Source organism: Haliotis asinina, chromosome 8 (assembly GCF_037392515.1).
Source record: "Haliotis asinina isolate JCU_RB_2024 chromosome 8, JCU_Hal_asi_v2, whole genome shotgun sequence".
Lineage (NCBI taxonomy): Eukaryota > Metazoa > Mollusca > Gastropoda > Lepetellida > Haliotidae > Haliotis > Haliotis asinina.
Window position 1 is genome coordinate 5,088,374 of NC_090287.1, and position 277,322 is coordinate 5,365,695.

At 40.6% G+C, this 277,322-nt stretch overlaps 10 protein-coding genes across 25 annotated transcripts; 5 read left to right on the forward strand and 5 right to left on the reverse strand.

The window, feature by feature from the left end:
- Nucleotides 1-218: 218 nt before the first annotated feature.
- Nucleotides 219-38,378, reverse strand: LOC137294257 (nephrocystin-1-like). Of its 3 annotated transcripts, none has more exons than XM_067825261.1 (30): nt 38,217-38,378; nt 32,545-32,633; nt 32,066-32,126; nt 31,607-31,681; nt 30,082-30,143; nt 29,031-29,173; nt 28,594-28,714; nt 27,639-27,780; nt 27,219-27,313; nt 26,557-26,626; nt 23,962-23,998; nt 23,239-23,317; nt 22,844-22,886; nt 21,944-22,028; nt 21,227-21,321; nt 20,762-20,837; nt 19,020-19,072; nt 18,634-18,708; nt 18,306-18,378; nt 17,769-17,806; nt 16,680-16,762; nt 16,174-16,250; nt 9,472-9,571; nt 9,009-9,121; nt 8,454-8,527; nt 7,889-7,933; nt 6,974-6,997; nt 1,851-1,967; nt 1,158-1,316; nt 933-1,038 (listed from the first exon to the last, which is right to left on the reverse strand). In XM_067825261.1, the coding sequence occupies exons 1-30, from the start codon at nt 38,277-38,279 to the stop codon at nt 1,018-1,020; spliced, it is 2,388 nt and encodes a 795-aa protein (XP_067681362.1). In that variant the 5' UTR covers nt 38,280-38,378; the 3' UTR covers nt 933-1,017. The 3 variants fall into 3 exon arrangements, with proteins under 3 accessions (XP_067681364.1, XP_067681362.1, XP_067681363.1); XM_067825262.1 differs by lacking the exon at nt 17,769-17,806 and adding an exon at nt 17,954-17,991; XM_067825263.1 differs by lacking the exons at nt 6,974-6,997; nt 17,769-17,806 and adding an exon at nt 17,954-17,991 and having other exon boundaries at nt 219-1,038.
- A 290-nt stretch (nt 38,379-38,668) lies between these two features.
- LOC137294258 (complex I intermediate-associated protein 30, mitochondrial-like) lies at nt 38,669-43,383 on the forward strand. Its single transcript, XM_067825264.1, has 4 exons — nt 38,669-38,758; nt 39,160-39,648; nt 40,495-40,680; nt 43,108-43,383. The coding sequence occupies exons 2-4, from the start codon at nt 39,172-39,174 to the stop codon at nt 43,330-43,332; spliced, it is 888 nt and encodes a 295-aa protein (XP_067681365.1). The 5' UTR covers nt 38,669-38,758; nt 39,160-39,171; the 3' UTR covers nt 43,333-43,383.
- Nucleotides 43,384-59,020: 15,637 nt separating this feature from the next.
- On the forward strand, nt 59,021-85,574 carry LOC137295087 (dehydrogenase/reductase SDR family member 7-like). 3 transcript variants are annotated; one of them, XM_067826371.1, is made up of 10 exons: nt 59,021-59,120; nt 60,514-60,552; nt 61,289-61,421; nt 62,741-62,890; nt 64,133-64,239; nt 65,059-65,251; nt 66,013-66,059; nt 66,875-66,994; nt 67,781-67,947; nt 83,423-85,574. In XM_067826371.1, the coding sequence occupies exons 3-10, from the start codon at nt 61,295-61,297 to the stop codon at nt 83,475-83,477; spliced, it is 966 nt and encodes a 321-aa protein (XP_067682472.1). In that variant the 5' UTR covers nt 59,021-59,120; nt 60,514-60,552; nt 61,289-61,294; the 3' UTR covers nt 83,478-85,574. The 3 variants fall into 3 exon arrangements, with proteins under 3 accessions (XP_067682472.1, XP_067682473.1, XP_067682471.1); XM_067826372.1 differs by having other exon boundaries at nt 59,028-59,156; XM_067826370.1 differs by lacking the exon at nt 59,021-59,120 and having other exon boundaries at nt 60,450-60,552.
- Nucleotides 85,575-87,627: 2,053 nt separating this feature from the next.
- LOC137295089 (dehydrogenase/reductase SDR family member 7-like) lies at nt 87,628-98,404 on the forward strand. Of its 2 annotated transcripts, XM_067826373.1 has the most exons (10): nt 87,628-87,747; nt 90,420-90,552; nt 93,173-93,322; nt 93,851-93,957; nt 94,536-94,728; nt 95,007-95,053; nt 95,490-95,609; nt 96,511-96,677; nt 97,088-97,223; nt 97,616-98,404. In XM_067826373.1, exons 2-9 carry the CDS (start codon nt 90,426-90,428, stop codon nt 97,185-97,187), a joined length of 1,011 nt encoding a protein of 336 aa, XP_067682474.1. In that variant the 5' UTR covers nt 87,628-87,747; nt 90,420-90,425; the 3' UTR covers nt 97,188-97,223; nt 97,616-98,404. The 2 variants fall into 2 exon arrangements, with proteins under 2 accessions (XP_067682474.1, XP_067682475.1); XM_067826374.1 differs by lacking the exon at nt 97,088-97,223 and having other exon boundaries at nt 87,651-87,747.
- Nucleotides 98,405-102,514: 4,110 nt separating this feature from the next.
- On the reverse strand, nt 102,515-118,774 carry LOC137295090 (glucosamine 6-phosphate N-acetyltransferase-like). The gene is made up of 6 exons (XM_067826377.1): nt 118,630-118,774; nt 115,317-115,479; nt 111,413-111,475; nt 110,039-110,169; nt 105,692-105,753; nt 102,515-104,352 (listed from the first exon to the last, which is right to left on the reverse strand). The coding sequence occupies exons 1-6, from the start codon at nt 118,675-118,677 to the stop codon at nt 104,202-104,204; spliced, it is 618 nt and encodes a 205-aa protein (XP_067682478.1). The 5' UTR covers nt 118,678-118,774; the 3' UTR covers nt 102,515-104,201.
- A 268-nt stretch (nt 118,775-119,042) lies between these two features.
- On the forward strand, nt 119,043-153,471 carry LOC137295086 (cardiolipin synthase (CMP-forming)-like). The gene is made up of 7 exons (XM_067826369.1): nt 119,043-119,559; nt 122,522-122,659; nt 123,269-123,398; nt 142,323-142,408; nt 143,308-143,376; nt 150,177-150,268; nt 150,818-153,471. The coding sequence occupies exons 1-7, from the start codon at nt 119,050-119,052 to the stop codon at nt 150,909-150,911; spliced, it is 1,119 nt and encodes a 372-aa protein (XP_067682470.1). The 5' UTR covers nt 119,043-119,049; the 3' UTR covers nt 150,912-153,471.
- A 440-nt stretch (nt 153,472-153,911) lies between these two features.
- On the reverse strand, nt 153,912-177,446 carry LOC137293912 (ankyrin-1-like). Of its 3 annotated transcripts, none has more exons than XM_067824726.1 (6): nt 177,410-177,446; nt 168,315-168,467; nt 168,058-168,106; nt 164,929-165,039; nt 158,356-159,051; nt 153,912-157,925 (listed from the first exon to the last, which is right to left on the reverse strand). In XM_067824726.1, the coding sequence occupies exons 2-6, from the start codon at nt 168,417-168,419 to the stop codon at nt 157,009-157,011; spliced, it is 1,878 nt and encodes a 625-aa protein (XP_067680827.1). In that variant the 5' UTR covers nt 168,420-168,467; nt 177,410-177,446; the 3' UTR covers nt 153,912-157,008. The 3 variants fall into 3 exon arrangements, with proteins under 3 accessions (XP_067680827.1, XP_067680826.1, XP_067680825.1); XM_067824725.1 differs by lacking the exon at nt 177,410-177,446 and adding an exon at nt 171,160-171,245; XM_067824724.1 differs by lacking the exon at nt 177,410-177,446 and adding an exon at nt 170,822-170,835.
- LOC137293913 (transmembrane protein 160-like) lies at nt 177,445-196,591 on the forward strand. Its single transcript, XM_067824728.1, has 5 exons — nt 177,445-177,482; nt 192,645-193,012; nt 193,956-193,980; nt 194,312-194,410; nt 194,734-196,591. Exons 2-5 carry the CDS (start codon nt 192,647-192,649, stop codon nt 194,949-194,951), a joined length of 708 nt encoding a protein of 235 aa, XP_067680829.1. The 5' UTR covers nt 177,445-177,482; nt 192,645-192,646; the 3' UTR covers nt 194,952-196,591.
- Nucleotides 196,592-198,905: 2,314 nt separating this feature from the next.
- Nucleotides 198,906-238,262, reverse strand: LOC137295085 (transient receptor potential cation channel subfamily M member 4-like). The gene is made up of 29 exons (XM_067826368.1): nt 237,937-238,262; nt 235,996-236,152; nt 232,948-233,039; nt 232,171-232,324; nt 231,247-231,442; nt 229,344-229,510; nt 228,952-229,141; nt 228,642-228,745; nt 226,286-226,383; nt 224,777-224,934; nt 222,193-222,309; nt 221,910-222,049; nt 217,299-217,358; nt 216,955-217,105; nt 216,672-216,778; nt 214,693-214,793; nt 214,133-214,358; nt 213,795-213,871; nt 211,034-211,124; nt 210,773-210,901; nt 209,720-209,974; nt 208,806-208,992; nt 208,449-208,599; nt 207,985-208,211; nt 206,105-206,218; nt 205,384-205,548; nt 204,878-204,959; nt 201,946-202,029; nt 198,906-201,760 (listed from the first exon to the last, which is right to left on the reverse strand). Exons 1-29 carry the CDS (start codon nt 237,954-237,956, stop codon nt 201,451-201,453), a joined length of 4,110 nt encoding a protein of 1,369 aa, XP_067682469.1. The 5' UTR covers nt 237,957-238,262; the 3' UTR covers nt 198,906-201,450.
- A 6,897-nt stretch (nt 238,263-245,159) lies between these two features.
- On the reverse strand, nt 245,160-262,082 carry LOC137293897 (probable 4-coumarate--CoA ligase 1). 9 transcript variants are annotated; one of them, XM_067824696.1, is made up of 14 exons: nt 259,624-259,768; nt 258,447-258,510; nt 258,053-258,174; nt 254,636-254,883; nt 253,812-254,019; nt 253,050-253,156; nt 252,452-252,654; nt 249,867-250,044; nt 248,280-248,451; nt 247,678-247,778; nt 246,924-247,068; nt 246,423-246,505; nt 246,050-246,209; nt 245,160-245,540 (listed from the first exon to the last, which is right to left on the reverse strand). In XM_067824696.1, the coding sequence occupies exons 4-14, from the start codon at nt 254,867-254,869 to the stop codon at nt 245,395-245,397; spliced, it is 1,737 nt and encodes a 578-aa protein (XP_067680797.1). In that variant the 5' UTR covers nt 254,870-254,883; nt 258,053-258,174; nt 258,447-258,510; nt 259,624-259,768; the 3' UTR covers nt 245,160-245,394. The 9 variants fall into 9 exon arrangements, with proteins under 9 accessions (XP_067680797.1, XP_067680798.1, XP_067680795.1 ...); XM_067824697.1 differs by having other exon boundaries at nt 258,461-258,510; nt 259,624-259,748; XM_067824694.1 differs by lacking the exon at nt 258,447-258,510 and having other exon boundaries at nt 259,728-259,817.
- Between the last annotated feature and the right edge of the window lie 15,240 nt (nt 262,083-277,322).

Below are 277,322 nucleotides of genomic sequence, written 5' to 3' on the forward strand. Positions count from 1 at the left end.
CGCAGCATATCTGATTTCCGTATCTCATAAGTGAAATTAAAAGAGCAGTTCTGAATGGAGAACAGGAAAAGCAGTTGTGTTCATGGTACATTACCGCTGGATAGTGGTATGAAATAATGAGTGTTGCATGTGTGTGACGCTTCAGTGGCATAATACCCTGTATATCTTGGATCTACTATGAAATAGCAGACTGACACATATTCCAAAACAAAACCACATAGCGAAGACAGTCTTTATTATATACAAATGCTGTGTCTAAATTTTCATAAAATATAAACAACAGATGCAATGGACGGATCTACATATCTGACAACATGAGGCATTAATAAATATACATATCACAAAACATTAGAAATATTGAGATGGCGTCAGCATGTTCTCCACTTTAAGACTGAATTCTAAATGTGCAGATGAATCTATATTTAATGTGGATCTAGAAAGAAGTATAATGCTTCTTCCCTTTTTACTCAATAAGCTGGATCTTTTGGACAGAGATTTACCGACCCTCATCATGGCCCTTATTAATGGAAAACATGTGAAGTGATTGAGATTGTTAGCCATTTTTCTTCAGCTAAATAGAGACATAGTGCTAAACAAAAGTACAACCATTACAACCCCTGCAAACAGTCATACAACCCTAACAGTGTTCATCCAGCATGAGGTGGGTACCTGGTAGGATGAGAAAGTAATGTGGGATACTGCCTCAGGGGCAGTTAGGGTTGTATACTTCCTGTTGGTCTGAGAGATCCACTGATCCACTGGCTGGGGTAATAATGGTGTGATGCTTGGAGCTTTGTATGTGGAACACATTACATTACAAATTTTTCTTCTCAGGATAGTATATTTAACTCAGTCTGTCTACTGATAACAATGGAACTCTTCTAAGATCACGACTGAATCTGACTCATCTATAAGTAATATTTCATAACATGCTGCTGGAGTTGTGGAGGAATGAGTGAAAGATTTGTGGAAGAGTTGGAGCACATGGCAGATGCTGGTAGGCTTGTAGGAAAGAGGTCAACCTTCCACAGCAGTCATCTGAAACACCATACCAACACAAATATTTAACACAAACTGTATGGGAAAGGAAATTATATCCGTTCTGTCAACCCAACCTTGCATGGTGACACAAAGATGATGTGACAATCAGTACTTACATGCGTGTTTCTGGGGAGGCAGTGAGGGCCGATGACGTTGAAGGATACCTCCTGGAGGTTGAAGGGGGTGAAGACAATGTCTGAAGAGAGTAGTGCAGCCATAGCAGACTTCCGCTCCAACTTCTGTCTCCGGAACTTATCTATCTCGACATGGCGGGCCTGGTGTTTGGAGAGAATCAAGGCTTCCGATAAGGACACAATGATCACTTGTAAATGGCACTAAACACTATATGCACGGGCAAATCCAGGAATTGTAGATGGAGCTCAAGAAACTATGCCTATAGTCGTAAAAGTCACTTACCCATGAAAATGTACTTAGTTCAGTTAAGATTGTGAATCCTCATACTTTTTCCCTGCCAAATGAACGTTTGAATCTCAGAATTTTATTCAACTTTAAAAAAATTTGTTCAATTGGAAAGGTAAAATTACGAGAATTCACAATCTAAATTTAACTTTATTTGGGTTTTTTTTGTTAAAGGTGAAATTCATCATATCACTTTCACTGCAAACAGACTACAGCTAATAACATCTGGAAAATGGTGAGCGTCCTCCTTTCAGTGAACAGACACTTACATGTGCTTGCTTAATGTTCTAGTGATCAAAAAACTTGCTGAAGGGTCTAACCAGTTTGTGATCTGAACACTTCTTTAGTGTATAACCCAATAAATTATGACTAAACTACTTGGCATGTACCTCTTCGATGTCTGTGTCACCTGTGACGTAGTGAGGTAGAGTGGCAATGTTGACCAGTGGGTACACAGACTCGATGAAGACTTGCTTAAATCTGTCCTTCATGAACTCATCGTCCCTCTAAAACACAGACAGTAGTTGTTAGCAGATGGGTAATAACACTGTCAGTACTCAAGCTAAGCTTTCTTTCTGGTCTATTCTTAAGACAGTTAGAACAGAAAGTCATCTGTCAGTTGACGATGTCCCTTTGTTTAACCTCCTGTTTCTGTTGTTTGGCAGATGAACCTTATGTATGCACCATATTTTGAATTAATATGGCATTTTGCACTTTGAAAAGTCTGAAGAAAAGAAAACTTTTGAGATTTGCCTTTTGTACATTCCAAACATCAATCAAGTAAAAAAGCATTGGTTAATAGGGTGCTTTCTCAGTAAAGTTATTTAGATCAAAAAGAAAAACCAAATCCCAATTTGGCAATTTCTCAGAATAATGAGAGTTCAAACCCTCTTATATCTACATTGACCTGACTAAGTTATACAACTTGATCATGCAGGAACAAGGTGTCATATTGTCAGACTATTCAACCCTGAAATACTGAGCTGTGACTACTGAAGTACATCAGCTAGCTCGGGTTGAGGATAATTCTTCACATGGTTAGATCAACAAACACAGGTATGGCACTGACAAAGCAAAGATCATCATCTGGTTAATCTGGGATTTAATCACAGGATCCTTGCATATCTAAGGGATGCAACATGGCATATCAACTGCAACACCTTAGACTGCTGGGTGCATCACATTCATCAACAGTGCCGCTCCCAATATTGTTAGCAAAAACATGTGATCTGAGTGTAAAGTTGTCCACAATCAATGTTCTGATCATTTGTTTAACTACAAATTTTGACCACACAATGTATAGTCTGACCCTATAAATCTAGTGACTGATATCATGAATTATGATCATTTTATCTTGGTATGTTGACATGCTATCATTCAGTTCAGCCAAGTCAAAGAGCCTGACTGACTGACGCAATACACAGCATAATAAAACTAGCATTGGTTTGTGTATTCTGTTCTACCTCAGAATCCCCATGACAGGAATCCCCCAGTCATGCTTACACATTGATAATGGTACTCTCAAACACTGGTGACTGAAAATAGTATACTCAGTATTCAGCATAAAGACAGAAAGACAAAGTGCAGCGTGGAATCTGAACAATGTTAGCAATGACAACACAAAACAAATGTCAGGTCATGGCAATGCCGAAGAAACACTTGACCAGTGTGGACCACACTTACCTGTTTCTGAAGGAGAAAATAACACAGAAATGATAAATCAGAAATCAGAAGACAAGGCATGAAGTACAAAAACAACAATAATGATAGATGGAAGATAAAATGTCTGGAAATATTATTTTAGAGCAGAAATGGTGTTCTTTTTTTAATTTTCTCTCTGTTTTTAGTATAATAACTTTGATTCAAAATATAAAGGATATATAACGCACATAATATATCAGTAAATTATTCCCTCCCTATTGTATTCTCTCAGTTTCCTTATTTAAAAAGGACAGGACCAACATAGTTTTTTAGCCTTATATATATAGTATTCCCAGAAATTATTGAGAATCATGTTGCATCATGTAACTCATCACGTTTATTAACTTCTGGCGTTTTACTTACATAAACATGTTAAAACATCATCCTTTTACAGTCTCAGTCTTGTTTTAGTACTTTGTTAGACCTCCTCGCTCAGCAATGCATGCCTGAATACACCTAGGCACACTACCCATCAAAGTTTGTAGGTAATCGTGTGACAGGGTATCCCAATATTGGACCACCTCGGCCTTCATATCTTCAATACTTCTCAGTCCCTTTTGGTTTATTCTGTCCTTCATGACTCCCCACACATTCTCAATTGGGTTTAGGTCTGGGCTGTAACTGGGCCAGTCTAAAACTTGAACATTTTCGCCCGACAACCACTGTTTTGTGTAGCGCGCAGTGTGTTTTGGGTCATTATTATGCTGGAAAATCCAATCATCTTCATACAATGTTTGTGCTGTCGGAAGAAGGTGACCATTTAGAATGTCAACATATCTTTCTTTTGTCAAGTTTCCCGTGAAAACACACAATGGCGTCACTCCGCGAGCCGATATGCCACCCCACATGTGAAACTTCGGGCTATGTTTTGGTCGCTGGTAGATAGGTTTGATAGTATCTTTGGTCCAAATTTTCACACAATTAGGGAAAAGCCAAACAGAACTTTCATCCGAAAAGAAAACATTATCCCAATCTTGATTTTCATGAGCCCGACACCAGTTTAAACGTTTTTCCTTTTGTGCATCTTTCATCAACGGCGAGGGAATTCCACGTTTTTTCACCCAATTAAGTCTCTGTAATTCCTGCCTAACTGTTTCATTGCATACCTGAGGACTTCCTCTGCTAATCATTTCATTTCTGATGTTCTCAACACTTTTCAATTTGCCCCTACTCACAATCTGCCCAAGTCTTCGGCGATCCACAACACTGAATTTCCTAGGTCGACCTCCCCCTGCTTTGTGCTCTATCCCGGTTCCTGTTTGAATATTCTTCAAAGTTCTGTATACTGTAGACAGAGGAATACCATGTCTACAAGCTAACACTTTAGCATCAGCCTCACCCCTTTCAAAATCATCTAGAATGAGCTTTCTTTTCTCTCTTGCTGTAAATTCTGCCATGTCAACACAGGAAGCCGTCTGCTCAGACAAGGGAGATAACTCTTGACGTAACGAGCTGCCTTCTAAGCCTTCAAGAGTTGTCTCCCTTATTTGGTATGCTTAGTGCATAGTGAAAGCCCTTTTTCCAATCTTAGCATCATTAGATAAAAAAACAAAGATTTTCTCAATAATTTCTGGGAACACTGTAATATGAAAAGATTTTCCATACACCACTTATGATTGAAATATGTTTTCGTAATGTCTTTGTTTCTTTTTGTTGGTGATTTTTTTCTTTTGGAATTAACTTCAATCAAGACATTCAATCTCCTCTTCCACTAAGGCATATTTGTCTGGAGTAGTATGGCACACAAGTTTCACTGGTCTCTCTAAACTACCAATATCTCTTACTTGGATCATATCACACTCTCACATCATCATCTCACAGCTATGCATGCAAAGTAAGACTGTATAATAAGATGATATATAATACTACTGTACATGCAGCCCATGCTGATGTTAGTGCTGCCACCACATACCCTCTGTGAAATAGACACGGCATTAGGCGTTGGATTGAGCCAGTGTCAATTATTTCTGTAAACGTGTTACTGAAGCAACAGATAGAGAGATCCATGTGTCTTGCTGTGTGTCCCTTCTTCACAAACACTTATCCTTATCCCACATCATGTATGTCCCTTCTCCACAAACACCAAACCTTATCCCCACACCATGTGTGTCCCTTCTCCACAAACACCAATCCTTATCCCACATCACATGTCCCTTCTCCACAGACACCAAACCTTATCCCCACACCATGTGTGTCCCTTCTCCACAAACACCAATCCTTATCCCACATCACATGTCCCTTCTTCACAAACATTTATCCTTATCCCCACACCATGTGTGTCCCTTCTTCACAAACACCAATCCTTATCCCACATCACATGTCCCTTCTTCACAAACATTTATCCTTATCCCCACACCATGTGTGTCCCTTCTTCACAAACACCAATCCTTATCCCACATCACGTGTCCCTTCTTCACAAACACTTATCCCTATCCCACATCACATGTGTCCCTTCTTCACAAACACTTATCCTTATCCCACATCATTCATCCTCCTCCCTGTCTCCATCACCTCCTGTTGCAACTCACACCCACCTTCACTGGTCCATTAAATATCACTACATGTTTTTAAGACAGACAAAGCTACAACTGACCTTTGACATACTCTTACCAGAACATAACAGTAAACAACTCTGTTACTTTGTGTGATTCTCGCAGAAGGTGGTGCATCTCTCACAAGTGTTACAAACAGCGACTTACTGATTTTGATTTTTAAAGTCAAAACATATATTCCCATTTTGTGATTTTAGATCTGCCATTTGTTATCATGCAATTGATGTCTGGACTAAAATGTCCATGATCATTAACTTCCCTAAACCTTGAAGACATGAACTTGTACCACATGGTCAAAGAGGTGAGGTGAAAAGGTTGTGTTTCAGATGATTGTACTTTAATAGCAATGTACAAGTTTGGGTGTATGTATTTAACTGTGTAAGTCCTGGTCGATAATATCACAAGATTACTGAGTTACAATGCCACATGGCTTTATGAGCACCCACATATATCACACAGAGTTGGACCAACTAGTTCCTGCTTTACCTCCTTAATAACTGGCAGAGTAAGGTGAACACCAGCTTTTAACCTATATTTGTAGCCAGGGATTAAACCACCTTGTGCTATCCTCCAGCCATGAGCATTGAGGCATTCCTTCTGAGAGGTTAAGAAATATACACCCTATCTTTGTCAACAGCCTTTAATTGTGGCTTACTTTGTAAATATATATGGTGTTGCAGTGTAGCAATTAGTAGAAATACTGGTGCCAAGCACATTATAACATCCTACTGCCCTGGTAATCTGGTAACTGGTAGACAATGCTCTATGCAGAACGTAAGTTGCTAGGTAAGCACTTTCAGGTGTTAGTCCAATATAAGCTCTTCTTTGTGAGTACTTCCAACTATGATCTTCATGAAAGAGTCTCAGAACACTGTGATGTCACTACCTGACCATGTACAATCTGACAATCGTCAGCTTGCATTTAATATCTATTGTGTTTATCTCTGCACATAAGCATTACATCCAACAAAGCTTCTCACTAATTATGTCTATCTTGCTCTATGCAATACAACAGAAAAATCACACACCTTGAAACATTAGACTGAGATGCTGTCTACAGGATACACCCCAACAGGTACATGGACAGGGACTTAACTCTTCTGCTTCAGCATCTTCCTTGATGGAAGTCTATTGCATTCCTTACTATACAAATGCTAAAGGACAATGGCTAGTTGCACAGGTTTAGAGAGATGATTGTAAGCTAGTGATCATCATAAAAGTCAGATACATGTATACAGTGAAATAATTTCAATAGTTACCATCTTGTTGTTTGACCAACTAAACTGAAATTTAAATTTATTAAAAAACTGAAATAAATCTTTACTTGAGTGAGAACTATTTTCAAAACTGGCCAGAAAAACATGCATCATCATAGGGATGAAGATGCATGTGAAAAGATAATCAAACAGAAATTAACATATTTTCTATGAAAGTGCTCATGCTAGGCTGAAATACAAGTAACTGAAAATTTTCTACAACGAAACAGAAGAATTCTAAAACATGATGGGTAAATTTAGAACAAGTCAAAATCAGAAATGAATCAGTACTGTGCACAAAATGGCTCATCTAATGTTTATTAGCATGTTTTTTTCTCAGAAAATATCACTTCTATCATGTTACACTTCTCTTTGTTGGGAACCTTTCTTCCTTCCTTCTCCAAAATATCATGATAGTAACACTGTGGTATATAATGGCCGTTTGCTGTTCCACTCCAATCTCAGCAATATTCCACATATTTTGACAGCAGTCTGTAAGTAATCACTACAATGACATCATCAAGTTTGAGTCACACAATTAGGACATTACTTGATGCCATGTGATCAGCAAGTCACTAAGCCAGACCACCAGACCTATATCCTTACCCACCATCCTAAACGGTTTCAATCTGTCACTAGTACAGCTCTATAAGGCCAAGTAAGCTCTGGTAATAATTTCCTTGAGTGGCATTTAGAAGCTGGGAAGTACAAAATAGGCAACTTTATGGATAAAAACTTCTTTATTACAAGAGTGCAAAGTTCAGATACACAGCCTTGTATTGTTGTCAAGTAGCGAAGCTGTCAACAGTGAAAGAATCTGCCTCAAAACATCGCAATCTCATAATAAAGAAGTTGTTGTCCGTGAAGTTTTCCTTTTCTAATTGTCACATGAAGTTTTAGCACAAGCTTTCGTCTTACCCGCTCAACTCTCTTCACTGTCTTCATTCTCTCCACCCATGTTTCCTGCCAACAAAAATCACCATCTTCCATTTGTGTTGTACATACATGAAATCAGTACATATCTGGAGTATACATACCACCAAAGAAATCTGGATGCATCCAATAATGTTTCCTGGACACATTTTTCTCAAAGCAAGGGAGGTAGGATTTCTTAATGTTTTTCACTGAAAATATAAGGCTGGTCTCATACATCAAGCATGGGTTTCTACTGACCAGTGTCAACATGAATGCTACAGTCTCACATGAAGACATGTGTAAACCAAATCACCATGTCTGATAACCCTATCCTGGCTGGTCTCTTACAACAAGCATGGGGTTCTACTGACCAATATCACCTTGGATGTCAATCTCACATGAATACATGTATGAGCCAGTTCATTGTGTCTGACAAACCTATCGTGGCTATTCTCTTACAATAAGCATGGGTTCTACATTTGCAGGCTTGCTTGGTCTAAAATTTTTAGGTGCACTATCTCTTCTTCACCTGAGCAGGACTGTATCTCTTCAACAAAGCATGTCTTACCCGTAACACCTTCATCAGGTCATGCTGGTCAGCCACTCGGGGGAACGTGGCCAGTGTGGGACTGTGAATCAACTCTAAAACACAGAACACATTCAACATGAACACAACCCTACTAATACATTTTCACAGCATCGCACTCATTCCTGAGCTAGTGTAAGTGAAGAAGTCAATGATAAAATCTTCACTGACTGATATATAATCAGTGAGACATGACAACTGTAGACAATACTGGGAAAAATTGGTTTTGTCCTTCTCAGTATGGCAACACAAGCTCTGACAACTGTCATCAGTGAATCCGGAAATGGTTTCAGTTGATATTTGTTTTGGTTTATGGACCATAAATATTACAGTTCAAATTCCAGGAAATAACTTGCAATTTACTGTTTGGGGAATATTTCTCTGTTCACTTACATCTTTCCATCTGTATAGTTGTCTACAAAGAGAGTTTCTACTGATTTGTAGAACATTATATAGAGACATTGTTAGCCTCCTATTTAATTCTGTGTGTCAGCGCTGATCACAGTGTGTGTCACAGGGGACACCAAGCAATCCCACCTGTAGACTCCAAGTCCAGTCTGTCTCGGAGGAGAACGTCGGCCAACAGCTGACGGAAGTAGCAGTGGAATGGCACCAGCACCATGTTCCCTACCAGAGTGTCAGGTAGCTGTCTGGAGAGAGAAGACACAGTGACATCACAATGCCCAAAACATAATAATACTTGCCATATAATAATAATAGACAGTCAAGTTGATATACCTGCAGTAATGAATAAAACTAGACACAGCCACATGATAATATACAACAATTTGCATGATTAAGGTCACATGTGACTTCCTGTTTGGGACAACACATGCCAACAAAGTATTCTAGTCTCTAGTTAACTATATAAGATAAGCCATATTGAAACTTCAAAGCTACATGAATTATTTCTTGTAAGCAATGTGATGCTAAAGACACTGAATTTTAGTCATAAATACTAATCATTGCAACATATTTCATGAAACAACATCAAGCATACTCGAGATTCTGTTTCTGGTCATTCTTTGGAACAGCAACCCGCACTTGAAGACGAGGCTGCTTATTGCCTCCAATGAGGGACACAAGGGCACTGCTGCCAGCTGTAAGAGACACACAAGGCACATGTAGGGTAATACAGGGTCAGTGGGTGGGCATAGGTGTGGGAAGGGAGGAGTTAAGGAGAGCTAAGGTGGCCATAGGATGTGGGCAGGGTGGGCATAGGTACAGTAGGTGTAAGGTGGTACATAGAATATCAAGGTCAAGGGGTCTGTTTCCTGTGGGAGAGAAAGAGATGGGTGGTACAATGTCACTGGTTGATAAGAGCTGATATAGCATGGTAAGAGGCAGGACATGTCTGGTCCTCCACTTTGGTTGATGAAGGTAGGGAATATGTTAATGAGGAGAAGGTGAGGGGAATATTATCTATAATTTGGTAGGATCTTGGTGATGAAGGTTGGTTGCAGGAGTGATAACAGGTAGAATGTTAAGTGATGATGAGCAGGCTGTACAGTGATGATGAGCATGATGTACAGTGATGATGAGCAGGGTCTGAGTAATGATGGGCAGGGTCTGAGTGATGATGAGCAGGATGTAGAGTGATGATGGACAGGGCCTGAGTGATGATGAGCAGGATGTACAGTGATGATGGGCAGGGTCTGAGTGATGATGAGCAGGATGTAAAGTGATGATAAGCAGGATGTAAAGTGATGATGGGCAGGGTCTGAATGATGATGGTCAGGGTGTGAGTGATGATGAGCAGGGTCTAAGTGATGATGAGCAGGGTGTAGAGTGATGATGGGCAGGATCTGAGTGATGATGGGCAGAATCTACAGTGATGATGGGCAGGGTCTGAGTGATGATGGGCAGAATCTAGAGTGATGATGGGCAGGATCTAAGTGATGATGGGCAGGATCTGAGTGATGATAGACAGGGGCTAAATTTTCAAAGTTCTCTTACCGCTAAGATAGTCATAAATTAATGTTAATGTATGGCACCTACGACTAACTCAGCGTCAAGAGAGCTTCGAAATTCTAGGCCCGGGGTCTGAGTGAATGACAAATGTCACACACACATTACATAGATGACACTATTTTCCTTCAAGTACCTAAACCCTTTGTTCACAATTACATGACAGAACATGCCATGATGGCAGTCATTATTCTTCACCACAGAATAAATGTTAATCTCCTGAATCATATGTTAGTTACACTAACTAACCTAGCATGCACCATGCATTAGTATTGCAGTACTGTTCAAGCAATCTAGTCTACAGCATGGGTAATATTAGTTACATAACATAGTTACTAACAACAGTTACAATAGGCAAAGATTATACTGCCAACGTCCAACCACCATCCACAAAGACAAGACCACCATCCACCATACGTCTGAACACAGGCTGGTCATTTCCACTTGTTCAAAGCCTCTGTCTAGTCAAAGAAATTTTAGTCCAGTAATCTCAGATGATATATTTAGACAAAATTTCCTGTAAAAGGATAAGTTCTGGTGTGTGAAGTTTTGGCACAGGCTGTGAACAGGTGAACCAGTGAACATTCATTCCTAGTGCTCGTATGATCACAGAAATATCTATGTTATCCCTATTAACATATCTACTCTATGAGAAGTGAGACCAAAGAAGACACAAGATGTTAGGATAGTTCAGGTTAATCACAAGCCCCATGAAAGGACTGGCTGGTCCTAAAGGTTCATCTGTGCACACCTACATGATACAACCTACAGTCCTGCATCATGTCATTTCACACAACTCAACACTAAAACACTGTATTTTCACCTCATTCATGCCTATATTCTCAATGCATTTTATGGTATTTCACTGTAGAGTGTTTCAACTTGTAGGGTTGAAAATGTTAAAATGCTGAAAAACATACTGACAACTGCCTCTTTTCTCCAGCCGTGATCTAGTTATGTCAGGACAAAGCAAACAGCTCTGTTTTATTTTCTAGAAGTCACCACAAACATGTGTATGGCAAGTTAATCTGTTCGGTCCTAGCCGACAACACCATGCTGATTCACAGCAAATATTTTCAAAATTTCATAATTGTTATCAAATCTGAAAAATAATTACTCCTACATGCTTACCATTGATTGAAAACAGCTTCGCACTGAGCACATACAGGAGACAGATGCCAACAACCAGTCATGCCATTAAAATGAAGACTTGTTTACTCCATAGTAATCAGAGATAACTCTCAATTGACCTGTCTAGCCTTCTCTTGTTGATCAAAAGTCAACATATTCAAGTCAATAAAACATCTACAACAAGTCTGTTGAACATGACTTTTCACTGAACAATCTACTGGAATATAGGTATGTACACACATACATCTCATAATTTGGGGTGTACAGTATCAAGTATCTCTACTCTAAGGGCTGCTAGGACAGAACAGAGTCATGACACTTGGGCAGGCTAGCACACATACATCCACCTGTCTACCTCTTTATACATATCTCAGTGCTTTGGGGTGTACAGTATCAACTATCACTACTGTAAGGGTTGCTAGCTCTCATACATCCACCTGTCTGTCTGCGATACTGAAACATCTACTTCATCATGCTCATCAGAACTTTACAAGGATAGACTGCTTCCATGTTTGTGAAAATAAAACAATATATGTAATGCAAACATATACTGCTTCTGTTTAAATAAATGAAAAACTTAGTTATCAAACTGACTGGTTGCATTTATGATAACACTGACTTTATTGCTATTTACAGCCATCACTGTTATTGTGTAATATGTATATCACTGTGAAATGTAGCTACTTGTTGCACAATCTTACAGACATGTTGCAAACATCCATGTTATGATCAATTAACAGTCTGGCACATTCATCATCCTCATCAACAACTCTATACATGCTACTAAAGTAACTAAGATTGGTGAGTGAGCGAGCAGGTGAGTGAGTGACTGACTGAGTGCATCATTTTAAGTCACTTTTAGCAATATTCCAGCAATATCACAGTGGGGGACACCAGAAACAGGCTTCACATATTGTATTCATGTGAGGAATCAAACCTGGATCATTGGTGTGACAAGCCAATACTTTAACCACTTGGCTACCCCACTTCCAACAAGGATAAGTAATATATCTGGTATGTATGGGATGTTCTCCAGGAATATAAATACACTCTTGTGTACAATACCAATAATGTTTAATGCTCCTGCACAGACACAGATAACAATCTTCTACACTGAAAGTTCATTTCAAATAAGTTCCTTTGTGATTTTTTCATAAAATTAGTTGAAGGCAGTTATACAAATATAGCTCTGTTTCATGTGAATGATATAAAAACTTGTGTGAAATCCGAAGGCACTAGTCTGCGGTTTTAGCAACAAGTCTGAAGCCTGAGTCTAGCAGAGTCCTTTTTTCCTAGTAAGCTCAGTTCACAACAGCCCACATAATTCACTCTTTTTCTATAAATACTTAGCACCAGGTTCAGGCAAGTACACAACACCAATGCATACATGTGTTTAACACAGACTGCAAGCACTATGCTTTACATGTGACATCCAACCTCTGACAAGGCATGTCATTCAGTAATCATGTCACATGATGGACGTCAAGACCTGTGACACATATTTATCCAGTCATACACAAATTTGTATTTTTCAGTAACGTATTGGATCTATTGGACCATGCAATTACTTCCAGCATTAAAGTATTGTTAGGTAATACTCTGGAAACATATCACTGATGGTGAAACAGCATTTCTGTGGGACATACTATTTAAATGATGCTTGGGACATGATGGATTAATTATCACAATATAGAGGAATTTAGTAGTTCTTCACATCTGCGGTGTAATTCTTAGTCAAGGATCATCAAACAGTTTACTATACAAATTAACCATAAACCATTTTCCTGTTTAAGTGAAACAACATATAAGGAAGAGAGGACAGTATTACAAGACAGTGAGACACCACATGCACAGGTTAACAGGCACCACAACTACTCACGCTCACCTGCTGAAATATGCAAATAAAGGTCAAGGTCATGACTGAGACACACAAAAACAAAGCTTGTTAGAAATACAGTAGTGAAAACCAAAACAACCATCCATGTCTCTGTGGCCCTATCATAGGAATCATTTGCTGAAGGAAGCCATTGAGAGATGACATGACACCTGATAGCAGTACAATTAACTGCAAACAACAGTGGTGGTATGTCAGAGTTGGCATACATATTGGGCAACCTAATTCTTACATACTACTATGCTTAAGAGTGAGTGAGTGAGTTGAATTTTACGCCGCACTCAGCAACATTCCAGCTACATGGCAGCAGTCTTTAAATAATCGAGTCTGGACCAGACAATCCAGTGATCAACAACATGAGCACTGATCTGCTCAATTCAGAACCAATGACGTGTCAACAAAGTTAGCAAGCCTGACCACCCAATCCCGTTAGCTGCCTCTTACGACAAGAATAGTCACTTTTTATGGCAAGCATGGGTCGCTAAAGGCCTAGTCTACCCTGGACCTGCACGGGTCACTATGCTTAAGATGCACAGCTTGTTAAGCTTGACCTGAGCTACTCTACATATCCATGGCTCAGGAGTTTAAATGGCACAAACTGCGGGTCAAGATAACTTTACTAAATAGGGGAAGAGAGAATGGCATTAATGTTGCATCCGTGAGACACACACATGCATGGATTCATTACAGAACTTGCCCAGAAAACAACACTTATAAATATACAATCATTTCAGGTTTTAATTGATATGTTTATACTGTCATATGCTATCTACGAGCTTACTAACTTTACAATGTACAGACGTCAGGTACTTTCATAATCCGATTCACTCTTGCCAGTACTCTTCACCATTTGTAGCTTCTTTTTAAAAAGAAAGTTATAGGACATTGCTGAAGATTTCTTGACAGTGAGATGTCAAACAGCAACCTCGGCTCAGCTTTTCTGACATGTCGACAATCAACTGAGAAAGGTACTCCCATTCACAATAATGGACCCAACCAGATGTGACATGGTTACGCAATACATTAGTATTCACTTGATCAGGTCAAGCTGAACAGCCTGTCATCTATCACACCATCAAGCTCTTTTGGCAGATGACAAAATCAGGTTGTCCCTGTCCTCTTCATTAAATGAATAAACAGAAATAACACTCCAAAACAGCACAATGACGTTAGCCTTGTTTCTAAATTCATCACAGCTTGGAAGTAACAGTCAATGGCTACTATAAATCTGGAGAAATTTGGGGTTTTCAGCATACCAAACATGTTGATCATATCAACCCAGAATGATGACTTGTTTAACACTATGGTGAGGTCCACAAGCATGGTTAACTTGCTGAAAGACCACAGAGCACAGCCAGCAGATCCAATGAACGCAACTCTTCACAGCAATTTGCAGCCTTAGAGGTTAAAGGTTCAGTGCCATTCATAGTTTAGGGCATGCTTTGATTAGTGTTGATTACATATTTTTAGGTATATGTTTGCAGTTGTGTTAGAAATATGATTATTTCTTGCCAGGACTTAACTGAAAAAAGTAATTTGAAAAAAATAAGAGTTTGGCATGCTTCAGAGCCATTGGCTGTGATACAAAACACATAAATACAGATGGTGCAAGTCTTAAGGAAAAGCAAGTTTTGCAGTCATGAAATATACGTCACATAAAAGGACAGCAAAACTCATCAGAGGAAACTACATAATGGTTGTTACAAAGCTAAAGCAATATTTTCACCATACACTTCAGAGACTTATTCCAGTTAATCAGAGACCTTTAGCACACAAACAGCCTTAGAACTACAGCCCTGGTGTTGACACGGAACGGCTTTATGGGAGCTGGGCTTGAAGGATTCATGCTGCTATTATATGCATCATCACACTGCCTGGTCCAGAGTCCATGACAACATACTTTTCCCTTGTGGAGCTTGTAAATCAAATACTGACCCTACAGGAATGTGAGCAGTCAAAGCAGGGCAGGTCACCCTTACTAAGGCATGTGATTCCCTACAATCTAATGTTTCTCCAGAATCACAATCTCTGCTGGTGTCCTAATCTGTACAGAAGGTGTGGTAAAGCCAGTGACAACTCATCAGCCAGGACTGGTTATTTCAGGTTAGTATACGCTGCATATGCATTCATCTATGCATGATCTATGCATGCTGTGTATGGTCAGTGTACATGTAATAGTATGATCCATGTAAGTTATGTATCATACAAGTACCAAATATCACTAAGCAGCATGATGGTCGATCATGAGAGGGAATGGTGTTTGTGTAAATTACAACTACAGCTATAATCTATAGTCTCATCATCTAGCATTTGACAAAATATGACAATATTTACCTACAGAATTCTACATCATGTTAAGTACAGAACAATGGTTAATTTCTATCTTCTGACCAACATCAAATCTAGTCTACAAATGACTTCTGTTATAACTGTTTGTTTATTTCACAATTTATTCTGTCAAAGCTTGACAGTAATTTATGGTATTTTAGCTTTATGGTGAAAAAATCATTCTTGATATTTTCTGTACATTATGGTAGTATTCAAACACTTATCTTAATACACAGAACTATACAACCAAAGGCTCATAGTAGTTTTGTCCAACTCCAGAGTCTAAATTACATCCAGCTACACCCTCAAGTCTCCTTCAACACTTGCTTCTCCTACTAAGACTGGGTCCAGTGAAACCCCATGTTTTCCCTCAGTACTTACTTCTCCTGCTAATACTGGGGTCCACTTCTACTCCCTTCTCGTATGGTGTACCGCCATTCATCTGGAGCTCAAAGGTCCTGCAAGAGAAATCAAAGTCAACACATAGGGGAAGGGATTAGAGTCAACAGCATGTCAGTATGTCACAGAGCAGGGAGATCAGCTCTCTCCAGTCACCATTGCACATCAAAAGGTTTCTGTTGCCATGTAGTTCATCATGATGTCTGTATACAGACATAATCACTCAAGTCAAAACGCTGTAGGACACATACTGTTTGTAACCCGACTTATATTTATATAAAAGTTGAAATACTGCAAACATACAAAGAACAAGGAAAGACACACATGGTTGACTGTGTGATGAAGTGAGTGAGTGAGTTGGGTTCAACACCAGTCTTAGCAGTAAGTCAGTTATATCACAGTTTCTTGTGGGTGAGTGTGCGATTGAGAAGGTGATAACACATGTGACCCAACAAAGTTCCTAAATGCACTACTGTTTGGCTACCTACTTATTTGTGATGACTGTGCCAGTCTGGTCCAGTAGAGGGAGATGGGCCCAGCCACAGCTGAACTCTCCTTTCTCATCGGTGCTCTGAAATATCACAACCTCAAACATCAAGTCTACTGCACAATCTACATGAAGGATGTCAGCATTCTAAAACAATTTAGCTTCATTTCAATACCAGTATCTGTTAACTTCAATCTCAACAATGGGTAGCATACGAAGGCTGACACATACATAATTTGGGGTGTACACACCATTGCATTCAGTAAAAACAAGGCACTCACTATCAAAATATCCAATCTACATTAACAGCACAGGCTCAGTTACATTGCATTCAGAGTAGTTTGTTTATATAATGTTATGGAACACCTATCACAGCCTTCTGTAGAGGGTTTTGGAAATCTTGCAGACAGGTAACATATTCCTGTCAAATACTAAGGACACTTAAGAAAATGGTATATAACTAAATCTAAACAGCTGCAAAGTGGGACATTTAATGTCTGATGCCAGGTGAACTAGCAGGTATTACAATAACTGAACATCCAGTTGTTGGCACAGTGAATTCTATTTGCATTGAGAGAGGAAAGCCTGAGTCACAACTTGCCCTTTATTGATAATGGTGTTAGTACCTACACCGAAACATCGCACTTATTGCAATAAATAAGTTGACTATCCATAAAACTCTGCTTCCTTCACCTATACAACTTCTAAAATGCCTCTCAAAGAAGTCATAACTTTGCTGAAACCCCGATGCATGCATACAGATGGCACTGATAAATCAAGGCTGATATGGACAGATGTCTGGCAGCTTTAGTGACACAACTCAGCAGCATCTCCTTCTTCATTACATACAGATGGCACTGATAAATCAAGGCTGATATGGACAGATGTCTGGCAGCTTTAGTGACACAACTCAGCAGCATCTCCTCCTTCATTACATACAGATGGCACTGATAAATCAAGGCTGATATGGACAGAAGTCTGGCAGCTTTAGTGACACAACTCAGCAGCATCTCCTTCTTCATTACATATAGATGGGGAACAAAACCCTCAGATCACTTTGTACTCTCAATTCATTATATTTATGACTCACCGTTCTGACGTAAGACACACACAGCTCAAACAGTATGCCTGGAAAACCCTCAGATCACTTTGTACTCTCAATTCATTATATTTATGACTCACCGTTCTGACGTAAGACACACACAGCTCAAACAGTATGCCTGGAAAACCCTCAGATCACTTTGTACTCTCAATTCATTATATTTTATGACTCACCGTTCTGACGTAAGACACACACAGCTCAAACAGTATGCCTGGAAAAGATTAAATCCATTAAGAATATCAAACAAGCACTGAATGTTGGCATGTCAATTAGTTGCACTTCTACTTTTAATGACAATGATATGGAACCCTCTCATTATACATGTATCTGTGATATGAGAATCAAACATGTCTGAATGCTCTGCCCACAATGAACTGTGAAGTCTCGATACTCATTACATGACATGACCTCCTCTTGAGAATGATGGATGTGTCATCAGACTGTGATGCAGATAGTATTATGTCTCCTTTTAACATCTGATATCAAGGAGATTGTCACTAAGGTTATGCTGTAAAGTTCTCTCACCAAGGTTGTTCACTGTGTTGTTAGTGCGAATAAATGTCTCTGCATGATAGTAGGGGTCCATGGCATCCGATATCTAAACACAAATATATTTACAAATACTTTCGTACAAGGTACATTGTACAGCATATACATGTAATACAGAACGGATTTATATAATGCACACAGAAACAGAAATAAAGTAGAGGAACAGCTGTTGAATTCAAGACATGACTTGGCTTAACTACAATAAAGTGGAAAGTTGTTCTAAACAACAAAAATGTAGAAAATGAAAACTGCAATGTTAAAGGAAGGAATTCAAGGAGACTGGTAGCAAATATATGCCTGGTACCCGTGTGGTAAAAGACCAGGTTTTCTCTGACTTGTCGACAGCAGACACCTTCACAGTGTGGATGTTGCTCAGAATCTGTAACACAACATGAATGTGATACTGATTGTGTCCCACGAACACAATGACCAAACCATGACATGCTGTCATGTTGGTGATCTGTTCCCAATACACTGTATAGAACTTATGTAAAAATGTAAGTGTTATTGGATAGCGAATAACAGAAGCAGACTATTTTTGCAGATAAAATTTTCACATTGTTCAGTACAATACAGACACGAAATCAGGCAGATACCCTTGACTTCAAATTAAAGTTAAATGTTTTTAGTTGCTGAAGAATGATACTGAGGAACGCTGAGTGTAATTTCTGCTATGACGCGAGAACCTACCGTATGGCCATCAAACAGACACATTCTCACATGTCGACTCAGCACAGTGCTGCCTGGGAATACAAGAAATACCATATTAATGACAAATAACATTTCAAATGTGTAAACAATAAAAAAATGTATGTTGCATTTACATATTATCACTAGATGACTAGGTACTGATTTTCTTTCTTTCTTTTACTAAGTGAGTCTCTACCTTATCCCAGAAAAGTTTACCCTGGTGAATTATACAAACTAGTTGATCATATTGTACTTTTTAGGCTGGTAACATTTTGAAGTGAATTTACCCAGATGAATGAAACATCTAATGATTTGACCAAACCATCAGGCTCACTATCTGTACATTTAGACTGTCCAGGAAATCTAGCCCCTCTTGGGCAGTCAGAAGAGCCATATTTCAAACGCTGCTGACACCCATTTTTACGCAGAAGGTCCAAATGTGACAATCAAAACATACCGTTGCTGACAGTCATAATGTGGGATACAGAGTGAGATATACAGACACTGACCTGACCAAGGAGGTGGGATCTGCTGACAGTCATAATGTGGGATACAGAGTGAGATATACAGACACTGACCTGACCAAGGAGGTGGGATCTGTCGACAGTCATAATGTGGGATACAGAGTGAGATATACAGACACTGACCTGACCAAGGAGGTGGGATCTGTCGACAGTCATAATGTGGGATACAGAGTGAGATATACTGACACTGACCTGACCAAGGAGATGGGATCTGCCGACAGTCATAATGTGGGATACAGAGTGAGATATACAGACACTGACCTGACCAAGGAGGTGGGATCTGCTGACAGTCATAATGTGAGATACAGAGTGAGATATACAGACACTGACCTGACCAAGGAGGTGGGATCTGTCGACAGTCATAATGTGAGATACAGAGTGAGATATACTGACACTGACCTGACCAAGGTGGGATCTGCCGACAGTCATAATGTGGGATACAGAGTGAGATATACAGACACTGACCTGACCAAGGAGGTGGGATCTGCTGACAGTCATAATGTGGGATACAGAGTGAGATATACAGACACTGACCTGACCAAGGAGGTGGGATCTGCCGACAGTCATAATGTGAGATACAGAGTGAGATATACAGACACTGACCTGACCAAGGAGGTGGGATCTGTCGACAGTCATAATGTGGGATACAGAGTGAGATATACTGACACTGACCTGACCAAGGAGATGGGATCTGCCGACAGTCATAATGTGGGATACAGAGTGAGATATACAGACACTGACCTGACCAAGGAGGTGGGATCTGCTGACAGTCATAATGTGAGATACAGAGTGAGATATACTGACACTGACCTGACCAAGGAGGTGGGATCTGTCGACAGTCATAATGTGAGATACAGAGTGAGATATACAGACACTGACCTGACCAAGGTGGGATCTGCCGACAGTCATAATGTGGGATACAGAGTGAGATATACAGACACTGACCTGACCAAGGAGGTGGGATCTGCTGACAGTCATAATGTGGGATACAGAGTGAGATATACAGACACTGACCTGACCAAGGAGGTGGGATCTGCCGACAGTCATAATGTGAGATACAGAGTGAGATATACAGACACTGACCTGACCAAGGAGGTGGGATCTGCCGACAGTCATAATGTGAGATACAGAGTGAGATATACAGACACTGACCTGACCAAGGTGGGATCTGCCGACAGTCATAATGTGGGATACAGAGTGAGATATACAGACACTGACCTGACCAAGGAGGTGGGATCTGCTGACAGGACACTAGCGTCACCACTCTGTCAACACGGGCTATGCGAGGTCGAATCTGTGAGTTAGAACGCCATGACACACATGAACTCTTTCAATCACACTAATAACAAAACAAGCTTCCACATACCACAAGATACAGAAAAGCATGAGAGTAGAGGCATAGATTTCAGTATAACGATCTTAGGTAAGTTCCCCAGCTGTTGATTTTTACCTGACTATCACTTCATCATGTCAACAGCTTAGACTGCTGTTAATGGTACCAGTTGCTCAGCTGAACCCCACAAGTAGGAATAAATGTCCTGATAAATCAAGCATCATGTCAAGGGAAATCTTGAAACAAAAGTCATGACAGCAGATGGGGACGCAGCTAAGGGACACAACTCTACCTCGTAGGTTACAATTTTCTGGATACCTCAGGTAGGCACAATAGTGGAGGGAACTCACCTTATTAGTCACAGGATCAAAGAACAAATCTCTGTAAGTGAGGTTTGATTCACTCAGCTTTGGAGATAGGTAGTTTTTCATCCGGAATGTATCACCTAAAATAAAGTAAACACAATGACTGTCTAGAGGACAAAGACACAGTTTCAGTACACAATGCATGCTGAGTAAGTAGTTGGCACATTGTCCATACAAATGTACCACTTTCTTAAAATCTACTACATGGCAATGGTCCCACGCTTCAAGTATTATGTGGCAGCAGAGGTTGATGAAATCTCATACAGGCTGCTATAGACAGCAACTGGTTGAAGCACCTGTGCAATATGCTGCAGCACCATGAAGAGTGATTAAGGAGTTACAATGTCTGGCTGTTGCAAACAAACATGGCAAGCTTGATTATTCAAATAGTTCATAGAAGGCTGGATGTACCTACATAAGAGAGAAAAGAGGGTGAATCTGGGAGTTTACACCGTGCATTTTTCTACTGTTCAAGTATGAATTAGAAATGGACATCTGAAAACACTGAATTCATGCTCCACATTCTACGATATATACAACAACACAGACAGGCCAGACACTATAGTGCAGGCTACTTACAGGACCACTATGCCTCGTTTTCATACTAAAACACTGTCATGACCCCTTTCACAAATGACACAACATTACAGACTCCAAACTTCATGATCAAACACATGGATTTCAAAATTATTGAACACAAACCTTCATTGAAAAGCCGTGACAAAGTTGACGGTCTGAATCCTGATGGAACAGCTCCCATTGCATGAAGGACATCAGACACAGTAGTCTGTGGAAACAAATGAATGACTGATAGAAGGAAAATTTACCATTCCAATAGATAGATTTGTAAACTTTTCTAAAGTGAAACAGATTCAAAACACATGTAATTTGTTAAAAGGACTGTGAAGATATTACAAATCATCACATATTGTTGATCAGCAGCAACAGATTGACAGCATGGAATTCTTGGTTGGAAAATTGATGTGGATCCAACCAGTGCTTGTGTTGTTCATGGCTGAAATGTTGAAAGCTGGATATTCCAGCTGCAATGTTTGGAATCCATGTCTAACAGATGCCCTGCGAGTTTTCGCACTGTGGATCATGGATCAACTGATATCAGTAACTTCAGAATGTCATAACCCAGAGCCAATGGTTTATGTCTAGTTGAGACTGGCATTTACAGCCATAGTCATATAACTGGAAACTCTCAGTGGAACGAAAGATGCCTTTTATCCACATGAAATCACAGATGGTAGTGATCTCAATGAAATCACAAATGGTAATGACCTCAGATGTGAAATCAAGGACAGGACTGACCTCAGTGAAATCACAGATGGAAGTTATTGGTGAGAAATTAGAGAAATCAGAGAAAGCCTAGATCCAGGTACAAACAGTACATACTCAAGGAAAAAAACCAGCTGAAGAACTCCTGGTAAATTCCTATGACTAATGCTGTCCAGACCCCACCAGCACAGAAGACTCCTAGCATTCATGGCAACGCCCATACTGTAGCACTGACCTACATAGTTGTAGCACTGAGGTTGCTAAGTGGGAAGAGGGCTCTGGACAATGACATTAGTATTACATGAAGCAGATACCTACCTCCTTCACTGCTTTCCTTATACCTCCCCACAACTTCTTAGCTCTGAAAAAAATAATGTTTCAAAACGTTACCAGGGGTTCCACAATCTCACAAAATCACACCCAGCACTCCAATAGCCAGGGACATTATCACAAATGGTGACACCCTAAGCAAGAGAACACTGTTGATAGATTAATGGTGACACCCTAAGTAACAGTATATCTTTGATAGAGTGATGGTGATTCCCTAAGAGGATATCTTTGAATGATTCATGGTGAATAAGGATAATTGTATTAAGATTTGAAACCTTTGATCAGTCTGATCAGAGCAGATCAGAGCAGATCAAAGAAATCTCAAGACTCTGAGGTTTTATATGAGTAACACTTTATCAAAAAGATCAAATCCAACTACCTACCTGGCTGATCTGGGTTTCTCCTCACCATCAGCAGCATCTTCATCACCATCACCTTCTTCTTCTTCTTCCTCGTCTTCCTCTGTGATAACATCATGTTACATCAGCTTTGATACATTACGTTTTGGTATTATTCTGATTGTACGAACTGTGAATGAGTGAGATATACACAGTCTTGAACAACATTTCAGTCTTATCACTGGATGTTTAGGTAGGATGACAACTCAGGGTAATGCAAAACTAGCACTAGGATCTGTATTTCAGTAACATCACTTTGTGTTAGTTTGACCTGAGTGACTGAGTTTAGTTTTACCCCGTTTTTTTGTGATTCAGCAATATCATGGTGGGGGGACACTAGACATGGGCTTCTCACATTATATGGATGTGCGGAATCAAACCCAGGTCAAACCCACTTAACCCCCAGCTTGATGTGAGAGGAAATCTCGAAGTAATGCAGGACAGGGCCATTTTATACATTAATGGACCCAAAACAAAGGTACAGTGGTGACAAACCTTGCAACAATCACAGTAAACTGGCATTCACATCCCAAATCATAGTTTTCTGTCACAACTAAGGGAAGCAACTCTGCTCTTCAACCCTTCCCTTCTAACACTTCAATAACTAGATCAGGAAGCATTGTGTTGGTTTGAAGATATGTAAGTAAGGGTTTGGTTAAGAATGTATGTTAGAGAAACATAATAATAATCATAATCACCCTGACTTACCATCATCTTGCTGGACAGACTTGAATTTATTGTACATCTGCAAACAACACAATATACATTATACAAACAACCAAACATCCAGTATGACAGATAGTAAATACAACTTCTTTCTCATATCAAATATTAAATGTACCTACTAAACATGCAAATTAGGGTATGAAATGTTTTTGAATAGCTTCTTTGTTTTTAATACCTCCATTTATATTCAAGCTATATCGCTGCAAGCTTGAAGTGAATAATGAAATCAAGATGTCAAGCAACTGACCAAGTCAAAGAGTCTATCATCCGAAACAAATTAGTTCCTTGGACAACATATATCAGGGCACTTAGGACTGAAACTGTATCCAACATGCATCACATTCATGATTGATTTTCAGGGGCACTATCGACATTTATAACTTAACCCTACAGATGGCTACTGAAATTATCAGCAGTCAAATTCAAGTTTTTTTTCAGGAACTACAGAAATAAATGTAACTCATAAGTAGATGAATCCACACTGGGGGAGTTTTGTTTTCAGGAGATTAACTAACTTTGCTAAATACATGTCCTCTTGGGGCAACTTTATTGCAATTAGACCTTTTCAATGCTTAAATGAATTTAGGAGCTTTTTAGGAAAAACAGACAAATTTCATGCTTTTCCAAGCCTGCATGAACCCTGTGATACAACATCAATAGCAACTAGATGTGAAGGACAACAACATACTTCCCATGTAAGATTCCCTCACTGGATGTGAAGGACAACAACATACTTCCCATGTAAGATTCCCTCACTAGATGTGAAGGACAACATACTTCCCATGTAAGATCCCCTCACTAGATGTGAAGGACAACAACATACTTCCCATGTAAGATCCCCTCACTAGATGTGAAGGACAACAACATACTTCCCATGTAAGATCCCCTCACTAGATGTGAAGGACAACAACATACTTCCCATGTAAGATCCCCTCACTAAATGTGAAGGACAACAGCATACTTCCCATGTAAGATCCCCTCACTAAATGTGAAGGACAACAACATACTTCTCATGTAAGATCCCCTCACTAGATGTGAAGGACAACAACATACTTCCCATGTAAGATGATCCCCTCACTAGATGTGAAGGACAACAGCATACTTCCCATGTAAGATCCCCTGACTAGATGTGAAGGACAACAACATACTTCCCATGTAAGATCCCCTCACTAGATGTGAAGGACAACAGCATACTTCCCATGTAAGATCCCCTCACTAGATGTGAAGGACAACAGCACACTTCCCATGTAAGATCCCCTCACTAGATGTGAAGGACAACAACATACTTCCCATGTAAGATCCCCTCACTAGATGTGAAGGACAACAACATACTTCCCATGTAAGATCCCCTCACTAGATGTGAAGGACAACAGCATACTTCCCATGTAAGATCCCCTCACTAGATGTGAAGGACAACAGCACACTTCCCATGTAAGATCCCCTCACTAGATGTGAAGGACAACAACATACTTCCCATGTAAGATCCCCTCACTAGATGTGAAGGACAACAGCATACTTCCCATGTAAGATCCCCTCACTAGATGTGAAGGACAACAGCACACTTCCCATGTAAGATCCCCTCACTAGATGTGAAGGACAACAACATACTTCCCATGTAAGATCCCCTCACTAGATGTGAAGGACAACAGCATAGTTCCCATGTAAGATCCCCTCACTAGATGTGAAGGACAACAGCACACTTCCCATGTAAGATCCCCTCACTAGATGTGAAGGACAACAACATACTTCCCATGTAAGATCCCCTCACTAGATGTGAAGGACAACAACATACTTCCCATGTAAGATCCCCTCACTAGATGTGAAGGACAACAGCACACTTCCCATGTAAGATCCCCTCACTAGATGTGAAGGACAACAGCACACTTCCCATGTAAGATCCCCTCACTAGATGTGAAGGACAACAACATACTTCCCATGTAAGATCCCCTCACTAGATGTGAAGGACAACAGCATACTTCCCATGTAAGATCCCCTCACTAGATGTGAAGGACAACAGCACACTTCCCATGTAAGATCCCCTCACTAGATGTGAAGGACAACAACATACTTCCCATGTAAGATCCCCTCACTAGATGTGAAGGACAACAACATACTTCCCATGTATGATCCCCTCACTAGATGTGAAGGATAACAACATACTTCCCATGTAAGATCCCCTCACTAGATCTGAAGGACAACAACATACTTCCCATGTAAGATCCCCTCACTAGATGTGAAGGATAACAACATACTTCCCATGTAAGATCCCCTCACTAGATGTGAAGGATAACAACATACTTCCCATGTAAGATCCCCTCAAGTAAGCAGTGTTTTTGGCTGTTCCATATCAGAGTCCATTCTAGAGAGTGGAATCATGAAATTGTAAGTAATGTAACATCTTATTGTACAAGAATTCCGACTGTGCAGCTATTCAGTATCTGGTTCACCCATTCAAACTGATACTACAAGTGAAGAGGTTGTCTTTGTAATTCCTTTGTTATTCTTTTTGAAATTGGTACCCCATTTCTGAACATCATGGAGGGCCCTGTGTTGTTTGGCAACTAGAATGAAATCTACCTGCAGGTATGTAGAGGGGACAAGGCCTTTATCCCCTTCACTGTTCTCAGCCACCCACCATCCATCATCCCTGAAACACAATGTCATATGGCAATGGTATTCATTCTGTAACAATGTTTCACATGTCAAACATTGCATCTGGTGACATTCAGTAGGGGCACTGGTGAGCTATCTTTAAACATGTACTACAACCAAACACACATAACACATACACAAGATCTCATATAGCATAGTAGTATGAGGTGTCATGAAGATCCCTTACAGGTGAGTCAAGGCATCAGGGAGGGACCAACATGTGCCATAATTTAACGTCTTTTGGTATAATTTGGCATGGGATCAAACCCACAACCATCCGCTCTCTAACCATTACACTACAGAGGTGGTGTGTAAAATTCATGAACATAGGGCATGGCTATATCATTATCCAAATATGCCAATAGCATGAAGCAACATAATTGTTTCATGATGTTATATTCAATATCACAATATATTGCTCACATCTGCCCAGTGCTATTGATGACAACTGGGGGTTATGTACTTATACCATCTGTATACTCTTTATTCAACACACAAGGAACACTGCTAGTTAGGCAAGATTGGAAACTTGGTATAATCCCAAATGATTAAACAACAAATTACACGATGTTTTCATATCCAGCTACCTTGTCTCAATGATGGTGAGGATGTCACCTTTCTTGAATCCAAGATCTCCCTCTTCTTCACCAGCATAGTCCTCCACAGCTGTAAACTGCCGCATCTGGAAGCATAACTTTGTGTTCATCTTCACATGGTGTAAGCAGTGTGTGGGTGGCTGGCGGTGTGGGAGGGGGGGTGGGGGGGTCATGGCATTTACACAGGTCTAACATGTAGTCGTGACGTGAGTGAATTTAGTTTTGCACACTTTTAGCAATATTCCAACAATATCAAGGTGGGGGACACCAGGAATGGGCTTCACACTTTGTGCCTATGTGGAGTGTCAAACCCAGGTCTTCGGAGTGAAGAACAGACTACCCCACTGCCCCGGTATAACTATAAGGTGATGCTGTAGCTTGTAGCTGTGACAACACTCTGATGTTACTCACAGATGGCGTCGTTTCTATAGTTGCTTTAGTTCCTCCATCCTCCTCCTCATCATCATCTTCATCTTCGTCTTCATCATCTTCATCTTCCTCTTCTTCTTCTTCTTCTTCATCTTCTTCTGTTTTCTTGGCTACGCTTGCTTTTCTGTACACAAACAGATAATGCCAATGGCGACTACCAGAGGACACAAGTACATGACCAAAACCTATATCATTGAGAATGTACATCATACAATGAGACCAAACGGATCTGGTAGTTATACAAGGTGACTTCATTAATTGTATGTCATCTTATCCCACTGGCAAGGTTCAAACTACTGACTGCAGCTTGCCTTGTTTTGACTCAAGCATTGACAGGCCACTATGATATAGTAGCAAAGGCTGTCGAGTGTCATGTTTAACAACAAATAATTCAAAATGGTGGAGTTGTTGTCTATACAACGCTAATAATGAGTGTGTTTCAAACAGTATTTCAGTTAAACCACAACAGGTCATTGTGAAGCACTGTCAAAATAAGCCCATGGCATAGATATCTGACTAAGCTCAAGACAAAGGGTTGACAGCCAATGACCCTAATCAAAGTAACATGGACATCTGAGGTATGCAAGAAGGGTTTCTAACAAAGATGCATCCATCTACATATCCTGTGAGTGGCATCTTACACATGGTCAAGTCTGGACCAAGTAAACCAGTGGTCACTGTGAGTAGTATATACAATGGGGGTTCTGGCTCATTGTATATACTACTCTGTGAGGTAAAATGAAGACTTTGCTTACTCCAGTTTCCATTTGTATGCAGTGGATGACAAAACGATAAAGAGCTACAGTACCCATGGGACAGGCACCAGTGGGACAACCCCCCACCCCTCCCTTCCCGCCCAAGGGGTCCCTGGCCATGGACTGGATTTACCCCCTAAAAGCTTATGAGTACAGAGATCACAGAGCTTAGGTTTCAGTACTTTTGTTGGGATGGTTGGGTTTCTTCTTCTTCCTCATCTTCCTCCTCCTCCACTTCTTCCTCATATTCTTCTTCATCATCTTCCTCTTCATCTATTTTTGTTTTGGCAGCTGTGGGTTTATCTAGGCAAATTGTTTCACACTCACATCAATATTGGTGTACCCAGGAGTTTTGTAATATACTTGAGGTTAAAAAGACAAAAAGAGTGAATGTTGGACTGTCATAGAGTATTTCTCATTATCTCATTATCAATAAGTAGTGATCTTAAAACATACCTGGGGTTCCACAAAACAATATTAGCCTTAAATTTGATACTCAAGGCACTAAGCTTTGAGGAGGAACTGGGCTAGTGTTTCCTTTAGAACAGTCAGATATGTAGTATTAGATATTTTCTATGAAACAAGTCATCTTCTTCTGAACAGAAATAAATATCTCTACCTTTTCTATCAGTGGGTTTGTCTTTAGCTTCAGACTCTTCTTCCTCTTCTTCTTCCTCGTCATCTTCCTCCTCCTCCTCAACCTCCTCCTCTTCACCTTCCTCTTCTTCCTCACTTACCTCCCCTGCTTCCAGACGCATCTTCCTAGAAAGGGATTTCGCTGTCTTTAATCATGACATGAGGGTTACGACAAGTTCCCCTTTCATTCCTTATTTGGCACACAGTACATACTCTATCACATTTTTATACACATCATTAATATGTAGCATGATCAATTTGGGTTAAGATAATCTCTAGAACATTTTATAAACTTTCAATCTTTAGTGTGTTTTAGCCTTTTCTTTCAAGCATTCAGTTAAACAAAACAGCAACTTTAAAAGTGTCAAGATATGGATGTGTTTTGTCTTCACAGAATACAATTTGCTTGTTATGGTCCATAACTTTGATAGGTTTTACATGTGTTCAGTGTTATTCTCTCTGTGCTGTATAAAGCAGCATCTGATGCAAAGATGTCGGTTGTGAAAAATGGTATACAGTAAGAATTTACAGCCACACTGACACATTTCTGTTGCTAATTATTGCTTACAAGACTTGCACCATGAGGCTGTTGGTGAATATCATGCACAATGTAAGAGTACAGTATCTCTTCTGAGACTTCAGCTGATCACAAACATGGTCCATAAAATGTGATTTCTGAATAAATTATTGCTTGATGTGATTGTTTACCATTTCAGTCATCAATCAATATAAGAACAATATCCCATACATTTCAAGACAATTATGCGGAATAATGACGACAACATGTGGAGAGATAGTATGGTTTTATGCCCCTGGCAGCAATATCCCAATAACTTCAGAGTATCACTAGAAATGGCTTTGTACCATCAAACCTACAGCCATCCTGGGTGACAAGTGAATGCTCTAACCATTAAACTATCCCATAAATCAACATACACCTGAAGGAGCATGACAAACGTCTATCCACTAAAGTATAGTTGCCATATAACTCACCAACACACCTGATAATGTCATGACATACAGTATAAACGTACCTGAGATACTGTTCTTCATTCTCATTTGGCTGCAGCTTTGTCATCGTCTCACTCAGCTGGGTCTGAGACAAAGTAGAAAACTATGGCTTTGCAAAAACTGACAGCTTACTTAAAGTAGCCATGTGAAAACAGAACCAGCACTGACATTCAGTATATGAGTAAACATACAAATTGCTTGATGTACAAATCTAAACCGTGCACTTGAATACTGAAATTGTGATACAAAAATAACCACAGCACTCTTTTTCAATGAGCATCATCATGTCTCTCAAGAAAATACTTTACGATCTTTCAGTCTTATCCATTCTTTACATATAATGTCAAAAGACGAATCATACACAGCTTGTTCAGTTGACTTGATCAACTGAATACAAATACACTGTGTGACCGTGTCACAACTACAGTAGAACATGGATATAGCGAACACGGATATAGCGAACAAACGGATATAGCGAACAAATTTAAAAGTCCCGTCAATGGTCCCTTTATAATATCATTAAAATTATACGTGAATAACGAACTCGTGAGTAGCGAATTAACGGTCATAGCGAACTGATTTCCTGACCCCAAGCCCAATTAACGACATGTGTAGCGAACTCACTCAGTGTCAGCTCAGTGTCAACTCAGCGACTTAGCGGTATACATCAACCTTGTGGGCGGTGAATCAACATTGTTTAACCTCGTTGGCGGTGAATCAACATTGTTTGATAGTCATTAATTAATTAACAAATGTATTTGAACAATGAAATCAGAATTTTAATGTCAATGTACAAGAATAAAAATATGTAGCCCATGTAAATACGTGTCTCTTCATCTCTATAAGCCGATATGGCGGTCAAACGTGAATAACGAACAACGGATATAGCGAACTAAATCCCTTGGTCCCTTGGAGTTCGTTATATCCGTGTTCTACTGTTGTTGGATCTAATATTGTGAAGGGGTTCACTCTTGTCAGTTGATTGTTAACATGTCCGAACAGCCACAACAGCCATCTAAGCATCGAGAAATCATCAGCAATGTCCTAACTTTCTTTAAGCAAGAAGTTACAGATAGTTTAATGTTTCCTGTTTGAGTTTTTAGGCAACGAGCAGCATCAGTAACTGGTGCTTCCTGTGATAACAGAACTGGGTGTAGAGAGTGATAGTGAGACAGTGCAAGTAGCTGACGTCTGTATGATGTAAATTAGTAATCCCAAAACATACAGCATATCACTGTATTCAATTAAAACACGCTTTGCATGAATGCAACACTAACAACATTTTCTGCTCATCTATTTAATGAAGTTAACACAACCTGCCATGTGTGCCATTCGACCTCATAGGTCATGCATATGTAGAGTAGCTCTGGTCAAGCTGAACAAGCTGTGCTCACTGCCATTTGAATGCTTTGGTTTTGTAGTCAAATTATTCATACCTGTCAGTGCTTGAAACTAGAAAGTTATTTTTCCAAACATTACTTCAGTTTTTTGCCAGGTGTCAAATTTCTGTTGTAAATCAATCCCTGAAAACAGAAAATTACCCCCTACCTGCCATGCTTCCAAACGCTTGGTTTCAAAGGTTTTCTTGTTTGCATAGTTCTTTACTTTGCTGGGCTCATCCTCCTAGTTTGAAAATAATTACCAGAGACCATGTAGAATGATACATCACATAAAACAAATTTAATGATTGGTGTCAAGAACAATTGAAACAATTACTGACACAAATATACCGGACAAAAATAGTTAGAGACATTTGTAAATTTTGAAATTGTGAATAATGATGTGTATTTTCACTGACATACTGATAACAAATCAGCCATAAAAATACCAAGAATGTATTTTGTCCAGTATACATACACATTTATTTGTAAATACAATATGCTAAAACCAAACAATTACTGAAGTCCTGATATCATGGCTCAGCTTTTTATTTCATACCAGGGAACTTTTTTTATATGACAATACTTATTACTCATTTTGTCAAGCATGTTTATTAACAAAAGTTACCTCTTTGAGCTCCTTCACAATGTTTAGCAATAGGGTAACCTCTTGTTTCAAGTCAAAACAGCTGAAATGAAGATACTCTTTAATCAACAAGGGCTACATCTGTGTACAAAGTTACATCTTAATGATTTGATGACATACATGATACAAAGGAGTCATTAGCTCCAGTGTTACAATATTCTTTTGCTCAAATGTGATGTCAATCAGCATCATGATTAATTTGAGTAAAAAGCTTAAAACTCAAGTTTGCTTCGAGGAATCAGGGCCTGATGTTAACTATCATATCAAGTGACAATACTTGCATATACATACAACGATATACAATGATATACAACGATATACAACGATATACAATGATATACAATGATATACAACGATATACAACGACATACAACGATATACAACGTATACACAAGACTGACTTGGAGCATATCCTACATTAGGATGTTACCAGGTAAAACATAAGCAAACATGTCACTTACTTCTTGTACAGCTGCTTCAACTTTTCTTCCTTGTCTTTCAGTTTAGTGTTATCAAGAGTCTTGTTACTTTCCTTTACCAGTTTTTCAACCTGTTTGCCAGTCAACAAAACACATATGAAGACAAGACAAACTATGGTAGTGAGTGAAAGTTGTTCCTAGCCCAAATTACATCAATAAAAGACGACAACTCAAACAAGTGATAGATGGTATGTGTTTTAATAACTCATGCACGCACTTGCTATTCATAGTTCGCAGCCATTTGGATCACTAAGTCCAAATTATATCTTCCACACATCATTTGGGTCACTATGCATGGGATACTCTAATGCATTTATACTTTGATACCCAGAACATGTCCACTGTTTGCACTGGGATGATGACATGCACAGTTCCTATAAAGTTAATAGTAAGTGTGTCTGTCTTACCAACAACTCAAAAGCAAAGAGACCTCATCTTAATCAAGCATGAATGGAAATGTATGTGTGTCTATTATCTTTGTGACAGAGTTTGAATGCAGGACCTAACACAGCAGAAAATTGAAATTATGAAATTCAAATCATCAGTGAGTTTGTTTATTTTTTATTGGCAATGGCATTCTTTCACACTGTATTTGGGGAACTATCAGTTAAAATTCTCCATATTTGGTTAACTGGAAAAATGTGCTAAGGCCAACAGAAATATCAATGTTTGCGAAGTGGGAAAACATGTTTTCTGTGGAAACACAAAGAAACCTTATTTGTTTTAAATGATTAACTAATGGATTCTACATATTAAACTTGCACAAGCAAGACACAAGGCAGTTCAATTTCTATTTTTATAAGAGCCACAGGCAAGTTTGATTAGAAGTTTTATCAGTGCCCTCTTAATTTCACCTGACACAATAAACTACAATTTCAAGATGCTTCACTTTGCAAGAGATATGACAGATATGTGAATGCAAGTGTTTGACACTATACACAATGTTCATCTACTCCGTTCTCAACAGTATTCCAGCTATATGGCGGTAGTCTGAAAATAATCGAGTCTGTACCAAACAATCCAGCGATCAACAAGCTCAGCATCGATCTAAGCAAACTGAGACACAATAACATGAGTCAACCAAGTCAGCGAGTCTGACCATCCGATCCTGTTAGTCACCTCTTATGATAAGCATGAATTACTGAAGATCAGTTCTAACCAAGATCTTCAAAGATCATCATCAGATGATGAATATGGAACAAATATGGACAGGTGACTGTAACTGACTGTGCTGACAGTGAGGGCAGTAACTCTCTGGCATTTTTCAACAGTGTTCTCGCTTTGGTTCATCAGGTTTGCATTGCCAAATTATTACATTTGTATTTTTGCTGTATCCAAGTGAAGGAGAAATCTATAAAAATACTCAATCACATTTTTCCCTCTTCTTAGATATTTTCCATTAAAATTTGTAGAGAAGGTAAACATATATATTTACAGCCAAAATGGATACAATTATCATTAAAACGTCCACACGTTATCAGAAATGAGCGGGCCACTGTAACTTGATAATGCCCGCAAAATGCTTGACGACGGGCCATTATCAAGCCCGTGGTTAGGTGACGTCATAAGTAGCTCAGCTGTTGAAGTTCAATCACCTATGGCTCATTTGAACAAGGGTTCATTTTTGACCATATATCTGGCTCACATTCGTCACATGTACCTGTGCCATTATGCACTTTCCATAACAACTGGACCATGAATGACAACAAACAGCAATGAAAATATCAACTTGAAGTCGAACTTTGTTCATCACTGAAACAATGGCAGCTGGTAGTATGGGCAAAGTTCAAGGTCGAATGTCGTCACTCTCAATAGTGACATCATCTGTGTTCTATGACGTGTCTACATTTGAAAAATGTGTGTCAGTGACCTCCGTCGTTTGTTGTTGGCAGTAAATGCTTCTAAGCCGCTGTTTTAATTCTTGTGTTATTAAAACTTCCATTCATTTTAGCTATAATAACGGCAACGCTATTTTTCAGAGCATTATCATGATTATGATTTGCAGGAGCCCTCTGTCTTTTCAACTGCCCTCCTATGTCGGGCAGTTAATGAAAGACCTCAGGCTTCTGCAAATGATAATGCCCTGAAAAATAGCGTTACCCTTATAATATATATATATATCATCTTTACTCTTCTTGGTTTACATCAATAATATTGTTGAAGACATACAGTGTAATATTAATTATTTGCCAGTGATATGTCCTTATATGTGATAACTGGTAACCTTTATTTATCTTCAAACATGTAAATTGATGATTTAGAAATAATAGGTAAGTGGGGTCAGACATGGAAAGTAGACTTTAATCCCAATAAAACTGAATCTATCATATTTACTAAAAAGTAATCAGTAACATCAATGTCAGATCTTATAAAGAATGATAGACCAATAAAGTCTGTTGACACTCATCAACATGTGGAACACACGTATAGATAACATCATTTCTATAGTTAGTCCTATGATCAATTGTTTCAGAAGTCTGAAATACTGCCTTCAAAGGAAAACACTCTAAATCATGTATAGTTCACTTGTTTTACCAATTATTTACTATTATATTTGGAACAACTGTACACAAACCCAAAACTTATTGTTAGAAGAAAGTCACCTCTTAGAAGTCAGATGCTTTAAGAACCATATGTGGGTCAGTCAGAGGATTTAGCCATACAAAAATCTATCATGAAAGAGCTTTTTCATTATTGAGGAAATGTCGCACAAATCACCAGATGTGTGTATTTAAAAAATGTTCAATAATAAATCTCCAAAGTATTTATCAGATCTACTTCCAGTAAGCAGATGCTCTGTATCCATATATGGATCTACACATAGTAATAATATACTCCAAGTACCATTATGTCGTACGGAAACATACAAAAAATCTTTCTTAACATCCTTTGTGAAGGAGTGGAACAAGTTTGATAATGATACAAGAAACATAGATTCCACTGCTATGTTCAAGAAAAAGTTTGTTGGAACTGTCAAATCTAATGTACATTATTTCTTCAGAAACACTGGAACCCAATAACTCATTGGGTAAGAGTTCCATCCATAACCTCCACCCAAAATTACAAACTGATATGCATACCTCACCCTAAAAATACATTCAGTAAACTAGAACAAGTATGAAAAAAACAATCAGTGAACTTATTTCAGTGGTGCCTTGTTGTAATATTACACTGGGGAAGGTGGAAATATACTATGTAAAGAGAGAGGTGCATGGGCAGAACTCTTTCCGTTCATTGTAGCTTAAGACTTGGCTGAAGTGACTGAAATGCACATAAATTTGGCGTTTTCTTCAAAATACGCCTACTTGCTCTTGTGGCCATCATTATGAAGATGCCATTCATGTTCTATTTACCTGTCTAAATTTAACTAGAATTTGGTCAAAGTGTCTTTATTACATAAATGGTTTTAATATTCAATCTGTATTATATGGAAGTTACTCATATTCTGATGTAGTGAATTAAAATATTGCAAAATCTATTCATGACTATTTTACATTAACAACACGATTTTTGCCTAATCAATTGATTTTTACAAGTATTTTACTCTTCAAACGGTGTGTTCTCTTGTCTGTAATGATGAATGTATGCAAAATGTTTTCCATCGCATTGTATTTGGAGAGGTATTTATATAGGCTTATAGCCTGTTTACCAATCCATTCATTTAATAACGAATAAACATTGCTGTTTATTTTATGTTTAGCCTATACATGTAGATCACTCTGAAGAAGTCTGTCTGCAGTGCATGGACATATTTTATTCACATTGAAATGAATTGTGGAAACATTCATCCAACTTATGAATGCTTCCCCATGTATGCCTCTTCATGTACATTATTATCAACTGAATACACGCCAACCAGCCCCTAGCCAAACCGCCCCCTGGATATTTAACCTCAACCAGCCCCTAGCCAAACCGCCCCTGGATATTTAACCCAAACCTGCCCTTAGTCAAACCACTCCCCTGGATATTTAACCCCAACCTGCCCTTAGTCAAACCGCCCCCTGGATATTTAACCCCAACCAGTCCCTAGCCAAAGTGCCCCCTGGATATTTAACCCCAACCGGACACTAGCCAAACCGTCCCCTGGAAATTTAACCCCAGCCTGCCCTTAATCAAACTGCCCCCTGGATATTTAACCCCAACCTGCTTTAAGTCAAACCGCCCCCTGGATATTTAACCCAAACTGGCCCCATGTCAAACCGCCCCCTGGATATTTAACCCCAACCAGCCCCTAGCCAAATCGCCCCCTGAAAATTAAAACCCAGTCTGCCCTTAGTCAATTCGCCCCCTGGATATTTAACACCAACTGGCCCCTAGCCAAACCACCCCTGGATATTTAACCCAAACTGGCCCCAAGCGAAACCGCCCCCTGAATATTTATAATAACGGTTACAGTCTTAATAAGGTTATTAAATATCAATGTTAGATATAATATTTAGTGATTCTTGATTAAAATTATAGACTGATGTTGCTAGATCACTACTTTCAGTGTCAACATGTAAATTAATTTGCTCATGATAATCTGAACATACAACACAATCAGTGTCAAGTAAGGGCATATGCTTAAGACAACATGTAAATTAATTCACTCATGATAATCCATTCAAAGAAATACAAAAACAACACATTCGCTTTAATTGCTCAGTGAGACATGTGTAAAATTTCTGGGCTGAAGAATATTTTACTTTTGTATATATTAGTAGAATTCACACTGTGAAAGGTGGGTTGAAAATATTGACAAATGTTCCACACTTGGAAACGTGAGAAAATATGAAGGACATATTTTGAGAATTCGTTCCTGGGAACTTTGCCAGAACAAAGGTGAAATGGTAATTCATGGTGTGGGATTTATGTGTTATTCTTATATTGGATAAATATAAATTCTGTGAATACAATACAACTAAATGCAACTAAACAGCATCGTTTTGCAATCAACCATTTAGATTCTTACAAGGATAACGTAAAACGTCCTCTAATATGGCATCTCCATGATCAGCAGCATTTGCAAGTTCACTTGTCTCTCATCAACACTAATATTCGCAAATACATTTTCAAACATTGATATCACATGTAAAGGCATATGAATAATATGTATTTCAACATTTATTTTAAAGGAACTTTAATTTATATGTCAGTGTAGAATGTCTACTTCTCAGGGCTGGTTTGGGTCAAATGTCAGGTGCCAGATCAGGTCAAATATGAGGGGCCAGGATAATTCTTCATCTTATCAACCTTAATTTCGGATTTCAACACTCTAACTTCTCTGATAATTAATTCTAAATTTGATTGAAATGTGATTGACACATATTTTGTTAAATTAAGAAACGGATTGGGCACAAGTTATCCAACTTAAATAAGTCCTCTCCACTAATTTTTATTAGACAGCATGTCACAACATGTTTTGAAATTGAATCCGAGTTGTTTCTCATTTCCACCACACTGTGATAAGAATGGGACATAGCTCCGAATGAATTTAGCACGCATGTACAAAATGTCAGGAGAAATTGTGTGTAATGGTAATTGTGATGCATTAATACCATTACATTATTCGCAAAATACACAATACGAATTGTGACAATTCGTCGTGTATCTTCTTGACAACAGAAATATAAGGAATATGTTGCTCTTTGAAAAAAACCAGCAAGACAAATTACCCTCTTCTTCAAAGCATCTGCTTCTTTCGTCGCCTTAGGCAATGGCCCTAGTTCTTTTGGCATTTTGAAGGTAACTGTATCTGAGCATCCAAGAAACACAGTCACTTATATATATCAGATCAGGAACACCGCCGCCATATTTCAACAATGTTTATAGAGGGCGCTCTTTCCGTGAGGTTCTCCGAGGAACTGCTATCATGTGTGTATGGCATACTTTATTACATTCGTTCTTTCGAACATGTAATAAAGGAATCATTTATATAAGTCCTGTAACATATCCTGTAATTGAATAACAATTTCTACAATGCTAATTACACAGAAATATTTATTGGTGACATTACGTATAATAGGTCCGTCTTGAGGGGTAGACGAAAAACAGTGCATGCGCTGAAAATAGTCTATACATTATATTATAGACGGGTGCAAGTCTTGCGCTGTAAGGAGCCAAAAGCGTAGCGCACATGAAATGTGGAACTGGTTTATAATATTCCAGAGGAAGGTCACGAAACCACTTCGTTAATGTAACACGGTGCCACGTTGGTGTATGATATTTTAATTCATTGTATGGGATGTATGTCAGTATTTGGCGTCTTGTATGCATCCTTCAAGCAATATTCCCTTTTGAAGAAATTGATATTGCGTTGGCATTATTTAGATCGTCCAGTTTTCGATCATCTTTATATTCAGTGAAAATCCTGAAATGTACGGTCCAAAACAAAATTAATGGTTCCCGGTGTGGTATTACTCTTAATGCAAGGTTTTGCATTTGCAAGTCCCTGTGGTGGTGGTGTTTATGTGGCTGGTGATTTGGAACAGCGTGTCAAACTTAACATTTAATTCGTACTATGAACCCCTTGAAAACAGTTTCATGGGAAACATTAACGTGGATGTATCTTTTAACTAAAGTTTTCTAAAGTGAAGATGACTTTTCTTTCTTTTTCAGCTGTCCAAGAAGATGGCAGGCTTTCTCACAAGACAAGTATTATTGCACAATCAGAAACTGTTATCCTTACCACCATGTTTATACTTCAATCCATCACGAACTAAAGTAGGAATTTATGAAACAGACAGAAAGTCAGGTTATGGTAAACCACTGCCGTCACACAAAACACTCATTAAAGAGGGCATGAAAGGACTGAAACACGAAATGAAATTGTTTGGACAGGAAATAAAAGAGAAATGTTATGCTGACCCATTTGTCGATGTGCGACATGGAGACTACATGTACGAGTGGAAGATGAATTCCAGGGAGGACATTGACAAGTGGATAGTGACCACCGATCATGACAACAATGAAGGCCTGAGTAAAGCCTCATTAGTGCTTAGTACAAACAATACTGCAATGTTTCATGGGTATTTATCACAAGAAGTGATGAAGGACGGCATTCAGAAGCGAAGTGGGTATGCTGGCATACGTTCCCCCAGTAGCTTTGTAAGTAATTACTTTGTAAATGTTAGTTTAATGTGTAATGTGATGACTTTTAGGGTGATGTGGTAGCCTTGTGGTTAAAGCATTCACTCGTCACACTGAAGACTCAGGTTTCATTCCTCAGGTACAAACTGTGGAGCCCATTTCTTAAGACCCTTGCTGTGATATAGATGAAATTTTACCACAAAGGATGTAAAGTATGCTCACTGACTCAGTGTCTTTTGATATGTTACATAAGTAGGAACCAAGAGTATCTCTTCATTTTCAGAGAGAACAGAAACCCAGAATTGCAGACTTGACATGGATTTCTGTTTCGTGGTCTTTGAATCAATGAGGGGCTTTAGTGATGATGGCATAAGTAAACAATTCAATAGAGATATTGAGATCTTCTTGATCCTCATCATAACTGAGTCATAGGTATAGACATGTTTTTAAAACTATAACCATGATAACATAGTCAAAGATTGTATCCACTTTCTGAAAAGAAGGTATGTTAAACCCATGTGAGCGTCTTCATGATCAAGGAAATACGGGAAACCAAACCTTCCATTAACAATAATTATTAATTAGATTGAAATGTTGAAATGTTGCATAAGAGATGCATTAAAATACTGCTGTAAGTATTTTGTTAACAAGAAAATATCTTCCTCCATAAACATGATAAAAGAAACTACATTCAAGCAACAAGATTCTTGAGTCGGAGAAACTGTTTGTGTACTGTCCTAAGCTTTTAACTATTGGCTCTTCAAAGTGTGATGCATGCTTCAAGTACCTCTGTGATATAGTCATGCAACAAGTGACTGATTTGGAACAATCACAACTGCAACTTTATGGCTGTTTGTTTTACAGAAGTCATTCAAGAGGAAGGTCTCCTATGACTGGTCTATTTTCAACTGTTTGGTGATGCGAATTCGAGGGGATGGGCGCACCTATATGATCAACATCCACATGAATCGAACCTTTGACGTTGGCTGGAATGACCAGTATAACTATGGCCTCTTTACCAGAGGTGGGCCATACTGGCAAGTTGCTAAGGTTGGTTAGTTTTAAACTACTGCTCTCACTGTTCTGACTTTTAAACAGCTGCAGTCAGTGCACAGACCAATCTGAAGCATTATTTTATGGAGTAACACCCAAACTTTTCTTTAACTGTTCTCTTTAACTGTAAGCTAGTTAACCTTTGTATTTTCAATGATAAGGTATATCAAATAACGTACTAAGAAATAATATAAATGCATTACGCTAAATTCAATGCACATTCATATTTTACACTATAATACTGTTGGAATAAATTGAATGTTAAAGGTCACATGCAACCAAAAAATCAAACATAATTAAAACAGATTTATCACTTATTCATGACATACAATATACATTGCTGCTTTTAAAAAAACAAATAACACAATTATAAGCGTACAATCGCGATTCAAAAGTGCGATATTTTGCACTTGGGCTTACTTCCCCCGAAACGAAGCCCTCGGGAGACCGAACCCAGTCATAGCGGGTGGATCTGCACTCAAGTGTAACGACGGTTTCCGATTGGCTGTTTCATTTGCTGATATGCTGAGGGTTCGTTGTGTGTACAGAAAGATGATCTGTTTGATGGGCATTTTAGAAGTATAGCCAGTCACAAGAAAGTAAGATTCTTTATGGATAACAACTTCTTTTTGTGTACTTGATGCGTCGTTTCAGTATGGATTCATATACTGTTGTCAAATAAAATCATATACACGAAAAGAAGTCGTTATCCATGAAGAATGTATATAGAGATGTTGGGTTTGGAAAATACATGTTCTCTGAATTTGCGCTCGATCAAATAAAAAATCATGTCAGTAGGGATGGTAAACTACTGCGTGGCTGGAATCTGTCATTCGTCCAAGTACAAAGCAGGACTTGAAACTGACAAGAGTTTGCACCAGTTTCCGTCAGATCCAGTCATCCGAAAGAAAAATGAATGTAGTTTGTTTTCAACCCACAGACATAAAAACATGCCATGTGTATCACACGTGCCTAATTACATAATGTGGCAGACACGGGACTCGGGTGCACGAGTCGTAAATCAACTTATTTTCTTTATGTCGTATAGTCTGATAGGTGTTAAGTTCAAATTGCACGTGGTCAATGATTGAAGCTGTGTATTGCATGTTGTCTTTAGCAGACAGACATTTAGGTGTGAATAAACCAGACACTGAGCTTTCTCTGTGACAGAGACTGTTTACTACAATCAACAAGTTGTTTTACGTAACGAGTAGATTATTTACTTGTTTGTGTACACAACCAAGATTAGACTACTGCTCACGACCTCAGACGCTGGGCATGCATAGTGTTTCAAGCTCCTCGAACCTATTCACTGCGCATGCGTTATGGAGGCAGCGCAGCACAGCCGTTGAAACCAGTTTTCCCCCCAGCGCTGGGGGGAATTTAGTGAAACGTTTGAACTCCGATTTCGCGGGCTTTTCTTTCATCGCGTTTTTATCAACTTTATAGGTTGAATTGGCATTTTTTATGATTTGTTTCGGTAAGTGCATACCAAAAGGTACCAGAATCTGCAAAGTTGTGTTTTACGTTGCATGTGACCTTTAATGTATTATCCTTGGGAAGATGAGAAATATGAACACACACTGGTACTTTCAGCATGTGTGATGTGGTGGTATGCACAGAGTCAACATGGAGGGTGTGGTGGTATGCTCAGTGTCTACATGTAGGGTGTGGTGGTGTGCTTAGTGTCAACATGTAGGGTGTGGTGGTGTGCTTAGTGTCAACATGTAGGTTGTAGTAGTATCCACAGAGTCAACAAGTAGGGTGTGTTGGTATGCTCATTGTCAACATGGAGGGTGTGGTGGTGTGCAGTGTCAACATGTAGGAGGTGGTGGTATGCACAGTGTCAACATGTGGAATGTGATGGTACGCTCAGTGTCAACATGTAGGGTGTGGTGGTATGCTCAGTGTCTACATTTGGGGTGTGGTGGTATGCTCAGTGTCTACATTTAGGGTGTGGTGGTATGCTCAGTGTCTACATGTAGGGTGTGGTGGTGTGCTCAGAGTCAACATGTATTGTGTGTTGGTATGCTCATTGTCAACATGGAGGGTGTGGTGGTGTGCAGTGTCAACATGTAGGGTGTGGTGGTATGAACAGTTAACATAGAGGGTGTGTTGGTATGTTGAGTGTCAACATGGAGGGTGTGGTGGTGTGCAGTGTCAACATGTAGGAGGTGGTGGTATGCACAGTGTCAACATGTGGAATGTGATGGTACGCTCAGTGTCAACATGTAGGGTGTGGTGGTATGCACAGTGTCAACATGTAGGGTGTGGTGGTATGCTCAGTGTCTACATGTAGTGTGTGGGGGGTATGCTCAGTGTCTACATGTAGTGTGGGGGGGGTATGCTCAGTGTCTGCATGTAGGGTGTGGTGGTACGCTCAGTGTCAGTACCTGTTTCTATTATACACTCTCTGTGCTTCAGATTCCTTTCTCCAAATTCTACCTGACCAGTAAAGGCCGAATCCAAGACAAGCAGGAGCCGATACAGCTGACCAATGTGTCCACCATGGGCTTGAGTATAGGGGATGGCAACGAGGGGCCTTTCTCCCTTGAGATTGACTATATTGGGCTCATGTATGATGAGAATCACTATGAAGAATTTGCTTATGAAATGTACCAAGCAAATCCAGCTCATGTGGGTACATGAGAAACTTGTTTCGTGTTTGGAAAGAATTGTGTGAAATATTTTTAAATAACATTTATGTGTTTGTCATTTTTATTTCTTTATCAAGAAATACAGTAGTAATTGGTGTGTGTCTTTGTAGCTGATTACTTTGAAGATTGTCAGTGTGACATATTGGAAATTAGAGAGGTTTCATGACATTAATAGTTATATTCTTTTTCATGGAAAATAATAACTAACAAAACAACACAAATCCATGTTTTCAAGTATGTACAATCCCACTGCACCCTTCATACACAACCTACAACTATGCAGAATACTCTAGAAGACATTTTAGGAGAACAGTTTAGGAGTGTTCAGATTAACAGGATTCCAGACTACTGAAGTTGTAGTGTCTCATGTCGGTCTGTAGGAGAATGCATGATGAGGATTTGGTTGAAATGTAAATCTTCAGCCGAAGACCCAAGGGTTATTCCCACATGGATATTTGTCACAATCACCTCACCTGAAATGGAGTTTAGCCAGTTTTGAACTACATGGTTATCTCCATGAGCTACAGTTCATTTCAAGATAAATAAACTTCATTAATATGGCATTACTAAATCGCCATAACCTGAAATCATTGATTTGTGGCAAAAAGAACATGCATAATGCATAGTCCTGTTCAGGATCAGTGAAGCTAGATGTATGTGGCATTGATTGATATTAATTTTGAAACACTGACTGACCTTAGTTACGGTAGGCATGGTTATGTTTGATAATAACAGTTTATTCACCACAAGACTTCACATAGTGTGGCCTTTATCCAGTAGTCCCAGGTGTAAGTTAGTCAAATTCTTACAGCACAGTAACTTCAACTAACAGCAAATAAACGCAAGTGGACAGAAATCTAATGCATGTGGAAGAAGGGTTTGGTACTAACTGGAACAAGAGTCATCAGAAGATGACATATCCCCCGGCCCCCACATATTTGAAAGGACAAATCATCTGACAGTTACTTGATGTTTTCTAACATTAAGTTTGAATCGTTTCCATGGAAGTCATGAAAAAAGTCACTTCAAGATCTGTCTCATATATCTTCCAAGATCTGTTGAAAGATATGAAATGGTTTTCGAGTTGTGCTATGGAAACGAAGCCTATCCCTCCATTTTGAGACTAAGTCAGAATCATTTCCATGGAAACTGGGAAAATGATACTTCACAAAAATCTGTAAATAGCAACAGGCACCACTTTGGGGTCTGCCACACATATCTACCACATTTTGCAGAAAAGTATTGAACGGTTCTGAGTTCTGCTCCGGAAACGAAGCCCATCCCTCCATTTTGAGACGAAGTACGAAACGTTTTTATGGAGACCGAGAAAATAATATATCACAAAAAAACTGTAAATAGCAAAAGGCACCACTCTGGGGTCTGCCACACATATCTACCTGTTTTGCTGAGAGATATTAGGAAGTGTTTGAGTTGAGCTTCGGACACGAAACACACCTCTCACTTTTGAGACAAAGTCCGAAATGTTTCCATGGAAACCGAGAAAATGATAAGTCACAAAAACCTGTGCATAGCAAAAGGCACCACTTTAGGTTCTGATTGATATATCTACCGAGTTTTGCAGAAAAATATAGAAGGGGTTTTGAGTTCTGCTTCGGAAACGAAGCCCACCCCACCGTTTAACTAACACCAAAATGTTCCATGGAAAAGCAACAACAACAACAACAACAAAATAATAAAAATGCCAAAACTCTGTAAATAGCAAAGGGCACAACTATATGTTGAGATTATTGTATCTATCAAGTTTGGTCTAAAAATATTGAACGGTTTCCGAGTTCTGCTCCGGAAACAAAATGATTACGGACGGACGAGGCGTCGACTATATCAACCTGCATTACATGCCGGGGGGATAAAGAGGTAAACTTCTATTCCCACTGCCCAGGATGCCCAGAAATTCCCATTACATATCTTGCCTATAGCTTCCACTCAGTGAGATCGGAGAAGTGGAAGAAACAAGATTTCAGATGCACTTCTGCCTATATTTCGGTATATTGGTATGTCTGCTTCATGTAGGAGGGCACCCGTGGCGAGCCACCTCCTCGTGGTGGGTGCTGGGTAACGCCAAGAGCTCGCCGACATCCCCGTAGTGGACCCGGGGGGATATTTGGTCCACCAACCCGTTTGCCGTGGGTTGCAGCCCTGTGTCGGCGGAGGAGGGGATCCTGGTGGTTGAGGGCAATAGGAGCTTGCAACCGTGTTCCTGTTGCTCAATACACCACTTCGGCCCTGACTTCGCCTAGACGGGTGGTCGAATAGGCCCGGTTCGACCAATCGGCTGGTCATGCCAAGCCCTGTGCATGGGGCATTATTATATTTATCAATGCACATATATCATTTGGAATCGTTGTAAATTTGGACTTGGCTTTATAATCTAAAACATTTTGAATTTGGAGTATGTTGTTCTGTAATTTGCCTAGAGTCCTATGCCAGAAGGCGGTGGCTCATGGGCCAATCTGGTAGAATTATTAATCTCTTAATTCTTCTGCTGGAGTATATCATCCGGGTATCCTTGGTGCTGCAAGCTGGAGGCCCGCTTGCTTTAGCATTGTCCTTGTGATACTCCGTGGTGGGTGGGGAGCTCGGATGATGAATCATATGACACCAATCATGGCTTATGAAATACCCCCCCCCCCCAAAAAAAAAACAAAAAAAAAACCAAACGTCCATTTGAAATTGATCCCGTTGACACTTCTCATAGACCGTCTCTATCGATTGAGTATTGGCCACGTTTCCTCGTTATTGAGACTCCGGACAAGACACCATTGAAGTTGAACCCTTTCGCAGTATCTAAGGGCATTCAAGGTATTGCTGGGGATGTCAAGAACATTAGACGCTTGCGTTCGGGTGCATTGCTAATAGAGTGTGGCAAGAAACAGCAGACAACCAATCTGATGAACATTGAATCTTTTGTGGGCATTCCGGTCACGGTCTCTGCTCACAAGACCTTGAACACAAGTAAAGGTATCGTCAGAGATCGTGATCGGTTGTTTGCTGACATGTCCGAGCTTGATATAGCATGCGAAATGAAGGATCAAGGTGTGCTGTATGTGAAGCGCTTTTCCACCCGAAAAAACAATGAAACAATCCAAACAAATACCTATCTGTTTTCTTTTTCATTGCCAAATGCTCCCAAATCAGTAAAGGCGGGTTACTGCAATATCCAAGTTGAAACCTACATCCCCAACCCGCTCAGGTGTTTTAAATGTCAGAAATATGGACACGGTGTATCTACCTGCACATTGTCTGTTGTGTGTGCTCACTGTGGTGAGAAGACACACACAACAGAAGATTGTGACAGTGACTTTAAAAAATGCACTAACTGCTCTGGCGACCATTCATCTCCGTCAAAACAGTGTCCAATATGGAAAGAGCAAATGGCGATTAACAAAATAAAGTTCACCCAAAATATCTCTTTTCCTGAGGCAAAGAAACTGGTGAAGAGATCTGACCTTCTAGAAAGTTATGCTACAGTAGCAAAATCATCATCTGAATCCAACTCTAAAATAACAAAATCATCCACAGGATGCCAAACTACCTTGACTTGGGTCAGTTCCGACTCCCCACAGGTTTTATACCCTGCTATATCATCCCAGACTGAGGAATCACTTCCTACTACATCAAAGTCCTCTGATCATAAGTCATCTTCACAGTCACGCTCTGAGTCTCATTCAACAGCTGATAGACAACAAATTGTTAAAACTAAACCCAAACCTAAGTCTGATGCTTCAAAACAACAAAGTGGCAGAGCTCCTAAGGGGTCACAAAATAAAATTCAATTGTTTAATAAATATGGGTCTCTTGAAGATAAGGACGTTTCTGAAAACGTCCATTCTAGGGCACATAGCTTGTCGCCCTCCAAAAGAGTGCGGGGTAGATCCCAAAAAAATCCTCCCAAAAGATAGTTTATTCCAATAATATTGTACAATGGAACTGCAGAGGTTTGAGGACTAATTTATATGAATTACAGCTGTCCAAGAGCGGCCGTCGTGGTCGCTCTCGGGTGGTAGTTTAGGATGGTGGACAAGAGTAACGGTAGACAAAAGTCAGCGGTAGCCATGATTTATTACTGTTTGGTCGAAGGATGGTCAAAATGGTAAATACAGTGGTAAACATGTGACAGAACGCACATCAGGACTGAATGGCCAATGATCCCGATGTGGAGACCCGCTCCGTCACTTACACACATTCAGAAGTCCGACGGCGATTCTTCATCGTCGACGTAGTCGTAGGTGGGGCGACGGCCTTGGCCGACACCCCGACTAGACGCACAATCCGTCCACTTCTGTCGATGATCTAGTCTCCATGGTTGGTCTTGCTGGTTGGTCTCGCTGGATGGTCCCGCCGGTTGGTCTCGCTGGATGGTCTCGCCGGTTGGTCTGTCGACTGGATGGTCTGTCGACTGACCATATCGGTCAGGTTTTTATACACAGGGCCATTACGCCACATTGTGCAAGGTCACTGGCCCATGCACATGTACATACGTAAGATTCGCCGACGTAGGGAGGTGTTAATTGACATGTATTGATAGCGTTTGAGAATTAAGGGTCCTGCCCGGAGGGGGGTTTATGATAAGAGGGGATACACCGAATGTTTGCCGAATACATTACATAGACAAAGGGGATAGAATTTCGGTGCACTTTGGACTTATATTGAAACAAATAGATTATTTGAATAAATGAAGTTTTAAGGAAACTTATTGAAATGATTTAGTCTATGACAACACCCCTGAACGTCGTGGAGCTTTTGTCCTCAAAAGCGCTTTTTAAGAATAGTGACAATATTAGATGTACATGTATACGGTGAATGGCATAAAACGTTGACGCGTTGACAATATTCTGGCACAGGCATCGATCATAAGTCACATAATCGTAATGGCATATACAAGAACGTCAAAGTAATAAATGAATCGAATTGTCAACATTGGTCAGGCGAAACATAACAATAACAATACCGGACGTTTATACACAAAATACAGGTCAGCGGAGATTCCAGCCGTTAACAAAAACACAGGTGAGCGGCAATCCAGCTCGTACAAATAAAACATTGGACGTTTCCACCGAGCGGCAAAATCCTGCTCACGGTCGACCATACAGTCGGAATACCTGACTGATAAGTACACGTATGACTTACAGGAACAAAAACAGAATGTGCGTAATGCGTCGTCGTTTGCATTTGAATGTAATATTTTCATGACAACAGTAAGATCTTTGAAATTGGGAGTCTTATATTGGTGAGCCTAGACTCGACAAGGCTAGCAGATGTAGATGTGATCTGCACTAAAAGTAGAATTGGCATGAGAAAAAAAATAAACCTAACCAACTTCAAAAGTCTAAACCGAAAGTTAATGAAAAATTAATTCAAGTGAAATTGGCTCAACGATATTTTAGCGAATTGTATATTGTGTGCCAGTTACCATAGAAAGTATTATGCACATGGATACTAAATTTTCGCCGGTATCATAACTAAGCACAAAAGCACGTTGGCAAAACGAAGTAGGATGTAGACGGGATAAACAGTCTCCATCAAATAAGCTTGGAGAGACATAGCTTATTATACTTCTACGACTGCTTTTACCACATAAAAAGATTTAGACGTTTTCACGAAGAGTAATTACAGTATTGCATAGCTCGTTATAAGCTATTGTCCATAGTAATAGTTATAGAGGAACAAATTGTTAGAAAAATCCTTGAAACCGGGAGTCTGATTTGAGTGGGACGACTCGGAACCCGCAGATAGCGTTGATCTGCATTAAATGTGTATATGCAAGGATGTGTAGTAATGTAAGAGCCTAACCGACTTCAAAAACCTAATCTAATAAAGATGTACGCCTCATAACATCACATACAGATAGCAATACGTACTCAGTAGATGAAAAATATGACACATATAAATACATATGAAACAATGGCTGGAGAAGATTGACATACCTGACATGTACAAGAATGTCCGAGGGAAACGTATAAACACAAAAGTTGTGAGAAAGTTCGAAGAAAAGTTCACATAAATTGTCACACGAACACAATGTGAAGCACATGATGAAGAATCTTGAGTCTTGATGACATGATCTTGAAGAGTGGTGTTGAAAGTTGTTGTACTCACTCGATAATATGACTTTGCTGGGTCTGGTTGTTGTTGTTGTTGTTGTCGATGACTTTGCTGGAAGTGCTGAGGTTTGCCGGCTATGAGCTGCTGTTTCGCTGATGACTGTCGGGTCGGCTGACTGTCTGATGTCTTCGTTCTTCCGCCAAGATGGCACCCGACGTTGACGCTGCTCTTGTCAACCACCATTTCTAAACTACCAGTTGCTTTGCTGCGAGTTAGGGTAGGGGAATCGTGCGTGAGTCACAGCAAACTCACGCTACCCGGATATTTCTCCACCATCTGTCCAAGAGCGATCGTCGTGGTCGCTCTCGGGTGGTAGTTTAGGATGGTGGAAAAGAGACAGGGAAGACAGGAGTCACACATCCGCGACATCTGCCTCGAAGATGCTGTGGCGTTGACAGTCGTCTTTTGCTAGAGCCTGGTTGGTAAGGGAAGGGTTGCTGCTGCGCTGGGCTGTATGGCTGAGGATGGAGAGCTGAGGCTGGATACTGCTGTGTGTGTGGTGCTGTTGCGGGTTGGTACGGCTGTGGTGGTGGCTGGTACTGTTGTGGTGGCATCTGGTACTGCTGTGATGGTAGTACTGGATGGAACTGCTGTGGTGCTGTTGCGGGTTGGTACTGATGTGGTGGTGGCTGGTACTGTGGTGGTTGTGGCGGTGGCGGTGGTGGTTGGTATGGTTGTGACTGTTGGTGTTCCCGGGGCTCTTGCTGCTGTGGACCAGTTGAAGGTATGGCTGACTGTACAGCACAGGCCTTGTTTGTTGTGATCAGAGTGGCCACCAAGTTAGTTAACTGCTCAACTTGTTGGACCAAACTAACCTCTGCTGTGCTGGGGGCCTGCGACTGTACGGCCAGCTGGGCCTGGTGACGAACCTCGTCCAGGGTTGCAGGCTCCTTTGTGTACACCCACTGCTTAATCTGTGGGAGTAGCCCATTGATTGCAATAGCTACTATCACAGATTGAGGCAAGCTGGAATGTAGCGTTGATGACTGCACCCTGGTGATGAAGTCTTCAACCTTTTCATGCTCCTTCTGCGCCATGTGGAGAAGACCCATGTCGAAGGCCGAGGAACGTCGGAACCGTTGATGGAAGGCTGCCTTCAACAACTGCATATCCAGTTGTGTGGTTTCAGGTAGGTCTTGAAACCACACCTTCGCAGCCCCGTCCAGGTAGAAGGGCAGAATTCTACAGGATCTGTAGTCAGAGTGTCCATGGAGGATGTTGAAGTTGGCAAAATCTGCCCACCAACTTTCAGCATCCTGCTGTCCATTGTACTTGGGGAGGTGTACTTGAGCCATCGCTGTTGAGTGTTGCTGGGTGTTCTGAGAGGAGCTGGCGAGGGACTGTGAAGTGATGTCTGACCTCGTCTCGTATGTTGATAGAGGTGGTGATGGTGTCGTCAGGCGTAGTGTTGTGTCAAACTGTGGTGGTGGGGTTGCTAGTGGGGACTCTGGTGTATGGTATCCTCGCAGTCTCCTCTTGTAGTTTTCAGGGTTGGCTCCAGGCATCGAGGATCGAACGTCTCCACCAGTTAAGACAGCTCGCTTGTGCCGGTTAGGGCAACCTTTAACTTTACTAGGTTAAAGGGGCTGTCAAGCCTCGATTTGGGGAATTAGCTATTGGGAGCGAACCTTGAAACAAGAAAGGAGAGAGCTGTGAGTTCCTTGGGTTTATTAGTCCAAGATTTCACACCTTCAGCGTTATGTCTCCAAGAGACATATTTAAAACAAACAGATGCATTTGACCTTCGCCATTTTAATGCATATCATTGTTTTTCACCTCTGGGTGATAGGGCCACTGGCGGATCATCCATTCTAGTCAAACAAAACGTTATTCAAAGCCCTGTTTCACTTAATACTAATATGCAGGCTGTTGCAGTGAGAATTATTTTACATGTAGCATTTACGCTATGCTCTCTTTATATTTCACCATCTTCTGCTTTTGCCAAAACCGATCTTCAAGCTCTATATGATCAGCTCCCGAAGCCCTGTATTATAATGGGAGATCTAAATGGCCACAACCCACTCTGGGGTAGTGTAAATACAAACACTAGAGGTAAATTGTTGGAGGACTTTTGTTCTGACAATGATTTATGTATTTATAATGATGGTTCCAACACATATTTACACCCTGGTACAGGGACTTATTCTGCTCTCGACTTGTCACTTACAAATTCAGAACTATTAAATGAATTTGAATGGTCAGTCCACGATGACCTCTGTGGAAGTGACCATTTTCCTACTATATTAAAAGCTGTAACTCCATCTGATGTTCCTCCATCATCAAGGCGGAATTTTACAAAGGCTAACTGGACTTTATATGAAACACTGTGTGCTGAAAAACTTAAACCCGAACTTTTTATTGACGTTCCTGATGCTATTAAATGTTTTACTGATGAACTGAATTCCATAGCTGATGAGTGTATACCATATTCCTCTGTAGTTCCACACATAAGAAAACCATGGTTCAACGATGAGTGCAAACAAGCTAGGAAGGCAAGGAAAAAGGCAGAACATTATTTCCGTCGCCATCCTATGGTACATAATTTAAATAAATTTTAAATTTTAAATGCTAAAGCGCGGCGTACTTTTAAACAAAACAAACGCCAATCTTGGCAAAATTATGTGTCCAAAATAAATTCTCGGACACCCATGTCCAAGGTATGGAACATGGTCCAGAAAATCAAAGGTAAAGGTACTAAATCTACTGTCCATCATCTCAAACATGGAGATCAATTGCTTACTGATAAATCAAATATTGCTAATAAACTAGGTGAAACCCTTGCTAAACACTCTTCCTCTTCAAATTATGTACCAAAATTCCAGCAATATCAAAAACAACAAGAAAAGAAAACTATTAATTTCAATTCTGATAATGGGGAAGATTATAATGAAACGTTTTCTATTCATGAACTCCATACTGCTCTTGATCAAGCTCATGACACTGCTACTGGAGCTGATAACATACATTATCAACTCCTGTAGCACTTACCAGAATCCTGCCTAGAAACTCTTCTAAATATTTTTGATGATATTTGGACATCAGGTAACTTTCCTCCCTCATGACGTGACGCCATAGTAGTACCCATACCTAAACCTGGACGTGATCATACGGATCCATCCAATTATCGTCCGATTTCATTAACTAGTTGTGTTTGCAAGACCATGGAACGCATGATAAACAATCGACTAGTTTGGTACTTGGAAACAAATAACCTTATAACTGATATACAGTGTGGTTTCCGTAAAAACAGAAGTACTGTCGATCACTTAGTGCGTTTAGAATCATTTGTTAAAAATGCACTAATTAATAAACAACATACTGTGTCTATCTTTTTTGATCTAGAAAAAGCATATGACACAACCTGGAAATATGGTATTTTAAGAGACCTACATGACTACGGCTTGCGAGGTCGTTTACCTCAATTTATAGCAAATTTTTTAAAGGACAGACAGTTTCAAGTTCGAGTGGGTTCTACCCTGTCTGATCATTACAATCAGGATCAGGGTGTTCCACAAGGCAGTATTTTGTCTGTCACACTTTTTAGCATAAAGATAAACAGTTTATCAAAAGTTTTAAACGATTCAATTGATGGATCGTTATTTGTGGATGATTTTAATATTTCTTGTCGTGGGAAAAATATGCATACTATTGAACGACAACTGCAGTTGTGTTTAAACAAAATAAATAAATGGTGTCTTGAAAACGGCTTTAAATTTTCTAAATCCTAACTGTATACATTTTTGCAGAAAATATAAACCACATAAGGACCCTGAACTATCTCTAGATGGCACTCCCATCAAAGTTGTAAAGGAGGCCAAGTTCTTGGGCCTAATCTTTGACTCCCATTTAACATTTCTGCCTCATATCAAGTCCCTTAAAACTAAATGCTTGAAGGCTCTTGACTTGTTGAAAGTTGTTTCCAACTCAAAGTGGGGAGGGGATCAAGCAACCCTTTTACACCTGTATCGATCACTCATACGTTCGAAACTCGATTATGGTTCCATCATATATGGTGGAGCCTGCAACAGCAACCTTAAACTTCTTGATTCTGTCCACCATCAAGGCTTAAGACTTTGCCTTGGGTCTTTCAGAACTTCACCTATTGATAGTCTCTACGTTGAGGCCGATGAACCATCTCTTACTCAACGTCGTATAAAATTGTCTTTACAATACACTACTAAATTATATTCTGATGAATCTAACCCTGCCTATAACTGTGTGTTCAATCCCCTTTATGAGGATTTGTATAACAAAAAGTCTTCTCTTGTTCCACCTCTTGGGCACAGAATTAAACCATTTATTTCTTCTGCCGGTATTGAGCTGGAAAGTATATCGCCTTCCCGTCTTCTTTCTTCTCCTCCTTGGCAGTTGGTTAGGCCACAAGTTGACCTAACATTAACATTTTTTAAAAAATCAGAAACAAATGACTTACAATATAAACAAGAATATCATCAATTAAAGCATAAATATAGCAATTACAAACCTTTATTTACAGATGGGTCCAAGGACGGTGGCGCAGTGGCTTGTGCCACTGTCATTGGATCCAGAACAATATCTTCTAGATTACCAGATAATAGTTCTATTTTTACAGCTGAAGCTAACGCCATATTAACAGCTCTCAAATATATTCAAAGACACCCGAAACGTAAACAATATATAATCTATTCCGATTCTCTTTCTTGCCTTCAGGCTATTAAAAATATTTCTTGCAAACATCCACTTTTAATAGAAATTATTGAATTGTATAATGATCTTGCTACTGGCCAATACGACATCGTCTTTTGTTGGTTACCCAGCCATGTAGGCATTTCTGGTAACACACTGGCTGACCTTGCTGCTAAAGCAGCACTCAACAAATCTGTGACACCACTTCTTATTCCTTATAGTGATTACAAAGCCACCATTAGATCTTATATCCGTGATCTCATGCAAAAGAAGTGGGACACCCAAGTGGGTATCAATAAATTACATGAGACAAAACCTTACATTGGTTATACCCACTTGGGTTGTCAGTCCAGATTTGAAGAGGTTATTTTGCGACGATGTCGTGTTGGCCACACTAGATACACTCATGCGTACCTGTTAAAAGGTGAAGATCCTCCATTTTGTATCCCTTGTGATGAGAGAGTCACGGTCAAGCATATTCTGCTTGACTGTGTTGAATTCTCCATCACAAGGGATAAGTATTTTACAGTTAAAACAATTAAGGATCTTTTTACCAGCGTTAATTCTCATTTAATTATAGGTTTTTTAAAAGAAATTGATTTTTTGGTTGAATTTTGAATAATATGTTTCTGTAAATAGATGTATTTTAATGACTGGTAGTTTGAATTAGTAACTTGAATTGTTGGTGGCTGTACCCTCAAAGGGGGTTGAAGTATTGTAAAATTATTGTCCTCCTGAGAGGGTACGTAAGTCCACAAACATACAAACTAAATTCTAAATTTCCATGTTTTTAATGGTAGTATAAGTGTATTTTTATTGTATGGCTAGATTTCCGAAATTGCTGACGGCTGAGGGGATGATGTAAATCCAGCTAGGGTCCATGCAGGTAGCAAAAGTACTGTAAGTCCCCATGGTCCCTAGTATGGTGATCTACCTTCAGTTGTTGGCAATCTATAGCCCGGTTTTATATTGTATTGTCCTCTATAGATAAATTGTTTTAGGCATAGCTACTAGTTTTACATTCATTTCTGTGATGTTCTAGTTGTTTTACTGTCCTTCGTCGACTGATTGTTATAATACTCATATATTCCATTTTAATGTTCCGTTCCCGTCACCATATGGCTGAAATATTGCCGATGTGACATTAAATTTTAAACTCACTCACTCACTCATGTAGGAGAAAAGCCACAAGTGAAGCAATGGTGAAATCCACAAGCAGACTTAAAGTGTTGACGAACCACATTATTCACGAGGAGCAAATCTTTGATTCGAACCACAATCAAAGGTCTATGTTGGACCTGAGGAACACAACTGTACAAAGTGAATCGACACTTACGAAAACTATGCAGCAATCTAGTGATACAGCTTGAGCGTCAAACTACACAATTGGGATGACATTTCTCAACCAAACTAGTGGGCCTAACCACTCGATTCTGATACCTCTTACACCTTACCTGTGCCTCTTACGACTAGCAGGAATATACAAAACAGGAATATACAAAGCAGGGAAATGTGTGATCAGTCACAATTGTGAAACTGGGGTTTGGACAACTCAAAGCCATGATCTGTCAACACAACCCGCAATCACTACACACAGTCAGAGTAAGTAACCCCGATTAAGACTTCTTATGTGTAGGTCGGTTAGGTAGCCAAGTGGTTAAAACGTTCACTCATCACGCCTAAGACGAAGTTCGATTTCCCACATGGGCACAATGTGTTAAGCCTATTACAGGTGTGCCCTGAATCATAGCTTGGACCTCTCAGTTCCCCAATTAGTTCCACTGAAACACAGTATGTTAAACTCCATCAAATCTACATTCTTAGGTGTGATCAGATATTATACTGAACAGCATGATCTACTTATGCTGCTACAAAGCATGTAGTTCTGCCTTATTCGCATGGTTACATTGCCAGTTGTTAATTCTCCTAAAGCCAGCTTGAGTCACAACGAGTAGCAACTCATGTGATAGGACAGATGCATGAAGCCAAACCATGGACCATCCTATCTCAAAGTGCAAATATTACAACATTGTGGCATATGGCAATGTATTGTCACGGTTTCAACTCGTACATCAGTGACTTGGGATGTTTATGTCACTGATGTATGTGTTGAAATTGTGTTATTGAAAATACTTCCCCACATGGGTACAATGTGTGAGGCCCATTTTCAGTGTCCCCCGCCGTGTTATTGCTGGAATATTGCTAAAAGCGGCGTAAACCCAAAACTCACTCACTCACTTATTGAAAATACGTACACTACTACATTTGAAAACAGACAAAGTCAAAAAGGCCGAGGTGAAAGTCAAAAGGGCCGAACAGAAAAATCTTTCGCAAGGTGTTACATTACTTATTGACTCATATAGCACTGAAACACATATATCATCATTTCATTAATAAAAAGTTCACATAATTTTCACAATTTCACATCCGTTCATAATTCACACGACACATTCGTTCAAAATTTACACACATTCACTCATAATTTACACACTCGTTCATTAATTACACAAGTTCACATTCAGTTCACTTTATTTTTGTTCAGTGTTTACACAAGTTCACATGTGTTCGTAAGTCACACAAGTTCATTCGAACATGGGCATACACTTTGGAATACATTGTCAGGAGCGCATGTGGACTGAGCTGTACATGCGCCAAGCCGCAAAGATCTCAGTTGGTCAGGAGACGCTGATTTCTTCACAAATCTTGTGAGTTTTCCATGATAGGGGAGCTGGGAAGAAGCAGGGAGACTCTATCTTGTGGATTATCCGTGGCAGAAGGGGCATTTGGGCCCAGTGTTCTAATTCCATTTAAAATAACAACAACAAAAACAACAAGAACAAGAAATTAAACACTATTTGTGCAAATTTACTAGGTAATTTGATATTTTTCTATTTTTCGGCCCTTTTCTCTGCCATTTTGTTTTATTTTCGGCCCATTTGACTGTTTTTACGGCACTTTTGACTACACCCCAACAATCAAAATTGAAAATTACAAACTAACATGCAGACCTCACCCTAAATATACATTCAATAAACTAGAACAGGTATAAAAAAAAGAGTCATCAGAAGATGACGTATCTCCCCGGCCACCACATATTTGAAAAGACATATCATCTGACAGCTGTTTGATGTCTTTTTAGACTATCTTAGACTTAGTGAATCGTTTCCATGGAAGTCATGAAAAATATAAATGCCATGTATCTATAAACAGCAAAAGACACCACTTCAACATCTATCTCATATATATGCCAAATTTTGCTGAACGATATTAAGGAGTTTTCGAGTTGTGCTCCGGAAACGAAGCTCATCCATCCCTTTTGAGCCTAAGTCCAAATCGTTTCCATGGAAAATGGGAAAATTATAAATCACCAAAATCTGTATATAGCAAAAGGCACCAATTTATGGTCTGCGCCACATATCTGCCACGTTTTGCAGAGAGATATTAAGACGTTTTTGAGTTCTGCTCCGGAAATGGAACTCACCTCTCACTTTGAGACTAAGTCCGAAACGTTTCCATGGAAACCGAGAAAATGATAAATCACCAAAATCCGCAAACAGCAAAAGGCACCCCTTTAGGGTCTGCCTCACATATCTGCCATAATTTGCAGAAAAATATTAAGAAGTTTGTGAGTGCTGCTTCGGAAACGAAACTCACCTCTCACTTTGAGACTAAGTTCGAATCGTTTCCATGTAAACCGAGAAAATGATAAATCACAAAAAAACTGTAAATAGCAAAGGCACCACTTTGGGGTCTACCACACATATCTGCTAAGCTTTGCTGAGAGATATTAGGAAGTTTTTTGCTTGTGCTCACACCTTTCACTTTGAGACTAAGTCCGAAACGTTTCCATGGAAACCGAGAAAATAATAAATCACAAAAAAGCAAAGGGCTCTACTTTAGGGTCTGACTGGTATATGTACCAAGTTTTGCAGAAAAATGTTGAACGATTTTTGAGTTATGCTCCGGAAACGAAGCCCACCCCACCATTTGACTAAGACCAAAACGTCCCATGGAAAAACAAAAAACAAAAAAATGCCAAAAATCTGTAAATAGCAAAAGGCACAATCATAGGTTCAGATCATTATATCTACCCATTTTGGTCTAAACATATTGAACGTTTTTTGAGTTATGCTCGGGAAAGAAAATATAATGATGACGGACGGACAGATAGACGAGGCGTCGACTAGTTGTACAGATGTATTCCCCCGCTTTACATGCCGAGGGATAAATCTACAATCAATAAACTTATTTCAGTGTTGGAATATTAAACCGAGGAAGGTGGAAATATTCCATGTAAAAAGAGCGGGGTACAGGCGGAACTCATTGCGAGAAAGATGGCGTGTGTCTCTCCTAGACAATACTACCGCAGTAGTTCACAAGTTTTGAAATCACAAGCGGAAACAACGCTGTCCTGTTGCTGTCTCGTGACCATGAATGCACGACGCGTCACCCCGCGTAACTTTCTGCAGAATCTCACAGTCTGGATGAAGTTTCCGCAGATTATTAACGGACCATATCGAGAGAGATCAAGAGAGGGGAGAGAGATGCTATAGAAGGAACACGTGTTATCAGTTCATGCAATACACAAGCATTACAGACATGCTTCGCACATACATAAATAGACAACTGCACATGTGACGGGGTAGTCCACAGTTCTATCGATCGCGACGAGTCAACTACATAAGGAGGTGTGAGAAAATGTAATTATAAATAAATACAGTTCCATAAGTAAGTAAATACCTATGAAAGGTATCCCCTAATTAAATAATGTTACGGGTTTTTTTTTTATTATTCTACCCTCCAGTTTCTACGTTGTAGGTAGATACCAAGACGTTTGGAAATGTACGAGGCACCTAACACCCATTGCGTTTTAGAACCGTCGATAATAGGGGGTTCCTCGTGTGAAGGATCCGGGCCAGGGGAAGTAACCTAATGAACAGCGCCCAGCCAACCGTTTGATATTGATTTTGTGTCCGCGGTTTATTTACATATGTATGCTATTGTTTGTTAAGTACAGTAAGACTTTAGGTTGGTTTGTATCCATATACATACTCCTGAATAGATATAACGACATGACAATGGATATCTGTTGCTTTGTCTTTGTCTCTATGTAGCAGGGCCCGAAGCTGAAAGGGTATTGATAGGTCGTTGATTCAATCGGAAGCATTTGCAGAAATATTGATGCAATAATAGTATATATAATAGAATTATCAATGTGCAATAGTTCATAGTAGTAGTTTTAAACAGACTAGCTAACGTACAATACTCTATGTGTACAACCAATCTTGCCAAGTATATAGCACTATATATATTTGTTAATATTCTAATTGCAAAATGATTATGAACGTATTTTTTTACAAATTATACTCATGTAGTAAATGGGTAGAAGGTTAACTGATCTATATTACACTTCATAAGCAATGAACATACATGTGGTTAACTGTACAGAACAGTATGACATATTTGATGATCATACAAATCTCTAATTGACAATACCAGCAATAAGCATACCCTGTGGATGAGACTGGGGTGTCAACTGGCACAGCAACCACATATATCCAGTACATATCTGATTAAAATGTATATGCTCTCATAACTAGGAGTAACACACTTTACAATTTATGTACTACGTGAAATGATTATACCATATATTGCATACACATACTTTACCACAACAGATTTTAAATAACACATTCAGATTCTTATCTCATGCACACGAGAGTAAATGCTATTTGTCTGATGTACTGCAACAATAAATGCAATAATATAAATATATATAGATATACTGAACTAACCTTATTTGGAAAGTACTTCTGTCAACTTGTCTGTTGAGTGACTTTGTGCAGGCTGTTAGACAATAGGTTTTAGTTGGAGAGTTAGCGTGGCCAATCAGTTGAGTACGTCAGGACTTCTTGCATTCTTCACCATGTACAGATCTGATAAACTTTACATACATTCAGTGGTACCAAATCTAGCAATATCAACTACCACTTAACTGCTGTTGCTGAAACTTTATTTTTAAAATGTGAAAAAAATGAAGTTTGATGTTCTATATTCTATCATGCAAGAACTTAGTAATATCAAATATATTATCCGTTAGCAACCTAGCATGCAGTATGTACTATTGATAACATATTAAACCTACTTGTATATTTTAACTTAAGATTCACATCAGCAGTGTACTCACACTGTTTATTATTCACTGTTTCAGCTTTGACAATATGAACTGTCCTTGATGATACCAAGTATAATTAAATGATGTTAAACCAACCCTATAGGAAATGTAAAGGTTGGATGAGCAATAGGTTTCAGAGTCCCAGCTGTTGCAAACTGGCATTTGTTTATTACATGCATTTTTTAGCATCGTATGGTTCTCTGTTGGCAGAGTATCAGGTGTTTTGCTTGGAGTACAAGGAGACTGAAGGTTTGTACATGCATTCAAACTCACAGATAGTCTCACTGCATAGAGAGATAGATGACACACCATTACATGATATAAATCATAGCATGGAATGACGGACACCTAATCATGGAAAGATAAAGTTGTGTCATTAGTCTTTATGGTCTGATTTGTATTTCTGATCCTGTTGAGAACTTCAAACATTAGTCTCTCACCTATATGAGGTAGGCTAGTGATGAAAGTGTTCACTCATAATACCAACAAAGTAGGTTCTGTGCTCCACCTAGGTGCATTGTGTTAAACTTAACATATATTAATTCCTCTAATAATCGATAAAGTATTGCTGAAAGTTGTCTAAGGTCCAGTTGCTCTCTCATTCACTCACTTATTAACTGTAAATATATATTAATCAGTTATTTTAGACATATTGTAATCACACTTGAGATAATGACAAGCTCATGTTGTTTCCTCAATCTACAGCTTTGTGAAAGTGTCTGTTAAAGACAACTCTACTCAGATTATACTGTGAACCTGGTTTTTTATACATTTTGTATACTACTTTAGACATATGAGACATAGCCCATTTTGCAAGGGAAGTATGAAACTGATACCTGGGCAGGTGGTTCTCGATATGTGGATATATACTTGATGAAAGAAAAATGAAATATTATCCTCATCAAAAGTTTAAAGAAATATATAGGTATAAAGTTTCAAAGATGGGCATGTTTTAGGGGAGATGAATGATTCCACTTTTTTGCAGATCACAATGGTAGATGTTGTATTCCTGGGCACTGGTTGTGTTGTCGTCCTTTGTGTCATACAACTACTTCGACTGATCACTGCTGACTGTGATCTGGTGCTGCAGTGGGCAACAAAATTTGGAAAATCTCCAAGTATGCATTTAATGTATTGAAGTATAAATGTTGGCAGGATAGATTTAACCAGATGTAAGTCAAGAGAGGACTGGTGAACCATGAGAATGTGACAGATGCATCTGTAATCTAGCAAAATTATTTACTTTTCTGTTGATCTATTGATGACAGTTCTCATTAAATACATTCTGGTGTTATAAACAAATTATTTGCAAATATGAAGTTTTCCCCCTGAACTTTTTCCTTATCAGAGAAAAATATCCACTCTTGTTTACCATGTTTTACTGCACAAATGTTCATCAATAAAATGGATAAGGCCAGACCAATTTTATTTCTTGTTTTACAGATTTTTATCCTCAGAAAACCTAAAGGCAGGAGGGAAAAAAATATAAATAAAATCACCAATCAAAGTAATATTTCATTCAATTCAAAGTATTTTACTTTTGGTAATTATGAAGTCTATATGGGGCAAAAAATAATCTAAGGCCAGGCCAATTTTAATTCTTGTTTTTTTTTTAATTTTTGTTCTCTAAAGGCAGGCTGCAAAAAAAAAATAAAAATATAATTTCCAATCAAAGTAATATTCCTTCTAAATTCTCAGAGTGTTTTATGTTTGACAATTTCTGAAGTGAATATGGGTAAAAAAAAACAGCCTAAAAAGTATTTTCTTAGAGTTTACATTTTTAGTCATTAAAAACATTAGGATTTAATTTTTGAGCGGGAAAATTCATTTGTATTTTGTTCCTATTCTTGAAAATATACGGCAGGCCAATCCGTGAAACAAGAAATAAAATTGGTCTGGCCTAATCAAGAAAATATTATAATCGTTCGAGGAATACAAAATTTCACACTCATTTCATATAAGTCATATGACACACTCATTCGTGTATTATTCTTTCTATATGGTCTGGACTTAGTACTTGAATAATACTTTGAAATGCATGATTCTCCTTCTGCTTTGATACCGTAATCAATAACACATAAGCTATGTACAGTATACAACTACCGCAAACCACATGTGGTATAGTGAATTGAACTGCAGTATGCCAGAAGAAATAAAAAGAGAATACAAGTTGTAATGCTGGGTAGCACATTGCTTTAGAGAGGAGAATATAGGCAGGAGAATAAAATGGGATTGAATGGGTTGAAAATGTGTCTGACTTGGGTACTGTACTAAACTCTGTCTTGGTAGCTCAGTGGGCTAGCTCTATTAATACAGCCTAAGTCTGGACAAGAACTTTCCACTGTTTGTGATACTTCTGAGACTGCATGTCAGACAGTGTTAAAGTTGTAAATATGTCCAACTATTTGCATTAAAGTTTAATCTATTCCTACATCAGAATGCCTGAAAGGTAAAGTGGTGTGGGTGACTGGGGCCTCCAGTGGTATCGGGGAGTCCCTCGTTTATGAGCTGGCATCTGCTGGATGTCGCCTGGTGCTGTCCGCCCGTCGAGAGGAGGAGCTGAACAGAGTAAAGAAGCAATGTCTAAGTACGTCCAGTAGCTTTGGTACTTGTCAGTGATGTCTCAATATGTCCAGTAGCTTTGGTCATTGTCTGTGATGTCTCAATACATCCAGTAGCCTTGATACTAGTAAGAGATGTCTCTACATGTCCAGTAACCTTGCAACGTATCAGTGAGGTCTCAGTGTGTCCAGCAGCCTTGAAACTAGTCAGTGATGTCTCTGTATGTCCAGTAGCCTTGGAACTTGTTATTGATGTTTCAATGTTCTGTAGTCTTTGAACTAGTCAGGGATGTCTCTGTATGTCCAATAGCCTTCGAAAAGTCAATGATGTTTCAATATGTCCTGTTGTGTGTGTTCCTGCCCCAGTGGTATGTTACTGCCCAACTGATGTGTTCCTGCCCTGATAGTGTGATCCTGAAATAACAGTGTGTTCCTGACCAACTGATGTGTGTTCCTGCCCTAATGGTGTGTGTTCCTGCCCCACAGGTGTGTGTTCCTGCCCTAATAGCATGTGTTCCTATCCTAATGGCGTATACCTGCCCTAATGGTGTGTGTTCCTGCCCTAATTTTGTGTTCCTGCCCTAATGGTGTGTCTTACTGCCTTAACGGTGTGTTCCTGCCCTAATGGTGTGTTTTCCTGCCCTAACAGTGTGTTCCTGCCCTAATGGTGTGTGTTCCTGCCCTAACAATGTTTTCCTGCCCTAATGGTGTGTGGTCCTGCCCTAATGGTGAGTGTCCCTGCCCCAACGGTGTGTTCCTGCCCTAATGGTGTGTGGTCCTGCCCTAATGGTGTGTGTTCCTGCCCTAATGGTGTGTGGTCCTGCCCTAACGGTGTGTTCCTGCCCTAATGGTGTGTGTTCCTGCCCTAATGGTGTATGTTCCTGCCCTAATGGTGTGTGTTCCTGCCCCAACAATGTGTTCCTGCCCTAATGGTGTGTGTTCCTGCCCTAATGGTGTGTGTTCCTGCCCTATTGGTGTGTGTTCCTGCCCCAACGGTGTGTTCCTGCCCTAATGGTGTGTGGTTCTGCCCTAATGGTGTGTGTTCCTGCCCTAATGGTGTGTGTTACTGCCCTAATGGTGTGTTCCTGCCCTAATGGTGTGGTTCTGCCTTAATGGCATGTTTTCCTGCCCTAATGGTGTGTGTTCCTGCCCTAACAGTGTGTTCCTGCCCTAATGGTGTGTGGTTCTGCCCTGATGGTGTGTTCCTGCCCTAATGGTGTGTGTTCCTGCCCAAATGATGTGTGTATCTAAGTGTATTTTCCCTGCAGCATGTGGCCCACTTCAGGACAAGGACATCATGGTGGTACCATTGGACATGACCAAGCAACATGAACATGCAGATGCTGTCAAGAAAGTCCTCCAGCATTTTAAACAGGTACTTCTTCGGTCTCATGTGTTCATGTCTGTGTGCAAAGTTAGAAACAGCTACTGTTGTCAGTCACTAGTATTTCAACACAAAAGATTACCTAAATAATTATCAAAACTTACCATTTCTGTTAGTATCATCTGTTTGAAACAGAATTTCTGTATGGTTTTGATAGTTTGGACCACCATCTCCTCCACTGACTGCAGCTGATCTTCCTGATATCTTCTATGCAAAGCATTCAAGTATAACTAACAGCTATAACTTTGATGAACAAAAAGGACTCTTTTTCAGAAACTTTTATCGTTAGGCCTGGTTTACCTTTCCACCCCTCTGTTGGTGGGACATGTTTTCAAAATTATTTTTATCAAAGGCCAAGGTCACTGTTCAGAATTATGTAGAACGTGATTAAGACATTTATGATTTGTCACATGCAATAATATTTGACCATCATATTCATGTTTGTCAACAAGTCCTACCACACAAATGTCAACTACATCTCTGGTCAGATGTCAAGGTCTTTGGTCAGATACCTTTTGACATTTGCTTGATTAGAGAATTTATTAAAAATTGTTCTATCAAATTCTCTGGGCATAAAGTTTGAAAATTCATAAATATGAATTTGTGTACTTTTTTGGTGTCTGTACATATGCTTTGAAAATGATATGTCAAAGGTCAATGTGAGCATTCAGTTTATGAAGCATGTTTATTTTTGCCCACTTGAAATGTCACAGTATAAATAATTCTGGAAAAATTGAACAAAGATGATGGGATATATTTAAAAAACTGTGTGTGTCTGATGGTCAATAGGATGTACAATTTACTCTCCAGATAGACATTCTGGTGAACAACGCAGGCCGTTCACAGAGAGCTGAATGGGTGAAAACATCCATTGATGTTGATCGTGAGATGCTGGAGACCAATGTCCTGGGACCATTATCACTGACTAAGGCTGTCCTTCCTGACATGATAGCCAGGAGAGACGGTCACATTGTGGTCATGAGTAGTGTTGCTGGAAAAGTGGGTATGTTAATTTGACAGGGAATTTGTGTTTTTATGCAGATCTACTGCAAACATTTTATGGATGTATTTTGCAGACTTAGGTTTTACACATTTATTTACAAAGTGTGTGTACATTCATAGCTGGTTTGGTGCGTCAATTCGTCAGTGCACATTTATCTTTTCTAGAGCAAAACTTTAAAACCAGTCAGTATTTCTTCACCAAACTTGGCACATAGATACATCTGGTGGTGTACTGGTGCCTTTTGGTAGTTTGGGTATTCTGAATGAAATATTTTTGGTATTTTCCATTGCATCAAAGGCTGACTTCTCAACTGACATTGGTGGTAGTGCCCTTTTCCGGACCAGAACTCTAAAACCATTCTCTATTACATCACTAAACTTGACACATAGAGTGGTCTAGTGGTGTGCCATTGCCTTTTGATAGTTTTGGAATTCTGAGTGAAGTAATTTTTTGTCTTTCCATTGCAACAAGTTGGACTTAGACTGAAATTGGTGGTAGTGCTCTTTTCCAGATCAGAACTCTAAAATTGTTTACTGTTTCTTCACCAGACTTGACACATATATAGATCTGGTGGTGTACTGGTGCCTTTTGATAGTTTTGGATTTCTGAATAAAATATTTTTGGTGTTTCGATGGTTTCTTACCTCAGTCAAGGGAAATACCTCAACCAACTCTTGGCATCATTACCTTTGTCTTTGCAGCTAGATTGTAGTTTCTGATAGTGTCTGAATCTGATGTCACTGATGCATTATTTAATTTTAGGAGCTCCATTGTCCGGATCGTACACAGGGTCTAAACATGCACTGCAGGCAAGTCATAGTGTTTATAATGTTTTTAGACTATTACTTGTTGATTCGAAAGCTGAAACTATAACTTAACCAATAATCGGACCATGAAAGAAACACGTATGAAAGCAACAAACATTGAAGAAATGTGCTGTTAACAGCTTTGATCAAATATTAACCAAGTTCACAGGTCAATGCAACGATTCATTGGGTGTAATGGCAAAGCAGGAGAAGTGACAAGAAGCGTCTTAGTGCTTTTGCTGTAAATAGTTCAGGACAAAAGTGAGCTTTATTACACCATACATGGGAGTAGAGTGAAGTGTATTTTTTCTAAGATGACAGATTTAACAGACAGAAATTAATCTAGGCAGGAAATAAACAGAAATGTGATGTAATCCTCATTCAGGGCTACCTGATGGGCTCTTCCAAAGACATCTGCCTACCTATGTTAAGACGCATGTTACCAGGAAAACAGGCTTCACACATTGGACCATTTGGGGAATCAAGTTCTTGTCCTTGACGTGACAAGCGAGTGCTTTCACCACTAGCCGTCTTCTTTACTCCTGGTTGTACATTGTTGAAGGGTAGCAAGGAGCAGAGAAGAGATGATGTATTTAAGACTTGAAATCTGGCACCGATTGTCACATACTACAGAAACAATAGAAATACCATTGAAATCATTGGTCAAACCAGGTAGCTAAGTAGAAGAATAACTTTACCTAGGAATTGGTAGTGTGTGCGACTGTTCGTTTAAAGTGCTGTTGTAAAATACTTACATTGAAAGTCCAAATATTTACATTCTGCTAAATTCTATACTGGGATATTATTTCTGTACACAGGGCTGGTTTGAGTGTTTGCGGGTTGAACAGTATTCCAACAATATCAAAGTGACGATTGTCTGTCCTGGACCTGTCTTCTCCAACCTACTGGCTATTGCCATGACTGAGGAGAAAGGAAAGGTGAGATGGTAAACACTTCAATTCACTTGTGATCTTAGCACTAAGACTGTCTTGTGATCTTAGTACTAAGACTGTCTTGCCTGGTCTGTCCTGGACCTGTCTTCTGCAACATACTGGCTATTGCCATGACAGAGGAGAAAGGAAAGGTGAGATGGTAAACACTTCAATTCACTTGTGATCTTAGCACTAAGACTGTCTTGTGATCTTAGTACTAAGACTGTCTTGCCTGGTCTGTCCTGGACCTGTCTTCTGCAACATACTGGCTATTGCCATGACAGAGGAGAAAGGAAAGGTGAGATGGTAAACACTTCAATTCACTTGTGATCTTAGTACTAAGACTGTCTTGCCTGGTTTGTCTTCAACCTACTGTCTACTGCCATGACAGAGGAGAAAGGAATTGCAGGATGGTAAGGAGTGAAATATTCCAAGATAGGCTTTAGAAGGAATTGGTAATGTAATCAAGCTTGTTTTAGAACAAACTGTCAAACTGCTTTCTGGAGATAGATTTAGATTTTGAAAAATTCATGAAGTGAAAGCTAATCTGTTCCAGTATTCCACTCTGTCACCTGTTTGTACATCTCCCTTTAGTTTCTTATCTGCTTTCATGATTGCTTGGAGCTGTCATGGCTGCCTGTTGGTGAGGTTTTCAATTACTGGGTGGTGCATCATGCTTGTAAGGGGAACATGCATGATGCACCACCTTAGTGGTGTGGGTGCTCTGTGTCCCTGCAGTAATATGGCTCACATACTTGCCCTACATGTTATAGATGTGTGTTCTGTGATCAGGTTGTAGGAGGTGAGATGAAAGCAGGAGAGAAGAGGATGGCGACATCCAGGTGTGCCAGTCTCACAGCAGTCGCCATCGCCAATCAGCTGGATGAGGTGTGGATTTCATTTCATCCAGTACTGGCCTTCACCTACTTGTTCCAGTACTTTCCATCGTTTGCAAGAAGGTGAGCCTCCATATACCTCCTCCACATAATCTCCCAGTTTCTTCCTTCCTTCCTTCACAAGAAGGTGAGCCTCCATTTACCTCCTCCACATACATCTCCCAGTTTCTTCCTTCCTTCACAAGGTGAGCCTCCATTTACCTCCTCCACATACATCTCCCAGTTTCTTCCTTCCTTCACAAGAAGGTGAGCCTCCATTTACCTCCTCCACATATAAGTAGTATAGGTAATAGGGGTTCTGGCTCACTTTCAAGAAATGTCTCTACAAAGCCTTATTTACTAAATAAGGCTTTGGTTGGGCCCTTAGCTCTTGCTACTATTACCCCTACTACAAAATTACTGTGCCTTAGTAGGAGGTAATACTGTGCCGTACGGTACGATCAATAATTCTTCTCTTACAAATCCCCTACCCGGCCCATCCCTCAAGTAGTACAAGTTAGGTTCGTCGGATTTCATATCCACTTTATCTATGTTGTAAGTTTTGACTGACCATATAGGATCGGTGGCTCGCTTACGGCTATCGCCCCTATGTCATGTTTATATCGATGAAACAGTTTAACGTGAACCGCCTACGATCTCTTTGGTATTCATAATAAAGGCTTGCTGGGCTTTTTGTATTCCCTGTGCTATGTACTTTTTTTTCTCATCCTCGCTGATAGCAGACTTACGAGATTTGGACCGAATATCTTGTTTCATTCCGTTATATTTTGTGAGTTCAGAGAGGATTGAACGAAACTCCTCTTCTGATATCTTACTGTCAGAGAGTGCCGTGGAAATACGCTCACTCACTGTGTTCAGCTTTGCTTCGGCCAGAACCCTGATCTCGTCATGTTTCAATGCCTTACGATTAAGTCTGCGTGATACTAACTTAAGAGCCAACCCTACCAACCCTGTCACCCCAGCCGTTATTTCAATACCTAGTACTATAGGTGCAGCCACGATGGTGGTTAACAACCCAACGCCTGCCGCCCCTAGTCCCATGCTGGTTGCCATAAGGGTAGTGTCAGCCCCGTCCACGATATTGAAAGCTCTATTGTACTTTTTACATAGTGCTTTCCGCGTGTCACGGTCTTGTTCTAGTTGACGTTTCACATCACATAACTGCCTCAAGCGGAACCCATCTACGGTTTCCAGCGTCTTCGCTACTTCCTCTACGACTGGGTACAGACCCATCCTATAATATATATTTTGAAAGATATTTTAATTGGGGTTTAGTTAAAAATCTATCAATGAATTTAAAGCCTATAATTTCTAGACTGTTAGTCAGGGTAATAGGTGAGAGGCTAATAGGATTTGTTGGTATAGAATGAACCCCAAGGAGGCTTATTAAGTGGTTTATAGGACCCGTGGTATCCTGTTGTATAACAATACGGCAATATTTGCCTTTGTGTATGCTAAACCAGCTTATTGCCACCCCGGGTAAAATTTGGTGTCTTATTGGGTGGTCTCCATTGTCTGAATACTCAAAGAAGACTTCTATGATGAGTGTGAAAGGGGGGGTTATTATTTCAGGATTACTAAATGTTAATTTATTTTCGAAGAAAGCCGATAACCCATTTTTGTAAGTTTTTATTAATCCCCTCTCCGGAATGAAATCCCCGGCCCAGATACCGTTGTTCCTAATCTTAGAGATACGCCCTGTATCTGCGTCTATTGTGATATAAGGTGAGGTGGGTGTTAAGTTGAGCAGCCATTTAGGCTCTTTAAAATCTAATAACGACACCCGTCTGTACACGTTGTCTTCGAATTGTAGGATGTATAATTCACCTTCCTCACCAGGCTGATCGAATCCCTCCGTATCTCCCAGGTCGTTAAGTGTAGTGTTGGGATGATGACTGGTCATTATTATACTATTATGATATAATTTCCAACTGGTTTTCTGATAATAATTCAGGGGTTAACTTCATACCCATGAAGTGTATGTTGTCAGGTAGGAAGATATTGATTAGTGATATCTTGTTTTCCACGATCACGTTGACCCCCTGCAGACTGGTGTTGGAGCCGACACCCACCCGCACGTAAACGTTGCAAACTTGAAACTGGTGTCGTTTCACCCACCCGAGTTTGATCCCCTTCACGATCTCGACATCATTCCCCGATGGTTCCCCTAGGTAGACTTTGATGAACAATGTTGAGTTTGCCGGTAGATCCTCTAGTATCTTGGCCACGCCTTCGAATTCAGACACCAACTGCAATTTCACGTTTTGCATGGCCGGTTTACTCGATAGCATGTGTGCTGCTATAGTGTTGACTGGGCTGACGACTATACTACGTCTCTGAGTTGGGACGTAAGCCACGAGCAGGGTTCCATTGTTCACGACTTTGTTTAGGTGGTTGTCTTTGTTATCCGTAAACACGTAAGGGGAGACGAGTTTAATATTGAGAAACCATTTGTTATCGGGTAACAACACCCACTTGTCATCTTCGGTGAAGACGAGCATATATGGTTTGTTTTTGACGACGGTAGTGCTCTCAACATCGTCTAAGTCGAACAGTTTACCACCGAACGATGGGTATATTACCCAATTATTATCACCGGTGTTGACAAGGGAGTACTTAGTGTTTACTGTTGCTCTTGTGGTATCTATCATATCACTTAGGGTTCCACCGGAGGGGATTTCAACGCGTTTGTAAATGTTGTTTTTCAGTTGCAAGGCATACGATTTACCATCTACTCCGGGAGCGTCGAAACCGCGTGTGTCTCCGAGGTCGGAGATCCCGATATTGACGCATTTTTTCACTCCGGGTCCTTGTGCGCTGGTCATGTTACATGAAGTGTTAAGCTGAGGTATCCTATATTTACAGGATTATGATTTATATCTAACACCGATATTGTCAGCTCAGGTATGTTGCCCTGGGTTAATCTCTTATACTGCCGTGGTGAAAATGACTCGGTTCTACCGTCGTTGAATTTCTCAGTTTTCACCGGCACTGCTCTCAATATAGTGGAAGGGTGGCCTCCTTGAATGTTATACGTTGTGCTCACCTGACCGAGATGAATGTATAACTCTCGGTACGGTACTAGGTCGGGTAACTTCGTACCTGTGACGGTTGTTGTTGGTTTTATCTCGTCAGGAGACATACCGAGCATCCTTGCTAATGGTCGGCCGAGCCTCAAAGGGTTTATTCCATTGTTGATTAACACCACTGTGCCGTTCGAGTCGTTCATCTTGAGTTCGGCTCCCAGGGGTTTGAAGACCTCGTCGTTTAGAGAGCACACGCTGTAGTAGCCGTCAGTTATCTGACTGCGAGTTCCACTGACGAACAGCTTATTGTTGCTGATATTAATGTTAGTCCATTGCGGTAGGTAGGTGATATCGCAGAGTGCGACTTCGAGTTTACCTGACGTGTTATCGATCGCGTGCGTCAGCTGAACGGCCTCACCGCTCGTTATTCCTGGAAGTGTTATGTACATATTATAATATATGAATTATATATTATAATATGGATTTAGCACACTTGAAAATCGTGGTGAATGCAGATGGTACGGGGTTTAAAACAACCTTTATTAATATCTTTGAAAAATATATCGTGTCCGTTAATAACGCGCAGGCGGTGGTAAACTGGAATCAAAACCCAATGCAGTTTTGGCAGAACCAACTAAACTTTGCTGTGTGGTGTGCGACGACAGGGTCGGGTGTGACGCCAGACTACGGTATAGACGAACTGAGTAAGGCGGTTATTTTGTTTCATATTTATTATCAAACGAGACGAATATTGAGGGAAATAAGTGCTCCTCTTCCCCAAGATAAAGCGTGGAGTATGACGAATAACCCCTATGATAGACGCGCTTATGAACGTATTTGTGGGGAGTTTGAGATTCCAACGAATAAAGACTTTCGCCTTCCTGGTGTGAACCATGGTCTCGGTATAGTTCTCGTGTACTTCTACAGGTCCGGAACATATCAGGCCGGTTCTAAAGATGGTTCATACAACCCAAACCGTCATACATTTACAGGCCCCACAACGAATGAAAAGATCCATGTCAGCTGTATAAAGCAAACCAATCCTGATGCAGCCACAGCCTGGACTAAAATGATCTCAAAAACATCGAAAGAATTCACTCGTGCTGGTACAATACGCTTGAACGACTCGATTCGAACGTACGTGTGGGCGCTGTTGGGTGCGCAGTCGATGACGCGTTCCAACATCCTCGGTAAGGGAACTGCTTACGACGCTCAGACACAATTCGTTTCTAACGTTGAGGATGCTATCAATTCTCCAGTTGATCTCCCGAGGGCCATCGAACGCTACCAAAACGTGTTAGAATACGCCAGATCGAAAGTCAATTACGTATTCGGCGTGGGGTTGTACATGGCTCCGAGTGATATGCAACTGAGAATAAAAAAAGTGGTGGGTTATAACAACGAAATAGTCATAGCCACGAAGGATCAAAAGTTGGGTATCAACCCCGATATTAACACCCCACATATCCCACACACCCAACCACGTGAAACGGGTATAGTTGCGCCGCCCCCGGAGCCTAAAGTTCATGTGGAGGTACCCCCCACACACTCTCATATTCAGGCTCAGCAGCATATTGATAGTAAAACGGCCCTGGTGGTTGGTGGGGTAACTTTGGGACTTATTTGGTTAAAGATTTCTTAGCCGCTACGTACACCAGACCCGCCACGGCGACGATGGCTGCCCACAGGTTTTGACTGAGCCACATGGCAGTTTTAGACAGAGCGCTCAACAACCACGAGACGATGCTACCCAGGATGCCGGGAAGGGCTTCGGCGGCTTTACCAGCCAGTTTAGCTAAGCCTTCACCGAGTTTTTTTATCCAGTCTTTAACACCCCCACCGCCACTTGGAGTTCCGCCGCCGGCAGGCCCCACAGGGGTTCCCCCTGTCAGTGACACCACCAGGGTTGATATGATTAAACCCAATGCAGTTAGAATACTGACGATGGTGATCCCTTGCTCCCGGAACAATATCCGAATCCTGTTGGCTAAAGTTGTATCCTCATTCAGTATTCTATCGATTGTTTCCCGAATACGACTGATCTGGGATCGAAGCTGTTCACGATTCGAGGAAGCGGCTTCCAATCGTGTACGTCTCTCGTCTTCTAAATCACGTATTCGTTCATTGATACGACGCTTCATATCATCGTTTTCAGTTTCGTTGAGTTTGGTTTTTTCCCTAGCGATGTGCTCGTCGATTTCGTTCAGTTTCCCCATGTTGTTCACGAGTTCTCCACGCACGCGTTTCACGGCTTCGTCTAAGCCGCGCAGTTCCCTTACCGGAAAGTCAAACCCCGGTAACGGTTTGTCCCAGTAGGTGCTCAACAGTTTTTCTATGCTGTCTGAGGCTTCTGTAGCACGCTGTGGTGTTATTTCATCTCTAGTGGTGAGGTGGGATCTGGTAGCTTGCAGATCTTCTTTAACGGTCTTAGGTATTGCACCACCGTAATCATTCATGTTTAGATTTTTACGGATAAATTCAACACCATAGCGGCTGGCTAGAGTTGACAAGGCCAGTGGTTTTTTATTGCTCTTGTTAAAGAGGTCAACCCCTGGGTCAGACTTAAGGCGTAGAACACCCTTTGTATCAATAAAAAAATCCTTATGGTATCGACCCTGTGGTTCAACGTAGTTTTTATCTCTTCTTAAACTTTCGAAATAATCATTTACCGTTGTTTCCAAGAGTTCTTGGTTCAATGGTGAACTAGTAAATGAGGTCTCCTGCTCATCATATGCCTGGGCACTAGCGCCCGGCATCTCCGTCATATCTATGTCTTCATCCATTAGTATTAAAAATATATTTCTTTTATATAACAATGTACGGCAGAAAATTAGATCCTTTCAGAAAATTGAGAGAGCCATTAGGTGCCAGAGCCGTGCGCCAGTCGGTGACTATCACCAACAATCCCAGCAAGATAGACCAGAATCAAACTCTGCTGGTTAGATTTCCAAACCTTGGTGAGAATGACCTCATTGTACCAGGCACTGTTCGACTGGCGTTCAATATCACGTTGACCTCCGTCAACGATAAACGCGAGCTAGTGCGGAACGTGGGTCGAGCTATCATCAAGAAAACGACTGTCAAGATCAGCGGTAACGAGGTGCTGAGCATCGACGACAGCGACGTGTTTCACTGCTACAAGGATCTCTGGAAAAGCGATGGAGAACGAGTCAATGATGTGTACCAGGGTATCAGCAAATCAACCCGGGCGCGCATAGGGTATGTCTTCACGCAAGACCAGCAAGACAAGCTATCGGCCGGTGAAAAGGCCATCGCTCTAGCATACGGGAATCGATTCTGCGTGCCGCTCGACTTCGAGTTGCTCACGGGACACGCGCCGTTTTACCAGGCCGCGCTGGGTGATAGGCTTGAATACGAGCTCACGTTTAACGACTATAGCAAAGTAGTGCGTACGCCGAACGGTGATGAGGCCAGTTATTCCATAGACAACATCTCTCTGGAGTTCGACATGGTCACTAGCCCGGAGCTGGCCAGGCAGGTTCGAAGTCAGTACTCTGGGAAGATGGCTATCCTGTACGATCGCGTACTGAGGCATAGATCAGTCGTGCGAGATAAGAGCGACACTGTGTGGAATATCAACCTGAACGTGCCGGCGAGATCGATGAAAGGTATCCTGGTCGTCCCCGTGGAGGATTACGAGCCATTCCAGAGGGACAGCGAGAAGTTTTTCAACCCCGAGATTGAAAAAGTGGAAGTTACCATCGAGGGCGTGCCCAACCAGCTGTTCAGTCATGGTATGAGACCACATCAGCAGTGGGATGAGATAAAAAAGCTACCAGTGGGGGATTACATAACAAAGGACCTGGACCTCGGCTCCGTGCAGATCGGTGAATACCTGACCACCAAGTACGCCCTATGGTTGGACATGCGATCCACGGATGATGATAAACTGCACGGCAGCGGGCGCCGTATAGATAACGGCAGCGAAGGGATAACCATCCAGATTACTAAGAAGGCTCAAACCGCTGGTAAGTTGAAATTATATCTGTACGTAATTATGGACGCGCAACTTAATATAGACAATGGGAGATTCGTGCAAGCCATCTACTGATGGGGGGTACCCCCCCACACCCCCCAACAATAAACAGTCCCCCCACACCCCCCTGGGGTTACCCACTGACCCACACTGCGCCATAGTGTGCGGGCAGACTGGCTGTGGGAAGACCGTTTTCGTCTTGGATATGTTGGAGGGTTACTACAAGGATGTGTTCGATAACATCGTTATCATGTGCCCTACTCTGAGCATGAATAAAACGTACGCGCGACCTTGGGTGATGACGGACCCGGACGTACACAAAATCGACCCTGGAACACGCCTGCAGGACTGGTTGAAAGCTCTTCACGAGAAATTTAAAGGGGAACCGACGCTGTTCATACTGGACGACTGCAGCGCTAATCGCGAGATAACAAAAAAGAGAGACATGCTATCGTACCTGGCCTTCTCCGGCCGGCATGCAAATCACAGCGTCTGGGTGCTAACGCAGAAGTTCAACTCGGTGTTGAAAGACCTCAGGGAGCAGACGCGATGGGTGGCCTTATTTCACTGTAAGGACAGGGATTCGTTTGAGGAGTGTTTGAGAGAGAACGATGTGATGAGTAAATTAGAACGGGAACGGGTGAAGAAACAGCTCGCTGAAACTAAACACGCTAAGCTCGTACTAAAGACCGACCAACCAGTAGCATATAGAGTGTGCTAAGCAAAGCTAAGCAAAGCTAAGCTAAAGCTAAGCAAAGCTAAGCAAATGCTAAGCATATAGCTATGATATTTGAAGTATTTGTCGTGTGCAACTTAACCTTCATTTCACTGTGTTTTGTCTGCATCGGGTATTATATAGTTAAAACTAAATCTTACTTGTTATATTATAAGATGGAGTGTGAGGAATTGCTCGAACAGTTGGTACCTGGGGGTACGGCAGGCCCCACTGGGGGTGTGGGGGATTCCCCCAAGCGAGAGAAACTGGTGGCGTTGGCTGTTGGCGGCAAAGCCAAACATTACTTTGGAGACTACACTCCAGATAAAATTAACAAAATGTCAGCCGAAGAAATCGATAAGCTGTACGCTAGATACGAGTCCCGGCTCGGAGCAGAAATGACAAAGACAATAGGATCGGCTATGACCCAGATATACACCGGTATTGTATCACACTTCCTTCCCATTCCACCAGAGCGCCGACTTTACCTGTGGGAGGACCTCGAGAAAGACCCTTTTATCGAACACGCCGTGAGCTCTATCAGCTGCGGGCTGTACCACAAATATGGTATGTTGTTGGCTCCAGTGACGGCGGCGATTATCACGGCAAAACATTGTTAATTTGAGAGAAAGAATAATAATAATAGTATAGATGGATGCTGCACAGGAAACCCCAGTGGAGGAGACCCCAGTGGTGGTACCCCCCACAGTGGAGGTACCTCCAACAGTAACCAGGCAGAAGAATCCTAAGAGAGTAGCTGCCGGTAAAAAACGGTGGTGTAACCAACATAAAGTTGCCAACCCAACCCGACTGTTGTTGGCTGTAGGTGTAACTGCTGCCGTGGTTATAACATGGTTATACGTGGGGGTACCCTCCCACAGTGAGCCACCACCCAACAGTGAGCCCCCCACCCCCACTATTGACCCGCATATCATGTTATAATTTAAAATATTTTTATATATACATAATGTCTGAGGGGAAAACGTTCGTCAACGACGCATACCACGCCACAGTGGTCGCCAGTTTAGCAGTAGGGTACGCTCGGTTGACTAAAATGGTGCTTAAACAACCAACTATCAAGCTAGATTTCAACCTGCAGGATATGGGTATGCTCATAATGAACCTTGGTATGGCGATGGCCACAAAAGACATCCTAGTAAAACAAGGAATAATACCTGATAATATAATGAAATAAATATAGGGATGGCCACGATAGCTATGATGGTCGGTGGGGCGTTAGTGAATGCCCTGGCATTTTCCGGGAGTAATTACCTCTTCTCGAAACTACGAGATGATCACGCGGCTGAAATACAGGAAGAAAGGAAGCGACACGATCTCGCTACTGAGAAATTACAAAGAGCACAGGCCGAGTACGCTAAAAAACGCCTCCAGAGGATCGATTTTATTAACGAACAACTCACGCGTGAAAACCATGCCGTTCAAACATTCAACGATGTTGATGAAGCAATGAAAGAATACTATCTACTAACTGGTAAACAATTGGAACCGCTCAATAAACCCACACTCGCTCAGTACTACACACCATCCAAGGGACAAATGAATCGTGAACTGGGCTTCATAGTGTTGGGTATAGCAGCTACTGCGTTGGTTGCGAAGCAATTAAACTAAAACACCTATATAAGTAAACATGAGACCCGCTCCATACCGATGCGAATACATACTTATGGGGAAGACCGAGGCCTGTGGTAGGAAATGCAGGAATCAGGGGTTCTGTTGTTTCCATATGGGAAGTCCTAACTACACGTGTTCTGTGTGTGGTATCGGGGTTAAAGGGCACTACTGTCTATGTAAAGCTCACGGAGCGAACGTAGTCAGACATCAACTCATCTACGAGAATAAAAAAGGCTACATAAAAGAACGTAGGCGACTGCTCAAGATAGCCACTTAAGAGTTACCTCCCCTTACTGTGAACCAACTAGACATTAGTTCTCTTAGGTGTAAACACGATGTCTACTGTAAGCGAGCTCAAGCGGGTCGCAAAACAGAGAGGTGTTATCGGGTATTCTAGAATGCGGAAGTCAGCATTGTTGAGATTACTAGGTTTAGAAGCCCCTCCTACGGTAAAACAATTAAAAGCTCAAGCAAAACAGCTTGGATACACGGGTTATTCAAACCTGGGGAGAGCCGGGTTAACCGCATTGTTATCACATGCCCCCGTAGCAAAACCTCCCACTGTAAAACAACTGAAAGTCGAGGCACACGATTTGGGTTTAGGCGGGTATTCCCGTATGAGAAAACCACAGCTTGTAGAATTATTACGACAGAATAGAGCTATTGACCTACAGTTCGTGCGCACTGAGCGCGCTGTAGGCAACTATTTGAGAGGTTGGCGCATGGACGTTGATAGAAACATAGACATTACAGATATCAAGCCTCTGATAGCTGATAAGGTCAACCAGGAACTAAATAACTTAGGAAGTATCAAGTTTCAGATCACAGTGAAAATGTCGCTCGATAAGCAGGTTGGGAGTACCACTGAGTATGTTCAGCCTTACTTCCGAGGTCAACAAGAGGTCGTCACACATGCAGAGACCATTGACGCATCAATCGATACAAGTTTTCAGCAGATACGAGAATACCTAGAACGCTATACACACTTGGGGTCCGGGTGGGCTGTAGATAAAATCGATAATGTCTATCTAGACATAGCTAACTACGTGCCGTTCAGAGGCGGGTCATACCTAGCCTTGCCTCCCTACTATAGGAACAAACATGCCATAGTAAACGTTAAGAATAGAGGAAACGATTGCCTGAGGTTAGCTATCAGGTCAGCCTTATTTGCAGCTGGCGCTAATTCAGATAGGCTTTCTAGCTATCCCCAAGACGATGGGCTCAACTGGGATGGTATAGATGAACCCACCCCCATATCCCAGATCACTAAAGTAGAAAAACAGAATAATCTGGCTATAAATGTCTTTGGGCACGAAGGTAACACAACAATAGTACACAGGGTCAGCCCGGTGAAGGATCGCCAAGTTATCAATATATTCATGATCCAACGAGGTGAAAAGTATCACTACACATGGATAAAACATTTTAGCAAGCTGTTGTATGACCAATCAGCATACAAAGGAAAGACCCACTTCTGTGAACGATGTCTGCACGGTTTCAGTCGAGCTGATTTATTAGAATCCCACCGGGATGATTGTCAAGGTGTGGGGCAGACGGCCATACGAGTCGAAATGCCTAAGGAAGGTGAAAATATCCTAAAATTCAGTAACCACAAGAACCAAATGTCTGTACCTTATATTATTTACGCCGACTTCGAAGCCTTAGTTGTGGGTGGGGATTCCCCCAGTGGGGGTAGCTTCACCCACAAGATACAAGAGCATAAAGCCTGTTCGTTTGGATACATTGTCGTCCGTTGTGACGGGGAAACGAAAGCTCCGGTAGTGTATAGGGGCCCTGACGCGGCTGAAAGGTTTCTAACGTGTTTACAGGAGGAAGAAAAAATTATTAGGAATGCATTGTATAGAATCGCTCCCATGCGTATGACCCGAGCCGACAGGCTAGCTCACGCTAGTAGCACTAACTGTCACGTGTGCGACTCACCACTTAACGGTGATTCGGTGAGAGATCACTGCCACATAACTGGTAAGTATAGAGGCGCCGCTCACAACGCGTGCAACCTCAAGCTTAAAATCAACCCTAAGACAATAAACATCCCCGTTGTCTTTCACAACTTGAGAGGGTACGACTCACACTTGATCATGCAGGCCATCGCGAAAATCGATGGTAATATAACGTGCATCCCCAACAACATGGAGAGATACATCTCCTTCAGTTTAAACGGACTTAGGTTCATTGACTCGTTTCAGTTCCTCCTGTCGTCACTCGACAGTCTGGTCAAGGCCAACAATACCTTCCCTATCACCGATCGATACACAGACGCCGAGACTAGACCCCTGCTTATGAGGAAGGGTGTGTACCCCTATGAGTACATGGATAGTTGGGCCAAGTTCACCGAGACCAGACTACCTCCTATTGACTGCTTTTATAGCAAGCTGAATGAGGCGTCCGTCTCACGAGATGATTACTCGCACGCGACTAACGTATGGAATAAACTGGGTTGTAAGAACCTGGGTGATTATCACGACCTGTACTTGAGGACAGATGTACTGCTGTTAGCCGACGTGTTTGAAACGTTCAGGCGGACCTGTTTAAAGCAGTATAAACTCGACCCCGCATGGTATTACACCAGCCCAGGTCTGTCGTGGGACGCCTTGCTTAAAAAGACCGGAGTTAATTTGGAATTGCTCACAGATTATGACATGCACCTATTCATTGAGAAAGGCTTGCGAGGTGGGATTTCCATGGCATCCAAACGATACGCGAAAGCAAATAATCAATACGTGAAAGGTTACGATCCTAACAAACCAACCAATCACATTCTATACCTCGACGCAAACAACCTGTACGGCTGGGCCATGAGCCAGTATCTACCTACAGGGGGATTCGAATGGGTACCCCACGTTGATGTTATGGAGGTTGCACCAGATTCGAATAAAGGGTATATCCTCGAGGTTGACTTAGAGTATCCCAAGGAATTACACACATCGCACAACAGCTACCCCCTGGCCCCCGAACGTATGAGGGTTAACACAGACTGGATGTCTGAGTACCAACATAACTTGTCAGGTGGTCGTGTGACAGACGTTGAAAAACTCGTACCTAACTTAATGAATAAGACCAAGTACATCGTTCACTATCGCAACCTACAGCTGTACCTGTCATTGGGTATGAGGCTGACCAAAATACACAGGGTGCTCATGTTCGACCAGAGTCCATGGATGGAGCCCTATATCAGAATGAACACAGACCTACGAAAAAAAGCCACCAGTGATTTTGAGAAAAATCTCTACAAGCTCATGAACAACTCGGTGTTTGGTATGACTATGGAGAACCTGAGGAAACGCGTGACCGTGAAGCTGGTTAGATCTAGTGAGGAAGACAAGCTCAGGAAATTGATAGCCAGTCCGGCATTCAACCGTAATAAAATATTTACAGACGACCTGGTTGCCACACACATGAAGAAAAGCCACATAAAATTCAACCGGCCTGTTTACGTGGGGATGAGCATCCTCGATTTATCCAAACACCTGATGTACGACTTTTACTACAACGAGCTCAAGAAACAGTACGGTGACAGGTGTGAAGTGCTGTACACTGACACGGATTCCCTGCTGATGGAGATTCGAACCGAGGACGTGTACGAGGACATGAAAAAACACCTTGATTTATACGACACCAGCGATTACCCTAAGACCCATGCCATACACAGTACTGTAAATAAAAAGGTCCTAGGTAAGATGAAGGACGAGTGTGCTGGCACGCCCATAGCCGAGTACATAGGTTTGAGACCTAAGATGTACTCCATACTGAAAGCCGACAATAGTGAGATCCGGAAGGCTAAGGGGGTTAAGAAGTATGTGGTGAAACAACACATCAAACACGCCAGATTCAAAGAAGCCCTGTTCAAGACTCGTACCTTTAGACATAAAATGAACACACTTAGAAGTGATGGACATAAGATATACGGACTGACTATAAACAAGACGTCCCTGTCGCCTATGGACACGAAACGTTGGATAGCTATTGATGGTATAAACACATACGCGTATGGACATGAAAAAATTTGAGGCTATTTACTACAGCCCGCGTGGGTACTGGAAAGGAGCTAGCGCAGTAGATAAGCTAGCTAAACTAGCGCGAGTACCCCCGGAGGAAGCCAAAGCGTGGCTTGAAAAACAAGCCCTGTGGCAGATCTATTTACCGGCACCACGCTACGTGCCTAGAAGGAGGTTCGGTATTAACATACCTAATAGCATTCACCAGGCAGACCTACTGTTCCTACCCCACGACAAGAGGTACAAGTATGCCTTAACCGTAGTGGATGTAGCCAGTCGTTACAAGGAAGCCGAACCCTTGACCACGAAAGATTCGGCCCAGGTAGCCAGAGGATTTGAACGCATATACAAACGCAGCCCACTGACGTGGCCAACAGAGCTGCAAGTTGACCCCGGACGGGAGTTCATGGGTGCCGTGTCACAACTGCTAGCCAAACACGATACAAAGGTCAGGCGTGGCACGGCCGGAGCCCATCGCAGCCAAGCCATAGTTGAGAGATTTAATAGGACTTTGGCTGAGCGCTTGTTCGGCTATCAGTATGCTAGGGAGATGACCACCCCTGGAAAACGATCGACTGAATGGGTCACGAGGTTACCCAAGGTGGTGTCGGCAATCAACCATGAAGTCACCCGTCTCACCGGTAAGAAACCGGCAGACGCTATCAAACTAAAATCAATAGTTGCAGAGTCGGCCGCTCCATTGCGTGGGAAGGAGAAACAAATACCAGATAGGGCCCTAGTGAGGTATCTATACCAGCCGGGGGAACACGAGGGCGATAGCCGTAAGCGGGCCACCGATCCTATATGGTCAGTCAAAACTTACAACATAGATAAAGTGGATATAAAAGCCGACGAACCTAACTTGTACTACTTGAGGGATGGGCCGGGTAGGGGATTTGTAAGAGAAGAATTATTGATCGTACCGTACGGCACAGTATTACCTCCAACCAAGGCACAGTAATTTTGTAGTAGGGGTAATAGTAGCAAGAGCTAATGACCCAACCAAAGCCTTATTTAGTAAATAAGGCTTTGTAGAGACATTTCTTGAAAGTGAGCCAGAACCCCTATTACCTATACTACTCATATATCTCCCAGTTTCTTCCTTCCTTCACAAGGTGAGCCTCCATATGCCTCCTCCACATACATCTCCCAGTTTCTTCCTTCCTTCACAAGGTGAGCCTCTGTTTACCTCCTCCACATACATCTCCCAGGTTCTTCCTTCCTTCACAAGAAGGTGGGGCTCCATTTACCTCTTCCATATACATCTCCCATGTTATTCCACTCTTGGCAGAAATTGAGCATTACTGTTACTAAATGTGACAACCCAACATTCACTCATGATTGAGCTTTTAGATATGTTCTAGTGCAGAGTATGACAGTTATGGAATGTGTGTATGACAGTGACTTTGTAGGTTAACATGAAGCTGTAACCCCTACAGAATTGATACAACCATGCAAGTACGTTTCATGTGGTATGTATCCATTGTGACATCACACCTCTCACTTGGATGTAGAAGATGTCACAGTTAGATGTGTTAGAAGTTCATCAAAACTTGCAACAGAAGTCCTTTAAGATGTATTTTAGGAGCTGTAAAGATGCAGGAAAGCCAAGTTCTATGGTTAGTCAGCTTCTTTATGGCAATGAGTGTATAAATATTGTGTGAATTCCACAAACAAGTCAACAAAGGTGATGTTTTCAGATCTGATTGGCATCTTACTATTTTTGCAAATACATCTGCTTATGAAATCTTCTGAAGTCTCTGTTTGATCTTGAATCAGCCTGTCAATTCCTTAAAGGTTGGGTGGACTTTGTAATACAGAGTTGCCTCCCTTCCCCACACCATGCCCTGTACAGGTTTGCTATGACTGCTCTTGACACCATTTCCTATACTTGTTTATTACAATGAGTGCGAAGTTTCGGCATTGGCCCTAACACTGTTATCAAGCAAGTGCAACAGAGTCTATAACTTGATTGCTTGGGGGTTTTTTTTAAGTGTCTACCACTCTTTGAATATTTAAGTATGCTCTTCAGTGATTACAAGCTTTTACTGTGACTCAGTTGTCAATGAATATTTGACTGAGGTAGTTAATACAATTTTAACTTCTGACTGATGTATTCAAAATACACAGTTGAATATGTTGTATATTTCAGAAAGGCCTGTAAGATCGGTCTCGCCGAATTAAAGAAGATGAGAGAGGGTCAGTAGTGCATCGTTTCATAGTTGTCATCTCTGACCAGCTCTGATCAGCACAAGGCATTTCACCTTAGCACTGACCATACAGTGGAGATCTGTGAAGTTGCCATTCCAGTGAAGTGTCCAAGGTTTCTGAATGACTGTTAAAGAAAGAGTATCCCAATGTATAGCTTTGTTTATGAATCCTGTTGAAGATGATGTGGTGATGATTATTTTCTGGTCTCATACATCTACACTGGATGTATGCACTATATGCAGCTGCATAATTGCCCTGTCACATATTGATGATTTTCTGATCTCATACATCTACGCTGGATGTATGCACTACATGCAGCTGCATAATTGCTCTGTCACATATTGATGATTCAGCCAACATCGTTGACATAATACTGTTGGTGCTAAATGTTTTTATAATTTTCAGTGGGTACATAGTGTATTCATAATGAGTTGGACATATATATAAGGTTTGATCCCATTTTGCCTACATCTCATTTTACTCCCCCTGTTGAAAATGCTCTTCTACTTCTGCCAACTGACGAGGTTCAAGACGCATGGATAGGGGTTATGAACTAAAGTCGCAATGGCGAGAAGATGACTACATTCAATGACTATATGAGCCAGACCTGGGTAGACTGTCATGCCTACTTCCCCCTTCAGTTATGGAACCAGCATTATAACCTTGGACCAAGATCCATCAATCACTGAGAAGCATTCCATAGTGGACTGCAGAATGTAACATGTTATATTTGGGACTACAGTAAAGTACAGATTCTAGTGTTTTAGTGGAAGTCGTGGTGGCAGAGCCGGTCAGGTGGTTGACTTTGCATTCTGACAATTTTGGTGCCTGACTTTGATGGTGTGGGTTCGAGCCTAACAAAAGTACTAGATTCTGTTACTAAGGATGTGTAATCCCAATTATAACATGTTACATGTGACAACTTTCTAAATGGTATTGTGTAATCATGGATTGAAGAAGCAGCTGAAGAAGGCCCATTCTAACCTGTATAAATTCATGTAAGCAGTTAAGGAGAAAAGAAAGAACAGACGCAAGAGCCTGTCAGCAGCTGGACAGTGATGCAATTTCCCAACCAAAACCCTATGTGTATATAGCGAAACTGAGCAGTGTCTACAAGACAGCCATTCAGTTCCTTGATACATCAGGACACTTGATTAAGCTTCGTTTAAAAAATCCCATCGCCTGACACCCGGGATGTCAGTTTTCATATCTGGCAATCAATACTAGTACTGGTATGTTACTTGTCTGCTGCTGCTAAATAATGTGTGCTTACAGTTTCCAACTGCAAATAAACCAGGATTTTATTTCATATCTGCTCAAAATGTAGCTATTAAATTTCGCGATGGTAATAAAGTAGGGTTATCATTCATGGCCACTTTTCAATAAATAGTGTGATAAACATTAACATCAAATTCCATGTTGATTTATTCTTTCTTAATTTCATCATCATTCTTATGTCATAAAAATCAGAGCAAGTGGAAAATTAGTCGGGACAAGTTACTTTCTTAAAGTTACTTGCACTATGGTTCTTTAAGTCCCTGAATCCAATTACCTGAGACAGTATTATCATGATGATTGTAGTAAATGAAGACATTATAACTGACTTGGATTAGTCCACCAGCGTCCTTTCGAGAAAACAACATTTGGTATTACAGTGAAATCCTTTAATGTTTCACTGAGGTAGACTCACCCTACTTGAATGAATTAATGAGGTGATTCATTTCAACTCACTGCTATTAATTGACATTGACTGATTTCAACTCACTACTGATTGCCTTTGACACATCTTTTAATTCACTAATTATTTGTTGACATGTACTTTCATTGTCCTCTCAGGCAGATTTGTGTTGTAACAGTAAAATGAAATTGCACTTCCGACACTGATGGTCTGAATGTTATAAGTAGCTATGTTATCAAGTTTTGACTGTTATATTCTCAGAAAGCTATTGTTTATTGTTTGATATTTGCATGCTTTTCTCTTCACGACTGCCTTATATAAGTTACTTGTATCCCGGAGTGGTATTAACATAAGCAATATATTGCTAGTTTACCAATCCAATTCCCCTTCTGGAAATAAATATGTCTGAACCACATGTACTCACTAATCATTATGGGTATACATCCTGTTCATCCGCAATGCATCGCTTTCGAAATGTGAAACCAGCAGCTAGAGCACAAGTTCATTCCAGCTTCACATGGAGGAAGGTATCTCTGTATGGTTCATGGACACGAAGTCGACCTTTTGAAATTTTGCTATGGACACGAAGTCGACCTGGGGCTAAGTTTGATATCGAAGATGTTGTTAGTCACATTAATCCGCTAGTGGGTGTTTTAAGATAACTCGAACATCGTGACATCCTGGGAGAAGAAAATGTACGGGATCGTTGTCTCATTTGTGACAATCACAGCCATGCTGACTTTTAGCATTACCTTGTTTGATACAGTGCGTTTTGGGGGCAAAGTCATATTTAGATCACAGATTGTATTGTGCAGGTAGTCTTTCAGTATATTCTAAGAGGAGCTGGTACTGATGAGCTGATGCTGATAATGTGCACTGCTAAAGCTCTGTAGCAGCTGTAATGCCTGGTTCAGTTACATTGGTTAGCATCAGATTCTTTCTTGCCTTCGCGATGGACTTTTGGAATTTCGGCCCTTGTTTTGGCTAGCATTGTAAGAATCTGAAATTAAATCCACATTTAGACTTTGGAATCCGTTGATGGTTACCTAAAACTACAATTTCATGCTTTAACATCCCGTCCAGTGAAAAAAAATGTTGGAATTTGTTGTAGGAAGTGTGCGACAGGTACGTTACCACGAAAGATCTCAGAAATTCATCAATACTTTTTAATCCAGTGAGTTAATTGTAATCGAAGCTTAAAAATAAACTCTTCATTAAATAACACAAAATGAATCCCAATAAAGTATGTTTTTTCCAAAGTTTACACTAGCGATGATACAAAATTGCAAAGATACTATACATATCTTTCTGATTGATGACGTTCCTTTTCATGCGTCCTTTGTTGGAACTGGAAATGCTTCTGTCTCTAAGTATCTCGTTAATTATCACGTCAAACGTGAGTTCTTCAAGTCAAATTTTGACACAATACAATGGTAATGTGTTGGTAACGTATCTGCTGGGCATAAGATTTATTTAGATGTGTTGGACAAACAAATGAAGCCAGAATAGGGCCATAATCCCCCAGACAACTCACCCAACTTCATGCATGATGATCATGCATCGTGAACGTAAGACGATTTCTTCCGAACTAGGCCGGAGGCAACATACGTAAAGTATTTGTTGATCCCAGATGTTTCTGTTATGTTTCCAGCCAAACAGAACAGCGGTGATTACCATGACGAAATGAATATTAACAATTTCTCTAAGTGGTTGAAAGAAAAACCTACTCCTAATTTGCCCCAAACCTCGGTAGTTAAAATGGACAATGCCTCTTACCATAGCAAACATGTAAACAAGGCTTCAACAACTGCCAGTCGGAAAGATGAAATCAAACCGTGGCTAATAAGACATGATATACCTGTTACACTTTTAATGTTGAAGGCTGAATTGCTTGCACTTGAGAAATCGGCCCCGTATATCATGTCGATGAAATTCTGAAAACCCATGATCCTACTGTTCTCCGGTTACCTCCTTATCACGCCGATTTCAATGCCAGGCATCGAGAAATTGCCCTACAGGATGAAATCGAAAAACTTGGCATTGACACTGATTGCAGTGATATCAGTTATACTGATGACGAGTAGTAGATCCAAGGGTCTTACACGTAGCAAATAGCAGATAAACTACCACTGAGCAATCAGGTTACTAAGTTTTGGGGGTTTTTTTGTTTATTAGTTCCCCGTTTTGAATTTACATAACGTTATTTCATTCCCCTCGATGAAAGCACAAACGTATTATCCATAAAATATTCACACACGTGCACAGAACCTAGGCTAGGACAGAAATTAACCTTTCGGTGGTTTTTTTTAAATCGTTCAACACAAAATAATTCGAGTGCTTTATTAGGTTGGATATGGAAATCGGCATCAGCACAATAGCAAATAGAACTCGTGCCAGTAGAGCGCTTTACAGCAGTTTATCTCTTTACATACCCTCGACCCCTTAATGGTAAAATGGCCTGCACCGCTATTCAAATCCACAGGTCCACATTATTGTATGTTCGTCTCACAGTTGTGTTAGATGGACAGTAAGTTGGGCGGTGGACATTAGCTAGCCAGAATTTGAGTAAAGGTCATCTCAGTGAGAAGGTAAGTTTGAACCTAAAGGGTATAGGTTTGTTGGATTGATTCACGGATACAATATTCAGTGAAATGAATTAATAATAATTCAGTCGTTAATGTACTACACTGTCTCTCTTCCCACTGACTATCTTCCCATGGTGTGGTGTTTAGCTTTAAGTCTACCTGTCCATGGCGTGGTGTATGTGTTACAGGAACTATGCCAAGTATGGATTCGCTCAGTAAATGAACACTCGTCTTGAATATTTCTGCAGATTTACCCGTTTCCTGATTTGAGGGGCTGATTTTTGTGCACATTCCTGACATGAAGTTCTTAAATTAAAAACTAACTCATCATTTTACACGAACTTATATATTATGGCAATTCAAGCTTCAATGACAAAGGCTATTACACTTAAGTCCTGCTTTGTAATATTTACAGTTGTTGGTTTTGCACTGCTTATCACTTAGTGAACAATTGCACTTGGTGTATCCTGGACCACCACAGATTGATCCTTGTTGAACACTTGTTGCCCACTTACTTTGAACATTCACGTTGTCCATACGTCTCCATAAGATGCGTTTTGGAATACGTCTTCAACTTCAAACTTTCACTCTTAATTTATGCCTGACGATTCTACAGCAAATCAGTTTAGGTACCTTTATGACCAAGGAAAGGAAATTGGAACCGTATTCTGTGCCATGAGCGAAGCCTTTGGCAGAATTTGGAGTAATCTATTACAATGGTTTCAAAGTTATCTAGATAACAGAATGCAGGGAGTGGTAATAAATGGTTACAGTTCAGATATTAAATCTGTGGAAGCTGGTGTGCCCCAAGGTTCCGTTTTAGGACCGCATCTGTTCACCATCTATATTAATGACATTGTTGATGGTATAAGGAGCAACCTTCGTCTTTTTGCTGATGATGCATCGATATATTTTATAACAGATGACCAAGTCACAGCAGCAGTAATTATGAACAGAGATTTGGCAAAAATTTCAGATTGGACTGAAAACTGTCAAGTTAGGTTTAATCCTCGTAAGACTGAGAGTATAACATTCACTCGAAAAATGCACAACTATGTCAGACTGACCTTATTATTGAATGGCAAAACTGTTAAAGCAGTTTATAACCATAAACATTTAGGTATTACACGTCAAAGCGTTTGTTCTTGGAAAGTTCATATTGGAGACATGACAAAGAAAATTAGTACAGTGATCAAAATCTGAAAAGTTTGAAATACCGTTCATCTCTGAAACCTTTAAATAATTCTTTTCTCTTACCACATTTTAATTACTGCAGTCATATATGGGATAACTGTACGGTTGAACAGGCAATCTTATTATCCCTTCGCAACGTGTTTTGCGGGGGATATTAAAATGTCCGTCCTTGCACATTTATCTTTTCCAGAGGCGAACTTAAAACCGTTCAATATTTCTTCACCAAACTTGGCACAGATAGATCCGGTGGTGTATTCTCGCCTTTGATGGTTTGGGTATTCTGAATAAAATGTTTCTTGCGTTTCCATGTGTAACAAAGTAAGCCGACCCTGAACATTGTGAAGGCGGCCAGCTGGTTCATAACTTTTTATAAATGTATCATCATCTAACTCTAGATGATCTGAACGATGTTGTATCATGTAGAGTATTTGAACAAAGAAACTATAATCTTAGGAACAGTACTTCCATGTTATGGGATTCATTGGGTGATGGAATTGTTAACGCTGTTCGGTGAATCAGTTTAAAACCATGGTAAACTCAACAGAAACTCATCACTACTTTTGAATTTTGGCACTAGATTTTCTCAAATTATCCACTGTCGTCTCAACCTCGGCTGTTGTGATCTAAACGCAGAGATATCTAATCGACACATATCGGAAACATCCAAGCGTTCATGTGGTCATTATAACGAGGACGTTATTCACTATCTTTTTATGTGTCAGAACTATAAGAATCTAAGGACAACTAAGTATTTTTGTACTCCCGGCTATGATGCTAAAACTACATTATAGGGTAACTGAACAAATCATGACATTCTCAACTCATTACACCAGTTCGTTTTTTAAAGTAACCGCTTTCAGTAATTACCATCTCCATACATACATATTCAATGTAAGACGAGCTTCATGTAACTTGATTTCCTGCAGCAACATATTTGGTTACTAGGCAAAGCTAACCCCAAACAACAATCATATGCTATTTTGTCTTAATATTATTCATTGTCGTCAAACTTTTTCATCTGTGTGTCCAGCTATTGGAATAATTTAATGTCCTTCTAGCGGTGTTTAAATAAGCCCATTGGCTTGTTCATCTATCCTTATTTCTGCACACTTTGGTGATAATAGTGATTTCCGTGGCATTATTCATATGCCTGAGCGGCCATTAAGTTAAACAACAAACAAGAAGACTCTCTCGAGGACACTTTTCATCATGAACATACTTTGTCTTTTGAATGTCCACAAACCAACTGAACGTTTGACAAGGTTCAGTTCTGCTGTTACGTATATTTTTGACAGATTACCTAAAAATCAGCTTTGTCTGGCTTTGAAAGAAATGGCTGTACCCATCAATGGTGGAATAGTATTTTTTCAAGATGGAAAAAAATGCTGTGAAACGTTGAATTGTGTTCACTTGGGGACAGTCTGTCTATAGCTATAGTGACATTTCTATTTCGGAAGATGAATGATTCCACTTTGTTGCAGATCACAATGTTAGATGTTGTGTTCTTGGGCACTGGTTGTGTTGTCGTCCTTTGTGTCATACAACTACTTCGATTGATCACCGCTGACTGTGATCTGGTGCTACAATGGGCAACAAAATTTGGACAATCTCCAAGTATGCATTTCAAGTTTTGAAATAGAAATATTGGTTCCACAGATGTAATGATAAGACGGAAGGACAGGATGAGAATGAAAATATAACGTGTTGTTGCTACGTTGTGTACATTGTGTTTTTGTTTAAGCAAATTAGCTGGTTAGGGTGATAAAATACAACTTTAATGTTAATTACTGAATGACTCGAAACACATATGCCGCTTCCAAGTTGTAAAACCTCGAAGCACACAGATCAGATTCAAGAAGATAGACGAGCAAATGTGTCATTATGTTCAGTTCAACAACTGTCATAAAGTTGAAAGTAATTCTGTTTTATGGTCAAACCATAAACAACAATAAGTGTGAACTGGGCATCACCTTTAGCCAGATACGGCTGTCATCCATTGGCAATATTTACTAAGATGGCAAGTGTCATTTGACAGACGCAACAGCCATTGAATGAAATTATGTACAATGATAGCAAGTGTAATTTGACAGACCCAACAGTCATTGAATGAAATTATGTACAATGATATCAAGTGTCATTTGACAGACCCAACGGTCATCGAATGAAATTATGTACAGTGATATCACGTGTCATTTGGCAGACCCAACAGTCAATGAATGAAATTATTACAGACCCAACAGTCATCGAATGTAATTATGTATAATGACAGCAAGTGTCATTTGGCAGATACAGTAGTCATTGAATAAAATTATGTCAATCAAGTTTATTTCGTAACAAGGCGTTTGGTCCACGTACAATACAAAATAAACAAGTGCAATTATATGATAGTGGCAACTGACAGATTCATATGTATAAAGAGGGCAATGGCAATGCTTCTTTGATGCAGTTAGAACAAGCTGTTGAAAGATTGGTACCTGATAATGTGTTAAGAAAGTACTGCTTTAAACTACTTGCAGCGTAAATCATGATAAACTTTACCGTCAAATAGGACATCATGTTTTACAAAGCTGTCATTGCAAATCAAACCTACCAGTATTTTATATATTGGAAGTGCACGGGTTCGTAACATTCTACGCCTCACATCTTCGATTTCAGTAAAGTTGAATATGGTTCAATGCAAAATAAGTATTGATACTGGAATAACCATCAAGAGATGAACATTTGTGCATATATGAGAATATTACTTGCTTTTGACAATCAGCAACTTTTACATCTTTCAAAAACCGTTACTCGCTGCCAACTCCTTGAGCTTCCCACCCAAACCCCAAACCATGAATGAACAAAGTATTTCATACAAAATATACCCACGTTTTCCTACCAACTTTGTCTAAATTGTGTAACATAATATAGCACTGTTTTTTCTGTCCTTTGGTAAGTGTAAAAGTGTGAACCAATACTTCACAGCACGAAATAAACTTATGCCGGGTTAGGAGTTGGAAGGCAACATAGCAACGATGGTATAGATTTGCAACTAATATTTAACATGACGGTGAATGAAGGGGCAAGCAGTAGCCCAGCAACGTCGTGTTGTAAAGATTAAAGAAGATGTAAAAACATACCATACCACACGCTCAGCCACCGCGACTTCCACAAGCGACAAGTGGAAGTCGCGGTGGCTGAGCGGGTTAGGCGGCTGACTTTGTGTGCTGGGGATTAGGTGCCTGACTCTGAGGGTGCGGGTTCGAATCCCGGATGGGACTCAACCAAAAGAAGTACTAGAATTTGTACTTTACTGAGAAAGTGAAAATCCCAAATATGACACATGCAACATAGATATAATTTCTACACATATTCCACAGAAACAGCAGCGTGAGTAATAACTGGCACCTAACACACACTTACTGAACCTGATATTACACTTTTCAATAACATATCATTTCTGAAACCCCATATTTTCGAAGCAAACAAAGTTATCGGCTCCATCTTAAGTCTAATGGCAGAATCTACAAAGAGACATTAATTGTCTCCATACAGTAGCACTTGTAACCACAAGTAATTATGTCCGCGTACAAATGATAAACAGACAATGCAAATAAAAGATGGATTAAAATGCAGCCTTGTCTAACCCTGCTCAAAGAAAATGAAGTTATGTACAATGATGCCATGGGTCATTTGGCACATGCAGCAGTCATCCATTGAAATTAGCAAGTATCAGTGGAGAAGAGTTGGCTTCCTTTAGGAATTCGATACGTATGTTATTATCAGCACATTATTAAATGTGTTCATATGATTTTCTTTAGTTAAATAAAGGTTTACAGATCTGCCTTAACATTGGTCTTGACTTTGAAATGAATAATTGAAATGCATGTTTCTCCTTGCATCACTAACATTTTAAAGATGTATAGAAGAGTCAATACAAAACAAAAGACATGTGAAATTAAAAAAAACACACATTTTTTAACATTTCTTGCAAACTATATCTCTGGTCTTTTGGATAGAGTGGTAGGTTGTTTGTTCAGTTCACTGCCCGCAGCATCCAAAAGGAAATAAAAAGAGGCTGCTTGATCTAACACTTCCTAAGGGGATAAACTAAGGATTGGTCAGTTGTTGATGCGTCTCATTCGCGCATTAATGTTAAAGTGTATCACAGTTATATCAGTGACCTAGTTTTATGAGCTGTAAGTTACTTGTTCGTAAACTATTTGCTTTAATATTTTATCTCTTCATACGCCAGAATGCCTGAGAAATAAAGTGGTGTGGGTGACTGGGGCCTCCAGTGGTATCGGAGAGTACCTTGTTTATGAGCTGGCATCTGTTGGATGTCGTCTGGTGCTGTCTGCCCGTCGAGAGGAGGAGCTGAACAGAGTAAAGAAGCAATGTCTGAGTACGTCAGTAGCTTTGGTACTTGTCAGTGATGTCTCAGCACGAGCAGTAGCCTCGGGCTAGTCAGTGACGTCTGAGTTTGTCCGTAGCCCTGAAACTAGTCAGTGGCATCTCAGAATGTCCAGTAGCCTTGGAACTATCCATTGGTGTCTCAGTACGAGCAGTAGCCTTGGAACCAGTCAGTGGTGGCTCAATGACCTTGAAACTTGTCTGTGATGTCTCAATTACCATGGAACTGGTCAGTGAGGTCCCAGTGACCTTGGAACTGGTCAGTGAGGTCCCAATGACCTTGGAACTAGAGAGTGATATCCCACTGAACTTGAAACTAGTTCCAGTAGACCATGAACGTTTGCCTTTAAGCATTATATGTGTGTTTCAGCCTTACTGTTGTGTGCCCAAGCTAGTGTAAATCAGCCCTACAGGTGTGCTTCATATCTTGTGACATCTGTGCAATACTGATATGTGTTCTTTTGTTGGAAGTATGTTCTTGGCTTACTGCTGTGTGTATCTAGGTGTGTTTTCCCTGCAGCATGTGGTCCACTTCAGGATAAGGACATCATGGTGCTGCCATTGGACATGGTCAAGCAGCATGAACATGCAGATGCTGTCAAGAAAGTCCTCCAGCATTTTAAACAGGTACTTCCTTGGGTCAAATGGCTCCATTTCTGCGCGCACAGTTTGAAACAACTGTTGTTATCAGTCAGTAAAGAAATCCGTTAATTATTGGCCAACCGGAACAGGCCAAGATTAGACATTTATATTGTAACATCTTCTACAGTGGATACATTAAGGCCCTTCTACAACTCTGTAGGATGGAGTCTTGCTTTGAAAAAGATAATAGTTAAGGGCGGGGTTGAAATGCAAAACCTGATTAAACATCTAAATTTTTATCACATACTTATATATTTCTCAACCTGTCCTACCACAATGACAGCTAGTTGTTTTTGTCCAAATGAATGGTCCTCTGTGGGACAAATTTTGACAATTGCATGACAAGATCATGTCTTGTGATGTACTTAATCATGGTGAAGTGTTGATTCTGCTTTTGCAAACGTGTGAAGCTTATCATGGCCCTATCAGCACGCTGACAGTTATTGACAATTGATCATTAATATAATAATCAGTGATGGCACCTGGACAAACATTTCACACTCTTACAAGAAGGAACGAGAGTCAGCGATAACAACGATGAGGATGTACAATTTACTCTTCAGATAGACATTCTGGTGAACAACGCAGGCCGCTCACAGAGAGCTGAATGGGTGAAAACATCCATCGAAGTCGATCGTGAGATGCTGGAGACCAACGTCCTGGGACCATTATCACTGACTAAAGCTGTCCTTCCTGATATGGTAGCTCGGAGAGACGGACACATCGTGGTCATGAGTAGTGTTGGTGGGAAAGTAGGCATGTGAAGTTATGTTTGTTGAGGAATGTGGTACAGACTTTGAGCTAACTTACAGATTTGGCTTTCATCACTTGGGGTCACATTGTGTATGGAGTTATCATTGCATTTCATTTGATTTAGACACCCATGGATCTGTAATGTAAAGGACAGAACACTTATGCATTCCCAGACAGTCATTCAAGTCATTTACCTTACAGTTGATCGTTTGATGTATTTTCTTCATTTATTTCTGACAACGTCTGAATGACAGAAACTGCTACAGATTGTTTAATTGCAGGAGGGCTGTTGCCAGGGTCGTATACGGGGACTAAATACGCACTCCATGTAAGTCATTGCCTTTTTATGTATTAGAACATCTAAGTATATACCGAATAAAATATATAACATATTTACCTGAAATAATCAACTCGTGTTCCGTGGTGTAATCAGTACTAGGGACTGGACATCAACAGTAGGGGAGGAGGAACTGTTCGTCATATTTTGTGATCCCTCATATTTACTAAAATATTAATGTTCATATGTCACAACTATTGGTTTCATGATTTCCAATCCCTCCCACAAGGATATATTTCGCACTTATCCCAGCACAAACATATGAGCCACCAGCGAATTTTGTATATTTTATGGAAGGATCAGTAGAGAGTTCCAATGATCTACTAGAACCTTATTAAACTATCCCCCAACTTTATGTTCCATAAGCAAATTCCACCAATTTACATTATGCAGCAATTATATAATGGAATATTATTTCAACACACAGGGGTGGTTTGAACGTTTGCGAATTGAACAGTATTCCAACAATATCAAAGTGACGATGGTCTGTCCTGGACCTGTCTTCTCCAACCTACTGGCTATTGCCATGACAGAGGAGAAAGGGAAGGTGAGATGGTAAACACTTCAGTTCACTTGTGATCCTCCTGGACCTGTCTTCTCCAACCTACTGGTTATTGCCATGACTGAGGAGAAAGAGGAGGTGAGATGGTAAACACTTCAGTTCACCTGTGATCTTAGTACTAAGACTGTCTTGCCAGGTCTGTCCTGGACCTGTCTTCTCCAACCTACTGGTTATTGCCATGACAGAGGAGAAAGGGAAGGTGAGATGGTAAACATTTCAGTTCATTTGTGATCTTAGCGCTAAGATTGTCTTGCCAGGTCTGTCCTGGACCTGTCTTCTCCAACCTACTGGTTATTGCCATGACAGAGGAGAAAGGGAAGGTGAGATGGTAAACACTTCAGTTCACTTGTGATCTTAGTACTAAGACTGTCTTCCCCACCATATTCTAAAACATGCTTTAGACTGAAGTGATACTGTGATCATAGATGCTTTCAAATTAACTTAAGGTAGTTGTGTTGTAGGATGCCCGTTGCCGAAGTTTTGACATGCATGACGGTGAATATTGGCGTGGTATCACATACTGTAGGATACCTGTTGCTCAGGTTATGACGTACGTGATGGTGAATATTAGGGAGGTATCATATACTGTAGTGTGCCTGTTGCTAAGGTTGTGGCGTGAATATTGGAGTGGTATCCTGTATTGTAGGGTGCGTGTTGCTGAGGTTTTGACATGTGAATATTGGCGGGGTATCATGTACTGTGTCTGGTGCTGAGGTGTATATAAATGCTGGTGCCATGCTGAAGCTTCAATGTACTGATCAGTTGGTAAGGTTTGGTGTAAGAGGCCAATAGGCAGTGTAGTAGTCTAGTGGCTATTATGTTTAATTCCTCTCCTGTGATGTCGCTCACTCACTTATCATATTGTGATTCTATGTTCTCTGATCAGGTCGTAGGAGGTGAGATGAAAGCAGGAGAGAAGAGGATGGCGACGTCCCGGTGTGCCAGTCTCACAGCAGTCGCCATCGCCAACCAGCTGGACGAGGTGTGGATTTCATTTCATCCAGTACTGGCCTTCACCTACTTGTTCCAGTACTTTCCATCCTTTGCAAGAAGGTGAGCCTGTATATGCCTCCTCCACATATATCTCCCACTTTCTTCCTTCCTTCACAAGGTGAGCCTCCATTTACCTCCTCCATATACAATTCCGTTTCTTCCTTCCTTCACAAGAAAGTGAGCCTCTGTTTACCCCCTCCACATACGTTTAGCTCCTCCACATACGTTTCTTCCTTCCTTCAAAAGATGAGATTCTGTCTTACTCTCTGCATCTCCCAGTTTCTTCCTTCTTTCACAAGGTGAGCCTCTGTTCAGCTCCATCACGTACATCTCCCAATTTCTTCCTTCCTTCAAAAGATGAGATCCCATCTTACTCTCTATATGCATCTCCCAATTTCTTCCTTTTTTACAAGGTGTGCCTGTTTACCTCCTCCACATATATCTCCCAGTTTCTTCCTTCCTTTACTCAGCCTCCGTCTTACTCTCCACACACATCTCCCAGATATATTTCTTGCCTTCACAAGACAGAGAACTGAGACATTAGAGGCACAGTGCCAGTCAGATATGTGACACTCTTCACACACGCTCTTATGCACAGTGTGACAGGTAGGCCAAGTGTTTATGACAGTAACTTTATAAGCATACATGAAGTATGGACCCAAACAGAAAGTGAAATAAACTTTCCAATGTATTGTTCATATTATACGACATCCTGTGACGGCATGCCTCTCATTGTTATGATGAGCGCATGTCAGTCAGATGTCGAAAAGCATTTAATTTCATCATTGCTTGAAATATGTCAGCTAGTTTTTCCTAAATAGATCATCTGCCAATTAATATTGTCAGACATCATTTGACATTTTATCATGAAGACACGTGAAGACACAGCTGTCAAATATACATTAGTCCAATATACATTACAGAGAATGTAACCGTTGATTGTGTATTTAGGATCAAGATGTTTGCCAGTACTGAGTAGAACATGTTGCATTTTTCAGCCAGGCCTGTAAAAGGAGTATATCACACTTCAGGACGAACAGAGAGGGTCAGTAGAGGATACTTGATAGCTTCCTGTGATGACCAGTACAGACCAGCTCTAACCAGTATGACAGTTGACAGGATACTGTCAACTAATCAAATATCTGTGAAATTAAACCCTGAAACCATTCCAGTTAAACAATATTTTAATGAGTGTTAAAGAGGCAAGGTCTTAATCTATAGCCCTGTTTCTGAATCCAGTGTATGATGGTGGTTTTCAGTTCTCAAGTATTTAACCTGGATGTGTGTACTATACTTACTGTATAATCAAACTTGTTCCCCTAGTATTGACAGATGTCAGTACTTTCATTTGGAGAATCTGTCACACTCGGGGAATTGAAGTGTAATGATTACCAAAAAAGTGTGGAACAGGATGTTTATGCTTATTGTAAATGATTTGCTCATGGGGAACTCGGTTTCATTTTCACATCATGATGATGATGAGGATGATGATGATGATGATGATGATGAGACTGTAGATCCCATCACCATGGTGACTCTGCCATGACACTGCATGAATATTGCTGGAAGCATTGTAAAACCATAATCATTCAATATCTGAAACATGTTTCTATTAGTTGACTGAAATGGACCTTTTGAATCAGCAAGCTCTGAAAATGTCATTCTCTTCCCCGTGGAGAGAATAAGACCATTCAGATATGACGTGCTAGATTGTTAACAATCACATTTCAGGCTAATTCTTCTGGGTTCCACGTGACATTCTTTGAACAAAGTCTCTGTTAAGAATCTGTCAGGCTGCTGTGTATTATTTGTAACTGTAAAAGAAAAAAACCCTGAAAATTTATAGGAAATATGTCTTAGTTACCGTTAACTTGTGTTGTGCCTTGAGACTTTCACCAAGTACTCAGAAGCACCTTTCTGGTTAGTGGTATAGAAGTGACTTAGTTAGAAACAACACGAACCAAACCATCCCGAATTCATTCATTGCCCTCAAACATGTACAAACTTTTTGGACACTTTATACACAACCTGTAAGCACTTCCTCTGTAAAAGGAAATGAAGGTATAAACCAGCATACACAACCATACTACAGCAAAGAGGTTTACATACCAGGGAACTTATCAACTAGCCATCTTCAGCAGTTCAACTCTCAGAGACTGGTGACAGTCATAGCCTTAAGGAGGTTGGATACAAAATCTAAAATTGTCAAGAAATTACTAAATTTGGTATCATTTTATATAAAAATGTGTCAGGAATCTAATTATGAAATGAAAAAGAGTAAGTCACCATGACATTTATTTGACAAGTGATGCCCCCTTGTGGCACCATCTATAAAAAGTAATATGTCAAAAAAGTTCTTTTATTTATTCTTATTCAATGTGTTTCAATATATTTCAGTATGAAATAATATGATATTTGATATGAAAAAAAGCAGGAAAATCAATTTTCAAGGCAGTATGTAGGATTTGACACATCAATTAACTTCTGCAAACACAGGAATTTAAAAAAAAACTTTGATTCATAAATGGAAAAAAGATTTTTATAACAAGATTTTTTCCTAAAAGGAATTTCCATATAGTAAATTTACACTAGATTGATATTCAAAAATAGGAAAAATTATCCTACAAGAGGGTATAAACATTATTTGCAATTAACAGCATACCAAAAATAAATTTGATAAGAGGAGATAACTCTTGCTCAGCTTTATGTGTATGATATAACATGACCTGTGCGTGTAATTGATAAGTAAGCCTGCCTCCCATGGGAAATGACCATGGGCCAAAGGCTACACACTCCTACTGTTGCATCCCATCACATATGATGTATGCACACAAACAAAGGTATCCAACCTCTTTTAAGTTTTGTGGAGCTGTTTAACACTGTTAATGCTAGTGGTAAAACACCCACAACAATCCAAACTGACAAATCATGCCTAAAGAGTACATAAATGTACTTAAAAACATTCCTTGCAGTTATAGTCCACATCATGGAGGTTTCCAGACTACACAGGTTTTATTGTGCAATGGCAGGTATAAGTATAGAGGTTTACACCCTGCCAGAGGAACATCTAATAACACACAGGTCACATGAAAAGCCCCGTCATGGCCTCCAACAGGAAATGTGACACTAATATGACACGTACATTGTAAAGTATTATGTATAAATAACAGTAAATAATTAGAAAAAAAGATAAGATGGAATATTTGAATTTATAATCAAGAGTAACTATTTAATTACTTAACTACCCCAAATTTATTTGAACTTCTGACAGACCTTCTTTTTGAGTTTCATTCCATCCACAGTCTATAAACATATATAATTATGAAAGAATCAAACCCTTCCATTAAAACTGAAAAGGAGCCTCAGCAAAACAGGAGATTCACATCCGAGGAAAAGCTTCATTTAAGGCTTTCACTTTGCAGAAAGGATTATACACAAGCATTGGTCAACTGATGAAACATAAAATTTATAAATTAAAACAGTATTCCTAATAATTAAATTTTAAGTTGGAAATTTAATTTAGCTTGTGTTAATAAACCTGTTCAAACGAATGAGAATTCTACACTTGAAATTTTCATGCTCTCGTAACAATGCAGGACATAACACGATGACCCTATGTGAGAGAGTGAGTTTTGTTTAGCATGACAGTGAAGAGTTTCCCAGCTATACCACTGCCTGTCACCTTGATGTTTGACAACACCTGTCATGATGCTGGCCTGGAACATAACCCTCTCATGGAAACCCATGACCGTGGAAACATTCCTGACACACACATGACTGGGACATAAACCTCTCAGCATAACTCACAACCATGACTACAGTGCTGACGGACATGACAGGGACATTAGCCTCCCAGTGAAATCCTTGACCATAGGTGCAGTGCTGACGAACACAATTGGGACAACCTGGATTTGCAACAGGAGAGTACCTAACAGCTCTAATCCTCCTCTAGTAAATACACACTGTACATGTAATTCACATCTGTAAAATTGCATAGATGTATTCAACCTGAATTAAGAATTGATTTAACCACATCTGAAGAAATATGACCAGTATTCTTAAAACAATAAGGAGCACTTAATATAAGGCCAAACGAATAACTGACCTGTACCAGTTAACTAACTGTCACAGATGTAAGTAGGACATATAAAACAAGAACAAGTAGAGCTGGTCCAAGTTAACAGTCATCACTTACTGCACACGTATTTGTTTCGCTGTTCCAACTACCGTGTTTACCCATTTGTTCTACAAACCAACAATAGCCATTTGAATCTATGATCATTTGATCAACACTTTATTCTAAGTTGAATAACATTCTGGGATTTAAATGTTCAGTTGGCATGATGAAATTATTAAGGAATTGCAATCTTAATTTCACCTTATTCGATTCACTTTAATGTTTTTCACTGCAACAGACTATAGAGGCCTATTGTCTCTTATGGCCTAGGTCTTAGTACTGCTTTATGGAACATGGTAGAGGCCTATACAATAGCCCATTGGTCTTATGGACTATGCCTCAACCCTAACAGAGCTCTCAGTCATACTGTCACAAGAAGTACAGTATTTCAGTAGTTCAGTTCAGTTTCAGCGGTGTTTAAAATACTAAAATTTGACACTTTGTACATCAGGACATCTACTAATAAAACTTTAATAATTTAACTAAATATTCATTTCCAGTAAAATGCGGTTCACTGTGTTTGGGCAATAATTTAGCAGTAAATACTGATTTGTCAAAAATAAACAGCAAAATCATAGAACAAAGCATTCTTTTATAACCCCACAATGCATAGAAACTTGGGAATACCTTGTACACAGAAATATACTTCTTACAAACCAAAAGCACCCAACAGCATGCAGAATTCAATGACAGACTTCACTTACACCTTCTGCACATATATTTTGCATTGTCCTGGTAACAATAATCAAGTTAATACTGAGCTTTGTGCATAACTGATTTTAAAATGTGAAAGTTTACAGTCTGACTAAATACAAAATTAAAAAATATAATTTCCATAAATAAGTTAACTGCTTCTATGGAAGTAGGTTAAGCAGTAGAAATAGAAGGTGCAGTATACTCAATAAGTGTAGGTTATTGTGGGGGAATCATGTACATGTAGACGGCCTTCTCCTATTCTTGTGTTAAACACGTTTTCTGCAATGATCACCAATGTGTGATACTTGGCGATTGTTTACATCACTGACAAGTAACTAGGAAGTGGCCATAGTCTGCGAATGATCAAAATTTTGCAATGTAATGAATATTGGTGAGTTTTTACCAACTTGGAGCAAAATTTTTTCGTGCCCTTGCGGACAGGATTCCTCTTCCCTAAACTTCATAACTTTACTTCCTCATTATGCCGTGAGAATGGAAGATTCCTCATTTCATCAATGGGAGAATGACCTTGTTTATCACCAAACACAAAAGTGGTAAAAATACACTGGATCAAGCAGTTGATGGATGCAGATGTTAGAGGAGGAGTCCCTTCATTTATAAACAACAAGCATTCATACGAGAAGAACTGTAATATTTTTTCAGCCAATATCCACAAGTACCGCTAGAATAGGAAATGCCTGTATAAATGTGATCTGTGGACAGTGTGTTCGGCTGGAGTGAAGCTTCTGACAATTTTCTACAGGATAGTCTAAATCTCTTTCTCACATACATATTTTTTGTTTACTGAAGTAAACTGCCTATAAACAAACAAACTGCAAAAAATATCAGGTTAATCCTCAAAATGCAGTCTGAATAATTGCACCTGTTAATTCATATATATATATATATATATATATATATATATATATATATATATATATATATATATATAGATATATATATATATATATATATATATATATTTATAGGATCAAAGATAAAATATTACACAGAATGAGATCTAACTTCATCTGTCAAACCACACACAAAGTGGACTTTATGAATATAAACTTGTCAAAATATATTAGTGAACATACTAAACACAACTACTGAGGTCATGAGTAATATCTGAGAGGTCACTAGCTGATACAGATGCACCATTGCTCCTGACCTCTGCCCTCTGTTTAGAAGTTCAGCTGATGATTGTCATGTCTTGACATATTGATAAAAACTTAAAATGTACCTTTACAAGCTTGTGTAAAGAGTTCTCAAAACATCTGAATCCACCTCGTTCTGCATGTTAAAGTCATAAAAGCTATTTGAAATTTTTGGCAATGTACACCTGATGAATTACATTTCATGCAATCGGTCAAAACCAGTGGTCTCAAAGGATGTACTCCATACTTTCTCTTCCACTGCAAAAATAATGTTCCACAGCATCTTCAACTCAATCTCATTTGTTCATATTTCCATATTTATAACAATATCTAAATAAAATAACAACTTTCACAAAAACTAAAATTTCCATTTCTTAAACAATATTCATCACATTGAGATCTTCAACAACAATAACAATATTGTACATATCAAAATGCATACAAGTTGTTCTCTGTCATCTATATGGGAAATCTCTTAGGATTCAGCATAAAATACTACAGCAAAAATATACAAAGCTGCCTTGTGACAAATGTGAGTGAGTAGAAGCTATCCATAGCAAAATAAATATTGGTATATACAGCAACCATGGCAACAAAGACAACAGAACATGTAGGGCTGCAACAGGTAACTATAGTTCAGTAACATCACAGTATGGACACCAGGTGTCGGGGAGACCAAGAAGTCACATATTTTTGCTGGACATCGTCCCCTTACTATGATCCCAGTGTTTAAGCTGTAGCCTTGATCCAACTGATAAGCAAAGTCCTCTGTGGCATGGTAGAAGAGCGTGGAATTGGTCATAACCTTTACTGTTTACTCTGGTATCAACTCACTGCAATCACAGATCTGATATGTGTGTGTGTGGTGATGTCACATGTTGCAGCCCTATCAACCGTTGAGTTAAAAATTACGGTATTGCCATTTCTTCAAATCATGATAACATCTGCAATCAAACCTTCAGGGGTATTTGTCGATTTGAATACTGTTATTGACTTTAGATAATGTTTTATGTGATCACAGATGAAACATATACAGTCAATGACAACTGAAACAATTTAACATCCTTGACGTCACAGAAACAAAATGGGTCAGCTGACACAATTAACAGAAACATGATTCTACTGACGATAAGCTTAATAAAGGTGAAAAGTCTGATTTTTAGAAAATATTTTCATAATCACTCTGTAAAAATTATAATTTTTTTATGTCAAAATGGGTCAGCTGACACAATTAACAAAACATGATCCTGCTGATGATAAGCTTAATAAAGATGAAAAATCTGATTCTTCGAAAAATGTTCATTATCACTCGCTAAAAAGTATTATTTTTTTATTTTGGTCAGGATGGGTTAGTGGTCAACTTTTCATGACTGAACATGAAAATATGTACCTGTATTCACCATTTGCACCAAAAAAGAGTCCCGAGACGCTCATTATTCACCAGATAGTCAAGTCAAATCACTAACAGATCACAGATCACTTACAATATCCAGATCTTTAAAGTTCCATGCTATGAAAATACAAGAAGAAAATATGTCCTAGGCCAGGTAGTTATCAATCCCACCACTTCTGCATCATGTAATTCTGGTTATCTTCCTTGATGAAGCCAAACTGTGAGTAGAACTTGACAAGGGGGTCTCGACATTCTAATGACACTTTGTAACACCCAACCTTGGCACTCAACAAGGTCATGCTGTCCACAAGTCTGCAGAAGAAACAAAGGGAAAATATCACAATGGCTACTAAGGTTTTGACACAATCAATAAAATAAAATAATGACAAAGGGGGAGACTGTATAAAATTCTAATTGTTCATCATTGTCTGCTGGCATTACATATTTCTGTAACCAATGAAGACCTGGGTTAGAATTGACAACCAGTAGTCAAAGCTTGTAATAAGAGACAAGGTCAAGGTTGCTGATTTGGTCCACATGTCATTGTATTCCAATTGTGTAGATCATGTTGTTGATCACTGGATTGTCTGGTCCAAACTTGATTATTTACAAACCACCACCATATAGTTGGAATACTGCGGAGTGCAGCATGAAAACTGAACTCCCTCACATATTTCTGCATTTTTGGGAATCTGTTACTTAAAATGAATTTTAACAATGTCCTGGCTATTTCCAGTGTCAACTAAAAACCCTTTATTTTCATGAACAAGATGGAATTTGGTATGAAAGTAGCCAAAGAACGTTGATATTTACAGTTATTGATTAATAACATTGATCTGATTCTACCCTAGTTCTCATGGACCCAGATCAGAATCTATCCTGACATAGCCAGACCCAGATATGATTGCCACCCAAGAACAGTGATCTGAATTTACCTACCAGAGCAAGACCCTGATTTTAATCTACCTTGACAACGTGCCATTCATATATTCATCTAACCAAGCATAGCCAGGTCCAGTTCTGAATCTACCCTGACATTTCCAGACTCAGATATTCATCTACCTGAGCACAGCCAGGTCCAGTTCTGAATCACCCTGACACTTCCACAATCAGATATTCATCTAACTGAGCACAGCCAGGTCCAGTTCTGAATCACCCTGACACTTCCACAATCAGATATTCATCTAACCAAGCACAGTCAGTCCAGTTCTGAATCTACCTTGACACTTCTAGACTCAGATAGTCATCTAACCAAGCACAGCCAGGTCGAGATCTGAATCTACCCTGACATTTCCAAACTCAGATATTCGTCTAACCAAGCACAGCCAGGCCGAGATCTGAATCTACCCTGACATTTCCAGACTCAGATATTCATCTACCTGAGCACAGCCAGGTCCAGTTCTGAATCTACCCTGACATTTCCAAACTCAGATATTCATCTAACCAAGCACAGCCAGATCCAGTTCTGAATCTACCCTTACATTTCCAGACTCAGATATTCATCTAACCAAGCAAAGCCAAGTTCAGATCTGAATCTATCCTGATATTTCCAGACTCAGATATTCATCTAACCCAGTACAACTAGGTCCATGATCTGGATCAAGCTAGCAGCAAGACTCTTGACAGCAGGACTGAGCAAGACAGTACTTACAGTTTTCCAAGTTGCTTTCCACGGTAGAGATTACTAACCACAACATCTTCCACACGTCCTCGCTGAAACATACAAGAGTCACTATCAACTGAGTGTTAGAGTCGATTTCAGTGATCCCTATGATTATGACCTTCCCTCATCACATTAATCCTCTCAATGCTACTGTCGAACCCATTCGACTAGAGTGCAGGATAATGACATCTCCAAATAAAACTTGCAATAATTATTCAACGAGTCGGATTTACATGTCATATGAATTATGCATGGAATGCACTAATTCTCAGGTTTATAAATATATAATCTTCAATATGTATATGTACCTTAAAACGAAATGCCTGCGAATTAAAAAAGTGATCACCAAATTTCTCGGCACACAGTTGAAAATAATGGCCATTGGGCCATTGTTGACTTTCAAGCACACCACGTCGAGTGGTACCCTGTCTAATATTTTCTTCCTAATGAAATATTTTTTGATAGTTTAATCAATATTTTTGTTCTTTGACGAAGAGGAAGCTCACAAGTTTCCCATCTTCTAATAATTGGTAACTTTCAGCTTAAATAATTATAAACAAAACCAATCTCAATGTTACATCATCAACTGGACAAACAGGAACGATCATGGCAATGGCGGTAAACAAACAAGTCCACATGCATCGTGATGCCGAAGAAAATGTGCCATCCTTTTGATATATCCAACTATTTTATGTGGAATTAATTACATGGTGTGAATAGGTAAATGTTATTGTCTCTGCAAAGAAATTACCATATTTAGCGAGTTTATTTTGATTTTGTTTGATAAACCTTCCAACATTCAAAATGTTGACAGCATTAGCCATCAGCTGTAGGTGACCCGAAAGGGCATGGCCAACCTTGTGTTTTTTTCTAAGTGACAAGACACAAAGGAAGCTAGAAAATACACGTTCAGAAGCAAAATCTGAACTCATATACATTGAAAGAAACTGACTCAATACCTATATAATGTAGATCATGAAACAATATCACAATATTTGTAATTGTACCCACCCTTCATGAAACCGGAAGCGAGTACACGGAATGGCACTCGTGGAGGTAAAATACAAACGAGTTGGAAAATGACCATTCATACATTTTCTAAACTGATTCAAATTCCCGTAAGATCCGTAATATACACCAGAATTACCTTTCAGTCATCCTCAATTATTTACTGTTAGTTGTGTTCGATGATTTTCGCGGTCTATTTTTTTAAAAAAAATGTTCTGACACAGGGAGACTTACAAATTGTCAGTGTGTCATAACAATAACATTATATTGTTCTGTGTATATCGTCACAAGGAGTAGAATTTTGATGATTGAATATGTCATTTTTCCTTTCACAGAAACGAACGAAACCAGAGCTAGTGTGAGAATGTAACGTAAATAGATTTCACAAAAATTAATGACTGCTTAGAAAACAACTGTCATCGTCTTTGTGAATCAGTATTTATTTTAGACACTAAAACAGCTAAACATCACATCTTTTGTTCACGAATTTGGAGCAAAATTGAAATTATTCTGTTACTCCTAGTATAATACAGGTAATGTTTCAGATCAAATTGTTTGACGAGTGTGCATATTTGTATTAAAAAATCATGTCATGTGGCTCAGTCCATGGCATACAACTTTTAGATATTGTACTAGTGCAACCTGAACTGCAAAATGTACCTCATATTTATGGCCATACTTTTTACCTACTTGCACACTGTTTATGTTCATATTTTACTGTTAAAACGGACTTCATCTGGGAAGCAGACTGATGATCCAAACTCTTGAAGCAATGATTACACTGACAGTGATTGAAAGACAGACTCATTTTTTTCTTGTGATGAAATTTCATGAAGAAATCTATCATACCATACGTAGAATAATTTTGTTGTAGTGATGTTTTGAATATGGAATATCAAAACTACAAGAGACAGATAATTAATTGTTGAGCAGGAGGTGCAACCTGTGTTAGTCTGTGGCAACAAGGTAGATTTCTTTTTCCTAATACTGAGTGCTTTTTGTTGTCAAGTTTGGAGCTACTTCATTAAGATTTCAATTTGGATTTTTTTTCATTGTCACATATATATGTCCTTGGCATTTTGTTATTCAAAGAAGACTGTTCTTGATATTTCTTGTTTTATGATGGTTTAGGTTATTGAACACTAAATAATTGGAGTATATCATTATCAGACATGTCAGCAAACAGAAACAATCCTTGAAAGTTCAATAGACTCATTTCACATTGTGACATTGCTCCTAAACCCAGTAAAAGACAATAAGGTAGAATAATTTCTATTTACAGAATATGAGGCCTGTTTACTTTCACCAGGGACAATATAACTTATTACATGGATATAGTTTCTTTTTTTATCAAATGATAACATTTTCTTCTAAACATACTGTTACTGCAACAACATAAATGACATTAGTCATGTGTGATTCAAAATAATTCACCAAACAAAGAGGTACTGTTGAAAACAAAAATAGCTCATCACCTATTTGTATTTGATGTACATTTTGGCACGATATTATAAAGAAATAAAATTCACAAAATAATATGAAACATCCATCCATATACATTATGGCATTCATGTAGTTGCATTAAAGAATTGTGTAAAATGGTCAGTTTTCCGCATCACTGAAAGACATTAACCAAAATTTGGTTATTTGCACGTTGCTAATGCATTGACAGATCCTGAGTGTCTTTGCCCATGACTATTTGGGAGAGAAAAATAATTGTCATATTATTAATATCAATTAACATATGAAAATATATGAAAAAGCCAGTTATGAAACATAAAGCATTGACAAATCTATCATAATTATTCAGCAAGAATGTTAATTTATTGCATAAAATTATGAATGCAATTCAACTTGTTCTGAAGTGAGACATAATTTATTTAGCAAATCATCTCCAATTTCATGTGAAACTATAACTGAAAATATATTTTAGTTTATAAAACATGTATACTGCAGCTGCTACTACACTACATCGTCACAAAAAGAAAAGTATTTTGAAACACAAATGCCACGCCCATATCCGCGCCCCTGTTGTTGAGAATGATGTTTGTAAAAGTTTCTGTGTCGGACCAAGAGAAAAAAACAGAATAAGCTGGGATCAACATGCATCACAATTATATCTTTGCTGTCTTTATATTTAGTGGACAATAAAGTAATGTGCCTAATATGAACACAAATTCAAATGAAAGATACTGCAAAACTTGCATCTGCAGTGTTAATCGACTACTGTTTCCGGGTCACGGGAGCATACAAGGTCAAATTGGTTTGTCTACGTGCGAATTTTATAGTAAAAAATACACCAAAAAATTGCTATGAGCTCTTATTAATCATTTCAAACAGTTATTTGTGCCAAATTTGGGTTTGCCAGACGTAGTACCTTCAACTTTTCTGTTAATATTCAATAACGAATGAATTTCATCAGGCAATCCCTATCTGTGACATCATATCCAGTGACCTTTGCACTTACTAGAAAACAAGTTAGATTTCACTATTATAATTTTCGTCTGTCTCTCGCCATACTAAACCGAAAATGATAAATGAAACACTTCGCCATGTCTTACTTAGAAGAGTTCTGTATATTTTCATCAGACCAATATAGCTATATTTTATGTAGGAGTTGAACGAAGCGCGCCATGTTTGTTTTTCGTACGTGTAACACAATCTAACACCGGCTTTTTGCAGGTTTGTGAAAAAATTAATGAACCATAACACTTGAAATTAGCACTCATGAATGTTTATGAATCATGTAATATTATTTGACAATCTTCATGACATGACACGTCTAAATAAACATAATATTGCCATTTCAGTAAGACCTGTGATGACATAGAAAAGTATGATTTGTTTACGACAAATGTTTTCGATTATTGTTTTTCAGAAATAATTTATAATTTGTCGTCAGGCGGATATTTGCCGATATAACTGTACAAAATTAAAGTCAGATACTTATGAAATATCAGTCATAACAATATTGAAATCGGTTTGTGCTAATTGGATAAATTATTCGGTTCCTAATATAAAAAACATTCAGCTGTCAATCGAGTAATTCAGGTAAATTCAGAAAAATTTACAATATTTATGTTTGTCTTGTAATCAACCTCTGTAAGTTTGAAATTATCTGGATATTTTTTTATAATAATGTTTATTTTTCTATCTAGTATTAATGAGCCGAATATTTTTTCAGTTGTTCCTTATTTAGTGACACACCGACTGTTTGAAATCACCCAACCCTGTTATCAACGCCTAATGCTGAAATTAATTCAGCAGGCTAAAGGTTAAAAGGTCTTGTTGGACATGTGTTACTCCATGAACATCTGTGTATCTCACCGCTGAAGCTTGGTGTATAAACTTGGTCTCCTTCACCAGTGTGGCAGAGGCAATGATCTGCCCCGATTCTGTATCCTCTATTACGGTCACATAATAGTTCTCAGGACAGTTCTTCATCTGCATGAAGCGGGCTACAAAACACAACAGTTCAATGATGGCTAGTTCATTGCATAAATAAATAGATGTCCTGACTGTACTTTGGTGGGCAATGTAGATCGGGGAGCTCAAAAATGGAAGGATCTGTGATGAACAGAAGATGTATGAAGGATCTTTGGATGGAAGGACAGATGAATGGAAGATCTATGGATGGCTGATGGATAAATGCATGGAGAAATAGCTGGATGAATGAATGGAGGACCTATGGATGGCTGATGGATAAATGCATGGAGAAATAGCGGGATGAATGAATGGAGGACCTATGGTCATGATGGTCAACAGACAGCTGAAGAGATCCATAGATCCATAGGTCCATAGATCGGCTGACGGACAGATGAATTAAGGATCATGACAAATGGATAATCTGTGAATGGACAGATGAACTAAGGACACAGGGATGGATAGGATGGATGAATGGAAGATCCATGGATGGATGGTCAGTAGATGGGCAAATGAATTAAAGTGAGAGAGTGAGTTTTAGTTTTATGCCGCTTTTAACAATATTCCAGCAATATCACGGCGGGGGACACCAGAAAATGGGCTTCACACATTGTACCCATGTGGGGAATCGAAACCGGGTCTCCGGCGTGACAAGCGAACACTTTAACCACTAGGCTACCCCACCGCTCTTAAATGCATTAAAGAGCCACAGATGGATAGTATGACAGATAAATGGATAATCTAGACACCTAGTTGTGAACATAAGATCTGTGTATGGACAGAAAGATGGATGAAAAGTTGATGTATGCAGCTATCAAGGATGACTGGATTAATTGGGTATCTATTGCTTGTTGGATGAATAGTTGAATGTCAGTTGGATGATCAGGTCTATGGACTGATGGATTAATGAATGGAGGTTCTATGGAGAAACTGATGGATGGAAGAGCGTGTGGACTGATGGATTAACGAGTGGATGGATGATCAAACGGAAGTTATATGTTATATGTGTGTAGATACTCATGGAGGTATCTGAAAATTCTCTCTTTGGGTGTGGGGGATAGTCAAGGATACAGCTGACGTCTGGATGAACTGACAAACAAACTAATAGTCTGATGTATGTACTAGTATAACTAAAACTGATCACTACACTGAGGTATTTCAGTGAAATAATGTTATTGTTCTAATCATTTCCATCTGAGTCCATAATTATATCAATATTTTGGGGTAAGAGACATACTATGGGATAAATAGCAAATGGCTGGAGGCAAACATTCCTACCCTCAAACTCTTCCCTGCTTACATCCCCAACTTTGGTAAGATGTGTCAACAGCTGGAGAAAACCTGCAAGGCAAAGAAGGTGAAGTTAAATAAAGAAACAAGTTGTCAACATAAAAAAGAGTTGTAATGAGTTTTTATATTTAACTGAAAATGAATTAAACTGCTCCAAAATATCCTTCAATGAACAGTTTCATAGACTACATACATTGGCATTAGAGAATTTGTCATTTGTGCACAATGTGCATGCAAGAACGCATGCATGCACGCACTCATGCACGCACGTGCGCATTCACACACAGAAAACAAACAAAACTATGTGCATTTCAACTGTAGGGATACTCAATACTACGGCAACCATATGTCATAAGTAGAAAAAGGACACATTGAGTGAATTTTACTGGATATAAACTTGTAAGTCTGATACAGAGTATTCAATAATGTAATGCTCTCAGTTTTATAAAAAATAACACGTTAAAATCCAAAATCATCTAAAGGAACTAGTTCACGACTAAGACTAATCACAAATATTTCTAGAATATTCAGTGTCCTTAACTGTTTTCAAAAGAAATATTCAACAGTTTAAAAGTTCAACGACTCCTTTAATAGTGTCTCCGAATAAGCTGTCGTAAGATATTTACAACAGTGTCTTTGTAACACACAGACCCTAATATGAATGTAATAAATCTTGCTTAAATGAAGACCAGCAACGAGCTGTTGAAGTGTGTATACACAATGAGCTAATACCCTGCAGGTCAGCCATATGTTCCAACTGTCCCAATTCATCAAGGAACTGTTCTGACTTTCGTCCATAATACCATGACTAAGATTAAGAGAGGCATAAATATTGATTGATTAAGTCTCTAATAACTATATTCTATGTGTTGAGAGTTCCTTTTACCATTGAAGTGTAGGATCTCTATTTTGTTGCCCATAAAAGCAGTGATCTACAAATATAGAACAGATAATCAACAAAGAGGATCTTTGACCTCCGAGACTGGACAGATAGCCCTCCTTCAGAGCATGAGCTGATTGTACCACTTCAACTATGTATACTGAACCCTAGGTAGAATCAGCAACAAATTCAACAAACAATGAAGGAATATGGATTATTTTGTATATTTGCATGAAATCAATCTTCAAAACCAAAAATGAGACTTTCTTGTCCAGTGTACAAAATAGCTCTACATGAACTTCATCTCATCTAGTACCCTCAAGAGCACCTTAGCCATCATATACAGTGCCTCGCAAATGTCGTCAGATGTAACATGTTCTATTTAGAATTATGCTTTCTCAGTAAAATACAGATTCCGGTACTTTTGGGGTTGAGACCCACAATTCAACCCCCAATTAACTAAGGAATCCAAAATACAGCACACAAATTTTGCATGCTTAGCTTGAAGCTAACCCACTAAGCCATCACAGCCTCCACAAAATTATGTGATGTACATTGATAATGACATAGGACCTGGAAGTACATCCACAACATATTTCTGAAAATAACTTAAAGAACACCACTTTCACTCACATCACAACATACAGTTTGTCACATATGGAAGAACTTGATATTTGTTACTTGTTTTGAGCTGTATATGCTATCAACAGATAATCTGCAGATCCATTTCAGTCACATCTTATGACAAGCAAGACATACTAGGGACATATCCTTTTCCAGATTGGAATTTTACAAATATTATCATAGTTTCCTTGTTACACTGTGACACAGAGAGCTGTGACCCAGCATATATCATGACCTCTCCAAATCATTAGCCATGTTGGCCTATGTGTAGAACTGCCTTGGTGATTCAGATTTATAGCACTATTCATAAAAGCGATCTGACAAGGGCTTCATGCCTGTGTCACGGGTCTTTTCGAAACAGCTTTGAGGCTTATCAACTGACAACAACAATATTTCACAGACACCTTTCCACAAAATGTTTCCATAACAGTAAATGTGTCCCTTGTGTTAGATGCTGAACATTTGAAACAAAAGCCTGGCAGATACATGCATCATGCAATGCTACGAAAGGATCGGCTTGCCATACAGACAAGTGAGAGAGTGAGTCATGTTGGGTTGATTCAACCCCTACATCATGGCTTGCTGGAACATCTAAGGGAGGTAACTCTGTAGCTGAATTGCAGCTTATATGACTGTTCCATCCACACAAGAAAGTGCTGGAGATGTCCTTTTTAAACAATACACATTGTTCAAACCTATGTACTAAAAATATTTTATAATTCATTTTCTTATAGGTTAACATAACACGTGTACCTGCAGTCCATACTCCTTGCCATGTGTAACGATAGGTAGATTTTCCTGTGCTTTCAAAAATAACAGGAGATGTTCGTAATTATATAATACCACAGTTAGCAATATTACAAAAGGATTGGGGCCTGTAATAATTCAGTCTCTGGACCAAACAAATCCAGTGATTGATGTGAGCAGTTTTCACTGTTGGTGTACAATGACAAGCAATCAACCAAATCACCAAGCCAGACAGCTCCATACGTTTGCCATGTTTGCAACATGCCTAGGCTGTGGCTATTCTCAACTTGAGCAACTAAAGTCAGTAAAGAAGATGTTGAGGGCAAACAAGAGTTACCTTCACAGTAGTTACATGAAGCTGACCAATCTAACAAGACAACAACATGGTTCAGCATGCAAACGACTTCCAAATACACAGGACTTGTCACAACAGTTTGTCAAGTGTGACCTTGAAGAATCCAGATGTTAGTATACACTGACACTGGGGTCTGTAACTCATGTGTGGGAGGGAGACTGGATCTAGATGTTGCAGTCACCATCTATCACTGTTCTCATACAAGTGATGTGGATGAACTATGTAGCAACAGGAGGGCATATTCAGACCTAAAGACATCTGCGTTCCTGAATGTTTCAACAATACAAACACAAATTTTCAAAGTTAACCCTCCATAAATTGAATGGTGAATTGTGTGTACAATATCCAGGTTTGTCTGAGATATACATCAACTAATATCAACAGTGCAGAGTGGTGTACTAATGTGTTTCGGAGCGACGTGGCTCTGTTTATTACATTGGTTAATGTTTCAGTAAAAACATGGAAACATATGGTCATCTACAAAACACTGGCTTCAGCAAACACAAATTAGGTTTGTTTGATGAAAGGCTACGAGCGACATAAATCCTTGGGTAAACTGTCATGTTTACACAATGCCGCCCATCGACCTCAGTATTCTGAGGTGCCACTCACCACCTATATGCACACGTATACTCCTTTTACCAGACTCTACTTTTCCCCTGAAGGAAAAGAAGTCGCCTTTGATGTTTCACACTGTGTTTTGGTGTGAACATTAACAATTTCTGTGGAAGAATTGACTCCAGTTTGAAACAAGGGTCCATATTCATTAAACAAAATAATTAACTGTTTACAATACAAAAATGTCTCACTGGATAGAGACTTGGATTAAACAAAATATCTTTACATAAACAGGTTCTCCTGACATTTAACACAATGATATTTCTGACTGACAAAGAGTCTCAGAGTAGACACAGTGTTACGCTCCAATACACAGCTGTATACAAGCAACACATTTCTGTTTCAAGGAATGTGAAATCTTTTCAAGAAATAATGTTTCTAGGTTAACTTAATGTGCTGTGAGGAAACTGGAGACTCACCTGTACTCAGTAGGCTAGATATACACTGATACAGGCTAGGAGGTATCTAGCCACACATTTCATACTTCACTGGTGAAGTTACTGTTAATGCAAGGAGTATCCTTGAAGCAGCCTACCCAAAAATTCAAATTTAACATACCCACACTGTGACATCACCAAACTTATATCCGGTATCTATTACATTCAGATACCCATGACAAAAGAATCCTGTTCCTTATTGTCAGTGAGCCAATTGTGGTTAGTCCTCACCTTTATCATAGTCTGTTAAACACAATGGCCGCATCACCAGATTTTCTCCAGGATGTGTTGGGGAGACTGGGGGGTTGTACGTTGCTGGTGACTTTGAAAAATCTATCAGTTTCAGAATATCTGGGTCATACTGGTAGCATTCTTGTCCATCCACAAGGCCATTCTGAAAAAGAAGAAGAATAGTTGTCCAACACAGTAACATCACTCAGAGCATAAGATGAGTACACCTAGCAAATCTACCAGGACATTCTTTACAACGACAGAGAGTCTGTCAAGATAGGGAGTCTGTCAAGATAGGGGGTCTGTCAAGATAGGGATTCTGTCAAGAGAAGGTGTCTACAAAGATATGGAGTGCTTCCATTCAACACTGATTCCCATGTCACTGGCAACACCAAACATCACAATAGCAGGACATGACTAAAACAGGAACATTGACTACATACAGGGAAGTGAGATATGCATTTACACTTACCAGCACAATATTTGCTTCCATTTCATTCACAAGTCTTTATTAACAGCTTTGGATCCAGCAAATAATGGATTAGCTTATGCAAACTTCAGTTTAGGAATGTGAACACCCATGTTTCTCATTTCTATAACTACCAGAGAGTCAACGTTATTAGTCACCATGACAACAAGGATTATATGTCATTTTGTTCAACAGCAGCTAGAATAACAACCAGTAGATTATTGTTTACTTCTATATAATACCACCAATATACAAAGGTTATGCATTTCCCAATGTACACAAGGCCTCCTTATTTCTAGGGGCTCCTTTCACAAAGCAACCTCTACTAAGGTTAACCTTAACTCCCATTCTTTAACACTGCACTTAGGCTACCTTTGACACAGGTAACCTCAGTGCAGTGTTAAAGAATGGGAGTTGAGGTTAACTTTAGTAAAGTTTTTTTGTGAAAGGAGCCCCTAGTCAACAGAAGTTAACAAAATAGTTTGGACCAATCACATTGAACATACCATTGTGTGACTAAATATACAACTTGTTTCTGTTGAAGTAGTATACTGGTTGCTCAGATTCACCATGTTCACAGCAAACTCTATGTTTTACATGTGCTGCAATACTTTGAACGAGCATAATCAGCATTAGCCCACGTCAGTAATAATTTCATCAGATGGTTTACAAATTTGGGGCCCAACATTTAATGTAAATCTTCTTTGGTAAAAATTAAAGACAACCTTATGGATGACAATTTCTTTTTGACTCACTCACTTCAAGAATGCTGATCGATCAATTACTCTTTGATAAGGTTCTATATTTAATATGGTTGTGGTGGATAATTCTGGTACTTCCGTCAAATTAGTACTGACTACTGGATAATATCCAGGTACCCTTTGGGCCATCCAGAAGATGACTCAGGTACTTGAGTAAAATTAGTACTGACTACTGGAGAATGTCCAGGTACTCAGAAAGCTACTCAGAGTCAGACTGATGGTCAGTCACACAATATTATCTTTAATGACATAAATTCCATATAACTATCCTTCTAAAATAATAGTTCTCTGATCAAACATTTTGGTGCTAGGAAGATGTATGAGGATTGAATCTCTAGGTCTTGTTGTGGTTTCTAGGATGTAGATCTCAAAATACAATGTTAAAATACATCTGAAATAAGGAAAAACATCACAGTATCAATATGATTTTCTCCTAATTTCCCAACAGTTGACACCTCATCCAAACCCTGTATCACTGGATTTATTCCTTGACGCTGGTTTAGGATAGGAGATTCCACCTTATTTTTATTAAATGACATTTTTCATTTCCGAAAAGAACAACTAAATTTGATAGGTTAACATCATACACAAATAACAGGACAGGCTGTGTGCCACAAGCCCACATCATTCTTCTAACCTGGTTATAAGTAGTTTCTCCTCTATCTCATGATGACTTCCTGGTTTACCCACAGTGTTACCTGCATAACACTTGTTGCCAATCCCTTCAAGTTACACACAGCTTCATATATGACACAATACTTTTCTCTCATCTAAAAATAAAAACAATTAATAATTCCTCTCTGGAATATGTACACCTTACTTTAATGTAAAATTTAATAAAGGTTGAATTTGCTTTTATAAAATACATATCCTCTTAAGAGATTACAATTCCATGACACCTTCCCATTACTATACATGCAAAGTACATTAGTAACATGGAACAGGACAGCTGATCAGCGTGCATTGAAAGACCTGGCCTGTTCAACTTTTACACAGGCAATAAATAGAAGTAATAAAAAAAATGTTTTTCAAAACATACTAAACAGTGTTAAACAGGTTGGAGAAACCTACTATTCAGCCTACAATGGCCAAACAGGCTAAAACAGGCTGTTCTGCTTATTGTGCTCTTGGACAATTGGCCTATAATTATGATGTTTATCCAAAACATTTAAAGTGGTGCATTTCTGCGTGAGGATATTAATAACATCATTCACGTTTTGATGTCCTAAGGTTTTCATTCAAACATTTTTGAGAATTTTCATCAAATAAGGGAGTTTGGAAGTTGCTAATTAAATATAGGTCAATAATATTTATGAGACAATTTTCACTGAAAAATAATGACATAGATATTAAAAAAATGTGTTTATAAAGAAACATATCTTCCTGAGCATGATATAAATTTCCATTTTGTTAAGAAAAAAATTTTTCAGTCTGAGGGGGTCCACCAACTATTCATCTCTATGACCATATAAAACCATTTCAAGTGGAAATAAATAGTTTGTGAAATAATTGGGAAAATGTTCAAAGACAGCCCCATCGTAGTATAACAAAGTAGGTGGAATGGCCTATTAAAGGCCGATCGGTAGGTTTCCCAACCTGCTAAAGATTCTAGAACTGATTGATTGAGCAGAAGTGATTAGAAACTCTTCTTTAAAAAATTTGGTGAAAACTTTAATTAACTTAAACTTTAACTTTAAACAGTAATTAAGACATAACTCCCGTTTTTTGTCATTCTAAGAACAGATAGGGTTTTCTGTTACAAAACTAATCCTAAAACTAAAACCTTATCAACAGAATACATTCTTACCGAATCTAGGGCCAGAATGTGCATATATTTTTTTCCCATAGATAAGCATCGGTTTATAAAATAGTTCACACTATGTATTTATAAATAAATTTGGCGAGATATTCCCAGAATTAGAGCTGTTTTTTAATAAATTCTAATTAACGAAAGCAATGTTAGTGTTGAAATCAATATATCTTCCAGTCATATCGATATACACTTCGAACACCTGTCAGACACGTTACACAATAAGGCAACAAATCGAATAGCAACAAATCGAATGCTCATCTCGGTTCTTACCTCAAATTTACTACCAGCTTCAGTCGCCATCTTCATATCTCTGTACATGCAACAGAGTGTTAGGGTCTGTCAACGTGTCCGGATTTCAAGTTTAACCCTTTCGTCAATAAACAAATCCACGTCGCGATTGATCACGATTCCCAGTGACATGCGCCCCACTGCCCTTCCCAGTTTGTTAGGCTGGCTGTCATTGGTTAGACAGGAGCGCTATGACCCTGCGTGACCCTGGGTGTTAATCTCTAAGCAGATTAAGTTACTTGGATCAGGTGCAATAACAGCAAAGCAGTAATTGTCTCGAGAACACAATATTCTAAAATATTCTTTTATAGTAAATGTAGTGATCATAGAGCGTGGTATAATGGCATATGTCAATATCTGTGAAAGTTTCGTGCTTTTCCCGATACAGAGATTATTTTCAAAATGTCTGCGCCCTTGAGGCATGTATTTCCAAAACATGTAGCTAGTAGTCTTGGTTTTACATGTGACATGCCCATGTCATCTCTTTTGCCTTTTTGTGGTCGATGCTCTGAACGGATGTATTCATCAATGGTTCTTAAAAGATGTAAACTATCCAGATTTTGTACACGTAGTGGACATTCGAGGCTCGAATCCTTCGAGCACAGTCGGAATGCGAGTATATTTCACGCTGACCGTGGTCTGTTTGCACACACAAAACGACAGTATGGAAGTAAAAGGAGCCATGTCTCGACATCCAAGACAGTCATACAAATTCAGAGAGATAACTTTAGTTCTGAGAGAAACTTTACAACAATTACGTGTCGCAGAAAAGAGAAACTTGTATCTGTGGTATCGACCGATCTTCATAAAAAGTCGGGCATCGACTGTGGGATATTGAACGTGGATGTTTTGTGTAAAAACATAAACAGTGGTCCTGGAAAACAAATGAAAGAAGCAACCAACTCTTCACCGGTATATTGATCGCTCAAATACAAAGCATGTTCAAAACAATATAATTCTACTACGAGTTGTAGTCAAAAGGGCCAAAGGACAAAAGGGCCAAAATTGAAAAAGTCAGAAGTGCCAGAGGAAAGTCAAAACGGTCATAGATTTAAATAAGAACATCATGTCACACAACCTAATATATATTTTAAGTGTTTGATTATATTAGTATTTATTATTATTGATTTCTGTGTTAATGTGTAACTGTAAATAGTAGCAAAAGTTATGATACAGTGTGATCATCATACACTTCAAATGGACCTGAAATTGAAGCTTACAATATTTGATATAATGATATATTATGATATGGCCATTAACTTTGAAAGTTCGTCTTATATAGCTTTCGGAGTCATGAGACCAGTCACAACTAATTAGATTACTGACAGGTGTAACTGACAGCTGTGACTCTGTTTAAACCTCACAACAAATTAAACCATTAATCATGTTTAGATTACTGACTAGTGTCTGACACCCATGACTCTCTATAAACCTGTATGGTTGACTATATTTATAACATAAACACTTAACCACTACTTTTAATCTTGTTTAGATTACAGACTACTGTGGAAGTTGTCAAAACTGGCATCTGTCCAGTCCGGCAAGTTGTCAACACAGGCATGAAATCTCAGTCCTGTCAGTCCTCTACAATCCGGCACATTGTCAAAACTGGATTATTTCTTCATTCCCAATGAGTGCCGGTTTAGACAGCTTCCACTCTACTTGTAATCATTACACAAACAGCTGTATGATATAAAGTAATCACTTAACCACTCTGAGAATTTTTTTCACGAAAAAAACCCACACACTCTGATATCTTTAAGGTGTTTAGATTTTAAACTAATGCAACAACAGGTGATATTTTTTTTAAATCTTACAGTTTTGTTAAAGTTTGGCCCATTTGACTTTTTCAATTATCAGATTATGGCCTTTTTGACCTGTTCCCTCTTGGGCTACATTGTCCTGGAACATGCATGGTTCCACCATGTACCTATCCACCTAGAGATATTAAGTGGTTGCCGCAAACAAGAATATGTATACATTTTTATCAATAAATGGTTTGATTGTTGGCGTATCATGAAGCTACCAAGGAGAGCTATCATCCTAGATGCGTCCAATTAGCAAACATAGCTTATTAGCTAATCTTCATTCAGGGTCACAACACATGACACCAAACTGGTCAGTCTAAGTAAACTTATCCTCAGTACTTTTTGTTACACTCCACTACTGAGTCTAAGAAAACCTTATGGGCGGTCGCTTCAGGTAACCATTGAGATTGACCAATCAGAACACAGCAAAAGTGGACACTCGTACATACATTTAGAACTTTTTATCTCGAAAAGGTTCGTACCTGAACGATTCCGAATGCTAACTAGCATACTCTTGCTTCAGGGTGATGTACACGGCGTATGTACAACCATGAAAATGGTGAGAAAACAGTTGCTGAAAATAGTGTTTTTGGCAATATTCAAGGTGTCATCTTGCGGAAATATTAGCTAATGGTAACCATGTCAACAGAAACCGAAAAGTGTATATACTTCAGGTCAAATAACTGTGTTATTTGCGATCTGTGTCAGTGGCCTGCATATTTTGAAAGTCCCTCCGATCCCTAAATAGTACCTGTTGTCTGATTGGTTAAATCTATTTAACCATCTCGCGTTTGAGTGGACGGTCATTGGTCACTGAAAGGTTACCTGACACGACCTTCTACTACGTTTTGTTACAAACTAAGCGGCAAAAGAAGGTGCATGTATAGGGTGGCAAAAGTGAATTTCCTGAAAAAGTAAAATTCACAGTGAGCAATAGGTATTCTGACAGTTGTGTCCAAAGCACAGAGAGGGAAAAATAATGTTGCCAAAATACAACGCAACTCACGTTTGCTTGAGAAATTGGTAAAACAGTTTTTAAGCCTGCAGAAAGAAATGCACGTCTGTGTGGTGTATAAACGTGATCACTATATAGCATGGTAACACAGCTGATAAAATACAGTCAAGTCTCATTAATACCACATCATCTGGTATGTTTAATCAACTTGTTACCTACAAAAATGTTGAATGAAGACAATTGTCATATAAATGGCGGTCTCATTAACAAGATTTGACTGTAACAGAAGAAACAAGCCGAGATTGAGACGAGGAACGAGAGTGAGCCATTGGTATGGTTGAAATGGGGGCAACAAAAGTGCAGATTGCCAGAAGGTGCAGGTGTACGCCACAGATGGCAACCATGCTTCTGCAGCGTTTCCGGCAGACAGGAAGGACTGAGGACAGGCAGAGAAAAGGAAGACCACCAGTTACAACCTCACAGGAGGACTCTGATGGAGGAGTTGCAAAGGACGTGTAACATCACTGATGAGATGAGTTACGGCCTACGTTGAGGCACGTAGGTGTCGTACACGGTACTGATACAGTATTTGTTTCTTACATGAACTTGTGAACATGACAGTCATGGTTTACAGTTCACACATCGCAGGAAAACAACAATTTCACCAAATGTCAGCTACTACTCGCAAGTGCAACTTGTCAGTACCTCGTTAAGACTGTATCTGAATTGTCATCTGTATTAATTCTTTGTCATATTATGCTTGAACCCATCATCATGTGTTGTGTCAAGTTACAGAACATTAAACTAGACTTATACTTTCTTTTGCCGCCTAGTTTAGATGGGTGGTGTGGGGTCAATTCAAAAGAGATGCTAAGTCTTTTATTACCAGAAAGCTACTTTTGGTTTGTGTACACTGACATGCTTATTGCAACTAGAATAAGTCATTTATCAGTTTCATAAAATTGTTTTAATTTATGCTTTATATACTGATAATTTGATTTCTTGCTACATAGGTCAGATCCTTTTCAGACCTATAATTATGTTATGCAAAAGTAACGTTTGAAGTGTACAGCATTATATTATGCTATAGATGTAAGAAATATATTTTCAGACAGAGAACATTTACACAATTCCCAACTTGCTGACAGTGGGACGGATGTTATCAGCACCGTTTCTGGGATACATGGTGATGAGTGAGAACTTTCAGTGGGCGCTAGGACTCTTTGCTTTCGCTGGTGTAAGTGATTTGGTAAGTTACCTGAAAACTCTTAGTAATCATTACAAGTAACAATGATGAAAATGAGAAGGAAAAACAAAGTTCAGCTTTGAAACAGATATATTTGGAATGTTTAGTATTTGTGAAATACCTCGTAGGTTAAAAGTGGAATAAGAAGATGAATAAGAACAAGAGAAAAGCAGTTCATTGATTTTTGAAACAAGCAAATTAATCACCTTAACAGAGCAATGTGGCTTTCCTGGCTATGGTAATTCCAATTTTCACTTGGAGCACAAACACCCAGTCACATAAGTCAGTGTGGAGTTGTGCCCCTTGAAAGTGCAAGAATTATATGGCTGTAGATATTGTAGAAGGGCTTGATTTGAGAAATGTTAACCCAACTGCATCAGGTGCAACGTAAGGTAAATACCTACTTGCACCTGTCAAATACCAGTTACAACGTAGTGTGTTGAAACGTCAAAGGTTTAGGTGCACATAAACATATGTCCGTGATGTAGTGCCCATGGTACCATAGTGACACAGAGACACAACTGATATAAGTCAATATATTCTTTCTTCTGAACCTCCTGAATCATTGTCAGTTTTAATGGGACCCTCAACTCTGACTCTGATTGTTTTCAGTTGGATGGTTACATTGCCAGGAACTTCAAGAATCAAAACTCCATCCTGGGTTCTGCCCTTGATCCCATGGCTGACAAGATACTTGTCAGTGTTCTGGTGCTGACACTCACATCAGTCAACCTAATACCATGTAAGTATGTCAGCTGTAACCTCCAGGGCCCAGTTGTTCAAAACTCGGTTATCTTTTACCCACTGGTTAAATCCTCTTAACCAGACGTTAAAGTTAACCAAGTGTTAAAAACGTTTCTCAAAACCTGGTTATGTTTAACCTGCCATTATCTTGGTGTTAAAGTTATCACGTATATATTGCTTATGCTTTAAACATTCTAGACTATTCGGATAGTAAACTGCATGTGCATGACAGGTTGGGAAGAAGGTATATCGAGTGTGTGGTGGACACTTTAAGAGATGATTTTAACCATACATTAACACACACGCACACTTGTCCTTCCCCTTCAACCCTCATTTTGAAGTCCAATAAAATTATATAAACATATCATGGTTTTCTGTGGGAATTCCCATGTTTCTTGATACTCAGGCAAAGTTAAAGTTCTAAAAATAGCCTTTCCAAAATAGCCTTAATCGTAAATATCACCTTTTTGGGCACAATACGAAATATTTATTCACAGCTTTATTTGCTGTGTGTTTTGAAATGTGAAAATTGGATTATTACTAGGAGTATTAAATTTAAAAAATGGCATATTAATGATCGCTTACATCAGGTTATCATGAAATCACTAATGATAATCCTGAAATGTTGCTGTTAAACCCAGAAGCGGTTGGGATGTTTTCAAAAATACACATAAATGAACGCCAAAGTGCACTTTCTGCCATGTTGGGTCATGTTCATGAAATTGAGGTCGGTACTGAGACGCCAAATACATCACATGTATTGATCTATGATATATGGCTGCGACAAATAGATAACTGAATTCCCCATATATTTTGGAATCAAATTACAGGTCTTTGTCACCAATACCAACTGTTCTAGATAACATGAAACGAAAGATATTGGGTGTGAAAATGAACGCTGTGTTTGAAAGGCTCGAAATGTAAACAAAGAGAAATTCTGATTTTATGGTTTGTTGCATTTTCTGAAATTTTCTGACATCCAGCCATCTATTTGTTGCATGCTATGGCTCAATACCGTTAGATTATGCATGGTGAGATTATCATAGCAGGAAATCAGAAACAGATACAATGCAGTGATTTGATGATTCATATGAATCCGTGTGGTGTGACGCTGTGACTGATGCAAATTCTTGCAGAACGACATCTGTATTCTTTTTCATAGAGATCCTCCTTGGGGTACTTATAAGCATTTAAATGTTCTTTAAATTCTTGCGACAGTTGTAACCATATTTTTTCAATAAAAAATATGTACAAAACAAAAACATCGTTTTTGTCTTGTGAGACCACCCCTACAGGGCCCCTGGCCCCATGACAGCCAAGAGCAGGTAACTCTGCAGACTATAGCCTCCAGCAAAACACTTCCTTTTCTGTCACCCGCCTGTGAAGACGTGCTACAGCGCTCTGAGAGATTCTTGCATTCTAAGACACAAGACAAGTTCTAATCATTTTTTACAGTTTACTTGTCCAAAATGTTGTAGCTTTTTGTCTGTCCCTGTTGTTAGCCACGTGGCTGGCAAAATGGTGGACGGTAAGTTTTTTCCTGCCAAAACTTTTAAGTTTTTAGGGCGGTCTTTTTAAAGTAAACGTGGGGCAAGTGGGGCAACGACGCCCGGTGTCGGCGGCTCGACTTTGGTGACCCTCCGGTGGGGGCTTGTCTCAGGTGCCCAGGCAACCTAGTTCGGGCTCTGGCAGGAGCGAACCCAGTGTCTCGGCCCTTCTCAGTCATTCTGTTCCTTTGTGTTCAGTCTCGGTAGCGCCTTCGGCAGGTTCACTTTACGGCGAGGGTTCCCTGTCCAAGGAGATTGAGGAGATAGACATGGAGGTGGAGGGGATTGGGGAGGAGTTTGAGACAGAGGTCCCGTACTCATTTGGTTCGTCCCTTAGACAGGATCGGGAGAAAATTGCCGAGGTCTTGTCTCAGGTTTCCATTCCTGTGTCGGAGCCCGACCCCTTGGTGTTTCGGCTTTCCAGGGAGGCATTCGTGCCTACTAAGGTCGCCGAGGCGAGGTTGCGCATGCTCCCATCGCTGGTTGGGGAGATAGTGAATCCACTCCTTTCAGGTACCCGGTTGCGCTTTGATCTCCCGGAGATCAGCCGCCGGTATCAGTTGGATGAGGATTCACTGTTCGAACCGCTGTGGTGGATGAGTGTGTGTATGCCTAGGTCACCCTGGGGGGGGGTCCTCCTCCTCTTCCTTGGGATCGGCCAGGCAGGGCCGGCGGCTGCTGCCCTTCTCCAAGGCCGCTCCGGCGCTGAGGTCTGCCTATTGTTCCTTCAAGGAATCGTATAGGTGTGCGGCCCAGCAGCTGAGAGTTGTGGTTCACTCAGCCTACCTTTCTGCTGGTTGTCAGTAGCCCGGTACTCACCCGCTACCCAGCACACACTCCTAGCACTGCCCTACAGGTGGGGATCTTCCCTCTTCCCTGGGGCACTGCAGGTTGTGCGGGAGGCCGTGGAGGCTGTTAGCACCTTCAAGGACTCTAAGCCCTTGTTGGAGCAACCCTCCTCGTCTCGCCAACGGCCTCCCACTCTTGCTTCAGCTTACCCTTCGGCAAAGGAGGGTGCTAAGTGGACTGCTCCACTGCAGCACAAACGAAGCAAGAGGGTGAAGGGCGAGGGGTGAAGGCAAGGGCAGCCTTTTCGGCACAAAGGGAAGCCTGCCCTGGCTTCCCGTTGAACGTTTGTCCAGAGCCTTTGGTGTCCCCCGCACAAGCAGGCGGAGAACGGGTGACTGTGGGGGTATATTGCCTTGTTCCAGAAGTCCCTGTAGACGCCAGACTGTCACTATTCCTCCTGGAATGGCAGGCAGCCACTTCAAATCCCTGGGTCCTGTCCACAGTCAGGGATGGCCATATGCCACAGTGGAACCGAGACCCTCCACGCTTCTCAGGGATTCGGCACACGCCGGTGCCGTTCTCCCGGGAAAAAGCAGAGGTCCTCCGTGCCGAGGTCCAGTCGTTACTGGACAGGGCAGCCATCGAGGTGGTTCCGGAAGGTCAACAAGAAGACGGGTTTTATTCCACGTACTTCCTTGTGACCAAGAAGGGCGGAGGGTTCAGACCTATCTTGAATTTCAACAAGCTCATAGTTGTTCCGTCCTTCAGGATGGAGACACTGCGGTCAGTGATCTCTTCCGTGGAGACAGGGGATTACCTCCATGTCCCGATGCACTCCGAGTTCAAGAAATACCTTCGGTTTTCGTTTGACGGGAAGTGTTATCAGTTTCGGGTTCTGCTCTTTGGCATCTCCACAGCGCCGAGGGTGTTCACCAAACTTATGTTGATCCCAGCTCAGCTAACCAGGTCACAGGGCAGGTGTTGTCATCCATACCTGGACGATTGGCTTTTGAGGACCCTTGGGCTCCTGTTATCACACGATGCCCCGCCGAAAGTGATGGACATCCTGTTGAAGCTAGGCTGGATCATCAATGTCAAGAAAACAGACCTGACCCCCACGCAGGATCTGGTGTTCTTGGGGGCACGGTTCAATACGGCACAGGGGATTGTTTCCCTGGCCCCAGACCGTATCGTCAAAGTTCAGAGAACTGTACTTCAGTTTCATGAGTCCCCCAGGGCCACAGCAGGAACTTGGTTTCATTTCATGAGCACTATGGCAGCCACAGTGGACGTGGTCAGAATGTGACCCATTCAACAGGCGTTAGCCCAGTTGTAGTCCCATTCGGAGAGCTACGAGACTGTTCTTGAGACTCTCGCTTGGTTGATTCCTCACCGGTGGTGGACGGAAGTCAGAAATCTGTCCAGGGGATCCCCTTAGAGATGCCGACGCCTTCCCTCTCGATTCAGACGGACGCCTCGCTCACAGGCTTGGGTGGGGGGGCGTCCTGGGCGAACTATCAGTCTCAGGCTATTGGGTCGAGGACGAAGTCACCCTACACATCAATGTGTTGAAATTGAGAGCAGTCCGCCAGGTGTACGAGAGCCTCATGGAGTCAGTGTAGGGTCAAGTGGTTCGCCTAGAGATGGACAACCAGACCGTTATGACGTATATCCTGAAGCAAGGCAGCACAGTGTCTCCGTCCCTCCTTCAGGAGGTGTGGCAGCTATTCCTATGGTGCGACCAGTTCGACATTCGGGTGCTCCCCGTATATCTCTCGGGCATAGACAACATTTGTGCGGAATCGCTATCGAGACATATACTGGCCCCACATGAGTGGATGCTGCATTGGGGGATATTCGGGATTATTTCCCAGTTGTTCGGGTTGTTCCAGGTAGATCTATTTTCCTCTTGGGCGACGAATCAGATTCCTGAGTTTTGCTCAAGGATACCAGAACTGAGAGCGATAGCCAGTGACGCCTTTCTGCTCGATTGGACAGACAGAGTGCTGTGGGTGTTCCCACCAGTTCCTCTGATCTCACGAGTCCTCTCGCAGCTGGCCGCACAACCGGCTTGACTACTTGTGTTTCTGGCACCGCTTTGGTCGGCTCAAATCTGGTTTCTGGTAATTCTCATGTTTCTGGCTCAGCCTCCTGTACTATTACCCTTTCGATCAGACTTACTATCCCAGAACGGAGCGCAACACCCGAATCCCAGGATTCAGTGGGTGGCTTGGCCGCTGTCCGGAGTCACCTGCATCAGTTGCAGACACAATTCTGCCTTTGTGGAGGGATTCGACAAACGTTCAATATGAGGATAGATGGGCCTGTTATGCGCGCTGGTGTGTCGACAGAGGGATTCTCGATCCCTTTTCTGCAGATCTAGAATCTGTTTTGGAGTTTCTACAATCTAAACTGGAAGCCGGTCTGGCCGCGTCTACAGTTAAAGGTTACTCCACGGCAATCTCTGCCTTCCACATTCCTGTCGATGGTGCATTGTTGGGCCAGCACCCTCTAGTTCAGCGCTTCCTTGCAGGCGTGGACAGAATCCGTCCGTCTGTCCAGCGGATTAGTCCCCCGTGGGACTTGCCAGTCGTTCTTGATTGGCTGTCCGGTCCTCTTTTTCACAACCTGTCGGCTCTTTCCCTCCAGCTGTTGACTTGGAAAACTGCTTTTCTTGTGGCGGTAACTTCCGGCAGGCGGGTGGGTGACATACATGCTATGTCCGCCAACCCTGAATTAACGGTGTTCCATAAGAATAGAGTGAGCATTCAATTGCCAGATACTTACTGTCCCTGCTTTCACACAGCCTTCACTGCCCGGTACCTCTCTTTGACGTGCTCAGATGTCCGTAAGACCCTTAAGGCTTATATCAAACGAACAAAAGACATTAGGAAGAATGATCAATTGTTCTGCTGTTATGGTGGCGGCAAGGCTGGCCTTCCGGCGAACAAGCAGTCCATATTGTAATATTCATTACTGATTTACCAAGAATTTGCCATGCTGAACGCTACATCTTGGAAATTAAAGAAGTTACATGTAATTATTTTGCTCTTGAACACTAAACTAGTATTCATAATCACTTAGAAGCATCACTGTACCATTGCCATAATTTTTCATAACTATTATCGGGATGATTCCCAACAAATTGTGTGCTCGGTCGTAATGTGGTAATATCGTCACCTATTTTCGTGACATGTAATTTCAATTTTTGCTTCAGCACGTTAGATTACAAACTGACATGTTTTCCCTGAGGTTGTATAATGTTGTTGAAGTTAAAAGGATCATTACTATGGATGTGTTTTACCTTTTAAGTCCAGTGTTCTTCGGGAATTGTCCCAAACTGTCCATTGCAAATTCAAGAGTTCGCGGTGTTGTTGCTCCATCGTGATACGTTGCCGCATCACGCACTCGATCACTACTCATGTTTACCTTCTATATTTAACCAATATTTTGGGGAAAAAGTGTTCCGAAACATGTCTTTTCGACATGACAAGTATAACTGTGTTATTCATGCGCATGAATAATTGTTATTTAGCTTTATGGCTATGCTACCACAATGGAACTAGTTTCTGGCTCCTTGTCCATTGCAATTCGATTGTAATTACGGTAAGTTTGTTAAAATCAAACTGAACTAAATATTTGGTCTTAATTTGGTATAAATTATTCTTGCAAACATTTTATTGCAACAGGACACAGTAAGGGTGTTTTCCTGATATTTTTAATGCATTGTATTGTACGATCAGATCACTCGATTGCGTCGAGTGACGTTTTGACATGTTACCATGACCTGTCACTAGCGTAATGATGTAGGTCGCTTTGATGTTAGTGTCTTGTCCGTTTCTTTTGTATTTACGATTAGATCCTAGTTATGATGAATTCAGTCCTTAAAACCATTTCGGACACTAAACCCATTTCATGGAAACTCTGTGATGGAGTTTTCTACAAAATAACGGCTACAGAAGTGTAACATCAAAGAAAGCCGCCATTACGGTAATATCATAACTTAGACACCAAAACTTCTTGTCCGTTTTCTTAATGTTTGTCTTATGAAATACTTAACTCCGTAATTATTTTCTGTGATAAAAACGGACTTATATAAATTAATACGGACAACTTAAGATCATCTGGTTAAATATATTTTCATGTATTTACCTTACCTACGTGAGGTCATCGATACCGTCATGTCACGGCATCGGCTCAGTAAACATTTTGCTTGTCCGTTTTGTAATGTTACTGAGTGTCATAAAACAAATCATACCATAATTTTCCTTGTAAAATTCGGACAAAACGGACATTGAAAGGACAACCTCATGTGCATTTGTATTGTTGTAAATTTGATTTGTTTATTCCCAGTGTAAACAAGCCTGTCATCTACGTGGATTCTGATTGGCTAATATCTAGTCACATGGCATGTCAGGAATCTATATAAGCTCGGCGCGAATTTCGAACAGGGACTTGATCAGACCTCCTCAGAGGCACTACTTGTGTAATAGCTGATCTTGTCGACACCTTTAGGCCCAAACACAAATTCATAGAATATTAAAAGGACTAAACAGGAATATTTATATAGGTGAATACACTATTATACATATCATTCTCCTTGGGAAATTCAATTGCTAATATAGGAGATTATTTTACTTGCATTATTGGTCCATAGAAGTAAGTCTTTATGCTGATCACTGAGTCTTATTAGGAATCCTGACATGTCATACCTCTGATATCAAGTGCAAACATACTGTAAGAAAAGACCACTTCTGGATATTTATTAAAAGTTTACATTTGTTGTTAAATCCTGACTTGGTCTCTCATTCACTGACGCCCCAAGCTCGGGGGTGTTACAGTTTTTGGTGTCAGAAGTGGGATACTAAAAGTCTAATTAGTATCCAGTGGTCGAATCCCATTCCAGTGCAATAATAATATTATGATGATGGCAGAATCACCAAACTCGGAGATCCAGTTCCGTACTGTTGATGAACTTAGTATGTCCTCTAATCATAGTGATGATCTGCCTAATGTGAGCCCTCCAAGTCCTTTAATTCCAGAACATGTAGCTGGTTGCAGTGATGAACAAATCCAGGCTGGTCTTGTTCGTACTAAACATGGGTCCCCCTATCCTCATGCACGCAGACACTTGTCTGAACAATCTGATGGTAGATCTGGATTGATAACTGTTCCTAGATATGTGCAAAACGGTCCTTACAGGTCTCAGTCAGCTTGCCATCATTTAGGTGAACATTGCACAAATCACAAAGAGACAAGCCGCCCATGTACCCCTTGTGATCATGGCATTATTCCTGGCTCAAGTACCTTCACTGATCCACCTGACGTCCGTGTTCCAAGATTGGCCCCTGACAGAATGTCCCATGGAGGTTGTGGAGACCGTCAGTGTTTACCTCACTATGAACATCCCCAGGGTAATATGAGGCCTATCACAAAAACGCCTGATGTTTCTATTCCTGGGCCAAAAACAAAGAAAACTGGACTTGTTTTCCACCCAGATGCCTTTGATGGTAGTGGAGACTGGGAAGAGTATCTCACTCATTTTGAAGTTTGTGCTGAACTTGGTAATTGGGATGATCAGGATAAAGTTTTGGCATTAGCTGCCAGCTTACGCGGAGGTGCCCGTACATTTTACATTGGTCTTTCTGTAGATGAAAGACGGCACTATGACTTACTTGTTAGGAGAATGGGTGATCGATTTGGTAGTGCCCGCCAACAAAGTCGATGGTTGTCTCGATTGGAAATGAGACATAGGCACCCTGGTGAATCTATAGCTGCTTTAGCAGATGACTTGAGGCAGATGGCTCAGAGAGCATACTCAAATCTTGACCCAAGGGCTCAGGAGGCCCTAGCCCTGAACCAGTTGTATAAAACCTTAACTCTTGAGATGAAGTGTAGATGCATAGACCGTGACTGTCACACAGTTGCAGAAGCTGTAGATGTCATTGAACGTTATGAAGCTGTCATAGATGATAGCAAAGATAGAAAGAGAACACATGTGCGCATGACTAACGCTGCAACAGATGATTTCATTCCGAAGCATTCAGATAGTATGGAAAAGTGTCTGCAAGACATTGTCCAGGGCTTGTCGAAACTTGACATCAAGGGTCATGGCTCCCGACCGCAGTATAACAGAGGCTATCAAAACAATGGACATGATCAAAAAGCCCAAAAATCCCTCAGACGCTGTCTGATTTGTAATGAACCTGGACATCTGCTGAAATCATGTCCATTATTTGAACAGATGAGACAGGCATATCTCTTCAGACAGGCACAACAGCCCTTCCCCACTTGTTCTAGAGATTCCCAAACTGGTAGGACTTCCTCACAGTCCAAAGCCAACTCTTGCTTGCAGGGAAACTAGATTCTGTCATGGAAGAGAGCCGACCCTTGACAGATACTGTAAGGCTCAAAGACACCCCTGTATCTAGAGTTGGACAGATTGGTCAACGTGTTGACAGCGAAGATAATGGTCTCTATATTACTGGATTGATCCATAATACGGAGGTGAATCTTTTAGTTGACTGTGGATCCACAGGTTGTCTTTTATCTAAAAGAAAGTTTGACACACTGACAGACAAACCTCATCTGGAAGCTTGTAATGTTGAATTGCAAGGGGTTGAAGGTAGCTCCCTACTTACTTATGGGCATGTTGCTCTCACCATTCAGTTTGGTGACCAATCTTATATACAGAGATTTACTGTCTGTAATATCACACCAGAAGCAATATTAGGACAAGATTTTCTCATGAAACATGTGAGTGTCATTGACTACAACAGCATGAGATTGAAGATGAATGGAGGTGTAAATCTGAACTGTTGGACAGGCGGAGAAGCATTAATGTGCTGCCGAGTTCAAGTGAAGGAAACTGTTACTTTACCACCTCACACAGGAGCTTGGGTTCCCGTGGAGCTCCCTGGTAGTGCCTACATGGCCCCAAGTGGTCTTCTTGAGTCGTCTCCAGAGCTACTCACAAAGAAAAATGTTTGCATGACGCAAGGCGTTGTGAATACCAAAGCTAACCAACTGGCTGTTAATGTTATAAATCTTGGGGATGAAGAAATCACACTGCAACCTAAGATGAAACTTGGTACTTGTGAACCTGTGTTCACAGAAGTGACAGAGATTAGAGGAAGTGATCACACTGCAACAGAAAACATGGTACTAGAAGGCTCTAGTTCAGACATTGAGAGCAGCCTACCTGAACACCTCCAAGAACTCTGGAAGAAGAGTTCAGTTCACTTAGATGAAGGGGAAGGTCAGGCTCTGGCAAATTTGCTCATTAAGTATGAAGATGTGTTCGCCAAGTCATCAAACGACTTAGGGCGCACGAATTTGGTTGAGCATACTATAAACACAGGTGAGGCAAAGCCTGTGAAATTACCTCCTCGCAGGCTCCCCTTTGGAAAGAGAGATGCTGAAAGAATCGAGGTCCAAAAGATGTTGAAACAAGGTGTCATTGAACCTTCGTCAAGTCCATGGGCTAGTCCTATTGTTCTTGTGAAAAAGCATGACTTATCGTGGAGGGTATGTATAGACTATAGAAGGCTGAACGAAATGACTTTAAAGGATGCATACCCTTTACCTCGGATAGATGAATGTCTAGACGCTTTAGCTGGATCCTCTTGGTTTAGTTGTATGGACCTAAACTCAGGATTCTGGCAAATTGGGATGGCAGAGGATGACAAACCTAAAACTGCTTTTGCAACCAGTCTTGGGTTGTACCAATTTCTTGTGATGCCATTCGGTCTTGTTAATGCACCTTCCACGTTCCAGCGCCTCATGGAAAATGTCCTCAGAGGACTACAATGGGTCGAATGTCTCGTCTACATGGATGATGTCATCGTTCCTGGTAAAGAAATATCAAAATGTCTTGACAAACTTGAGCATGTCTTTCAGCGATTAAGGCAGGCGAACCTTAAACTTAAACCATCAAAGTGTCTCTTCTTTCAAAAGAAGATAAAGTTTTTGGGGCACATTGTATCTGCTGACGGAATTGAAGCAGATCCTGAAAAGGTTTCGTCTGTACAAAACTGGCCTGTTCCTACCAAGGCAAAAGAAGTAAGAAGCTTTCTTGGACTTTGCTCTTATTATCGCCGTTTTGTAGAAGGTTTTGCCACCATTGCACGGCCACTACACAAACTGACAGGGAAAAATGCACACTTTGTGTGGACAAAAGATTGTCAAGACGCTTTTGACACTTTAAAACAGGCACTTATTTCTCCTCCCATTTTGGCTTATCCAAAGATTGGGGAGAAGTTCATCTTGGACACAGACGCAAGTGGTTCTGCAGTTGGCGCAGTTCTCTCTCAAATGCAAGATGGAAAAGAGAGAGTTATTGCCTACATGAGTAAAACCATGAACGAACATGAGCTTTCTTATTGTGTTACAAGAAAAGAGCTGTTGGCAGTCATAAGTGCTTTGAAGCATTTCCACACCTACCTCTATGGTCAAGAGGTTCTGCTCCGAACGGATAACGCGGCTGTATCATGGATGAAGAACTTAAAGAATCCTTCAGGACAGGTAGCTAGATGGCTCCAAGAACTGGGAACCTACAACCTTGTAGTTACCCATAGGCCGGGTGCACAGCATCGGAATGCAGATGCTCTGTCACGTTCCCCATGTGCCTCTTGTACTAGACAAGAACATCAGTCAGTAGATGAGGAATGTGAACCTATTCAAGGTAGTGTCAAGTTCCTCGCAGAGGATGGAAATTTAAAAGATTCCATCAGTCCTCAAATGAGTAGAGCTGTAACCAGAGCTAAGGCTAGTGAACAACAATGCACAGCAAAGATGAGCATGAGGTTGCTTGATGGCTGGGACCCAAAAGAGATCCGCCAGACGCAGTTACAAGATTCAAATATTGGACTACTTTTAGTTTCTGTTGAGGAGAACCAGCCAAGACCAGAATGGGCAGTAGTGTCTCATATGACGTCTGTCACAAAAACACTGTGGCGCCAATGGGACAAACTCGAGATCCACATGGGAATGCTTTTCCGGAAATGGCAATCTGAAGATGAGAACTTTACAGCATTGCAGTTAGTGGTCCCAAGATCTAAGAGAGAAGATGTCATGAAATATCACCATGATATCCCTTCTTCAGGCCACTTGGGTGCAGACAAAACTCTGGCTAGAGTACAGCAATCTTTTTACTGGCCAATGATGAAAGATGATGTTACCGAGTATTGTGCACGATGCGATCATTGTGTGTCAAAGAAAACAACTGTCCACCAGAAAGCTCCAATGGGCAGTTATTTATCTGGTGAGCCTATGGAACGTGTTGCTATGGATATCATGGGTCCATTACCCAAAAGTCACACTGGCAACAGATATATCTTAGTAATGGCTGACCAGTTCACAAAATGGGTAGAGGCAGTTGCATTGCCTAACCAGGAGGCGAGGTCTGTGGCAAAGGCATTTGTTGACAACTTTGTTTCACGTTTTGGTGTCCCACTACAGGTTCACACAGACCAAGGATCAAACTTCGAATCTTCATTGTTCAAAGAAGTGTGTGATCTTTTGCACATAGATAAAACAAGATCAACAAGCTTACATCCACAGTCTAATGGAAATGTCGAGCGTTTTAATCGCACTTTAATTCAGATGCTCACCACGTATGTACAAAAAGACCAAAGAACTTGGGATGAATATCTGCCCCAGTTGCTCATGGCTTACAGAGCATCTAAACACGCTTCGACTGGCTTGACACCAAACCTGATGATGTTGGGAAGAGAAGTAACTCTCCCTATGCAAGCCTTGGTTGTGAGACCCATAGAACCAGAAAGGATAGACAGTCCTTCAGAGTATGTAACTAATCTGAAAGAGAAGCTTGTTAACGCACATGCGATTGGTCGGGAACATCTCAAAAAGATGTCGACTTATCAAAAGAGGCACTATGATCTGAAGGCAAAGAAGAAAATCTTCAAAACTGCTCAGCCTGTCTGGTTGTTAAATCCTGTCAGAAAGATTGGTGTTTGCAGTAAACTGACCTGTCCTTGGAAAGGACCATACATGATAAGTAAGCGATTAGATGACCTTACTTACCTGGTGAAAAAGTCACCAAAGCAGTTAGCCAAGGCTATTCATGTTGACAGGTTACTTCCATACAATGGGAAGAACCTGCCCACCTGGATTTCCAAAGTGCAGAAGCAAATCTGAATTACTTGCGGAACCTTTCTTATCTTCTACCGTTGTAAATATGTTTATGGTGTTACCAAATGTTGAATGATAAGCAATTGATGATTACTTGGAAATGGTACCCCCAAGAGACATTTTTTTTAACAAGGCATCGCATTCTGGGCAGGAACATTTATCATATGGCAAAGCATTAACACTATGTCCACTCACCTTGAACTTGATGGAAATCTGGAATTATGTGAGAGTCTGAGGTATACCTTTTCTGTTGTCTGTCTTTTGGACATTATGCTTCTTAAGTTGTACTGGACCGGTCCCTTTTGGATTTTACACAATGGATATTACGGATGGATGAAAGTGGGTCGACACACTGAATTCCAACACAAGGGATTGAGCTTTCCTAGGATACTGGTTTTTTTTAATGTTGGATCGGTAGGATTTCTTGATTTTTGGCATGTCAGGATATACCTCAGATACTTAACACTTATTTGATGGGTATACATGAACAAGATAGTGTAAAACTGGTGGACCTTCCAGAGAGATACATTGATAACCTTAGTGCTTTGTTATAACTGGTAAAATAGATGAAAAGTATGCTTGCCTAAATACCAATTACATGGATGGTGCTCTTTGATGTGTTTATAGATATGGCTTCCAAACATCAATGTTGGATGTGCGACAAAGAATGTGGCTCACGGAGGGAATTGAAAAACCATGTAGCCAAGGATGACCATGGTGCACTCAGAGTCCTTTGCGTCTGGTGTGACGATGGAAAGACCTTTAGAAGAGCCTTGGACTTGAAGGTACATGTGGACAGCTGCCATGCAGAAGAGAATGTGGACCCTGCTCTGTTGAAGGAGATCCAATGCTACTGGTTTGCCCTGAGGCCGGAGGATTATGGCAAGGCAGTTGGACAGCCAACAGACTCTGAGCTATCTAGGGCTGCAAGATCCCTAGTTATCAACTGGCTAGATGATGGGAACCTTGATCAGCTCTACAAAAGGACAAGGAAGCAGTGGTTGAGTGGTTGGGGTGTAGAGGACACGCAGCACAGAAAAGATGATGTTGATGAAGATGACGCAGTTTCCATTAGGGCACCCAGTGAGGATGACTTGTTCGACGGCTGTATTATCGAGCCATATGACCCTCTTCAGCCCAGCATGACCTACTTTAAACTGCAAGGTGTCAACATCGGACAGACCTCAGTCGACCTAGAGTGGCAGGGGCTAACAGGAGAATGGACCAGCTGGAAGTGGCTTCATACCAGTCTAAATCTCCACACACTAAAGGACACCCATTTCTCAGTATTCCTGTCAAAGAAGCTCATCGAGTTTGCAGGTCGCCAAGGTCCAGCACAACCAGGACAAGATGGACTGCCAGTCCCAGCTGATCTGTTACAACGTTTGACACAAGCCTTGAGCACTTCGCTTGGGTTCACCATCATGCCAGCTGATGTAAAGTCCGCCTACTTCTGGAGAGCAACACCTACCATATCTCAGGACACTCCAGTTCATAAAGCTGTCTATCCCCAGGCATCACCCCTGCAGTCCTACCGAAGCACCACTCCTCAGACATCTGAAGTATCGGTCTCCCAGCCACCAGCTAAGCGGCAGAGGACAGAATCTGTGCTCCCCATTGCCATGGAGTCCCGAAAATTATTGGAGAGAGGTTTGATGCCGTTGATCCCACCAGCAAGGCGTGAATGGACGAGGCGAGTAGATCCACTGACTCTAGGTTCAACCACCATCATCTGGCCCCCACGTGGATGGAATGGAATGTCCCCAGACAGACGACTTCTCCAATGGGAGTATACCTCCATGTTGTTTGAGATGGAATTGCAGCGTCAGGTGCCCCAGATCAGTAGAGATGACCTTTTGGCGAAGTATAACTTCCTTGCTCTCCCAGGAACTGCAGAGGCCCGTATTGAGGACACTGCAATGTCGAAGATGAGGATATACAACCACAAGTTCCTCTTGAAGCTGGCTACAGCCCGTAACCAAAGGGATGTTCCATCTGATGCCCAGAAGATGCTTAACATGCTCCAGAGAGGCTCCCTATTCAGAGACACTAGTCTAGACACCTTGTATGATCAACTTTCAGACGTGCCACTCCGCCTGCAAGGATAGAGAAGAGATGTTACAACATGAAATACAGGAGCATTTCTATTTTTAAGGGGGGGCAAGTGTAATATTCATTACTGATTTACCAAGAATTTGCCATGCTGAACGCTACATCTTGGAAATTAAAGAAGTTACATGTAATTATTTTGCTCTTGAACACTAAACTAGTATTCATAATCACTTAGAAGCATCACTGTACCATTGCCATAATTTTTCATAACTATTATCGGGATGATTCCCAACAAATTGTGTGCTCGGTCGTAATGTGGTAATATCGTCACCTATTTTCGTGACATGTAATTTCAATTTTTGCTTCAGCACGTTAGATTACAAACTGACATGTTTTCCCTGAGGTTGTATAATGTTGTTGAAGTTAAAAGGATCATTACTATGGATGTGTTTTACCTTTTAAGTCCAGTGTTCTTCGGGAATTGTCCCAAACTGTCCATTGCAAATTCAAGAGTTCGCGGTGTTGTTGCTCCATCGTGATACGTTGCCGCATCACGCACTCGATCACTACTCATGTTTACCTTCTATATTTAACCAATATTTTGGGGAAAAAGTGTTCCGAAACATGTCTTTTCGACATGACAAGTATAACTGTGTTATTCATGCGCATGAATAATTGTTATTTAGCTTTATGGCTATGCTACCACAATGGAACTAGTTTCTTGCTCCTTGTCCATTGCAATTCGATTGTAATTACGGTAAGTTTGTTAAAATCAAACTGAACTAAATATTTGGTCTTAATTTGGTATAAATTATTCTTGCAAACATTTTATTGCAACAGGACACAGTAAGGGTGTTTTCCTGATATTTTTAATGCATTGTATTGTACGATCAGATCACTCGATTGCGTCGAGTGACGTTTTGACATGTTACCATGACCTGTCACTAGCGTAATGATGTAGGTCGCTTTGATGTTAGTGTCTTGTCCGTTTCTTTTGTATTTACGATTAGATCCTAGTTATGATGAATTCAGTCCTTAAAACCATTTCGGACACTAAACCCATTTCATGGAAACTCTGTGATGGAGTTTTCTACAAAATAACGGCTACAGAAGTGTAACATCAAAGAAAGCCGCCATTACGGTAATATCATAACTTAGACACCAAAACTTCTTGTCCGTTTTCTTAATGTTTGTCTTATGAAATACTTAACTCCGTAATTATTTTCTGTGATAAAAACGGACTTATATAAATTAATACGGACAACTTAAGATCATCTGGTTAAATATATTTTCATGTATTTACCTTACCTACGTGAGGTCATCGATACCGTCATGTCACGGCATCGGCTCAGTAAACATTTTGCTTGTCCGTTTTGTAATGTTACTGAGTGTCATAAAACAAATCATACCATAATTTTCCTTGTAAAATTCGGACAAAACGGACATTGAAAGGACAACCTCATGTGCATTTGTATTGTTGTAAATTTGATTTGTTTATTCCCAGTGTAAACAAGCCTGTCATCTACGTGGATTCTGATTGGCTAATATCTAGTCACATGGCATGTCAGGAATCTATATAAGCTCGGCGCGAATTTCGAACAGGGACTTGATCAGACCTCCTCAGAGGCACTACTTGTGTAATAGCTGATCTTGTCGACACCTTTAGGCCCAAACACAAATTCATAGAATATTAAAAGGACTAAACAGGAATATTTATATAGGTGAATACACTATTATACATATCATTCTCCTTGGGAAATTCAATTGCTAATATAGGAGATTATTTTACTTGCATTATTGGTCCATAGAAGTAAGTCTTTATGCTGATCACTGAGTCTTATTAGGAATCCTGACATGTCATACCTCTGATATCAAGTGCAAACATACTGTAAGAAAAGACCACTTCTGGATATTTATTAAAAGTTTACATTTGTTGTTAAATCCTGACTTGGTCTCTCATTCACTGACGCCCCAAGCTCGGGGGTGTTACAATATCTAGGTGGCATGTCTCTGCCTTTTGTATGGGATACACCTCGAAAGGTTGTATGCCCCCTGAGGGTTTGAAAGCTCATTCGGTTAGGTCTGTGGCGACGTCTAAGGCATATGCGTCTGTCTTGCCCATTGAGGAGATCTGCTCCGCGGCTATTTGGAGCCGACCGAGCACGTTCATCTGTTATTACCAGTTAGACAGACTGTCAAACGAGCATGCTTGGTTTGGCTAGTCAGTTCTCACCAGTGGGCAGGGCACGAGTTACCGGTCTAGACTGTCTGAGTCCTTCCCTAGCACCTTGGCCGGTGCCTGTGAATTGAACTCGATATATCGGTCGCCTGTCCTGGCTCCCGTTTTTTTTTTTTAAAAAAAATGGGGAGGGGGAGGCAATTTCTATAGGCATCCTACGGCTTTCTTGTAGAATAGTAGGGTTACACTGTGTAATAGCCTGGCCCTGGTCCGCACCCCCGCCGCAAGGCACAGAAGGTCACGTGACCAGGTAAGCTTGATTCCTTGTTACTTTCAGTTTGTAATAAAGGTTATCATCTTATGTCAGGTTTATGAGCAGACAGAATGCCTCTCCCTAAGATCAGTCTTTAGGAGTCTGTCTTATGCTTATAAGAACCCCAAGGAGGATCTCTATGAAAAAGAATCGAACAAACCTGTCCTCCTTGGGGTACGGCCACCCACCTCCCCACATTCTGTCTGTATTGCTTGCAGCACGGAAGTGTTTTTCTGGCGGCTGTAGTCTGAAGAGTTACCTGCTCTTGGCTGTCACGGGGCCAGGGGCCCTGTAGGGGTGGTCTCACAAGACAAAAACAATGTTTTTGTTTTGTACATATTTTTTATTGAAAAAATATAGTTACAACTGTCGCAAGAATTTAAAGAACATTTAAATGATTATAAGTACCCCAAGGAGGACTCTATTCAAAGAATCTGCAACCTCTACAGGTTTGTTCGAATTTTCAGCATTTCTGGCTTCTCCTCTTACATACATTTAAATGGATAAAAACATATCACATTAGCCAGGTAGTCAGAATGATTCTGATTACATACCTGTCATATTTATGTACAAAGAATCCCTGAATCAAAGGAAGAGTCCCCACAAAACCCTGTCACCGAAGCCGCCATTTTGTAAGGAATTGGTCATCGGTACTGTAGTGATGTCATCTGTCAACATTGTTGCACATATTAGGTAACTTCTTTGAGGTGAAGGTCGGTTGAACAAGAGTTAAACACAATCACCCTATCATTATGATTAGACTTTCAGTATTATGATGTAAATTTGGCGCATCGTTAATATTGTTGATATTCTGGACACAATAAAATGGTAAAATCAGTCAGTCTATAAAGAACGTTGCATTCTGACATAGAAGCCGAGACATTTTGTAATGGAAATTGGATGAGATACATAGCAATTTTGGATTTTCAGAACTCAAAACAAAAAAAATGCACAAAACATGCCATGACAGCAACTAAAATGTGGTACTGTATTACTGTAAGCAGTTACATTACATGTGAAGATATCACTCTTACCCTGTTGGTAATGATGCAAAATTAGTCAAAATACATCTACACAAACAGGAGAATATGGGAACCTGAGAACTAACTAACTTCGGATAAGGTATTCCATATCACTAACTTTTTCCAAGAATTCCTACTTCTATTCTTTTTTCGGTTTTAGCTTTCCAGGTGGTGATTTCTCGTTCGGTGCCTCCATTTCTGACATTTACGGAAGTAAACAAAGTATTGCAGTATCGGATGGAGAGAACTTTAAACATGCCTTTAACTCCGACGTTAAAGATAACCGTGACGTTAGTAAATGGCAGTGTTAAATATGGACTGTGCAACACACTTTTAACGTTCGGTTAACGCTAAGAGTGAACCTAGTGTTAAAATAACCGAGGTTTGAACAACCAGGCCCAGGACATGTATGCACCTCAACAGTGTCTTGAATGGTCTCTTCTCAACAAATGCTACTTACGTCAGATTGAAAGGCTTTACCTAATAATACGTGCATATAAAATGTGCTAAACTCCATTCACTGGGCAAATTCTCAAACAAAGCACAGCACATTATTAACATGTATAACCCAAGCAGGTTCGAAGACACTATGAAGTTAATAGTCACATGACTTATCCCTAACAGGTACCCATTTTCTGCTGGGTGAACACATGCAAGTTTGAACAAACTCACTTGCCTAAGGTGATACTATTTGTATCAAATGAGCATTGATACAATGTTTTGTGACCAGAGTTCTATGCACAGAACCACACACAACCAGGACAGTACCTATGGTTCCACGAAACTTTACTGATTATAAAGAGGTTGATCATACATGTGTTTATCTACAATGCGTATGCATGTGAAGGTGATGTGTTTGATGTTTCAGTGCCTCTTACAGCATTAATAGTAGGGAGAGATGTGGCTCTCATTGCTGCAGCCTTCTACCTGAGATACATTACACTGCCACCTCCGGTGAGAACTGCCGTCCTTATAATCTTCATATCTGATGATGCATGATTTTTTTCCTTGTGCTGTGACCCCAGTCTAAGTAAACTTGTCTTAGTACTTTTTGTTACACTCAACTACTGAGTCTAACAAAACCTAGTAGGTACAAACCTTTTCGAGGTAAACGTTCAAAAGGTATGTGCGAATGTCCAACTTGGTGATTTGGTAAGCTGTGTTCTGATTGGTTAGTCTCAAAGGTTACCTGACGCAACCTCCCGTAAGGTTTTGTTAGACTTACTAGTGGAGTGTAACAAAAAGTACAGAGACTAAGTTTACTAAGATTGGCTGTGACCCATTTCATCCAATAAAAAGACTCGCACTGTGATGTAACTAACATCTTGTTCAAGAGCCATTGTTACAATCTTCCTGATCATGGTCTCTCTTGTTCACATGATTACCTCCTCAGTATTGTAGTGGTTAGAGCGTCTGCCTGGAGCGTGAGCGTTGGTGTGTCCAGTCACACTAATGGTTAACTGCTTATGGTAATTGAAAATGAAACAAGGATCAGTTCTTTTGGTGTCAGAGGCAGATATCCTTGCAACAGAGTCTTAGTGGAGAAGCAGCACTACAAAACCAGTATCTGTTGGACAAGTACAAAACCACATGCACTTAGACATGCATGACAACACAGATATGATTTTATTGTGGGAAACTTTTCAAAATTTAAAAAATCGTGCACCCTGAATGTGAACCCTTTACTGTGTGTCATACACATATTTAAATACTGAGAACCATATTCAGCTGAAACTGTTTCTCAAAAATATGTGTCAAATCACTGGAATAATTGTTTTTAATACATTAACTGAGTATTGGAATTATAGATATTGTTTTGTTTTTTAATTTGTAGATTTTTCCCTTTTTTCCAGAAAACAGTATCCAGATATTTTGATGTCACACTAGTTTCGGCCAAGTTGGAACCATTTTTGATTAGCAAGGTAAGAATTTGTTTTCTAGGGGTTCAGATTTAGGTTGATCATACACAGAGCTGTAGTTGAATGTGTTGATGAATGTAATGTGAGGAGCCCAGCCACATTCTTTCACCCTTTCTAAAAAGAGTAAAAGTCATAAGTTTCCATTTCTAATCACATGTGGTACTGTGATACCTAATTTTTCATTATCCTGACTCATGCTTAATTGCTTTTCTCTCTTTTCTATTCAAAGTTTAGTGGAACACTTCAAATCCCTTGAAGTTCCCTTCTTCAAAAGAGGACGTAAAATCACACTCAATCATGAGTACCCTCCCTTTCTTCAATATTTTGGCGGCATTATTGGTCACATGACCGGTCATATTTGTCACTCTCTCCTTCTTTGCCCTACAGGAAGCTTATGTGGGCGTCTCAGAGTCCCGATATTCCGATTCCCAGGATATCCGAACAATAACTAGCTGTAACCAATCTTGTTTACTATGTTAACTCATTATCTGTTGATTCATTAATCCGGTGCTTCACTCTCCGTGTCTGGAAGTTAAATAGCGGTAACAGATTAGCTATCTATTTACACATAGTTTTGCTTCATTAATCCGGCGATACATCAAAAGGTTCAGATAATCCCCTCACACCGTGAGCCCCATTCAGTGGTAATTGTTAAGTGACACTTCCGAGTTGAACATGTCGTTAGTTTGTGATTTTAGTCAGTTACTAGGTCTCACTTTTGGTTAGTTTGAGTAATGCCTGTCATGCTTATTTGCTGTATAAAACACGGATCGTGTCAAAATTATAAGATTATAACAACGAGACACCCTGGCAAACAAGAAAATGGCTGGCACAAAGAAATGGAAAGAAAAAATCACCATTGCCTTGTGTGCAAACGCAACTGGATCAGTCAAAATCAAGTCGTGTGTCATCGCAAATTCTAGATGTCCCAGATGTTTTGGAAGAGACTTTAATCCAGAAATGTATGTCCGATATCGGTTTAACAAGAAAGCATGGATGATATCGGATACGTTTTGTGATTAGCTACGATCATTTGACTGACAGGTCGACGCATGATCTTGTTTTGTGACAATGCTGCCAGTTACAAGTGTGCCAATTCAATCGCTTAATCTCCGAGAAGATTTCTTTCATAAGTGAGTTTTGTTACGTGTATGTATAATCTATCCAGACATGATTGTATGAATTGATTGGTTGTCATATGAATATTCAAGTTGTTATGTATACAAACTGTAATAAAGTCTTTTGAAACTTGTATACGTTTGTATGTTTTTGTATTGCCATGTCAGAGGGAAGTAACTCAACTGTAGTGGTGTTCATAAAAGTTTCAGTAGTCTGTACGTTTCACTATCCGAACGTTTTTGATGAAAAACAGAAGTGTTCGGATTAACGCGGCCTGACTGTATATTTGTTTGTATGATGTAAAACTTTTGTGTATGATTTATGTATTTTACACAGGTTTTCAACTTGTAATCATGGTTCATACTTTGTTTACATTTTGATGAAAACATGTTTGAGTTAAAGATACTGGTTTTCAGCATCCGATCCACACCGTTTATGCCCATTTTGCACTACAGTCTGCCTCTACTGTGATCTTTGTCGACATTTATCGTTTGAAGAATTTAATCAGTATTTGTTTGCCATTCTTATGCATACAAGGGACAAGGTAAGACAGTATCCATCAGTCTTGTCGGGTCAGGTGATGTATTGCGCTAAGAACCGTATGCTGATTACTACAACTGATATTTTGTAATTCTAGTGAGATGTCAGGTGTGTCTCGGGAGCATGACTCCAATTTGGTGAGGGATGCTGCACTGGCGAAGAAGAGATCTACATTAACGGACTCATCTGTATCACTGAGTGATATAAATCGTGTTCGTTGTTGAAGAAGACGTCATCATCTACTACTATAAAGACTCGTTCCTTCACTCGGGATATTGTGCCTCCAGGTGAAGCGGAAATTTTTTATGAACCTGCTATACTTCTGCCATAAGTACCACCAACAGTTCACAACCTGCCGTGAGTCAAGGACTGCTACTGCAATTGTTATGCAACATAAATCATCAGATGATTAACCTTTGGTGCAGACACGTTTTCAGATGGATGGCAATTCTGCCAATACAGTGCACCTGCATCGGAGGTCAGAAGAGGCATCTGTATTGTCAGAAGAATACTCACCTTCACAGAGGTCTACACATTCAGCGCAGGATTTTGATCCTGGACTCTTCATGGAACAGTTCAGCAACGTATGAAGTCTTTAATAGATTGACACTTCGCGGAAGAGAGGGCTGTCATGAAGGCACCCGCAGTGACTGCAATTGCTCATAAAGGCACAACTTATTCTCTAACCCAGCTGAATGTTGAAGAGGACGTGAGCGAATGTTTACGTTCTCATAGATCATCCTCATCGATAACCTCTGCATCACAGTGTCTATAGACATTCACGAATGATGACTCAACAGTATTCTCCAAGGAGAAGATTCTACCAACTTTCAACATCACAGTAGAAAGAATTCTCCGCTCAGAAGTTCTCCTTGTCATCAGCAACAACATTATGTATCATTTTCACCCTCTTTATTTTGAAACATGTATACCTGTATGCAGGTACCCTTCAGAAGGATTTATCAATGAGGGATCAGTCTTCGCTCAGATATAGGAGGCCCTCACCTAATGCACGGACAGATTACCGATTTGAAGATTCTTGCAGGAAAGTTAGTGCATGAAGGGACATGCGTTTAGAAAATGAATTTAAGGAATTACATGCTGAGGATTGATGCTTGGAGGCTTCATGCAAGGATTGACAAATGGCGGTAGCATGAAGGGATGTTGATTATGATTATACATCTCCATGAAGGGTATCACACAGAGACAATTGTCTTCATGACTCTTTAGACAGATTCTCAGATGAAGAAACAGAGGTTATATTTTCATATGCGGAAGTACGAGGGGATGTCAATAAGTTTTGAGCCTTGAGCATTTTTCACACCCAGGTGTCACAGCCTATGGTACGACATTGAACCTTGGGGTGTAGCTGATGTGATATATAAGTTTTGGTATCCTACTCTCAGAAGTTATTGAACAGCTCACATTGACAGAAAGAGACCCCCCTCACAGCAGTGAAAATGAATAAAATTGAGTCTAGAGCAGTAATTAAGTTTTTAGTTCTTGAAGGAAACTCGGCGAAGAACATTGAAGAAAGGCTTTCAGCAGTTTATGGGAAGTCTTCCCCTTCATCTGCTACCATCAAACGATAGGTCAATGAATTTAAGCATGGTAGAGAGAGTCTTCAAGATGACCCCAGTCCAGGTCACCCAACAACAAGCACTAGTCAGGAAAACATTGACAGAGTGCATAGACTTGTGCTGGAAAATCGTCGAATCACACTCCACGAATTAGAGGAGACCACAGGCATTTCACACGGATCCATCGAGACAATTCTTCATGAACATCTCGTCATGTCTAAGGTGTGCGCAAGATGGGTGCCAAGAATGCTTACAGATGAAATGAAGCAAACAAGGATCACCATAAGCAACTCCATGCTACCCAGATACTACAAGAATCCAGAAGATTTTCACTTTAGGCTAGTAACCTGTGATGAAACCTGGATCCACCACTATGATCCTGAGAGCAAACAAGAATCTATGGAATGGAAACATGTCACTTCTCCCAGGACCCAAAAGTTCAAAGCCTCCAGATCAGTGCAGAAGGTAATGGCAACAGTCTTCTGGGATAGCAAAGGCGTCATCCACATAGATTACGTACCAAAAGGAAGAACAATGAATGGGGAATATTACGCTAAGTTGTTGAGGTAAGTGCGACAGTCAATCAAGGAGAAGCGCCAGGGAAAAGATCAGACGTGGGTATTCTTCGACATCAAGACAATGCGCCAGTACACACCTCTCATGTTGCAGCCACTGCTGTCCAGGAATGCGGGTACGAAATCTTGCCGCATCCCCCCTACTCTCCAAACCTGGCACCAAGTGATTACCATCTGTTCCCAAATCTCAAACACTTGCGTGGTCATAGATTTCAGGATGATAATGAGCTTACTGCTGCTACTGAGGCTTGGTTTGAGGACCAAGATGGTGCCTTCTACAGAGATGGCATCAGCGCCTGGCAGAAAAGATTGAACAAGTGTCTGGACTCACAAGGGGACTATGTTGAAAAATAAATGTGGTTGATACCAATATTTTGTGTTTTTCTATGCAAGGCTCAAAACTTATTGACATCCCCTCGTAACTTTGTGGACAGCTGATGGAATGGATTTAGATTCTCCATTAGAGGAATCTAAAGAAGCATTCACTTACAGGATGATCAGTGAGGATCTTGATGTACTTACAGTTACTCCTATTGATCCTCTTTCTCTTTCCGGACAGTCTCCGCGCAGCTTTCAACAAAGCCATGAGATATCAAAGTCAACATATACCGTCTTCAATGCAAAAAAATTTCCTTTACACCACGAAGGCTCTGGGCAAAAGCTATTAACTTATTAACAAAGCACATCTGACAAAGTGGATGACAAGAAACTAGCTCAACCAGACACTTCTAATCATCATACCTTTTATGTTCTAGCCAGATCTAGAGCTGTTAATGAAACATTGATATCTAGATTAAAAAATTCAAGTTCAGAAGAGGACAGGATGATTTTGTCAGCTGTTCTGAGACAGAAAAGAGATCAATATTATAAATCAGAGAACCTTGCATCCATATCATCAGGATTAACTCTGTTGAGAAGACAAGTACTATTATCATCTTGCAACTGGATTGATAAGTTCACCAAACCTCTACTTAGAGCCCCTTGGTGTGTGCCTGCCATCTTTGGTGGAGGAATCAAGGACATTGCTAGATCAGTCACACAGGAATCCTGGGAGGTGATGGTAATTAAAATATAGTGATACCTTGACTACTGTCAAAGCTCTCAGGAGTCCAAAAGGCTGGAGACAAGAAATATTCAGTCAATCCCATTGCAGAAAATCAGGTTTGGAATGACTAGAACCTTCCATCCCCAGTCATTCCTGTACAACCTTCTACCATGGGTGGAAGACTGCAGAGATAGTGGGAAAATTGGGTCAGACTACAAGACAACTTCACACAGGATACAAGATACAACTAAAGGCTACTCCGCCGTTTACCAGCACACCACTGATGTTCAACTATGCGACAGGTCAGGCCCAGAAATTGGAAGAAGCCATTGTGTCTCTACTAGAAAAGAACGCAGTCAAAGAAATAAAGTAGAACCAGCTCACACCAGGGTTTTATTCCCCAATCTTCCTTGTACCAAAGATAATCTCATGATTATCTACTCAAGCCGGAACATTTCAAAATGATTCACCTTCCACTCCAGCACCTCATTACACAGCAGCATAGACCTGCCTGACACATATCTGCATGTTCCTATACATCCACAGGCAAGGAAATACCAAAGGCTTCATCTTTATGTGGACACATCACTCCAAAGATGGGCTGCTCACTTCGACAACAAAGTGGCAGCAGGGACATGGTCCAAACAGGATTGCTGGTTGTGCATCAACCAGTTGGAAATGAAGGCAGTAATCCATGCGATCCAACATTGGTCAGAAGCATTATAGAACGCAATACTCATGGTCCACATGAACAACTCCACAGTGACTTATTACATAAACAAACAAGGATCAACAAGATTGTATAATCGGCTTCAAGTGACTTTTCAACTATTCAACATAGTCAACGAGTTGAACATTTACATAAAAGCATGTCAGGAGCAAAGAACATTCTTGTAGATGCTCTCTCTCGCCAAGTTAACCATCTCCAACTGATAATTGATGCTACAACGAGAAACATTTCAGCTTATGATTCAGGCGACAGGATCCCCACTCATAGATCTATTTGCAACCTGGTTCAACTATCAGATAAGAGGTTTTGTTTCTCCGGTTCCGGATGTTCAAGTATGGGCAACAGATACTCTCAGCATCTCCTGGGAGGTCTGAATGCATTTGCATTCCTAAACACCGGTATTAATTCCTCAAGTACTGGCGAAAATCAAACAAACAACAACACTACAACTTACTTTGCTCACATGCCATACTGGCCAGCGAGAATGTGGTTTCCCGTACTAATTAACTCAGAAATCCAACAATGAAGCTACCAGATTGGCCGAACCTGTTATATTGCTCCATTACACCAATCATGGAGGGCATGGACAGTTTGCAAACCACTGTCTCAGAGACATTGCCATGGAGGACATCTCAGGCATTCACTAATTTGACCCTCTTGTTGTAGCACAGCTGTTAACGGTTCCTCAAAGGCGCTAAAAATAGGTCACTTTTATCATGTGACTTGTTGACACCAGCACTAAACGAGGTGGTTGTTTGAGAGTCCATGCACACGTCAAGATAGACTAGCATGACTGATCATAAACCCTGTACATATTTAGATAATATGTGATTCATGGGGTGTCACTTAATAGATGAACATATCTAGCAATAAGTTACTATATATATATATATATATACATATAACTGATGTTATTGCTAGATGTGCTAGATATATAACACTCCCAACCTTCCCTTAATGTCACTTTTCCCTGCAAATCCTAGTCTTTGGGCTATAAAATAATGTAGTAAGTGATAAATATTGCCCATCATGTGACCAATATTGATGGTCGAGTTTGATTTTACGTCCTCTTTTGACGGAGGGAACATAAAGAGATTTCAAGTGTTCCACTAAACTTCGAACAGAGGAGTGAGACAAGCAATCAAGCATGACTCAGGATAAGTATAAAATATCAATTTTATTCAGAAAATTACATTTTCTATATAATTTTGCAGTGGAACACAGCATTTCAGCTCTCTCTAGTGGCCTTCACCTTGGCTGCGCCTGTCTTCAACTATGTAGATCATCCACTGTTGCAGGGGCTATGGTGAGTAAAGTTAGATTTCCAAAGAAAATAGTCCAGTGTATTCTGGAACAATTCAACATCATTACCGTACTAGCCCCACTGTCTCCTATAACTACTTTACAGTAGCATATTTTTCGTACTGGAGCTTGGAATTGATAGATAATGCCACATATGGTTCAGAGATAGGTATAGTGAATTTGTGGGTTTAGCTATAGATTATCTTAAGCTGAAAGAGATGGTTTTGCTAGTGCTAAGAATCAATGAGAGAAGTCATTCTATTACAGTGAGTGGGTAAGTTTAGTAATATTTCAGTAATATCATGACTGGGACAGTCAGATCAGGTTTTGGTGACATTAAGTAGCAACAAAATAACACCAACTTGTCTATGTTTTGGGCATTATGTCTTTTCAGTTTTACCCGAAACAAACACCCAAACAAACACAATTGGTGACAGTAGAATTAAAGTATTATTTCAAAATGTTATTGTTTAGTTTGTTATTAGAAGTGATGTGGAAATTGTATTTAGCACAGTCATATAGTATCACATTAATCTAATTTGTTTGTGTGCAGGTATTTAACAGGGTCCACAACCTTCATCTCGGGGGCATTGTACGTGGTGTACTGGAGAGACAGCGTCAAGATACTCAACCAGGTCAAGAAGTGAGGCGCTTTGTATGTACATTTTGTATCGTGGAGGACATGACAACGCCATCTGTGTGGGAATGAAAAGTAGGAATGGTATGATTTCATACTCACAGTCGTGATGACATCTAGATGACAGTGTACATAAATCATTCTGCAGAAGATATCATGACATGTTTTCATGCTACCATTTTTATACAGTGGAAACTATTTTTTCTGATATTTACATTTATCAGCAAGTGTTGGACAGCACAATGGGAGTGAAATACAGGGAAACGGATATGCAGTTTCCATTTCTGATTGGTAAATTTTCCTAACAAACCTGCTAAATAAACACAAAATTTACTCTCTTATCCGCATGAAGCTTTGATCTACTCCTGACTGTGAAACGAAGCGCAAGTGTCCACGTGTTATGACACGAGAGAAGGTCTGCTAATCCAGATTGGTGAGTGATCAGCAGGGTATCAGTGGTGATATGTAGGCCTGTCTGAAACTCAGTGAATTGTAATCGGCAAATCAAAACAACCATGCTGTTTTGGAAGTGATTTTAACCAAGAAGTGTATCCTCGCAACCGCACAACAATGAAGCCTTAATTACAGAAATCCAGATATCCGGATATTCAGTTATCCGGACAATTTATATATGAGATGGTATGGGCTTCAGATCTGTCTGATCTCTATCTCTGGTCAAGAATCACCATCCTAGACAGTCTCCAGACAGTCATCCCCTTACCTTCTGATATGTACTGGTGACATAGTGCTATAGGTTGTCTGATGTCATGGAGGCAGCATGTGGATCATGATGTCATGATGGTGACATGTTCGTCATGTGCATTCGTGCAGTGGTCAGAGTGAATATATTGTTGAGTGTCAATCAGGATTGGCCATGATCTGTTGTGACAGTTTCTCTCTTCATCTGTTGACATGGATTGACAAATGATGAAGAGGTATGGTGTGTGTTAATGAATAGGAGAATTACAATGAATCACTGCTAGCTGTTGTTACTGACTCTGTAACATGATGTTCTCATTTGCAATGCCAGCATGAAATAAACTGTATTCATTTGAATTGTGGAATTCAAATGTGGAATTTCACATGTATGTTTATCACTGTTCAACAGTTATTTTTTTGGGGGGGACATGATTTGTCAGAAGTGCTGGAGCATTATATACTACAAGAAACATGATTATTTTTTTAAGGCATGTATTATGTGAAGGCTATTGCATTTGTGTGTTTGATTGTTTTATATTGTTTTACATTGTTGGGCTGCTTCTTGTATCTTTTCATACTAAAACTGACTTTTGCAGCTTTAAATCCTTTTGCTCCAAGCATTGTCCTACAGTTTGATTTTGTTATGCAAAATGTGTCTGTTGTCTGTTGTTGTGTGAGTTGTTTGATCAGCATAGAAAAGTTGATGAGTCAGTTGTGACACATATCACTTTATAGAAAACAACTGCTTGTGTATTGCAAAGAGCAACATTTTGTTGTAGATTTTTACTCTGCTATCAAAATAAATTAACTTGATAATGATGTAAGAATCTACAACGTAGTGTCGCTCTTTGCAAAACAGAGAAGTTGTATCCATGAAGTCGTATGCTTTATTACCATGTGTGAACTATGACAAATGTAGATTTTGAAAGGTCCTACCTGCATCCTGCAAAAAATATTAAGAACGTCTGCATGAAACAAACATTAATGGATATTTGCCAAATTCTTTTTCCTTCCCATGCATTTTGTGGGCACTGAGTATCTTTACTGTATAGAGTTGTGTCCCTTACCCTCAAAACATGCCTAGGGGAAGTCAGTCTTGAATCAGTGCCAAACTATCTGACTGTCCAAGTCCTTGCTTGTGGGTTTTGATTTTCCAGAATTGTCTCTCTTGCTTGAATCCAAATATTCTGGCTAAAGGTTTAATCTTTAACAGCATTGTGTTTGTGTATTATATATCCATGCCCATATCCTGCATGCTGTGCCAATGTACTTGCTCATTTGACCATACTGTTTAAAGTAGCCTTATGCTGAGGTTTCAGTTCTGACAGTTATTGGTGGACTCATACTGTGTATACAGATGTAATTACATACGGACAGGTTCTGGCTGGTTTCATGTGCTTTCAGTATAACAACAAATATGCATGGTATTAACCAAAAGTGTCCCCCATTTTTAATAAAAACAGCCAAAAAAGTAAAAAATCAAATACAAAAAAAGTAAAAAATCAAATCTTAATTAAGACTGAAAAGGCAATGAGACAACATGATTGTTAAGTCCAGTGAACTCTGGCAGACTTCTGATAAAGACAGATGTTGCACATGTTACAGATAGCTGTAATAATAGGTTTGGATCCCTTCTGTTGATGTTGGTGACCAGAGTCATTTAATTGTGATAATTGCTTATAGTAGTCATGTACCAGGGCCTAGATTTCCGAAGCTCTCTTAGTGCTAAGAAAGTCTTAAGTGCCACACATTAACATTGACTTGCGACTATCTTAGCCATAAGAGAGCTTTAAAAATCTAGGCCCAGGACTATAATGCTTTCCTTGCACTGGTGCTTCATAATGGTTGTATTATTAAAGTAACTACCAAAACACATCTTTTGTTCTTTCAATTGGTCACGTATAAACAGAACAATTCATATTCCTAATGGTGTATTAAATGGAAATGGGAACCTTTAGTAACCAAGGTTGATCAGGATTCCATATAAGCCAGTGAATGTTGTTTGGTGCCACTTGCCAGTCCTCTCCCATGTTAAACATTGATTTATCAGGTGTGAATCCTCACATGTAAAAGATTCAGTTAATGCAGTACTGATGAATGACTCAAATAATCCAAGTCCAAATTCATAAGCAGTTGTTCATCCCACCCAGTCATGACTCGGTTACCCTCATGGATACAAAGTGTGGTTTCCCTCTCTAAGGGCTAAATGTGTCTGTCTGAAATACTTGTTGGTGAAAAAAATCTTCTCGATATAGTTGTTGCATGAACCTGGATCAATGTTGATATCACATCGTACAGATGAAAAAAACAATTTTTCATAACAAAGTTTATTTGATCATACACCCACAAAATATATTTATTGTGAAACAAGAAGACACCAAAAGACATATACATGTAATACAATATCCAAAACAGTGGACAGGCAGAGACAGCAGATGTAACCAAAAACAAAAGTTGAGCAAAACTCTTTCATTTCCACATCTTAAGCCATGTAGACTGAGAAAACAGCATAATTAAAACTACTAATCCCAGTAAGTAAGAGAAAATACAATTTCCAACTGCAGCCATGATGTCCAAGCTGCTGTGTTTTGTGTTGCCTCTATGTGTTGCTGGTATTGTTGGGTGTAACAAAGCCAAGTCAAGGATTCTTTGGCAGGTTTTTTAAAGAAATACAGTCTACTGCTTAGAAGTTGAGGATACCTTCAGTACATAAATACTCAAGGCAGCGGAGGTTGAACGGAACCACAAAGAGACAATGTATCAGGATTATAATAATAATAATAGTACTTATATGGCGCCTCATCCCAATCACTAAGGGACATGCTCTAAGCGCATAACATACTGAACATCATTATTATTACCCCGGATAACCCAAGCTGCCTTGTTAGGCGCTAGAAGGTTTTAGTCACATGACTTTATCTCACCGGGTACCCATTTTCTGCTGGGTGAACAGAGGCAATTCTTGAACAAACTTACTTGCCTAAGGTGAGACCACATGTTTCACATGTGCTTCTTTGTGGGGCAGGACCAACGCCCTAGAAACTCTCAGGAGTCAAACTGCCAAACATGACTACCCATCCAAGGACTCTCCGAACCCGACGTTGCTCAACTTCAACTGATTTTGTGACCTGAGCACAACGCACAGGACCACTTGCCACCACAGTGGCCAAGCTTCAACTTTGAGACACACAAATGCTTAATGCACCAAAGACCAATACTGATGCCAAAACACTGTGTCATAAATATTTTCTCAAAACAATACAAAAAAGAACAAATGCATCAAATGTTTTGATTAGGTAAATGTAAGAATATGTAATAGTAAGCAGTGATGACACCACATACTTTCCGTGTACTAACTTTGTTAGCAGAACTATTTCCAAGCTAACCCTTTTCACGCAAAGACAGAATAAATGTGTCAGAAAAATGTTTTGAAGCTTTAGACAGTTGTAATATTCATGATGCTGTGAATTTGAGTCATCTGTTTGATGGCATTTCTAACCCTTTTTGTGATATGGCATTCATCAGAAGTGTTTTCATTATGCATATTTTTAAAGTGAGACTACTCTTATGAACTCTAGGCTATAATTTCAAACATAATGACAAAAGATGTCTGTACTTAAGTTACAACCTATGTCTTCCGACGAAAATAGTATACGATCAGAACAGTTCTATTCACCATGTTTTCTCACATGAAGAATATCAGTGATCTTAACATATTGAGTAATTCCTCATATCACCAACCTCTGCCATTTACAAAGAAAAACATTCAACAAGTGGAACCCAGACATTCAACAAATAACCAGTCTGTAGAATTTTGAAGAAAATTTATGGTATCACAGACTTCTAGGACATGTATCTCCAATCTTGGTGTTTTATAACAAACACGTAACAATATGAGCAGAAAACATTCTTTGTGTTGTAGAGGTCACAATCCAGTTGTACTGAAGCAAGAACAATCATTGTGCTGATGATACAAACACTGCAGAAAACAGGATACAATCATCATAGTCTACCCACTAATACGACCACTGTAAAACTGACGCAACTGCTGTGAGAAACCAACAGAGACTAAATGTAGTTCACTGCACAAGACACTAAGGCCAAGATGCCTAAATGACAATACAAACTGAAAAATCAGAGCATGTACAACACCCCTATCGTAAATAATGGAGTCTGGCCTAGACCTCTAGTGATTGATGCTTTGAGCAATGATCCAAGACAAGGGCATTCCAAGTCATCAAATCATCCAATCTCAGAAGCTGATGCATTAGGTTGAATGTCCAACAAGTTGATGGTAGCAATTCAATAACAAGAAATATGATTAACTACACTCACAGTGCAGAAGCTGACTTGTTCCTGTCAATGACAATGATAATGCTAATAAGAGTATTAATATATCCACCACACAAAGGCAATGTGCAAAGTGCTGACAAGTCAATCACTAAGCATCTTCAGATGTAGTTTGGGTTGGTGAACTGAGTTTAATGTATTTCAGTAAATCCACCGACATCCACCTCAGTAAACAACTGACGTCTGAGACAACGCTGATATGTCAACAGTACAAATGTAAAGACAGTCCAGCATAGGCAGTATCAACAAACAAAACTCATAGCAACGAATTGAATATATATGAGACTTGCAGAAATGCATCAAAAGAATAGACTGATTACTAACACAGTCTTTCAAGGGCATTTAGAAGTGATAGACATTAAGACAAGAATTTTCATAGACGACACCTTTATGGTGAATGGTCATGACGTTTTGAAGTATGTTCTTACTTCTTCATCAGGTGAAATGCCATAAGAACGCTTGTCTTTACTAAGAACTGACAGATTTAATTATGCATTAATACACTGCAAATGTCACATAACATAATACGTAATGCATTATCCGAAACAAGTCTTTCCTCCATGTAGTCTTTGTCTACGGAGACACTGAATCTTGAACAACTCCTTCATTAGCGTTTCTGAATGATAATCAAAGCAACAGTAATGTACAGCTGTCAAGTACATCTTTAGTAGTAAGAAAACTACAAACAAGTAAGTTGTTTTAAAAAAATACAGCACAAACAGTATTGACAAAGTTTTAGATGACTGTCGACAAAGATACAAAGTATACAGAGCCAAACAAAAATTCTCACCAGTGTGCTGGTATTTCCCCCATCACTGCTCTGTTGGTTACCAGTGAGATGCGAACATCCTGTGATACCTACTTCAAACAAGCACACTGACTACTGAGTAAGTTTGCATGAATACATTATTGCAACATCAAAAATGGAAAAGGATACACATTCAACATCAGCAGAGCATGGCTTCATTCAGAATTTCTTCACAATTGCACTACTAGTTTGTTTTATCACAGCAAAGACTATCTCAGTTTTGAACACGAATAACAGGGCCAGTATCACGTCAATTCTCATCTGTAAGATCTTTGAGTTGCAGATAGTTTTTCAGAACAACAGGAATTTCCAGTTGATTTGAACAAGTTGTGACATTGTTGCCAAAATACTGGCGCAAAAATCGACGGCATATTTTGACAAGTCTTGAGGGTGTTGTTTTATGATAGTGAAGGAGGCTTCGGAATGCTTCTTCAGGAATCTCTTGCAACGCATCTGTGAGGATCCAGTTTTCTCCAGACATGTCATAGCCTGCTGCAATCAGCAACATGCCAACCTCGGGAAAATTACGATTAGCAGCGACCCACAGGGGCGTCTTGACCTGTTTGTAAATGTAGAGAACATCGTCTGACTGATGGTGTTGATTAATGCCAACACTCTCCACTTCCATATCCACATTCTTGCTAAGCAAAATTTTAATAATGTCTGTACTACCACAATAAGTTGCATTCCATAATGGGGTCACATTGACTCGGTTTCTCACATTAGGATTGGCACCATTTTGGACTAAGATTCTAACAGCATTGACATCTGAGTTGTAGGATGCATAGTGCAGAGGAGTGTCTTGATCCTTGTCTGAATTGTTGACATCACAACCATGGGGTATCAGTATTTCGATAATTTCCGAATGACGGCCATGAGCAGCAAGGGAGAGGGGGGTGTTCAGGTCAGCTGTCTTGGTGTCACATGGAGCTCGTTGTTTCAACAACAGATTGACGGAGTTGACATGACCGTTCCAGGCGGCAATGTGAAGTGCTGTGTAGCCATGTCTGTTGGTGGCAGCAATGTCAGCACCATGTTTCAACAGCAGTTCTAAGATCTGCCAGGAGTCACTGTAAGCTGCAACTACCAGCGCTGGGAAACCATCTTCAGGAATGTGGTTTGGGTCGGCGCCGCCCGTAAGTAGAAGATCCACTAACTCAGCCTCCTCTGGAACATAAAACAGTTCACATTTTGATGAAGGGACAATTCAGGAGTTTAGTATTAAAAATACCAGCTGTTGTTTAGAACAAAACAAGAACACTGTTAATGGAAAAGAGAGTATGACTGAGTTTGTTTTATGTTGCACTCTGTTATATTGTATTGTATATTACATAAAGAATAACTGTGGCATGACCAGAAAATCCAGTGACTGATATCATGAGCAACAACCCATGTCATTTGGGTACAATGAAACGTCAATGAGCCAGTTCTGCTTCTGACCATCATATGCTGCTGGGAAACAGCCTAACATGAAATGAAAGGAAGTACACATTTTCAACCATATGTTAAGAAAAATACTACAAATAACATCAGGATCATTTTATGCAAATCAAATTAGAATAACTGAAAAATAATGATTAGTTCCAATACTTCCTACCTCTATACACAGCAAACTGTAGAGCTGTGTCCCCTCGAGCATCCTTCACATCCACACTGGCTTTCAACTTCAGCAGGAGCTTGGCAATGTCCACAAAACCCAGCCGACACGCATGCATGAGAGCAGTAGTGCCACGGACATCCATGGCATCTGGCCGTGCTCCCGCCTTCATCAGAGCTTCCACATACTCAACATTCTCCATCCTTGTAGCAACAATGAGGGCACTCTCACCACGGAAGTTGGTAGTATTGACATCAATGGCATCAGACTGCACCAGCATGTCAAAGATCTCCTTCTTCTTGTCCAGCATGGCTTCAATGAGAGGAGAGTGCTGCTCCATCTTAGACCGGATGTTGATGTTGACACCCTGAGCCAGCAAGTACTGGGCGATGTGAATGTGGTTCTTCATGACGGCCAGGAAGAGAGGAGTGTAGTGGAGCACTGGGGTTACATAGTTAAAGGTGCACTCTTGTTCCTGCAGGAACATCAGCATCTTCAGGTTGCCCATCACACTGGCTACATGGGCCAGTGTCTTGCCACACCTCCTCGGCATGGGATGCTCGCTGTTCTGCAGACAGGAACATTTTCCAGTCTTGATCCACTCCAATGGACGGGACAGGCGGTCTGTGCTGGTGTCCTCAATCCTGAGTGGGTGGCTCTCAAACGTCCGCACACAGTTACACCCAGGCCTGCAATCTGATTACAGATACAACAGAGTCAATCATAACAGATACAGAAAGGCCATTTCATAAACAATCCAATATAATCAAGTTATAACAGACATTACAGTCAATTTTAAAGGTCAAATGCAACCAAAAAATCAAACATAATTAAAACACAAATGTAATTTTCTGAATACAATTGATATTTTATACTTATCCTGACTCATACTTAATTGCTTACTCTCCTCTTCCTGGTGAAGGTAGTGGAACACCTGAAATCCCTTCAAGTTCCCTTCTAAAAGAAGCGGACGTAAAATCACACTCACCCAAGTATTACCTCCCTTTTCCCGCACACATGGTCAGCTGACCGCCATGCTACTTCACTCTCTCCTTATAAATCGCCCGACACGAGAATGCGAGAATTCAGTGTCTGTGAGGGGCAGCTGGGAGGGCTTTAGCCATGAGTCAGGATAAGAATAAAATATCAATTTTATTCAGAAAATTACATGTTTTTCCTTATCCAGACTCAGGCTTAATTGCCTACAGAATCCGACGGAAATGGCGGTGGGTCAGACCACACTGGATTCTGCTGTCAGTTGTAAATTACGTCCAATAATTCCCCTCTCTAATGGGAACTTGTAACGGTGATAATTCAGCCTTATTCTTCTCATATTCGTTGTAGATTTGGGGGGAGGGGGGGGCGGGAAATCACATCTCAGTCAAACTTGTCTTCCATAGATGACATCAAAAAGAAACTAGCGTCCTGCTAGTTTCTCATGCAACTAAATGTCAAGATACAGCAATCAAGACTAGTTGCGACCCCTCATCTCGTACAAGTATATTCATTACAAGTACACAGTCATAATCACTCGTGCTAGCCTGCTTAAGCTGTGTGCATGGACTTTCCACCATATACTCCGCAGAGCGTCTGGCTTCCACAAGTCACGTGATAAAACGGGTAAGTGAACTCAGCGCCTTCGGGAAACTGTTAGTTGCTGAGGCCCAAACTGATTCATACCAGAGACGTCCTTCGTGGTTATGTCTTGTAGGTAGTGGCTGGCAAACACTGTGTTTGACTTCCAAAAGCAGGTCTCCATTATAGTTGATAGCGAGCAGTTCCCATGTGGGTTGGAGGCTCGTGGAGGTTCCAATCCTGCTGCTTTAAAAGTCTCTCAATATAACAGCTCTGATCCACAATGAGATAGTGTTGCGGGATACTTCCGTAAGTGTCTCAGTAGATATAGGGATAAACAGGCGCTTGAAACTTTGCCTTCTAGACTTGGTACTTGCGATGTATACCTTCAATGCTCTGACTGGACATAATGACAAATCTTGAGTATCATGGGGTCTAGGGATTGAAGATAGTGCCAGTATGTGGAATTGTCTATCTGGTTGACCTGGCAGTTGATTTTTCGCAATAATATCCCTTCGTAGACCCAGATGAGCTGTCTGCTGATGACTTGCATCAAAGCTTGTGTGGTTGAAGTCTAGAGCATGAATTTCTGACATTCATGCAGCTGTAGCCAAGGCAAGTAAAACAGCTTCTTCTGAGTTAATAGTTCAAATGAGGTCAGATCAAGCGGCTCATACACATCACTTGTGAGATGTTGGAGTATGATGTTTAGATCCCATGCTGAGCTCTAAATCTACATGAAGGAGCATAGCAAGGCAAGAAACTCGGGTACTTTAGTCAGCATGGTCTCATGGCCGTGAAGCCTTTCTTCTTGGTGTATGTCTAAAACCGCTTCCACTTGTCATCATAAAGGGTGCGAGTGGATTTCAGTAAGGCTAGGTAACTGCTTTCTCTGCTCTCATCGAGTATCCTCTGTGTTTTAAACAGATTTGGATACATTCCACTCGTGAAGTCGGAACGCAGATGGGTTGCAGTCTGGTAGTTGTATGAGTGTTGGAAACCAATGTCTCGTTACCCAGTAGGTTTTATTTTCTCGATGACTTTTGACAGCAGCACTGGAAGGGGAAATGCGAATGCGTTTTAGTGATGCTAAGAGTGACTGTTGCCCATGCTAACAGAACAGGTACTGGTGATACAAAGGTTGTAGTCTGTTTGTGGAGCCTTGTTCCAAATAGGTCTATTTGCGGCGATCCAAAATTCTGGCTGATTAACTAAAATGCCTCTTGAAGCGCCATCCACTCTGTTGGTAATGGTCAAAAAGGACGAGAAAAGGTGTATGCCATGATGTTGCAGACTCCTGGTATGTGACATGCTATTATTCGGAGATTCAGACTGTCGACCATGTCGAAAAGTTGAAACAACAGGTGTAGCAGAGATAGAGATCTCCCTGAGGTTTGCTTGTTTAAGTAGAAAGCCACTGTTGAGTTGTCTGTGTGGATCATCAGTAGCTTGTCTCTCAGTGTTGTTGACCAGTGATGGATAGCATGAATCACCACTTTCATTTCCAACTGGTTGATGGGAAGCATTTGATCTTCCAGATTCCTGCTGCAACTCGTTGTTTAGATGGACACCCCATCCCTGCATCCCCGTCTACATAGAAATGGTTGTTGGATGCCGACTGCAACAGATAAGTTCCTGCGCAGACATTTCCCATAGCGGGTGTGGTTTCAAGTTGTCCAGCATCGTAAACCGGTCAAGACATGAAACCGTGACTCTGGAATCGCTATCATAGACATAGTTGTAGGCGTCTTCTTCTGGTCATATCCTGAGAAAACGTGAGCAGACCGAGTAGACATTGACATTGTCGTAATGGTAGTGGAGAGAAAGTAGAACTTGTTCTAACATCAACTTGAACTTTGACCCACCGATTCCTTGGGACAGCAGTGTATTTCCATGTAGTGATGAATCAAATCCCGAGGAATTTAGTAGCCTGATAGTGAAGTCCAACTGTAGACTGAGTTAACTTCTCTCATGAAGAACTTGTATGCCGTGAAGATACGTCATTCTTCATTTCCAGATCGTCAATACTATTCATTAGGAGCGTGTTGACATTTGCAAGAAGTCTATTTATAGCTGACTGCCTGTCTGATCAGGAGCTGTCATTCATTGCTGCAATCCTTGTGATAGGCCATGTTGAGTCTGCTGTTAGAAGACCTCTATGCTGCCTGACGAATTAAATGATGCTGCAAACGGTTAATCTAGTGTGTAATCGACATCTTTCCAGCGCTGAAAGTCACCGACAACTTCCTGATACTCGAACAATAACACCGCATTCTGCACAGGGTGCTGTCTCTCAAAGACCAATCAGATTGTAGATGTGACATCATCAGCTTTCTTTGCAGGGCGTTGTCTCCCTGGGACCAATCAGATTGTAGATGTGACGTCACCGGTGTAGCAGATAACTGATCATCGTGAAATATTGTTCAAACGGTGATACCCTTGCCACCGGTTAGGCTTGTCTGTAACCATACTGTTTGGCGAGCATGTGTCTAGATGAGTAAAGCGCGCAAAAAAAACTTCCGCCGCTTGAAGTTGATGTAGACAAATTGTCTTCCAGGTAGATGTGTCGAAATTTTTCCACAAAGGATAATACCGTCATCTCTTGTGATCAGAGGTGTAGTATGCAGTGGAATGTTGCTGTCATCTCAAAGAATCTTATTCATCGCTGAGAATTACCCGCTTCTTCCAGACGAGTTGAAGGCAGTCATCTCGAAGAATCTTCGTGACGTATTCATCGTTGAGAATTACCCGCTTCTTCCAGACGAGTTGAAGGCATTCACCAACTGGAGACGGTTGTATGGGAACAGCTGAGGGTGGAAAACTCCAGTCGTTCCGACCCTGATCTTCAGTGCTTATTTCCTCCACTGCCCCTAGACGATCTTCCTGACGTCTGAGAACGTTTACTTCCTCCATAGGGACGACGAAATGAAGAAGACGATTTCTCCCCTCTATCATTGAATTTCTTGTCCCTCGCTCTTTGAACCCTGGAAAACTTGGACTCGCTAGTGTAACTTTGATTTGTCTGTTTAAGGACAGAAGTCAAAGTGTCGTTGGATTTTATCATGATAACTTCCCTTGAATCTTGAGTAACCGATCTTGCTACCGCTTCAGTCCTTCTGTCGAATACCGTAGGTGCAGACCATGGGGCTTGACACAAGGGCTTTGTGAAGTTCTCACTCCATGAGGTGGTGGACAGGAGCCCCTGCCTACGAAGTAGATTAATTCCCGCAGTGGTAGAAGCTAAATGCTCAGACATAAATTGCTGATGCTTCCTCTGTGTAATGAATGCCGACAGGATCATCCTCTCTTCCTTGGTTACTGGGTTGCTAAACTTGCCGATGAGAGTCTCATTGATGGCTCTAGATCGAGCTAATCCCAAAAAAGGTTCGCCTCATAGTAGTGTCCAGTTGCGCCAATCTTTTATCTTCCACCTTGTAAAATCTACTACGAGCTCGGTTGATGACTTTATAGCCTTCGTCGACCTCTGGTGCTCTGATGAATGGCTCCATATTATGAAGAGGGGAACGACGTGCGTGAAAAGGCAGCACATGTTGCTGTTGAAACTTGGTTGCTGTCTTGAACTCTGTAGACAAAGTCTCAGGTATCGTAGATACAGGAGGTATAGGCAGAAATGTTAACATATCAATGTAACATAACGTCTCGGCATCAATCTAGTTGCCGAAGTCCGATGCATGGTGTCGTCACCCCATATCATTAACGGAGACTCGTCAAAATATTGACATTCTTCTAAAGGAACTATCTCCTCCCCAAATCACTTCTTTATCTGCGAGGGATGATTCTGCGATGATCTAGCAGATGACAACTTTGACTTCTTAATTTTCTTGGTCTGAGTCTTGGATGGGGACTCTCCCGACCCTGGACACGACCTCGGAGATACAGCTGGATTCTCGCAGGAATGAATCTCAGCATCAACAATTAAGCGGTTACCCAACTTTATCTCCCTAGACTTAGACATGGAGTGGTGACGATACAGTCAGGGCCGATCTAGGTGGCGACAAAAGTTGTCTATGACGGTTGACATTCTGCTTGTTGTGTAGCGTCAATGGGTGGCTAGTCATAGATATGTCGTTCCTGTAGAGGGACGATCTTCACCGAAGGATATCTTTGTCAATGTATGTTGATTCTGTGACGACTTTGATGAAGAGGAATTCGTCTTCGATGATGATGATCTAGACTTCTTAGGCTGCGACGACTCTGTCTCTGTTGAAGTTCTCTTCTGTGGTCTAGGGGACGACTTGCTGGACCCCAGACACAGAACTGGAGACACGCCTGACATGTCAGTGGAATGAAACTTAGCAGAAACTGACCCAAAGTCAAATCACCCAATTTAGACGTGGCTAATGCAAGCTGATGTTGTCTCTCTCTCTCTCCCTCTCTCTCTCAACTGAGACTAAGTCTCATTCGATGAAATACATGCTAAATAAAGACACAATAATCACAAATTTAACAAATTATGATGCATATACATTATCCAAATATTGCATACAACATAAATTTAGTTATAGGCCCGAAAAAATAGAAAGACTTATCGCCGTATCCAGGATTCCAGGTACCCCCAGCCTCCCTCGTCAGGCGATGAGGAGAAAGTGACAAGCATGGTTGGTCAGCTGATCAGTTTGGCAGGAAAAGGGAAGCAACTGGTGGGTGAGTGTATTTCATATCCGCTTCTTTTAGACAGGAACTTCAAGGGATTTCAGGTATGCCACTACTTTCGCCAGAGAGAAGGAGATAACCAATCAAGCATGAGTCAGGAAAAGGAAAAATATAGTCATTTCTGTTTAACAGGTACATCAGAATATATCAGATATAAGCTACTAACTCTCCATTCCCGAACAAGTGGGAGTGAGAGGTTTTGTTTCATTTCGCTCTTGGCAGTATTCCAGCTATGTCACGGTGGCCGGTATCAAACAAGTGGTAGTTGCTGGAGCATATTACTAACCTGGAATCTGTATGGAAATCCTTACTAAAACAACTGACCTATGAAAAGGACCTGATCCAGCAAACACTTGTTTTCTGCCAGAAATGTGTAATCCTCGGGGTCGCCTCTCACGACACTTTCATAAATGTCTGCTTGCAGTCTGCGAGTCTCTGCAACAACAACCAGACCAACTACTATAGCAATGACTTCTCTCGACATTGACACTCCACTTTACATCATGTACTTTTCTCTCCCTCTTATAAATTGTTTTCAGATATCTGAAAGAGTCCTTCATTTTCATATATTTTATTGCAAACAGCTTTTAGAACAAATATTTGAAATATGCTTGCACATATTATTGAATATTGTTTATTAAGTTCACAGATACATCTATCAGATGTATGATGATGATGACTGCTAGTATTAAGAATAAATATCAATAATAAAACCTGCAATTAACATGGTTAATGGTCCATCAGTTACATATACATAAGGAGAATTCATTAAAAACTAAGAAGCCTTGGCAATTGTCTTCCAGGAGAAGGGATAGGTCCCTCCATACTGTGATACAAACTCACTCAAAATAACTAGCACGTGTTGAATCGTTGGTACAGACGAGGTTTGGACATTCTGTTGAGAGAATAGCACGGTAAGAAACGGGGGTAGACTGCTTGGTCTCCGTTCCACGAACCAATCTTAGCGTTAACACAATTGTAACTTGAGCAATTTCACATGGACTTATGACAATGATGGCCGTCGAATGCGGCACTGCAGAAAGGATCCCGATTCAAGACATTGTGATAAGGTGATCTATTCTCATTAGCCAAAGCATTAAACTTGTACCGTTATATAGAAATTCAGTCCACAACTTTAGCAGTTCAAACTACATTATATTATTTCTATTAATTAACATTACAGATCTGATTACACAATGCCATTTAGAAAGTGGTCAAATGCAACATATGTCATATTTGGGATTTCACTTTCTAAGCAGAGTACAAATTCTAGTACTTTTTCAGTTGAGTCCCATTCGGGATTCGAACCAGTACCAGGCACCTAATCGCCAGCACACAAAGTCAAGTGGCTGACTCTGAGGGTGCTGGTTTGAATCCCGGATGGGACTCAACCGAAAAAGTACTAGAATTTGTACTTTACTAAGAAAGTGAAATCCCAAATATGACATACGTAACATTACAGATCATTCCCAACTATCAGATTGGTCACATGACAGCTGTCACCTGTTGAGGGTGTCTTGAAATTAGCTTACAAAATAATATTAAACTTTATGCCATCAATCTGGAAAACAGTTATCTTAAGTTGACAGCTAATACAATTTTTTTTCTAGTTCCTGGATTATTGCAAAAACAAAACTGATGTAGGTATCTTACAACCCTTCAAGGTCATGAAAGCTCTAAATTTACAGTCTCCACAAAGAATATGTATACAATTTAACAGAGCAGTTAGGCTTTGAAACTTCATAAGGTTTTATAAGAAAACGAACATTGGAATATACAGATGTGACAGGCCATACTCAAAACATTTAACTGAAGTATGTTACTAATGTCAGAGCAGTTCATATAGTTTAACATTAAAGGTCACATGCAACCAAAAAAGCAAACATAATTAAAACACAATCATCACTTATTCATGACATATAATATACATTGATGCTTGTAAAAAACAAACAAACAAAATGATAAGCATACAATTGCGATTCAAAAGTGCAATATTTTGTGCTTGGGCTTACTTCCCTCGAAGCACTCGGGGGACCGAACCCAGTCACAGCAGGTGGGTGTGTACTGTAACGACGGCTTCGATTGGCTGGTTCATTTGCTGATATGTTGAGGGCTCATTGTGTGTACAGAAAGATGATCTGTTTTATGCATTTTAGAAGTATGGAGAGTCACAAGAAAATAAGATTCTTTATGGATAACAACTTCTTTCATTGCACTTGATGCATTGTTTCAATATGGATTCATATACCGTTGTCAAACAAAATCATATACACTACAAGAAGTTGTTATCCATAAAGAATGTATATAGTGATGTTGGGTTTTGTAAATACATGTTCTCTGAATTTGCGCTCGATCCAATCAAAAATCATCTCAGTAGATATGGTGAACTGCTGCATGGATGGATAAAGTCATTCGTCCAAGTACAAAGCAGGATTTGAAACTGACAAGAGTTTGCACCAGTTTCCGTCAGAACCAGTCATCCAAGAAGAATGGATGTAGTTTGCCAAACCCAAAGACATAAAAACATGTCATGTGTATCACACGTGCCTAATTACATAAATGTGGCAGAGATAGCACTCAGGTGCACAAGTCATAAATCAATTAATTTGTTTATGGCGTATAGCCTGATAGGTGTTAAGTTCAACTTGCACATGGTCAGTGACTGAATCTGTGTATTGCATTATGTCTTTAGCAGACAGACAGATAGCCATATAGGTGTCAATAAACCAGACATTGAGCTTTCTCTGTGACAGAGGCTGCTTACTACAATCAACAAGTTTTTTTTATGTAACGAGTAGATTATTTACTTGTCTGTGTACACAACCAAGATTAGACTACTGCTCACGACCTCAGACTCCGGGCATGCATACTGTTTCAAGCTCCACAAACCTTCACTGTGCATGCGTAATAGGCACAGCACAGGACAGCTGTTGAAACCATTTTTTCCCCAAAGCGATGGGGGAAATTTAGTGAATTGTTTGAACTCTGATTTTGCAGGCTTTTTTTTCATCATGTTTTTTCAACTATATAGGTTGATTTGGCATTTTTGAAGATTTGTTTCAGTAAGTGCATACGGAAAGGTATCAGAATCTGCAAAGTTTTGTTTTATGTTGCATGTGACCTTTAAGTTTATCTCCGAATTAACGATTCCAATATGAAATAAATTTTTAACTGTTACCATGGTTACAGTAACATAAAATATAACTCTACAAAGTATCTGGCACCACTTATCAACACTTATAAATATTTGAATATAAATCTGCAAATAAATCTCATGCTAAATAGCCAAACGATGGGAGACAGAACTCTGTCAGATTCAGTTCACCTCACTGCTATACGCTATCCTCCAATATGACAGAAGCTGGGTTGTTTCAAATTATCATCCAAATCATCTAATCAAACTAACTACTAAAGGGAAAACAACACATTTGAACTACAATTAAAGGGTTTTACCTTCTGATACAACAAGTGTATCTATTTTTCTGTCATCTTCCACGAAGTTCTGAAATGAACATATAGTAAACATAGAAGTAAAATGGAGACATACATGACTAGCACACAGGCACATATATAATCAGCTGAAAATTAGGCAAACTCAAAATCTTCACAAATGCATGATGAATTGGTACTGATTTGATTTTGCACTTTCAACCATGTTAACACTTTTACAGTCATATCATGTGAGTCAGTTTGAGGAAAAAGTAATCTACCTCAAGTCTTGACTGGAGGTATCTGGCAGACATGCCAAAACGTTGCAGCATAACTGCCAAACCTGCGTCGTCATCCGAATCCGAGTCAAGGAAGTCAGGATCCATTATATTAGGACTGCATTGGAACACGTTATGATGGACTGGGTTGATAACCTGAACAACACAAGCATAATGCAAACATCTGCAATGTTCATTGGGCACATGTTAAAATATTTTCTTCATTATAGAACAAAATTAACAGGAATTACCACTTTCTTTGTGTTGAATTTTTATTCTGAGGTAACACCATCCATTTTCAAAAAAGAGACAACTGATATTGAATTCCACTGACACCATGAACTGACTATCATGTCTGTCAGTCATGGAAACTAACAAAGAAATTCTTCCATCCCTAAACAGAAATATACAGCAATGTCCCTACATGATAGAAATTTTACGAGCCTTTATTGTGCCTTGAACATTTAAAACAATTGATCTGGGCTAGTTTCCTTCCTGATCTTGTTCCTTCCTCTCTTGTTCAACAGTCACATCCACAGTTGTGAACAGAGTAAAATGTCCAAGAAGTGAATGATCTGGATTTCTGTGACACGCTTTGCCTCCTCTAAATAATTAATATTTCCAGTACCTGACCATTTTCAAAAGTAATAACTGAGTGAGTTACAAGTGATGCTGCATCAAATATATTTACAACTTATTGTGACGATACTGTTAATACAGGTAACACTGGATATATCCATCTACACTTTGGGCACAGAAATGCAATTCAGTGGATCAGAGAATGTGTGAAGATATCTCCAAGTTATACAATCAATATTCAGTTATAACAAGGAATGATCAGTGTGTTTATATATCTAAAACATAATGATGACAATGTACACTCACACATCCGCCGCCTACCTGCCCTGGCATATATGTGTGATAACAAGCCTGTGCTAATAATAGTACCACACTCAAGTCCACAAATAGCCTATTGATCATGTAGATTTAGTGACCTCATTAATCATCAATACCACTAGATTAATTAGTTGATAACACAGAACATTAAGGAACTGAATGGACTAGAAAACATACAAATATGAGGATTAGTAATAGCTTAGTCTATTTGAATTTTACTGTAATAGCTTTATCCAATACTACCAATGATGATCAAAGACACAAAATGCTATTTTTGAAGGAACTGGTACAGTCCTTTAAATAATTTATATTCTCAATACATGTTATTGATTCAGGGAGGATACACCAGCTAATAAGAACATGTTCCGAAGTACTGCGGTCAGCTGTTGGTCATTCATTTGTTTACCTAAGATGTATGGTTGTTTCAATTCTTATGATAAAATTCCAATCAGTATGAGTATGTAGCTACAGTATTTCAGTTATCCCATGACATACATGATGTTGATGTGGTAGGCGTTAGAACTTATTAACTTGTGAAATCCATAGAGCAAGTATACAAACAAAAGTCATAAACAGGCTAATCTCGGATTAAAACCAGAAATCATACTATCACGTTTCTCTGTTGCTCACTGAAGGGAGCAACTTAACTTTAAATTTAAGTCATACTCTGACACGGTAACAGCAGTTACTGCTAATGCAATGATCACTGAAAACATTTATTGGCATGTAAAATATAGAAAAGCAGAAATATCTTAAATGAAGAGCAATATTTTATACTTTCAATGTAGAGATTCATGCCAGTTATATTTTGCCACTTGATGCTATTTCCAAACACTTACATGCCGATTTAGTGTAGGATAAATAATATTTATGGATTTAATAATCGTAAGATCCTTGAGGAATCATTTTACCTACAATCAAATAATATTTGTTTAATTTTCCATTGCTTGTTCATCAAATGGCAACAAGTTAATCAACATATGTACAGTGCAGGGAACTCCTTTAATATGGCGGTCTGTGGGATTGTGCATTGTGGAACCACACATAAGTTGATAAATGTGATGTCATTAGTCAAATGGTGGTCAGAAAAGTTAACTGAAATTATGTGCGCAGAGGAGAGATGATGAAATTTGGCTGTATAATTTCAAATATCCTTCCTTGGCTCACTTTATGAAAATTATTTATGCCACACTGTAATAACATGTAAGTCTATGGAAATTACTTCAAGTGGCCCAATATAACTGGCATGGGTCTGTACATCACTCTGCACATATAATTCATGTTGATTCATTCAATACCAAACGTGAGTATGGGATGAACATACAAGGAAGTGTTTAGACAAGCCTGTTGTGGAATCAGATGACTGAAACTGAAATTATTCATAATGTCCTTGTAGTAATCTGTTCAAATTAGATCACAAACATGTCAACAAATTAAAACAATATTTAAAAGACACCAGCTGAATAAAGCTTGTCACATGGTTAGTCAATCATTTTTTCAAAACTGAAGACATAATTTCCTGGACACTTGTCATATCTAGAACAGTGCTGCAATGCAGTGGCACTTATCAAACGGAATTTATATCGCCTGTATATAAGAGGGCTTGAAAATACCTTCATCGTCAGCCGCCAATAAAATGAATTCTGAATTATCAAACAATTTATACATACTGGCAAGATCACCTGATGAATATCTTGTCCCAACCAGAATGATAAGTGTTTGGACACCTAGTTTATTCCAGCTGTCCCCGGAATTGCGACTATCTAGACCTTATCTAATGCGTTACTGTTAGCCGTCACATAACCAAACTTGTCAAGGTCCGTGGGTTGTTTGTTTACAGCAACAATGAGTGGGTTTGGTCGACTAGGCCAGCGTAACATGTTTCTAACTTGACAGGGATGTTTTCTACACGTTCCGGGTGAACATTTTACGTCAACAAGTGTATACGTACCTTTTACCTGGTGATAGGTAGGGCTCGTGAAATTTATTACAACAGTTTCTAATCACAGCTTCTCGAACATAAGTGACAGATATGCCTACTTCCTATTTGTTGGACAAGTACGCATGCGCAATTGGGACAGGTCCATTCGATGGGAACACACTCGTGTCACTTTCTCTCGATGTTCCAACTGTTTACGATATGAAACACATTGTTGGGAGAAATGACAAACCATCTTATTCACGATAGATCGTACTAAGTCATACTGCAAACATCTTCTGTCCTAGATAGAAAATGAATTATGTAGAAAATAAAATATAATCACAGCTAGCCACATCGTCTACCATCTTTGTTTACCTTGTGTAACATATACTGCTAACTGGGTAAGACTTTCTCAAAAGTAGATCATTGTGAGCATATTTTCTTCCTATTTATTTCATGCACATGCTTTTCTTCATTGTCTACCTAACATCCTATATATGTAATGCATGTTTAAACATATTCTATTTAGTGTTATGAATAGACATATCAAATCTATGTAATATCTAGACTAGATCTATGTATAATTCAAAACTTATCAAATAGATCGTATAATCAAGATTGTGCATTTTACACCCGTAAAGGAGAGATGTTTAAAGGTACTAGGGTGGGGATAGAGACTTAGCCTAAAAGACACGAGACATATAACCCTCTTGACACCCTACGTATACCCCTCTATTTATACTCGCGTGTTATGTGTGTCGAGTTTATAATAAATTAATATATACGCTGAACCTAAAACAATCTTACCCCGATAAAGCGGTTGGTAATTCTTTAAGTCCTATAGGGGTTCATTTTAGACAAAATTATTGACTAATTTAACTCAATTCAGAAATTGGGTTTCGCAATGCCACACAAATGCGGTTACTTATCTGATAAGAGAGAGTCCTTTCACCCCAGTGCGCGGCGCACCTACAGCTACCGAAATGTTCCCTACATCAAAACAAGCTGTGTAACTTACTGATCGACATCTGACCAAGTCCACGGTCTTAAGCGCCCGCGTAGATCGCGAAGGTGGTGGTTTGAATAGCGGAGCAATTGTCTTTGACGTACCATTTATCCCAGATCAACATCGATACCTCACCAAGCCACAATGAACATTGTTTTAACCCTTTAATTAATGTCGAGCTCAAGACAAGTGGGCAAGTTCATAATGACTAATTAAGTGAGAAAGTATAGTTTTATGCCGCTTTTGACAATTTCCAGGAATATCACGGCGGGGAACACAAAAACTGGGTTTTACAAATTGTACACATGTGGGGAATCGAACTCGGGTCTTCCACGCGTGGAGCGAACGCTTTAACCGCTAGGCTACTTCACCGCTCCTCAAGACAGGTAGCACGCGTTCCAGTACTACCGGGTATCGTCATTTGGTACCAGTCCACCCACAATCCTTCTGTCTTCTCTGGCAGACGCTTTACCCACTCAGCCGCATTTAGGTGTATACAAGAGCGGGTAGTTGGCATTGATTTACAGTATCGTTATACAACGACAACCCTTAGTTGTCAGAATCGGGTGGTTTGGGGTTTAAATATCGGATTACGATCATTGGACGGTCAGTACTTTGTCGGTCCTCATGGAATACATCAGGTTGTGAACAATCACTCTTATGTATGTTTTGGATAAATACAGAAAGGCTGTTTGCATTTACTATCGATATTTACACACCAACACCAACCAATTTAAGTCTGACTGCTTAAAAGGCTCACGTCAGAACACGAGCACATCAGTGAACCAGCAAAGGCGTTTCAAACTGCTTGCATCTTCAGATAGTCATTAAATTCACTCTGTTTTCGTTAGTGTACATAAGACTCACACCTACATAAGATAACAATCTAGAAACATGTTTTCATTCCAGACTGAGCTCAAAGTGAACAAGCTGATCCCAGAGATCAGACTACAGGTCTCAACACACACAATATATGCATATTCAGAGGGGCTCATTCTGGTCTTTGAAGGGCATTTAGAAGTGAAATGCATAAGAATGAAGATTTTATGGATATCAACTTCTTTATATGAGAACACAACGTTTCGGAGTTAATGCTTACTCCTTCATCAGGTGATGAAGGAGTAAGCATTAACTCCGAAACGTTGTGTTCTCATATAAAGAAGTTGATATCCATAAAATCTTCATTCTTATGGCTCATTCTGGGGCTGCACGACAATGTTGATCTGTGTTTTAGTTTCATATATACTACCGACAGAAAATAAGGGAACCAAGAAATTGAATGTAGATGACTTTGACTGTGACAGGGTCCGTTATCGTGGCGTATCTCCCAAACGCAACATCCAATGACAATGGAATTCCGCATAATGCATGCCCAGCACGTGCTACACGTGCATACAGACGTTAACTCCTGTAAATGTACTGGAGAAGTCGCAATCACTAATGCAATAGAGATTGACACTTACTGACAGAAATGCCTCCGAGGCAGTATCTCGGTGAAGCAACAAAATGGGGGGCATCATTATGTGAAGTTGCCCGGCAGATGGGTAAATCAAAAAGTGTAATTTCACGCCTGTGGGATAAGTACCGTCAAACGGGTGGGGTTGCAACGAGACCTGGGCGTGGTAGACCAAAATCAACGACACCACGACAGGATCGTCTCATTACGTTAATTGCTCTACGCGATAGGTTTAAATCTATTAAACCAATAGAGAATTCCGCACACTCACTGGAAGACGCATTACAACCTCAACCGTTAAAAACCGACTCTATCAAGCTCGTCTGAAAGCAAGACGGCCTTTTAAGGGTGTCACCCTTTAAGCTCACCATAAGCGCCAAAGACTGGCATGGGCTACGCAGCATCAGGGACGGGCTATGCGCCACTGGCGTTACACCATGTTCTCTGACGAGTCAAGGTTTTGCCTACGATTCACAGATGGCAGAAAACGTTGTTGGCGTCGGAGCGGGGAGCGATATGCCAGAGCAGCAATTCTTGACCATGATCGATATGGAGGTGGTACTGTCATGGTGTGGGGTGGGATTACGCATGACAGACGATCAGATTTGGTCATCATTAACGGAGCCATGACTGGTCAGCGATACGTTGACCAAATATTGCGTCCTGTTGTGGCTCCATTGGCTAGAGTTATCGGCCGAAATTTTGTATTCCAAGATGATAATGCCAGACCACATCGGGCCCGAATTGTCTCCGCTTATCTCCGACAAGAAGGTATCCAGACATTGGACTGGCCCTCTAAGTCCCCAGACCTGTCCCCAACTGAACATCTCTGGGACGTTCTTGGTCGAAGGGTGTACGCCAGGGACGCAGGACCCGCCAACCTGGCCCAGCTTGGTGCAGCTCTCCAAGAGGAATGGCGGGCAATACCACGGGCAACCATCCGGAAATTGATTAACAGCATGCCATCAAGGTGCCGTGAATGTGTTGCCCAACATGGTGGACACACCAGATATTGAACTTGACGCCTAAAATTGATTTAGTGGATATTTAAAGCAGTTTCTAATTCGCTATTATTTCATTAGTTCCCTTATTTCTTGTCGGTAGTATATATTGTGCTTATGAGGAATACCTTGAAGAATGGTTATGGTGATGCTCCATCGGATAGGCCGTCGTTGCTGCAAACGTCATAGTGCGGTGACACATATACCGGTCTTCTGGATCTAATTACCACCTTTCACTAATGATCCCTTATTCATCGGTGTCTGAACATGGCCCACACTCACATGAACATGTCGTTTATTTACATCTGTGACGTCATTCCCTTGGCTGCTCGCTCCATTATTTTCAGGAATGGGTTGATGTGTATCAAATTCATTTGTATGGTTGATAGTTCGTACTTTTTGCCTTACATTTGCCTAATAAAAGTACCAATATACTTGAATGTAATTAAAGTAGGGTAATATGCTTGTAACTCTGCATTCCTTATAAATAGTGTGTCTCTGCTCCAGTATGTTTCAGGAATGGAGAGTTACTTGTTCATTGCCCTCTACATAACATGCTATGGTGCGCAACACTACTAACGTCCTTCAGTCCGGAATATTGCATTTGTGTTGAAAGTTTCATGAAAACAGAAAACAAACATTCTGATAAAACAATTAAGTTTCTTATCTGTCAAGTGTGTACCATAACGTCTCAGAGAAAGAAAAACAAAATCACCCGCTTTTCCAATCGTCATTGATGCTAATTTAGCTTTCAAACGCCTGGATACCTGAGGTCAGTTGGTAAACAGTAGTATCTCGTGTGACGGTCAACGGTTTGATCATGTAGACCGTATTTTACATGAATGGGTAACAGTGATACTGAAGAGGCTCGCTGATCATTTTGCCTTTTCAACTCCATAAAAAAACATGGAAATTATAAGGATTGATATATTATTCAGGGTTAGACGCGTATCGAGACAAATGACCCCGCGTATTGTGTTTTGTCCTCACACAGATAACGCTCCTCTAACGGTTGAGGTGCGCACATAGCGGGTGGGGTTGACTCGAGGAATTTTCTAGGGGCACTCACAGATCGCGCACTGTGCTTTTTAAAATTATCTTCTCACCCACAACAACACTCTGGCGCCGTCCTTAACCTGGAATCTGGCGTGAACAGAAAGTCCTGTCTTTGATTCTTATCATGTAGACGTTAACAGAGAGGCCTGGTTTCATATTCTGGTATGTGGACGGTCTGTGCATGTTATCATAAGGCACATACGAAGTTACACACCCACATTTTAGTTTCAATTTTACTTGTAACAGTTTAATTTATGGTTTTCTTGATGTGTATAAATCACAATAAAGGCAATATCCAGAATACATACAAACAAATGGACATCATTAGATAAGGGGCGGTTTGGGAAGATAGGATCTGCAGAATGTAAGACCATCAGAAATCACCATAGGAGCTCACAGATACATTCATGGGATTTAAATTGGTTTGCCCTATAACAATGCTAAATGTGCACTTAAGACTAAATCGTTTAAGTGCGTTGTAAACGTGACCATTTCGATGACGCGAGGAACACGTGATCTGTTAGATAAGATACCGCACTGCAAATGAAGTACTGTGACAGCATGACATGCACCACTATCCGGTCACGTCACTAAAACGCCTGTAAAACCTATATTTAAACCTAAGGAGTCATGTAAAGGGGTTTGTTTAGCAATCATATTTCGTATGATACACGAACAGCAAAGGCATGTTGTTTTGCTTCTGTGTCTTAAATTCTTTTAATAAATCTTCTCAGTTTGTTTTGTGCTTAGTGGTGTTGATTCCACATACACCTTCCATTATGCAGGATTAATTTTTGCAGTGTATTTGTTCAATTCAATGACTGAAAGAATAATTTTGCTCTGTATTTCGAGGTTTGAAGCAATGGTGACAAAATGATACATGATGCGGTTCCATTTTGACTTTTACTTTGTGTTCCTGTGTTTTTTGTTTTTTTTGTTTGTTTTTTTTGTTTTTTTTGTTTTTTGTTTTTTGTTTTTTGTTGTTTTGTTTTGTTTTGTTTTTGTTTTTTTGTTTTTTTTTGGGGGGGGGGGCATTCCTCATTTGTTAAAAATTGAGTATCTTCCGTTTCTTGACTTCTGCCACCGTGATTGGCATAACAACCTCACGTTTTCCCGAACATACATACGGCCATTCATTAGTGATTCATAAACACCTGGCAGGTTAGCTATTGTCGAAACAATTTAGCCCTACGAACTTCTTATGCCCGTTCTTAACACACTGGCTACGATCAAAGTTAAGAATTCTTAGGGCTACAAACGTTTCGGGAATAAGGCTCGTGACGTCGGAAGCATGCAATGTGTCCTTGATTCAGTATATGGACTGGTAAACAAGATAGATGTAGCTGATTCACAGGTATAATGATTTACAACGCTTATTTACAACAGTTATTACTGTGGAAGTCGCGGTGGCTGAGCGGGCTAGCGGCTGACTTTGTGGGCTGGCGATTAGGTGCCTGACTCTGAGGGTGCGGGTTCGAATCTCGGATGGGACTCAACCAAAAAAGTACTAGAGTTTGTTCTTTACTAAGAAAGTGAAATCCCAAAAATGACATATGTTGCATTTGACCACTTTCTAAATGCCATCGACTGTAATCATAATGATTTACAAGCAGCTTATTCTGACACAGAACCCTATAGGAATTTTATGTTTTATGACACGTCTAATGTGCAGTTACAATGAGTGCCATTGAATGAATCGATGTTTTCATTCACTTCTGCAAAGTAACTGAAACGTAGATATTTTTGAGTCGCTTTGCTTACTGTTTACTGCTGCTCCCTCTGACCTTGGCAAGTTGTTCAAAGGTAGATAACTCTATCTTCCATCAAGGATTCGGTAAGGGGGGATTTTTCGATATGGGCCCGTGTCATGCTTGAATTGTATGTTCAACAACGTTATTGTGAATTATTAGTTATATTTGTTTCGATACGATAATACATTGAGTACTGGTGCAACTGGCTAGATACATTTCGCCAGTGATAAATAACCCTGTAGTTATTGTTCAGTTTTCGTTCACACGTTCAGTTCAAGCAGAGACCATATAATATTATATGGTCTCTGGTTCAAGAGTGAGTGACAGGAAGCCTATTAAACCTGCTCCATTCGTTCTGTGCTCATTCGTAGCTTTAGTATTACACATATCTTTGCATTCCCTTTACCCTTGTGTGTTTTCAAATAAACTTGTCAATTGTATTTCTAGATTCATTGATAACCAGAAACCAGCAAACTTCAAATAAGGTACAAGTGGACTTTGAGTAGTATAGGGAATGATAGTCCGAAAACACTTTTCAAAAACCCCTCTAAAAAGCCTCATTTACTAAATGAGGCTTTGGTGGGACCCTTAGCTCTTGCTATTATTGCCCCTACTACAAAGCCACGCCATCACGTTTACCGTGACTTGGCAGGCGGTAACACTGTGCCGTACGGTACGATCAATAATTCTTCTCTTACAAATCCCCTACCCGGCCCACCCCTCAAGTAGTACAAGTTAGGTTCGTCGGCTTTCATATCCACTTTATCTATGTTATAAGTTTTGACTGACCATATAGGATCGGTGGCTCGCTTACGGCTATCGCCCTCGTGTTCCCCCGGCTGGTATAGATACCTAACTAAGGCCCTATCTGGTATCTGTTTCTCCTTTCCACGCAATGGAGCAGACGACTCTGCTAACACTGATTTTAGTTTGATAGCGTCTGCCGGTTTCTTACCAGTGAGCCGGGTTACTTCATGGTTGATTGCCGACACCACCTCGGGTAACCTCGCTACCCATTCGGTCGATCGTTTTCCAGTGGTTGTCATTTCCCTAGCATATTGATGACCGAACAAGCGCTCAGCCAAAGTCCTATTAAATCTCTCAACTATAGCTTGGCTGCGATGGGCTCCGGCCGTGCCACGTCTGACCTTTGTATCGTGTTTGACTAGCAGTTGTGAAACAGCACCCATGAACTCCCGTCCGGGATCAACTTGCAGCTCTGTTGGCCAAGTCAGCGGGCTGCGTTTGTATATGCGTTCTAATCCTTTGGCTACTTTGGCCGAATCTTTCGTGGTCAAGGGTTCGGCTTCCTTGTAACGACTGGCTACGTCCACTACGGTTAAGGCATACTTGTACCTCTTATCATGAGGTAGGAACAGTAGGTCTGCCTGGTGAATGCTATTAGGTATGTTAATTCCGAAACTCCTTCTAGGTACGTAGCGTGGCGCCGGCAAATAGATCTGCCACAGGGCTTGTTTTTCAAGCCACGCTTTGGCTTTCTCTGGTGATACTCGTGCCATTTTAGATAGCTTATCTACTGCGCTAGCTCCTTTCCAATATCCACGCGGGCTGTAATAAATAGCCTCAAATTTTTTCATGTCCATACGCGTATGTGTTTATACCATCAATAGCTATCCAACGTTTCGTGTCCATAGGCGATAGGGACGTCTTGTTTATAGTCAGTCCGTATATCTTATGTCCATCACTTCTAAGTGTGTTCATCTTATGCCTAAAGGTACGGGTCTTGAACAGAGCCTCCTTGAATCTGGCGTGTTTGATGTGTTGTTTCACCACATACTTCTTAACCCCCTTAGCCTTCCGGATCTCACTATTGTCGGCTTTCAATATGGAGTACATCTTAGGTCTCAAACCTATGTACTCAGCTATTGGCGTGCCAGCACACTCGTCCTTCATCTTACCTAGGACCTTTTTATTTACCGTGCTGTGTATAGTATGGGTCTTAGGATAGTCGCTGGTGTCGTATAAATCGAGGTGTTTCCCCATGTCCTCGTACACGTCCTCGGTTCGAATCTCCATCAGCAGGGAATCCGTGTCAGTGTACAGCACTTCGCACCTGTCGCCGTACTGTTTCTTGAGCTCGTTGTAGTAAAAGTCGTACATCAGGTGTTTGGATAAATCGAGGATACTCATCCCAACGTAAACAGGTCGGTTGAATTTTATGTGGCTTTTCTTCATGTGTATGGCAACTAGGTCGTCTGTGAATATTTTATTACGGTTGAATGCCGGACTGGCTATCAATTTCCTGAGCTTGTCTTCCTCACTAGATCTAACCAGTTTCACGGTTACGCGTTTCCTCAGGTTTTCCATAGTCTTACCAAACACCGAGTTGTTCATGAGCTTGTAGAGATTTTTCTCAAAATCACTGGTGGCTTTTTTTCGTAGGTCTGTGTTCATTCTGATGTAGGGCTCCATCCATGGGCTCTGGTCGAACATGAGCACCCTGTGTATTTTGGTCAGCCTCATACCCAATGACAGGTACAGCTGTAGGTTGCGATAGTGAACTATGTACTTGGTCTTATTCATTAAGTTAGGCACGAGTTTCTCAACGTCCGCCACACGACCACCTGACAAGTTATGTTGGTACTCAGACATCCAGTCTGTGTTAACCTTCATACGTTCGGGTGCAAGGGGATAGCTGTTGTGCGATGCGTGTAATACCTTGGGATACTCTAAGTCAACTTCGAGGATATACCCTTTGTTCGAATCTGGTGCAATGCTCATAACATCAACGTTTGGTACCCATTCGAATCCTCCTGTAGGTAGATACTGGCTCATGGCCCAGCCGTACAGGTTATTTGCGTCGAGGTAGAGAATGTGATTGGTTGGTTTGTTAGGATCGTAACCTTTCACGTATTGATTATTTGCTTTCGCGTATCGTTTGGATGCCATGGAAATCCCACCTCGCAAGCCTTTCTCAATGAATAGGTGCATGTCATAATCTGTGAGCAATTCCAAATTAACTCCTGTCTTTTTAAGCAAGGCGTCCCACGACAGACCTGGGCTGGTGTAATACCATGCGGGGTCGAGTTTATACTGCTTTAAACAGGTCCGCCGAAACGTTTCAAACACGTCGGCTAACAGCAGTACATCTGTCCTCAAGTACAGGTCATGATAATCGCCAAGGTTCTTACAACCCAGTTTATTCCATACGTTAATCGCGTGCGAGTAATCGTCTCGTGAGACGGACGCCTCATTCAGCTTGCTATAAAAGCAGTCGATAGGAGGTAGTCTGGTCTCGGTGAACTTAGCCCAACTATCCATGTACTCATATGGGTATACGCCCTTCCTCATGAGCAAGTGTCTAGTCTCGGCGTCTGTGTATCGATCTGTGATAGGGAAGGTATTGTTGGCCTTGACCAGACTGTCGAGTGACGACAGGAGGAATTGAAACGAGTCAATGAACCTAAGTCCGTTTAAGCTGAAGGAGATGTATCTCTCCATGTTGTTTGGGATGCACGATATATTACCATCGATTTTCGCGATGGCCTGCATGATCAAGTGAGAGTCGTATCCTCTCAAGTTGTGAAAGACAACGGGGATGTTTATTGTCTTAGGATTGATTTTAAGCTTGAGGTTGCACGCGTTGTGAGCGGCGCCTCTATACTTACCAGTTATGTGGCAGTGATCTCTCACCGAATCACCGTTACGTGGCGAGTCGCACACGTGACAGTTAGTGCTACTGGCGTGAGCTAGCTTGTCGGCTCTGGTCATACGCATTGGAGCGATTTTATACAATGCATTCCTAATAATTTTTTCTTCCTCCTGCAAGCACTTTAGAAACCTTTCAGCCGCGTCAGGACCCCTATACACTACCGGAGCTTTCGTTTCCCCGTCACAACGGACGACAATGTATCCAAACGAACAGGTTTTATGCTCTTGTGTTTTGTGTGTGAAACTCCCACTAGTGGATGATTCCCCAACCACTAAGGCTTCGAAGTCGGCGTATATTATATAAGGCACAGACATTTGGTTCTTGTGATTGTCGAATTTTAGGATATTTTCACCTTCCTTAGGCATGTCGACTCGTATGGCCGTCTGCCCAACACCTTGGCAATCCTCCAGGTGGGATTCTAATAAATCGGCCCGACTGAAACAGTGTAGGCATCGTACACAAAAGTGTTTTTCCCCAACGTGTTTCGACTGGTCGTGCAACAACCGGCTGAGATGTTTTATCCACGTGTAGTGATACTTTTCACCTTTTTGAATCATAAATAAATTAATAACTTGACAATCCTTCACCGGGCTGACCCTGTGTACTATTGTTGTGTTACCTTCGTGTCCAAAGACATTTATAGCCAGATTATTCTGTTTTTCTATTTTAGTGATCTGGGATATTGGGGTGGGTTCATCTATACCATCCCAGTTGAGCCCATCGTCCTGTGGATAATTAGAAGGCCTGTTCGGATTAGTGGCAGCTGGAAATAAGGCTGACCTGATAGATAACCTCAGGCAATCGTTTCCTCTATTCTTAACGTTTACTATGGCTTGTTTGTTCTTATAGTAGGGAGGCAAGGCTAGGTATGACCCACCTCTGAACGGCACGTATTTAGCTATATCTAGATAGACATTATCGATTTTATCTACAGCCCACCCGGACCCCATGTGCGTGTAGCGTTCTAGGTATTCTCGTATCTGCTGAAAACTATTATCGATTGATGTGTCAATGGTCTCTGTATGTGTGACGACCTCTTGTTTGCCTCGGAAGTAAGGTTGAATATACTCAGTGGTACTCCCAACCTGCTTATCGAGCGACATTTTCACTGTGATCTGAAACTTGATACTTCCTAGATTATTTAGTTCCTGGTTGACCTTATCAGCTATCAGAGGCTTAATATCTGTAATGTCTATGTTTCTATCAATGTGCATGCGCCAACCTCTCAAATAATTGCCTACGGCGTGCTCAGTGCGCACAAACTGTAGGTCAATAGCTCTATTCTGTCGTAATAATTCTAAAAGCTGTGGTTTTCTCATACGAGAATACCCGCCTAAACCCAAATCGTGTGCCTCGGCTTTCAGTTGTTTTACAGTTGGACGTGCTACTGGGGCATGTGATAACAATGCGGTTAACCCGGCTTTCCCCAGTTTTGAATAACCCGTGTATCCAAGTTGTTTCGCTTGAGCTTTTAACTGTTTTACCGTAGGAGGGATTTCTAAACCTAGTAATCTCAACAATGCTGGCTTCCGCATTCTAGAATACCCGATAACACCTCTCTGCTTTGCGGCCCGCTTGAGCTCGCGCACAGTAGCCATAGTGTTTACACCTAAGAGAATCAATGTCTAATTGGTCGGCAGTAACTCTTAAAAAATATTTTCTGGTGGCCGGGTACAATTCTAGACATTCTGTCAAATCGTCCCACGTACCTGGTAAAATATATAGTGTGGCTGTTTCAATCCAGTACTCGCCTTGGGTATAGTATTCCTTGTATTCACTTATACTCGAAAAACGTTCTATATGGTATTGAGACGCGATATCCCGCTCCCATTCGAAGGGGCGAGTATACTTAACACCCTCTTTAATCCATACCACGTCCACTATTATCTTAAATCTGAAGCTGCCCCATAAGGCCAGTTCATATTTGAATATGTTTTCCACAGACATAGCTATACGTAGGTGTGTATAATCTCTAATTGGAGTCTATCTTGAGCAATCGCCTACGTTCTTTTATGTAGCCTTTTTTATTCTCGTATATGAGTTGATGTCTGACTACGTTCGCTCCGTGAGCTTTACATAAACAGTAGTGCCCTTTAACCCCGATACCACACACAGAACACGTGTAGTTAGGACTTCCCATATGGAAACAACAGAACCCCTGATTCCTGCATTTCCTACCACAAGCCTCGGTCTTCCCCATAAGTATATATTCGCATCGGTATGGAGCGGGTCTCATGTTTACTTATATAGGTATTTTAGTTTAATTGCTTAGCAACCAACGCAGTAGCTGCTATACCCAACACTATGAAGCCCAGTTCACGATTCATTTGTCCCTTGGATGGTGTGTAGTACTGAGCGAGTGTGGGTTTATTGAGCGCTTCCAATCGTTTACCAGTTAGTAGGTAGTATTCTTTCATTCCTTCATCAACATCGTAGAATGTTTTAATGGCATGGTTTTCACGCTTGAGTTGTTCGTTAATAAAATCGATCCTCTGGAGGCGTTTTTTAGCGTACTCGGCCTGTGCTCTTTGTAATTTCTCAGTAGCGAGATCGTGTCGCTTCCTTTCTTCCTGTATTTCAGCCGCGTGATCATCTCGTAGTTTAGAGAAGAGGAAATTACTCCCGGAAAATGCCAGGGCATTCACTAACGCCCCACCGACCATCATAGCTATCGTGGCCATCCCTATATTTATTTCATTATATTATCAGGTATTATTCCTTGTTTTACTAGGATGTCTTTTGTGGCCATCGCCATACCAAGGTTCATTATGAGCATACCCATATCCTGCAGGTTGAAATCTAGCTTGATAGTTGGTTGTTTAAGCACCATTTTAGTCAACCGAGCGTACCCTACTGCTAGACTGGCTACCACTGTGGCGTGGTATGCGTCGTTGACGAACGTTTTCCCCTCAGACATTATGTATATGATATAAAATATTAAAATTATAACATGATATGCGGGTCTACCATGGGGGATACCCCCATACCCCCACTGTTGGGGGTTACCACCTCAGGTACCACCTCACGGTGAGGGTTTCCATCACGTGTATATAACCATGTTATAACCACGGCAGCAGTTACGCCTACAGCCAACAACAGTCGGGTTGGGTTGGTCACTTTATGTTGGTTACACCACCGTTTTTTACCGGCAGCTACTCTCTTAGGGTTCTTCTGTCTGGTTACTGTTGAAGTGGTCTCCACCGTCACTGGTGGGGGTGGGGTCTCCTCCACTGGGGTCTCCACCGTCACCTCGGGACTCACTGGTTCCGTCACCTCGGACATCTATACTATTATTATTATTCTTTCTCTCAAATTGGCAATGTTTTGCCGTGATAATCGCCGCCGTCACTGGAGCCAACAACATACCATATTTGTGGTACAGCCCGCAGCTGATAGAGCTCACGGCGTGTTCGATAAAAGGGTCTTTCTCGAGGTCCTCCCACAGGTAAAGTCGGCGCTCTGGTGGAATGGGAAGGAATTGTGATACAATACCGGTGTATATCTGGGTCATAGCCGATCCTATTGTCTTTGTCATTTCTGCTCCGAGCCGAGACTCGTATCTAGCGTATAGCTTATCGATTTCTTCGGCTGACATTTTGTTAATTTTATCCGGGGTGTAGTCTCCAAAGTAATGTTTGGCTTTGCCGCCAACAGCCAACGCCACCAGTTTCTCTCGCTTGTCATCAGTGGGGCCTGCGGGCGACAATTGTTCGAGCAATTCCTCACACTCCATCTTATAATATAACAAGTAAGATTTAGTTTTAACTATATAATACCCGATACAGACAAAACACAGAGAAATGAAGGTTAAGTTGCACACGATAAATACTTCAAATATCATAGCTATGCTTAGCATTTGCTTAGCTTTGCTTAGCTTTGCTTAGCTTTAGCTTAGCTTTGCTTAGCTTTAGTATACTATATATGCTACTGGTTGGTCGGTCTTTAGAACGAGCTTAGCGTGTTTAGTTTCAGCGAGCTGTTTCTTCACCCGTTCCCGTTCTAATTTACTCATCACATCGTTCTCTCTCAAACACTCCTCAAACGAATCCCTATCCTTGCAGTGAAATAAGGCCACCCATCGCGTCTGCTCCCTGAGGTCTTTCAACACCGAGTTGAACTTCTGCGTTAGCACCCAGACGCTGTGATTTGCATGCCGGCCGGAGAAGGCCAGGTACGATAGCATGTCTCTCTTTTTTGTTATCTCGCGATTAGCGCTGCAGTCGTCCAGTATAAACAGCGTCGGTTCCCCTTTAAATTTCTCGTGAAGAGCTTTCAACCAGTCCTGCAGGCGTGTTCCAGGGTCGATTTTGTGTACGTCCGGGTCCGTCATCACCCAAGGTCGCGCGTACGTTTTATTCATGCTCAGAGTAGGGCACATGATAACGATGTTATCGAACACATCCTTGTAGTAACCCTCCAACATATCCAACACGAAAACGGTCTTACCACAGCCAGTCTGCCCGCATATGATAGCGCAGTGTGGGTCAGTGGGTAACCCCAGGGGGGTGTGGGGCAGTTTATTGGGGGGTATGGGGGGGTACCCCCCACCCCCACTAGTAGATGGCTTGCACGAATCTCCCATTGTCTATATTAAGTTGCGCGTCCATAATTACGTACAGATATAATTTCAACTTACCAGCGGTTTGAGCCTTCTTAGTAATCTGGATAGTTATCCCTTCGCTGCCGTTATCTATACGGCGTCCGCTACCGTGCAGTTTATCATCATCCGTGGATCGCATGTCCAACCATAAGGCGTACTTGGTGGTCAGGTATTCACCGATCTGCACGGAGCCGAGGTCCAGGTCCTTTGTTATGTAATCCCCCACTGGTAGCTTTTTTATCTCTTCCCACTGCTGGTGTGGTCTCATACCATGACTGAACAGCTGGTTGGGCACGCCCTCGATAATCACTTCCACCTTTTCAATCTCGGGGTTGAAAAACTTCTCGCTGTCCCTCCGGAATGGATCGTAATCCTCCACGGGGACGACCAGGATACCTTTCATCGATCGCGCCGGCACGTTCAGGTTGATATTCCACACAGTGTCGCTCTTATCTCGCATGATTGATCTATGCCTCAGTACGCGATCGTACAGAATTGCCATCTTCCCAGAGTACTGGCTTCGAACCTGCCTGGCCAGCTCCGGGCTAGTGACCATGTCGAACTCCAGAGAGATGTTGTCTATAGCATAACTGGCCTCATCACCGTTCGGCGTACGCACTACTTTGCTATAGTCGTTAAACGTGAGCTCGTATTCTAGCCTATCACCCAGTGCGGCCTGGTAAAACGGCGCGTGTCCCGTGAGCAACTCGAAGTCGAGCGGCACGCAGAATCGATTCCCGTATGCTAGAGCGATAGCCTTTTCACCGTCCGATAGCTTGTCTTGTTGGTCTGTCGTGAAGACGTATCCTATGCGCGCCCGGGTTGATTTGCTGATACCCTGGTACACATCATTGACTCGTTCTCTCTCGCTTTTCCAGAGATCCTTGTAGCAGTGAAACACGTCGCTGTCGTCGATGCTCAGTACCTCGTTACCGCTGATCTTGACGGTCGTTTTCTTGATGATAGCTCGACCCACGTTCCGCACTAGCTCGCGTTTGTCGTTGTCGGAGGTCAACGTGATATTGAACGCCAGTCGAACAGTGCCTGGTACAATGAGGTCATTCTCACCAAGGTTTGGAAATCTAACCAGCAGAGTTTGATTCTGGTCTATCTTGCTGGGATTGTTGGTGATGGTCACCGACTGTCGCACGGCTCTGGCACCTAATGGCTCTCTCAATTTTCTGAAAGGATCTAATTTTCTACCGTACATTGTTATATATAAATAAAATATATTTAAATACTAATGGATGAAGACATACCTATGGATGATATGCGGGGCGCTAGTGCCCAGGCATCTGATGAGCAGGAGACCTCATTTACTAGTTTGCCATTGAGCCAACAACTTTTAGAAACAACGGTAAATGATTATTACGAAAGTTTAAAAAGCGATAAAAACTACGTTGAACCACAGGGTATATACCATAAGAATTTTTTTGTTGATACAAAGGGTGTTCTACGTCTTAAGTCTGCCCCAGAGGTTGACCTCTTTAACAAGATCACTAAAAAACCACTGGCCTTGTCAACTCTAGCCAGCCGCAATGGTGGTGCTAAATTTATCATTAAACATCTAAACATGCCTGATTACGGTGGTGCAATACCTAAGACCGTTAAAGAAGATCTTCAAGCTACCAGATCCCACCTCACCACTATAGATGAAATGACGCCAGAGCGTGCTACAGAAGCCTCGGACAGCATAGAAAAACTGTTGAGCACCTACTGGGACAAACCGTTACCGGGGTTTGACTTTCCGGTAAGGGAACTGTACGGCTTAGACGAAGCCGTGAAACGCGTGCGTGGAGAACTCGTGAACAACATGGGGAAACTGAACGAAATCGACGAGCACATCGCTAGGGAAAAAACCAAACTCACCGAAACTGACGACGATGATATGAAGAATCGTATCAATGAACGACTACGCGATTTAGAAGACGAGAGACGTACACGATTGGAAGCCGCTTCCTCGAATCGTGAACATCTTCGATCCCAGATCAGTCGCATTCGGGAAACAATCGATAGAATACTGAACGAAGATACAACTTTAGCCAACAGGATTCGGATATTATTCCGGGAGCAAGGGATCACCATCGCCAGCATTCTGACTGCATTGGGTTTAATCATATCAACCCTGGTGGTGTCACTGGTGGGGGGTGCCCCCACACCCCCAAGTGCCGGCGGTGGAACTCCAAGTGGCGGTGGGAGTGTTAAAGACTGGATTAAAAAACTCGGGGAAGGCCTAGCTAAACTGGCTGGTAAAGCCGCCGAAGCCCTTCCCGGCATCCTGGGTAGCATCGTCTCGTGGTTGTTGAGCGCTCTGTCTAAAACTGCCATGTGGCTCAGTCAAAACCTGTGGGCAGCCATCGTCGCCGTGGCGGGTCTGGTGTACGTAGCGGCTAAGAAATCTTTAACCAAATAAGTCCCAAAGTTACCCCGCCAACCACTAGGGCTGTTTTATTATCAATATGCTGTTGATAGGTGGTGGAAACCCCCACACCCCCAGGGGGTACCTCCACATGAATTTTAGGCTCCGGAGGTGGCGCCACTATACCCTTTTCACGTGGTGGGATGTGTGGGATATGTGGGGTGTTAATATCGGGGTTGATACCCAATTTTTGGTCCGCCGTGGCTATGACTATTTTGTTGTTATAACCCACCACTTTTTTTATTCTCAGTTGCATATCACTCGGGGCCATGTACAACCCCACGCCGAATACGTAATTGACTTTCAATCTGGCGTATTCTAACACGTTTTGGTAGCGTTCGATGGCCCTCGGGAGATCAACTGGAGAATTGATAGCATCCTCAACGTTGGAAACGAATTGTGTCTGAGCGTCGTAAGCAGTTCCCTTACCGAGGATGTTGGAACGCGTCATAGACTGTGCACCCAACAGCGCCCACACGTACGTTCGAATCGAGTCGTTCAAGCGTATTGTACCAGCACGAGTGAATCCTTTCGATGTTTTTGAGATCATTTTAGTCCAGGCTGTGGCTGCATCAGGACTGGTTTGCTTTATACAGCTGACATGGATCTTTTCATTCGTTGTGGGGCCTGTAAATGTATGACGGTTTGGGTTGTATGAACCATCTTTAGAACCGGCATAATATGTTCCGGACCTGTAGAAGTACACGAGAACTATACCGAGACCATGGTTCACACCAGGAAGGCGAAAGTCTTTATTCGTTGGAATCTCAAACTCCCCACAAATACGTTCATAAGCGCGTCTATCATAGGGGTTATTCGTCATACTCCACGCTTTATCTTGGGGAAGAGGAGCACTTATTTCCTTCAATATTCGTCTCGTTTGATAATAAATATGAAACAAAATAACCGCCTTACTCAGTTCGTCTATACCGTAGTCTGGTTTCACACCCGACCCTGTCGTCGCACACCACACAGCAAAGTTGAGTTGGTTCTGCCAAAACTGCATTGGGTTTTGATTCCAGTTTACCACCGCCTGCGCGTTATTAACGGACACGACATACTTTTCAAAGATATCAATAAAGGTTGTTTTAAACCCCGTACCATCTGCATTCACCACGATTTTCAAGTGTGCTAAATCCATATTATAATTTATAATTCATATATTATAATATGTACATAACACTTCCAGGAATAACGAGCGGTGAGGCCGTTCAGCTGACGCACGCGATCGATAACACGTCAGGTCAACTCGAAGTCGCACTCTGCGATATCACCTACCTACCGCAATGGACTAACATTAATATCAGCAACAATAAGCTGTTCGTCAGTGGAACTCGCAGTCAGATAACTGACGGCTACTACAGCGTGTGCTCTCTAAACGACGAGGTCTTCAAACCCCTGGGAGCCGAACTCAAGATGAACGACTCAAACGGCACAGTGGTGTTAATCAACAACGGAAGAACCTCATTGAGGCTAGGCCGACCATTAGCGAGGATACTCGGTATGTCTCCTGACGAGATAAAACCAACAACAACCGTCACAGGCACGAAGTTACCCGACCTAGTACCGTACCGAGAGCTGTACATTCATCTCGATCAGGTTAGCACAACGTACAACATTCAAGGAGGACACCCTTCCACTATACTGAGAGCAGTGCCGGTTAAAACTGAGAAATTCAACGACGGTAGAACCGAGTCGTTTTCACCACGGCAGTATAAGAGATTAACCCAGGGCAACATACCTGAGCTGACAATATCGGTGTTAGATATAAATCATAATCCTGTAAATATAGGATACCTCAGCTTAACGCTTCACGTAACATGACCAGCGCACAAGGACCCGGAGTGAAAAAATGCGTCAATATCGGGATCTCCGACCTCGGAGACACACGCGGTTTCGACGCTCCCGGAGTAGATGGTAAATCGTACGCCTTGCAACTAAAAAACAACATTTACAAACGCGTTGAAATCCCCTCCGGTGGAGCCCTAAGTGATATGATAGATACCACAGGAGCAACAGCCAACACTAAGTACGCCCTCGTCAACACCGGTGATGACAACTGGAGAATATACCCATCATTCGGAGGTAAACTGTTCGACTTAGACGATGTTGAGAGCACTACCGTCGTCAAAAACAAACCATATATGCTCGTCTTCACCGAAGATGACAAGTGGGTGTTGTTACCCGATAACAAATGGTTTCTCAATATTAGGCTCGTCTCCCCTTACGTGTTCACGGATAACAAAGACAACCACCTAAACAAAGTCGTGAACAATGGAACCCTGCTCGTGGCTTACGTCCCAACTCAGAGACGTAGCATAGTCGTCAGCCCAGTCAACACTATAGCAGCCCACATGCTATCGAGTAAACCAGCCATACAAAACGTGAAATTGCAGTTGGTGTCTGAATTCGAAGGCGTGGTCAAGATACTAGAGAGTCTACCGGCAAACTCAACACTATTCATCAAAGTCTACCTAGGGGAACCATCGGTGAATGATGTTGAGATCGTGAAGGGGATCAAACTCGGGTGGGTGAAACGACACCAGTATCAAGTTTGCAACGTTTACGTGCGGGTGGGTGTCGACTCCAAGACCAGTCTGCAGGGGGTCAACGTGATCGTAGAAAACAAGATATCACTAATCAATATCTTCCTGCCTGACAACATACACTTCATGGGTATTAAGTTAACCCCTGAATTATTATCAGAAAACCAGTTGGAAATTATATCATAATAGTATAATAATGACTAATCATCATCCCAACACTACACTTAACGACCTGGGAGATACAGTGGGATTCGATCAGCCTGGTGAGGAAGATGAATTATACATCCTACACTTCAAAGACAACGTGTACAGACCGGTGCCGTTACCAGATTTTAAAAAACCTAAATGGCTGATCAACTTAACACCCACCTCACCTTATATCACAATAGACGAAAATAATTGGATCACTAAGATTAGGAACAACGGTATCTGGGCCGGGGATTTCATTCCGGAGAGGGGATTAGCACCCAGACAATCTGATGGTTACGACAAAAATGGGTTATCAACTTACTTCGAAAATAAATTAACATTTAGTAATCCTGAAATAATAACCCCCCCTTTCACACTCATCATAGAAGTCTTCTTTAAGGATTCATTCGATGAAGACTTCCCAATAGTACACCAAATTTTACCCGGGGTGTCAATACGCTGGGATTACACAAACGATTATTGTCGTATTGTTATACAACAGGATACCACGGGTCCTATAAACCACTTAATAAGCCTCAGTGGGGTTTTTATTAGAATAGGATATTTTATTAGCCTCTCACCTATTGCCCTGACTAGTAGTCTAGAACTTATAGGCTTCAAATACATTGATAGATTTTTAACTGAACCCCAATTAAAATATCTTTCAAAATATATATTATAGGATGGGTCTGTACCCAGTCGTAGAGGAAGTAGCTAAGACGTTAGAAACCGTAGATGGGTTCCGTTTGAGGCAGTTATGTGATGTGAAACGTCAACTAGAACAAGACCGTGACACGCGGAAAGCACTATGTAAAAAATATAATAGAGCTTTCAATATCGTGGATGGGGCTGACACTACCCTTATGGCAACCAGCATGGGACTAGGGGCGGCAGGCGTTGGGTTGTTAACCACCATCGTGGCTGCACCTATAGTGCTAGGTATTGAAATAACGGCTGGGGTGGCAGGGTTGGTAGGGTTGGCGCTTAAGTTAGTATCACGCAGGCTTAATCGTAAGGCATTGAAACACGACGAGATCAGGGTTCTGGCCGAAGCAAAACTCAACACAGTGAGTGAGCGAATTTCCACGGCACTCTCTGACAGTAAGATCTCAGAAGAGGAGTTTAGTTCAATCCTCTCTGAACTCAAAAAATATAACGGAATGAAACAAGATATTCGAACCAAGTCTCGTAAGTCTGCTATCAGCGAGGATGAGAAAAAAAAGTACATAGCACAGGGAATACAAAAAGCCCAGCAAGCCTTTATTATGAACACCAAAGAGATCGTAGGCGGTTCACATTAAACTGTTTCATTGATATAAACATAACATAGCCGTAAGCGAGCCACCGATCCTATATGGTCAGTCAAAACTTACAACATAGATAAAGTGGATATGTACTACTTGAGGGGTGGGCCGGGTAGGGGATTTGTAAGAGAAGAATTATTGATCGTACCGTACGGCACAGTGTTACCGCCTGCCAAGTCACGGTAAACGTGATGGCGTGGCTTTGTAGTAGGGGCAATAATAGCAAGAGCTAAGGGTCCCACCAAAGCCTCATTTAGTAAATGAGGCTTTTTAGAGGGGTTTTTGAAAAGTGTTTTCGGACTATCATTCCCTATACTACTCTTTGTGTACCCGCACTGAATAATTTTTTTTGGAAAAGTTGGACTCCAACCTAAGGCCACATAAAAACATCTTCTTGTTATTCATCACCTTTTAAAGAAACACTCAGCAATGTTTCAGCTGTTTGGTGAAGGTCTGTATATAGTGGAGTGTAGACTTTTTACTGTTTATGAGGTATGTATTTGTTTTCTTGCAGGTATGAACGCCATGAAGGGTCTCACCAAAATTACTCAGATGGTGAAATCAAGAACACCGCCTACCTGTTTCAAACAAACACTGTGTCACTACCAAAGCTTTTGCTCAACAAAACATGGTGCTGTTAGCTTTCGGTTAGTGACAAATACACATGACCTCACATCAGCAGTAAAGACTAACAGTATCCAACTACAACCACCTCACACAAAACAGGCACAGATCTCACTGTATCAGTGTGTTCCCTCTCGCCAGATAGCAACCACTTCCATGTGTTTGAGTCGAAGTAGTATAGGAGTTGGTGTAGGACAGAGTGATGAAGATACACGAGGGACTCACACCAAAGAACAGGGAGTCACAGATGCAGCTTGGGTAATAACGCTAATAGAGTTCATGTATCTGTTTGTGAGGCAGGAAGCATCATGTTTTCTGGATTTTCTTTACATGGGTAAACAGTTCCATTGCAGGAGACTTGAAAGTTTGTAACACTTTGTGTCAGAATGGTGCATTTTATGGCGTGAAGAAAAATCCAACATAAATGCCATTTTCATCTTAGGTTTCCATTGCCTGTTGCTTTCATTGCGTTCTTTTATGTTATAGTAACAAGTGGTATATGGAAGGTTATTTGAGTAAGTTCAAAAGGATATAGGTTTGAAATTATAGCCATTTGATATCATGTTTCCTTGACCTAACTCAGTCAACAAATGCATTTTTGAAGCATCTAGAGCAGAGATGTTAACAAATAAGACTTTATCGTATTTGTTATGAAAAAAAACCAAACCAAAACATGATAGCAGTAAAAATATACCCTTTTTTTAAAAAAGTACATTAAATAAAATTATCACGTAGTATACATATGGTAGTGTATAGATGATAGTTATGAGGTTGGGTGCTCTGCTGCTGTGTTGAACTGAGATGTGAGTTACATCCTCTTCTGTCACTCTTGTCAATAAAAGATCAGGATATGGTTTAGCAGACGACATTTTGTTCTGTAGTTTCTGTTCTGCCGACATATACCATACTCAATAAAATTCAACCACATGTTATTCAGTATCAAGCTTTATGTAGAAACTAACTACTGATTTAGATTTGTCAGTTTGTTATGTTACATGCGATTTTTGTGATTTATGATTTATACATCATCTTCAATGTATATACATACATACATTGAATATATAAGTTCTTTGATTAAGTTAATACTAATTTTGGCGCCCAAAATACGAATTATTGCATCAGTTTTGGGCAAAATACTAACTTGTCTAAATTAGATTTGCTTATGTTTGAGTATGCAATTCATTTGTTACTTTCATTACAGGCCATTCGGTTAGCAAATGAAAATGGTGAGTATGGATTGGGTTCTGAATTACTTTCAGTACAATGGTTAAAAATGAAATCTTGTTTATTAAGATATAATGGGCTTCACGAACACAAAGAAAAACCCAAATTACGGAAGCAGCTGATGAAGTTACAGTAAGGCATTATTGATAAAGCCTGTTTATCTTTTCCACTTGTTTATCCAGCTTACATGTCTGTTCACCAACCACTTGCATTACATGAAAAAAAACACATTCTTTCAGGAAATTTTTCAGCAGTATTTTGCGTTATCATCAGTGTGTATGTCTACTAGCATTTTGATGATGTGCCAGTAATACCTGCTGTCCTCATGTTTAGGTTACCTGTCCTGGTGCAGGAATACCTACCTAGCAAGTGCTGTGGCCTGTGGGATGCAAGCTGAGGGAACACTGGAGGTCTCCCAACTAGCTGCGCAGGGTAAGTACTGGAAGTCTCCCAACTAGCTCCACAAGATTTTTGCTAAATTTCATGAAATTTAATAACTCAAAGAATTTTGTGTACATGTAAAATGTGTACATAGAATGTGTACATGAATATTTTATGATTTCTAGAATCAGATTTGTACCTGTATGTTGTATGTTTCTGATTACTGATGTGTTCCTATGTTACCTGTGTGTTCATTTCTTACTTGTATTCATTTGTTACTTGTATCATCATTTGTTACCTGTGTGTTCATTTGTTATCCATGTTCCTTTGTTACCTGTATATTCATTTGATACCTGTTTGTTCATTTGTTACAGGTGTGTTTCTTCTGGCTGGTATCAACATGACCTGGGGTACCATCAACTTTATCATCTACATCCTGAAGCTACGACAGCGAATGGGGATGTCCCTCCTGGCATCACTCATTAACATCACTGGTGCCATCTTCCATCTCCTGGTCTGGTTGGCACTGGTCACCATGTATCTCGGACTCGCTGAGGAACCCCCAGAAACCCCTGATGGGGAAGAAGTCTGATACTGACCGTCACTATCAGTGGGATACTTTTAACTGAGAAAGAATGCCAATGCTTGGAGACCCCGAAGTAGATGAACTAATCTCCCTAGTATGTGATGTCACTAAAATCAGATCTTTCATGCCATCGTGATACCTATCTGACAAGATATGACAACACCTCCATAGAAGAGAGCATCAGGTGACCTCTGAGTATACTTCATTGCCCAGTTTTAGTGAAGGATGTGTGAGCTGGAGCCAATCAGATGACAGGTTTCTAAGACAATTCAGCTTCACATCTAACCAAAATGTTACACACTGAATACCAATATACCCTTGAAAGTGCGCCCTCTTGGATGTCTTGCTGACAGTGCATCATCACAATCCAAGAAATTGACAAATTGTGAAATGTGTGAGATGAAGCAAGATTATGTTTAATAGTTAGTTGGTGTTCAGCAATTTGTGATGACAAAATCACTGAGATTGACAAAACGCTGAGTGAATGATAAGTTTAGTTTTACACTGCTTTTAGCAGTATTCAAGGCAATATCACAGTGGGACACATCATAAATTGGTTTCAAACACTGTACCCATGTGGTGAATCAAACTGGGTTTTTGGCAAGACGAGTGAACACTTTCAGCCCTAGGCTACCCCACCGATCCCTGTTTTCTGATGGCTAGATCAGATTATAGATTGGTTCACAGGTCTCCAGATCCCTTTTTGCCTTTTAGCCACCAGTCACCATGTTCACCTTTCGTGTCAACAGTCAGTTCCAGAGCCTGACAATTTTCAGTTAGGTAGGCTGCCCTTGATGTGCAGGATGTATACATTGTTTATTCATCACAACAGGGATGGATACAAGCGATATGCAAGAAGTGATTCTTTGGAAACAAAAGCATGGGACTAAATTACCCCAGCCGATACCAGTTCATTTAGCATGTAATGCCAGAGTGATATAGTCAGCGCCTTGTCTGTCTGACTGTCTGTCTGTCTGTAACCATTTTGTTTCTGGAGCATAACTGTAATGGATGGAAATGACTTAGTCTCAAGTTTTAAAAGGGGTTTGCTTGGTTTCATTTCCTGAGCACAACTGGAAAACTGTAATACATATTTCAACAAAACTTGGAAGATATATGAAACAGAACCTAAAGTGGTTTCTTAAGCTGTTTATGTATTTTATTCTATATATATACTTCTCCCTGAAGATATCATTAAAACATGTAGGAGAAGATCTATGTTGTGTTATTATGATATGTGTTGGACTTAGTCTGTGAATGGAGGGGGGGGGGGTTGTTTCTAGGGCACAACTCAAAAACCTTTCAATATCTTTCTACGAGACTTAGCAGATTCATCACACAGATCTTGATATGGTACCTTTTGCTATTTACAGATTTTTGGCATTTATATTTTTCATGGTATCCATAAAAAGGACTTAGTCTAAAAATATCAAATTGGACTTCAGGTAACTGGCTGATGATTTGTCCTTTGAAATATGTGAGGGCTGGGAGGATTTGTCATCTTCTGATGTGTCTTGTTTTGAAATTGATTTACCAAATCTCAGTTTTACAATTTGTAAATACATGACTGTAAGTGTGTAGAAGGATCTAATTGTGTGTACAGGAATGTAAAATGTCTCATTTTAATATAAAACTAGTTTTTCTGACTTTGACTCCGTTGTTTTTACTCTTGTACTAGAAACTAAACAGGAAGACAAAGATTTCTTATGCAGCACTAAACAATGCAATATTGTTTTGGACCGTGAATACTTGAAGGACCAGACAGACTAGTGATTGATATCATGAGCAACCCAGTCACATTGAAAGGATATGATGTCATAGTATAAGCCAAGTTATTGAGTATCACCACCAACTGCACTGTCACAGGGCCACAAATGTTGGTTCCTTGGAATCCTTCCAGCGCTGTATCATTTATTTTATCAAAGCTTCAAGGCATAATGTATGTTTTTAAAAGTCTACAGCAGCTGGGATTATGAAGTCCAACCTGATTTAGGGTGAAAAGTGGCCTAGTCATCGAAGGCATTGCAATTCCATTTGAAGAGTTGTCACTCTTGGGTATCGAAGGCATTGCAATTCCATTTGAAGAGTTGTCACTCTTGGGTATGTCTGAGTAGTAGTAGTAGTAGTCCTTGGATATCATATAAGATTTTAACAAAAATCATTGGGGCTAGGGTTAGGATTAGTATGCAGATTCTGTAGCTCCCTTTATTCAAAGATGAATATATTTTTATCCCCCTGCCATGTAGTGCAGGGAGATATAGTCTTTGCCTTGTCCGTCTGTCTGTCTGTTTATCTGTAATCATTTTGTTTCTGGAGCGTAACTCAAAAACTGTTCAATATTTTTCAACCAAAATTGGTAGATATAACAAACAGAACCCAAGGTCACTGGTGCCTCATGTTATTTACAGATTTTTGTGATTATTCTTGATTTCCATGGAAATTGTTTTGACTTAGTTTCAAAATAGGAGGGTGGGCTTTGTTTCTGGAGCAAAACTCAAAAACGGTTAAATATTTTTTTCTGCAAAACTAGGTAGATATATGAAACATAACCTAAAGTGGTGCCTTTTACTATTTACAAATTTTTATCACATAATAATAAATCACAAAAGCCTATAAATAGCAAAAGGCACCACTCTTGGTTCTGATTGGTATATCTAGCAAGTTTTGCAGAAAAATATTGAATAGTTAGCCTAAGACCAAAACGTTTCTATGGAAAACAAAAATAAATAATAATGTAAAATAACCTGTAAATAGCAAAAGACACAACCATAGGTTCAGTTTATTTTGTCTACTAATTTGGTTCTAAAATATTGAAAGTTCAATGTCTTCAAATTTGGGGACAGCCTACATTTGGGGATTATGCAGACACCAGTCGATGTGAGTGACCTTGATCTTATTTTCAATGTGACAATATCACTTTGTCCACTTTTCAAACTGATGTTCTCCTTCTTCTAAAAAATTACTTGATGAAATGCATTCAGATTAGGCTAAATGAAAAGAGTGAAATGTTTCTCTGGCATTGGCGCATCACTTTTATTTGTGCATGCAACATTTCTTGCAATTTTATAAAAAATAATTTTGACATGGCTGTGTCCCAATCGTCCATTTCTTCACTTTAAGAATCAGTGTCTGTAAGAAAGAGTGTGACTGCATCTACAACTCATTAACACATGCTAAACTTCCGAAGCTGTATTTCTGAGAAAAACATGAAAATGTGTTCCTGCTTCGTCACTTTTTTTTCTATCAAAAATTAAAAACATCCCACTGTCGTCACTTTTGAGAAAAATGTGCCCGAAAAACATTTAATATTTTATATGCAGCCTTACACATGTGCTTTATTGGGACATTTCATGGGGTTTGGAGAGTGGGGATATTTTAAGCGAACATGCCATGATTTAACTGAAATACCCACACTACACTGACATATTGTGATGTAAATGACCACACTGGATGTAGTTATGGTGATGAGAATTTTTATTGGACTATTCATATTCTCATTTGTCCAGCCAAAACAAAGCTGAAATTGTGGCTAAGCATGGCATTCAGTTACCTCCCTTGCCTCTAGAAGACTGTCCATCACGGTAAAACACTAGTAGCTAGGACTGCGTAATGGTGGACAGAAGTAGATTAAGACAAGATGTCACAAGCCATGTCCTTGCTTTGTCGAAAAGAGCCAGTGAGTTAGGTTTTACGCCACCCTCAGCTATATTCCAGGTATATAGCAGCGGTCTGTAAATAATCAAGTCTGGACCAGACAATCCAGTGGACAACAGTATAAGCATCGATCTGCACAAATGGGAACTGATGATGTGTCAACCAAGTCAGCAAAACTGACCACCTGATCCCATTACTTGCCCTATATGACAAGCATGGGTTACTGAAGATCAAGTTCTTACTTGGTGTTTACCAAGATAATTGTCCTCAATACAGTCCAGATGAAAAGAGCACAGGATCACTGAATAATCTCTATGTTGGCACATGCCAGCCATTTTATTCTTTAAAAAAGTACATGTATACAAATTAGTGTAAATGTTCGTAAGACAAACATGGTAAAAAAAAGAATGACATGCCACATTATGTTGAGCTAAGTGTATTTGTACCAATACTAACATGTAAACTAAAGCTAAGCCAACAATCTGCATCAAAAACCTGTAAAAGTTATACCCCAAAATACTGTAAGTGTCTAAAATATCAGTTTCTGTGAGAATGCATTCCTTATAGAAAATCCGATTGTAACTTCTGAATGGTGTCAACAATGTCGAGAACAAATACATGAAATATCAGCTTCAGGAAATGTTGCATTCATCAGAAGTGCTCCTATCAAACAAAATATGTGAAACAGTTGGTCAGTCAATACACTGCCACTGTTTGTCTTCATAAAAAGTGCCTCCCTTCATATTGGTTACTTTACATATCAGTATATTATTGAGTCAATATCATTATCAGGTAGTTGTAATTGATTTTATTGAAAAAGGTAAATATTATGCAGTAAATGTACTGTTGTCTTGAAAACATCTGGGAAAAAATTCAGATGAACATATTCATACAATATAATGACGAAATATCAACAAACACTGAACCCAACAAACATAAGGCATATTTCAACTACTGGGATACTGTTCAGATTCATTGAGCCATAAATTTGTCTTGACACTGAGAGTCAACAGCAAATAGTTCCCTGACAATATGTTGATAATATTCAATATAGACTGGTAGGCCACAATTGCTCATTCCCTTATTCAATCTCCACCTTGGAAGGAGGTAGTCCCGATATACATTCTTGAGAAAGGGGGTCTGCACACTTCATTTTCATCCACGTTTCAATGGTCATTTGACAAACTTTCAGGAAGTGTGTGTGTGCGTGCGTGTGTGTGCGCACCCTGCTCTGGATCTGCCTGTGTAACATATTTCCAATTACACTGTCAAGAGTGACTGTAAGTACAATCGGAATGAATTTAAAGTACATGTACATATAAAAATATCTTTTTTCATATACCACTAGTTGTAGTGTTGTAATATCCCGAAAGCTGCAGCCAGACAACTTTTTAGAGTTTCCAGAATGTTTGGAAAGTTGCAAGTCCAGAATTTTCTGGATTAAGAAAGATAGTAAGAAGGTAATTAAGAGCAGGAAAACTGCGTAATGTTTTCCCTTCTGTTTCAATCAAGGCATTAGTCATTACACTCAAAGTCAGATTTGTCCAAGACCATTGGGCATGCAACTTTTTAAAACTGACTGTCTGGTCGGCAAACAGATCATCCTGGAAGGTCTAGCAGGTGGGAGTTGGCAACACTGGTTATTGCTGTAGTTAGAGTGTCCATCCAGAACAGACAAGAAAAGCATCTTGCCTGAAACACTACAAATGGCAATGTGAAGGTTGGTATGTAACGTGGAATACTGGTACATTTCCTGAAGTGTATCGGAGCCAGGCTCTATGATATGCCTGAGTTGGTGTAATATGTGTAACACATTGGTCACATCTGTTGTAGCAGAAAAAGGAAACATTTTCATGATTGAGTCAGAAATTTGCGGTGCCATTCTGTAATCAAAAGCAATGGCAGGATGAGATTCATGGTATATACATCATAACAGACAAGGTTAAAGCATTTGTATGTTGCATTTTGATTAAAACTGTGACTTTCAGCTGTTCAGAAAAAAAAAAAGAAGCTTTAATTGGGATTAAGGATTTGAACCCTCATTCACTGGTTGCAAATGCCTTCAAGGGCCACTGTACAGTGAACCCCAGTTTTTTCAGTACAGGGTGACCCATCCCTTCGACACTATCACATGACAAACACAATATATTCATAATGTGGTTAAAATTTACAGCATCAAAGCGCAAAATCAGTACAAAAAACACATATGAATGATCAACCACTTCTAACATATTTTACCTGCGTTGGGGGTACCCTTGAGGTTAAAGCGATTGCATGGTATGCTGAAGAACCCGGTTTGATTCAACATATGGGTACAATATGTGCCCATCTCTGGTGTCCCCACTGTGATATTGCCAGATAACTGCTAAAAGCAGCGTAGAAGCATACTAACTCACTACCATATTCTAGGTACAGAGCACATCCCCACTAGTGTTTCTTCACAGAGTCTGCATTTTTCGAGGTACACAGAATCAAGCATATTGAACAACTATTCTGAAAACAATTTTGATGTTCTTTTGTGACCTTCTAAATGATCTATCCATTATATTAAATCTTCACAAAAGCCCAAATATCAAGTTTTTGGTTCATTACATCAGATCTTCATGAAATCCTAAATAACACCTTCAGCTGTAATCATGTTAATCTGAGAGATTTTACATAACCACATTTCTGAAGATTCTCCCCCAAATACAAACAAATAAAGGAACACAGGAAAATTCAAGCATTCCTTTCATATTTTCCATTGAACAGAGCTGTAGGAACACTGCCATGATGTGATGTTCCCTTATTTGTTTCCTTCAGTATATCTCCAATTCTCGTGAAACCTTCTGTATGTGTTGTAGATCAGCCTTCAGGTCATAGGCTGCCTTGGAGTACCCACTGCCTGGAGCACCTTTTGCATCATGGAGGTCTGCTGAGTCATCAGGGCATGCAGGTCTTCTGTCCTTGTTGCTGACCTCTCTTTCATCTCGGACAAGTCTTTCTGTAGTGTCCTGATCTCTGCCAACATGGCTGCCTCTGACTGCTTCAATGTGGTAATCTCTGCAGCCATGGTGACTGTCAACTCTGCTTGCTGCCTGGCCAACTGAGCAATGTTCTCAGTCTCAGCTGTCATACTAGATTTGGCAGATTCATGCAGTTCCTTGATCATGTCTTTCAACCTGGATAAAAATAGTCATCTGTATTTTTACAGAGTAGTTATGATGTCACTCTGTGTTTCATGTTAATATAAGCATTAGTCATATCATAATGATAAAGTATTTAAGCGATGGAAACAACAACTTCAAACTTGTATGACCACGTGACTGACCTTTACCTTTGCACCATCCCATGAAGATCTACTTACTGTGTAATGTGACCTGTGACCTGTTGGAGAGACTGTGAGACCTGATGCTTGTTTGTGCTCACTGATTTCGATATAACTTCCAGTCTACAACATAACAAAGCATAACGTACAGAACCATGTCAAAAACAAAAGGCTCTGCTGGCAACTGTTATTCACATATGGTTTTGACCCTTGGTAGTTTAAACTAGTAGTTTAATCATATGCCTGCACTGACACATACTCCACAGTCTTTACCACTTTCCTGATTCAACCAATACAACACATAACTGTATTGGTCATGTGTCTTCACCAACATTCAAGATGGAGGCCTGTGCTCCGTTGTTCAAAACAACCTTATCTCTAAGGTCAACCTTATCTCTAAGATTTCAACCTTAGACCTTTACTAAGGTTAGCCTCCCGTTGCACGAAACAACCTCAACTAAGGTTAACCTTAAGTTATGGTTGATAACTAAGGTTGGTTCGACCCAACCTTAGCGTCTCTAAGGTTGGAAAGGGAATATGGCGGCTGCTTTTATTTTGAGGAAGCAGAGAGTGTACAGAAATGGGAATGTCAAAAATAGCATATTAATGATCACTGACATCAAGTTTTCATGAAAACCAGGTATGATAATTCTGAAACGTCGCCGATGAACCAAGGATTGGTTGGGATGTTTTCGAAAATACACTTAGTGCTCTTTCCGCCATATTGGATAGTGTTTACAACATCACGTTTCGACAAGGCACTTAAGCTTCATAGTCTGCTGCGACAAATGCATCATTGAATTCTCCACACATCAAAAGAATCAAATTACAAATGGTCTTTGTCACCAACACCAACTGTCTACATAAAACGAACGAGAACGAACGCGGTGCTCGAAAGACTCTGCCTTTCAAATGTAAACAAAGAAAAAACCCGATTGTACACTACGTGGCATTTTCGGAAATTTTCCAGCATCCAGCGTGTAATCATTGCTTACAATGGTTAAGTACGCCTAGAATATTAAGTTGAAGAGTATCGCAGCAAGAAATAGCAAGTTGCAAAAATATACAATGCAATCATTTAATGATTCATAGGCAACTGTCAAAGTTTCCGTGCAACGTGACGCCATGACAGACGCAAAATCAAGCAGAACGACAACGGTACTTATCGGCATTTCTGGCTTCTCCCGTCATTTACAATGTAAACGATTAAAACATATAACAAAACACAAATACGCAGAATAATTCTGATTACTTACATCTCATATTTATGTTCAAAAGATCCCTGAATCAAGGCAAGAGTCCTCGCAAAATCCGATGTACCCTTGTCAGTAAAGCCGCCATTTTGAAAGAAATCTTGTCACACGTCAACATTGTTGCACATATTAGGCAATTTCTTTGAGGAGAAGGTCGGTTGAACTAGAGTAAACACAATGTTCATATCATTCCGATTGCACTTTCAGTATTGTGATGTATATTTTGCATATTTTGACCAGGTGCGAGTTTGCCAAAAACGATTTGAAACATATTTTGATAGCAACTAGGATATCTAACTCAATATTTATACGAAAACTGCTTAAGAATATATAACAGGTCATGACTTAATTTGGACAAACCTTACGTACACAATCTAACAGTTCTCTCTTTTTACCTTTCATTACATACCTATGAAGAGAAATAACATAATCATAAATGTTTATATCCTAAATGAATAATCATTTACGCTAAATTGATGCCAGGCAGGTGCACGTGTTGCTCACAATAAGATACGTGGTAAAACCGTCTAATTGTTGGTATGTTCAGGACACTATTTCGTTTTGTCTAAAGTGTGTTGAATTCTGGCATAGTAGCCGAGACCTTTGACATATTCAATGGAAATTAGGTGAGATATATACAGCAAAGCAGTGTCGTCTTTTCCCGACGTCACAAAATGCACAAAACATGCCATGACGTCAACTAAAATGTTGCATTATATAATTATATAATGTCATTACATTTGAAGATGTGTCTTTTACTCCGTTAGTAGTGATGTAAAATTAATCAAAATACATCAACACAAACAGGAGAATTTGGGAATCGAAGAACTAAATTATGTATTACCATCCAAATCGATTTCTCATGTAGTACATTGGTATCTTTCCTTACAAACTGTGAAACTACCAAAACGTCTCCGCTCACATTGGGGAACTTTGTATTGGAATAGGTTTGTTCACTGTGTACAAAACATTACGAAAATATACAGTCCGTATTCACAGCAAGTTCTCTCCATGTGATCTTAGTTACACTGACCTGATGTAAAGCATAGCGGGGTTATGTCCCCTTATCTTTATGCGTGCATCATCTCCCTGTATACGTCATAGAAGAGAATCCATTTTTGAAATTTATTGCGGGCCATTTTTAATATTGAGCGTATAACGTTGTGCATTAACAAATAAATCCATTTCATATACACTTATGTCGTTCTGACATTAGGCTGTATTTTCTTCGCTTACACTTTTCGTAAAGATGATAAATTTAAAATATTGTAGCAGAGTGCTTTTATTGGTACACGATGAAAACGGAGAAATTTAATGATTTTTAACGCACACAAAAGTTTTGGACAACATTTAGCAGTATCTATTTCTCAAATCCCTGAGGTTGTCGCAGTTATATTTATACCAACGGATGGGAAATTAAATATTCTACATTTCTATTTAATTTTATAGCCGTACACAGATCCAGGACCACGCTAGCGCAATTCTCACACAACGTTCACTTTTCAAACCTTGTGAAAATGTGCGCCTGAAAAAGAAAATCGGCATCCACAGGTTAAGGTTACGGCTAAGGTTGGAACCCAAGTTAAGGTTGCCCTAAGGTTGTTTTGTGCAACAGGCGTATCTTTTTCTTAAGGTGTTCGTAACTCTAACCTTAGTGTTTAAGGTTGATCTTAGCTAAGGTTGTTTTGAACAACGGGGCACTGGAAAACAGTACTCACTGTGTTGTCATATCATCTGTCAGTTGTCTTCCTTCCAGCTGCTCAACACAGTCCTTCTCATGGCAACTTGCCAAGTCGCTCTCTAAGAGAAAATAACACACAAGCATCAGATTTCACGGTTCTGTGAAAGGTATGTCAAGATGTCACAGATGCTCATTCAACAAAATGCAGGATTATGGAGAAGCTTGGCCAATGGGAGTTTGGGGATTATAGAAAAGATATCAATCATCTGTTTTAACCTTCCTCCTCAAACATGTTTCACCATTCTTCAATCTATTACATAGACTACATATACCCCCAATAGAAAAATTACAGTACATTAACATGAGTCAGCCAATATGGCACTATCTATTTCAATCACAAAACTACAAACACTCATGTATCACTAACCAAACAACACAACGTGCACATATGTGCACACCCATTCATATTTTTAATCACTCAATACAATGTTGGTATCACTCCTCTAATTTTCCAGGCTGATTCCAACCTGACCTTAACCTGACCTTTAGGTTCCGTTCTGATGTCCACCTCAGTCCACTCCTCCCATTTAGCCATCGTCTCGTAGCTGACCTTGAACCTGTAGATGGTGTGTGGCTGAAGGTTCCGCACAGTGCACTCAGTGGAGTATAGAGTCAGTGCCAAGTCAGGCTGGTCAATGTTTGGGATACCTAGAGATCAGAAAACAGTGCCAGCTACATTGAGATGTCAGACTAGACTAGACTAGACTAGCCATACATCACCCATCCTGATGTGTCAAGGGAACTGTATCTCTTTTCTATCACTACAAATATCCTGAACATATTTGCCTCCTTTGTTTCTTTCAGAAATGACTATCTCACCTAAACTAATCTTAGTATACACATCCTCATTTTGATGTGTAAAACTTAGATAGCTAGTTTAAGCTTAATATGAAATATGTGGAATTAGTCCAAGGCTTGCATTATCCCAAACTTACTTCCAAGAGAGATTATGCTTCACAACGCTTTGCAGACAATTCAGAAGTCATCAGGTATTAACATCACAATGAATGACATCCCTTTTTGTCTCCTTGATAGCACTCATTTATACACTCAAGACACTGACGATACCACTTTACTCACTGTGAAAGTGGAAGGAATGAAGACAGATGATACGAAGATTTTTTAATATCATCCTCAAGTAAAGTAATCACCACTGGCTGATTAAGGTTTGAAGTCAAGAGTTTCATTTTGAAGTTGTTCGTACCCTGTACAGTGTCGACTATTTTGTAGCACAGTATCCTATACCGAGAGGCACCTTTGTCTGCAGGGCTCTGCCAGTGGATGGTAATACTATTAGGGGTAGTTTTTCCAGCATGTACTGAAATCAGGAAAAACAAAACAAATCAGTGTCATGGCAGACTCCAGAAATGCTTCAAGTGTTGTGAATAGCATGTTGTGTAAAGTACTGCATGATACAGAATCTGCGTAAACAAAGTCTTGGATAATAAGAAAGCTTGGTCTATTATGTAGAAAAGGGCGATGAGACAGACAAACTGAACAGTTGCCTTTAAACAAAGGTGCTGCTTTACTCAATACTTTGGATGAAAATCTTCAATATGACCACAAAACATCCCCATCACCACTTCTAATGGATTAGGAAAAAGAAGATTATACAAGTAAGATTTAACAAAAAGTTACTCTTGAAATAACAGCTGACTAAATGCATTGTATACATATTGTTATTGCAATACTTACATTCCTTGTTATGGTACCGGAAACATTCATTCTTAACAGAATAACACTTTAACAGTTAAACATTTTTCACTTGATGCTACCCCTGGAATCTGATACTTCAGTCCATCTCACACTTCAAAAACCAAAACAGCAGGAGAGGAAGCCTTTACAATTTAACTTAATACTTAACAAAAAAATTCAAACATTGATATGTCTGACCACAGGTAAACTGTAACATAAATGGGTTGCGCAGCATGGAGAAAGTGACAAATCTTCTTACATGCGAGCGAAGCGAGCAAAGGTTGGCAACGTACTTTCCTCACTTCAGTTCGAAAAATATTTTTCATGTCAAAATAGAATATCGCCACCATCAAAGGTATAAGCCCATTTCTTCACTGGGTTGTGCTCACACATTTCTAACTCCATGCTGAACAATTACTCATGTGAAATATTTTTTATTCAACATTTTAAGCACAACTCGTGGTATATCAGATCGTTCTTCGCCTCCATTACTCCTTCCAGCTTCCAGTTCAGCGGAGTGAAGGAACAGGAGGGTATCATTCCATATGGAATACTTACAGTTACCTCCCCTGCTTCATTCGCCCATTACATTAGAAGTGTTTCATGTAGAATAAATGTTACAAAAATTCTTACAATATTGACGACAGATAAGACAAATAAACTCCAAAAGTTGCATGATAAAATTAGGCAATATGGTATTTCTTTTTAATTTCTGCTTATTCTTGTTCTGCCACTCCGTATAACTGGAAGCTGGAAGGCTTAATGGAGGTGAAGAATAATCTGAATACCACAAGTGGCACTTAAAATGTTGAATAAAACATATTTCATGTGAGTAATTACCAAGCATGGGGTAGGGAATCTGAGAGCACAATGGGAAGAAATGAAGAAATGGGAGTGTACCTTTGATGGTGGCGATATTTTATTTTGACATGAAAAATATTTTTTGATTCGAAGCGAGGAGAGTACATTGCCAACCTTGGCTCGCTTCACCCGCATATTATCATATTATTATTATTAGAAGACTTGTCATATTCTCTATGCTGCACAACCCCATTTGTGCTACAGTGTGCCTGTGGACTGACAGAACAGTAACAACAACTGGTAAGGCTTTCTAAACCAACTGTCATCTGTATAAGTACCTAGCTGCCACAAAAGTATCCCATGTTCCATAAATATCTAAAGTTAAGCAAATAGTATTTCAACTCAAAGTTGGTCTTGCGTGTAGATTCTGCAACATGCCATTGACACTGCCAGACTCCATGGAAAGCCATGTTCTGAAGATGTCTCCATATACTTTGAGTCTTGGGACTGAGGTCAAAGAGTCCGGTTTACTCCTTTAGATTTGTTTGGCAAATAACAAAGCAGAGGATAAATCAATATATGACATACCAGGTATGGTGAGTATTCCATCTGTACCGGTCTTACACCGAGGACACCATGAGCAACACAGGAACCTCTTCAACATCTTGTAGATGTGCCGAACCAGGAACAGGATACATTCTATGGCATTCAGGGGAGGAGGAAGACAAGGTCGTTGGGCATACTCATAGATAATCTGGTACCTGTACCATGCCCAGTGAATCTTTGCCTCACCTTGGACATTTGTGTATGTGTCACTGGGAATAGAGAAGCAGACATGAACTATACTCTCAGGACATCTTCACATACCTAGCAAGTGTGATTCACTGACCTGTGTTGACAATACAAAGATCTCAGCATAAAAAATATCAGCATCAACATTCTGACAGTAAGAAATGTAACTCGACAGGAAATGTCAATACCTAAGACAACTTGGCTGACCAAACCCAAGTGTTTTCATCATGGTGTATTCTGAAGTGTTCAGTTCAACTTACTTAAACTTTGCGATGAGAAGGTTGAGCAGCAGGACGTGTGTGATGATGGAGTAGATCCCCAGGAGTACTGGCACAACATACTGCCCCTCCTTGCTGGGGCATCTGTCCATGGTACGGTTACCATATAGGTTCTCATCATTGGTACACGATTCTGAAGATAAATATGTAGCCAAATATGTTCTTGAATAAAATAGGGACATTGGTGAATGACAAGGACAAACACAAGGCACAAGCACTTCATCAAACGAACGGGATGAGGTCACATCATAATTTGGAGATGTTTGAAAGGCAAATAATCAAATTTTCAAGAACAAGGACCATGCCACTACTTTGTTCAAGGAAGTCATGACATGTTACCTAAGTCAGATCCCTCTATTTCATCCAGGAAGAAATCCCCATAGATCTGCCAGTAAGCCTTCCGTGGGACATAGTACAGCATTCTGACATCTGGCCGGGACTGAGGGTACAAGATGGCCTCTGATGCCACAGCATAGGACAGGATGAAGACCATCAGGATGATCACAAAGGTCACTGTGTCCCTGATCTGACGGCAGATTGATTTAAAAATGTATTACTGTTTCAGTACATGAAATCAATAGGTATACTGGACTCCTGAGGTTCCTTGTGGTGGTCTTTTGATCTATGAAACCCATCCATGTTGAATATCTTGGTCATGACCACCCTTTCAAGAATGATTTCAAACAGTGATATTTACCTCTTAATGGCCCTCAACTATCTTCCATTTTTTCTAGTTTTCTCAGCTGCATTTGAGCACTTCATGGTGTCTAAATTATGAAAATCAACTTTCTCGTGCAATACCAGAATGTATAGAAGACCTAGACCCCATTCCACAAAGCGACTGTAGTGCTAAATCATAATTCCCATATTTTATCATAGACTTATGACTGTTGTACCACTATGATCATTTTGAGGAATGGGCACAAGGTCTATATTCCTATAAGTGGCCCTGTCTACTAGTGTCTGTTAGCAGGTATTATGTCTATTACAGATCCAGTATCTAAAGGAGGTCTAATATCTGTTATAAGCCCAGGGCCTAGGTTTTCAAAGCTCTCTTAGCGCTGAGTTAGTCATAAGTGCCATATATTAACATTAATGTATGACTGTCTTAGCGCCAAGAGAGCTTCCAAATTCTAGGCCCAGGTCTATGGCAGTGTCTTTATAAGGCCCTCTGTATATGTAAACATATCTAGGTCATCAGAGTAAGATCTAAGGTTGTTATGTTTTCCTGTTCCTAGTTTATGTTTCCCTACCATTTTGAGTATCATTGTGAACATGGGTCCGATGTCAGAACCAACAGCAAAGGCCTGAAGCAGACGCATACAGAACAGGACAAAGTCTATGCTGAGCACAACACGTCCGACTCGGTGCACGTCGGGGTGTGGGATGACCACAAGTACCATCCCCAGGATGAAGATGATGATGGTGAAGACATCCAATCGGTTCCATCCCTCCTTCCAGTACAAATTCCACCGACCACGCAGGCTCTGTTCCCTGCCAGTCAGACACTGAAATGGGACATGCATCAAAATCTAGACGGATGTAGCTCATTGGTGAAAAGTGTAACACTGGGTGAATGATTCTAGTGTAACCTAAGAAATATAATTTCAGGTACATGTGTCTTTGTATAAGACTGTCTTTTTATCATTCAGTTAATCATAGTTCTAGGTGCCTTAACACCACTGGTGATGGAAACTTAACTCAGTAGCTTAGGATTTATGTTCTTAAATAAGATGTCGTATTTATACACTTTTGGCCTTGGTCACATGAAATTACAAAAAATCTGATTACACATCATTGTCTGTGCTAGTGGGTAACAGTCCAACAAGCTTTTCAGAGAGTCGACTGCTGAAAGTACATAACAGTACAAGAAGCTTTCCAGAGAGCCATACTATATTCACTGAAAGAGACTGGGAATTAAACTCCTTAAGTTGCCTTTTTTTCTTCAAGTCACTGCTTACACTACTCATACTTGATGTAAGAGCGACTGAGTTCAGTTTTACGCCACACTCGGCAATGTTCTAGCAATATTCCAGCTACATGGCGGCAAGCTGTAAATATTCATACCAACCACATTCATCTGGTGCAGTCAATCCACTGACCCACAGTATCAGCATTGATCTGCGCAACTGAGAACTAAGGACATGTGACAACCAAGTCAGCGAGTCTAACCACCTGATCCCATTGCTCGTCTTTCATGACAAGCATGGGTTACTGGAGATCAGTTCTATCCCAGATCTTCATGGGTCACTTGATGTGAGAGTGAATTTTGTACAGTAGACATGAGAATGGCTGTGAATACATACCTGTCTGACTTCCTCCACAGCATAGAGGAACACCATGCCACAAAGGATAGCTTGACACACACTGAACTCTTGGTGCAAGTCCACCAGCAGCACATAGCTGAACACAAGTAGGAGCACTAGGAATGCCACCTAGAGTGAGTGAGTAGATGAAGGCAATGAAAAACACAAAATCACACAAGATGTATAAAAGCACTGGATACTGCAAATACATGGAACACTACTCACATTTTAAACATTTTCCATGCAAGTTCTTATACCTACCACATTCATCTGGTACTTGACCACTGGGGCGGAGTAGAAGTCACGTAGGCCCTGACAACACTTGCCTTGTCTGCTGTCAGGAACTGAAATACTGCAACAAAAATCAGCCGAACCTGTTACCATGGAAACAAGCTTCAGTTCCAGCTGTCATTACTAATGGCCAATCAGGAGAAAACACAGACTGATTTTAAGCTATTTGTTAAAAGATAAATTGATCCAAAGCCTTTAATTGCACCAATTTTCTTATCACGTTATTTCTTTATGATGGGTCGATAATTGTTGCATGTGTGGAACATGTAAAAATACAAAGCATGGTCTCGTATGGTACATAATCTGTACGCTATAATTATACATTTGTTGTAAATTATGTGAAGTGGTTATGGCAACATGACCAAAAGGTGAAGACGATACCATGGTAACAGTGCAAAAAGTCAGCACATTTGACAATTTCATTCAAGATGAGTAGGTTACTACAGCAAACTGTGGATGCGAATTATATAACATATCTTTGCATTTACCTAGTCTTTTGTTGCAATAATAATCAAGTTTAATACATCAATTTGTTTTTCTTTATATCCAAACATGATGTTTTGCATCTAGAATTAATTTTGTGTCTGTATATCATTCAATTCACGATTATAATTGACACGTACACACTTGCAAAATATGTGTTAATACAAGCACAGAGGTCATGTCACTAACTGCGGCAATCATCCATGATAATGTTAACGGTGTTTTCTATATCTTATTTAAGAAAACCAGCATTGTCACTAAGGTAACAAAATCCCCCACTGCAAATTATCAAATTAAACTTAAAAAGTAATGAAAATGAATGTCGTAGTTTAAGATGAAGATAAATGTGCCTTCCCAAGATGAAGCTTGGTGATGAATAAGAAAATACAGTGATCAGTTCTTGAGATATCGTGTTGACAAGCTTAACATGCAGGTCTCCATGACCACTGAGTGAAGGTCACCACACCACTTCTCCAGATGAAACTTGAAGTCAGTGCCATTTAGAAAGTAGTCAAATATAACACATGTCATATTTGGGATTACACTTTCTTAGCAAAGTACAAATTCTAGCACTTCCTAAACGGCATTGTGTAATCACATCTTTCGGCTATGGGAGCTGTGAAAATTTACTCTTGTCAGAAGGTACACAAAGTATGCAGTCTAGACTACCAGTTGTCCGACTTCCATGTCCAAGTCGCGATGGCAGAGCAGGTTAGGCGGCTGATTTTGTGTGCTGGTGACTAGCTGTCTGACTCTGAAGGTGCGGGTTTGAATCCTGAATGGGCCTTAACTCAATATTTGCACTTTAAGTCATTATGCACCTACCTTTCTCAGAAAAGTCTCCATTTGAATTGTGACTGTCTCCACATGTTTACACACATGCTGCAGCGTGAATCAAAGATAGCAGTCGTGTAATTTAAGCTAATTAAGGCTAATTGAGTTGCTTCACCAACAGGGTGGTGGCAAAACGAGAAGATCCCATTTAGCCCCCAATCTTTGTACGATTGAATACAGTGTTCCCAGAAATTATTGAGAAAATCTTTGTTTTTTTTATAATGTTGCTAAGATTGGAAAAAGGGCTTTCACTATGCCCTAAGCATACTAAATAAAGGAGACAACTCTTGAAGACTTAGAAGGCAGCTCATTATGTCAAGAGTTATCTCCCTTGTCTGAGCAGACGGCTTCCTGTGTTGGCATGGCAGAATTTACAGCAAGAGAGAAAAGAAAGCTCATTCTAGATGATTTTGAAAGGGGTGAGGCTGATGCTTAAGTGTTAGCTTGTAGACATGGTATTCCTCTGTCTACAGTATACAGAACTTTGAAGAATATTCAAACAGGAACCGGGATAGAGCACAAAGCAGGGGCAGGTCGGCCTAGGAAATTCAGTGTTGTGGATCGCCGAAGACTTGGGCAGATTGTGAGTAGGGGCAAATTGAAAAGTGTTGAGAACATCAGAAATGAAATGATTAGCAGAGGAGGTCCTCAGGTATGCATGAAACAGTTAGGCAGGAATTACAGAGACTTAATTGGGTGAAAAAACGTGGAATTCCCTCGCCGTTGATGAAAGATGCACAAAAGGAAAAACGTTTAAACTGGTGTCAGGCTCATGAAAATCAAGATTGGGATAATGTTTTCTTTTCGGATGAAAGTTCTGTTTGGCTTTTCCCTAATTGTGTGAAAATTTGGACCAAAGATACTGTCAAACCTATCTACCAGCGACCAAAACATAGCCCGAAGTTTCACATGTGGGGTGGCATATCGGCTCATGGAGTGACGCCATTGTGTGTTTTCATGGGAAACTTGACAAAAGAAAGATACGTTGACATTCTAAATGGTCACCTTCTTCCGACAGCACAAACATTGTATGAAGATGATTGGATTTTCCAAACATGGATGACGCAACATGATTCTCAATAATTTCTGGGAATACTATAATCATGTTTCACTTAATCATGGCAACTGATCCAAAGCCTTGATCTGCATCTTATTATCTGACATTGTATCTGGGTTTCCCTTCCATTGCATCAGTGTCAGCCATCTTCAGTTATCCATGCACTAAGGGGCCTCAAACAGGATTGGACGGTCAGGCTTGCTCACATAATCCCTGCATGTCATCATATCTCCTAAAGACTTGGATTGGTCATGATATTTTAGACATGAAATTCGATAAGCTGGACTATCAGCTGGAACTCCATGTTCAATAAAACACAAACAAATCTGACTCATCTTCTCTTGGCTTCAAACATACCCTCTTGGTTCCAGTGAGTTGACACGTAGAAAAGGTACTAGAAAAATAGCTGGTACCATGCTCAGAATCACCGGAACCTGTAGGAAGTGAAAGTATGTATCACACGGTATCTAGGCATGTGAAAATATGTATCATGGAGTACCAAGGCAATTGAAAGTATGTATTATGTACCAATACTTGGACCAAAGGAAGTGAAAGACTGTATCATGTACCACCATGGGGTGCTGAAGGAAGTGAAAGTATGTATCATGTACCAATACTTGGTACAAAAGGAAGTGAAAGATTGTATCATGTACCACCATAGTGTACTGAAGGAAGTGAAAGATTGTATCACTTACCACCAGCAAGAATCGGTCAGACTCCAGGCGTCCCTTCCACACTTTGTCCAGCAGGGACTTGCATGCAGGTTTGCTGACGAAGCTACGACTACGGAAGCTGTAAACAAGTTCAATGACAGACTTGTCTCCCCACCATGAAGATTTCTGGATCAACAGCTTGTGGGTCAAATCTTCATCCAGTTCATAGCAAACCCACAGAACCTCCTCTGCCAAGCTGCCAAACTCCCTGCATAATTGTCAAATGATTTTACAAAACTGAAAGGGTTCAGATATATGTGCTCATGGCTCAAGGAACATTGTAAAATGCCAGCAGTTATTTCACAAACCTATGTCTATTAAATATAAACCCATATGCCTATTGATATGACTTTTGGTCAGAACCAATCTAACCATATAGTGGAATAATGGACTTTGGAATTTCTACCCTTTGTGTTTCAGACATAACCTTGTATCTTTGTTGATGTGACATTTGGTCCTAACCAACTGCTTCACTGTGGTGAATAATTGGCTTTTATCTAAAGAGAAGCCATGTCGTACCAGCAATGTTACAGTGTGCTTACTTTGCATTCTCCCTGAGTTTGAATGCCCTGTCTGTGTTATTCTCTCGGTCGGCAAGTCTGGTCAGTAGCACCTCAGCCACCACTGCCGATGCCAGCTTGTCCTGACACAGTAACACAATGTTAGATATGAGAGACAGCTTCTCCAGACACAACAACACAATGATAGACATGACAGTCAGTTTGTTCTGACACAATAACACAATGATAGACATGACAGTCAGTTTGTTCTGACACAATAACACAATGATAGATATGAGAGACAGCTTCTCCAGACACAACAACACAATGATAGACATGACAGTCAGTTTGTTCTGACACAATAACACAATGATAGACATGACAGTCAGTTTGTCCTGACACAGTAACACAATGTTAGATATGAGAGACAGCTTCTCCAGACACAACAACACAATGATAGACATGACAGTCAGTTTGTTCTGACACAATAACACAATGATAGACATGACAGTCAGTTTGTCCTGACACAGTAACACAATGAAACATTACTACTGAAGTGTCATGTTGTAGCTCTATGTCTACTGACACTAGGATGCCATGATAACATGGCACAATACTGTTTCTGAATCAATACTGACAACTACCATACTCAAACTGGTGTTCAACTCGAACAAACCGGTAGAGGTTTCTGATTCTTTAAAGAGAGTCCTCCTTGGGGTACTCAAAAGCATTAAAATATTCATTCCATATTCCTTCAACAGATGTAACAATATATTTCAATAAAATATTTACAAAACAAAACAACAGCTTGTGACTTGTTGAGCCACCCCTACACGGCCCCTGGGGCCCCAACAGCCAAGATCAGGTAACTCCATGCCTGAACCTAGTACCTCACTTTTCATGCAGAACAAACCCCAACCCCAAGGAGGACTCTCTTCAAAGAATCAGAAACTTTTACAGGCTTGTTCGATTCTTGTTTCAAATGAGATCCTCCTAGGGATACTTAGAAGTATAGACAGACTCCCATAGACATAGTGTCAGGAGTGGCATTCTGTTTGGTAGTGTCTAATAAACATGCTCTGACAGCTCCAAATAGCCGCCAACCAGATCTCCTCGGTGGGCGGAGCCACAGCATATGCTTTAGATGTAGCCACTGTCCTAACCGAGTGAGCTTTCAAACCTTCTGGGGGCGTTAAGCCTTTATGTACATAACCCATACAAGTGGCAGAGACAAGCCACCTAGAAATGGTCTGTTTGTTCCCCGAAAGTCCAGCCTGAGCCAGAAACCTGAGGATTACTGGAAACCAGAGTTCAGCTGACCAAAGGGGTGCAAGCAGTGCAGGCTGTGGCGCTGGGTAGGTGGTTAGCTACAGGAGAACTTTGGGAATCAGTGGTATGGGTGGGAATGCCCACAGTACTCTGTTCGTCCAATCAAGCTGGAAGGTGTCAGAAGCAATGGCTCTTGGATCCGCTATCTGGGAGCAAAACAGAGGTATTTGATTTGTCCAGAGGCAAACAGATCCACCTGGAACAATCCGGACAACTGGTAGATAATCTCAAATATCTTCTAACTGAGCATCCACTTGTTGGGGGGGTTATGATACATTGCAAGAGTGCATCTGCATGAACGTTGTCCACCCAAGGGAGATAGAAAGGCATCACCTGAATGTTGAACTGATTGCACCATAACAGAAACTGCCACACCCATTCAAGGGGAGACAGCGACACCATACCGCCCTGTATGAGTAGCCATTTCTAGACACACCACACAGCTGCAAACCTGATCCACAAAGTAATCGAACGCCACTAGACAAAAACTACTTTTTTGTTTTGGAATTTTTTTTATTAAAAAATATAGTTAAAACTGTCTAAGGTAGTTAAAATTTTAATGCTTATTAGTACCCTAAGGAGTATCTCTTTTCAAAAAGAGAAAAATCTTCTCTAACTCACTCACTCTAGACATGAGTGAAAACATATCAAATCATCATTAAAACAAGATTTATCATGCAGACTGTCCCAACCTGACTGTGTTTCCAGAAGACTTTGGCCAATTTCTGATGGTTGGTTAGCAGAGCCCACAGGAACAACTCCTGGATTGGTGGGAGGCATGTCCGATACATGTCGGGTTCTGTATGAAGAAATATTAGAGGATATGTACGTACAACTCCGGGAATGAAAACATGTACAACGCTGTATGTAACAGAGTATGTCACTGTGTTGTAGGGTGTGTTGGGTGTGACACCACACTGTGAGTAACTGTCAGTGTGGAAGAGCATGTTGCACCATGCAAGATGAGCAACCTACCAAAGTACTTCATGCTGAAAATGTCCTCCTCCTGGAGAACACAAGGACAGGTCTTGCCTTTACACTTTAGAGGGTAGGAGCCACCCAGGAGATCCCGCAGCACTAGCCGCACATCTGACGGGCAGAACATGTCTGCCTCCACTCCCAGACTCTGAAACAGGATCATTCATTGCAAGGAGCTGTATGTCCCCAATCCTGTGTTTGGTCAAAGCCAAGGCACATCAAATGACAACATGATGACTTGAAATCTTGTCGGTGAATTGTGTTATTTAATTTCACTGTCTTTAGCTAATCTGGAGGACATCTTAAAGACATGGCAACTTTATAACTAGTCAAATTCTAACCTCGACATTTCTTGCATTGGCTGATTTGAGAAGTGGAAGACATGATCCTAGACACTGTTCCTGAAATGAAACCAAGCATTTGATGAAATACAGATTTCAGACACAGATTGCCAAACTATAACACAGTACACATTCCTAGTTCTACAGCTGACAGACCACCCCTCCACTATACAGTACAACTACCTAGTTGTACAGCTGACAGAACACCCCTCCACTATACAGTACACCTACCCAGTTGTACAGCTGACAGAACACACCCTCCACTATACAGAACACCTACTTAGTTGTACAGCTGACAGAACACAGACCACCCCTCCACTATACAGTACACCTACTTAGTTGTACAGCTGACAGAACACACCCTCCACTATACAGTACACCTACCTAGTTGTACAGCTGACAGAACACAGACCACCCCTCCACTATACAGTACACCTAACTAGTTGTACAGCTGACAGAACACACCCTCCACTATACAGTACACCTACCTAGTTGTACAGCTGACAGAACACAGACCATCCCTCCACTATACAGTACACCTAACTAGTTGTACAGATGACAGACCACCCCTCCACTATACAGTACACCTACCCAGTTGTACAGCTGACAGAACACACCCTCCACAATACAGTACACCTACTTAGTTGTACAGCTGACAGAACACCCCTCCACTATACAGTACACCTAACTAGTTGTACAGCTGACAGAACACCCCTCCACTATACAGAACACCTACTTAGTTGTACAGCTGACAGAACACACCCTCCACTATACAATACACCTACCTAGTTGTACAGCTGACAGAACACAGACCACCCCTCCACTATACAGTACACCTAACTAGTTCTACAGCTGACAGAACACACCCTCCACTATACAGTACACCTAACTAGCTGTACAGCTGACAGAACACACCCTCCACTATACAGTACACCTAACTAGTTGTACAGCTGACAGAACACACCCTCCACTATACAGTACACCTAACTAGCTGTACAGTTGACAGAACACACCCTCCACTATACAGTACACCTAACTAGTTGTACAGCTGACAGAACACACCCTCCACTATACAGTACACCTAACTAGTTGTACAGCTGACAGAACACACCCTCCACTATACAGTACACCTAACTAGCTGTACAGCTGACAGAACACACCCTCCACTATATAGTATTCCCAGAAATTATTGAGAATCATGTTGCGTCATGTAACTCATTACGTTTATTAACTTCTGGCGTTTTACTTACATAAACATGTTAAAACATCATCCTTTTACAGTCTCAGTCTTGTTCTAGTACTTTGTTAGACCTCCTCGCTCAGCAATGCATGCCTGAATACGCCTAGGCACACTACCCATCAAAGTTTGTAAGTAATCGTGTGACAGGGTATCCCAATATTGGACCACCTCGGCCTTCATATCTTCAATATTTCTCAGTCCCTTTTGGTTTATTCTGTCCTTCATGACTCCCCACACATTCTCAATTGGGTTTAGGTCTGGGCTGTAACTGGGCCAGTCTAAAACTTGAACATTTTCGCCCGACAACCACTGTTTTGTGTAGCGCGCAGTGTGTTTTGGGTCATTATCATGCTGGAAAATCCAATCATCTTCATACAATGTTTGTGCTGTCGGAAGAAGGTGACCATTTAGAATGTCAGCGTATCTTTCTTTTGTCAAGTTTCCCGTGAAAACACACAATGGCGTCACTCCGCGAGCCGATATGCCACCCCACATGTGAAACTTTGGGCTATGTTTTGGTCGCTGGTAGATAGGTTTGACAATATCTTTGGTCCAAATTTTCACACAATTAGGGAAAAGCCAAACAGAACTTTCATCCGAAAAGAAAACATTATCCAATCTTGATTTTCATGAGCCTGACACCAGTTTAAACATTTTTCCTTTTGTGCATCTTTCATCAACGGTGAGGGTATTCCACGTTTTTTCACCCAATTAAGTCTCTGTAATTCCTGCCTAACTGTTTCATTGCATACCTGAGGACTTCCTCTGCTAATCATTTCATTTCTGATGTTCTCAACACTTTTCCCCTACTCACAATCTGCCCAAGTCTTCGGCAATCCACAACACTGAATTTCCTAGGCCGACCTGCCCCTGTTTGTGCTCTATCCCGGTTCCTGTTTGAATATTCTTCAAAGTTCTGTATACTGTAGACAGAGGAATACCATGTCTACAAGCTAACACTTAAGCATCAGCCTCACCCCTTTCAAAATCATCTAGAATGAGCTTTCTTTTCTCTCTTGCTGTAAATTCTGCCATGTCAACACAGGAAGCCGTCTGCTCAGACAAGGGAGATAACTCTTGACATAATGAGCTGCCGCCCAAGCCTTCGAGAGTTGTCTCCCTTATTTAGTATGCTTAGTGCATAGTGAAAGCCCTTTTTCCAATCTTAGCATCATTATAAAAAAAACAAAGATTTTCTCAATAATTTCTGGGAACACTGTACAGTACACCTAACTAGTTGTACAGCTGACAGAACACACCCTCCACTATACAGTACACCTACCTAGTTGTACAGCTGACAGAACACACCCTCCACTATACAGTACACCTAACTAGTTGTACAGCTGACAGAACACAGACCATCCCTCCACTATACAGTACACCTTCCTAGTTGTACAGATGACAGACCACCCCTCCACTATACAGTACACCTACCCAGTTGTACAGCTGACAGAACACCCCCTCCACAATACAGTACACCTACTTAGTTGTACAGCTGACAGAAAACCCCTCCACTATACAGTACACCTAACTAGTTGTACAGCTGACAGAACACCCCTCCACTATACAGAACACCTACTTAGTTGTACAGCTGACAGAACACACCCTCCACTATACAATACACCTACCTAGTTGTACAGCTGACAGAACACAGACCACCCCTCCACTATACAGTACACCTAACTAGTTCTACAGCTGACAGAACACACCCTCCACTATACAGTACACCTAACTAGCTGTACAGCTGACAGAACACACCCTCCACTATACAGTACACCTAACTAGTTGTACAGCTGACAGAACACACCCTCCACTATACAGTACACCTAACTAGCTGTACAGTTGACAGAACACACCCTCCACTATATAGTATTCCCAGAAATTATTGAGAATCATGTTGCGTCATGTAACTCATTACGTTTATTAACTTCTGGCGTTTTACTTACATAAACATGTTAAAACATCATCCTTTTACAGTCTCAGTCTTGTTCTAGTACTTTGTTAGACCTCCTCGCTCAGCAATGCATGCCTGAATACGCCTAGGCACACTACCCATCAAAGTTTGTAAGTAATCGTGTGACAGGGTATCCCAATATTGGACCACCTCGGCCTTCATATCTTCAATATTTCTCAGTCCCTTTTGGTTTATTCTGTCCTTCATGACTCCCCACACATTCTCAATTGGGTTTAGGTCTGGGCTGTAACTGGGCCAGTCTAAAACTTGAACATTTTCGCCCGACAACCACTGTTTTGTGTAGCGCGCAGTGTGTTTTGGGTCATTATCATGCTGGAAAATCCAATCATCTTCATACAATGTTTGTGCTGTCGGAAGAAGGTGACCATTTAGAATGTCAGCGTATCTTTCTTTTGTCAAGTTTCCCGTGAAAACACACAATGGCGTCACTCCGCGAGCCGATATGCCACCCCACATGTGAAACTTTGGGCTATGTTTTGGTCGCTGGTAGATAGGTTTGACAATATCTTTGGTCCAAATTTTCACACAATTAGGGAAAAGCCAAACAGAACTTTCATCCGAAAAGAAAACATTATCCAATCTTGATTTTCATGAGCCTGACACCAGTTTAAACATTTTTCCTTTTGTGCATCTTTCATCAACGGTGAGGGTATTCCACGTTTTTTCACCCAATTAAGTCTCTGTAATTCCTGCCTAACTGTTTCATTGCATACCTGAGGACTTCCTCTGCTAATCATTTCATTTCTGATGTTCTCAACACTTTTCCCCTACTCACAATCTGCCCAAGTCTTCGGCAATCCACAACACTGAATTTCCTAGGCCGACCTGCCCCTGTTTGTGCTCTATCCCGGTTCCTGTTTGAATATTCTTCAAAGTTCTGTATACTGTAGACAGAGGAATACCATGTCTACAAGCTAACACTTAAGCATCAGCCTCACCCCTTTCAAAATCATCTAGAATGAGCTTTCTTTTCTCTCTTGCTGTAAATTCTGCCATGTCAACACAGGAAGCCGTCTGCTCAGACAAGGGAGATAACTCTTGACATAATGAGCTGCCGCCCAAGCCTTCGAGAGTTGTCTCCCTTATTTAGTATGCTTAGTGCATAGTGAAAGCCCTTTTTCCAATCTTAGCATCATTATAAAAAAAACAAAGATTTTCTCAATAATTTCTGGGAACACTGTACAGTACACCTAACTAGTTGTACAGCTGACAGAACACACCCTCCACTATACAGTACACCTACCTAGTTGTACAGCTGACAGAACACACCCTCCACTATACAATACACCTACCTAGTTGTACAGCTGACAGAACACACCCTCCACTATACAATACACCTACCTAGTTGCACATCTGACTGAACAAAGACCACCCCTCCTCTGCACAGTACACCTACCCTGTTGTATAGCTGACAGAACCTGTACAGGGTGAAGTGTTTAACTAGGCAGAGCTGTCCCTTCAAGATGTTGTCAACCACATCTGAGCTATAATTCAACATGGCCTCGATCAGGAAGTCCATCTGCATGCTGTCTGAACCTGGGAATGCATCAGGACATTGACTGATATTTCATGATCATTACATGATTCTTACAAACAAATGACTTTAGTACAGTTGATTAAAACATCAATCTATAGTTTCTGGATTAAATGACACAAAACAATTGCTTCATGAGACTCACTCAAAAAACAATCCTGCTGACTAGACCTAGGACCAGTCCTATTGGGTGCCACGAGTTTGGTGGCTGATGTCGTCTGAAATGATTCAAGTAGCTTGTTCAACTGAGTCTCTTGGTTTCCTGAAACAAGGATACAAGTCAACAATAAAGTAAAGATCTGTATGGCAGGGAGTTGACAATAAAAAGATATGGCAGCTGCACTTAATACTACTAATGCGTGAATGGTTGTAATATTCTTTCTTTAGCAATATATAGGTGTAGGAACTAAGCCACAAACCCAGCCAGACATCAGGACTGGTAACTTCACAATGTTACCAGCCCCTAATGGACTTTACTAGACAAGACACCAAGATATGGTGAATTTACTCAGATGTATGGAACATAGCAAATTTTCACCTGACTATCAGGCTGGCTAGTTATACCATCTGTCAGAAATGTAGCCCGTCTGGGGCAGTCAATGGGCCTTATTTCATACACTGCAATATCACAATGTAACATATTAGTCTGCAGAGGTACAACAGCAGAGGTCTGCAATGTGCAATACTCAGTATGCACTGTGCAATACTAAGTCTACATTGTGGAATATTAGATCTACACTGTGCAATACCAGATCTACACTGTGCAATGCTAGGTCTGCACTGTGCATTACTAGACCTACAGTGTACAATACTAGATCTATACTATACAATACTAGATCTACACTTGCAATGCTTGATCTACACAGTGGAATACTATACACAGAGAAAAAAGTTAAGCACCCCCCAGGTGTTTTTGGTCACTGAGTTGAACACACACAAATTTACAGACCGTGGTGAAATAAACATGAGTAATTAAGATAGGTTATCAAAGAACACATTCTTGGGAACACTAGAACACCACAAGTGTCTGATTTACAGTTCCATTTATTGTGTTACAAGCTGACCATTAAAGGGGGTAATTTTGCATACATATGAAATACTGTGACACTATTGAGCTGGTAAAGCTATGGGTGAACATGTGTTGATGGCATTTGTCCATGAGCTCACAAAATGTGTCCAAAACAATTTACAGTCAGTAACGGGTACTTCCTCCAATTGCCTGGATCATAGCGCCAACCCTTCGTCGCATACCCCTAACAAGACGCTGAAATTGAATCATGGGTATTCTCTGCCATTCCTCATGCAGTGCTGCCTCCAATTCATTCAAGTTCTGTGGTGGAGGTTCTCTTGCTTGCACACAACGACCAATGATATCCCAGATGTGCTCTATAGGGTTGAGATCAGGACTCATGGCTGGCCAGTGACACCAATCTACAACATTCTGTTGGATAAAAAGGTTCACTGCGATGGAACAATGGGGTCTGGCGTTGTCGTCCATAAATACAGGTCGGGAAGCAAGAGTATGATTGTCAAAATGAGGAACGACATGTGGCTGCAGCACTTCCTGGATGTATCACGCACCTGTCAAATTGCCCCATATAGTCAGCAGGTCCAACTTGCAATCATGTGAAAAGCATCCCCAAACCATCACAGAGCCTCCTCCAAAAGGAACATTTGGTAGGATGTTCCTAGGAGCATAGGCTGTATTTCCCTGCCTCCAGACCCGCATTCGACCGTCTTTGGGATGCAGCATGAAACGACTTTCATCAGACCAATGGATCCTTCTCCAAGACCTCAAGTTCCAGTTCTCCCTCGCTCGACACCACATCAGTCACCGTCGTTTGTGGTCATTGGTCAACAGAGGACGTCTAATTACCCTCCTCGAAGCCAATCCAGCAGCCCTCAAATGATTCTTAACAGTCTTAGAGCTCAATTGGCGATTTCGAAGCCAAAGACGTTTCAGGACTGTACTGGTCGCAAAGGGCAAACGTCTCGCCAGCCGTATCAGTGCTCTGTTTTCACGATGTGACGTCACAGGGGGACGTCCCGAACGTTGACGATCCTTAACTTGATTAGTCTAGGCATGCTTTCTAATGAGTCTGCTGATCACAGTGTAATGGTACCCTGTTTGTCTTCCAATCGCCTTAAAGGACATTCCTGCAGCATGAAGACCAATAATGTGCCATCTTTGGTCTTCAGACAACCTCCTACGTGGCATTGTTTATGGTAATGACAAACCGTCTGGAAAAAGCCCATTAAATAGTGAATTTCGCCTGCACGGACATACTGCATTTCGGAAAAAGCATGGGTAGTTTGTTGCACGTGCATTGTTTGTTGTGTTCTGGCGCTCTGGTTTCACTAAAACACTGACCATATATTGCAAACCTAATGTTGATTGGTGTCAACAAATGTCATATTTATTTGGGCTATTCAATGCATGGTCATAACTATTTAATTAGGGGGGTGCTTAACTTTTTCTCTGTGTATAGATCTACACTGTGCAATATTAGTTCTGCAATGTGCAATACTATAACTCTTCAATGAGCAGAAAATATCTCCTCTTCATTAAAGAACAGCTACTCTGCAATATGCAAACCTGCTCTGCAACAAGCACTACCAGCTCAGCCAAAAGTATCACCTGAGTAAGCAGCACTTGCTCTTCAATAAGTAGCACCTACGCTACAATAAACATCTGCTCTGCTACAAGTGTCACCTGCTCTGCAACCCACCTTTTAGCAGAGCCTGGCAGATGACCATGTCAAGGCCCTGGGTCTGATGCAAAGGATCGAACACAGTCAGCAGGTTGTTGTGTTCCAATATATATCGAACTTTCTTCTCATCTTCCTCATCGATATCCTCCAACACTTTAGCTGGTTTCAGCTTTGACCTAGGAAGGGTTTAGTGTATACTGTAGGAAGCATCACAGTGACATGGCAGAAGAGTACCAGTAAAACATACCTTCTTCAATTAATGAACAAGTAAAATATCCATGAGACAGTCAGTTTGGTTGAGCCAGAAACACACATCTTAATGATCAGTCATTATAGTAGGAATAATAGTAGGGGATGGGTTTTGCTGGCCTTAGGTACAAACATGTGTATTGTTTTCATAACTGACCCTGGAAACTGTCATAGTTAGGGGAGACCCACCCCTGACTGTCTGACCAACCCCTGACTGTCTCTGGCCCACTCATGACTCAGCCTCTGGCCCACCCATGACTGTCTCTGACCAACCCCTGACTGTCTCTGGCCCACTCATGACTCAGCCTCTGGCCCACCCGTGACTGTCTCTGACCAACCCCTGACTGTCTCTGGCCCACTCATGACTCAGCCTCTGGCCCACCCGTGACTGTCTCTGACTCACCCTGGACAGCCTCTGGCCCACCCAGGACCATCATCGATATCTCCAAGGTATATGTTACAATGAATCTCCACTATACCCTGGATGCATCTACTGCTCGGTCCGAAAATTCTATTACCTCCTTTGCTGGCTCCGCATTGTCACAGTAGCCAACCGGCTAAGCCGCCGTTACAACTGAACTTGCCAGTGTCAACAAAGATAACGGTCGCAGCTGCGAAGTTTTGTTCGCAGTGCAACTGAGATTTGGGGGAAACCATACATTACCTCCCTTGGCTGGCTTTTTTATCCAATCAGGCGTATACGTTGGGAAATTGAGTGAGCCAATCACAACCCACTTTTGCTTTTTAAATTATCTAACCAATTAAACCTGGCGAACCATGCACGGGTTCTCTGAAAGAGGCAGAAGGAGTTCTTGCATATATTCTTTGAAATTTTCGGACCTATCAATGTGTCTGTATGGTTTCCCCCAAATCTCAGTTGCACTGCGAACAAACCTTTGCAGCTGCGACAGTTATCTTTGTTGACACTGGCAAGTTCAGTTGTAACGGCGGCTTAGCCGGTTGGCTACTGTAAGAATGCGGAGCCAGCAAAGGAGGTAACAGAATTTTCGGACCAAGCCGTAAATGCATCCAGGGTATAGTGGAGACTTATCAGAACGTATACCCTGGGGATATCAAGGATGACCCAGGGTGTGCCTCTGACCCAACCTGAACTACCTCTGACCCATCCCAGACTGTCTCTGACCCAACTCGAACTGCCTCTGACCCACCCTTGACTGTCTCTGCACACCCCCACCCTGAATTCCCCAGACTCTAGCTGCTGTCTCTTTAAGCATGTTTAGATTTATTATGGTGAGTACATGTTTCAGGGTAACATACCTTACAGCTATCTTGCCTGTCTGGTCCAGAAACTTCTCAAGAATTAACTGTGCTAAAAAATAGTTTTTGGCAAGTTTGTCCGCATAACCACCAGTTCTCTAGAAGACAGATAAAAAATACATACACACATATTGCTGTCTACAACAGGGAAATGTCTTGTGCTTGGATAAAGGACACAGAAGTTATCACATGGTGGTGCAATGCCTTTCAGAGCATCAGTTCCATGGCATCAGTGTAATAGGTCATGGAATCACTACTAAAGCTGTGTCATCACATCAATACAAAAAGTCATGACATCAACACTACAGCTGTGTCATCACATCAATACAAAAAGTCATGACATCAACACTACAGCTGTGTCATCACATCAATACAAAAAGTCATGACATCAACACTACAGCTGTGTCATCACATCAATACAAAAAGTCATGACATCAACACTACAGCTGTGTCATCACATCAATACAAAAAGTCATGACATCAACACTACAGCTGTGTCATCACATCAATACAAAAAGTCATGACATCAACACAGCAGATCATGGCCACAATACTAGAGCCATGTCATGACATCGATACAATAAGATATGACTTCAATACTACATCTGTGTGAAGACAGCAATACAATAATTCAGGACTTAGGCCCAGATATGCCGTGTATCCAGATAAAATACACATAAAAAATTTCCAATTTCGCATTGAAAAATAATTGCTGCATACCAATTACACATTCAAAATGTTAGATACATACACAGTTTAAACATGTGCATTTGGAATAAATTCATAACACTTGTTTGAGTATTGAAAAAGACATTGATTGCCATCACGTTGTACTGTCAGCATAGGAGGAGTGATTTTTTATGAAATCATTTCCATTATATTTAAACTAATTTGATTAAGTATGACATAAGGCAGTACAAGCCTGCTTAGTAAACTTACTCAATGTCATTATACTTAGCTGAGAAAAAATCACTGAAATGCCCAAATATTGGAAAGCAGAGGATAACGGAAAATGAAATACCCACTGGACATTCGAAATACCTACTCCCCAAAACTACAGTGGGTACTGCACCCACATGAGCTAAATCTTATCTGGGGCTCTGGCCATGACATCAATACAACAGTACCAAAGTGTTTGCTCATCATACCAATGTGTTTGTTCATCATAAAAAAGTGTTTGCTCATCATACCAAAGTGTTCGTTCATCAAGCCATAGTGTTTCCTCATCACACAAAAGTGTTTGCTCATCACACCAAAGTGTTTGCTCATCACACAGAAGTGTTTGTTCATAATACCAGTGCATCATATCAAAGTGTTTGTACATCATACCAAATTTTTCCTCATCATTCCAAAGTGTTTGCTCATCATACCAAAGTGTTTCCTCATCACACATAAGTGTTTGTTCACAATACCAGTGAATCATACCAACATGTTTGCTCATCATACCAAAGTGTTTGCTCATCATACCAAAGTGTTCGCTCATCACACCAATGTGTTTGTTCATAATACCAGTGCATCATGCCAAAGTGTTTGCTCATCATACCAATGTGTTTGCTCATCATAAAAAAGTGTTTGCTCATCATACCAAAGTGTTCGTTCATCAAGTCATAGTGTTTCCTCATCACACCAAAGTGTTTGCTCATAATACCAGTGCATCGGACCAAAGTGTTTGCTCATAATACCAAAGTGTTTACTCATTATACCAAAGTGTTTGATCATCACACCAATGTGTTTCCTCATCACACCAATGTTTTCGCTCATCAGTCCATAGTGTTCGCTCATAATTACAGTGCATCAAACCGAAGTGTTTACTCATCACACCAATGTGTTTGCTCATCACACCAAAGTGTTTGTTCATCGAACCAAAGTGTTTGTTCATAATACCAGAGCATCATACCACTGTGTTTGCTTATCACACAGAAGTGTTTCCTCATCACACCAAAGTGTTTGCTCATCTTACCAATGTGTTTGCTCATCATACCAAAGTGTTTGCTCATCAAACCAAATTTTTGCTCTTCATTCCAAAGTGTTTGCTCATCATACCAAAGTGTTTGCTCATCATACCAAGGTGTTTCCTCATCACACCGAAGTGTTTACTCATCACACAGAAGTGCTTGTTCATAATACCAGTGCATCATACCAAAGTGTATGCTCATCATTCCAAAGTGTTTGCTCATCATACCAATGTGTTTGCTCATCATACCAAGATGTTTCCTCATCACACCAAAGAGTTCGCTCATCACACCAAAGTGTTTGCTAACAACACCAGTGCATCATACAAAAGTGTTTGCTCATCATACCAAAGTGTTTGCTCATCATACCAAAAGCAGAGAATTTTGCATCTGTAAAACCCTACCTGTATGATGATAACTGGGTGCCCAGTCTTGATGGCCTTGTACACCCGGTGCAGTGCCACACATCCACCATTGATCAGAACATACACGCTTACGGCATCATCACCTGCAGGGAAATCAGGGTTTGTAGCTGAAACGATGTTGTCTTCATACCAATTTTGTAAAGTTTCCAGAAACTGCTTTCCACTTTCAGGAAATTGTTTTAACTGTTTTAACAAGTCATCACACCCTCATTAAGACAAATCACTTATGTTCAAAGTCTTACAAGAGTTTTGGATTCCACCTTTAACTGTATGTTTCAAAACAACTTACTCAAGTGATCTAGAGTGTTTTTGATATATTTCCTGAAAGAGCATGTGTGTTTTATGCTGGTTGAAGTGGGTGTTGGATTGATGACGCCATCATCAAACAGCAGGTAATGACTGAAGAAGGGGGATAACTCTTCCCCCAACACATTCTCTTTCTCCCTCAGGCCTGGCTTTATCACCTGAACACTTGTATCCTAAGTTGAAGGAAAAAGTATTGAAATTATCCCCAATATCAGTCTTATAGTGTGTTGTAATTTCTAAGAATGTTCAATAATCAAAATTCACTTTAAGTCAAAAGAGACTAAATGATTGCCTGGTATATTCTTAAAGTTTGATCTTTCAATCAAAATCTCTTTCATTCATTTTTAGTAATTCATGTAAAAATTGTAATCTTGCCGTTCCAGTGAACTTTGACCTCTCCGCATCTGCAAGGTGTCCCCAAGGTGCACAAGCCAGACGGAACACCTCTGCATGGAACACTGGGTTGTTGCATAGTTTCGTCAGGACTTTGTGGATGTGACGTGACACACCCGTCTTCATGCCCGTTGAGCTGATAAATAACTCTGAAAACCAATTTTTTTTATCTATCAATGTCCTGGGACATGTTCAAATATGGAACATTTTCTTGGTTTTCTTCTCTTTCCTTATGTTCACATGGATTTACTTATTTCACCTCTTCCTTTGAAACATCAACCGACACTCGGACCACACCAACGTTGTCTAAACTTAGCTTTGTGAAGTTACAAGGTTTTCTCGAATTACATTGAGATACTGTTCAAGACTGTCACATTAGTAGACTAATATCTTATCAGGAAATGAATTTGAACCAAGACATTTTCATCACTCTAAATTTGCTTTTCAGTGGAGTCACACATAATGGATGAAATCTTTACCTTGTCAGCTTGCTGACCATTTTTTATCATTAGACCAAGGTTTCTGACTTCAGCCCCACGATTTGAACGTCAGCATAACTTTGAAATGTTTTGCCTGCTACACAATTTCAATAGGTAATTCTGGCCTAATATTACCTACTTGCGACATATCTATGTGGGCACAGATAATGTAATATATGTCGTGTTTGGGATTACACCTTCATAGAGTACAAAATCTAGTACATTTGAGCACCAAATCCTTGCATGTATTTGGGAATTAAAAACTATTTTGTGACAGTGATAAATCAAACAAAAATCACCCCAAGATATTATTCAAACTCAAACCCCCTCTCCAAACCCGACCCCAACAATAACCCCAACCCCAGCTCCGTCAACAAAAAAGCAGCTCCAATGACCAACCCTTGCTCCATCCAGCTATAACCCCAGCCCCAGCTCCATCCAGCTAAAACCCCACCCCAGCTCCACCCAGCTATAACCCCAGCCCCAGCTATAACCCAGCTATAACCCCAGCCCCAGCTATGACCCAACCCTACCTTCACCCAGCTACAACCCCAACCCTATCTCCACCCAGCTATAACCCCAGCCCCAGCTCCACCCAACTATAACCCCAGCCCAAGCTCCATCCAGCTAGAACCCCAGCCCCAGCTCCATCCAGCTATAACCCCAGCTGCAGCCCCAGCTATTACCCCAACCCCAGCTATAACCCCAACCCCACCCAACTATAACCCCAACCCTATCTTCATCCAGCTATAACCCAACCCTATCTCCACCCAACTATAACCCCAGCCCCAGCCCAAGCTCCATCCAGCTATAACCCTGAACCCAGCTCCACCCAGTTTTAACCAAAACCCCAGCTCCACCCAACTATAACCCCAACCCTATCTTCACCCAGCTATAACCCAACCCTGTCTCCACCCAGCTATAACTCCAGCCCCAGCTCCACCCAACTATCAACCCCAGCCCCAGCTCCACCCAGCTATACCCCTACCCTATCTCTACCCAGCTATAACCCCAACCCCACCCAGCTTTAACCTAACCCTATCTCCACCCAGCTATAACCCCAACCCCACTCAGCTTTAACCCCAACCCTATCTCTACCCAGTTATAACCCCAACCCAGCTCCGCCCAGCTATAACCAGAGCCCTAGCAACAACTCCATCTCCACCTCTGATGACCAACCCCAGTTCAAACCCCTGTTACAACCCCTGCCTCATCTCCAGGCCCAACAAGATCCTCATCTCAACTATAACCATATCCTCAGCTCAAATGACCAACCCCCATCAACAGCTCTACCTCCATCTCCAACGCCTGTTATTATTCCAACTCCAGGTCCACGGCCACCCCTTCTCTAACACCCATTCCAAACCCATCTCCAACACAAGAATATACAATGCTCAGAGCCGTACTGGTCTTCAGAGAGAGAGTTTTGAGTCCACTCTCTAGGCTCTTCTGCAGCGTTGTCTGTTGACTGTCTGTCAGGTCATCGTGAACCTGTTCGAAGTCCATGAAGTGGATGTAGAGGTTGTAATGAGAGAGATGCAGGATGTTGCCCAGGAGGTATTGCAACTTCTCCTCTGCAGTCTCAAAATCCAGGCGGAAATACTTGAAGAGAACGAGGTCACATTAAAACTTGAGTTCTTCATGTGTGTGCAATTGAAAATACAAATTAGAGGTATATTTATCATATTTTTTGATTCTTTGAACAATGCACCTTCACTTTTACTCTGTATTACCAAGGCCAGACCAATTTATTTCTTGTTTTATGGATCCACCTTCCATATTTTTTCAAGAATAAGAAAACAAATAAAAATTAATTTTCCCTGCTCAAAAAATAAAAACTTAATGTTTTTACTGGCTCAAAGTGTAAACCTACAAGAAAATACTTTTTAAGTTGTGTTTGACCCGTATTCACTTCATAAATTGCCAGAAGTAAAATACTTTGAGCGTTTAGGCTTTCAGAGGACAAAAATCTATAAAACAAGAAATATAATTAGTCTGGTCTGACACTACTTAGCAAAGTCCTCTTTTCCCATGTTATAACCAGATATTAACTGATTAAAGTTTGGTTTTAATATGTTTCTTTTTGAACATACAAATTTCCATGCAGAGATACCTGAACATTGGATTTAAAGAAAAAGTTGAATCTGACAACTAAAGCCAGTTTTTGTGTCATTACTAAAATACAAGTAACATTTTCATTGTTGAATGCCAACATCTGAACACACCTAGATCTATAACCTACTGTTTGATCCCTTCAAGGCATTTCCACCTGAAAACATAACGAAACGAATGCTGAATTTTTCTTTTCACGACATCAAATGCCATCTTACCCAGGAGTCAAGGGCATCATCTTGGAACTGAATCCTGCCAACAGCATCAGTTTTACACCGTCTGATATTGGTGTTTCTGCTCCAGTGAGGTTCAGAATCCTTCTCATCCCGACTGATGGCATGATCCCTCCTTTCCAGACCACAGTGGCACAGGCTAACGAGAGAGAAGACTAGAATAATAGCTCTCTGTGTTTCTGACTATAAATATTTCACTCGTTGGCTGTTTCGTCGGGAGCAGATTACTGTGCTTTGAAAACTCGGACTATTCAGTAATAATTGTATGTATTCTTAATTCATGCTAAAATGTTGTTTTAGGAGTCTAGTCATAAAAACTGCAATGCGGCAATCAAATAATGGTATGTTACTTGTCCATGAGCTATTAGGTAATTTCGGCTTAAGGTTTCAAACTGCAGTTAAACTTGGATTTCACTTCATACTTGCTCAAATTGTAGCTATGAAATTTTGCAATAATAATAATAAGGTAGGGATATCTTTCTTGGCTACTTATCAATTTTCGATAGATAGTTCCGTAAACATTAACATCAAACACCATGTTGATTTATTATTTCATAATTTCATCATCACGATTACGTCATAAAAATCAGGGCAAGTGGAAAATCAGTCTGAAAAAGTTTCTTTCTTTCAGTCACTGGCACTGTGGCAAAGGGCTTTTAAAACATTTTTTGAACCCCTGACATAACATTAAAAGAATCTCTCATTCTAAGACACATTTTCAGCAGTATCTATAAACAATGATCTGTGTAAAGCCAGGTTTACCTGTTGTTATCTGGACTGGCCACAAACCCGACACACTCGCACTTCTCCAGCTGCTGAAGCCATATCTCATCTGTTGAACCTACTGCTATGTTCTAGAACAAAAAATACTGTCCACAATAAACAAAACCTTTTGCAAACAGATGACCACTAAAAGCTGTTGTATAAACTGATGACAAACACTATGTGTCAAAGATTTATCAAAACCTAATGCCTGGTTGAATCTATTTATTTGTTGTTGTTTAATGCTGCACTCACACAAGTTGTAAACGTATGAGTTATGGGAGGACACTGTCTGGATTGACTGCCGCCACATAGCTGGAATATTGCTGAGTGTGACATTAAACAACAAACCTGCTAAGCAAATAAATATGCCAGCCTAAACAAACATCTGGGCAAAACAATTCATGACATCTGTGCACAATGACTCATGTCATCTGGATAAAATCATTCATGTCATCTGAACACAATGACTAAGGACATCTGGAAAAAATGATTCATGTCATATGGGCACAATCACTCATGTCACCTGGGTACAGTGACTCATTTAGTCTGGACACATTGACTCATGTCATCTGGGCGCTATCACTCATGTCATCTGGGCACATTCACCCATGTCATAGGTGGAAAATCATTACTACTTTCTAGGCACAATGTCTCATTATAATCAGGGCAAAATGACTCATACTATCTGGGCACAATATGTCATACCATCTGGGCACAATAACTCATACCATCAGGGCACAATGACTCATACCATCAGGGCACAATAACTCATACCATCAGGGCACAATGACTCATACCATCAGGGCACAATAAGTCATACCATCTGGGCACAATAACTCATACCATCTGGGCACAATGACTCATACTATCGGGGCACAATAACTCATACCATCAGGGCACAATAACTCATACTATCGGGGCACAATAACTCATACCATCAGGGCACAATAACTCATACTATCAGGGCACAATAACTCATACCATCTGGGCACAATGACTCATACTATCGGGGCACAATAACTCATACCATCAGGGCACAATAACTCATACTATCGGGGCACAATAACTCATACCATCTGGGCACAATAACTCATACTATCGGGGCACAATAACTCATACCATCTGGGCACAATGACTCATACTATCAGGGCACAATAACTCATACCATCTGGGCACAATAACTCATACTATCGGGGCACAATAACTCATACCATCAGGGCACAATAACTCATACCATCTGGGCACAATAACTCATACCATCAGGGCACAATAACTCATACCATCAGGGCACAATAACTCATACCATCTGGGCACAATAACTCATACCATCAGGGCACAATAACTCATACTATCTGGGCACAATAACTCATACCATCAGGGCACAATAACTCATATCATCGGGCACAATGACATACTATCTGAGTACAGTGATATCTGGGGACAATGACTGGGCAAAACACCTCATGTCACCTGAGCATGGTGACCCACAGTCCAAAGTGTCATGCTTCATTACATTCAAATGTATGGGGGCAGCATGTACAACATGGAACACTTGTCCAGGGTAGATGTATTTAACATGGACAGAACTATACTAGCCACATAAAGAAACTGTGCATTGTCCCAGTTGATACGTACGATAACAACATCAACAGTACGTATAAACTTTCATGGAGGGATCATGAGACCATAACAAGTTGGGAGAATTTCAACTAGAAAGTCAATCACAATGACGTCATGAGTTCACAAGCAGGGACAGGGTCAAACGACCATGTTACAAGCTCAATAACGGGTATGTAAACCATCAGCATTGAGAACAGCATTGCATCAACGACACATAGAGCCCATCCAACATGTAAGGAAGGCTTGTGGGATGTCACGCCAGATTCTGTTGTAAAGGCAAGGACATTATCTGGCAGATGAAGAAGATGGCGTATACGTCGATCCATCTCGTCCCAAATATGCTCTATCAGAGAGAGGTCCGGTGAGTCTGTCGTCCAAGTCAGTAAATTAACGTACTGGTGTTTCAAGAAATCCATAGCAACCCTTGCTGTATGAGGCCAGGCATTGTCCTGTTGGAATGTTAACCAAGGGCCATGACGTTGCAGAAAGGGAATTGCCACAGGTCAAAGAATCTGATCCCTGTAGAACAATCACCAAAGGAGTTCTTAGGCGTGCTGTTATTCCATCCCAAATCATCACGAAACCACCATTAAAGCAAATTCCTCTCCAAGATAGGCACGCTGACATCCATCACTATGGGAAATGTTAAACCTGGACTCATCTGTAAAAACTACATTTCTCCACCAAGACAAGGGTCTGCCGACATGATTTCGACACAACATTGGGTGAGCATTCGGTGTGTCAGGATAGGTTGTATGGTGGGACATCATGGTCTGATCCCGTGATGATGATGGGGGTATGAACATTGTTGAACTGTGTTGGAGTCATTACGGCAAAGGCCTGCAGCCATCACTGCGGCGTGAAACTTGTGGCAAAGATGGGTGACCTTTATCCATCTGTCCTGTGTAGGTTTTGTTACACGTGGATGTCCAGAACATGGCAAATCGATGACGCCATTTGAGTTCTGGTAGCATCTCACCAGTGCAGAAGTGGCATGTCCGTGTCCGTGGAAATGTGCAGCCACTTGTCCTTCAGACATTCCCCATGGACCATTCCCCATGGACCATCCTAATGGCCTCATGACGTTGTGCAGACGCTAGCCTTGGCATGCTATGTATTTCAATAGCCATTTAATTTATGAACGTTCGCAAGGGCAGGGGTTGAGCTTTCCAAAGTGACAGTATTGTGTGGAATTCATTTGCTCAGTTTCTCTTTCCTGGAATGCACATGCAACAACATATTGCACGTCTCAAGGACAAAACCACTGACGTCACAGAACATGGCATATGCATGCATGTTGGATACATGTCATTTATCTTTGAGTTTAAATCCTTATGTATCTACACAGGTTTGATAAATTTAGATTTTAAATTTATGTATACACAGTTTCTTTATGTGCCTAGTATATATAACGATGGTACTTACAGTGCTCCAGTCATTAGTCTTCGATTCTGATACACTTCTTGACAGGAACTTCTCACCAATGTCATTTGACTCAGCGTCAGCGTCAACTTTATTGTCATCATCTTCATTATCATCATCATCAGAGCTCCATGCCACATCATAATTCAGGAACTGAACTCTGTTGAAAATAGGCATATCACATTTTGCTCAGTATGGATCACCTGGAAGAGTCATGATAAACATATCTACAATTTGTCACGGTAGGAGTTTGTCCAGACACAGGCAAACTGTAGCGCAAATGGGGCTGCGCAGCATAGAGAATATGACAAGTCTTCTTTTATGCGAGCAAAGCATGCAAAGGTTGGCATCCATCTCTTCCTTTTGAAAAATATTTTTATGTCAAATTAAACCTCGCCACCATCAAAGGTACACTCCCATTTCTTCACTCGGTTGTGCTCTCAGATTTTCTACCCTATGTTTAATAATTACTCACATGAAATATGTTTAATTCAATATTTTAACTGCCATGCATAGTATTCAGATTGTTCTTCACCTCCATTACCCCTGCCGGCTTCCACTTGAATGGAGCGACGGAACAAGAATAAGCAGAAATTAACGGAGGTACATTGCCAACCTTTGCTTGTTTCCCTCGCATACCTTGTAATTTTCTCTTTGCTGCGCAGCCCCATTTGCACCACAGTTTGCATGTGGTTCAGATAAGGCATGTACAGCAGCATAAACACTTCTTACAGCCTGGTCCTGTGGAAAATAAACACAATTCTGCAGTAACTTTAAGTGTGGTGACATACAAACTGAAATACAAAAATAGGAGTAAACTGTTGTTAATACTATAGAAAGTACCTTCTGTATTTCAGTTCTCCTGAAGTAATCTTTTCACTTAGAAAAGACAGGTTCTGATTATTCATAGTTGTAAAGTAATGGAAAACAGCAGCTGTCAGCAGCCAGCCTAAGTATACACTACGGAGCAAAAGAAACTATCCTTCTGCAATGAAGTCTGACAGAGTTTATTGTGAATAACACAATGTTTCTGAGTGTATGCTGGTTCCTTTATCAGATGAAGGATGAAGGAGCAGATGAAGGACCAAGCAAAAACTCTGAAACGTCAAGTTATACACACTAAAAAAGCTGACATCCATTAATCTTGCTTTTCTTATTTCTCTTTTGTGGAGGTGAAGTGAATCGCTGCTGGAACAATCTGACCATAACAGTAACCAGATATGATAGAACAGTCGTTGTCATTTTAGGTTTGCCACAGTACTTTCAATGAAAATATCTTACTGACCACTTACAGGATCTTACTCGTATATATACAAGAGATCTAGGTCACAGATCAGTGTGGTCTTGGTGACTGCAGTGATAGATGGCTTACTGTGGCTGTGAATCATTTGTCTTCACTTGCAGATGTATGTGTGTTTGTGATGGTCTTGGATAAATTAATTATGACTAGCCCTTCAACTATTGTTGCCTTATAATAAGATAACTCCCTCAAATACTAGCATTTCAAAGAGGTTATACCATGATAAATCAAAATGCATAAATGCATATATTTTGTTCTTGTTGTATGAAAACCTTTGTGAGTTATGTAAAGCAGACATATGTAAATACATTCCTAGTATGTTTGACAATTACTGGAGTGTCCCTCACTTTAGAGTATATGATTAAAATACCAGCACACTGAGTGACAGGGTTAATATACATATTGGTATAAATACACTTATTTATTTTATGTAAATATTTTTTAAAACTAATATTTGTTCAACACTGTCATCACACAACATGACATGGTGTTAACGTTTAAGATACAAGTGTGATCTGAGATTGACATGTGCTGATTTCCTCGGTGGTTGGGAGCCAGTCTAGGTCAGTAGTAATTATGCAGTAATGTCGGCCTGGTAGAACTGAGAGGTCGTGTAATCAGTGGAGATGGGACTATGCACGTACCTTCTACTGTCGAATGTCATGTTGACCTCAATAACAGCCGGCTAGTTATTCGCTGACCCCAGGATCAACTTGAACATCTTCGTTATATACAGCCACACATCTCCTCGACCTTGATCCAATATTGGTATATCTGTGAAATATTGTAACTAACAAAAACACCCTCCACGTGCTCTGAACTAACGTTCAGTTCTTTTTCCATACGTCCATGACTTGAAGTTCTTTCACGGACAGATGGTGACACTGACAGTTGCACTTCTAGATGAAGAGAGATCTATAATCAGAGACCATATAATGTACTGCGATGCGATTCAAGAACTTCAAACATTGCCTTTGAGGAAGTGTGATTCATATTGAATGACGGCAATCGCTGTAGGGAGTTTACAATTCTAGCCTTACTCAGTCTCAAATATGAATTAAAAACAATCCGAGACCATCCCTAAAATCAGGGAGCCTATATTGGTTATCCCTGCTAAATTCCACAACCAAACTAAAGATAATTTCAGCACAAATAAATCAAAAGAGTAATCAGATGTCTATAGAATTCGACCCGTATATTGACCTCAAACATGAACGTCCAAATAAAACCTCAAGTTCATCCGAAGCAGGGATACTCTACAACAGGAATAGGTCACTCGCTTGCTTTCTTTGCTATTTTTACAAGGGAGCCTATATAGAGGTTGTAGAGTATCCCTGTTTGTACGAAGTAACGTGTGCCTCGTCATGCTCCAACGCACAGTGACTTTGGACGTTCCCAGCGCAACTTCAGTTGTGTTTAAACCGAATTTCAGCCACTTTATTGTATCAGTCGGAATTTTACAATGAATGAATGAATGAATTATAGTAAGAATTAAGAGCAAGAATTATGTGAATGAATGAAAGAAATAAGGAAAAAGAATAAAAGAAAGTAGCACAAATGTGAATGAATGAAGCATTAAATGATACACCGCGGCCTTCCCTCCCAAAAGCAAGAGTACCGCGAGAACACGTGTTAACATCAGCTGTGCTTTAAAAAATCTACTTTAAGACATTTTTGTTTACATAAATAATTAATTCAGATATCTTATTGCATATGGGTAATGGAAAGGATATTAACAAAATGTTAACTGACACTGTCACACTGCCCTCAGAAATAAAATTGGACAGGCAAATATGAAATCATGTCTGCTTCGCGCACACAATTTCAGTTCAATTCCTCGACCACTATTTAATTTCTAGATAACATTTATCAACATAATAAATAATAATAATGGATTTATAGAGCGCCTATTTCCAAACTATATTGCTCAATGGCGCTATAGAAAGAAAAGATAGTAGACAATGCTTGTGGAAAAGAGAGTTTAAAAAGATAAGTTTTGAGGGCATTTTTGAAAGCGTTAGCAGATTCTATATCTTTTAGGATGAGTGGTAGAATGTTCCAGAGATAGGCGGCTGCTGCAGAGAACGCTCTTGATCCCATGGCTGGTTTGGCGTGAGGCTGTGTAAGCAGTCGGGAGGTTGACGAGCAGAGAAACCAATTGGAACACGGAAATTAACAAGACCTTTGAGATATTTAGAAAACTTGTTTTCATAGATGCAGCTGTGTGTGAGAAGAAGAAGTTTGTATTGAATTCTGCTTGATAAATGAAGCCAGTGAAGAGTTTGGGGGAAAGGTGTAGCGTGGTGCACAGGCAACAACACGGGCGTCTGAATTGTGAAAGGAGATGTTAATGAATGTTATAATAGAAAGAGTTGCAGTAATCAGGTTTAGAGAGAACCGGGCTGGTCATAAGAAGCTGGGCAGTGTTGAAGTCTAATAGGTTTCGGATCCTGCTAATATCAAAGATGTGATAGAAGCATCCTTTGCTGAGTGATTTGATTTGATTTTCTAATGACATTGTTAATTGAAAGATGACACTATGATGTCTGGCAGAGTCAGACTGTTTGATAGAGTCTTCACCAATTTCAAGAGATATATTGTCACGCACTTTGGAGAGTTGATGCCTGGATCCAACGGTCAAGAACTCAGTCTTGGTGTCATTCAGTTTCAGAAAGTTCAAGGTCATCTTCAGTGCAATCTTTAGCAAGGTTAGGCTCAGCTGACGGATATAATTGATCGTCATCAGCATAGAGATGAATTTCAGTGATTGCTTTTTCACAGACAAAACAGTAGCGGCCCGCGGACGATCCTTGAGGGACGTCATAGCGGAGTGGAGATTCAAGGGGGAGTACAGATTCCACTTTGACAGACTGAGACCTATCGGATAGGTGAGAATGTATCCAGTCAAGGACAGTTCAATCAATACCGACTCTGACCTTCAAACGATGTAGTAGCATTTGATGATCAACAGTATCAAGAGCACTTTAGAGATCCAAAAGAACAAGGAGAATCACCTGACGCTGGTCCATGGCAGTCTTGATGTCATTGTGTACCTGAACCTGAACCAGTCTCTGTACTGTGTTTGGACCATACGTACATGTGGTTCCACAATGCACAATCCCATGTTAAAGGAATTCTGGACACTGTACATATGTTGATCAGTTTGTTGCCTTTAGATAAATAAGCAATAGAAAATTAAACAGTAATTATGTGATTGTAAGTCAGATGATTCGTAAATGTGCAAAGTTTGACATTGATCTTAGGAAAATATAATTCATGATAATTATTTATTTTACACTAAATTCACATGTAATTCTATGGAAATAACGTCAAATGGTCCGATAAAACTGGCACGAGTCTGTATTTATGGTTAACAAGTTTACAACAAATGGATTTGGTGTTCATTGTATTCAATAAAGCCAGAGCAATTACTTCCTTAAAGTTACTGAGTGTATTTCTTTTCCTTTTGATGTTGTTTTCTTTTGGATCATAACGCAAAATACCAAAGAATTGGTGGAAATGGAATTTCATTAAAATTGGACCAATGCCTGCAAATATTAGATTATATAACTAACTCATAGTGAAATTCAGCATGGTATCTACCACGCGATGTGTGAAAAGATAACATGCACTATCAATAGTTTTATTCTGGATGCAACAAATATATACACCCTAATGGTAATTTAAAAGAAAATATAGGTCCGGTCCTAGCATTAGGCTTACTGGTTTGCTCTTCCCACTTTCTGCTGGCTCCCGCCTGCTTGTGTAGGTAGATGAACAACTAACAACCTGTTTAGGTCAGCAGTTCTCATGGATACAACCTGCGAGGTTGGTCATATTTTGACGAGCTTGGCGTATCTCCGACAAGTGCACATGGCAGATAATGTTACATTCACCTTTTTTTCATTGGGAAATTGCCATTTTTTGCTACTACATCCAAGATATCACTGACATGTTGGGCCATACTTGGACAATAATCACCGACATGGTTGTCAAAATGACGATGGTCCCACTTGGATATGCGTTTCTGTCCCACAGTGGCCCATCAGAAACACACATAAACAACACACAAGATAATCAAGTGAATTATTTGATTAATTGCATATTTGCAATTTTGCACTTTGTGGCGGCCAAGTCCCGGGTTCGATTTTCCACGTGGGTGCACAATGTGGAGCATTTCTGGCGCCCCCCGGCTGTGATATCGCTGGAATAGAGTGAAAAAGATGGAGATGAGTGAGTTTAGTTGTACGCCATACTCAGCAATAGTCCAGCTATATGGAGGCGATGTGCAAATAATCGAGTCTGGACAATCCAGTGATCAACAACATGAGCATCGATCTGCGCAACTGGCAACCGATGACATGTGTCAGCTAGCCCGACCACCTGATTCCGTTAGTCGCCCTTTTCTAGCCTATTCTAGCCCGGACTTTCACGGGAAGTTTTTAATGAATTAGATGCTCTCAAATTCAATTTACTGCCTCCTCGCCTTGACAGACGTTGTCATAACACTGCAGTAACCCCTCTTCGCCTTGACTGACGTTGTCATGACACTGTAGTAACCCCTCTTCGCCTTGACAGACGTTGTCATTACACTGTAGTAACCTCTCTTCGCCTTGACAGACGTTGTCATACACTGAAGTAACCCCTCTTCGCCTTGGCAGACGTTGCCATGGTACTGCAGTAACCCCAGTAACCCCTCCTCGCCTTGACAGACGTTGTCATGGTACTGCAGTAACCCCTCTTCGCCTTGACAGACGTTGTCATGGTACTGCAGTAACCCCTCTTCGCCTTGACAGACGTTGTCATGACACTAGACGTTGTTAGATTAAGCATGTATATTGATACTTTTTAACTATCAAGTCGAAAAGACGCTGTTACATGTCTCTAGATGTAAGATTAATTCTAATATGCATTCATGTTACTATGTTTATCCCAGTTTGCAGACCCGTGGTCCTTTCGTATGGCAACATTAGCTTGTATTGAAGACTCCCTTATCGTGTCTCTCCTGGGACACAACCCCCGGAAACTTACCAGGGCACAATGCCCACTGATACAACAGACATGACATCAATGGCGGTCAGGAAATATGTGTCCTGTTATTTTATATTATTCATTTGTTTTCTTGCTTTTCCTTCTGTTTAGGTAAGGCATTTGTGCACATAGAGCTTGATTTTGTCATGGAGGACAAGAATGAGCGATTGAGTATATGTTTACTTTGCTTTTAGAAATATTCCAGCAATATCCCGGCCTGAGCGTAGCAAGAGTTCTGTTCTGTTCACGATGGTCGTTGTGCAGCATGTCATTTCCATGCGCCTATCCCGCTTTAACAGCAATGGTGAAGGCCAGACTTCACAATTTATATTTGTAAATACTTATGAAGTATTATAGTAGACAGTTTTCGGGTATCATAACATTAAACCCCAAGTATCGAGTCAAGAAAGAAAGTGACTGCTGCACATTGAAGTCAATCCAAACATCGTGCACCCTATCATAGTCCTAAAATGTGTATTTCATGTGCCTCCGCTCACGTGATCTTATCATTTCAAAATCATTCGATCAACCAACCCTGGAATTTGCAGGATCTTGGGGCTGCTTTGCAGGTGCTGTGGCGCCGACCCCTTACCACATGGAACCGAGTTTGGGCACTGTGATTATTTTCAGTCCATCCTATCGACACTGATTAAAGATCACATATACTCTACGGGATGCAAATGAATAAATCACCTATTGACATCGTTATAAATGTAACACCATCATTAAAACTGCTCATTTCTATCTTTAATTACCTTAAATCGACCTTTTTGTCAACAGTGCACAATTCTCAGCCGCAAACGAAATTTCCACTTCCATCAGAGGAGGGTGTCTCCTTGACGTAATAGTGGGTATAGATGTGAGTGTCTATACAAAATTCATCTACATTTCAGGGGGTAAACTATTTCGTTTACAGGTTTGTACAAACCGGAAATCGCGAAAGGTGTTGTGAAAAATGAAAGGTATATGTTCTCACAATCTACTACCATTTAGTTTTGTCTCCTGCTTCGCCCAGTTTCTGAGTTAGAACCCCTGTTTTCATAGACGATTCTGTCAAAATCACTTGGTGTCGCTAGGTTGTAATCCATGTTAGGTGATATAAACCTACACGTTATTTGTCATCATTCACTTGATGGGAGCCGTGCCAATTTACACTCGTCAGAGGGGTACACAAAGTACGCAGTTGTCCGACTTTCATTTTTGTGGAAGTCGAGGTGGCTGAGCGGGCTAGGCGGCTGACTTTGTGTGCTGGCGATTAGGTGCCTGACTCTGAGGGTGCGGGTTCGAATTCCGGATGGGACTCAACCGAAAAAAGTACTAGAATTTGTACTTAGTAAGAAAGTGAAATCCCAAATTATGACATATGTTGTAACCGATAACATGCTGGTTGATTAAATACTTTTATACGGATTTAAATGGGGATTTGTCAAAAGGTAGTGTTTATGTCTGTACATTTACTAATCTATACTGAATACACTCTGTCGTGTCTGTGTCTATGTGAAAACAACACCCTTCTTTCAAAGGATTAACTGCCAGTACATTGATTGACTGCTCATTATTGGCTAACTAAATTACTTTTGGAAAAGAATGACGCACATTGCAATTAGTTGCCAGGTGTGCTATCTTGGGTAACCAATGAAACTATACTGCAATGTGAGAAACCCGAAACGATACATCACGTTTTCGTATATTAGACTGTTCACTGACACTGAAATCTGCAGATGAATTACTAGTATATATCACTTGTTTTTGTGGATATTGATGGATACATTCATCGAACAAGGTAATTGACATTGCTATTAATTTATTTTAATTTTAATATTTGCATTTTGTTTTTATTAAGTTGTCGTAGCTTTCAACAGAATCATTGTTTTCGTCGTGAAGTGTAATGATACAAACGACATACACTAGGGCGTGCGTGCGAATTATGATTTATATAGGTTAACTATAAAATATCTAGATACTACATTCCTGTTATACATTCGCGGATCACTTCTTCTTATTAAGTTTCAAAATGCATACAAGTATGATTATAAAGTAATTAGGATTATGAGACCAAGTATAAACACGTATATTGACAAGTGTCTAAATTTTGCAAGTGAAGAAATTTATCGCGCAGTACTTTCACTTCGACCCCTACCTCGCCCATGTTATGTTACAGGTTGTGTCATGCGAAATCTTTTTGGCCATGATTCAAATACATATACACATTTAACTACTAGTAGAAAGTAGTTTTGATTTTCTAACTTGATGAAAACAAACTATAATCTCAATAATTCTAACGGACTTTAGTCCATGACTTCACGATTTGCAAAAATGGCGGCGCCCTGTCTGAGGATGAATGCTATTTAAGTTTGTTTTCACCGACTTACAAAATCAAAATTACTTTTCACTGGTAGTAAAATATGTTTTTTATTGATGGACATTAGGATTTTACATGACATTATTTATAACATAACAATTTCACTCTTGGAAGCGGTATAATATTACTTCGACCACAACCTCTCTTCCGAGGAAGAAAGCGTTATGCTCGTGCAAGGTCCTTTTGGTCAGCAATGTTTAGTAAGCAGTCTTGAGTTTATGAACTCGATGAAACTTGAACTCCATTTTCTATCCTGGAAGCGTGGTAGGGGGCGAACCATCCGATTTAGTATACACCACAGGCTTCCACAACGCTCGCTTCGTACACGCAAACAACCAATTTAAGCACAAACTACGGGGTCGGTGGAAATCTGTGCATAGTGACACCAACATTTCGGCATGTCTTTGGTGACGTCGAGAAGTCAGCAAAATGACGAGCATCCTACACATTTTCTATACAATTAACTGAAAATCCTTCCTTCTAAAAATGAGTTTATTCGTTCTTTAACAACCTCTATATACTTCTTGTGTCTGTTCTGTTATACATGAATATCGAGACATGATCGGCTGTAGAGAATGTACAGCGAGCTAGGAAGGACAATACAGACCGGTGATGATGTATTATTGGTGTCGAGGACCGGGACACCACATCATGTACACAAGTAACGATCCAGTCACGCCGTTACACAATCACTGTCATCACCCCACACTTAGTTCCCCCACACTTTCTGCCTCTCCTGTCTAGACATCTTTCTGTCCCGGAGCACCCTCCTCAGTATCTTGCCGCTGGGGTTCCGGGGGATGTTCTCCACGAACTCAACACCCCCGCGCAGATGTCTATACGGAGCCACATGTTCTAGAACATAAAGAAAATAAAACGTATTTCTGATCCAGCGCCGCATTTCACACGCAAAACAAATGGTGCTACATGCCTTAGTCTTTCACCTGCACAAGACGTGGCCATTTAAATACGGAAAGCACGTATAACTCATTTGCACACGAGTGAGTGAGTTTAATTTTACGCCGCATTCATCAATATTTCAGCTATATGGCGGCGGTCTCGTAAATAATCGACCAGGTAATCCCTTGATATCCCTTGATCAAAAGTATGAGCATCAATGTGCGCAAGTGAGAACCGACGCCACGTGTTAACCAAATCAGCGAACCGACCCACATGATCCGGTTAATCGCCTCTTACGACAAGCGGTATAGTCAGCAAGCATCGGTTGCTGAAGGCCTATTCTACCCTTCTACCTTCACGGGTAGCCTGCACAAGATGTTACCATTTAGACACCGAATGCACGTATAACTCACATGCACACGATGAAGTCATTTAGACGCTAAATGCATGACTGTATAACTAACCTGCAACGAGATCAGTGAGCACTTTTTCAGTGACGCCGGGTTTGGCAACAACGAACGCCCGTGGCACTTCCCCAACTCCTTTTGTTGGTATTCCAACTACTGCAGCGTCCTCTACATCAGGGTGGTTTAAAATGATGCTCTCAAGATGACATGGAGAAATCTGGAACACGGTTTACTCTCCACTGTTTATTTTTCTTTCACAAATAAAAGTGACAAATCAATCTCCAGTAATCTTTGAAATGTCCTCATAAAATATTTATACCCTAATTATCCCACGTCTCACAACATAAACTACTCTTCATCTCAAACGCTGGCAAGAAACCCCAGTTCCCCAAGCCTGCACAACGAACCCTTAGAAACCAGCATTACCTACCTGATAGCCTTTGTACTTAATAATATCCTTCAGCCGGTCGATGATGTAATAGTAACCGTCTTCGTCATAGAAACCAAGGTCACCTGTAGAAGAAAACGATATATGTTCGTAGGTAGCCACTTTCTTTGAAACAAAGCTAGTCGACAAAACTTGCTTTCCTAATTCATAAAAGACCCAGGTTACCGATGTAGTTCTAACCTCCAACACATATATTTGACATTATTATCACTGATTATGTGACCGGCACAGTGAATGATGGACAGCACCCTCAACCTTCAATACAATGGACTTAGGACCGACACTTATTAGAAACACTTCCACCGCTAGCTGCAGGATTTCGTCATCTCCAGTCTGATAGAAATCGTACAATTCAAAAAGTTATTGTCACCCACTGCCCGAATAAAATTTTAATCGAAAGTATGAACCTGGAGAGGATTCGAGGAGGCAGAAATTTCGCTTGAAAACTCGCCATGGGTTTTTACATGAAGTTTGGTCACACACCTGTTCGAAGCCATGCATCTGACGTGAAGGCCGCTTGAGTGGCTGTTCTGTTCTTGAGATACCCCATCATTACCTGCGGACCCTTCACACACACCTCTCCCTCTTTCCCTGGGCCCAGATCAGCTCCAGTCACGGTGTCAACAATCTAACAAAACGGCACTACTTCTTCAATAATTATGCACACCGTTAGAGTGAATGAGTTTAGTTTTACGCCGCGTTCAGGAATATTCTAGCTATATGTCGGCGGTACATCGTTAGAACAAGTGTTAGCATCCATGTTGAATGAGGGTTTATTGATTTAAAGGTTCACGTCGTCTGGTCAGATGCGACGTTACAATTATCCGAACACCAGGATGAATCAGGACCACGTTTTGACACGTGACTTTCCATCACGATTTTATGGTCGTGGGTTGGAGTCGCTAATTCGCCCTATTTCCGTGTCAAGGTTGTACAAGCTAAAACCTATGCTGAGGCCTCGTTGTACATGCCTATAGTAAATCTGTATTAAAGCAGGTTAAATAAATAAGTAGCGGATAATTAAAAACAAATTATGTAATTTGAAAATCAAATTCATGAAATTTATTTATGGTAAACTAAATTAACTAAAGTCTATGGAAATCACGTAAGTGGTCCAATATAACTGGCACAGACGGGTCTGTAGTTTCGCGAATTGAGACTGTTGGTTTTAAATCTATCTTTCTTCGCACATTTACTTATACTTATACTGAAACAAGGTATAAACCAGTAGTCCTACCTTGCTGTGGGTAAGAGGCAGAGGTACCCCAATTGATCCATGTTTGGAGAAGCCCCGCGGGGATACATGGGTCGCTGGACTTGCCTCCGTCATCCCGTAGCCTGCATCATGCACAGCCAAACTCGTTACATTTACAGTAGACAACACGTGTTGTTCACATCTTACATGTGTTAAGGGTAACACAGAAAAGTGTGTGATTAGCAAATCTACGTGTTCCGACATATATGTCATTATAAGTATTCTATAAGTGATAAATCTATAAGAATATAAACTTCCCCTTGGTTTGGTCTATTCCATACTCTATTTGGTCCTTATCTTCTGCATTGTCTGAAGGTATGACACACTGACAGTACACCCTACATACCCTGTCTGAAGGTGTGACAGTGCACCTTACATATCCTGTCTGAAGGTGTGACAGTACATCATGTATGCCCTGCTTGCATGTGTGACAGTACACACTACATGCCCTGTATGAAGGTGTGCCAGTGCACTTTACATATCCTGCCTTATGGTGTGACAGTGCACCCTACAGACCCTGCCTGAAGGTGTGACAGCGCACCTAACACACCCTGTGTGAAGGTGTGACAGTGTACCTTACATACCCTGCATGATTCCATTGATGTTGAGCCTATCTATAAACGCTTCCGTGAGTTCCTTGCTGAGAGCTGCTGCTCCCGACAGTATTTTGGTGAAACTGCTGACGTCGAATTTGTCCACCATTGGGTGTTTGGCCATGAAACTGATTATCGATGGTACAACTTGGCTAAACGTCACCTGAGATTGGCAGAACAAACATGATCACCTACACATCTGGGCACCTAAGGAGACACTCGTTTATTGAGAAAGCTCATGATTATCATCAGCATTTTGGGAGGACGCGTATACAATCCTACAAGGAACATTGCCGCCTTTACAAAAAAAAAACAAGCAATATGTGACATAACAACCAAACCGCGACAATGTGAACGTTTGGCCGTTTGTCGCACTTTCAACCATATTTTATCCCCCCGGCATGTAATGCGGGGGATATAGTCGACGCCTCGTCTGTCTGTCCGTCCGTAATCATTTTGTTTCCGGAGCATAACTCAGAAACCGTTCAATATTTTTAGACCAAACTTGATAGATATAATAATCTCAACCTATGGTTGTGCATTTTGCTACTTACAGAGTTTTGGATTTTTATTTTTTTGTTTTTCCATGGAACACTTTGGTTTTAGTCTGATGGTGGGGTGGACTTCGTTTCAGTCAGAACCTGAAGTGGTGCCTTTTGCTATTTACAGGTCTTTGTGATTTATTATTTTCTCGGTTTCCATGGAAACGTTTCGGACTTTGTCTCAAATGTCAGAGGTGTGTTTCGTTTCCAGAGCACATCTAAAAATGTTCCTAATATCTGTCAGCAAAACTTGGTAGATATATGTGGCAGGCCCCAAAGTGGTGTCTTTTGCTCGGTTTCCATGGAAACGTTTCGGACTTAGTCTCAAAGTGGATTCATTGGCTTCGTTTCCGGAGCAGAACTCAAAAACTTCTAAATATATTTAGGCAAAACTTGGCAAATATGTAGGGGAGACCCTAAAGTGGTGCCTTTTACTATTTACAGATTTTTGTGATTTATCAGTTTCCTTGTTTCCATGGAAACGATTCTTACTTAGTCTCAAAATGGAGAGATGGGCTTCGTTTCCGGAGCACAACTCGAACACTATTCAATATCTTACAGCAAAACTTGGCCAATATTTGAGGCAGACCACAAAGTTGTGCTTTTTGTTATTTACAATGTTTTGGCATCTTTATTTTTCCTTGTTTCCCTGGAAACAATTCTGACTAGGTCTCAAAATGGAGGGATAGGCTTCGTTTCCAGAGCACAACTCGAAAACCATTTCATATCTTTCAACAGATCTTGGAAGATATACGAGACAGATCTTGAAGTAGTGCCTTTTGCTGTTCAAACTTAAAACATCAAGTAACTGTCAGATGATTTGTCCTTTCAAGTATGTGGGGTCCGGGGGGATATGTCATCTTCTGATGATTCTTGTATTTATTTCACCAAAGGGCGAGAGTTTTCAGATATCAAAATATGTCGAATGGACCGATGCGTCCTTACTGGGATTCCATAGAGACGTGACACGGCAGTGAGCTGTTAAAATCTATTCACAGTGTACAGCAGGACTGTTGTCCATGTGGTGAGTACGTACCCGGTAGTGCTGCACCGCCTGCAGGAAGTCCTGGGGGTTGTACCTGGGCAGCACAATGGTCGGTGCTCCTTGAGACAGAGGCAAACACATCCCGAGAACTATCCCCGCTATATGCATTGTAGGTAGCGCACACAGCGTCACATCCTCTTCACCCGACATACGGACGAACAAGGGATGTCTGCAAATGTACAACCATATGAGTCCTTAGTGTAACGTAATGGTGGTTTAGAATGTTCCTGACAGTTTCTGGCAAATGCCCCCTCCCTGTAATGTGGTTGTGATTGGACATTTATTGATCTCTCCAAGTTGTACAGCACAGGTAACGTAAACTTCGGAAATAGTCCACACTGATGAGATGTTTTATACAACAAAAAGATTCCCAGGGCGATGTTTCGTGATATACACCTTATAACCCATGACATGTCGCTTTAAGACCCTACTTTAAGGCCCTGTGGCCCAAACTGCATTATTGTGTCTGTTTAGATTGTGTCGATGTCCACGGTAGTTATCAGCTGTCAGGGGTCTATAGCTATATTCTTAACATAGAACGGCTATATGATACCACCAGTTATATGCTAGCACTTTCTGGAAGGTGTGAGTAAGTGAGTGCGTGAGTTTAGTTTTAGCAATACCACGGCGTAGCACACCAGAAATGGGCTTCACATTTTCTACCAATATGAGGAATCGAATCTGACTCTTCGGCGTGGCGAGCAAACGCTTTGACCATCAATAAACTGCATCGCCCTTTTCTGGAAGGTATTACAACTAAATGAGAGATCAAGCGCTTGGCTGTCATCTGGCAATCAAAACAGGCTGTTGTGTGAAGCATTTTACTCCCGGTATATCTAGCCTTGGACTACATTAGCTTGAGCAGTTTGGCTGTGAGGTGAATATTATAATCGTTATTTCAAATCATTCTATTGAGTAATTTCGTTACAATTAGTATGTAGTAATTTGAATTGGTTCTGAACTTTACAGATTTTAAAATGCACCTGTTATATCTTTCTTGTCTATTGATTTAAAGCAGTATTCTTATGGTATAGATGTTTGGGCTAATTTTGAAATCGACATGTTACACAACATATACAGTCGTGCCCCGTTTATCCGAAAGCTTGTGTTATTATTGAAATTGTACTGATAAGCGAATTTTCGGATATCTGAACCAGGGGACATATGTACAAAAAAACGTAGTATTAAGAATTTTAGGAACATGTTTAATTGGATTTCTAATACAAATAACCTTGTCCAGCTATAAAGTACTTGGGTTCATTTAAGACAGACAACTCCATAAGTCTATTTTCATAAGTTTGTGAAGAGTTTGTTTACTTGCTAGTAGACGACATTTTCAGTGATCCTCAGTATGGATGATTTAGAAAAGAGGAACTGGATTTTAAAGTATTATAACAAGGACACCAGATCAGCTAAAGTGACTTCAAGTAGAACAGGAATGCCTTTGTCCACTGTTTATCGAGTTTTGAAAATTATTGCTAACGGATATGGCACTGAACACCACGGAGGCGTAGGTAGGCTCAGAAAATGGATTGTCGGCGACAGGTGATAGGAGGAGGCTTGGGATTCTTGAGTCTAAAACAGGAGTTAAGAAAACTTAAGGCTGGATGTGATTGATTGTGGAACTTGTCTGTAAAGAGACGACTAGAACTGAGCCAAATCTACAGGACAACGAACCAAAACATCGTACAGAGCATTCAAAGGCCTGGTTTCGGACCCGAAATATGTGTTCCGAGATTGTTACAGCATGGACCACGACTTTCTACCTTCTTTGTTCAGTAGAATGTCACGCCGCATTGAAGCCTACTTTGCTGCCTATGGTGACTTCACAAAATACTAACTGTGCACCTGTCTTTGAATCTGGAGTTATGTTCTGCTAATATTCACATTGGATACGTGAGTAGTGAGTGAAAAAATAGAAAATTTACAATCTTTGAATTCTCAATAATTTCTGGTCATACTATAAACATGATTTGATGTGTTTGTTTAAGTCATACAAATAGTATCACCTCATACTACACGTCATCCTCGATATCTCCAGGGTATACGTTCCGAAAAGTCTCCACTATACCCTGGACGCATCTACGGGTCGGCCCGATAATTTTATTACCTCCCTTTGCTGACTCCGCTTTCTCACAGTTGCCAATCAGAGTGGTCGCCGTTAAAACCGAATTTGCCAGTGTCAACAAAGGTAGCAGTTGCAACTGCGAAGGTTTGCTCGCCGTGCGACTCACCATTTGGGGAAATCATACATGCAACTTTATAGGTCCGAAACCTTTTTCAAAACATATGCAAGAAATCCATCTAATACTTTCAGAGAACTTACGCATGGTTTGTTTGCCAAGTTTAATCGGTTAGAGAATTTTAAAAGCGAAAGTGAGTTGTGATTGGTTCGCTCAAATTCCCAGCGTAGGCACCTGATTGGATAAAAAGCCAGCCAAGGGAGGTAATAAATTTATCCGTAGAGCCGTAGATGCATCCAGGGTATAGTGGAGACTTTTCGGAATGTAGACCCTGGAGATATTGAGGATGACTACACGGACATGTCTACCAAATTGTTCTTGCGACGGCTTTACCTGAGTTGACAGAGATCTGATATGATGTTAATGTGGCTGAGCATGACGCCCTTCGGGGGACCTGTCGTTCCGCTGGAGAAGGGTATCAGGGCAGTGGTGGAGTCCGGCTTGATGTGGATGCGAGGGTGTGGTGGCAGGTGCTTGTTCTGCAGTAGGTCTGACAGAGGTCTACATCCTGGCGCCTGACCTATACATATCACCTCCTAGGTGTATCAGAGAACACGGTTCAGTACAGACAGATGCCCAATGATTCTAGATTTGAGGTGTACTCCTCTAGTTTCGGCTCAAGGGTCTGAGAAACTGAAAAAAATAGTTATTCACTCACTCACTCACACACCAAATGTTGGGAATTTGTACTTCTAGGTTTACATGACTGGTGGACTACACAGGTGCAATGAACCCATGTTACATCAAACAACCACCATGAAGATTCCAGTGATTGTGGATTAGGACCCGGAATGCACCTGTAAACAGGAGCGGATAAAGCTTTCACGATTGTTTCAGTGGCCATTCAATAACCTATCAGAACAAAAAGGGTGCGCACGCACGCACGCACGCACGCACGCACGCACGCACGCACGGTAACTCACTCATTCACCTGTGTATAGGGTGACAGGGCGGACGCTGCCAGTGCCGTGTCGGCGCAGTCGGGGGTTGTGATGAGGAGTCTGGACCGTGTCTGTCGCAGCTGGGACGCCAAGTCATCTTGAACGGAAACAAACTTGCAAAGCATGATTTGAGACGAGAAGCTGTATGTATTATGGCGACAAGGGGAGTGTCAACTATTTATGATTTTTGTTCACACAGGAAAAGTACACCACATCGACCTTGACAATCGCAGTCATAGTGAGTGAGCGACTTTAGTTTTACGCCCAGCGTTTACGTTTCCAGCAATAATCATCTAAATAAACGAGTCTGGACCAGACAGTCCAGTGATCTGCACAAATTGGAACCGATGACATGCAATCTTCAGCATATATATTCAGTAAAATTCCAGCTATATCGGCGGTCTGTAAATAATCGGGTATGGACCAAACAATCCCGTGATCAAAAGTTTGAGCATCAATCTGCGCAACTGATAACCAATGACATGCGTCAACCAATTCAGCGAGCCTGACCACCCAATCCCGTTAGTCGCCTCGGACGACAAACATAGTCGACTTTTGTGTCAAGCATGGTTTGCTGAAGGCCAATTCCATCCCGGGTAAATCGCAATAATAAGGATAAGAAGTGCCGACATAAAAAGGAAACATGAACAATGGATACACTGAAGAACATATACTCAACGATTTAGTGTTCGTGTTGCTACCTTAATTAAAAAAGACACCAAAACAATCTGCAACAAGTAAGCGTCATATACCGGCAGTTAGCTGAGAGTTAGCTAAAGACAACGCTGCGCCATTGTCGGTGACGCTGCAAAACACGTGGGCGATTTCCGGGACGTTGGTGGCATACATGGTGACGATATCTCGGTGACGAAGACCCAGATGGTAGAACGCTGATGTCAGTGTATGTATGTCGTCCTGAAGACGCTCGAAGCTTATCCTCCTGTCTGTCTTGCCATCTATCTGTGGAATACGACACGCTTGTCTGATAACAGTCAGAGAGATGCCATTACTGTGTTCAGGGAGTTAATGCAAGCACCACAGTTCACCAAGGAATGCTAATGTCCAAACATCTATAGTTCTAAGAAGTACCATTCTGCAGGCCATGAGCGTGTGCTGACCTATCCATGGGTATGGTCGGATTCGAATCAGTTTGAAATCGGAATAATGCTGCTTTTAACAGTAGTTTGTGACCAAGGAGTGTCAGCTTAATGGTTCAGGGTAGCCGGGAGTAATGCAGGTTGTATATATTTATCACCTTAAGCAATTCCGTGCTTAGCGCATCCTGACACGCGGTCTGTGATTCAGGGAATGTCACTAGTGTCATAGGATGATACTGGTACAAATGATGGTGACGTAAACTCGATCGAGTGTTACGACACTTTGAACAATATCCAAGCAACACTAAGAGACACCTTGTATGGGATTCACCTATAGTGCCAAAGCGGAAAATCGAATCCGACCCACGTTCAATTAACTAACACCCATCAGAGACCATATAATAGATTATGGTCTCTGCACCCATGCACTATGCAGTTTCCGGACGTAATCAATGGTTTGTGTATGCTTGCAGCCTTACCAAAGCCGTGTGGCTGGCACGCTTGCCGGCATCCTGGAGCAGGTACTGTGATACGGACATGTCTTTGGGAACCACCACAGTGCTCTGGTTGACCTGGTCCCGGATAGGACTATCGGACGAGTAGAGTGATACGCTATGCTTCAAGGGGCTTCTCGACCAACAAGCGAATGCTACGAGCTTGTGAAGACCACATCGTCTGCTCCAGACGATTCGCGTGACATGAGCAGACGGCATCTTTTCGATCACGTCTGAGAACATAGATAAATTATGAGTCTATGATCACAACAAATTGTTAACAGTTATGATGAACTGGACAGATTAAACGTACCTCTGATACACCAGTGCTTAACATACGTAGACTAACGTGTTGTCTCTGATGCTATTAAATTGAAAAGGGGGTCAAACGGTTCGGAAATACAGAACCTGAAGACTTGCTTTATATATATCTGTTGCATTGCAGAAAAGGCAAGGCAGAAGGGAAAACAATAGTTTAGTTTTACACCGCACAGAGTAATATTCCGGCTTTATGGCCGCGGTCTGTAAACAATCGAGTCTGGACCAAACAATCCAGTGATCAACGGCAAGAGCATCGATCTGCGCAAATGGGAACCGTTTACGACAAGAACAGTCGTCGTTTGTGGCAAGCTGAAGACCTATTCTATCCCGGATCTTCACGGGTCTATGTGGATCACGGAATGTGAAACCTACTAACGGAACAGTAGATCCGAAAACGGCTATCACGGATGTGAGGCAGATTATCAACGTAACCGTGGTGAATCTGGGATTCAAACCCGTGATCAGCGGATCATCCCAGCTTTACAGGACACGTGGCAGTGATACAAATAGCTGCACTTCCTAGTCTGTCTGACATTATATGAGGTGAACTACCTCAGTATCTGACACTGATAAATACTAACTAAACCGACAGTTTAAATAGCTGTGTTATCGAGCCTTGTTAACCGACAATATTATTATATCGGTCAGAGTTTGTGACAAGGAATTAGTACGTCTAAGAGAAGTCTGTCTAAAAAGCTAATATTCTATGATGAAATTGGATTTACATCTTTCAATAGTCATCGGCAGTTTCACAAAATATATGTTTTAGCAAAATGTTTACTGAGAAAAGGTCATCAGACCTGATTCCACCAAATGTACATTCAGCACTCTACAGATTCCTCCTTGTCGACAAAGACTTCTTTTGCCTAATGCTATTTTGCCTACTGAAATAGGCAAGATAATCAAGCTCGCTTTACGATGGTTTTCACAGAATTTATGGCGTCATCATGGGCGGATCCAGGGTGTGGTCCATGGGGTTCGGATCCTACCCCTCACCACCTCTCCCACCTTTCAAATGTATCACAAACAGTTTCTGTCAATACAATTATGCGTTAATTGTCTAAACCATCTGGCACCAAATTCAAAATAGGGTTACTCAGTGCATGGTTCATCTATTCACTGTATATTAAATATAGACTGGGTCGCAGCGCAGGTATTACAGATGTTCTTCTGTGATCTCACTGTAATGTCTAGCATGACGAAGACAGTCTTCATTACACATTCCAGAGCTAGCGTTATTGGCATATTTGTCATGACAACATGTCTTCCGTCAAGGTAATTATAATCAATCTGACATTACACTAGTAATCTATAAAATGTTATAAAATGTTATTGTTGAACATGTACATGACTACCTGAACATATATGGGAAGGCTAATGCAGTATGTTATACCTATAACAACGTAGCCAAAACTATAACGTAACCAGCCAAACACCACATTACAGAACAAAAGGCTGCATAAACATAGCTTTGGGTGAATGTTATGACAAGAAACTGCCTACGAAGGGCGTCTGGTCTGTTTGAAGAGCTACGTCATTGGCATATTACTGGTTTTCGAATTATACTAAATATTGTACAGTTTCAGACATATTAGTGCTGTGTAACATGTGGGTATAAAACTTCACCGATTGATACGTCATGGTGGACAGCAGCTTTGTCAGTGATCCTTCAGAAGTATAATATCGAATTGTTTACCTACCCCGCTGCCGAGCTCCAATTACACTTCAGTTTTATCACATACTTCAGCAGACGAGAAATATGTCAAAGCAGTGCTGTCATCAAGGTGGGGGACAGTAGCCGCTGACTTATACACCACATCGTCACGAACAATACTGGTGTATGCAACAATTAACGCCCGTGGGACGATGCTTACGTGTGTCATTATACTGACCTATACAGCAGGTATCTAGGGCAATGGGTCCACATGGGAGACGTTGTGTGTGTATGTGTGTTCACTAAGCCCAGCGAATGATAAGGCTCGAGATTAACGTGATTTCGTTAACAGGCCAGGAACTGTGGTACTTCAGTTTGTACGTTATACAGACATACGTTGATCACATAGAAGTGCGGTTTATTTTCTGACAGTTGCTGAGGTATAGCAGTAACGAAATGTATTAAGTTAGCAATTTATGCATGTGACAACAGTATTGAAAGTATCTACAGTATCGTAAAGAGGTATTGATGGGCCGCTTCTTTCACTTTACTGTTGTGAGTTTAGTTTGGCAATAATCAGGTCATATGGTGGTATTGTGGAAAATACTTTGTCCATATCATTTATAGATATCATAAATCGTTGTAGAAATATCCCAGAATCTTGTCTTTTTTCTAACAAATGATATCTGAAATACCAAGAAATGGTGTTTGGATTTCACAACTTCATATCAGATTGGTGATACCGTACATTCGAATTTGTGATATCAGATCAGCAGATGCACACACACGACTTGCGTCTTTAACGTGAGTGAGTGAGTGAGTTTAGCTTTACGCCGCACTCAGCGATATTACAGCTATATGGCGGCGGTCTGTAAATAATCGAGTTTGGACCAGACAATCCAGTGATCAACAACATGAGCATCGATCTGCGCAATTGGGAACCGATGACATGCATCAACCAAGTCAGCGAGCCTGACCACCCGATCCCGTTAGTCGCCTCTTACGACAAGCTGAGTCGCCTTTTATGGCAAGCATGGGTTGCTGAAAGCCTATTCTACCCCGGGACCTTCACGGGTGCGTCTTTAAAGCAAGAGGTTTGCAGGGTATTACATGTAACCACACCCGTCCCCTGCCTGTTGGACAGGAGCGGTGGGGTAGCCTAGTGGTTGAAGCACTGGGTGTCACGCAGAAGACCCGGGTTCGGTACCCCACGTGGATGCAATATGTGAAGCCCATTTCTGGTGTCCCTCGCCGCAATGTTGCAGTAATATTGCTAAAAGCGGTGTAACACTGTATCGGCAATACTTTGAGATTGCATGCCAGAGAGGTAAGGTCAGACCCAGGTGTAATCACGGCAATGGTGTTGAACGTGATAATGAATCTCTAAACCAGACACACGGAAAATTATACAATTACACGAGACTTACCTGAAAGCTGAAGGTTGATTGTAGTTCTAGCGAGTTATAATCAGGAACGGAATAGTCACGTAAGAGTGAGTGAGTTCAGTTTTACGCCGCACTCAGCAGTAGTCCAGCTATATGACGGCGGTCTGTAATAATCGAGTCTGGACCACCAAACAAGCCAGTGATCAACAACATGAGCATAGACCTGCGCAACTGGGAACCGATGACATGTGCCAACCAAGTCAGCGAGCCTGACCACCCGATCCCGTTAGTTGCCTCTTACTACAAGCATAGTCGCTTTTCATGGCAAGCATGGCTTGCTGAAGGCCTATTATACCCCGGACCTTCACGGGTGAGTCACGTAAGAAGCGATAGCGAGGTTCGTCAGTTTTTGGAAAGGTAGTGAATAAACATATACCCAAGATGTGGTACCTCCAAGCGTGGGACGTGATTACTCCGTTCTTGACTATGAGTCGGTAGAACTACAAACAAACTTCATCTTACAGGTAAGTCTCGTTTAATTGTATAATTTTACCTCGTCATAGTCGAGACTTCACTCCGTAGTCACGTCAGATTTTAAAGCCACGTGTTCATTAACTACACAAAGTCAGAGCACAGTATTCTTATTTTACTATCAGCTTCATAGTTGTATATCTTCAGCTAACCAATCAGATTACTTTTATTAAGTTTTACAAGATACATCATAAACAGTCTTGGCCCTTACAAGACTACAACTGGCAAAACATTGACAACTCCTCAATAAAATGATGTCAGGTGAGTCTTGTTTCCTGAACAGGTGGGGTTTACATTAGGCTTGGCGACTTTGCCACAATTCTGAGGAACGTTGAATGTGACGTTCCTCTTTCAACTTCTCAAGCATCAAGCGAGACAACCTGTTTAAATACAAATTTGGCGAGTTTCTCCCAAACACTTGGGGCCGCTTGGCTTTCTTCTAATTCCATTTCGGCAGTGTAAAAAAATCACCCAAGGTCTCTTTAGCCAGGGAAACTCTAACAGTTAGTTACTATAATTTGTAGATTATCCCTGCTAGGTCCGTTTGTGATAGAAAACGTGTCTCAGCCTCGTCGTCACAAGACAAGACATGTTCAAATTTCTCGTTTTTATTTCGGCTTTTTACCGGTAGCCGTCTCGTCACCATCGCTCGAAGTAAAGCTTCGGTTTTTTGAGTCATTAGATCTGTTTGCAAGAGACGTGTGGGCAGCGTTCATATTGTTCATAAAATCAGAGCTTGTCTAACTTGCAATATTGTCAGCAGTAACAACTCACCATCGCTTGTATCGTGCGCCATGTTGGGCACGTGCGTTCACTGTCAAGTGAACCTGGCCTCGTTTATGGAGACTGCCAAGCCCTGATAACTAAAAACCTAGTGTTAGACACTTACAAGTAAATATGATAGTAGCTAGTCGTCAAAGCTGTGATAAGGTTTAAATATCCAAACAGTCTGAAACAAGTCGCACTTGCCAACTTTCGAAGAGAGAGAGAGAGAGAGAGAGAGAGAGAGAGAGCGAGCGAGTAGCACCTAGACCCTACAAGCTAAGCGCGTACAGAAGACAAAGTTCGCTATCGGTTCTCACGTGACTACGGAGAGACGTCGCAACTATGACGACGGCTATGTTGGGTCCTTGCTCGAGAACTCTATCTTAAGCAGACCATGGAAAATCTTCATTGAAATAAGCACCTCGACACCTTTACTGTGAATAAGACACTCTTATGCTTAACAGTGAGAAAATTCTGTGATGTGCCCCTTCGTGACGCACGTGGGATGTGTGCCTGGCACGTTCGCACGTGCAGTTTGTTGTATGGTGATTTTTGTTTTGAGATACTTGTATTGGGGCATATGCAGAGTTCATGAATCGAGCAGAGCGTGTTTGATATTCAGCTATGTGCAGCTTGTGCATGGACGAAGAAACAAACCGTTCATCAAGATATTGATCAAGAAACCCGTCATCACACATCTCTCTCCCCATCCGTATCACACACCACGCACTGACGCGCACACGCACAATCCCTCACATATACCATCCTACCTAGATTTTCTCCCTATTCAAAACCCTTTGCTATTCTATCTGTGCATTATTGAATGTTGTACCATTGTTAACGCAAAAAAATTGATTTGTGGTGTTTTACCTAATCACTGTTTAACTGTTGACCTGATACTATCGAAATCTGTATGATTCGACTCTCGACATAGTGACAACACCTTGAAGAGATGTGAAAATGTGTGGTGTGAAAAGCCAGTTCACAAATCCAGTGCCGTATGTGGTCCCCACTGGCGTTGATGCGGGCTTGACAACAACAACAACGCACAGACGACTTCTAGTGATAGAAGAAAGCTTGGTCAGTGTTGTTCCATGTCTGAATCGGCGTTTGTCCCAATTCAGCTAACTTAAATGGCTGATTCAGGACTTGAACTTCCATGAATGAACGACTGCAGGCGAGGCTCAGTGATCTCATCCTTGTATCGCAGACCTGTCAAAATGCCTTTGACAATGACAAGCTGTGTCCGACCATGAGATGTACGTGATGACTTCCCATACCACAGCCCTACGCCGTCGACGTTGTGTCAGCATACCGTTCACCTCGATGTCTGTACACCCTTGCACTTGCACCATTGCACCCCTGCACTGTCCTCTGGCTTAAGGAACATACCATAAAAAAAAAAAAAAAAAAAAAAAAAATCATCGAGGGTACATCAGCCCATCTCCCCTCGCGACCAGCAAACAACTTATAATGTCTCCTTCGTGAACAGTGAACATCTTACAATATTACACGTGACATATCGTCATCCCAGTTGTCTAGCTTGCATTTAGCATGACTGAAAGGACAGATGCTTCAACGCAAACACAGCTCCACAATACAAGGCAGACCAATTGTAACCTAATTCCAGCAATTTATTGGGAAAATTTGTTTCTCTTTATATATGTGTAGGTTGTGGAAACCTAACATGCCCGCTTATGGTTGTATAGTTGTGGTGGTTAATGAACCAGAATGAGAAGTGGACCTTTCATAACAGCTCTCAATACGGAAAATTATCACCATTGTCAGTAGTAAGATGTGTAAACACATTATATGCGCATGATTCGAGGTATGTTGGGACACACCTGTTCTACGTGCATAACTATGGTCCTGCTCTTGACGGGTTCGTGTATTTATCTTCGCGCGATGGAATATTTAGAAAACAATAAACATATCATTAACAATAATATAGAAATTTATATATCCGGCCACGTTTTGAACTGTTTCAACAAAAAGGAACCTGAAAAAAACTATTCTTTTATTATAGAGGTGGGATATCTTATCATCAAAAGGTGGTTCACACAGTAGACATCGCTTGTGTGAGATCAAGTGATAGCTACAAGCGATACCTACATTGTAGATATTGAACTGTCATAATGTTATTACGCGGTCTTCACACGACAAAATAAAGTATAACAACACATGTTGTTGCAATTTGTGACAGCTTAGAAAATGCAGCTGACAGTGCTACGACGCCAGTGATGACCTCACAATGCTATGATGCTATAAAGCCGATGACGTCACATTGCTATGACTTCAACGAGATCACTGCTCAAGAAGTAAAATCCCAGTCCTGCGTTCAGATAAATTCATTTTTTTACTGGTACCTGATGAAGAATGGTTTTGGATTATGAATAAAGGCTCATACGCGTGTCTTCCGATATCATACATGATATTTGATGTCATATGTATCAGCGATCGTACTGGTATGTTTGATATCAGATGACACTTGAGATTCTGTTTGTCTCACTGACTCATGTGTATAGTATTCCACCTGCCCTGAATATGGACATTAAGGCACAGAAGTGTGTGTGTGTGTGTGTGTGTGTGTGTGTGTGTGTGTGTGTGTGTGTGTGTGTGTGTGTGTGTGTGTGTGTGTCTGTCTGTCTGTACAAGGCCCATTTGTCAATATACATGATTCAGACATTCGTCAGAATTCCACTTACCTTTTGCAAGGAGCGATGATGGAGATTATTATGGAGATTCCCTAGTGATGTTAGTGATCAACTAGCTTTGGAACAGCAGACTCTGGTTAGCAATGAGTTATTTTGATAGACGGTGACGTATATTCAGCGATGTAGTGAATCTGACTGAACTGAGACCACCACGACGAGGCTGGGACCAGCTGCTGTATCAGACGTGCAAGTGATAATTAGTATATATACCTTTGTGAGCATAACACGATTGTTACGGTTGTTTGCAAACAAAAAGGTGAGATCTGTAGGCTGTAAGGTAGTATATATGGCGAATTCATGAACAATGTTAGCACTTACACATGCGCTCGTTTGCACAATAGACCAGTCGAGACGTGTGCCGGTTTGACTGGTTTGTTAATATGTACCATGCCGCAGTTTTAACTGATACAAGCTCAGGAATACTCAGTCGAGTGTGGACCACACAAACACGGATACCTCACCCAGGCAGTGTGCTGATTCCGAGTCGAGCTGTCCTTAATATGCCATCTCCCAAAAACCGAGCGCCAGACAGAATGAATGAATGAATGTCTATTTAGACCAAATGTCAATCGATTATACATCATTCCAAATTCGTGTCTGAGGTTCGAACGAGCAACCGGAGGCGGTCCGATGTTTCTATAAATGATGGTCGTGGGATGTAGGAAGTTGATAACGATTAAAATGAGAAAACACACCCTTGTGGATGTCTACTTCCGGTAGTAACGTTTCGTATTTACACACCTGACGTCACCATCAAACAGTTTGATTACTATATCATAACTTACAAGAAGTTATCTCTCTTTTTTATGTATATTTCTACAGATGAATGTTATCTATCTGCCCTCCTGTTTTCTTCGAATTCAGGAACGTAATATTCAACAAAATACACTGTAAATGAGTAGACAAGCAAATATCTATTTCGTATATACGAAAGCCGATTGCCGCCATATTTGAATGTTAAAAATATAATTTAAACTCGTAATTACGACTTTTAATCTCGTCTTTTAAACTCGTAATTACGAGTTTAGTTCTATAAATGCTATCGTTATTGTTTCAGTAAGCATTACTTTAGTGACAATAATGGTGGTTACTGTTAAGGTGAATAAGCTTGTGAAAATCTACTTTAAAATTGGGCTCACTCATGATGAAATACTTTGTTTCCTTGCTGTCAAACACAGAATAATCATCAGCAAAAGAACTCTTCAAAGACTTCGTAAGCAGTTATCGCTACACAGGCGCAAGAATTACTCGGATATTTTGGAGGTAGCTACCTTTATCAACGAACAAATACAAGGATGTGGTAAACTGCATGGGTACCGATGGATGCATTTAAGGTGCATTCAGTCAGGAGTTGACATTCCTCGGGATCGTGTATATTTGTTTCTGAAGATTTTAGATCCTGAAGGCATTCAGGTTCGTAAACGAAACAAATTTAAACGTCGCGAGTATAAAAGCAATGGGCCCAACAATGTATGGCACATATATGGCTTTGACAAGCTTAAACCCTATGGTATTTGCATATATGGATGCATTGACGGGTTTTCTAGAAAGGGGTTATGAATTGAAGCCAGTTCAACCAATTCCGATCCATAAGTTGTATCAGGGTTTTTCATATCCAGCGATGATCCCCTTTCTGGAGAATCAAGTTTCATCTATGGTAAGAAAGCAGAAAGCTTTCGATGTGTCCACACTATTAACAGTAAAACCAATTTTATATTCGAATCCCATATTTACGAATATTATTTCGAAAGTAATTTTACATGTTTAGGTAATTAGGTGTTCCCGTTAGTTTGGAGTCTGATTGAAATGCAAGTCGCAGCCAGCGTACTATAACCGTATTAACTATTCTAGTACAAAAAGCTGCGATCGTCCTCACATCTTGATTGTTTCATTTTGCAGCAGGATCTAGATACCTTAAAGGAAATCTGGAACTGCCAATTAATTTCTCCACATGGAAACCTGAGACGACAAGGAAACAGACCAGTAATAATGTATTCACTCCCAGAACTGTTTGACACGGTAGACTGTTTGTGCAGTGTGAATGCAGATGAAGTTGCTATATGTAAGGAAGAAACAGTTCCCAAAAGTACTTGTGATGAAACAGTCAAGGAGTTCTGTTTGTTGTTTATGGCAGAACGTGGACTAAACATGCCTACAGATGGGTTAGAAGCAAAGGAATTATATACTGAGCCATTTTGTCTGAAATTTGAAACCTCATTCTGTCTCATGGACTGTGTTGTCGGCCTTGACGCCTTAAAATTAAAGGGACACTGCTCCGGTGGTAAAATTCTGGAACCGTATTTCACAGATTAATGACACTGTATTGATATACTCTCACAATCAGCAGCTGATTGGGGCTGATTTGAGACAATGCCCATATAACAGAGTAAACCTAACTGTCAATATGCTTGTATTATTTTTATCTTTGAAGTGGATATGGTGCAGTTTTGTTAACCCACCATTTCTGATGCAGACTTTATGATTAAGTGAGGGAGTGTAAAGTTTTTCGATGAGACATGTTTTATTGATGTCAAACTTATCAGATGCAATAAAAATGATATAAAGTCACACGGCTGAAGATTCTCACATACCAGAGAAAAACGACTAATTAGCAAGTAATGTTGTAAAGTTCCATCTCATAACGTACAATGAAAAACGTTTGATGACAGATTGACTTCAATGAACATAATATCTTCCCAAATGATAGCATACATGTTACCTATAGTAGAATACCTCTACCTCTGAAACCATGTTGTTTTAGAAACAACGAAAGTGAGATGATAAAACCTTTTCTGACAATATGAACAAAACAAAGCACAATAAGACAGATATCGCTTCTCTGATGTCATCAATAAATCAAACATAAGAACATAACAATAGCCTCCACCTGAAGGGTTATCTGCTGACATATATAATGGACGATACATAGTTTCTAAGCATCAACTCGTATACCAAAGGAAAGAATTTTGTAATTAGTGTCTCTGTCTTAAATGATCTCCATGATCCACATGTTCGCATTCAGAACTGCTTGGAATTCAGCTCGAAACTCAGGGAAACTGTCGTATGACTTTGATAGTTCCAGCAAGCAGAAACATGTGTGTGCCACAGGCCGACGACTGAAACCAGTCACATTCACAAAGCGTACATCAATTCTTTCACAGATAAGTAGATCAGATCCGGTACAGAACCTGAGAAACTTCTGAAGATTTTGGTTATCGAGGCCACGGATGAACCTTCTGAGATGGTTGGCAACAGTTGTTTCCTCTATTGTATCGTTTACAGTAAATTTCAGTACGTTCAACACCTTTTTAGAGCGGGAAAGATTTCCATATGGAGACTGTATAATCTGTCTGAGGAGATGTGTATGTTTTTCAGGACATCAGACCAACAGTTCATAATAAACATGTGTTCTTGGACAATCTCTTTGTCAGTAACTTCCTCTATTACCTGCAGAAAATTGTCCTGTCTGATAACAGTTTTGACATCATGTTCTTGAAGCACGCCGAGTAGATCATCTTGGTCAACGGAGTCGCCAGAAAGAGCCCTTTTAAGTTTGACTGCATCATTTTCAGGGATGTATTTGAGAAATTCCTCTTTCATGTTGCAGGTCACAGATGCAAATAAACTGTACTGAAGAAAAGGAAGTGAAATTTAAACTGGAAAGTATCCGGTTATCTTCCATCCAAAAACAATGATCTTGGCAACTGCCTGCCACTGACTGACGTCAAAATCATGTCTCAGAACTGGAACCTTAAATGCCTGTCCTTCTGTGGAATGTTCATATAAATCCTTCCAAAACTCAGAAATGACATCCCGAGTTACACCTCCACCATCTTCAGCGGTTTCCAGCTTGCCACTTGGATCGACCATTTGCACTGTCACCACATCTGCATACGGATTAACATTTTGAAATGCGGTGATTATTTCTTTCAAAACTTCTGTGTAGTTTAATCGAGGGCTCTTGAACTGTCTTGGTTAATAAACCATCAATACCCCCATCAGGTGGAACCACTATTTCAGCAATAATCGTTGCAGCTGTCAACAAATCTTCAAAAAGTGGCCTTGAATCTGATATGGGGCTGATGAGCATGTCAGGAGTTATGTCAAACGTAAGTTCCTTAAGCCCATATTGTGGTGCAGAGTCTTTGACAGGATTCTGTAGACCTGTCAGGTAGTCATCACTTGATGTTGACGAGCTGGCGGGAAAGGATGGTGCTTGTCCTGAATTCGGAAAAGTGGATGTTTGAATGTTGGTTTCAGGGTGACTCATGAGTACGGGATCAATAGCTGGTTCTTCGGGCAGAAATGATAAATCATTAGTTTCTTCGAAAAATGACGTGTGGCCACAGGATGCAACTTGTGAATTCATTGCAGAAGGATTTTTGAGGGAGGAATGAACTGGGAGAGGCCGATTCGTCAGTGACACCTCTGGTAGCTCGTCATGGTCTGACCCCTCTGACACATTCTGGTGTTTTTGCTTGGTTGTGAAATAAAACCGCATTATTGGCATCTTGGTCTCCTCATACATATCGCCAAGGGTCTGATTGCTGTTTATAACCCGTTCACTAAAATCCAGTAAGTCATAATCAAAGTCAGAAATATCTCCTTTTGGTGAACTGCCGCCTGGAAAAAATAACTCTTTGCTGTCATTTATCAAGTCCACTTTTGTATCAGTTTTCTTTACAGTTACCTTTCAGTTTTCTTTCTTTTCCTGTTTTGTGGATCCAGCCCAGTTCCACTTTTCTAGTTTCTTTAACAACATTTCTGTTTCCCTTCAGTTTCTCTCCATTTCCCATTGCTTCATCGGGTGATGGCGACCGACTTCGTGCTTTCTTTTTTCAGGTCAAGTTTCTTTCTCAAAATAGTTAAGAGTTTGGTCTTTTTGCTTTCTTTCTTCAAGTTACTATTGAAAGACTTTGCATAATCTCGCAGACGGATTCTATCACCATGAATAGGAACATACTGTGCAATATCTTCATTAGCCATGAGAGTGACGATATCAGGACCAATCTGAAAGGAATACTGCAAGTGCAATATGTGTACAATCAACAGAGCAATGTCACAATAATCGCTCTTAAACTCCGGATTTTGAGCTTACATGACATGCTGTAGTTTACCTTCCTTATTTTCACAAACTGCCAGTACTCTTCCATGCTGAAGGGTTTCAAAAAGACAAAAAACACAGGTGAGTGTTGTTATACAGATACCCAAACTCATAATTACGAGAATCAAAACTCGTAATTACAAGTTTTTTTCTCGTAATTACAAGTTTAAAAAGTCGTAATTACGAGATTAAAACTACTAAAGAGACCAGCTCTAAACCCTGCTTGTGATTCAGGCAGCTGTTCATACAAAGAACAAAACAGAGTTAGTCTCTTATTCAAAATAAATGTTAATACTTTACTCATAATATCGGCAAGTGCCATGCCTCTATAATGACTAATTTCTGAGACTTTTCCTTTTTTGTGTCAATGGTACCACTAATCCCTTGGCCCATTCCACAGGACATTTACCACTAGTAATAAGGCAACAGTCCAGATTTACAACATGTAATCATCTCAGGTGTAACGGCATCAGGTCCAGACGCATTCCCTACACTTAGATTGTCAATAGCCCGAAGAATTTCCTCGTTCGATATTTCACTGTTTAATGTGTGATTAATGTTATCATTATTACAAGCACTGCAAGTTGTACCATCATGCTCTTTCACAAACTGATCAGCTTTATTAAGATGATATAGATCGATATAAGTATTTATAGTATTGAATACAGTTCCAAAATACACCCACTCAGCCGCTGATATAGAATTTGATATGCTGCCTTTTGGATTTGTGAGTTGTTTAATATGACTCCAAAATGTTCTGGAACTACAGCAGCTGCTAGACAATATGTTAACCTGTTCCTCCTAGTGTGGCTCTTTCTTCATACGACATAGATGACGATACGAGTTTCTTAATATACGAAATTCAGTCCAATATAAAGAAATGCCAGTTTTCCTAAACATGTCCAAGTTAGAGTATTTAAGATGTTTCAAATATCTACACTCCTGGTCATACCAGCTGGCACTACAAGGCTGATAAGTCAACCCTCCACGGACTCTCATACCACACTGTTCCGCACTACGAGTTATACAGGAAGTGAGTTTAGAGACAGCGTTGTCTACGCTCTTTACAACATCACTTGTAAAGTCATCAATACCACAGGATGACAGTTCACATATGAGTCTGTCTGCATAATCGTTTATCTTTTCATCCTTCCACTTAAGTGTAAGACTAGGAGTTTCCTCATTGTCTTTCACGTCAACGTTTTCAAAATGAGTTTTCGTTCGAAAGGTCAGTACTATCGGCAGATGGTCCGATTCACATCGGGTATCAACCTGAAAGTCATGAGCTATACCAAACAAATCAGAGGAACATAGGCAATAATCAACAAGGCTGGTGCCAGTGGCAGTATAACATGTCATATCACCGTTAGGATCAGATTCACATCGGCCACTCATCATATGAACATTAATTGAACAACAGAGGTCTATTAAATCTGTACTATAAGAATTAACAACACTATCTTTGCTTTTCCTAGGTGTTTGAAAACTGTTAGAGATGTATTCCATATTTTCGAGAATCGTGATGTATTTATCTTCATCTCGCAGAATATAGTCTCTCAGGTTCCCAGTCCTCGCATTCAGATCACTCATGATGACATACTGTGTGTCCGAAACATCAATGTCGCAAAAACACGACAACAAACAGTGTTCCAGATAGTCTAATCCTTTCAGCACTCTTGGATCACTCTTTAATGATGAATTTACTGGATGAATGTAAACACAACCAAATAAAATGTTGTGTGATGTTCCACAAAGCTTTTTATCAAAAAGTATGAAAATACAATCAACAAAACTATTCCAAACATGAATTACATGCTTACTTATAGATGAATGAACACATATAGCAGTGCCCCCTCTACTGATAAATTCCCTTTGGTTAATAAACACGTCATAGTGTGGAAAGGCAGATTTTATCTCATCAAAGTTTACATTGATATGTCGAAACGCAGAAAATATCTAATGAAATCGTCATCAATTAGTTTAGTTTTTAGTCCACATTCATTCCATGCAATACATTTGGACTCGGAGCTAGAGTCATCAACAGGTGAACACTGGGCCCGGCCACCCCGCTAGTCGGTCACGTGACTCGTGGTTTCACGTGCACTCGCTTCTCGATCGATACCCGGCTTGCGCCCTCGTTTTAAGGTGACAATAACATCTGACGTCATATCATAAGAGTAAACATTGTCTTCAACATATACATGTAACTTGTCAAAAGTTCATCAAGTTTAAGTTCATTCTCACGTGCTTTTATCAAAAATGGGATCAGTTTTCTACGCTTTTGTCTCACAGGCATTGAAAAATCCTCCGTAATGTACATACCGCTTTTAGAATCTTTTAGAATCTTTGAAAATAGAATGTTTGTCTTTGTCGTCGGCGATTTTTGCTATATAATCGCCTTACCCTTCAGGATGCGATGTGCTCTCTGAATACTGATATTCTGCAGCTTCGTATCCTCCGTTAGAATCTTCTGCACAATACCTTCACAATGTGCCCAGGTCTCACCGGGTGTTGATCTCGGAACTCCGTGAAATATGACGTTACATCTCCGGGATTGATTTTCCATATAGTCGAGCCTCTCATCCATGGACTTGATGAGTCCCTTCAACTCCAGGTTCTCCTCCTCTAAAGCCAGACACCGAGTATTAGTTTCACATACTTGTTCTGACATGCTTTTCAGATTGTCTTCAATAGCGTTCAGTTTGTCAATAAAGTTGGCATGTGTCAACTGCACACTGTCAGTCTTACTGGACAAGCTGCGGACTTCATCTACCAAGTTTTGTAAAAGTTTTTCGCTGTTTTGTGAAGTCACGTTCATCTGTTTTTCGGCACCTTTTGGTCCTGATGTTGACGACCTTGTCACAACACCGGCATTTGTCTCCGGGCCAGGATTTGTCTCCACTCCACCAATAAACAACAACATCAGGATTAGGTTGAGAACAACAAACCGTGTGTGGATCCCACCTGACACGTAATAACGGGGTATACGGCCACGGGTAGCTCTCACACCTTTTCTCGTCAGTACTGTCATAATGACAGGAGCAAACATACCAATGGATGTCCGAAACTGTTCCAGAGATACACCCAGTGCACCGTGTTTAGTTTAAAGATACTTTGAAAGAGTTTAATAAGTATAATTTAACAAGTACCTGTCAGTAGTCACTCTGCCGACCTATCGATCCGCCATCTGAAATCCATTTCATTTAGGAGGTTGTAGAACGAAACCGAAATATCTAGCGATTACGAAAAGGTTTCTGCCGATCGGATATTTTTAAGTGAAATACATAGTATTTCTTCTTCGAGACGCGATGATTTGAGTAGGCAGGTTTTTTGCGTACAAATGAAAAAGTTCTCTTTTCCCGAGTTCTAAGCAACGTTACTCGGTACATAGAGCACCGATTTTGATACATCCCATTCCTTCTTTATAAGTATATTGATATCAGTGGCCCCAGGGCGTATTATTTTCAGCAATACAAGCCCCTGTACCTCTACGAGAGCGCTCTCCCTCTGTGTTCCTTCACCCCGCGAGGGCAGTAAATGTTTCTGCGCCGAGTGTGCTGCGCAGCTTGCCAGGGTGGCACCACCAACAGTCAATATTGTTGAAATATTTTTGTGGTTTCAAACAGAGATAAAAAAAAGTGGGGTACAGGTCACTCGATCAAGACATGCTCAGCCCTGCGCGATGTCGGAAACATAGATAAGGTTGGTAACAGTCTGATAGTTGGTGGTATGCCATTCCACATAATGACTGTCCAGGGGAGGAAAGAGTAGAAAGAGATCTGATTTTCCTCTTATTTGTGCAGTGTTGTTATTAGATGATTTTCGTGTACGGGAGTGAACTCCGTGAATTTAGTTATGTAGATCGGTAACGATGACGTTATCTATGACATTGTTAAAAGAAGGTGGCAATGACCCTAGCTCGTCGTCTGAGTTGTACGATTTCCCATCCAAGGTGTGTTTAAAAAGATTACATATACTCTAGGGGGTGAAAATGCATAAATCACTCATTGACATCGTTATAAATGACACCCCGTCATTAAAACTGCGCATTTCGATCTTTAATTACCTTAAATCGACCTTTTTGACAACTGTGCACAAATCTCAAACGCAAGCGAAATTTCAACCAATCTCCTTGACGTAATTGTAGGTATAGATATGAGGGTGTATGCATAATTCGTCTACATTTCAGGGAGGTAAACTATTTCGTTTGCAGGTTTGTACAAACCTTAAACCGCGAAAGCTGTTGTGAAAAACGACTCACAATCGACTATCATTTGGTTTCGTTTCCTACTTTGCCTAGTTTTCGAGTTACAACCCTTGATTTCATAAACGATTCTGTCAAAATCACTTGGTGTCGCTAGGTTGTAATCAGTGTTAGGTGGTATAAACCTACACGTTACTTGTCATCATTCACTTGATGCTCAGTTAATGAATTTGTAACAGGTATAATTAGTGGTAACGCCACTTAGATTACCCGACAAAAGTCCTTTCTTGTGTCTGGATCGATCGAAGGATTAACCGATAACACGCTGATTGATTAATTACTTTATGCGGATTTAAATGGGGATTTGTCAAAAGGTAGTGTTTATGTCTGTACATTTACTAATCAATACCGAATACACTCTGTCGTGTCTGTGTCTGTGTCTGTGTCTGTGTGAAAACAACACCCTTCTTTCAAAGGATTAACCGCCAATACATTGATTGCTCATTATTGGCTAACTAAATAACTTTTTAAAAGAATGACGCACATTGCAGTTAGTTGCCAGGTGAGATATCTTAGGTAACCAATGAAACTATACAGCAATGTGAAAAACCTGAAACGATACTTCACGTTTTCGTATATTAGACTGTTAAAAGACACATCACTTGGGAAACCTGCAGATGAATTATATATCACTTGTTTTTGTGGATACTGATGGATACATTCATCGAACAAGGTAATAGCCTCACATTGCTCCTGTAACTTTAATTTATTTTAATTTTAATATTTGCATTTTGTTTTTATTAAGTTGTCGTAGCTTTCAACAGCATCATTGTTTTCGTCGTGAAGTGTAATGATGCAGACGACATACACAAGGGCTTGCGTGCGAATTATGATTCATATAGGCAAACTATTAAATGTGTACATGTTACATTACTGTTATACATTCGCAGATCGCTTCTTTTTATTAAGTTTCAAAATGCATACAAGTATGATTATAAAGTAATTAGGATTATGGGACCAGGTATAAAGATGTATATTGACAAGTGTCTACATACTGGTGAGTGAACGTTACAAACCAAGTAAATTTAGCGAGTGAAGAAATTTATCGCGCAGTATTTTCATTTCGACACCGACCTCGCTTAGGTTAATGTTACTGGTTGTGTCATGCAAACTCCTTTTGGTTATGATTCAAATACACATTGAACTACAAGGAGAAAGTATTTTTGATTTTCTAACTAATGAAAACAAACCATAATCTTAATTCTAACGGATTTGACTTCACGATTTTTTTTCAAAAATGGCGGCGCTCTGTCTGAGGATGAATGCTACTTAAGTTCTTTTTCACCGACTTAGGGACCGTTCATAATTTAAAACTAGTGGGGGGCGATGAGGATTTTTATATTTCTTTTTTACAAATCTGGTAGCAAAATGAATGACTCCCCATGAAAATCCTCATATCGGTCAGTATAAGGGGTCAGTATAACATTACTTACGATAATATTGTCACTTCGACCACAAACTCGTTTCCTAGGAAGAAAGCGTTATATCCATGCAAAATCCTTTTGGTCAGCAATGTGTAGTAAGCAGTCTTGATTTTATAAACTCGATGAAACTTGAACTCCATTTTCTATCCTGGAAGAGTGGCACGGGGCGAACCATCCGATTTAGTATATACCACTGGCTTCCACAACGCTCGCTTCGCACACACTAACAACCAATTTAAAAACAAACTACGGGGTCCGGTGGAAATCTGTGCATGGTGACACCATCACCCGACTCCAAGGAGCAATTGACGGCAACACAACAATTCGGCATGTCTTTGGTGACGCCGAGAAATCAGCAAAATGACGAGCATCCTACACATTTTCCATACAACTGAAAATCGTTCCTCCTATGACGTCATTGCAGGACTTTGGCGACAGTTACGTAACCAGTCTGCGGTTTCGTTTGCGGGCGAGAGAGAAGAAGGCGACTTTGTAGCAAGTTTTGAGCGCTTGGTATTAATTAACCACATTTTAAATAAAAATTAAAAAATGATGTTCCGTTTATGACTAACCAGAAGTCTTTCATATGCAGTGGTAGAAAGAGTACCAAAAATTGAGTTTTTGGTCGTTCTTCAACACTGTAATGACACATCCTTGATCATGATCGATGTATAGGATAAAGCTTGCCAAGCAGCCATTACGAAGATGGAAGGCTGAGGGAAAACAGCCCTACTTCTTCGCAATCATGAATCATGCTTTGTCCAACTTATAAACCGACCGAAGATACACTTTAGATATAATTTCAATGTTCTGTACTCACTGTTGAAATCAACTGGGATGAGACTGGCAGCCGACGCCACGCGCTACCCGTGCCCTGCATGTGCGCTGCCCGCACTAACTCTTGCGAGGAACCACGGTTCATATCGAGAAACAATCTCATTTTTCATAATAACGGTCCTTCGTAGCATAGTGGATAACCAAAATGAGAGTGAGCGAAGGGATGCTGGTTCGAAACAGGATGTCGGCACTATACATGTTGCCATTGTTGGAAATTGTCAGTACTGTCATATTTTACGATCATAATTAGAGGTAGCTAGGCAAATCATATCAGTCTTCAAAGCAAGTAATAATTCAAAGTTCGGGGTCAGAGGAACAATATTGAAGTAATGACCCCTCATCAGCGGGCATCGGAATATGACAAGAAATATTGCCTTGCGAGAACAACACAGTGACGTCACTGAAGGTTTATAAGATATTGAAAAGATTGAGACGACCGTTAAACGCGATCCAGGTTGATAAGCACAGGCAAGCTCTAAGACAGCGTCTCTGGAAACCTACAGCCCTGGGCCAAGATTTTCGAAGCTCTCTTTGCGCTAAGATAGCCTTATCGCTAGGAGCACTTCGAAAATCTTGGCCGTAGTGGCCTTGGCTGCGGTGCTCTGGATGTGCGTCTTCCATCAAAGGTCACGTGGAATGTTGCGATGATTCCTTCCATAGACCTGGCGAAACAGTCAGGTCTTGAAGCCCTTTGAAGGTTTAATCCTCTGAGTAGTTTAAAGACACCTTCAGCACTGATCACAATTTCGGGCATCTCTGGGTGTGATCAAGGAGGTTAGCTGGGTAGGTCCTCTTTGGTATATGCAGAGCTGAATTGAGAGTTAAAGTTCGGCTTTACCAGCGCCACCACTAGTCAAAAACCTCTTGCCTCTTTCAGAGCAGCTACACCTCAAGAAGTCTTATCGTTTACTCATGACATATGAGTAAAATGTCGTGTTATTATTGTGAAGGTCCGGAATGATGATGTCGGACACAGGAGTTGTCTGCCCTGCGAATATTACGACGGGTCTCGTTCTTCACACTCTTGTATCTTTGTCCAGGCTCTTCCTTTACCTGTAGATTTTGTTTTGTGGTATGCACGGTCTCTGCGTCTAAAGAGACGTCTGATAGTAAAATTCATCCACGGATTTGTGTGTCTGGAGCGCGTCAGCTTATGCGGAACATTACCTGGCTGTATCTTCAAGAGGTCAGTACTGAAATCTTAATGAAAAGGGTACCAGGTCGGGAATCCTCTTCTTACACCTATTCAGACTTTTAATTCTTTTCTACATTTATCGTAATTACTCTTTTGGCACTCAAAGCTGGCTGAACTTTACTGCCATTACAGATTGTCATTTCAGTGTTAATACATTGTTGTTTAGTGACAGCAGCTGTTGCTTATGATGCGGGATGTGATATCTCAAGTTGAGCGACTGGCTAAATGTATACAAGAGAAATTTACCGAATACCTTGGGGATGAATGTTGATGAGGACTGCTGAAACATCTTTCAACAATTATTCGTTTTAGTTTACGTCGCTTTCAGCAATCTTCCCGTAATATCACGTGACCATCAGAAATATGGCTTCACACACTGTACCCACGTGGGACCTCGACGTGAAGACCGAACGCTGTGGCCACCGTGGATATGACAAGGAACGACAAACGCATATGATCAGTATATTCCGATCTTTCATCCCCAGTCACCATGAATGAAATTTTTCACTAGCAGGACATGAACCAACGCTGGAGAACGTCATTCAGTTATGGTCGGCATCAATAATCTGCCACAATAATACAGCAAATAAAAAGGAGAAACACACACAAAAGCACTTGACCGAAACTATTTGCACATCATTCATCAGTAAGAATTTAGTCACAGACACTACGAAGATCATTGAATGTTTCACGTTTCTTTTGGGGATCACTATCTGAATATCATTTTATGCAATCACATTACACGTAAAGTAGACAGGCATAGAAAAAAAATAAGATGTCACACTCTTGTGTAACGATTAAATTCCTTTCTTCTTGTACGTGCCAGGGCGCTCGTTCCCGTCCCTTAAGACATAGTGTCCCTTGCGGACCATCAAGTATATTCATAGCCCAAATCATCCGACCACTGTTATAAATGAGTCGATTTGACACTTGTCAAGTGCAGAGTTGAAATAAATGAAAAATGGTATATGATGACAAAGTTGTACTCATGGTTCTTCGTGTTTTATGGGCCAATGACTTCATGTTTTCAATCTGCACAATGAAAACGCGTGTATAGAACATGATGGAACGACCACCTTTATCCAAAGGAAAGACATTAACTGTAACAGGAACCGTCTTACTTAATGGGTTTAGCTGTCCAAGTATAAAGTCTAGTGATAGTATCGTTGTAATCAAACCTCTTGTGCAGCATGAAAATGAAATACAGTCGTTCCCGATGAAACATTCTGAACTGTGACTGGGCTAGGGTTGTAGTCAAAAGAACCAAGGGGCCAAACGTTAACAAGTCAAAAAGGGTCAAAGGAAATGCAAAAGCGCCATAAATGTAAGTCAAAGAGTTAAAGATCAAATTCAGATAAGAACATACAAACTAGTATATACTCTTCAAAACAGAAAGGCAAAATGGCATCTTTTTGGTTTTGAAGAGAAATATATTTAATAACATTACAACCTCATAGTATGTTATGCTACACGTGTTGAAGCACTGATTGTCAGAAAGACAACGAAAGTTGTCCACCTTGAAAACAGATGAAAACATCGAATATTACGCCAAAACGTATTCGTGTCGAATGAATTTGTTTGAGAGATCTTCATGCTCTGCACGAGCAACATGAGCAAAATCTCTATAAAAGTGACCAGTTTTCGGTTTCCATAGCTCAGTATTTAGCCATCGACACACAATAAAGTGATGCCCAGTCACAATAAAGCACAACGCAACAGCACCATTGGTAGCTGGAACGCCCGTCCAGACAAAGTTCGACTCACCATTGCCTTCTGGAGAAACCACATTGTCAATGTTCTTCTGTGGCCCTCCAGATCACATTTAAACCCCACTGATCATCCTTGGGAAGAGATTGACCAACATCTGCGACGGCGACCTTAACCGCAGACTCTACCACAACAATCCACGGAATGTGATTCCTTTTCTAATTAACATTCCAACGGGGCAGTGCTCCCCCTAAAAAAGCACGGGTTGCTATGGACTACTTGCAACACCACAAAGTTGACGCACTGCCTTGGTCTGCAAATTCACCGGATCTCTACCCGATGAGGCATGTTTGTGACGAGAGGATCGACGTCTACGCCGTCTTCCTCATCCGCCAGATAACGTCCTTAACCTTGCAACAGAAGTTGAGAGAATCTGGCGTGACATCCCACAAGCCTATTTGCCTGTTTGATAAGCTCCATGCTTCGTCGATACACTGCTGTTATAAATGCCAATGGCGGACATACCCGTAATTGAGCTTTTGACATGGTTGTTTGACCCCTGTCCCGCTTGTGGACTTCATTGTGATTGACTTTTCAGTTGAAATTCTCCCAACTTGTTATGGTCTCATGATCCCTCCATTAAAGTTTATGTACCCTTGACATTGTTATCGTACTTATCAACTGGGATAATTTCTTTATGTGGCTAGTATGTATGGAGGTTTATTCAAATATTCATATGTTACGTAATTAGTTTACTGTTCACACATTTCT

What these genes read in the sequence shown, in the direction of transcription:
- LOC137294257 (XM_067825261.1), bottom strand. Translation starts at nt 38,279, where the DNA reads ATGCCAAAAGAACTAGGGCCATTGCCTAAGGCGACGAAAGAAGCAGAT. An exon ending in CTCACCATCATTGAGACAAG is followed by an intron (nt 26,627 to 27,218) that starts GTAGCTGGATAT and finishes ATTGTGTTTCAG; the next exon opens with GGATGATGGATGGTGGGTGG. An exon ending in GTGACACAGACATCGAAGAG is followed by an intron (nt 1,317 to 1,850) that starts GTACATGCCAAG and finishes TCCAAACACCAG; the next exon opens with GCCCGCCATGTCGAGATAGA.
- LOC137294258 (XM_067825264.1), top strand. Translation starts at nt 39,172, where the DNA reads ATGGCAGGCTTTCTCACAAGACAAGTATTATTGCACAATCAGAAACTG. An exon ending in TACGTTCCCCCAGTAGCTTT is followed by an intron (nt 39,649 to 40,494) that starts GTAAGTAATTAC and finishes TTTGTTTTACAG; the next exon opens with AAGTCATTCAAGAGGAAGGT. An exon ending in CATACTGGCAAGTTGCTAAG is followed by an intron (nt 40,681 to 43,107) that starts GTTGGTTAGTTT and finishes TCTGTGCTTCAG; the next exon opens with ATTCCTTTCTCCAAATTCTA.
- LOC137295087 (XM_067826370.1), top strand. Translation starts at nt 60,496, where the DNA reads ATGGTTCTCTGTTGGCAGAGTATCAGGTGTTTTGCTTGGAGTACAAGG. An exon ending in AAAATTTGGAAAATCTCCAA is followed by an intron (nt 61,422 to 62,740) that starts GTATGCATTTAA and finishes TTCCTACATCAG; the next exon opens with AATGCCTGAAAGGTAAAGTG. An exon ending in TCCTCCAGCATTTTAAACAG is followed by an intron (nt 64,240 to 65,058) that starts GTACTTCTTCGG and finishes TTTACTCTCCAG; the next exon opens with ATAGACATTCTGGTGAACAA.
- LOC137295089 (XM_067826373.1), top strand. Translation starts at nt 90,426, where the DNA reads ATGTTAGATGTTGTGTTCTTGGGCACTGGTTGTGTTGTCGTCCTTTGT. An exon ending in TCCTCCAGCATTTTAAACAG is followed by an intron (nt 93,958 to 94,535) that starts GTACTTCCTTGG and finishes TTTACTCTTCAG; the next exon opens with ATAGACATTCTGGTGAACAA. An exon ending in TTTCCATCCTTTGCAAGAAG is followed by an intron (nt 96,678 to 97,087) that starts GTGAGCCTGTAT and finishes TCCTTTACTCAG; the next exon opens with CCTCCGTCTTACTCTCCACA.
- LOC137295090 (XM_067826377.1), bottom strand. Translation starts at nt 118,677, where the DNA reads ATGTACAGAGATATGAAGATGGCGACTGAAGCTGGTAGTAAATTTGAG. An exon ending in TTTAACAGACTATGATAAAG is followed by an intron (nt 111,476 to 115,316) that starts GTGAGGACTAAC and finishes TTTGCCTTGCAG; the next exon opens with GTTTTCTCCAGCTGTTGACA. An exon ending in AAGCAGGGAAGAGTTTGAGG is followed by an intron (nt 110,170 to 111,412) that starts GTAGGAATGTTT and finishes TGTGTTTTGTAG; the next exon opens with CCCGCTTCATGCAGATGAAG.
- LOC137295086 (XM_067826369.1), top strand. Translation starts at nt 119,050, where the DNA reads ATGTCTGCGCCCTTGAGGCATGTATTTCCAAAACATGTAGCTAGTAGT. An exon ending in AAGCAACCAACTCTTCACCG is followed by an intron (nt 119,560 to 122,521) that starts GTATATTGATCG and finishes ATATATTTTCAG; the next exon opens with ACAGAGAACATTTACACAAT. An exon ending in ATCAGTCAACCTAATACCAT is followed by an intron (nt 123,399 to 142,322) that starts GTAAGTATGTCA and finishes TTGATGTTTCAG; the next exon opens with TGCCTCTTACAGCATTAATA.
- LOC137293912 (XM_067824724.1), bottom strand. An exon ending in TACACTTGTTGTATCAGAAG is followed by an intron (nt 165,040 to 168,057) that starts GTAAAACCCTTT and finishes TTGTTGTTGCAG; the next exon opens with AGACTCGCAGACTGCAAGCA. An exon ending in GGATCAGGTCCTTTTCATAG is followed by an intron (nt 159,052 to 164,928) that starts GTCAGTTGTTTT and finishes ATCTGTAATCAG; the next exon opens with ATTGCAGGCCTGGGTGTAAC.
- LOC137293913 (XM_067824728.1), top strand. Translation starts at nt 192,647, where the DNA reads ATGAACGCCATGAAGGGTCTCACCAAAATTACTCAGATGGTGAAATCA. An exon ending in GAGTCACAGATGCAGCTTGG is followed by an intron (nt 193,013 to 193,955) that starts GTAATAACGCTA and finishes CTTTCATTACAG; the next exon opens with GCCATTCGGTTAGCAAATGA. An exon ending in TCGGTTAGCAAATGAAAATG is followed by an intron (nt 193,981 to 194,311) that starts GTGAGTATGGAT and finishes CCTCATGTTTAG; the next exon opens with GTTACCTGTCCTGGTGCAGG.
- LOC137295085 (XM_067826368.1), bottom strand. Translation starts at nt 237,956, where the DNA reads ATGACATTCGACAGTAGAAG. An exon ending in ACAGGCAAGATAGCTGTAAG is followed by an intron (nt 224,935 to 226,285) that starts GTATGTTACCCT and finishes AACCCTTCCTAG; the next exon opens with GTCAAAGCTGAAACCAGCTA. An exon ending in GTCACAGGTCACATTACACA is followed by an intron (nt 201,761 to 201,945) that starts GTAAGTAGATCT and finishes ATTTTTATCCAG; the next exon opens with GTTGAAAGACATGATCAAGG.
- LOC137293897 (XM_067824692.1), bottom strand. Translation starts at nt 259,337, where the DNA reads ATGGCGCACGATACAAGCGATG. An exon ending in GTGCCAGCCACACGGCTTTG is followed by an intron (nt 254,020 to 254,635) that starts GTAAGGCTGCAA and finishes CGTATTCCACAG; the next exon opens with ATAGATGGCAAGACAGACAG. An exon ending in GCTCACTGATCTCGTTGCAG is followed by an intron (nt 245,541 to 246,049) that starts GTTAGTTATACA and finishes TTTATGTTCTAG; the next exon opens with AACATGTGGCTCCGTATAGA.